The following is a 240,130-nucleotide window of genomic DNA, read 5'->3' on the forward strand; positions in this document are numbered from 1 at the left end:
GCTGACAACATTTTTCGTGATGCCAGTGGAGAGCTATTAGAGCACACCGCACAGGGAACCTGAGGCTGCCCCTGGATCCCTGCAAGTGTTCCAGGCCAGGCTGGATGGGACTTGCAGCATCCAACCAGGGATGAGAGTGGAAGGTGCCCCTGCCTATGGAAGACAGGGTGCCCTTTAAAGGTCCCCTTCAAACCAAATCGCTCTCTCATTGCCCTCCGAAAGAACTCCCAAAGAGACACAGCAACCAAAGCAGAGGGACTGCACTCCCAGCTTTTCTGACCTGCAGGCACACAGCACGTTGGACATAAAAGCCACAGGGTTAGTCCTGCCAGAGGCGTCCGGCACAGTGTCCACGGTGACCGAAGGAAAAGAGGGAGCCTGGGAACACGGAGTAAAAGACACCTTAATGAGGACTACACTGAGCACTAGCCAGGTCATTCCCACAGACAGCTTCACCGTCCAGTCACACAAAAAGCACTGACCTACCGGGGCCTCAGTTAGGATGGCTCCTGACGCTGACACCTCCGTTTGCCCCGGGGGGTCAAGAAGAACATCCCTGGGAAGAAGTCACCCCCAACAGCAAAAAGGGAAAATTAGTGAAGCACGGAGTCCTCTTCTGACTAGACTGCCACCAGCATTCCATAGCAAATGCCATGACTATTCTGTTACAGACGAGAAAACCCTGTTCTCCCAAACAAGCAGCGAGGAGATTTATGGGCACGCCTGAAAATTTCCTGTGAGGAACTTTTTGTAACTAAGGAGCAGGTGCTATCTTGAGTTGAAGGCATCCATTTGACAGACACTTAGTACAGCAAACTCTTCAGCAGAGCAATTAATTGCTGCCTATTTGAACAGCAGGGGAGAGAAAATGACAGTCGAAGGGAAGACAAGAAAAGCAGAACTGCAATCAGCAGACTTTTCTTCCATCTCTCCCGAGAAAGTCTAGTTTGTCTGTTCTAATAATTCTATGCCCTTTTCTACAGGAAACTTAGACCAAGGCTGAAAAAACAACTAGAAAACACGGAGAGAAGCTTTTTAGAATTCCACGTGATTTTCCCAAACCGATCCCAGAAAAGCAGAACTCGGTAGAATGTACTCACCTCGAGGCCTTTGGTCTTTTTTTCCATAAGCTTCGTCACCTGATTGAAAAAGCAGAGCAGACTCGGTATTTAGGCTCACACCAGGAAAACTTCCCCTTCGTTTCCTAAAAGAAACTACATTAATTTGCACAGCTGCAGGCGCGTCTCCAGCTGTTAAAGCCTTTCAGCTTTTCAAAGGGTGAGAATGCCCTGCGAAGGAAGGCTGAAAAATGCTCGGAGCCTGCCCAGGTCAAAGAGCCCCTCGATTTTGTCTGTGTTCCAGTCCCCGGCTAAAGAAAGGGCAGAAGAAGCGCAGCTGTTGCTTGCCTTTTCCCTCAGAGGTTTTGCCAGGCGCCGGGCCAGCCCGGGCGCTCCGGGGGAAGGCCGGCAGCGCCCAAAGCCCGCCGCTTTCCCGGGGGCGTCGCTTGCGAGAGCGCCCCCGAGCGCCGGGCCCTGCCTCACAGTCGCCGCCTGGCGGACACGGCCGGGAGCGGCACTGCAGCCGCGCGCGGCACTGCAGCCGCCCCCCCCCCCCCTCCCCACCTTGGCGAGACCCGCGGCGCCTTTCGCGCGTACGGGCCTTTGTTCCCTAAAACCTGCCCTTGCCTAGGAAAAGCTGAGCAGTTCACAGAGTTGCTGTTTCCCGCCCAGCTTCCCAAAGGATTTCTCTCTCCCGGCAGCACAGACAGGGGCCCCGAGGCAGCGCACACCCTCCCCGCGGGGGGGTGTGGTGCGTGTGCAATGCCAGGGCACATCCGAACCCGGCCCTGCGGCGGCACGCAGGTGCAAGTTTCTCCGCAGAGGCGAGAAACTTGCCTGTCGCTTCCCCTGCCTGCAGTCGCCGATGGCCGCGGGGGAGGCAGAAGAGCGGCCGCGCCGAACCGCCGCGCCCAGCTTACCCCGGGGACGATCTCCGTTGGATCTGGCGCCGTGGGTCGCTTCCTGGGGGGGGGGGGGAAGGCGGCGGCGCAGCTCCGACAGCATCTCCAGGGCACGGCGGGAGCGGGAGCGGAGGGGAGCGGGGGGGGGGAGCGGGGGCGGGAGGGGAGCGGAGCGGAACGAGGCGGGAGGGCGGAGCGCCGCGCCGCCATCTTTAGTGTGGTCGTTCCGGTCCTGGCGGCGCCATCTTTACTGTGGGCTTGGCGGACTTCCGGGACGGGGCCTTGGAGGACTTTCGGTCGCTCTCTACTTCCGGTGACCGAGTTTACCCAAATTAGCGTCCCTCCTGGCTAATTTCTGCGCCTTCACCCCAAAAAATCTTCATGTTATTCCCCCCACACACACCCCGGGAGAGACGGGAGACCGCCAGTCCCGCCCTGCCGCCGGAACCGGCCCTTAACTCGAGCAGGGAGCGCTGCACCGGCACGAGAGCCACTGCGCATGCGCCGCCGGTCCCGCTCCTGCCTGCCCTTACTTACCACGTGATCGCCGGCGTCTTGCCAACGACTGCGCACGCGCCGGCGTCGCCACCTCGGCTCCCCCCCCCACCCCGCCGCCCGGCTTCGCTTTCTTACTGCGGCTCCCCCTCCACTTTTTCGGCTCCCTGGGGTTCCCTCACCCACATTTTCGGGTCCCCTTCTCACTATTTAGGGGTGATGACCCCGCAATTTACGGTTCGGGGGGGGGGAGGAGAGGAAACGGGGTGCCCAAGAAGGGGTTTCTTTTTTTTTTTTTTTTTTTTTCTCTTTTATTTCATTTTCATTTTATTTCCTTTTTAGGTTTTTTGCCCCTTTTTTTTTTTAATTTTCTTTTCTATTTTATATTTCCTTTTTTATTTCGGTTTTTTTTTATTCCCTTTATTTTTCATTTGCTCTCCCAGTGCTCCCCAGTAACACCCAGTGCTCCCCAACAACCCTCAGTAACACCCAGTGCTCCCCAGTGCACCCCAGTAACACCCAGTGCTCCTCAACAACCCCCAGTAACACCCAGTGCTCCCAAAAAATTGACCCCAAACCGACCCAAATCACCCCAAAAGCTGACCCAAAACTGACCCCAAAACCTGACCCAAATCATCCCAAAAGCTAACCCAAAACTGACCCCAATCACCCCAAAAGCTGACCCAAAACTGACCCAAATCACCCCGAACAATGACCCCAAACTGACCCCAAAAACTGACTCAAATCATCCCAAAAACTGACCCAAACCTCTGCATTTATTTGGCATCATTTCCTCTCAAAAACAACATCTCCAATTTAGTTGATTGCTAAAGCCATCATTTTAAAATCATCTCAGGAATCAAAAGGGACCGGAAAACACACACAAATCCTTCCTGCACCCACCAAATCATTAGGAATTGGAACCCAATTCCCTCATCTCTCTCCTTGTTCTTCTTGGCTGGAAAACCTGATGATCCCCACTGGCTATTTTTAGGCTGCTTTTCTTCCACAGCTCCTTTCCTCCCGGCTGAAACCTCCTGGCACATTCAGGGCTTATCTGGAGGGAAGCCCCTCTGAAGTATTTCCTCTCGTGGCAATTCTGTGGGATGAAGAAGCAAAAAAAGCACATCAAGAGCTCCTTCTCCCCCCTTCCTTCGCAAACACCCTCCCAGTTTGTCCTTGGCAGCTCCATCCCCCCGGCACCCGCACCCGACGCTTCGGCTCCGCTGGGAAAGGCAAGTGCAGAAGCAAGTTCAGTGCTGGGCAGGGGCTCCCTGGGGAACGGCACTTCAGTGCTTTAGTCCGTGGCCTTTCCTGCTGCCCTCCCTCCTGGAGGCAGAGGATCACCCGGCCCTTGTTTCTCCCACGCTCGCAGACCCAGGTCCTGCTCCTTTGGCCCCACTTTTCTTAGCAGACCCGGCCTCATTTTCCAGGGTCCCCAGGAAACTTCTGCACTTGACCCATTGCTAAGTGCAGAGCACAGGGCAAGGGAAGGACAAATTTCTTGGCACCCACCCCCTGGAATTTTCCTTCTCCGCAGCACGCTCCCGTTCCCGCTGTCTCTGGAGGTGCCCGCACGAGTCCTCCTTCTCCCAGCACCTCACAGAATGTCCTTTTCACCCGGGTCCTGCTTACCGTCGGCCAACAAAACACGCTGACAACATTTTTCAGGATGCCAGTGGAGAGATATTAGAGCACACTGCACAGGGAAGCTGAGCCTGCCCCATCCCTGGAAGTGTTCCAGGCCAGGCTGGACGGGACTCGGAGCAACCGGGGACAGTGGAAGGTGTCCCTGCCCACGGAAGACAGGCTGGCCTTTGAAGGTCCCCTTCAAACCAAATCGCTCTGGGATTCCCCTCCAAAAGCACTACCAAAGGGACACAGCAATCAAAGCAGAGGGACTGCACTCCCAGCTTTTCTTACCTGCAGGCACACACAGCACAGCAGCTTGCTAAAGGTAAGGTTTCTATCTGCACAGAAACCCAGCAATGAACACCTGCTCTAAGGGGACAGAAAGCTGCTTGTGGATCCCAGACACAGGACAGACTCCATCAGCACCTACTCGCCTCATCTAAGGAACAGTGCAGCCAACAGCAGAGCTTTCTCATATTCTGATCTGACTGTTTCGCCTTTTCTAAAGTATTTCATTATTTCTAGTAGGTCCACTGCTTTAGCTACACAGCGGGGTTTCTTCCAAACCTGTGACTGACACAGGAAGAGCTAAGTGTGACCAATCCCACAGGAACTAAAGCCCTGCTCCTCTAACATGGAGCTGCTTTCACATTTCTGCTGTGAGGACAAAGAAGCACTGTACTACTTCACAAGGCAAACTCTTCAGAAAACTTGTGCAGTAAACTTTATCTTCCTGGGGAGGTACCTGCCAGTGTGCTGCCCTGCACACACACGCTGCCCATGTCCTTCCACAAGTGTTCCAGCTGCTCTCTCTTTTGTTTATTTTGAGCTTTCTCCCGTAGACAAAGATTTACATGTGGATTCTGAGAACATTTAAAACATCAGGAGAAGAGAAACCTCACCCAAACCCAGCAGCCTGTCCCCCAGTCAGAGAGCAGAAGTCACTACGCAGGTCTTACATTTCAACTCAGGTTACACAGAACTTCTGACTAAGCGTGGAAAGCAACCTCCAGTCAGGTGGGATTCTAGGACGTTTTCAGCAGCGCCGGGAAGCCAAACTCTGTGTAGCTGTGCCTGCAGAGAACTGTCCTTTGGACAGCCAGAACTCAAGGTGAGCAGAGCTACTGATTTTGGCACTGCGATTCAGTCTTTCTTACTAAGTCAAACTAGTACTCTTCACTGGTGCAGGAAGATACAGGGATAGTCTCAACAAATCCCTTTGGAAATTTATTTTTAAGAACTCTCTGTCCATCTGAATGGAAGACACAATCTTATTTCCCAATCATTTTCACACAATTAGCTCAAGTATTAGCACTAAACCAGTGAGCAACATCTGTTTTACAAAATCTTTAGTTTTGTAAAGATATGCTCCACCACATCTAGGAAAAAAAAGGCAAATGGTGGACTCCCTCAGGACAGGAGTTTTCCCACAGTGAGTACGACTAGTAAATGAAATGTTAGACCCTCTCAACATAAAGGCAATTGTGTGCCTAAAAGCGACCCAAGATACACTGTTCAGGTGTAAAACAGCTAAAAACACTTACCAGTGTTTTTCTCAGGCGCTCGTATTCTGGCCGATACTCTCTGAAAAGGTGAATAAAGGGAGTGCATTCAGTCTGAAAAACACATGATTTGTATTGCATAAGGATCATCCTGGAGGCTTCTTTTTACTCACAAAAAAAAGTTTTCTCTAGGCTTTCATGTTTGAGAGACATTTCAGAAAGACAGTACTTTTTTCCCCCGATTTGGATTCTGAAACCAATGGATGCAAAATCAATGAACATACTTCATTAAAACAGCAACAATTCAAAACTTGGTATGGAACTACAAGAAAAAAATTACTTCACAGACTTGCTGGCACAGATAGCTTTTACTTTTTCACGGAACAGCACAAAAAATCATCCCTGAATAGTTCCTTTTTACTGCTGCTTTTTATGCTGATACTGGACACCCTAAGCTACCTTGGCTATGGCAACTGTACACTCCTTCAAATCAAAGGAGCAGACTCATGAATCAGGACCTTCAGGAAGTGGTCACTGGGTTGCGGACCAGAAGTTATCCCCTTACCTCTCCTATTCATCTACAGCTTTAGAAAGCTGGGTAAAAATCTCCCCCAGTCCTGTGCCAAACACTGCAGAAACACCAACCACCTGGAAAAGAGAACACACCAGAACTAGAGAGTAACTGAGCCAGATTTTTAATACAGAAAAAAAACCAAAATAAAAACAAACAAACAAACAATCCCCCACAACGACAACAAAAAAAATCAACACCACCGAAAAACCCAACAACGACGAACTACTAATCTAAACCTAACAACACCCATTTAATCAGCACAGTGGCCTAAGAGTGGGCAGTAACACTTCTGCTTCTGTCCAGCCCGCTTTCAAACTCTTCCTCCACTTGCTGTTCATGTTTGTTACTTCTGCTTTTTGGCTGTCGGTGATTTTGTGTTTGGTGAGTTGTTGGGGTATTTTGGGGGGTGTTTCTTTGGGGAAGGAGGTTTGTTTGGTACTTTGTAACACTGTAGGGCAATTCAAAAGAAAGGTCAAGTCTTTCTGCTGTTTACTTCTTTACTGTTAATAACCCGAGTTCTCATTCTGCATCTAGGGTTATAAGTGGTTAGCAAGTATCAGTGTACTAGAATTAAAGTGCAAAAGAGACAACAAGAACTGACCTTTTGGCTCTGAAATAGTCTAATACTTTTTATTTAGCCAAAGCACATTTAAAAGGTCCCCAGAACAGCAAGAGAGGGAGAATTTAATCAGTTGCTATGACAATACATTCAAAATGCACATCTACTTTCTAATTTCAACTTGTCTCTCATTACACTTCTGGCCATTTGTTCTGCTCGTATTAAATCAATTCTCTAAAAATACCTTGAATTAAGACTATTACCAGCCAGAATCCTACATCCTCTAACGAAAATTCTCCCTCTTTTTCATAGGCAAGACAGTCTCAACTACTGACTTCCAAATGGAAGACCTTTCCCAACACAGCCTTGCATTTGATCATTAATACAGTAAATATGCAGACAGCTCTCCAAAGGATTTTAAGCATTAAGGCCAGGCGCTGTGCCAATATATATCAATATTTATACTTTCCCTGCACTTCAGTACAAGCTGCCTTTTACTCCGTAATCCTCTTCATATGACCTGCTCTCCATCCAGTGCTCCAACAGTCCTGACAGGCAGATAAACATGACCTGATCAGCAAATAAGGAACAGGAAGTATGTTAGTTCTGTATATGGGACCACTACAATCCCTTTTGAAATTCTGTATATTGTTCCACATAGGACACTTACAATAGTTTTGGTTTGGCTCTGTTATCATTATCTACATGAATGGAATCATTTCGTTCCTGTAATATCCACACAGCCGAGAAGGCTTGCTTTTTCTTTAGTAAAAGCTGATGACAAACACAATCAGCTAAAACCTTTAGCACAGACTATGGGATCATTAACAGCCTCCAGTGTATACTGTTGTCAGAGAAACAATTAATTTGTCCTCTCAAAACCTGGCTGAGTGGAATAACAATCTTCTTCTTGCACAAGCAAATCTAAAGGGGTTTTTTGTTCATTTATTTGCTTTGGAGATTCTTTCCCTTCTTCCTATGTAGTACATTGCCCAACTGTACTTGACACTTTCAGAACAAGGAAAATTACCTCAGGTGGGAAATGCTGCAGCAAAGAACACTGCCTCTTACCAGCCTATCTGAGCTTTCATCTTGTGATTAATCACAGTTCAATATTAAATTATTCAGGCTGCCATTCAGTGTGACAAGCTGCAGTGTAACAAGCTGCAGTGTGACCTCAACACAGGTCATCAACAGATTACAGTTCAAAAGGGCAGTGCCAAGCCCCTTTAGAGAAGGACAGAATGGTGGGGGTTGGACAATACCTCTGGAGATCATCTAGTCCAGTCTCTCCTGCTCAAAAAGCGGGATTAGGCAGAAGAGGTTGCTCACAACTTTGCCTGAGCAAAAGTGTTTTAAGCATCTCCAGGGATGGAGACTCCACAATTTCTCTGGACCAGTCCAGAGGAGAACTTCTTAAGTTATTGTTTTCAGTGGGAAGGTAGGGACAGAAACAAGCGATCCCAAAACTTCAAACCCATCCCCACAGCGGTCCAGAGCAGCTTGAGCCCAGGCTCCTGCCTTCCCAGGGCCAGGCTCTTCTCTCTGCGAGGCACCCACCAGCCGGGCACTGCCCTGCCCGGCGGCCCCGAGCGCCTCAGGCGCCGGCCCGGCCAACGCCTCGCCCTGCGCGGGCGCCGCTTCCAAAATCACTACCCAAGAGACACAGCAATCAAAGCAGAGGGACTGCACTCCCAGCTTTTCTGACCTGCAGGCACACGCAGCACAGCACGTTGGACATAAAAGCCACAGGGTTAGTCCTGCCAGAGGCGTCCGGCACACCCACGGCGACCGAAGGGAAACAGGGAGCCTGGGAACACGGAGTAAAAGACACCTTAATTAGGACTACACTGAGCACTAGCCAGGTCATTCCCACAGACAGCTTCACCGTCCAGTCACACAAAAAGCACTGACCTACCGGGGCCTCAGTTAGGATGGCTCCTGACGCCGACACCTCCGTTTGCCCCGGGGGATCAAGAAGAACATCCCTGGGAAGAAGTCACCCCCAACAACAAAAAGGCAAAATTAGTGAAGCACGGGGTCCTCTTCTGATTAGATTGCCACCAGCATTCCATAGCAAATGCCACGACTATTCTGTGACAGACGAGAAAACCCTGTTCTCCCAAACAAACAGCGAGGAGATTTATGGGCACGCCTGGAAATTTCCTGTGAGGAACTTTTTGTAACTAAGGAGCAGGTGCTATCTTGAGTTGAAGGCATCCATTTGACAGACACTTAGTACAGCAAACTCTTCAGCAGAGCAATTAATTGCTGCCTATTTGAACAGCAGGGGAGAGAAAATGACAGTCGAAGGGAAGACAAGAAAAGCAGAACTGCAATCAGCAGACTTTTCTTCCATCTCTCCCGAGAAAGTCTAGTTTGTCTGTTCTAATAATTCTATGCCCTTTTCTACAGGAAACTTAGACCAAGGCTGAAAAAACAACTAGAAAACACGGAGAGAAGCTTTTTAGAATTTCACGTGATTTTCCCAAACCGATCCCAGAAAAGCAGAACTCGGTAGAATGTACTCACCTCGAGGCCTTTGGTCTTTTTTTCCATAAGCTTCGTCACCTGATTGAAAAAGCAGAGTAGACTCGGTATTTAGACTCACACCAGGAACACTTCCCCTTCGTTTCCTAAAAGAAACTACATTAATCTGCACAGCTGCAGGCGCGTCTCCAGCTGTTAAAGCCTTTCAGCTTTTCAAAGGGTGAGAATGCCCTGCGAAGGAAGGCTGAAAAATGCTCGGAGCCTGCCCAGGTCAAAGAGCCCCTCGATTTTGTCTGTGTTCCAGTCCCTGGCTAAAGAAAGGGCAGAAGAAGCGCAGCTGTTGCTTGCCTTTTCCCTCAGAGGTTTTGCCAGGCGCCGGGCCAGCCCGGGCACTGCGGGGGAAGGCCGGCAGCGCCCAAAGCCCGCCGCTTTCCCGGGGGCGTCGCTTGCGAGAGCGCCCCCGAGCGCCGGGCCGGGCCTCACAGTCGCCGCCTGGCGGACACGGCCGGGAGCGGCACTGCAGCCGCGCGCGGCACTGCAGCCGCCCCCCCCCCCCCCCCCCCCCCCCACCTTGGCGAGACCCGCGGCGCCTTTCGCGCGTACGGGCCTTTGTTCCCTAAAACCTGCCCTTGCCTAGGAAAAGCTGAGCAGTTCACAGAGTTGCTGTTTCCCGCCCAGCTTCCCAAAGGATTTCTCTCTCCCGGCAGCACAGACAGGGGCCCCGAGGCAGCGCACACCCTCCCCGCGGGGGGGTGTGGTGCGTGTGCAATGCCAGGGCACATCCGAACCCGGCCCTGCGGCGGCACGCAGGTGCAAGTTTCTCCGCAGAGGCGAGAAACTTGCGGGAGCGGAGGGGAGCGGGGGGGGGGAGCGGGGGCGGGAGGGGAGCGGAGCGGAACGAGGCGGGAGGGCGGAGCGCCGCGCCGCCATCTTTAGTGTGGTCGTTCCGGTCCTGGCGGCGCCATCTTTACTGTGGGCTTGGCGAACTTCCGGGCAGGGGCGCCATCTTTAGTGTGGTCGTTCCGGTCCTGGCGGCGCCATCTTTACTGTGGGCTTGGCGGACTTCCGGGACGGGGCCTTGGAGGACTTCCGGTCGCTCTCTACTTCCGGTGACCGAGTTTACCCAAATTAGCGTCCCTCCTGGCTAATTTCTGCGCTTTCACCCCCAAAAAAATCTTCATGTTATTCCCCCCACACACACCCCGGGAGAGACGGGAGACCGCCAGTCCCGCCCTGCCGCCGGAACCGGCCCTTAACTCGAGCAGGGAGAGCTGCACCGGCACGAGAGCCACTGCGCATGCGCCGCCGGTCCCGCTCCTGCCTGCCCTTACTTACCACGTGATCGCCGGCGTCTTGCCAACGACTGCGCACGCGCCGGCGTCGCCACCTCGGCTCCCCCCCCCAGCCCGCCGCCCGACCGCCCGGCTTCGCTTTCTTACTGCGGCTCCCCCTCCACTTTTTCGGCTCCCTGGGGTTCCCTCACCCACATTTTCGGGTCCCATTCTCACTATTTAGGGGTGATGACCCCGCAATTTACGGTTCGGGGGGGGGGAGGAGAGGAAACGGGGTGCCCAAGAAGGGGTTTCTTTTTTTTTTTTTTTTTTTTTTCTCTTTTATTTCATTTTCATTTTATTTCCTTTTTAGGTTTTTTGCCCCCTTTTTTTTTTTTTTAATTTTCTTTTCTATTTTATATTTCCTTTTTTATTTCAGTTATTTTTTATTCCCTTTATTTTTCATTTGCTCTCCCAGTGCTCCCCAGGAAACACCCAGTGCTCCCCAACAACCCTCAGTAACACCCAGTGCTCCCCAGTGCACCCCAGTAACACCCAGTGCTCCCCAACAACCCCCAGTAACACCCAGTGCTCCCCAGGAAACACCCAGTGCTCCCCAACAACCCCCAGTAACACCCAGTGCTCCCCAAAAATTGACCCAAAACCGACCCCAATCACCCCAAAAGCTGACCCAAAACTGACCCCAAAACCCCACCCCAATCATCCCAAAAGCTGACCCAAAACTGACCCCAATCACCCCAAAAGCTGACCCAAAACTGACCCAAATCACCCCGAACAATGACCCCAAACTGACCCCAAAAACTGACCCAAATCATCCCAAAAACTGACCCAAAACTCTGCATTTATTTGGCATCATTTCCTCTCAAAAACAACATCTCCAATTTAGTTGATTGCTAAAGCCATCATTTTAAAATCATCTCAGGAATCAAAAGGGACCGGAAAACACACACAAATCATTCCTGCACCCACCAAATCATTAGGAATTGGAACCCAATTCCCTCATCTCTCTCCTTGTTCTTCTTGGCTGGAAAACCTGATGATCCCCACTGGCTATTTTTAGGCTGCTTTTCTTCCACAGCTCCTTTCCTCCCGGCTGAAACCTCCTGGCACATTCAGGGCTTATCTGGAGGGAAGCCCCTCTGAAGTATTTCCTCTCGTGGCAATTCTGTGGGATGAAGAAGCAAAAAAAGCACATCAAGAGCTCCTTCTCCCCCCTTCCTTCGCAAACACCCTCCCAGTTTGTCCTTGGCAGCTCCATCCCCCCGGCACCCGCACCCGACGCTTCGGCTCCGCTGGGAAGGGCAAGTGCAGAAGCAAGTTCAGTGCTGGGCAGGGGCTCCCTGGGGAACGGCACTTCAGTGCTTTAGTCCGTGGCCTTTCCTGCTGCCCTCCCTCCTGGAGGCAGAGGATCACCCGGCCCTTGTTTCTCCCACGCTCGCAGACCCAGGTCCTGCTCCTTTGGCCCCACTTTTCTTAGCAGACCCGGCCTCATTTTCCAGGGTCCCCAGGAAACTTCTGCACTTGACCCATTGCTAAGTGCAGAGCACAGGGCAAGGGAAGGACAAATTTCTTGGCACCCACCCCCTGGAATTTTCCTTCTCCGCAGCACGCTCCCGTTCCCGCTGTCTCTGGAGGTGCCCGCACGAGTCCTCCTTCTCCCAGCACCTCAGAGAATGTCCTTTTCACCCGGGTCCTGCTTACCGTCGGCCAACAAAACACGGTGACAACATTTTTCAGGATGCCAGTGGAGAGATATTAGAGCACACTGCACAGGGAAGCTGAGCCTGCCCCATCCCTGGAAGTGTTCCAGGCCAGGCTGGACGGGACTCGGAGCAACCGGGGACAGTGGAAGGTGTCCCTGCCCACGGAAGACAGGCTGGCCTTTGAAGGTCCCCTTCAAACCAAATCGCTCTGGGATTCCCCTCCAAAAGCACTACCAAAGGGACACAGCAATCAAAGCAGAGGGACTGCACTCCCAGCTTTTCTTACCTGCAGGCACACACAGCACAGCAGCTTGCTAAAGGTAAGGTTTCTATCTGCACAGAAACCCAGCAATGAACACCTGCTCTAAGGGGACAGAAAGCTGCTTGTGGATCCCAGACACAGGACAGACTCCATCAGCACCTACTCGCCTCATCTAAGGAACAGTGCAGCCAACAGCAGAGCTTTCTCATATTCTGATCTGACTGTTTCGCCTTTTCTAAAGTATTTCATTATTTCTAGTAGGTCCACTGCTTTAGCTACACAGCGGGGTTTCTTCCAAACCTGTGACTGACACAGGAAGAGCTAAGTGTGACCAATCCCACAGGAACTAAAGCCCTGCTCCTCTAACATGGAGCTGCTTTCACATTTCTGCTGTGAGGACAAAGAAGCACTGTACTACTTCACAAGGCAAACTCTTCAGAAAACTTGTGCAGTAAACTTTATCTTCCTGGGGAGGTACCTGCCAGTGTGCTGCCCTGCACACACACGCTGCCCATGTCCTTCCACAAGTGTTCCAGCTGCTCTCTCTTTTGTTTATTTTGAGCTTTCTCCCGTAGACAAAGATTTACATGTGGATTCTGAGAACATTTAAAACATCAGGAGAAGAGAAACCTCACCCAAACCCAGCAGCCTGTCCCCCAGTCAGAGAGCAGAAGTCACTACGCAGGTCTTACATTTCAACTCAGGTTACACAGAACTTCTGACTAAGCGTGGAAAGCAACCTCCAGTCAGGTGGGATTCTAGGACGTTTTCAGCAGCGCCGGGAAGCCAAACTCTGTGTAGCTGTGCCTGCAGAGAACTGTCCTTTGGACAGCCAGAACTCAAGGTGAGCAGAGCTACTGATTTTGGCACTGCGATTCAGTCTTTCTTACTAAGTCAAACTAGTACTCTTCACTGGTGCAGGAAGATACAGGGATAGTCTCAACAAATCCCTTTGGAAATTTATTTTTAAGAACTCTCTGTCCATCTGAATGGAAGACACAATCTTATTTCCCAATCATTTTCACACAATTAGCTCAAGTATTAGCACTAAACCAGTGAGCAACATCTGTTTTACAAAATCTTTAGTTTTGTAAAGATATGCTCCACCACATCTAGGAAAAAAAAGGCAAATGGTGGACTCCCTCAGGACAGGAGTTTTCCCACAGTGAGTACGACTAGTAAATGAAATGTTAGACCCTCTCAACATAAAGGCAATTGTGTGCCTAAAAGCGACCCAAGATACACTGTTCAGGTGTAAAACAGCTAAAAACACTTACCAGTGTTTTTCTCAGGCGCTCGTATTCTGGCCGATACTCTCTGAAAAGGTGAATAAAGGGAGTGCATTCAGTCTGAAAAACACATGATTTGGATTGCATAAGGATCATCCTGGAGGCTTCTTTTTACTCACAAAAAAAAGTTTTCTCTAGGCTTTCATGTTTGAGAGACATTTCAGAAAGACAGTACTTTTTTCCCCCGATTTGGATTCTGAAACCAATGGATGCAAAATCAATGAACATACTTCATTAAAACAGCAACAATTCAAAACTTGGTATGGAACTACAAGAAAAAAATTACTTCACAGACTTGCTGGCACAGATAGCTTTTACTTTTTCACGGAACAGCACAAAAAATCATCCCTGAATAGTTCCTTTTTACTGCTGCTTTTTATGCTGATACTGGACACCCTAAGCTACCTTGGCTATGGCAACTGTACACTCCTTCAAATCAAAGGAGCAGACTCATGAATCAGGACCTTCAGGAAGTGGTCACTGGGTTGCGGACCAGAAGTTATCCCCTTACCTCTCCTATTCATCTACAGCTTTAGAAAGCTGGGTAAAAATCTCCCCCAGTCCTGTGCCAAACACTGCAGAAACACCAACCACCTGGAAAAGAGAACACACCAGAACTAGAGAGTAACTGAGCCAGATTTTTAATACAGAAAAAAAACCAAAATAAAAACAAACAAACAAACAATCCCCCACAACGACAACAAAAAAAATCAACACCACCGAAAAACCCAACAACGACGAACTACTAATCTAAACCTAACAACACCCATTTAATCAGCACAGTGGCCTAAGAGTGGGCAGTAACACTTCTGCTTCTGTCCAGCCCGCTTTCAAACTCTTCCTCCACTTGCTGTTCATGTTTGTTACTTCTGCTTTTTGGCTGTCGGTGATTTTGTGTTTGGTGAGTTGTTGGGGTATTTTGGGGGGTGTTTCTTTGGGGAAGGAGGTTTGTTTGGTACTTTGTAACACTGTAGGGCAATTCAAAAGAAAGGTCAAGTCTTTCTGCTGTTTACTTCTTTACTGTTAATAACCCGAGTTCTCATTCTGCATCTAGGGTTATAAGTGGTTAGCAAGTATCAGTGTACTAGAATTAAAGTGCAAAAGAGACAACAAGAACTGACCTTTTGGCTCTGAAATAGTCTAATACTTTTTATTTAGCCAAAGCACATTTAAAAGGTCCCCAGAACAGCAAGAGAGGGAGAATTTAATCAGTTGCTATGACAATACATTCAAAATGCACATCTACTTTCTAATTTCAACTTGTCTCTCATTACACTTCTGGCCATTTGTTCTGCTCGTATTAAATCAATTCTCTAAAAATACCTTGAATTAAGACTATTACCAGCCAGAATCCTACACCCTCTAACGAAAATTCTCCCTCTTTTTCATAGGCAAGACAGTCTCAACTACTGACTTCCAAATGGAAGACCTTTCCCAACACAGCCTTGCATTTGATCATTAATACAGTAAATATGCAGACAGCTCTCCAAAGGATTTTAAGCATTAAGGCCAGGCGCTGTGCCAATATATATCAATATTTATACTTTCCCTGCACTTCAGTACAAGCTGCCTTTTACTCCGTAATCCTCTTCATATGACCTGCTCTCCATCCAGTGCTCCAACAGTCCTGACAGGCAGATAAACATGACCTGATCAGCAAATAAGGAACAGGAAGTATGTTAGTTCTGTATATGGGACCACTACAATCCCTTTTGAAATTCTGTATATTGTTCCACATAGGACACTTACAATAGTTCTGGTTTGGCTCTGTTATCATTATCTACATGAATGGAATCATTTCGTTCCTGTAATATCCACACAGCCGAGAAGGCTTGCTTTTTCTTTAGTAAAAGCTGATGACAAACACAATCAGCTAAAACCTTTAGCACAGACTATGGGATCATTAACAGCCTCCAGTGTATACTGTTGTCAGAGAAACAATTAATTTGTCCTCTCAAAACCTGGCTGAGTGGAATAACAATCTTCTTCTTGCACAAGCAAATCTAAAGGGGTTTTTTGTTCATTTATTTGCTTTGGAGATTCTTTCCCTTCTTCCTATGTAGTACATTGCCCAACTGTACTTGACACTTTCAGAACAAGGAAAATTACCTCAGGTGGGAAATGCTGCAGCAAAGAACACTGCCTCTTACCAGCCTATCTGAGCTTTCATCTTGTGATTAATCACAGTTCAATATTAAATTATTCAGGCTGCCATTCAGTGTGACAAGCTGCAGTGTAACAAGCTGCAGTGTGACCTCAACACAGGTCATCAACAGATTACAGTTCAAAAGGGCAGTGCCAAGCCCCTTTAGAGAAGGACAGAATGGTGGGGGTTGGACAATACCTCTGGAGATCATCTAGTCCAGTCTCTCCTGCTCAAAAAGCGGGATTAGGCAGAAGAGGTTGCTCACAACTTTGCCTGAGCAAAAGTGTTTTAAGCATCTCCAGGGATGGAGACTCCACAATTTCTCTGGACCAGTCCAGAGGAGAACTTCTTAAGTTACTGTTTTCAGTGGGAAGGTAGGGACAGAAACAAGCGATCCCAAAACTTCAAACCCATCCCCACAGCGGTCCAGAGCAGCTTGAGCCCAGGCTCCTGCCTTCCCAGGGCCAGGCTCTTCTCTCTGCGAGGCACCCACCAGCCGGGCACTGCCCTGCCCGGCGGCCCCGAGCGCCTCAGGCGCCGGCCCGGCCAACGCCTCGCCCTGCGCGGGCGCCGCTTCCAAAATCACTACCCAAGAGACACAGCAATCAAAGCAGAGGGACTGCACTCCCAGCTTTTCTTACCTGCAGGCACACACAGCACAGCACGTTGGACATAAAAGCCACAGGGTTAGTCCTGCCAGAGGCGTCCGGCACATCCACGGCGACCGAAGGGAAACAGGGAGCCTGGGAACACGGAGTAAAAGACACCTTAATTAGGACTACACTGAGCACTAGCCAGGTCATTCCCACAGACAGCTTCACCGTCCAGTCACACAAAAAGCACTGACCTACCGGGGCCTCAGTTAGGATGGCTCCTGACGCTGACACCTCCCTTTGCCCCGGGGGATCAAGAAGAACATCCCTGGGAAGAAGTCACCCCCAACAACAAAAAGGCAAAATTAGTGAAGCACGGGGTCCTCTTCTGACTAGATTGCCACCAGCATTCCATAGCAAATGCCACGACTATTCTGTGACAGACGAGAAAACCCCGTTCTCCCAAACAAGCAGCGAGGAGATTTATGGGCACGCCTGGAAATTTCCTGTGAGGAACTTTTTGTAACTAAGGAGCAGGTGCTATCTTGAGTTGAAGGCATCCATTTGACAGACACTTAGTACAGCAAACTCTTCAGCAGAGCAATTAATTGCTGCCTATTTGAACAGCAGGGGAGAGAAAATGACATTCGAAGGGAAGACAAGAAAAGCAGAACTGCAATCAGCTGACTTTTCTTCCATCTCTCCCGAGAAAGCCTAGTTTGTCTGTTCTAATAATTCTATGCCCTTTTCTACAGGAAACTTAGACCAAGGCTGAAAAAACAACTAGAAAACACGGAGAGAAGCTTTTTAGAATTCCACGTGATTTTCCCAAACCGATCCCAGAAAAGCAGAACTCGGTAGAATGTACTCACCTCGAGGCCTTTGGTCTTTTTTTCCATAAGCTTCGTCACCTGATTGAAAAAGCAGAGTAGACTCGGTATTTAGGCTCACACCAGGAAAACTTCCCCTTCGTTTCCTAAAAGAAACTACATTAATTTGCACAGCTGCAGGCGCGTCTCCAGCTGTTAAAGCCTTTCAGCTTTTCAAAGGGTGAGAATGCCCTGCGAAGGAAGGCTGAAAAATGCTCGGAGCCTGCCCAGGTCAAAGAGCCCCTCGATTTTGTCTGTGTTCCAGTCCCTGGCTAAAGAAAGGGCAGAAGAAGCGCAGCTGTTGCTTGCCTTTTCCCTCAGAGGTTTTGCCAGGCGCCGGGCCAGCCCGGGCACTGCGGGGGAAGGCCGGCAGCGCCCAAAGCCCGCCGCTTTCCCGGGGGCGTCGCTTGCGAGAGCGCCCCCGAGCGCCGGGCCCTGCCTCACAGTCGCCGCCTGGCGGACACGGCCGGGAGCGGCACTGCAGCCGCGCGCGGCACTGCAGCCGCCCCTCCCCCCTCCCCCCTCCCCACCTTGGCGAGACCCGCGGCGCCTTTCGCGCGTACGGGCCTTTGTTCCCTAAAACCTGCCCTTGCCTAGGAAAAGCTGAGCAGTTCACAGAGTTGCTGTTTCCCGCCCAGCTTCCCAAAGGATTTCTCTCTCCCGGCAGCACAGACAGGGGCCCCGAGGCAGCGCACACCCTCCCCGCGGGGGGGTGTGGTGCGTGTGCAATGCCAGGGCACATCCGAACCCGGCCCTGCGGCGGCACGCAGGTGCAAGTTTCTCCGCAGAGGCGAGAAACTTGCGGGAGCGGAGGGGAGCGGGGGGGGGGGAGCGGGGGCGGGAGGGGAGCGGAGCGGAACGAGGCGGGAGGGCGGAGCGCCGCGCCGCCATCTTTAGTGTGGTCGTTCCGGTCCTGGCGGCGCCATCTTTACTGTGGGCTTGGCGAACTTCCGGGCAGGGGCGCCATCTTTAGTGTGGTCGTTCCGGTCCTGGCGGCGCCATCTTTACTGTGGGCTTGGCGGACTTCCGGGACGGGGCCTTGGAGGACTTCCGGTCGCTCTCTACTTCCGGTGACCGAGTTTACCCAAATTAGCGTCCCTCCTGGCTAATTTCTGCGCTTTCACCCCCAAAAAAATCTTCATGTTATTCCCCCCACACACACCCCGGGAGAGACGGGAGACCGCCAGTCCCGCCCTGCCGCCGGAACCGGCCCTTAACTCGAGCAGGGAGAGCTGCACCGGCACGAGAGCCACTGCGCATGCGCCGCCGGTCCCGCTCCTGCCTGCCCTTACTTACCACGTGATCGCCGGCGTCTTGCCAACGACTGCGCACGCGCCGGCGTCGCCACCTCGGCTCCCCCCCCCAGCCCGCCGCCCGACCGCCCGGCTTCGCTTTCTTACTGCGGCTCCCCCTCCACTTTTTCGGCTCCCTGGGGTTCCCTCACCCACATTTTCGGGTCCCATTCTCACTATTTAGGGGTGATGACCCCGCAATTTACGGTTCGGGGGGGGGGAGGAGAGGAAACGGGGTGCCCAAGAAGGGGTTTCTTTTTTTTTTTTTTTTTTTTTTCTCTTTTATTTCATTTTCATTTTATTTCCTTTTTAGGTTTTTTGCCCCCTTTTTTTTTTTTTTAATTTTCTTTTCTATTTTATATTTCCTTTTTTATTTCAGTTATTTTTTATTCCCTTTATTTTTCATTTGCTCTCCCAGTGCTCCCCAGGAAACACCCAGTGCTCCCCAACAACCCTCAGTAACACCCAGTGCTCCCCAGTGCACCCCAGTAACACCCAGTGCTCCCCAACAACCCCCAGTAACACCCAGTGCTCCCCAGGAAACACCCAGTGCTCCCCAACAACCCCCAGTAACACCCAGTGCTCCCCAAAAATTGACCCAAAACCGACCCCAATCACCCCAAAAGCTGACCCAAAACTGACCCCAAAACCCCACCCCAATCATCCCAAAAGCTGACCCAAAACTGACCCCAATCATCCCAAAAGCTGACCCAAAACTGACCCAAATCACCCCAAACTGACCCCAAAAACTGACCCAAATCATCCCCAAAACTGACCCAAAACTCTGCATTTATTTGGCATCATTTCCTCTCAAAAACAACATCTTCAATTTAGTTGATTGCTAAAGCCATCATTTTAAAATCATCTCAGGAATCAAAAGGGACTGGAAAACACACACAAATCATTCCTGCACCCACCAAATCATTAGGAATTGGAACCCGATTCCCTCATCTCTCTCCTTGTTCTTCTTGGCTGGAAAACCTGATGATCCCTGCTGGCTATTTTTAGGCTGCTTTTCTTCCACAGCTCCTTTCCTCCCGGCTGAAACCTCCTGGCATATTCGGGGCTTATCAGGATATATTTGCTGCTTTCTGAACAGAAGCACACAAAACGCATTGAAGCCAAAGAAAATGACAAACCAGAAAAAAAAAAAGAGCCAAAAGAAATGCTCTGCCTGCCTTGGTACGCTCTCTGCTTGATCATTCCAAAGGAGATTCTCCACGGATCAGAAGCAATTACCAATCATTTTTCCTCTGTAACAGTTAATGAAGGACTTGGGTTTCTGTTGAGGGGCTGGACATGTCCAGTGAGGGTTCAGGGTCTGGTGGGTTGTTTATGGTGGATCCTGACCGGCCCAGGCCAAACCCAACCACCCCCATCGCTGCTCCATCCCACATGGAGAATATTGATACTGTCTAGAAATACTCCCCTTCCCTGCTACTCCATCCTTCTTTACACATCCGTGGAGCAGGTTTTCTCCACCCTTTGTTCCCAGCAACAGCTCTGCAGCCCAAATCCCAGCTCCCACAGACACAAACTAAACACACCTAAGGCGATGGTTCCATCAGCACCTGGAATTCCAAGCTCCCCGTTCCCTGGAATGCTCATCCCAACACTCACAGCAATCTCACCTCAGCCCACAGGCTCTCTGTCCTCAGAGGCAAACACAGCCTGCTCTGGCACTGCGTTTCCTCTCATTCCTGGTCTCCTGCAAACCCCCAGGGAAATCCAATCCCTCAGACCCTGCACCCCTGGACACGAGGGGAACTAGAGTTTGACCCGGATCCCAGCGCTCTGGACAAGTGTGTTCCCAGGAGCACAGGCCTGTGGCTCCATCCAGCCCATCCATCCCTCCTTTCCCTCCAGGGAGTCCCAAACCCTCCCCCAGCTCCACAGCATCTGTCCCCCGGCCCAGCCCAGCTCCAGGCTCTCCCCCAGCGCTGTGTCAGCTCCAGCCCTGGCAGAGCTGCAAACACCCCCCAGCTTGGCCCCCCGGGCTCCTGAACCCCCAAGCCAAGGCTCAGGCTCACCAACAGGGACCAACCTGGCCCACTCAGCACAGCCCAACCCCACAGCTCAGGGATCCCACGCTCACCTGGCCCTTTGCCCCTTCCTCTCCACCCTTCCCAGCACGGCAAGGACCAGCCTGCAGTGGAAACAGAGCCAGTGCCCAGGGAGCAAATGCCAACAGCCAGGAGGAGAGAAACGTGTCCCTCTGACTTACCCCACCCCACGGGCAGCACCAGGAGCCCCCAGCGCCGGTCGGTGGGGCTGGAGCCTGTTGCTTTGGCTGCTCACACCCCAACACATTTGGCATTGCTGGACCCAAGTCAATGATTTTCCCTGTCCTGAAAGAGAGAAGAACAAGAAAATTAAGTGCACTGGGGAAGTCAAAGGCTCTTGGCTTTCACCCTTCTCTTCTGATTACTCGCTACAGGCGTTTCTTCCCTAAAACTTGCTCTTACCCCCGCCCCGGCCGGTCCCCGCCCCTGCCCTGCCCGGCGGCCCCGAGCGCTCCAGGCCCGGCCCGGCCAACGCCTCGCTCTGCGCAGGCGCCGCTTCCCAGCCCGCCCCGACCGCCGGGCGCCGCCTCGCAGTCGCCGCCTGGCGGACACGGCCGGGAACGGCACTGCAGCCGCGCCCCCCCCTTGCGAGGCCCGCGGCGCCTTTCGCGAGTACGGGCCTTTCTTCCCTAAAACCTGCCCTTCCCTAGGAAAAGCCGGGCAATTCACAGAGTTGCTGTTTTTATCCCGGCTTCCCAAAGGACTTCTCTCTCCCGGCGGCAGCAGCAGCAGCAACGCTCCCCGGGAAGCCCCGACCGAGGTTGGGAATTGACACACAACAAGCCAAGAGCATTAACTCGGCCCCAAAACACTCCCCAACAGACCAATTTACAGTCCCCTTTGCCTCCTCCCCCCCGCGCAGGCCCAGGCTTTGGGATTCCAAGGCAAAGCCCGAGAGGCCCAGAGAGCAGCAGCCCCTCAGCCCCAGCACGGCCTCCCCCGGGCTCCCCCGGCCGGGAACCGGCCCAGCCAGCCCCTGCTGTGCAGCACAGCAGGCGGGGGGATGACTTTTGGGACCCCTCCCTGGCCGCTGCAGAGCAATGCAGGCATCGGGGCCAAGTCCTGCCCGGCCCCCGGGCACTGCAGACAGTTCAGCCCCAGCAGCAGCAGCAGCAGCAGCAGCAGCAGCAGCTGTTCTGCCTCTTGCTCCTCTCTCATTGGGAACCGAATGGTGAGGAACAAGCCCCGAGCACAATCAGCACCGAGCAGCAAGGCCTGGGCTTGCCAGAGGCTTGGGCCTTCCTAGTCCTGGCTCTGGGCTTCCTTTGCTTTCTTCTGCTGCAATTCTCCTGCCCCAGGAAGTGTTAAAAGACAGACTGCTCGGTGAGCCATGCCCTGAAACAGCAATAAGTTCCAAGGCCAGAAAATCTCAGGGTCACACTTAGAAACCCTGCCGCGAGGCCCCCGGAGAAGCCAAGGGGAGCTGGGATTCCCTGCAGTCCCAGGGAACCGAGGGGAAGGTGGGAAAGGGGCAGAGAGCAAACCCCCCCAGCTGCTTCTCCCTGCAGCCCCCAGTGCAGGTGCAGCGAACACACGCCGTGTAGAGTTTTTAGGAGAGCTTTAAAATAAACTAAAAAACAATCAGTTCACCGAAAAATGCTTCTGCAGTCTGCGCTGTCTAACAACTCAAATTGCTCACCAAGAAAATTACCTAATTTAGAACAACTGAATTGTAGAACCTCAAAGCAGCTGAGGGATTTCATGCCCCCCGTGCCTCTTGCATCATGGAAAAGGACTGGGATGCACTGGGAAAGACTGGGGGCAATGGGGAGGGATGGGACTGGGGACGGGACTGGGGACACTGGAGAGGGACTGGGGGATTTGGGCTGGGAGTGGGGACACTGGGGTGGGACTGAGATTTTCGGGGGGGGGGACTGGGAGCAGTGGGATGGGACTGGGGGTCATTGGGGAGGGACTGGGGACCATGGGACTGGGGGCACTGGGATAGGAGTGAGATGCACTGGGGAGGGACTGGGCTGGGACTGAGGGCACTGGAGAGGCCCTGGGGGCACTTGGGGGAACTGGGCTGGGACTGGGATTCTCTGGGGAGGGACTGAAGGCCCTGGGATAGGACTGAGAGGCACTGGGGAGTCACTAGGACACACTGGGGCACTACTGGGATGGGACTGAGGTCAGTGGGGAGGGAACTGGGATAGGACTGAGCCAGTAGGGAAGGACAGGGGTGCACTGTGGAGAGACTGTAATACAGCAGGGAAGCACTGGGATAGACTGGGATCACTGGGGAGGGAATTGGGATGGGACTGGGGGCAGTGGGAAAGGACTGGAATGGGACTGGGCAAACTGGGGAAGGACTGAGTTGCACTGCAGGAAGATACTTGGGAAGGAATGGGTGCACTGGCTTGCACTGAGAGAAGTGGGAAGGGACTGGGATGAGAGTGGGGGCACTGGGGTGAGACTGGGAGCACTGGTGGCACTGGGCTAGGACTGGGGGAACTGGGGAGGGAGCAGGGAGGGACTGCAAAGTGACTGGGATGGGAATGGGATGCACAGGGAAAAGGAGCACAACGCACTGGTGTAGCAGTACGTTTGGATACATGTCCGGAATAAAGACAAGTGCCAAAAAATACTCAAGCACATAAAATATCTTTTATTACAGTGAGAATAATAATAATAGTAATAAACTTAGCAAGAGGAATTAAAAACTAAAAAGGATACAAACTAACTACCTTATCGGGTGGCATTAAGACAAATACTACGAACAGCATTTAATACAGTATTAACTAGTGAAAAGGGATACCAAAAAAGGATCTTAACACAATATTATGGATAACACGATATTGGTTAGTCAAAGGGGAAACTAAAGGAAAAATACTATAAACATAAAAGGGGAATTAAAGGAACACTAAAAGGATAGTAAAAAGTTTGTTCTCTCAGTTGCTTCCTATCAAAAACTGTGCTTACCCACACAGACAGGCCAGGGCTGTCAGGATCTGCAGCAGCTGGTCGGTACTAGGGATGGACTGGGATGGGACTGGGGTGCAGTGGGAACAATTGGGAAGGAGTGGAGGCACTGGGGAAGGAACAGGGAGGGGACTGGCTGCACTGGAATGGGGTTTGGGGCACTTGGGAGAAACTGGGAGGGACTCAGGAGGGACTGGGGACAGTGGGGAGGGACTGGGGACAGTAGGAAGGGACTGAAAAGGTGAAATTGAAACAGACTCACCTGAGTCATGCTCTAAGAAGTCCTGCTACAGCTCCTGAGTCCGAACAACAGCCAAGGGGCCTCAGCCCAAGCCCTGGCCCCTCCTCCCCCTCATTGTTCACACCTGAGCCTTCCCCATAGAACAGCTGACTCTACCCAGTACTCCCAGTTCCCTCCAATGGCTTTCAATAGAATTACTAGACTTCCCAGAGTGCACAAAAATACAATCCCAATCCCACAGTAATTTCTACTCAAAACCAACAGTCCCTGACCAAAGTATCCAGTCCATATTCTAGCCCCCAGCTCTATCCCAGCCCCTCAGTGATTTTAGCTTGAGACCCACAAGCTTTATTGCACTGCCAGCTCTGCTCTCTCAGCAGTAGCTCTGCATCTTGCCAGCGCCGCCACGGGAAGCTGCTCCAGGTTCTCGCTGCAGGATCTTCAGCTTGGCTCCAGCTCTGCCACTTTCCAGCTCCACCCTCCCACTCCCAGTCCCAGTCCCCCAGGTGCTCCTCCAGCCCCACAAACCCGATCCCAATTCCAAAATCACAAGTCCACCCCTATACTTATTTAAATGCTACCCACCCAATCCACGTTCCCGCCCATTAATCCCTATTCCACAGCCACTCAGGGATTTCAGCAACGCTGCCACAGGCCCTATCTGAGCTCCAGACACCCTCCCAGCTCCACAGATGCAATCCTACCACTATGCTGATTTCAGCCCCAGCCTCTCAGTCCACATTCCCAATTATAATCCCAATTCCACAGACACACAGCCATTGCAGCGACGGTGCCACAGGCCCTATCTCCACCCCACACTGATTCCTGACCCAAGTGTTACTGTCCCAAGCCCAAACCCTGTCCCTACCCCAGTCCCTCAGTGATTTCAGCTCGAGACCCACAAGCTTTATTGCACTGCCAGCTCTGCTCTCTCAGCAGTAGCTCTGCATCTTGCCAGCGCCGCCACGGGAAGCTGCTCCAGGTTCTCGCTGCAGGATCTTCAGCTTGGCTCCAGCTCTGCCACTTTCCAGCTCCACCCTCCCACTCCCAGTCCCAGTCCCCCAGGTGCTCCTCCAGCCCCAAAATTCCTATGACAATTCCAAAGACACAAGCCCAGCCCTAGACTGATTTCACCTCTATCCGCCCAGTCCACATTCCCAATTTACAATCCCCTTTCCAGCTGCATAGACATTTCAGCAACGGTGCCACAGGCCCTATCTCCACCCCACACTGATTCCTGACCCAAGTGGTACTGTCCCAAGCCCAAACCCTGTCCCTACCCCAGTCCCTCACTGATTTCAGCTCGAGACCCACAAGCTTTATTGCACTGCCAGCTCTGCTCTCTCAGCAGTAGCTCTGCATCTTGCCAGCGCCGCCACGGGAAGCTGCTCCAGGTTCTCGCTGCAGGATCTTCAGCTTGGCTCCAGCTCTGCCACTTTCCAGCTCCACCCTCCCACTCCCAGTCCCAGTCCCCCAGGTGCTCCTCCAGCCCCACAAACCCGATCCCAATTCCAAAATCACAAGTCCACCCCTATACTTATTTAAACGCTACCCACCCAATCCACGTTCCCGCCCATTAATCCCTATTCCACAGCCACTCAGGGATTTCAGCAACGCTGCCACAGGCCCTATCTGAGCTCCAGACACCCTCCCAGCTCCACAGATGCAATCCTACCACTATCTGATTTCAGCCCCAGCCTCTCAGTCCACATTCCCAATTATAATCCCAATTCCACAGACACACAGCCATTGCAGCGACGGTGCCACAGGCCCTATCTCCACCCCACACTGATTCCTGCCCAAGTGTTACTGTCCCAAGCCCAAACCCTGTCCCTACCCCAGTCCCTCAGTGATTTCAGCTCGAGACCCACAAGCTTTATTGCACTGCCAGCTCTGCTCTCTCAGCAGTAGCTCTGCATCTTGCCAGCGCCGCCACGGGAAGCTGCTCCAGGTTCTCGCTGCAGGATCTTCAGCTTGGCTCCAGCTCTGCCACTTTCCAGCTCCACCCTCACACTCCCAGTCCCAGTCCCCCAGGTGCTCCTCCAGCCCCAAAATTCCTATGACAATTCCAAAGACACAAGCCCAGCCCTAGACTGATTTCACCTCTATCCGCCCAGTCCACCTTCCCAATTTACAATCCCATTTCCAGCTGCATAGACATTTCAGCAACGGTGCCACAGGCCCTATCTCCACCCCACACTGATTCCTGCCCCAAGTGGTACTGTCCCAAGCCCAAACCCTGTCCCTACCCCAGTCCCTCAGTGATTTCAGCTCGAGACCCACAAGCTTTATTGCACTGCCAGCTCTGCTCTCTCAGCAGTAGCTCTGCATCTTGCCAGCGCCGCCACGGGAAGCTGCTCCAGGTTCTCGCTGCAGGATCTTCAGCTTGGCTCCAGCTCTGCCACTTTCCAGCTCCACCCTCCCACTCCCAGTCCCAGTCCCCCAGGTGCTCCTCCAGCCCCACAAACCCGATCCCAATTCCAAAATCACAAGTCCACCCCTATACTTATTTAAATGCTACCCACCCAATCCACGTTCCCGCCCATTAATCCCTATTCCACAGCCACTCAGGGATTTCAGCAACGCTGCCACAGGCCCTATCTGAGCTCCAGACACCCTCCCAGCTCCACAGATGCAATCCTACCACTATGCTGATTTCAGCCCCAGCCTCTCAGTCCACATTCCCAATTATAATCCCAATTCCACAGACACACAGCCATTGCAGCGACGGTGCCACAGGCCCTATCTCCACCCCACACTGATTCCTGACCCAAGTGTTACTGTCCCAAGCCCAAACCCTGTCCCTACCCCAGCCCCTCAGTGATTTCAGCTCGAGACCCACAAGCTTTATTGCACTGCCAGCTCTGCTCTCTCAGCAGTAGCTCTGCATCTTGCCAGCGCCGCCACGGGAAGCTGCTCCAGGTTCTCGCTGCAGGATCTTCAGCTTGGCTCCAGCTCTGCCACTTTCCAGCTCCACCCTCCCACTCCCAGTCCCAGTCCCCCAGGTGCTCCTCCAGCCCCACAAACCCGATCCCAATTCCAAAATCACAAGTCCACCCCTATACTTATTTAAACGCTACCCACCCAATCCACGTTCCCGCCCATTAATCCCTATTCCACAGCCACTCAGGGATTTCAGCAACGCTGCCACAGGCCCTATCTGAGCTCCAGACACCCTCCCAGCTCCACAGATGCAATCCTACCACTATGCTGATTTCAGCCCCAGCCTCTCAGTCCACATTCCCAATTATAATCCCAATTCCACAGACACACAGCCATTGCAGCGACGGTGCCACAGGCCCTATCTCCACCCCACACTGATTCCTGACCCAAGTGGTACTGTCCCAAGCCCAAACCCTGTCCCTACCCCAGTCCCTCACTGATTTCAGCTCGAGACCCACAAGCTTTATTGCACTGCCAGCTCTGCTCTCTCAGCAGTAGCTCTGCATCTTGCCAGCGCCGCCACGGGAAGCTGCTCCAGGTTCTCGCTGCAGGATCTTCAGCTTGGCTCCAGCTCTGCCACTTTCCAGCTCCACCCTCACACTCCCAGTCCCCCAGGTGCTCCTCCAGCCCCAAAATTCCTATGACAATTCCAAAGACACAAGCCCAGCCCTAGACTGATTTCACCTCTATCCGCCCAGTCCACATTCCCAATTTACAATCCCCTTTCCAGCTGCATAGACATTTCAGCAACGGTGCCACAGGCCCTATCTCCACCCCACACTGATTCCTGACCCAAGTGGTACTGTCCCAAGCCCAAACCCTGTCCCTACCCCAGCCCCTCAGTGATTTCAGCTCGAGACCCACAAGCTTTATTGCACTGCCAGCTCTGCTCTCTCAGCAGTAGCTCTGCATCTTGCCAGCGCCGCCACGGGAAGCTGCTCCAGGTTCTCGCTGCAGGATCTTCAGCTTGGCTCCAGCTCTGCCACTTTCCAGCTCCACCCTCCCACTCCCAGTCCCAGTCCCCCAGGTGCTCCTCCAGCCCCACAAACCCGATCCCAATTCCAAAATCACAAGTCCACCCCTATACTTATTTAAACGCTACCCACCCAATCCACGTTCCCGCCCATTAATCCCTATTCCACAGCCACTCAGGGATTTCAGCAACGCTGCCACAGGCCCTATCTGAGCTCCAGACACCCTCCCAGCTCCACAGATGCAATCCTACCACTATCTGATTTCAGCCCCAGCCTCTCAGTCCACATTCCCAATTATAATCCCAATTCCACAGACACACAGCCATTGCAGCGACGGTGCCACAGGCCCTATCTCCACCCCACACTGATTCCTGCCCAAGTGTTACTGTCCCAAGCCCAAACCCTGTCCCTACCCCAGTCCCTCAGTGATTTCAGCTCGAGACCCACAAGCTTTATTGCACTGCCAGCTCTGCTCTCTCAGCAGTAGCTCTGCATCTTGCCAGCGCCGCCACGGGAAGCTGCTCCAGGTTCTCGCTGCAGGATCTTCAGCTTGGCTCCAGCTCTGCCACTTTCCAGCTCCACCCTCACACTCCCAGTCCCCCAGGTGCTCCTCCAGCCCCAAAATTCCTATGACAATTCCAAAGACACAAGCCCAGCCCTAGACTGATTTCACCTCTATCCGCCCAGTCCACATTCCCAATTTACAATCCCCTTTCCAGCTGCATAGACATTTCAGCAACGGTGCCACAGGCCCTATCTCCACCCCACACTGATTCCTGACCCAAGTGGTACTGTCCCAAGCCCAAACCCTGTCCCTACCCCAGCCCCTCAGTGATTTCAGCTCGAGACCCACAAGCTTTATTGCACTGCCAGCTCTGCTCTCTCAGCAGTAGCTCTGCATCTTGCCAGCGCCGCCACGGGAAGCTGCTCCAGGTTCTCGCTGCAGGATCTTCAGCTTGGCTCCAGCTCTGCCACTTTCCAGCTCCACCCTCCCACTCCCAGTCCCAGTCCCCCAGGTGCTCCTCCAGCCCCACAAACCCGATCCCAATTCCAAAATCACAAGTCCACCCCTATACTTATTTAAACGCTACCCACCCAATCCACGTTCCCGCCCATTAATCCCTATTCCACAGCCACTCAGGGATTTCAGCAACGCTGCCACAGGCCCTATCTGAGCTCCAGACACCCTCCCAGCTCCACAGATGCAATCCTACCACTATCTGATTTCAGCCCCAGCCTCTCAGTCCACATTCCCAATTATAATCCCAATTCCACAGACACACAGCCATTGCAGCGACGGTGCCACAGGCCCTATCTCCACCCCACACTGATTCCTGCCCAAGTGTTACTGTCCCAAGCCCAAACCCTGTCCCTACCCCAGTCCCTCAGTGATTTCAGCTCGAGACCCACAAGCTTTATTGCACTGCCAGCTCTGCTCTCTCAGCAGTAGCTCTGCATCTTGCCAGCGCCGCCACGGGAAGCTGCTCCAGGTTCTCGCTGCAGGATCTTCAGCTTGGCTCCAGCTCTGCCACTTTCCAGCTCCACCCTCACACTCCCAGTCCCAGTCCCCCAGGTGCTCCTCCAGCCCCAAAATTCCTATGACAATTCCAAAGACACAAGCCCAGCCCTAGACTGATTTCACCTCTATCCGCCCAGTCCACCTTCCCAATTTACAATCCCATTTCCAGCTGCATAGACATTTCAGCAACGGTGCCACAGGCCCTATCTCCACCCCACACTGATTCCTGCCCCAAGTGGTACTGTCCCAAGCCCAAACCCTGTCCCTACCCCAGTCCCTCAGTGATTTCAGCTCGAGACCCACAAGCTTTATTGCACTGCCAGCTCTGCTCTCTCAGCAGTAGCTCTGCATCTTGCCAGCGCCGCCACGGGAAGCTGCTCCAGGTTCTCGCTGCAGGATCTTCAGCTTGGCTCCAGCTCTGCCACTTTCCAGCTCCACCCTCCCACTCCCAGTCCCAGTCCCCCAGGTGCTCCTCCAGCCCCACAAACCCGATCCCAATTCCAAAATCACAAGTCCACCCCTATACTTATTTAAATGCTACCCACCCAATCCACGTTCCCGCCCATTAATCCCTATTCCACAGCCACTCAGGGATTTCAGCAACGCTGCCACAGGCCCTATCTGAGCTCCAGACACCCTCCCAGCTCCACAGATGCAATCCTACCACTATGCTGATTTCAGCCCCAGCCTCTCAGTCCACATTCCCAATTATAATCCCAATTCCACAGACACACAGCCATTGCAGCGACGGTGCCACAGGCCCTATCTCCACCCCACACTGATTCCTGACCCAAGTGTTACTGTCCCAAGCCCAAACCCTGTCCCTACCCCAGCCCCTCAGTGATTTCAGCTCGAGACCCACAAGCTTTATTGCACTGCCAGCTCTGCTCTCTCAGCAGTAGCTCTGCATCTTGCCAGCGCCGCCACGGGAAGCTGCTCCAGGTTCTCGCTGCAGGATCTTCAGCTTGGCTCCAGCTCTGCCACTTTCCAGCTCCACCCTCCCACTCCCAGTCCCAGTCCCCCAGGTGCTCCTCCAGCCCCACAAACCCGATCCCAATTCCAAAATCACAAGTCCACCCCTATACTTATTTAAACGCTACCCACCCAATCCACGTTCCCGCCCATTAATCCCTATTCCACAGCCACTCAGGGATTTCAGCAACGCTGCCACAGGCCCTATCTGAGCTCCAGACACCCTCCCAGCTCCACAGATGCAATCCTACCACTATGCTGATTTCAGCCCCAGCCTCTCAGTCCACATTCCCAATTATAATCCCAATTCCACAGACACACAGCCATTGCAGCGACGGTGCCACAGGCCCTATCTCCACCCCACACTGATTCCTGACCCAAGTGGTACTGTCCCAAGCCCAAACCCTGTCCCTACCCCAGTCCCTCAGTGATTTCAGCTCGAGACCCACAAGCTTTATTGCACTGCCAGCTCTGCTCTCTCAGCAGTAGCTCTGCATCTTGCCAGCGCCGCCACGGGAAGCTGCTCCAGGTTCTCGCTGCAGGATCTTCAGCTTGGCTCCAGCTCTGCCACTTTCCAGCTCCACCCTCACACTCCCAGTCCCCCAGGTGCTCCTCCAGCCCCAAAATTCCTATGACAATTCCAAAGACACAAGCCCAGCCCTAGACTGATTTCACCTCTATCCGCCCAGTCCACATTCCCAATTTACAATCCCCTTTCCAGCTGCATAGACATTTCAGCAACGGTGCCACAGGCCCTATCTCCACCCCACACTGATTCCTGCCCCAAGTGGTACTGTCCCAAGCCCAAACCCTGTCCCTACCCCAGCCCCTCAGTGATTTCAGCTCGAGACCCACAAGCTTTATTGCACTGCCAGCTCTGCTCTCTCAGCAGTAGCTCTGCATCTTGCCAGCGCCGCCACGGGAAGCTGCTCCAGGTTCTCGCTGCAGGATCTTCAGCTTGGCTCCAGCTCTGCCACTTTCCAGCTCCACCCTCCCACTCCCAGTCCCAGTCCCCCAGGTGCTCCTCCAGCCCCACAAACCCGATCCCAATTCCAAAATCACAAGTCCACCCCTATACTTATTTAAACGCTACCCACCCAATCCACGTTCCCGCCCATTAATCCCTATTCCACAGCCACTCAGGGATTTCAGCAACGCTGCCACAGGCCCTATCTGAGCTCCAGACACCCTCCCAGCTCCACAGATGCAATCCTACCACTATCTGATTTCAGCCCCAGCCTCTCAGTCCACATTCCCAATTATAATCCCAATTCCACAGACACACAGCCATTGCAGCGACGGTGCCACAGGCCCTATCTCCACCCCACACTGATTCCTGCCCAAGTGTTACTGTCCCAAGCCCAAACCCTGTCCCTACCCCAGTCCCTCAGTGATTTCAGCTCGAGACCCACAAGCTTTATTGCACTGCCAGCTCTGCTCTCTCAGCAGTAGCTCTGCATCTTGCCAGCGCCGCCACGGGAAGCTGCTCCAGGTTCTCGCTGCAGGATCTTCAGCTTGGCTCCAGCTCTGCCACTTTCCAGCTCCACCCTCACACTCCCAGTCCCAGTCCCCCAGGTGCTCCTCCAGCCCCAAAATTCCTATGACAATTCCAAAGACACAAGCCCAGCCCTAGACTGATTTCACCTCTATCCGCCCAGTCCACCTTCCCAATTTACAATCCCATTTCCAGCTGCATAGACATTTCAGCAACGGTGCCACAGGCCCTATCTCCACCCCACACTGATTCCTGCCCCAAGTGGTACTGTCCCAAGCCCAAACCCTGTCCCTACCCCAGTCCCTCAGTGATTTCAGCTCGAGACCCACAAGCTTTATTGCACTGCCAGCTCTGCTCTCTCAGCAGTAGCTCTGCATCTTGCCAGCGCCGCCACGGGAAGCTGCTCCAGGTTCTCGCTGCAGGATCTTCAGCTTGGCTCCAGCTCTGCCACTTTCCAGCTCCACCCTCCCACTCCCAGTCCCAGTCCCCCAGGTGCTCCTCCAGCCCCACAAACCCGATCCCAATTCCAAAATCACAAGTCCACCCCTATACTTATTTAAACTCTACCCACCCAATCCACGTTCCCGCCCATTAATCCCTATTCCACAGCCACTCAGGGATTTCAGCAACGCTGCCACAGGCCCTATCTGAGCTCCAGACACCCTCCCAGCTCCACAGATGCAATCCTACCACTATGCTGATTTCAGCCCCAGCCTCTCAGTCCACATTCCCAATTATAATCCCAATTCCACAGACACACAGCCATTGCAGCGACGGTGCCACAGGCCCTATCTCCACCCCACACTGATTCCTGCCCCAAGTGTTACAGTCCCAAGCCCAAACCCTGTCCCTACCCCAGTCCCTCAGTGATTTCAGCTCGAGACCCACAAGCTTTATTGCACTGCCAGCTCTGCTCTCTCAGCAGTAGCTCTGCATCTTGCCAGCGCCGCCTCGGGAAGCTGCTCCAGGTTCTCGCTGCAGGATCTTCAGCTTGGCTCCAGCTCTGCCACTTTCCAGCTCCACCCTCCCACTCCCAGTCCCAGTCCCCCAGGTGCTCCTCCAGCCCCAAAATTCCTATGACAATTCCAAAGACACAAGCCCAGCCCTAGACTGATTTCACCTCTATCCGCCCAGTCCACATTCCCAATTTACAATCCCCTTTCCAGCTGCATAGACATTTCAGCAACGGTGCCACAGGCCCTATCTCCACCCCACACTGATTCCTGACCCAAGTGGTACTGTCCCAAGCCCAAACCCTGTCCCTACCCCAGTCCCTCAGTGATTTCAGCTCGAGACCCACAAGCTTTATTGCACTGCCAGCTCTGCTCTCTCAGCAGTAGCTCTGCATCTTGCCAGCGCCGCCTCGGGAAGCTGCTCCAGGTTCTCGCTGCAGGATCTTCAGCTTGGCTCCAGCTCTGCCACTTTCCAGCTCCACCCTCCCACTCCCAGTCCCAGTCCCCCAGGTGCTCCTCCAGCCCCACAAACCCGATCCCAATTCCAAAATCACAAGTCCACCCCTATACTTATTTAAACGCTACCCACCCAATCCACGTTCCCGCCCATTAATCCCTATTCCACAGCCACTCAGGGATTTCAGCAACGCTGCCACAGGCCCTATCTGAGCTCCAGACACCCTCCCAGCTCCACAGATGCAATCCTACCACTATGCTGATTTCAGCCCCAGCCTCTCAGTCCACATTCCCAATTATAATCCCAATTCCACAGACACACAGCCATTGCAGCGACGGTGCCACAGGCCCTATCTCCACCCCACACTGATTCCTGCCCAAGTGTTACTGTCCCAAGCCCAAACCCTGTCCCTACCCCAGTCCCTCAGTGATTTCAGCTCGAGACCCACAAGCTTTATTGCACTGCCAGCTCTGCTCTCTCAGCAGTAGCTCTGCATCTTGCCAGCGCCGCCACGGGAAGCTGCTCCAGGTTCTCGCTGCAGGATCTTCAGCTTGGCTCCAGCTCTGCCACTTTCCAGCTCCACCCTCACACTCCCAGTCCCCCAGGTGCTCCTCCAGCCCCAAAATTCCTATGACAATTCCAAAGACACAAGCCCAGCCCTAGACTGATTTCACCTCTATCCGCCCAGTCCACATTCCCAATTTACAATCCCCTTTCCAGCTGCATAGACATTTCAGCAACGGTGCCACAGGCCCTATCTCCACCCCACACTGATTCCTGCCCCAAGTGGTACTGTCCCAAGCCCAAACCCTGTCCCTACCCCAGTCCCTCAGTGATTTCAGCTCGAGACCCACAAGCTTTATTGCACTGCCAGCTCTGCTCTCTCAGCAGTAGCTCTGCATCTTGCCAGCGCCGCCACGGGAAGCTGCTCCAGGTTCTCGCTGCAGGATCTTCAGCTTGGCTCCAGCTCTGCCACTTTCCAGCTCCACCCTCCCACTCCCAGTCCCAGTCCCCCAGGTGCTCCTCCAGCCCCACAAACCCGATCCCAATTCCAAAATCACAAGTCCACCCCTATACTTATTTAAACGCTACCCACCCAATCCACGTTCCCGCCCATTAATCCCTATTCCACAGCCACTCAGGGATTTCAGCAACGCTGCCACAGGCCCTATCTGAGCTCCAGACACCCTCCCAGCTCCACAGATGCAATCCTACCACTATGCTGATTTCAGCCCCAGCCTCTCAGTCCACATTCCCAATTATAATCCCAATTCCACAGACACACAGCCATTGCAGCAACGGTGCCACAGGCCCTATCTCCACCCCACACTGATTCCTGACCCAAGTGGTACTGTCCCAAGCCCAAACCCTGTCCCTACCCCAGTCCCTCAGTGATTTCAGCTCGAGACCCACAAGCTTTATTGCACTGCCAGCTCTGCTCTCTCAGCAGTAGCTCTGCATCTTGCCAGCGCCGCCACGGGAAGCTGCTCCAGGTTCTCGCTGCAGGATCTTCAGCTTGGCTCCAGCTCTGCCACTTTCCAGCTCCACCCTCACACTCCCAGTCCCCCAGGTGCTCCTCCAGCCCCAAAATTCCTATGACAATTCCAAAGACACAAGCCCAGCCCTAGACTGATTTCACCTCTATCCGCCCAGTCCACATTCCCACCCATCAATCCCTATATCAGACCCACAGCCATTTCAGCGACGGTGCCACAGGCCCTATCTCCACCCCACACTGATTCCTGCCCAAGTGTTACAGTCCCAAGCCCAAACCCTGTCCCTACCCCTGTCCCTCAGTGATTTCAGCTCGAGACCCACAAGCTTTATTGCACTGCCAGCTCTGCTCTCTCAGCAGTAGCTCTGCATCTTGCCAGTGCCGCCACGGGAAGCTGCTCCAGGTTCTCGCTGCAGGATCTTCAGCTTGGCTCCAGCTCTGCCACACTCCAGCTCCAACTTCACATTCCCAATCCCAGTCCCTCAGGTGCTCCTCCAGCCCCACAAACCTGGTCCCAACTCCCAAGTCCATATCCCTGCCCTAGGCTGATTTGGTCCCAACTCCCAAGTCCATATCCCTGCCCTAGGCTGATTTCAGCTCTTTCCCCCCGTCCACGTTCCCGCCCATCAATCCTATTTCACAGACACACAGATGTTTGAGCGACGGTGCCAGTCCCTGTCTCAATCCTATAGTGATTTCTGCTGCAGTGCCACAGTCCCTATCCCTGCTCCACAGTCCCTTTCCGAGCACCAATCTCCCTATCCCATACCCAGACCCACAACCTTTATTTCTCTGCCAGCTCTGCTGTCAGCTCCCGGTAAAGCTGCTGCACGTTCCAATCCTAGCATCTTTCTTTTGTTTAAGGTCTGAGTTTTCCACCCCAGCTCTCAAGCCCACATTCCAGGCCAGGCCTGACTATTTTTATCCCAGCTCCATCCCTGCAGTACTTATGCCAGGTCCATGCTCCCTAATCCAGCCCCACTCTTGTTCTGCCCACAGTCCTACCGTCTTTATGTCTCCACCAGCTCTGCTGCCTGAGCTCCAGGTTCTCCGCTTTCTGCTGCCTCTGCCTCAGCTTTCTGCTGCCTCTGCCTCAGCTTTCTGCTGCCTCTGCCTAAATCTGCTCCTGGGTATCTCTGCAGTCCCGGGCTGTTGACAAGGTCACAAATCAGTCTTTGTCGTTCACTTAAATATCTCTAGGAGCTGTCCCACCCATCCCAACGGGAACAGCAACAAAACAATAGAATAAACAATCAAGTAGTCAAAGATGAAAATAAAAGTAAAATAAAATTATAATAGAATGAAACATCTTTTATTACTTTTCTTTGTAACAATACTTTCAGTACCAGCCCCACTGAGAGGCTGCATCCTAGTCCTTCTGGTTCGGGGGAGCACCCCTGAGCATGGGCTGCTCCCCCACTGAGCACTGACCAAAGCTGGCCGGCACAGCTGGCCGGGACACCGCCTGCCCACCGCCCTGCCTCGGCAGCTGTGGGGGACCGACCCCGGCTCCCCCTGGATCGGCAGCCGAGGGGGTGCTGCCCCATGACTCCCCACCGCTCCCTGGAGCGGCAGCCGCGAGGGTCCCACCCTGGCTCACCGCCGCTCCTCGGCCCAGCGGCCGCGCCAATCCCGGGCCGGCTCCCGCCGCTCCAGCGCCGCCCCCAGCCCCGCCGCCGAACTGCCCCCAGCGCCCCCCGCCCGCGCCGTTTATAGCCCGCGGCCCGCACAGCCCCGCCCCCCTCGTGCCAGCCCAGCCAATCCCAGCGTCCGGCAGCGTCCGCCAATCCCCGCCTGCCCGTCCCCAAGAACCCCGCTGTCCCCTCAGGACCCGCTCCCAGGGGCTGCTCCGCTCCCGCCCGCTCCCCGCCTCCCTCCCCTTCTCCCGGGAGAACTCCGGGACGGGACGGGACCGCGGACCTCCCACCCGCCCTCCCAACAGCGCCTGCGGGAACCGCGGCAGCGCAGGCGCGGCTCCGCCGGATCCCGGAGCAAAGGCGCCGAGACCGGCGCCTGAGGGGAACGCGGGGGACGAGGTGGAGAGGGGGGCGGCTCCGCGCCGCGGCTGAGCGGGCAGAGCTTGCTCGACCGCGGCCCCGTTGAAAGGGCCGCCGCCGCTCCCGCCCCCTCCCCGCCTCCCGGAAGAACTCCCAGACGGGACGTGAGCGCGGAGCTGTGCCACCCGCCCTCCCTGGTCCCAGCAGGGCCTGTGGGGGCTGCGGCAGCGCAGACGCGGCTCCGAAAGCAAAGGCGCCGGCACCTACAGCGCCTGAGGGGAACGTGGGGAAGGGGGGCGGCGCCGCGCCGCGGCTGAGCGGGCAGAGCTTACGGGACCGCGGCCCCATTGAAAGGGCGGGCTACGATTGGACGGAGCGGAGAAAAGCGGGCTGGGAGTGGCGGGCCGGGATCGAACCTGCACGTCGGGAGCCAGAACCTCCCGGAGAGAGCGGCCCCTGAGCCCAAGACAGGCCACGTGCCTGGACCGGCAGCCGCGGGAGTCCCGCCCCAGCTCACCGCCGATCTCGCCCCGGCTCCCGCCGCTCCAGCGCCGCTTCCACCTCCGCCGCCGAACTGCCCTCCCCCGCTCCCCCCGCCCGCTATTTATAGCCCGCGGCCCGCACGGCCCCGCCCCCCCGTGCCAGCCCAGCCAATCCCCGCCCGCCCGTTCCCGAGAACCCCGCTGGTCCCGCAGGCCCCGCTCCCGGAGCCCCTCCCGCCCGCTCCCCGCCTCCCTCTCCTTCTCCTGGGAGAGCTCCCGGAGGGGACGTGACCGCGGAGCTCCCACCGCCCTTCCGTGGTCCCAGCAGTGCCTGAGGGGAACGGGGGGACGGTGCCGCGCGGAGGGGCCGCGCCGCAGCTGCTTGCAGAGCTTGCGGGACCGCGGCCGGATTAAAAGGGCGGGCTGTGATTGGACGGCGCCGAGAAAGGCGGGCCGGGATTGGCGGGGGCTTCACCGAGGGCCGTCCCAGGTCTGCTCTGTCTGGAGCCCTCCAAGTCCTCAGGGCCTGCCTGAGGAACCTCAGCACAACTCACCTGCTTACACAGCAACTTGGTGCTGCTTGGCTGCTGCCTCACTTCCCTTCTTCCTTCTTTCTTCACCTCCCTTGCTTGGTCCCTTTCAATCCCTGGGCTCAGCTCTGTGCAGTTTCCAGGCTCCATCCCACTGCAAAAAGGATTAGCCCTTGTTACATCTCAACACTCAGATATCATTCCCCCTTTTGCCTTGACACTGGGCCATCAGGCCAGTGTCTCCTTATTTAAAGCATAGTTTGACTCCTCAGTAACAACAACTGACAGCCCTGAATCAACCCAAAAAATGATGCAAAAAAATGACACAAATCACCCCAAAAAATTACCCAGAACTCACCCAAATCTCCCCAAAAAATGACCCTGAACTCACCCAAATCTCCCCAAAAAAATGACCCAAAATTGACCCAAATCACCCCAAAAAATGACCAGAAACTCACACAAATCACCCCAAAAAATGACCAGAAACTGACAAAAATAACCCCCCAAAATGACCAGAAAATCACACAAATCACCCCAAAAAATGACCCAAAACTGACGTAAATCTCCCCAAAAAATGACCAAAACTCACCCAAATCTCCCAAAAAATTACCCAAAAATGACACAAATCTCCCTAAAAAAGGACCCAAAACTGACCCAAATCATCCCATAAAATGAGCCAAAACTGACCCCTTGTTACAGATTTGAATATTCCCTTGAGCAAAATTAAAACTCATACAAGTTATCTGTTGATACCAAAACTCTATTAATTGCTAAGAGATGCAAGGAGGAAAAAATCAGAAAAGGTTGGGAAATGCTGAGATTCCTTTTAGAAGCAGAGAAAAGATCCCACCAAAGCTCCCTTTGCGTCGAGCTGCTCTGTGGGCTGGGGGGACAGAGAGGGCAGCAGTTTGGGGCCTTGTTTGTCTCTGCCGCTCCCAGCCCAGCCCCAGCTCTCGGCCCTCACAAATGTGGTCAGGGTGGGGAACTCCCGCGGGTGGCACAGGGGGTCTCAGTCCAGTTCAGGACGGCAGAGGTCTGGTCTCTGGTGAGGGGCGGGCAGCTCACGGTGGCAGAAGAAAAGGTGAGGGCGACGTGGGGGAGAGACTCTCAGCTGCTATAGCCAGCTCTCTCTCCCACTCCTCTTTCCCTGCTTTTCCCAAATTTCTCCTCGACTTTTATAGTGTTCAAAGGAGGTTGTGTGTGGTTTCTTGACACGTAGCCCTATCCAGATGTTCGCAGAGATATGATAACCATGAACAATAACGGGATCCTTTGGCAGGAAAACTCCAGTGGGAAAATTCTAGTGAGGACTTCTGTTGGAAAACTGACACAGAATTTTTGGTAGGGAGTTTTCTGACAGGCAGAAACAATGGTGAAACATAATTTCTGGCATTTGTATGTTATCTGTCTGTTACACTCCCAGCAGCCCCAAACCCTCCCCCAGCTCCCCTGCATCTGTCCCACAGGCCAGCCCAGCTCCAGGCTCTCCCCCAGCGCTGTGTCAGCTCCAGCCCTGGCAGAGCTGCAAACAGCCCCCAGCTCGGCCTCCCGGGTTCCTGAACCCCCAAACCAATGCTCAGGCTCACAAGCAGCGACTGACCTGGAACACAGAAAGGTTTCAAGGCACTCCAGAACTCAGAAACGTGTTCATGCCTTGCCAGGCCACCCCAGTTCTGTCCCATCCAACTGAGTTGGGCAGGTGAGGCCAAGGCTCCCCTTCCTCCTGGAGAATCACTCTCCGAGCACCTGGAAAAAACCTGGTGTGATAAACTGAGAAAATGATTTGGGCTAATAAGAGAAAACAGTGTAAGGTCAATATGACCTGGAGAGAGAAAAGAAAAACAAATCGTAAAACTTAATTGGGCCCCTATAAAGAGATAAAACAAGTTACCTCCCTCTTACCTTGTGTAGGATTTATAGTGAGAGAATTTTGTTTAGTTAGCTAGATAATAGCACCTTTCTTAAAATTTATAACTTTGTATAGATAACAAGCAAACATCTGCTGAATGTCTGATTTGACAATATATTATGGATGCTTATAGATAACATTCTTGTTAAGAAAAACATCTGTTGAATGTCTGACTTAACAATGTGTAATGTTTATGCTTATGTATAATGAATATTCATGAAGTAGCTGGAAACACCACCTCTCTCCCCTCTACATCACCTCCCACCTTCCTACAGAAAACAGTGGTTGTGTCCCCTCTAAATTACCCCAAGTTTTCAGCTAAAGGGGTCACCTCTGTCCCTGCTAAGTAACCTCAGGTTTTCTGTCCAAAATGCTGCCTCGGTCTGGTCTGAATTCCCAGCCTTTCTCTCACAAAGGCTCCCTTTTCCTCTCTAAGGTACCCCTGGATTCACCCCACAAAAACGGTGATTTTATTTCATCCAAATTACCTCAGCATTTTCAGGTGGAAAATGTCTCCTCTGCTCCCCCTCCCAGTTTGCCTCTGCTTTTCCCTCAGAAACGTTCCTTCCGATCCCTGCACAGGGACTCGGGTTGGACCCCTAAACCTTCCGCGACTAGCTCAGGTTTTACCCCAGAATTGTCCCTTCCTGTCCCGCTCAAGGAACCTCGATTTTCCCCCCTGAATGTCCCTCACTAATTTCCTCGGGTTTACCTCAAAATGTTCATTTTACCCCTCCGTGAGAGGCGGGTGCCCCGGGAACCGGCGCGGCCGCTCCTTCCCCGCTCGGTGCCGCCGGCCCGGCCCGGCCCATCCCCTGCGGGGCTCCCCCGGGCCGGCCCGTTCCCCGCTCCCCATTTCCCGCTAATTGTTCCCCGTTAATTGTTCCCCGCTCCCCGGGCACGGCGCATGCGCAGGCCCCGTCGCTGCAGCCTCGCCCTTTGACCAGCAGGCGGCACCGCAGTCATTGAAGTCATTGCGCATGCGCTGCCCTTGGCCCGGGCCGGCCTCACCTACCACGTGACTGGGGCCGTGTGCTGGCTCACTGCGCATGCGCCCCAGCCCGGCACACTTCCGGTGCCCCGTTGTTGTTTGGTTTATACCTACGCAAGTCATATTTTCACTTTCGAGGCCTACAGATCCATATTTGGAATTTCTTAGACCCTAGAATCCTGTATATAAATATAACAGGTTTGAGGTTTTGGTTTTAAAATTAATTTTTACATAAATTATTTGTTTATATATATATATAAATGAGAAACTGTTTACACACACACGCACACTCTCCCTATGAATTTCCAGGCATTTTTGGACCATAACCTCCCCTTTTTAGGGGATCACATCTAACCCCCTTGATTTCCCCACTCTTCTTTGGGGTGTGAGAGGAAATTCTGAGGCAAAAAAAAAAATAATCAGCTTTTGGGGTGAAAAGGGCATATTTTGGGCTGTGGGAGGAAATCTTGAGGTAAAAGGGGCAGATGTTGAGGTAAAAATGCAGGCTTGGGGATGAAAATGAAAATTTGGGAGGATGGGAAAACATTTCTAAGGTAAAAAAATCAGATTTTGGGGGTCTGGGGGCACATTTTTAGGTAAAAAAAAGCAGATTTGGGGGACGGGAAAGAAATTCTGAAGTAAAAAAATGCAGGTTTTGATGTCTGGAGGCAGATTTGGGGGTAAAATGGCAGAATTGGGGTGAAAGGAGCAGACTGGGGAGTCTGGAGGGATATTTTGAGCTGGAAAAGGCAGATTTGGGGTGAAAATAGCAGATTTTGGGTCAAAGGGGGCAGCTATCGAGGTTGAAAGGGCAGATTTTGATGCCTGGAGGGAGATTTTGGGACTGAAATTGGCATATTTGATGCAAAACGGGTCAGATATTGAGGTCAAAAAGGCAAAGCTGTGGTGAAAAGTAGATTTGGGATTAAAAGGGGCTGATTTGGTGTAAAAATGGCAGATTTGGGGTGAAAAGGGCAGATTTTTGCATCTAGATTCAGACTGGGGATTTAAAAGGCTAATGTTGACATCTGGAGGGAGACGCTGTGGTGAAAATTGCAGGTTTTGGGGTGAAAGAGGCCAATTTGGAGGTGAAGGCTGCAGTTTTGGGGTGAAAAGTGCTGCATTTGAGGGCTCATCACCCCTGGGCGGGGAGGGAGGAGCCCCGTCCCTGCCAGTGGCTCAGCTGGTGAGAGCCTGGTGCTGGTAACGCCGAGGCTGTGCCTTCCATCCCCCAAGGGCCACGGGCCTCGTAGGTGCCTTCCACCCCACCAGCACTCTCCCAGTGACATCAGGGTGTCCCAAATCCATCAGCACCCCCCGGGCTCCAGCCTCCCCCCACACCTTTTTGCTCTCCCGAGAGAAGGCACAGAACGAGCCACACTGCCCTGGACAGCAGCACATTGCTTTAATAATGCTCTTGGCATATATATATATATGTATCTATCATCCCCCCAAAAAGGGAGCTCTGCTGGAAAAATCAAACCCCGCAAGGGTTGAAGTCCCCCCAGCTCCTGCCCCGTGGCACAGGGGCCACATGTCCCAGGCCGATGCCTCACCTCCCTCACCTCCCACACTCTGCTCCGTGTCCCAGGATGGTGCCTCACCTCCCGCTCCGCTCCCTTCCTGCGCTCCAGCAGTGCCAGGAGATGTCTCCTCCCTTCCCCGGGGCGCTGCTGCAGGGACATTACCCCATGGGGCTGCAGGACAGGCTGCACCAGGACGGCAGTCTGGGCTCCCAGACCCACCCAACAGCTCCGGCCCTTGTGCCACTGCTGCTCCTCCCACTCGGCCAGTGTGGCTGATAGTCAAGAGTGAAAATTTGAAGATTAACATGAAAAACAATCCTACGGTTCTCCTGCCGCCTCCCACTGCTGTGGCCACAGGCAGAGCAGCTCCAACACATACAAACACACATTGCACACCAACAAACAAGGACCAAAACTCCCCAAGAACCACGAGCACAGGACCAGAGACACCAGCAGGCCCCACAGCTGGGGCCCAGCAGGAACAGAGGGCCATCACCTCCTGCCCTGGGCACCCTCACAGCCCCTCGCCCCTGCAAAGGGAGGCAAAGGCAACAGGGAGTGTTTGTCCAGTCTCTGCAGCAAGTCTGCTCCATCCCTTGGGGCCCCGACCTGCCCTGCCCCGGGACACCTCGGCAGTCACTCCTGGAGTCCAGCAGGGAACTGCTGGTCGGTCAGCCCCTGGGGCCACAGGCTGCTGGGCAGAGTTGGAGCCCGCCAAAAATGCAGAGCGGGGCACAGGATGAGAGAAGTGAAAAGTGAGGGCCAGCTGGACCATGAGAAAACACAAGGCAGCAGATGGGACAGCAAGAGAAGATGAGAGAAGACAGGGACAAGAGAAAGGACAGAGGAACAAGAGGGGAGAAAAAAAGGGGGCAGGACAGAGATAAAGCACCAGAGAATCATTTACATTGCACGAGAACTTTGAGGTCATCAAAGTCCAACCATTAACCCAGCACTGCCAAGTCCACCACTAAACCATGGCACTTGAAGGCAGCACCACCTGCCTTTTGGGGGATCAAACCCCATGACAGGCAGGGATACCCATCACCAGGAATGGGGTGGGAGCACAGGGAGACAGGAGGAGAGGCAGAAAGAGGGAGTGGGAGGACAGAGAAAGAAAAAGGACAGGGTGCAGGATGGAGATGAAGAACAAAACTGGGATGGGCAGCACAACAGAAAGGGATTAAAAAAGAAAAGGGGCAGGGAACAGGACAGAAGGACAGCAGTGAGATACAATGAGGACAGAGTAACAGAGTGAAAAAGAAAGAGGGAACATGAGAGAGGCATGGAGAAGGACAGATAAAAAGACAGCAACAGGGAAAGAGGATCAGGGAGCAGGACACTGGGTCAGAATAAGAAAAAGAGGGGCAGGACAGACATAGGAAAAGGAGAAGAAGAAGGAAGGAAAGATAAAGATGCAGACAGGCAGTGACATATGGAGAGTAAAAGTAGGACAGGGAACAGGGAAAGGGATTGAGCAATATTTATTAAATTAATATTGAATATTTATTTATTAAAAGAGAAAAACAAAAACAAACTAGAGCAAAGTAGTGACAGGGAATGGGATGGGGAGCAGACAGGACAAGAAAATGACACAAAAGACACACAGAGAGAAAAAAAGGGACGGAAAGTTGGATATAAGGATGAAAGAAAAACAGGAACAAAATGCAGTATTTATTACAGAGTGTGGCTGATGAACATGTAAATGACCCACCAGCTCAGACACAACCACGGCCTGGCACTCCTTAATTCAGCATCTGTTTCTTGGCAGGGCCATAAACCCCCTGACAAAGCTAAATGGGCTGTGTGCACAGGGTGTGGTGCTGCTCAGCCCTGATCCCAGCCTGTGCTCTCAGTTAATGCTCTGATCTCAAACTTTTCTCAGGGAAATTTCACTTTTGTCCATGCTCTTCCCCCTGCCCCCTCAGTGTGCTCTGAATGAACGTGATGAGAGACAAACTCAACTATAACCTTTTCCTTGCTTTTCAGTCATTCCTAACATCAAACACCTCACACTGGAGAAGACTGAATAGCTTATTTTTACCAGTCCAAATTTCTGCAGGTTTTTGTATCATCTGTTTCCTGGTGTTATGAGAAGTGTTTTTGGAAACCACAATGAATAAAATGTTCTAATTTTCAGAAGACAGAACTGCACGAGAACGGACAGCAAAATTGTCTCGAGGCAGTTTAGGCACACATTTCCCTTTTTGCACTCTGAGCTTTCTTTTGCTTCATGCCTGAAATTCTGAGTTTCTTAATACTCTGCCCCAGTCCTTCCCTCTCCTCAGTGTCAGAGTCTTATGAAAATAGTGGAACTTTCTTGAGCACTGAACATCAGCCTTCACTGTCACAAAAAGTGGTTCAGCAGCCAAGCCTGCCTGTTGCTTCCACTGACTGTTCAGGCCAAGCAAGGTCCTTCCTCTGCAAAGAGTTTACACTGGGTCAAGCAGCACAAAAAGCAGCAGCATCAGAGTCACTTATACACAAAACTTTACAGCATGAACCATTTAAAAAAAAAAAAAGCTCCCCCCAAAAACCACAGCACACAACATCCCAAATTATAGTTCAGCATTGCAATGTATTATTATGTGCAACACTCAACATGTACAAAATGAAATACAGACACGTGCCAGGGGTCTCAGATACAAGGCAAACGGACCAATCCTACAGATCTCTGTATGTACAACACCCGTGCTGCCCGTGGCACCTGGGTGGTCTCTGCCTGATGTTCCACCGCTACAGCAGATTTGGGGAGCACCCCGTGTCCCCCTAAGACAGCAGCCCTGACTGACTTAGGGGGGTGCAGAGCATCACCCATGACGTGGGCTGTCTGGGACAAACCCACAGGAACACGTGCTCGAAACACCAACCTGCTGCCTACACATGCAGGACTGACCCTCGGGCCTCGCTCACCGCGTGACGCAGTGTCAGGAACGCTGACACGTGTTCTCCAGGTGACAGGAACGCTGACACGTGTTCTCCAGGTGACAGGAACGCTGACACGTGTTCTCCAGGTGACAGGAACGCTGACACGTGTTCTCCAGGCCAACATACGCTTGGATGCTGGCAACCAACTGTACAAAATAGTGTTCTCCTTCACACTGCTGACATATTTAATGCTCTGCTAACACAAATAGTACCTGGGAGAGGTGCTGTCACATCCCTCTGCAGACCTACACTGCTGCTTCCGTTGAAGTTCCCAACCAACCTCCTTCACCGTTTTCTGCAAGGAGCCTGAACCAGCAGACTAACGGATTTTAATGCTAAATTAGGTTCTCTACATTCTTTCTCTTCCCCTCCTCTACAACGTTTTCTTTCAATTTTCTCTTCCAGCCCCCTAGTTCTGTCTAAAACGATGCATATAAACAATAATACAGATACCAATACATCAAGTTCAGGTAAAGGCACTGGAATCGGCAGTGCCGGTGTTACAATCTTCTTACACATAACACAAGTTACATAAGAGCTCTCCTGGAACAGGGAAAGAAGAGAGAACACATATACTTTTAATGCAATACTCTAAAACCAGCAAGAGATTTATTCTTGTATATTAAATGTTAAAATCACATGCATAATTATAGAATACTTTATAGTTAAAAAAATATTTAAAAAACCAACCCTGACAGTTTACCTGCAACTGCTATAAAATTTCTATGATATATATATATGTATAATATATATATATATATAAAAACATGATGATTTTCTGTAATCAAAAAAATTAGAAAAGGATGCAATCATCCAGGTAATTATGAGTTAACTGATGCCCTGCATCGGACAGTCTTGTCAAACTCCTGCTGGCAAAACTGAGCTCATACCAGCCAGTTTACTGAAATACTTGTCTAGCATACAGATTTAAATCGAAATGACATTTGGCTAAACAATGAGTGTAAGAAAATAGATTTTTGCACACTACAGCAAAGATCTGTGAAGGGCCACAGTGTCATATGCTGCAAAAGAGCCTGTGGTACAAGAAATGTAGCCTCATGGGCTATTCCCTCAAACATGCTGGTGGAATATTCTGCATAACTGGCCGTGTGCATGGTGTTGAGAACATGGGTTTTATAAGCAATGCCAGAAATGCCAGCATGTGTTTTACTAGGCTTTATGGTTTAAGACACGTTTTAGCTCCTAAGGAAGGCAGCGACAAAGATGTTTGTAACAGTTACCAAGAAACAGAAATTCAAATGATGAGTGGCTGGTTTTAAGAAGGTGAGTCATTGCTGTTTTGAAAAATGGCCCCATATGGGTCACTGTTGATGCGCCTGTAGACAAAGTGAAAGACCTGGGGTTGTGGACGGCTGTGCAACTCCGCCTTAATTTTCTGAGGGTAGGTATCCTCTGTCAGTTGTTGCCAGGTGTCATCAACAAAAAGAAACAGGCTATATTCTTCTGGATTGTCCACTTTAAACTTTTCAGCACAAAGCTGACACACATCTTCGGTGGTGATATATGGTCTTACTAGTAAGGTCTTTCCCGTACACCCACTGGTCACTTCCTGGAAGGCAACACGAAGGTAGTTCTGCAGGACAAGAAAACAGGCATCAGAAACTCAAAAAACCCTCATCCTTAACCGGTGCTGGGCTGCAGTCTAAGCCTGACATAACCAAGCTTCACGTGACAGCATCTGCTTCTTTTAAACAGGGCTCAGATGGATGCAGAAAGAAAATCTACTCTGCAACATTCCAGGCAATCCATATGATCTTGAGGCAAAAGCTGGACCTTTGTTCTCTGTAAAAACTGACACGTGCCCACAACTCTGATAAAATGGATACATTATAAATATTCCCTGCCAGGAAATGCAGTTTTACCCTTCAAAAAGCATTCAAAAAGTAAAATAAAGAGCAAGAAATGGGAGGGTGGGAGCCCCCAAAAGTTTTTGGACACATGAACACGGTGTCCAGCTGCCACATGTAACACTTTCCTGTTTGCTTGTTTGAAAAGGAAAATTATCTGCAAGTAAAGACTAAAAGGCAGCAAAATTAAAGGAGGCAGAAAAAATTACAGTGAGAAAGAGCTGTTTATTGACTGAGCTGGTACCTATAGTTTGTATGCTGAATAAATTAAGCATGCTAAATCACAGTGGTAAAAATTTACATTTCACAGAAAAAAGCTAGGACTGACAAGAACGTTCATATGATTTAAATTCCAAAGAGCACTCTTGTCTTAATAAAGACAGCATGCAGACTGAAACACTGAAGCTCTGCAACAGATTTTAAACAACTGGGACTGAATCTGACTGAATAGAACTAATCCATTTTTGTTACCTGGCGTGAAGAAATTATAGAAAAAAATCAGCCCTAGATGAGGCAAAACACACTACACTTTTAATTTCTAATGTAGCTACCACAGAGAAGACCTGTTTTTAAATACATGTGCCTTTAGATGGACAGGATTGCTTGAAGGAGAGGCTGAAGTTTGTAAAAATGCCTGTAATTCATATGCATTAAAATTATTCATGCAGTATCAGAAAGCTGTATTTAATCATCATCAAAAAACATGACTTCTCCTTTTCCATCCTGTTGGGGAAGGAGGAAAGGCAGCCCTTCCAGGGCCCAAAATCTGATAAGGCTGTGAGACTACATCACAGAAATGTCATGATCACAGCCCGGTTCGATGTGGGAAAGATGAGCTGTGCTCCATTTCAGGACTGCAGGACTCAGAGGAGGAGAGAGAAAACTGGCATTCTGAGCAGACAGAAAAACGCCTGAATTTGTGCCAAGCATAGCCTGGAAGTACAGTGATCTACTGATTGGAGGCTCTTTTAAAGAGACAACAGACTGAGAGGCACTGGATGCACTCAGTGAGAGCTCCTCCCCTGCCCCTTCCTGCATCCAGCTGTGCACTGAGCTTGGATGAAGTTCCTTTGCAGAGAAAGAGAAGCTGAAACTGCACACAAGATGCTGCTGAAAGAATGTTCCGTAATTTTGTCATCCAGCAGAAATACAGGGTGTTGGATTTTCCCATGGGAAGTGCAGTGTTTTGCCAGAAAGAACAAGGACTCAAGCTGCTTGAATCTGACACCTAAGGACAGGTAAGTAGAACACAAGATGCATCCATCCCAGTAAGAGGGACTAGCTTTGTGCACTGGCCGTGGGTTGGACTTTCTGTTAGTCTGTTCTCCTCTTCCTAACTGTAAACAACTGAACACAAAAGAGTAAAGAAATCCTTTCTTCTCGATTCCAACATCCTCCTTGCTTCAGTCCACAAACTGCTGCATCTGAACAGCCAGTCAGCAGCACATGAAAGATGCAGCCTGGTTTTAAAAGATGAAGCAACCCCGACTGTTTTGTTACTCTTCAGTTGAAGGTACTGCCCTACTCTGAAAGAGCAGTACAAGATGCAGGGGAGGGGAAAAAGAAAACAAACAAACATAACGACATCAATATTACAGAACTCTACTGCTTGCTTAAACTTTAAAACTGTAGGCAAACTTTTCTCCCACCTGTCCTCTCTATTACCTGCTGTATGCCAGCACTGGCTACTGGGGAGCTGTGCTGATTTACACCACTGGACATCTGCATTGGATCTTTTTATCAGTAAAGCATACAAAGAAGCTGAATCTAAGATACAATTTGGTTTGTCCTTGCTCTGCATGACTTAGAAGGGAGAGTGAGAAAGCTCCATTATTTAGTGATTTCTTTACACCATCATAACCAAACTCTTTGATAAAGTGCAAAGACTTCAAAACTGAGGCAGATTTGCCAGACATAATCTCAGCACTGCTTCACTCCACTTGGGGCCCTGAGCAAATTGCTATGAATCATATCTCTCAAATGGGAGTTTCCAACAAAACAATCATCCCAGTTTTTATTTCAGCCCTGAGTTCTACCTGGAAATCATCAACTGAAGGCACTGTCCTGTTAGTTGTCCTCCTCTTGTGCCATTGCCGCAGAGTGTCTCTGGCTTCTGAACTGAGGAGTTGGGCAGCTTGTTCCTCCTGGAAGTTCTTGATCAGTGAAAGTGCTCCATAGGCACTGGTCAAGTAATAGCCTCCTGTGAAGGACAGCAGGGGAAGAACTTCTCAGAGTGGTCACAGTCACAAGTACAGGCACTTTCTTTAGTATACATAAATATACATACAGAGACACACACATATATATAGTCCTTGTACTCTGCTGCCAAAATATTGATACATAAAGGAAAACAGCTCACTGGGCTGCAAAGCACTGGCTGGTGTGTTCTCAGCTGCTAAGGGATGTGCAGGGGTTGCACATGCTCCATATTATCAACTAGTGCCTCCCTCTGTGCCCACTACTGCTCAGGACAGCTGGTTACTTAAATAACTCCTGTTACTCCTGAGTGTAAGTTGGAACTTACACTCAGAGTTCCAACTCTACTGAGTTGGAATGCCAGTTTTCTTCTTAACAATTTTCAAACAGTGATTTGTTTTCTTACCAAGCTTCAGATGTGGATGAAATAAACATAGCTGTTTAAACAAAGTGAAAGACAATCTACCACTGTTCAGCATCTTAAAAGCAACCCCCCTTAATGGCAATAAAGAAACAACCGAGTGTGACATTTGTACTCTGGAATCACCCCAAAGAGTTGCCTTTGTTTTTAAAAGGAAGAGTGATCTGTCACCCTCTTAGAGTTCCTCATAATGTCCAACTGGTTCAGGAGATGACATGTACAGTGCTCCATGCACCTTTATTACATTAGTGGAGAACAAATTAAAGCCACAACAGAGCTGTCAATGTACAAAAGAAGCTGCAGGTCACAAAGGAAAAGGAGTCTCAACAGGAGGTAACAGTTCTCAGTAACCAGGAGAGACAAAAGACATGCTGTCTTTCTTTTTTCGCAAGTAAACTATTTGAGTGGGAGTGTCCAACTAAGAGGCAGCACAGTCTATTCACAGAGGCATTCAAAGCTGCATTCTATGCCCACAGTAGTATTTTCTATATATTTGACAGAATCCACTCTTAGCCTTTAGCTTTGCAGCAAGATTAATACATAAAGCACATGCAAGACCAGTGAGACAAGTTGGACAATATGTTACAGTTGAAATGCACAACCCCAAAGCACTAAACAGTTTTTACTGCACAGTATAACTCAGCTGGTGCCTAGGACAGGAGCAGCCAATGGAGAAGCTTCTTTTGCTGCAACGTGACTTCACAGTCCAGTAAATGTTTCTGCCTTTGAAGCAGGTTAATGATTCCCAGCTTCGCATTTCAAATATTTTCCATGCTAAGATTCCTGAACAATGCACTCGAGGATGCTCTGTACACAAAGCAAGGAACAGACTAGTGCCAAGCTGGAGGAATCGTGGCAGGAATTCCCTCAGCCATCCCGGCATGGAAGAGGATACAGCAATTTCAGCAAGCCAAGAGACAGCAGGAATAGGAAACGTGCACACAGACCTAAACACACAGCTGAGCTTCGTCACGAGAACCTTGAAAATTCCTCATAAACCTGGGGGTTCTGGGGCCTACTGGGGCCTTGCAGAAGGTGTTAAAAACATCAGCATGAAAACAGCAAGGAGGGAGATTTCCTTGCCTCTAGCAGACTTTAGCCATCATTCAACACTGCCTTGGAGAACGTGTTCCTGGGGCTCATAAAAATACTTTATGAGAATCAAATATTGGGAAGAAGCAAAGATCATTAAAGAGGGGCAGTATTCTCAGAAGCACTTCCCCCAGAGGAGCAAGGAAGGCCCCCAGTTTCTACAAAGCACCTAACCCAAGTCCCACCATGTGCCTCACAGTTTAAGGGAACGCTGCTGCCCTACGAATACCCTCAGGAAGTTTTCAGGCACAGAAGGATAACAACATTCAGCACCTGCCCAGTGCATGTTTTTGGTTGCTAAGTCACAATGGGTCGGCCACAATGGATGTGCTCCCACAGCAGGGGCCAGCAGCAGATTGCCAGCTCACTGGGCCTGTGCTCTGCAGGCTGCCCAGATTTGCTCCTGTGACAGGGCCAGCAGCAGATTCCCAGCTCATGGGGCCTGTGCTCTGACAGCTGCCTCTTCCCTGCCGCTGGAAATGGTGCCCAGACTGTCATCACACTCCTGACATGGCCCGTGTTAGGGCTCCCTTTAAAAGGGTTTCCACTCAGACAAGGTTAACTGCAACTGCACTATGAGGAAGAATCCCCCTTCACTAGTCCTTCGCTCAGTTCTCATAAAAATAAATAAATAGATTACCTTCTCCATGCAGCAGAGATGGATCCAGCAACTCCATCATGTATTCGATCTCAGTGTCCAGCTCCAGCATATCACACTGGGCTAGCACATATGTCAGCACGGGCAAGAAGTCGTCAGCTCCATACAGCCTCCCTGGGTTGAAGGGAACACAGACAGTGAGAGATGAACCACACCCTTTTACCAATTTCTGTGTTTGAAAGCAAAGCATTATTTTGTGCCTCTCTGACCAGTCTATCTGGATTGCTCCTGAGCCTCCTGTCACCAGTGTGCAGCAAGGAGAACGTGATCTGACATTCCATGGACAGGAACCAACACCAGCTTCACCCTGTGCTTCTAACAAGCACAAATCTGATGATGCACACCTTGAGGCACGAAAGGGAAATTCAGAGACTGGGCTCACCTTGGCACCAGCTCAGCTGGTGAACTCACAAAGGCTGCCATGCCAGTCTGGCCTGACCTCCACCTGCACTTCTATCACTGCCTAAGAGATGAGGAACAGGCATTTTCTTTATACATCCAGGGATTACATCTACTTTCTGGAAGGATCCAGACACAAATACCAGTTTCTGAGTCTGAATCCCACAGCAGAGAAGCCTGAATATAAAAGTGTATTAAATTTGACATGGAAACTCAACTCATTTTCTTGACAAGAGAATAGTTAAAAACATCAATGAGCAAGGCCTCCTGTACCTGAAGGGAGCCTGCAAGAGATATGGAGAGAGACTATTTATAAGGGCCTGGAGGGACAGGACAAGGGGGAATGGCTTCAAACTGAAAGAGAGTAGGTTTAGATTAGATATTAGGAAGAAATTCTAATTTCTTCTGTGCTCTGGCACAGGTTGCCCAGATAACACAGCATGGAGAAGGGATTTTACAGAACTTCAGGCCTACACTCCTATATCCATTTTTAAAATGCAGTATTTTGCACAGAAATAATAAGCTGGGCAGGAGCTCAGTCCTAAATCTTGCAGAAGTACCTGGGGGGCTTTAACAGCCATGAGCTTTCACCATCAAATCACAAAAGAAAGTGGGTGTCTTGATAAGCACCAAAACCAGCTGCACATGCGATGCTCCCTTAGGAAGAAAACTGCCAGCCACCTGCAGCAGCTCATACTCAGGGCAAAAACTCTCCCACTGCCACAGCGTTGCTTCAGCTGAGCTCAGGACCCACCACAGCAGTGTATGAGACGATGTCAGAGTCGCTCCTATAAATTCAGACTACTCAGCACAGCATTTTAATTGTGCCACTGACTGCTCAGCAGGTCTTAACTTGTTTGTGGTCTCATTTCTGTACTTAGGTTTCAAAGGCGTTTTTGGATTCTTGCTACAGTACAGAAATAGACGCTTTCTTTTCCAAAAGCATGACAGAAAGTGTCCAAATGAGAACACTCAAAGGCACAGCAAGCCAAAAATACTGGGTTAGAGCCTGCTTTTCTCCACCCATTAACACAGAACCCTGTAGTTGTCATGCTGCATACACGCTATTGAATTACTATAGCTAAATATAGGGTGTTACCTCTATTATTAATGTGCAGAAAAATACTAATTTAGAATGAGTGTCAAATTCCAGGCTCACAAGACAGCCTTTCTGACAGCCAACTTCAAAGCCTACAGTCAAGCAAAGCTGCTCTTTTTCAGCTGCCTCTCACACTGAGTTTGTAAGATGTGCTACCAGATGCACCAGAGATAGCAGGGATGAGGCAGAGAGGAAGAACCCCTCTCAAAAGGACAAGGAGATGCTACAAGAGCTCCAGGAGGAGACCTATCTGCACAATCAGGTGGCCTGATTCCCCTAAAAGACAACGCCAGGAACGGAGTATCTGAACCTGAACTGTAAGAAGCACCATACCTGAGTTATTCTCCATAACAGTGTAAATCAATTTGCAAACTCTCAGCAGCAGCATGACTTTCTTTTCAGGGGAATACATCTTCTGCATAGTCATGAACTTGACTTTAATCTTTTCAACGTCCACGAAGTCTGGGGTGGGAACAAACACGCCCAGTTCCTGAGGGTTCCTCTGCCGCACCAGCTGCAGGTTTTCCTTGAGTTGTTTCCAGGAACCGTCCGTGGTATGAAACTCTTTCAACATTGCTTCAATGTGACCCTTCAACGGCTTCAGAATGCACTTATGCATGGCCTTCTCCAGGACAACATCTGCAACGGGAAAACACGAGTCCAGCTGACTTCCTCCTCTAAAGCAGAGCCAGTATTAATACAACCATTCCCTAAAGAGAGACTGCAGAGCAAAACCTACTGGCTGAGGCCTATTTATTACACAAGCTGAGTTTCCAGATGTTTGTTAACAAGAAAACAAGAGGCAGAGCAGAATCTGTGTTCCATTGTCATTTATGGCAGTTGGTAAATACAGAAAAAACACCCACAAAGATGAACTACAGACAGTGAAAAAAAAGCAAGCTGTGGTTCTACTTAAGTTTTTCTTTTGTTGGTCAGAAGTCTACATGTTTTATTTTACTTCCATCTTAGCCTTCAACTCCCAAATTTAAACTAAAACACAGCCAACATCATAAAATCATAATTTTTGTCTGCTTTGGCATTAAAGCCCATCCTTTTTGCATAGTTTCCATTGGAAATTATAACTCAACCAAGGTTCCCTAAAACTTGGCTAAACTTGTCAAGATCTTTACGAAGCTGGACAGATTATGGGCTTTAAACCATAAATGAAAACCAAGCTGTGTTTGTCCAGCTTCAGATTTCATCACACAAGCTCACATCCAGCTTTGTCATCAAGTTGAAGTTCTTTGTTTGGCAGTAGCGTGCACATGGCACTGTAACCACAAACTTACAGGCTTCTTTTAATTTTTGTTCTACTCAAGTGTTTCTTTAACCCTCGTTCTCCATTTTCAAAGTACAGACTACACCAACAGAGAAAGCTCTTTACTTAACATTTTCTCTGCAAACCTTTACTTCATAAGGGAATTTCTTTTCCCAGCATCCTGACAGCAGCAGCATCGGCGCCCTTACGGCAGCATAGCTTACACTGGTTATCAGATTCCAGCAGTTATTTGGACCAGAGTGCAGAACATTCAGCTCTCAGGACCAGAGCCTGGAGCAGGCAGGGGAGCACCAGCACTGAGAGCAGAAAGGGCAGAGACTGTGTCACTGCCAGATCACACGGTTTTACAACCCAGCAGTGGACATTCCTGCTAGTAATGGTGACCCAGGAAAGTTTCATTAAACCTCGTGCCCTTCCCAGGTTCTTTGTCTGTACTTCTGTCTTTTTCTTAGACTACAGCCTCTTTCTTTTCTCTCTGCCCCTCCCTTTATTTAAAATCACATACTCTTTCTAAGGCTTGGGATTTACACATACCCATGCCCTTCAGACAAGCATTACCTACTTTTGTTTTCTTGCTTTTGTTTATGATTTTATTTATCTTATCCTTGTGTCCAGCCCTTTTTTTCTTTTGGGTCTTCTCTTTCCCACACAAACACACTCTGCAAACACTCCTCCTCTTATGGTGCCTTGGCTTCATATGCAGCGTTTATTCTGTGTTTGTCTGCTATGCAATTCCCAAACTTGCAACTCTGCTGGGAGCTCCCCTCTCCCCTACCCCAATTCTGCTGGGGCTTCTGTAGCTTGTCTTGCTGCCTTCTGCTTTAGAGACCCTAATGGAGGGGCAAAGCTGTGTCTGCTTCATTCCAGGACATTATAAACACACCTGGGCTCTCCTTCACAACAGAGACTGTCAAACTGCTGGAGGTGAGAAAGAGTGGACGTGAAGAGCAGCATTTGCTGATTTTCTAGGTTTCCCTACAGCCACCTGTAAAGGGATTATCAGTCTGACACATGTTCTTGGTGGCCTGTCACACAGCCTGAAGGGTGGATCCAGCTTCCCCCCAGACCAGAGTCACCAATTATACATTAGCAAGTGGCAACACTTCAAATGACTGATCCTTATCTACTGTACTTGGGAGAGCCCCACAATCACCCCGACAGAACACAGCCAGGGAAGCTTCACCCTTGCACACAGGGACAGAAACTGCCTCTCCCTGCCATCCCAGCAATCCTCAGGGCTCATGAGGCAGAAACAATTTTCCACCAAGAAAAACACACAAGCCCCACCCACGGGTGTGCTGGCCAGCTAAAGTTCTAGGGTGGACACACAGTTCCTTGCCAGCTTCACTGATCATTTGACAATTCAGCTTGCTTTATTTCTATTGCCTGAGTTCTTAAATAGGAAAGACACCACCTGCTTTGCCTGTAAGAGGAACACCTCTGCAGTTTGCATTCCAACCACCCGGTCTTGTTTATTAAAGCAGTTGGTGCTCCTAAGCATCATGCAAAGTGAGAGAACTCTATCCCTGAGGAATGGGAACTCCCACAGGTTTCCACTGAAGTTCTACACATGAATAGTGAGCATCAGCCATCCTCCAGCTCAGTAAGGTGGGGTTATCACCACATCTGGTCGCAGGAGGCTCAGTACATTCTAACGAGTTCAGCATGGCTCCTCAGAGCCCACAGTCTGATCCCGAGGGAGCACCTCGCCTGGAAAACTCCCTTTGTTTGGTGCCTGATCCTCTCTGGGGGCCAGCCTGCAGCTGGTTTGGCTGCTGCCTGCAGGGACAGTGGGGAGGGAGCTGCAGCAGCAGTGCCTGCCCAGAGGCTACAGAACTGCATTCTGCTGGGAGACAAAATTCCTGCCCAGAGCCCCGGCCCCTGGCTGGGACCAGGCTTCTTATTTGCAGGTGAGAAGGGGGAGGCTCAGGTCTCCTGCCCTCAACCCTGGCAAAGGTTGTGCCACTCCAACAGATGAACCATACAGATTTTTACAGCTCGGCAAGGTAGGAGGAGATGTTCTTTCATATGCACAATTTGTCACAGGCTCCAAAAGCAGCGCCTGGTTTGGCTTTGAAATGTACTCAATCACATTACGCAATGTCTCTGGAACCTTCAATCGATTCGAAGCAGCACAGAGGAAGGGAGCACATAAGCACAAAGCTCCACATAACAAAACAAAGGACAAACCACAACAAAGAAGAATCTACCAAACCAAACACAAAAAAAAACCCAAAACAACACACAAAGTTTTCTTCTCCCTTACGAATTCTTAGCGCAGACATAAGTATCACTGAGTTCTGGCCTCAAATGGAAAACTGGCAAAATCTAGCAAGCAGCAGGATTGGTAAGGACTGGATGGGTTTTTTAATGGTCAACAATAATACCCATACGTCTCCTAATTCATACAAAAGCTGTAAAAAATGTTATGTTATTATTAAAGCCTGGAAGGACAGCATTTCTTGTGATCTGGGTCTTAGAACAACGTTCAGTGTCACAGGCACCTATAAGCATGTTTGGGGTCAAATCATCCAACTATCTACCCTTTCTTCTGAGCTGCTGTTTCTGGCCCCTTTCAGAGAAAGGTGTTTCTGGTTATGACCCCACAAACCAATTCCCAGCCAGCAGCAGTTTTCACTGTGTAACTTCTAATGGCCACAGAGAAGTATATGAGGGTCTGTCTCCCAGCAAATTAGCATCTAAGTTGTGAATTAAGGACTGATTCTTTACCTTAGCATCTTTGTATATTTCTCAAATCCAAACTGGCAACAAAAATTCCTGTTCACTTCAGCTATATGTTTTCAAATTTCCTGCCAGGATGCTTAACACTCCAAAACCAAAACAGGCACTCTTCAGATTTATTTTTTTTTTACCGAATATAATTTGAGCTGAACACTGTGTATTGTTCCTGAAGTGATACTTATAATTAGCCTCTACCCTCAAAATGGGAACTGGAAGTGCTTTGATAAATGAATTGTAAAGGCCAGCCAGCTAGTTTCGTTGTGACTTGTGGAAACACATCTGTATCCTGTGCTGACACGCTATTTTTGTTTTGCTGCAAACCACACAAGTCTGCATCTAGACAGGACAACATGTTAGTCATCGCCAGTGTCCTTACACAGCCTCTTTACAACCCTCACTTCCTCAAACTGCCTTAAAGGCACTCTCACCTTTTCCAGGCCCCCAGTTTACCTGTTTCTAGCACTGAGATCACCTGTCAGATTCCAGTCTCTGTTTCACACACAGGCCCGTTTATCACCCTTGATGGCCAAACCAGTCCTCAGGAGAAGCAGGGGTCAGTAAGAGACTGAGCAAGCCTGAGGAGCACCATGGAAAGGTCCAGTCCTGCACAGTAACACTGTCTGGGAGCTGAAAGCAGGAGGTTGCTTTGGAAAACCACGCCATGTACGTGCAAGACACCCCACTACAGTGCATTTGCTTTGTTCTGGATTTTCCTGACACCTTTTAAGTTCATAGCCTGGCACGATTGACACAGATCTATTTTAGGATAGCTCGTGTCAGGATGGCCAAGTATCCATTTCTTGGTGGTGCCTGCAGTGTCACATGCCTAGTCCATGGTGCAGATAAGGGCATCTCCTTTGAAGGAGCAAGACTTGAAAGTAAGACCTCACACAACCCACATTCCTTTATCATCTGCACAACTCTGGAAAGAGGTAGGACTGAGGTGGGTGATGTATAGGCAGCGGTGGCAGAAACTGAGCAATTAGGCACAAAAGGTAAGCCTGCCCTCGTTTTACCTACCTAAAGCACACCAAACAATCACACAGCTATCTGTGCTAGGTTTGTTTTGCTTTAAACAGCTGTGGGTTAACTAAAAATCATGCTATAGCTGTGTGGTAAATACTCCTATGAAAGTAGTAGTAAAAAAAAGGAGCAAGGAATAAGTCACAAAGCAAATCAAAGGGATGGTTGGAAAAGGGAGAACCTAGTCCTCTGTCTCTGCTCAGTGCCTTTAGCACTGTTTCTTACTTTCCCAATCCTGCCACTCCTGTGGTGACAGGAGGAGCACTGAGGGACACGCTGCTCAACCTCACCTCAAGATGAAAAGATGCCAGGATGAATGACAGGATAGGGGGATGGGACACCAAAACAAGTATACAAGCACCTCAAAAGTAAGGCAGTGCTAAAAATCAGCCAACGCGAGTTTTTCAAGGAGAAATAGTGACCTACCATTCTAACTCCTTTAAGAGGATAGTTGGATTAGTGAAGAAGAGGGGAGCTGGGGGTGGGCTACAGCTTAGCCTTTTTAAGACCCATAGCCCTATTCCATGCACCTTCCAAATAAACAAACAAGGGAAATGTTGTCCTGCTGTAACAGCCGTAAGGTGGGTGCATGAACAGGTGCATAAAACAGTGCACTGAGAACTCCATTATCAATGGCTGATTGTCAAATGACAGATATTTGAAAAGAGGTACCCTGGGGGTCAGTCCTCAGCTTTAGTGTGCTTAGTACTTCCAGCTCTGTCTGCCTGTGACTCCTCCACACAGACCCAAGCCCCTGTGACACAGCATGGCCTGCCAGTAAGGGGCCAACACCTTCTCTCCAACCTTCTCTGAACATTCAGCATTTAAGTATCTGGTACGTATTAGAAATACCATAACAAGCAACAGACTGTATTGTTTAGGCACATTTCCACACAATCAGTTAATACCTTATTGCCAAATGATTTAAACCAGTCATTTCTTAGGCCAGGCCCACATTCAGGCATTGAGACTGAAGCTGTTCAGATGTTAGATCCCACCTGGCAAAGTGACAACAGTCAACTTGACTCCTTTCTGCTCAAAGCCAGGAAAAGAGGAAAGACAAACAAAAACTCCCAAACATATGCTGATGAAGCAGCTGTGGACTATCAGGGCCTCCTCTGACCACTCCAGGTCTTTATTCTGCGGATACAACTCGAGGTGTGGATGTCTTTTAAAAAAACACAAATTGCATTCATCTTTAAACAATAAAGAGCCATGTGCCCCACTCTTGATTCTGTTCCAGCACTGGGAATCCCATTGCTTCAGGAAGGGTTAACAGCCTACAGTGCTAAGATTAGGAGGCATCTGTCAGGACTCATTAGAAACCCTGATGCATATTCTCCCAGTGATTTTGCAGCAGTTTAACAATGTGATGTGACCCCTGTCTGGGAAACTTCAAAGATTTCCCACAGAAGTCTTTCACTTGCAAGAGTCCGAGATGCCATTCTACAAGGAAAGCTACACCATCACAAAGACCACTACAGAGATATGGGAGGAAGTCCCAAATACCAAGGGCTTCACTAAACCTACTGGAATTCAGGAGACAAGAGGGGGTTAAGGTAAAGCCTGGCTGACTTAGAAAGGAGGAGTATTATCCCAGGAGCACACATCCAGCGCTGGGCTGACACACAGAGGAAAAACCTGCACCACCAAAGTGTGGGCTGACAGGAGAGGATAAACGACAACTCAGTTAAAATTTGGGCTGCAATTCCATACTGAAATACTCAAGCAAAGCTGTGGACAACAGGCAGGGCTACTTCATAAAAAGCTCTCTGCAGGGATGACTAAATTTTGCTGTCACATAGTTATCTGCTTACATCAGCAACATCTGATGCTCCTGATCCACTGCAGTTGTTTGCAGGCTTGAACCATGGGCAGCGGATGATTCAAAGGCAAGTTCTTCCTTTGTTTCAACTATCCCACTTTATAAATTAATTGTGTTTAATCATGTGATCAAAGCCAGACTTTCTGTCGCTGAAGAAAACCAGTGTAGTTCAGTTACTATATTTCACAGCTTATGCTATTCCAAAGTACTGAAACATTTAAAAGCAGATAACATGTTTCCAGTCTTGGGAGACCCACAGTCTGATTAAACCACACCCTTGAAATTAAAAGTACACAACAAACTAAACTTTTGCAGAATTACACACAAACTGGATCTGTATTACTTTGTCAAATATCCAGTGCTCTACAGAAACGCAGGTGAAAATGTGCCTGCACCCCCTGCTCAACTCGGTGCTTTTTCTTCATGTGACACCCAGGTAACAGCCTTTGTTATTAGAGTGAGAACATGACATGTCTCTGAGTCTCCATTTCAAGGACATTCTTCACGTTTTTGTACTTGCTTTAGCAGTCCTTGTGACTTCTGCTTGACTTTGTGTAAATGAAGTTGAGGTTACACGAGAATACTTCCTCTTGGTCAAGGACAGACAGAATGTCAACATAAAATTACCCTCTAGTCCCAGAGAAAAAAGCATCTGCCAATTTTGCACTGGGCCAACTGTTGGGACACTGGGGTATGGAGAAAAACAAGCAAATCAGGACTGAAGTGAGCTCACAAGGAAAGTATTCTGCCCTGAGGGATGTTTACCTCCTAAATGTGGCTTACAGGCTCTTTTACAAACACTGCTCAGACTCTGCAAGAGAGAGGCAGTGAGATTTTATGCAACAACAATTTCACTTTTGTGGATACACGAGTCCCTCTGTGTTGTTAAAACATATATTCAAGCATACAGTTCATCTGCAAGCATTTACAAACATGTACATAGAACAGAAAAGTTAGAGATTAGCAGCTCCTTTTCTGTCTTGCACACATTTGTTTGCTTTTTAAAACTCTTATATATCTTTTTATCTAGTTTCAAGTGTAGGGACAGTGCAGCTTTGCCAGGAGTGATTAGGAATGTTTCAAAGAATGAGATTTATTTAAAAAGTAAGTTGTCATGAAAGTCTCTCTGCTCTTAGATGTCACTGGTTTTGAGTAAATTCTAGTTCTACAGCTAAAATCTACATGGTTAAAATCAGGAGTTTTGGACCAAGCACTGAGAACTATTTTAGCCCAGTTTAGGGAAAAATACATGTGTGCCAGCAAATAAAGGATTCTGTGTTGTTAACAGTATAGCAGCTAAAGCAGTAACAATCACAGGTAAAAAGTCCAGGCTGCACCTATTTTATGGAAAAGTTTTTATGAACAACTTGGTAGCATAGTTATTCCAAGCCGACAGGGTGGTTTGGGGTTTTAAGACCCAAATACTCAGTGGCTCAGACTCTACTGGCAAAGTCAGCCACACTTTTCTGAACTGGACAAAGACTAGCACTGTAAACACAGATTACACATTTTCACCTTCCCACAAAACACAGGACAGTGTTTCTTACCTATTTGGTCCTCGGGAATCAGTGATTCGATTGGGGGATCGAGTTCGGAGCTTTGGGACAGGTAGTTCTTGACTTGGGTCATGAACTGACGAATTGTTTGCAGCATATCAGTGCTGGAAACATGGCACTCCTTGTTTTCTTGGAGAAAGCTGACATAGTCCTGTACTAAGCATCCAAAATAAGTGCGTTTGTCCCGGGACATCTCTGCAATTTTCTTAATCATCCTCTTTTCGGGGGTCATGAAGGAACTGAAAACTCCACTGACTTTCCGCAGCTGAGATTTCACAATCTTGGGGAGAACAAAGGAACTGCTTCTTTTCTTCTTGGGCTTCAAAGGGGGTGCCATGCTCTCCTGGTCACTCTCCCCCTCGAAATCCTCCAGGCTGCTGTTGGTGTCCCCCTCGTAGCCGAAGAGCGGCATGCTCCGATCGAAGTCCAGCGAGTCGGACGAGGAGGTGGAAATGCTCATGTCGCTCAGTCTCTGCCTGCCTCCATTCCACGGGATGTGTGACTCAGAGGTGGGAGCCGCCGTCTTTTTGGGAGCTGCCGGAGCGGGCTCGGGCGGGGTCTCACCTGGAAGCCCGGCTGCTGCTCCGGGCCCACGCGCCGAGCCGGGCTGAGCGGCCGCCGCCTTCGGGCCCCCTTCTGCCTCGGAGCAAACCGCCTGCTTCTTCAGCCGAGGAGGCGGAATCGGGGCTGGCTTGCTCTGCAGCGAATCCGAGCCTCTCTCTTTCTTATGGTTCGCTGTTTCTGGCATGCTCGCCTGCTTTATAGTCCTGGAGAGCTGCGGGCTCCTGAGGGTGCTATTAATAGCAGGAGGTGGCGGCCGGGGCGGGGGGGAGCGAGGCCTCGCCGTGCCATTCACGTCTGGAGTTCTCGGGCTCTGCCTTTTCAGACTTCCACTGACATCCTGGCTGTGCACTTTTAAGAAGAGGGGATTAATGAAGCACAGCGCTCCGTTGGTCTGGCTGCACTCCAGCTCCGAGGGCGTTCTGGTTCGTATAGAATGCACTCCATTTATAAGGCAGAGCTGCCGCGAGTCTTTACGAGCACTGTCCAAAGGCACAGGCCTACAGGGAGGTGAAGGATCCAGGGGGTTGCTGTTAGCCAGGGAGCTCCAAAAGTCTGAAAATCATCATTGCATTAACGTAAGAACGCAAACCAGCATGCAGATGCTCTGAGAACATTCAGCTCAACAATACCAGTTTAAAGTATTAAGAAATTTAGGCGAGCTTTTATTAATTCAAGGGGGGGGGGAAATTCCAAGTGAGCCTCTTAAAGCACCACCAGACACAACTGCATGCTACACTCCTGAGACTGCTCTTACTCTTTTATAAATACCATGACCAATGCATAGCTTCCACTGAACTAAGCTTAAAATTAAACTGAGAATCAAAGACAGGAATGGAGACTGTAAAAGAGTACTTCTTACCAGCTTGAGACCAAAATGAACATAAACTACTTACTAGCAGCTCACCCAGGAGAAATAAGGCAAGATTCTCAGCTGGTACTAATAAGCTCACTTCATTAAAGACAACAGTTTAACTGATTTACACCAGCTGAAGGCCACATATGGCAACTCAACAAAAATCTTGGCTGGTTTCTCTTCATAGTGAACCAATGAAACCAGACATGAGAAGCCAGCTCACGTTTTGCTGTGGTGGATGCACACATCCCCTTTAGCTGTGCACACCAAGTGCTCACGTGTCTAAGAGCACTGGCCTGCAGCCCTGCCTTTGCCATGGGGACAGTTTCCTCAAGGTTATAGACACTCAACAGCCCAAAAATAGACCTGAGGTGCAGTCCCACACCAGCAGCATGGAAAACCTATTCTAAACCAGCAAGTTTCAGCTGCAGCCTCCGCACTTGTCCCAGCAAAGCATCTACACGTTTGTGCAACCGAGCCAGTGGCAAAGAGCATCAGCTCCTGAAGGTCTGAAGATGGAAATCAGATGTGCCCTTGAGGACAGCAGTCATGCTGAAATAAGGGAGGAACACCAGAGGAGGGAGATTTTGCTGAAATCTGCCAATCTTGGCATGGTCCCTTTCCCCTGTAGTGTCAAGATGCCTCATTTGGGGCCAGTGAGCAATGGCACCTGTGCCCAAGTTCACGAGTGCCAAGCATCCACAACAGGTCCATGTCTTGCCTCCAGGGCAGAAGACAGGAAATGGCCCATGGTGACAGGCCACTGCCAGAGAGGTACAGAGGCACAGGCATGTTTCTCTACACAGTCATGCAGTGTTGCTGGTTTTCCCAGCTTCATGACTTCACATCCTGCCTGCAGATCTCTCAGCAGACCGGCCAGCGTGCCTGGCACGTGGGCTGCTGCAAACACACGTGGTGTAAGCACTGCTGCAGGTGAAACACAGGAGAGGCCCAGAGAGCAATCTTATGTTCAGCACATGAAATCTTACAGGTTGGTAACAGCTTTGAAATCTTTACCAGCTGATGTGGTTTGCTGGGCTACATGCTGTTGACCTGTCTTATGCAGCTCTCCTCTGAGCCGACTGCATGACAGAGCTCTGACAGCAGACACAACCCTCTGTGTTCACAGCACAGCGTCTTGTGCCTACGTGTTGCTTAAGGAAAACTCACATTTAACAGGAAGGGCTGCTGAGAGTCCACAGCACTGAAGGGCTGACTTCCTGGTGTGCTCTTTCACACATGGACACCTAAAACTCCATCAAAATCTCAACTTTGTTGCCTGGTTTTTGCTCATAGAAAGTGTGGCCTTAATCTGGTGTATATTAGGTAATTGATCCCAAACACAGCAACCACACAAACATTGATCCATCCATCTCCTCCTCAGCTTTCAAATGTATTAGGCTAAAGAAAAAACACACACAGTGCAGAAACTGTTCAAGAGCAAGACTAATTCTGCAGCAAGTAGGCCACAGTGGTCTGGAGTACCGAGGACAAAGGCAGCGGGTTAGTCTGGAGAACTTGATCAACACCACCATTATTATCCCCTCTGGAAAAACTCACCTAATGTTACCTTAAGGCTTCCTATGTGTCACTGGGAGACTGTATCATTACACTGTATCCCAGTCAGACCATTTATTTTCTTTTTGTCATCTAAACAGTGACCTCAACAGTACCATATTTGCCTCTACTCCCATGATAACCCATATTTTCATCTAATTACCTAAACTTGCAGATAAGCAGTGCAGAAGTAATTTATCTCCTCTCTAAAACAAATCCCTTAATTGGATTGCTACTGCAGTAAATCCAAATGCAAAGCAGTGCAATACATCCTGCTGTGTATGTCTTTGCTGTGAAGTCCCACCAAACAGTCCCAGAGATCCTCACACTAACATTGATTTAGAGAGGATCCATTTCAAAATCCATGATGATTAAAAAAATCTACTGGGACAAAGACTGCTGACAGTCAACCTTCCCTTCCTGAAGAAGGAAATGAGGCTATTCAGCACTTTGCAGGAGTTGCTCAATGATTCATCTGGGTGGTGCCCAAGTTTCAAATCCCGCCGGGCTCCGCATCTCCTGCGAGCTCCAGGAATGCTTCCCAGTGAGCCTGTACTTGGCTGCAGCAGTCAGGCCATGCAAGGGCATGTCCTTGCACTGTCTTCTATTATTTCAAACATTTGCTGTCATGCACATGGAGACATTCTGCAGGTGTGCACTCCTTTTCTTAATCTGCCATTTCAACGAGCCACTGACCTCCAAAGTCCCCATTCTAAGTTTGCAAGTCAACCTGAACAGGAGTTTTACTGATGGGGCCCTTGGTTCCTGCACTGTCCTCGCAGCTGCAGTACATCACCAAGCCAGTGAGCCCACAGCCAACAGCAGGGTTTTGAGCAGAAGCTACATCAAACCTCTGCCTGGGGATTGCAAGATTTGCTTTGCCCAAGGGCTGCCCAGAGAGGGGAGAGAAGAAGGAAGAAGGAAACAGCACTAACAAAAATACCACAGAAGGCACAGAAGGAAGAAGGAGCACCACTATTTGGCCAGAACAAGGTTTGGTCTTCCCAAATAAGAGAAGGTTCTTTTCTACATGAAATCTGTAACATTGCTAACCAATGGGAACTACTTACTGACACAGATTATTTCTTCAAGCTCACGGGAGTGCTACAGGGAAGGACATCTCTGTAAAGAACTACTTACTCAGTCCAAGCTGAGCAATGTCTTCAAGTTCAGCTTCTGTCTTTGCTGCAGCAATTGCATGAGGCAACTTCAGTGTGAATGGAAGGACATCCCTGTTGGTCAAAGAGAAAAACAATTATGGTTTTCACAAAAAAGTCCACAGTTATAAGAGCATTTGTTTTCAGCAGTGGCAGGGGATAATCTCTGATTATTTTCTTCTTGAGCTGTGGCAGGTAGCAAGAGCCTTAAACCCGCAGCACAGTTAAAACATTACCAACACCCTGGAGAGTGTTGTGAAGTGCAAATGACAGTCAAGTACCCAGGACTCTTGCCAGTATTCTCTGCCCTTAACACTTCAACAAAGCTTATTTTCTGAATATGCTGTTGACTGCTCTCCAAGTTGAATTCCAGTTTTCAGAATAAAATTTAAATAAGTAGTTGTGCAACTACTCTAAAAATTTCTAAGCTAGGATGCTTTGGTGCTACTCTGTTCTAGGCTGAAAACACACTTCATTTAAGGAAGTTTTTGTAATTTATTCTCATGTGTGGTTTCACTTCACTGCATACTAGATGTTCAGTGGATGTTGTCAAAGGGAGATCCATGAGGAACAACAGAAGCCAAAACCAGTGTAAAAGGCTTTTAGACAGAGATTTTAAGGGACAAAACCACTTAAGCATATGTACATTGTACAATCACTACCATCAAACAATACTACACCTCTTGCCTACCCAGCTGGTACCAATACACCCTCGAGCAGTGCAGGCTAAACTGCAAAACCTCTACTAGAAGTACCTACAGAATGAAGACAAAATGAGAATGAATGGAGCACAGAAATCCTACATACAACTAGTGTCAGCATGAATTTTGGTTTTAAGGCTGTGAACAAGCCAACCATCTGCTGTAGCACAGACAGACACCGAGTCTTTATCACATAAATATTCTCTGTGCTGTACATTAACTTGGTGGAAAAACAGGATCTCAGAACACCACTCAAACTCAAATCAAGCATATTTGAACACACACTCAACACTGCACCACAGAAAATCTAGAGTCTAGATCATCATCATGGTCTCAATTCAAAGATAGGTAAATCCTGACTCCTCATAAAAACTGGCCATTTTTTCTCTTCATACTACCTGGAAAACAAGTTTAGCAATCACAAACTGGAAAGCTGATGAGGCCATTTTGGTTGTTCCCAATTCAAATTCACATCTCAGTGTGATCTGGCATTTTTCCATTATGCTCCAAAAATTCTTTTAACTAGCAATTCCAAGAAAATGCCATTGCAAGCTAGTTTATAGTTGCTATTAAATGAGTTACAGAGCACTTAAGAAAGTATTACAAGGTATCAGATAGAGTTCAACGTGGCACCACCTCACAGCTGGGTGGGTGACACCACAGCAGCCTCCCAGTAATCAGTACCAGGTAAGACAGAGACACTTCCTTCCAAGTCTCACCTCTTATTTCTTCCATTACCTTCTAAGACTACCCAGGGATATCTGTAACTGGCAACATAAATATCAAGCTGAACCAAGTCCTTGAGACTCTCTTCTTCAAGAAAGTCCAGCAGACATAACTGAGAACATAACACCACCTTACCTGCTAATACAGTAGAAAGCAATAAGTCTGAATAAATCAGCAAAACTTATTCCAGACCCCTCCAAGGAAAATGCTGCAAAGAAAGTTACAAGAGAGGAAGAATCACACATTAATCCACTGTTCCTTAGAAAAGTTAAATTAAACACATTTCATATTTTTGCACAAAGTTAATAAGTTTTCCCCATTAAACTAGCTAAGTTTTCTTTGGCTAAGAAAAAACAACTCTGTGGAGGAGCACATGTCTCTGCTGAAGGCATTTTTAAGGACATACTGATAATCTTTGTGGACAGTTTGCTTTTGTATTCCAAGCATGAGATCTAATTCCTGTGAAACAGATGAAGTGTGACTCCCAGGCTCGGTGGGGAAAGCCAAAAGCCAGGCAGCAGCTTTGGATACCTCAGCAAGACCTCTCAGTGAGCAGCAAACGCAGAATTTGGTCAGTACTCCCTGCTGTAAAGCCAGCTCCTCCACACCAAGGTTCTAGTGCTACTGACTAGAAAGTCTCCTCAGGAACCAGAGGAAAATTTAAGCCAGGTACCAACCTTTTCTCCAACTTTTACACCAAAATACAGGTCAACCTGGTCATTTATGTGTCCAGAAAAATGGATTTCTTTAAGAGAGACACTAACAATGCAGACAGTAAGCACACAGGGGAGCTGGGAGTGGGATCAGAGAAGGAAGGTGTTCAGATCCCCAACTACAGTTAAAACCTCAGCTGAGATGGGTGAGTAAAACTTTCAGTAGATACTTCCCCCTTGTGGAAAAATTTTATTCATAAATGACAACATATTATTATTTCATTTTCTAGATGGGAGAGAGGGAATTCATTAGTATAACAAGCCTACAAACACAGCCTCAGATCACACTTAGATCAACTCTTATTGATAACTTTCTCTTCTCTTTGCTTGCCTTGCTTCTGGAACCAAAACCAGACACGCAGAACTGACTTTTTGTTGCTGGGAGCAAGGAAGGAAGAGATGAAAAAGGAAAAACTCAACTCAAATTCTGTCAGTTTACTAAGAGAAATAGAACTACAGACCCCCTGTTTCAGGGAAGTTTAACTGAAATTGTTGCCAATTTTCTCCAGTTTTCACTTTCTTGTTAAAATGAAACACTTGTTCCACTTGCAGTTTCTGCACCACATATGCTCACCAGCTGCAGCTTCCTTTTTTCATTCCTAAATCTCAAACGTATTTTTCACACCCTCCCTCTAAAGATATGAGGGTATTATTGATTCAAAACCATTTGGAGTGCTAACATTTACTCATTTCCACTAAAAAAGACATATATAGATGGAATCAAAAAAGAGAAACATTGATCTTGCAACAGAAACAGCTAGATGGATTTTAACCCTTTGAAAACACTACATTAAAAACAAAGCAAGCAAACAACAAAACACAAACAAAAAAGACCACCCCACACCCAAATTTGTAGATACAGAGAGCTCGTGACAAAGTTGCATCCAAGAACAGTCCCCTGAGTACAAGGAAACACAAGCACATTTCAGTGACAGCAGACAGGATTAGAGACTGTGTTCCTACAGAAGGTATGTAAGTCTCTACAGAGGAGAACTACCCATAAAAACGAATGACTCCTGGATTCAGCAAGGTATACAATGGAAACATTCCAGTGCCAGCACAGACTGAAGTGTTTCTATGTCTCTCTCCTCGTCCAGGGCATACCCCAGCCACTCCCAGAGCCGCCTCAGACAGCACTGTGTGCAGCCCACGACATTATCTGCATGACTCTGGGTGTCTTCTGCCGTGTGTTCCACCAGTGCAAGTGCTCCTGCATCACACAGGGAAAGCAATGGAACAAACAGCTGAAGAGTGTGGAACTCACAACTTACTGTATGTACTTTCTTTGATGGCAAACTCTCTCAGGCAGGACCCGCAGTCGCTGGGCAGACGCAGAGAGATGACTTTCTTCTGCAGTCTCGCAGATTTCCTGACCAGAAATATCTGTTGTGCAGAAGGCAAAAGGACATGGTTTCAGCCTCATCACAGATGCTGTTATAGAGACAGGTTATAGACAAAAGGAACCAGAACAACCTCCTGATGTCTGATCTCCGTAAAACATAACGGAGTTTCACTGGGGCGTTGCTGTCCCAGGTCCAACACCTGAGTGCAACAGGGCAGAGAACACTCAGAGAAACCAGCTCCTCCTTGTACATCAGGGGCACCACACCCAGTCCACTGTGCTCTTCTCTGAGCTCTCCAGCTGGACACACAACAAATGCCAAGGCTTGTTTTTTAGAGTTTTGTTTAGGGTTTGGATTGATCTTTTTTTTTATTCCACACTCAAAGAAATGGAAGTGTAACCTCTTACCCCAGGAGGCTGGGCCTGAAGAATTTCCATGGCTTCAGCATCATTCAGACCCAGCTGCAGCCACACAGGGTGAGTGTGGAGGAGCTTGTCCAAGATGCTCAGCTTGTTGGATAGGCTGTCATATCCAGAGTCCCGGGGACAGCTTTTTACATCATTTTTCTCAGGAGAGACATTATCCATGTCCTTTATTAGACTGTGGAAAATTTAAAGAAAAATTAATTAGATATGCTAACCTCCTATGAACAATCATTCAGTTCAGCAAACTGAATTATTGCAGATCTAATGGCACTGCTGGCACTCTAGACTGGTATTTCTCCTACTCAGAGTTCTTATATTTAGATACACAAAAATTCTCTTTATAGGTTATCAATTCAAAGCCAACTTTAAGATAAGCCTTAGCATTCTCCCATGAGGTTTCAGAAATTCAGCAATCACTTCAGACACAGTTGTATGTGCATATGTGACTGAACATTGCACTCACCTTCTTTGCTATGCTAACAGTCGGGAAAACTTCTCTTCAAGGGCATTCATGTGAGTCAGATACTTTTATTCCCACATGGATTGCAAATGCTGCAACCTACAGAAATCTTCCTCTCTCCTGCCTGCCAGAAAAATCTGTTCAATCCTCTGACAGTGGAGGAACCCACTACCTGTTGGTCACTGCACCAGACACAAGCACGTAGGCCATTTGTTTGGAGGGATTATTTTCCCAACACAAGCCCACAAACCAGCAGCACTTCATCTTATCCCCAGCCCACTGCCTCTGCTCCAGCAGCTCTGTTGCCTCCACAGCTGCATATCCATCTTGCTCCCCTCTGCTAAAGAGTGGTCAGAGACCACAGTCAGAAGAAAAGAGAGAGAGGGGGAGGAAGCAAGAAAGAGATGAGCAAGACAAGGAGACAAGAAAACTGTTAAATCCCGCCAATAACCCTCCCTAAGGCACAGCTTCATTAAGAAATCATTGTAAGTGGCAGTTACTTTTTATGGTCTTTGTGCTAAAACTTGTAAATATTTACATTTTGCCATGAAAGGTCCTTACCTCACATTTTAGAAATACACTTCCCAGGACCAGAAACAAGTAAGGAAATTTATTTATGCTTCTAATTCCTTTGGCTCCAGATTGACCCCATAAGAAATAAAGGCTAAGCTAAGTGTGAATGTGGCAAAGTAACCTAAGGTTAAAATTTATTTGCAGCAGGGCATCTAAAGTTACTGCTACATTCAGTAATGAAGTACATTTCTTCAAGGCTACATATACTTGTTATTAAAAATCCAGATTAACAGAATACTTTGAGAACTCCTTTCATCGTGCAAAGCTTCATCATCATTCATGTAGCACAGAAATGTAGTACATTCATGTACACCCAATAAAACTGCATAGGTGTTGCTGGTTCAAATTCCTCATTTCTGAGCTGGAAGTACATCCTGTGATTCTCCCAGTGCTGGAAATCACCCCAGCACAGTTACTCAGTAACACCTTCCTGACGACAATATTTAGGAATGGCCCAAAACCAGCCTGCAAGCCCGAAGGTGACTCCCTGAGATGTCAGGCAGAGGGGCTGCGTGGTCCCTACAGACCTTTCCTGACAGCAGGAGAGGCCCTGCACAGCAGAGGGCAATGCAGCTCCATTTCCCCACTGCAGACTGCTTGCAACTCTTCTGAACCTCGTGCTTTGGACAGGCCCTAAGCACCGCTGGCAGCATTTACCAGCTGCACTATGCCAGCTGCTGCACCCAGCTAAAGTGGGTACAGAGTTCACAAGCACAGGAACACTGAATACTTAAAAAGGAACAAACAAAAAGCCCACTCAGCCCCCCAAAAAACCATAGCAAAGAAACCAAACCAAATTAAACCCTACGAGCTAAACAAGAAAAAACCCCAAACCACCAAACTGCTTCCTTCTAGCTTTGGTCAGCAACTTGCAGCATCTCTGGATAGGGCTAGAAAGGAAAGCAAATGGGGTAGAGAACTTTCACTGTATTATCAGAGGAGAACGGGCACAATCATTTGACTTTTCATTACCTGGATCAATTACCACCACCAGCCTCTGCCTCCCTTTCTTTTGTCCTCTTTCTGTTTACTTATTTATGGTGTGATGCTGTCCAGATCTGCAAGGCATCTAAAATGCAATGATCTTCCCCAGCCCACAAGAGTCAGAAGCTTTTAGTAACTGCCAGTACGCCTTCAAGGGGCACAAAACACACAGAAACACCCCGTGTGCAGAGGGGAAGTGCTGCTTACATCAGTCATGACAGGGCTCTGAAACCTTCCCAGCAGGAATCCTGGGCTGCCCTTTCAACAAGAACCTGGTGTGGTAATGTGTGAATCTCCACAGAAGTCAGACCATGAACCACAAAAGTGTTTTCACGAGCTGTATCTCCAGTAAATATTGCTCAGACACTTTCCACTCACCCTCAGTGCCAGTTAGCTGCTTCACAAACTGAAGGGAGCTGTGGTAAAGTGCAAGCTATGCACCAACACTGGCTGCAAGCTTAACTGGATAGAAATGATTTCCATCCCTTGGTCAGGAGGTGAAAGCTAAACATGCTGCAGAGGGAATATGTCCAAGAGGGAAAAGATTTTGCCTGCTGAAGAAAGCTACAGCACACACAAAAGAAGATGCCAACTGGTATAACCCAGAATGCCTGGCATTGCTTGCTACCACAAAACCACCTAAAGCTGGCTAGAGTTTTCACAGATATGTAGGGCCACAATGTTCCCCTTTGGTATGACTGGCTCAGTGTTCTCACACCCCCCCTAAACCATTATAAATCAGAAGATTTATCTGAATAGGGAGCTGTCAGGTTTTTGGAACCCCCAGGTACTTACATGCACAATCCCTTCCACATGCCGAGAGCCAAGGAGGAAACTCTCTGACCTAGATACAGGCACCTCCTTGTTGCAGCTGCTTCTGCCCCCTCAAGAAATAAGCCAAAGATTACGGGTATCTGATCATGAGAAGAATTTCTGCCACTCCTAAACGGTGATGGTTCAAACAACCCTAATGCAACCCAGCTAGATCAGCACTAGTATGTTACTGCAATCTGCAGGGTGGTAAACAGGAACAAGCAACACTTAAAAAAATTATTTCCTATTCCCAAATAAAAAAGAAGGAGGCAGAGAGAAAGATCAGACCTGGTGAACTCTGGAAAGAGCACAGCTTAGAAAAACCACATGTGACAAACCACATACAACCTCCAAGCAGCTGCTTCCCCAGGTCCAGGAGCAAGGGCAGTCAAAAGCCCACTGGTGTGTTTTGACAGCCTATTACAGCAGTCTGGCACTCCTGAGCATCATGTTCCCGTTTGGTTTTTATTCTTAACTTCTTTTTAATTAATGATCTGGGCATTAGACATACAGTCAAACCCTGACACATGGCAGTTCCTGAAATCTGTCTTGTCTTAGACTTAGACTGTAAAATTATTTGAGACTGGGATGTGTGTGTAACTACTTTGGAAACAACTGCATGGAAAGAACAACCATTTGAATTCCTCATGAGCCACTGATTAAATCAAGTGTACAGAATAAGGAGTTGCTGTAACCTAAATGCTAGCAAAACACGCTGTATATTAGGCAACAACTAAATTCCTCTCCTGCTTTATTTTTGGGTTGGGGGAAGGTTGGTTGGTTGGTTTGTGTCATTTGTTTGGGGTTTTTTTTACAGAGACTCCTGGTAAAAGACAATCTGACTAGGTCCCACTAAACTCAAAATCGAAACACAAATCACGGATGGTCTGCTTTGATGCAGGGGTGCTACACTGGTTCCTCTTCAGTGGGAAAGCAGTTTCAACACAACTCACAATGAACTGAAGAAAACACATGATTCACGCAAGTTTCCTTAGACTTGAGAAAACCCACAAGCATGTGGGAAGTAAACAGAGGTAACTGCCAAGATAAACAGTGCTGTGCTGCATCCTGATTAGACTGAGCTCACAGTGAAAAAGACAAGGAACAGGTTGAAGCCTGTAACCAGGATGATCCTTGCTCCAGTCCCACCAAAGTTAACCACCCCAGAGTCAACCCAGTTTGACTCCCCACTGCTAAAGTGCCTGTATTTGTGTAAATTCAGCAGTCTAACAGGTCTTAATCCCACCAGTCTGGCCTACACAGTCATTCCGAGCATCGACTGGGGGGGGGGCCTTAAGCCTCTGCTGAACATTCCCTGCCCTGCTCAGCAGCCAGCCTGTCCTTTCCTCCTGCACCCCATCACAGCTGAAAGCTGAGGGAAGAAAGGCTGTTGGATACTTGCCTATCTGTCTACAGTAACAGAAGCAACTCACTGTGCAGGACACAGGAGCTGACTGCAGTGCAGTAACTGCTGTGGGAAGGACGCAGGCGTGAGGGCCAGATGGGAGAGGGAGCAAAGCTCTGCCCTTCTTCTGTCCCGGTAACAGAGCAGGAAGGGAACAAGCTGCTGCAGCTGCCACACCACCAAGCATCCCTGTACCCCTGCACAGGCACCAAATGCCCTGGGGAGCCTGGAGCTTCCCAGCCTTCCCTCCAGAGGGACAGCACTCGCTGCAGTCCCTCTCCCGGACATCCATGAGAACAGACACGCAGGGGTCCCGTGGGCCCGGCCCTCGAGGGAGACCCAGCGCCTCCCAAAACATCATCCAGGTGCCACCTGTCACCACACGTGCTCCCGGGCTGCCACTGCACGCAGAAGCTCTCCTGTTACTCTTTGAAAGGTCACCAGCACAGCTGGACAGAGACCAGCCCCATCAGTGCCCTTCTCTGACAACTCCACTCATGTGCATTACCGAGACAAATGTCTGTGCTGGGAGAAGGTCCTGGCATCCAACACGGTGGAATACTGAAACACAGCGTGAGCATCCCCCTTAAAACACAGTTTGGCAAGTCTTTGTTGTTGTCTGGCTTTTACATGCTTACAAGCCAAAGTTGTGGAGCCTCGAATCATTCTCATTATTACTTGGGCCATATATGCTAAAAGGGGAAATAAGCCCAAAACAGAACTGTGAGGAGGAGTATAAATCTGAAAGTTGCCACATAACCACAAAAAACCCCACACCACAACACTGAAGTTGCAGGCACACCATTTCATGCAGTTATTTTTTTGAACCCAGTCGAGAGCTCTCGCAACCGCTGCCTTTCTAAAACTGCCCTGTGTGTCTGTGGATCCTGGTAAGGTGAAAAAACGAGTTGGAAAAGATTTAGCTCGCATTTCTCTAGATGCAAATCCGAAGGTCATATCAAGAGACCAGCTTCTGAACAGCAGAACACACAATAATGAGAGCAAACTACATTAATTACCAAGTTTTAAAGTAACTACAAAGAAATAAAATTATGACTAAACACAGACTTGCAAAGTGTCTAGTTTAAACAAGAGCTCTGGAAAACCTTGGTTGAAATTACTGTAACCTTGCTCTGTAGCTCTATATAAACACAAGTGAACTATAAAACTTTGATACAGGTTCTTCCTTACATAGAAGCAAACAGTGCAGAATTACATAGTCATAGAAAATTTGGCATTAGCTCACTTATTCAGATTTCATATTTTCCATTTATCATCTCAAAGTGACAGAAAAGAATGAATTTTTTTTTTGGTGGCTATTATTTCAGTATGAAATTGACTTCAGTTACACAGTCCTGGGAATTGCATGATTCACTTTTTATGTTAGCTTTACTTACATATTTTTATCATTTTGCACTCAAGATTAACAAATTCAGCTTAAGAACCCATTTAAAAAAATCAGTAAAAAAGTTGACTGTTTCCAGTGAAGTGCTTCCACCAAGATTTTACCAGGAGATCTTAGCCTTTCATGCATATGGGTGTTCTCAAAGCCTTTTCTTAAATGAAAATTAGCTGATGATTGCTGAAATTAATTAGCTGAGCCCACCAAAATGAAGAAAGTATCCTTTCTGCCACTGTAAGAGAACTGTACTCTCAAAAGCTTTAAAACTTGAATAATGTGCAACCAGGGCCATAGCCAAGGACTTTAATTAGGTCACCTGTTCTTTACCACTTGGGCAACAGTGTTTTATGTCAATAATTTCCATATACTTTGCAGTAAGTTCTAGCAGATTTCAACAGAATTCATAGAAAGAAAAAAAAGCTAAAAAACTTGGATGGAATTCCAAATTACAAACAATTACCCACTTCATTACTCACTGCTGGAAGAACAAAGCCCACCAGCTCCAGAGCTGGCTCAGAGCATGCAGTCAGATAAAACACAACACCTACACTGGTTGCTTTCCTCTTGCAAGAAATATTCCAGACAAGGATACATTTTTGTACTTTCGTTAAAACAATTATTAAAATATTGATTATCCTCCAGATGCCAATCCAACAGATGTTACCAGTCAAGCACATCAGCCACAGCAAATCCAAGATGCTGAGGCCCCACTCTGCCCACTTCAAGGTACGAGTGTACCATGACAAATTTTCACAGTCCACATCTACATGGTATGATCAGTTTGAAAAAGCCAGAAATGTTATCTGCACTGTAATATGTATCTCAAATCATCTTAAGGAAATGCCCCACCTATTTTATTTTTTTTCATGTGCAAGTTACTCATACATTAATTAAACACATATCCCACATATGTATTAGGTCATAACAGTCAATATTTTACTTTCTAACCCAGGAACATAAATAAATCCTATATTACAGTGTGTTGAATCTTCACAGAGCCACTTGAAGCCATGCACATTTTGTCTTTACAGTGTGAAAGCAAAGCTCTGCCACAGACAATGGGAATGATGTTAGAAGTTTCCTGCTTCAGACATTCACCCCTATCCAAGGTTTAACAAGGAAGTAGAAGTGAAGCTCAGTTGCTATTAGAAGATATTAAGGCAAATACACAGAAAACTGAATCTCTGGGCACTCCTGCACAAAGGCAAATTCCCTGGATCAAGAGCAAGATTACCCACCCCCCCTGTGCTGCTAGGAAGAACAGTGGAAGGACATAAGCCACCCAAGAAGACAGTGCAATGAAAACATTCTTGTCACAGTAGAGCTCCAGGAACCATGAAAATAAACATTTTAATCACCTTCGCAAATCAGCAGATTCATCTTCCAGTGTGGGATCTGTCTGTACCATCTCCTGTTTCAGTTCTCCGATTTCTGAGGCAATTGTGTCAATGAGCTAGAAAGGGACAAAAATAGGATGACATCAAGTGAGTGGAAGAGGCGTGGAAAAGAAGCCCGGGCAAGTTTAGTCACCAGAGATTACAAACTGTTGGGTTTTTTTTTTTTTCAAAATCGCATCCTATTTGGACTTCCCCTTGCAAAGGAAAAAGTAAGGGTTGGGGCCACTTATAATGGTTCTCAGAGGAAGAATAATTCCTGTTCTGTGCCAGTACAACACCTTCCAGGTTGGCTAGCCTTTTTATTTAAATGTATTCAATTTGCAGCCTCTACATATTATACAACAGCTTACAAGAACTGAATTATTCAACTATTTGTAGCATTTACTTTCTCAAATAAAAAGGAAAAATATATTTAGAACAGTTCCACCTGCAAGAGTTCGACTGCAGAAGGGGCACTGAGCCAGCATGATGATACCGTGGAGGACGAAAAGCAACGAAGCAAGAAAGGAATGAGGAGCTGCTTTTCATGTTAGGTTCTGGATTCCACTTGAACAGAACAATTCAGTTAAAAGGGACTGCCTCGTAACACTTCAGCTCAGGTGGAACACCATCCTAACTCTGGGTATGAGGGCAAAAACTCATTTCAATGTGGGCAAGGTTAGCACGAGGGCTGTGTCCCGAGAAATGAAGAATTTGCTAGCCAGAGTTCTGGGGAACATTTTGCTGAGCAGAAACCAACAATGAAGTTTGCAAGCCATGCTGTCTTGAACACTCTGTGCAGCCAGTGCATCAAGTTTGCTTGTCACGCTGCACCACGGCAGTACACAAACCCTGGCAGTGTCCCCTCCCTCCTGCCTGGACAGAGGCTGATGAGAAGGTTTGCAGCGATGCAGTGATCTCTGCCACCATCCCTGAACCACAGAGCAAACACAAACACCGGCACTGAGGCAAAACCAGCTTCCCAGTCCAAGTCAGAACAGTCTTCCCAGTCACTCACTAGACACGACCCCGAGCCCCGCTCAGGGCAGGCAGCTCAGCACAGCAGCGTTTTCAAAGCATTGTGGACATCATTTCCCTGTACTGTTCTGCTGGAAGGAATTCACTCTCTCCTTTGCTGTGCAGCATTATTCCAATCAATTTAAAAGAAGTTTTAGTCTCTGCTTACAGCTGGCCAACCTTAAGTGAGAGTGCATTACCATTATCCACACCGTTTCTGTCACAGCTCCCAGATGTTCTGTACCACTGGCATTGCAAAGACCTTCCCCCTGCTGACTCTTAAACAGCCCTGGGTCACTGCAGCCAGACGTGAGCAAAGCCTTCCTGAGCATGGCAAAGGGAAGAACCCACACCATCCTGCCGAGCCAGCACACCCCCAGGAACCTATTGGGCCTAAATCTCTGATGAGCAATCCATTACAGCCTCTAGATACAACAATCACTCAAACTATTTCAGTAGCTGTACCTTCTGAATGTACTTTCTTAGAGCTAGTTTTAAATAACTAATGGCATTCTAAAATACTGACACAACGGATTTCTTGTTATTTGTATGAAAACATACAAAATGCGAGTCAAGAAATGCTAATAAATACACATTCAGAAAGAAATATACGATTTGTCACTTTTAAATAAAGAATGTGACAAGTATTTGGAAAAAATAAGAGTACACCTTTGTGAAAAAAATCCATTCCAGGTTTAATTACAGCCTATCAGTTATTTATATTAGGATTTCCTATCCCTGGATTAAAATCACATTTCATAACTGATGGCAGAACACAAAGGAAAAGGGCTTTATTAATTAAAAAGAAGTTGTTCCAATGTCAAAACACAAGCAATAACTATTCAGTCTCAGGTGCCTGCTAAATTTCCCCAGTGTTCATTCCTTATGAGGTTTGCTAAGTGCAGTGAGGTAGTGAGACAACCATACCAGTTGTTACTGCTAAATAAGACACTGCTGATGCAATCCTCACTCTGTCTCTACAGCTTTTGGAGCCTTCTTCCCTTTCTGGTTCTGCTGAAGCTTTTCATTTCAGAGCTTTAAAATACCTGGTGACTGCTCGAACCACTGAAAGGGATGACTTGCTCTGTCACCATCTGGCTGTTAACTCACTGAACTGAATTAATGGGCTTTGATGAGAGCTGCAAAAAACCCCAAACCCTCCCAAAAACACCAACCAACCAAAATAAAAAGAAAACCTCCCTCCCAGAAAACAGAATCTCTGGGCACTACAGCAAAGATCTCAAATCCAAACTGTACTAAGGGCAAAGTAATCTGAACACTTTTTAATTTGTATGCCTGCCTTGAAGAGAAATTATCATTCCTGAGGGGAATTTTTCCATGTTCAGCAATTTCACTTTATCTAAAGAGAACACAAACAAAATGGCACATTTCAAGGAGTCTTATGCTCACATTCTATTCCCCAGGGCAGATTTCTGGGGTGTACTACATATCCTCCAGGACAAGGCAGTCTTTCCTCAGTCTCTGAGAGGTCAGTACATCCTGGACAAGGAAACCAGGTAAAGTGTGGCATCAAACCAAACAGAACACACTCTGCAACCCAACAGTGACTTATCACCTACCACCCTGTACCTCACCTCAAATAAAACATTTATCCTTAGGGTTAAATAACCCCTGTTTTTTTCTAAAATAAACCACCAATATTTTCTGCAAATTGCAACTGATTTTCCTTAAATTTTCTTCATGGTAAAAAACGTTACTCTCAATTTAAAAAAAAAAAGAAAAAAGGTCTTATGGAGTTGAATCATCTGGGTATCCTTGCAGTTAACTGACACATACTGTCACCACAGCACCTGACAGACCATTTTCTATCAAATAACACAGGGTGCACTCATGATTTTCTGACATCACCTCCCAAGTATTCAGGACCAATGAAAGGTCTGGTGATTATGCAGCACCTGTGATGGACACATGATGAGCATCAGACAAGATGAGCTGTTAATAACAGGTTTCTGCAAAATGCAGGAAGAATCCTGGCTGTGGACTATTATTAGCTTCGCCCCTGAGAAAACAAGCAGCAGCAAAGGGCTCTGCCTTTTTAAGTGCAACTGGAATTCCTCAAACAGATTTCTCTATTTGCAAAGAGTGTGACACCTATTTGGCTGGAAATAATTGGAAAACTCACCCATTTGTGAGTGGAAATCAAGATGGTAAGAGGCAGTTTCCAAAGGCAAATACAACTGAAGTGGACGGATGCATTGGCCAGGGGCCACTGTTAATGTAAAATAGCATACATGAACCCAAAGACTTAAAAAGTAATCAGGAGAAATCTGCTGCAGCCTATTTAGGACCATGAAATAGATACTACCCTGCTATACTACAGAAAGAGGAGGTTTACTTGAAAAGAAATGCATTTGGAAGTATGACATCTTCTCAGGTGGTTAAAAAAAACCCCAAAACTAAACTGACACCTTACATAATATGATAAAATAGCCATTTTTTAGTCTAACGATTTTCATTTGGAATTTATTTCTGATAAAGCACTGTTCTGTAGGTTAAAAAGAAACTACAATGTAACCACTGTAAACCCAAAGACATAATTAGACTCAGACAGCATGAACTGGCACAGCAGCCCAGCACAGTATTCCCTAAGCAAACTATCCTAAACATTACATTGCCAAACACCACGGACTTGTTTACATGCCTGATACCCATGAAAGAAATAATGAAATGCAAACATCTTACACCACAACATTTCCTTTCATAACGTGCCACACTCTGCATATTGTCAATTGATTCTTGGCTCAGCGAGACTGAGCTCAGCTTTTGGAAGCTGGGGGGGTAACACTCCTACACCCAGCCCACAAGCATGGCACTCCAGCAGCCCAGGGCTCTGCCACCACAACCCACAGGCCAGTTTTGGTTGGCATCTTTCAGGACGTCATATAAGCAGCAAAAGCAAGAGCAGGTGTGTTCACCAGAAGCAACACACTGCCCAGGGGCCACAGTCACCTTTGGGAAGCTGCTCTGCCGACACACACACCCAGACACAGCCAGTGCCTCTCCCAGAAGCACAGCCTAACTAGAGGTCTTCTTACTCACTCAACTGATGAAGAGCTTCCTGTTCCCAAGAGGAGGACAGGTGGCTTTGATTTGATGTCTGTCTCAGGACATTTTTAGAAAAAAACTGCACGACAACTGAATTCCTGTTTTTTGTGTCGAAATGCCAAATAAGCCCGTACAGGGAACTAACAAAACTGCCAGCTCTGGCAGCCAAGGAGGAGCCAGCCCAACAGACCACTGCAGAATGTTTCCAAGCCCTGAGATTTACAACAGCAGCAGAGGAAAAGGTAAGGTCGGTGCTTCCAATCTGGCAAGGCACCCCAGGCTGAAATAGCAAGATCAGACCGGACAAATGAGCCTCGCCGCTCACCACCCCCCCTTCCTGCCAGCAGCTCATTCTTCATTCTTTCTGTAGACCTGCATCCTCTTTGGCACCACATCTTTTCCTTCCTGTTTTGATAAGCAGAACGTAGCAACCCTGACAGAGCACCCTGTGTGACGAGGTGGCCAAGTGCCAGAGATGAGCCCGGCTGGGAACGCTGCTCCCGGACTCCTGCAAACAGCTCAGTACAATCGAGTATTTTGATACACGGCTGCAAATTCTGCTTGTTTTGCACAGTGAGCTGGGAATTCTAAGGGCCATTGACACAGTTCACTGTCTTATTCATCAGTAAGCAACAAAGTTTTACGCTATGCTTGGTTTTGGAACAGAAAAGCTTTATTAGTGTAAAACCTCTGAAGCCAGTTCAGTAAAGACTGGAACATCTTCACGAGGAGGATGTTTCAGTAAAGAGGGCATTTCTCAGAGACATATACATTCAGTTCCTTGCTCTACTGCACACTCCCTCTGTAACCACTGGCAGGCTATGCAGTCCCAGAATTACCCAAGACTAACTCCATCCTGGCTTCATTTTTACTACTTGCTGGCTCTAAGCTTCATCAACTGCGAGGCACAAAGAGTCCACAGAATTTAGCCTGCAACACTACAGACCTCTGCTCTGTGTAAAATGGGGACAATACTGTGTCCCAGAGTAAAATGGGGACAATACTGTTTTCCTTGTGTACCAACAGTCAAAGGAATGTCCGTGAAAAAACTAAAAGATGGCAAGAAGCTACAGCAATGAGAACTACTTAAGAACCAGAAAAAACCCATAATGTTGGAATTTCCCACTGGTATTTGTCAGTGGTTTTTCTGGGAGATGTTGCTGAGAATGGTAAGACACTTTTTTATGGGGATTTAAGTGCCCTGAGAATCTGCATGCCAGCATGGTAAAGGTTTCTTAGGCAACTGCAAAGCAAAAGCACAGCAGGAGAGCCACGTGCAGAAGTACAGTACACAGTCTGTGCATGTGAGGAGAGCATTCCAAACTACACATCAGCAGGGGTAAAATCCCACAGCGGAATCACTAGTTCTCCTAAACACACAGACAAGGCAAATTAAAATAATGCAAACTGGAAAAAATCTGATGTGCCAAGTATTTTGTTTGCTCACCCTTTCAGCTGTAGCAAATACAACAATTGTCACAATTTGATTACGTGGGGGAGGTAATTTCACTGCAGGCACACCAAGGCCCGGGTGCACTGCACACAGGCTGGGTACACTCACTGCCTGCAGTTTCTAATTTGACACTGTGGGTTTGGAACCACGGCCCAATTACAACTTCCCAGGGATGGGGAGAGCTCTGAAAAAGCAGCTTTGAGGCATCTTTTCCCCAGCCAGCCTGTCCTCAGGAAAATTTAGGGCAACCTTAGTTTCTTAACTGACAATGTTTCTTATAGCCTTAAGAGTGCCATGTCTAGAAATTGCTCAGGCAGACTGCATTCCTAATCATCCTGAGTAACTACAACCACATCAGCATGAACAAAACAGCTGTTCCAGCATCTATTCTGCACACGAGAATTACACAAGGAGATAGCAAAGGACTGCAGAACATGGACACTTGCTTACAGTCCCATCTGACATGAGGATTCCTTCAGCACACACATAAGTGACCACCTAGAAATATTCCTCAGAAATAAGACAGTTTCTTGCTCTGATTCGAAAAATACAGCTTTTCTCCCTAAATGGCTGTGGACTGCCATTAACAAGGTTGATGTTTGTCATCCTGAGATAGGAGATGTAGCTGGAGTGTGTTGTAAAACTTGAGAAGTGGTTCCTGTCCCTGGAATACCCTGTTAATAGCTGACCACACAAGCCCTGGGCAAGCCAAAGAGGGAAACACTGTGTCACTGCAGTGCTGGTTGTTCACTCCCTAAAGACTGGCTTAAGCTACAGACAGCATGTAGCACCTGAAACAAACCCTTCAACAGCGCCTGTGTGCCACTGCCACAGTCCTGGTGTGAAGCTGCTGACACCACAGCTGGTCCTGGCACACTCATTACAGCTCTCCATGGGCTAAAGGCACCAGCCACCACTTGCTTGGCTCCCCTTTGCCTGTAGCCTGTTGTGAGCGTATTTATCACCTACTGGAACACCCATCCCCCAAGCATTAGGGCCAGATTCAGGCAGCAAAAGAAGGGTATTTCTGTCCCACAGGAAGAGAAGGAATGGAAACAGTGCCATGCAGAGATGGCAGCAAGTGTTGCACTTTCCCTGGCAGAAGCTGCAGCAAGCAGTGAATATTCCAAGGGATGTGATCACGGTAAGTTAATTCAGGGCTCAGAAACACCCACAAAGTTTGATGCTCCTTCAAGCAAAGCCTTGCCCAGCAAGACAGTCACTGTGACTCTGGCACTTGCCAGAAAGATACACACTTCTCCTGGTCAGTGGCAGGACACCACAGTTTGACAGGTCAGTATCCTTTCCAGACAGAGGCACTGCCTGGACACCCTTTTCCTGTCCTGCTGGTGTTCACAGCTGTACTCACACCATGCACATGAAGGCTCTGACAACTGTACTTCAGATCAATTAATCCCTTTTCACTGAAAGAAAATCTTCCTTGCAGTGTTCTCTACAATTAAACTCAGCATTGCCTCCAGACCTCCTCCACTACACATAAATACAACAGTTAATGGGATTCAGTTGTGCTTTGAAAACTGCACTGGTAACTCCCACTGCACCTCAGCTTTTTGGGATGCCAAGTTTTCCCAAAATAGGCAAGGAAATGAAACCAACTTTCAATCCAATAATGGAAATCATAAACCTGTACCACAACTTTAAATGACACAAATCCACCTTATGAAAGCTCTTAACAATTTTATTCCTGTGCATAATAAAGCTTATGTTCTCAGCATTAGTGGCAAAGAAAGCCACAAGCTATTTTACACCAAATATTCTGTTCAGTGTACAGGAAAACAATATACACATGAAATAACTGGGGGGTCAGGCAGCCACAAACACCACCCATGAAAAAAGAGATGCTCAAGAAGCACTCCCCATTTTACAGAAAAGGCTTGCTACATATCACAGAGAGCACTGAACATTCTGCAGCACTCATTTCACACTAACCCATAGACTTTAAATTCTGTATAAATATCCCATTTACCTTAAAGAAACTTCCTCTCTTGTCCAGACCACAGGTTTTCATTGTCAAAGACGACATCTTCCCTGAGAAGACTCCACTGTATGCTTTGAACTCCTAAAAGCAGAGACATTTTTTAATGGTTAGTCCAGCCTGTAGGAAATTCCTCTGCACTTCTAAGCCACAGAAACAGTCACAACAAGCCCTCTGCCAAATCCCTTTCCGTCAACAACACTGTGCCATTTATTTCCTACCAGAGTCCTTACGTATCCCTTCAGTCTATTATTTTTCCATAAATTGCTTCAAAAAACCAGTGCTACTCAGAGTTCAATGTTTCTCCCTTCTCTTCTCAGCTGATCCTGTAGCTGTGAGCAGATTTTTATGTGCTCATTAAAAAAGAATGCTAAAACATAATGATTGCTTTCTTTGTTTGCTTGACCTCAGCCTGCAGTACAAACAGAACAAAATGTTAGATGTCACTACAAGCTGCTCTCAAATATTACAGTATTAATGGGATTTATCGGGGGGGGAACAATTTAAAATCACCCACAAGGGAGAAAACACAGTAGCATTAAAGTAAAAACTGATGAAGAAAAAAAAAAGCCCAAGCACCCCCAGAAATGCTGCTTCAAGTTCCTAAAATGCCACTGAGTCACATCCAAGTGAGGAGATGAAGATGCAGTTAGGAAGAAGCTGCATTTTCCACTCTCAGGTAAACTTAATGAATGGTTTAACACCCAGGAGAATAAACTAATGCCTCACTAGAACATACCCACAGAAGGAGGAATATCAGCAGGGTGATCTCCAGCTGCAAGTAGAGCAGGACAGTTCCTCTTAAGTCACAACCAGTTTACACCAGTAATTTGTGAACAAACTTCTGAACTAAACAGGAATCAGTTCCTTGGCTAAAAAGTCCTTCTAGGATTTTTAAAGGTGAGTTTATAATCGTATGTAAACAGCCTAGCTCTCCTCCTTGCCCACACATTTACCAACCACACAGCAGGCAGTCGTGCTGGAAGGTTCGGTCACCTAAATGTTGAATAATGCAAGCACAAAACACTGCAGAAAGAACTGACACGGCTCAGCAAGACCAAGGTGGAAGGAGGAGCTCAAATAAAAAAAGGGTTAAAGGAAAAACCCTGGCAAGCAAAAGCCCTGGAAAGGGCTGACAGCTAGAAGCAGGAGAAAAGAAACATTTTCTTTTGGTTTTAACATGTAGCAGGAAGCCTTAAATAGTTCGCCCTGTTTCCAGAGGCCATACCATGAGAGCACTAGAAAAGGTTACATTTTTCCACTCAGATTCTGGTCAAAAAGCAGCCGTACTGGGAAGCTCAGAATCCTGCCTGTTTTCCAGGCAGAGTTTGCAGACATTTAGGGCTGAAAGAAAAATCTTGAATTCTGCATTGTTGTGAAAGCCAAACCAGGAAAGGACAAAAAACAGTGCAGGGAAAAAAACCAAAATGTAAAAAATCCAACTTTCTTTGTAAATCAGTGTATTTAAAGGATCCACTCCTGGTACTGTTATCTGTGTTTCTTTACCTAGAAGTGCACCTAAATAACCTGACTGCACCAATCCCATAAGAGATTGATGTTCAGTGAAGGGGGGAGTCTGCAGTTGCTATTAAATCACTTCACCTGTGCCCTCATTTGCCACATGCACAGGGGGACAGAACAGTTGCTCCACTCTGGGGACATCAAACATTTTAAAGACTTTTGGTATTTGATACTGGCTGTTCTAAACAATCTCAAGGTTGCCATATAACAAGTTTTTTTAAATTAAAAAAAAAAAAATTGATTTCTGTCAATGAATTCTGGAAAGGGAAATTTGCACCTGAGAGACTAGAGTTGGAGGGAGACTCGAGAAACCCAAAAAGGAATTAGAATAAAACCTCAATTTTCCAAGTTGATCCTAATCCCAAAACAACAACATCAAATTAAATGCCATAGGAAAAACCCCTAGAGACTTCAAAGGAGTTCCATTAGAGGGTTATAAGCAAGATCATGCAGTTGTAAGTGCAGTTGTTATTCACTCCATTTGCAAACAACAACCCCTTCACAGGAAATCTAATGCTTTTCATTTCTTTTTTCAATTTAACCACAAGCCACAAGGATGTCTGCACACAATCCTATTACCAAAATAAGATTTTTACATTCCCCACTCAAACATAGACAAATCCAAACACACAGTTTGCCCTTCAAGGAGTGGTATGACTCCAGTCAGAAGAAAGCCTCAAACGTGACCACTTCTTGTTTCACTTGTAAGAGGTTCTGGAGCTCTAAACTGGTTCATAACTGCTATTATTGTTACTATTTATGCAACAGTACTGTGATCTGTAGGACCAGAACTCCGAGCTCGAGCCCTCGCTCTTCTCAGCCCCACACAGGCAGTGAATCCACCCCCACTGCCCTTGGTGGTTACAGTGTAATTTCAAACTGATTTAGGGGAACCTAAATCATCTCTCGAGTTTGAGGGGGTTTTAGTGTTTCTGACTAAAATTAGTGCAGTGGGAAATACTGCTGGGTTTTTTTGTATTTGCTGGGAGGGCTTTTTTTTTGTGCAGCTACTTCTTTTAGGCCACCCAATACACAAAGAGACATTAAGGTTCACTGGTAAAAGGGATGGCTGGAGTGCAGCACTCAAAAAGTGGGTGAGGGCTCCTACCTCAGGGCTCACAAGTACCTCCACGTGGTGCCAGAACAACTGCAGAAAAACAAACCTACTGGCAGGAGGTTTCATCTCTCTACACAGCTGTCCACATCTGACGCTTATTCAGATCCAAAACAGGCTGGAAAACCACTGCTCTGGAGTTGTCGTTGTGGAGTTTGGACACTTTGAGGCTCTCCTGCACCCAATGCCGGGCTCTCCTGCACCCAGTGCCGGGCTCTCCTGCACCCAATGCCAGGCTCTCCTGCACCCAGTGCCGGGCTCTCCTGCACCCAATGCCAGGCTCTCCTGCACCCAGTGCCAGGCTCTCCTGCACCCAATGCCAGGCTCTCCTGCACCCAATGCCGGGCTCTCCTGCACCCAATGCCAGGCTCTCCTGCACCCAATGCCAGGCTCTCCTGCACCCAATGCCAGGCTCTCCTGCACCCAATGCCAGGCTCTCCTGCACCCAATGCCAGGCTCTCCTGCACCCAATGCCAGGCTCTCCTGCACCCAATGCCAGGCTCTCCTGCACCCAATGCCAGGCTCTCCTGCACACAGTGCCAGGCTCTCCTGCTCTCCTGCACACAGCACCAGGCTCTCCTGCACACAGTGCTGTCTTCCTGCAGCTCTTCACACCCAGGACAAAGCTCGTGTGTGGGAAGGACAAGACAGAGCAGGGAAAAGGAATGCTCTGCCTGCCTGGCAGATTTCCCTGAAATCCAGCGCTCCTGCCTGGATGCTGATGCCCACACAAGCTGTGTGCTTCACAAATGGGTGCTTTTCAGCTGCTTTCTCCCACTCCCTTCTCCTGGTTGTCATTGACACAGGAATGCCAGAGTGCATCCACACGCCTGGATGTAACTGAGACTTCTGACTTCTTTACTCCCCCTCCAGCAATTTTATTTGGCATTTTGTATGTTCCTTATACTTAACTGTAGTAGGGCCAGTGACCATCTTACTGGACTATTCAGGTTCCTTTCCTTTAATCCTCCCATTCCAATCTTGCTCTTATTCAGCCAAATATCCCCTTTTCTTTAGCCAAAAGTCCTGGCAGAGATGAAACAGTCTGTATGCCTCCCCTGAGCAAAGGCCACAGCTACCTGGGGAACTTAACAAGTCCCTGCCCACAGTCCTCCTTCCCCCCTTCTGCTCCGTTTCCTAAGGGTTCAGGGCTATCCAACTGCACTGCCTTTCTGGGCCTTAGTTCCCAACTATGATTTTTAATCTTTTGGCCAACCTAACGAGATCTGACTGAGGAAGAGAGTCTAACACTAAGGACAGAGGGAAGAGACTACACATGTGCCATCACTGAAGGAAGAGACCTGCAACCTTCCTTTTGCTGGCTGACCCACAGAATTAGCAGAACCCACTTTTTTCCTCTATTTTAAGTGTAAGCTATCCCACTGAAGAAACCCTATTTCATTCTCAGCCTGCAAAGGCCATGCAACCACTGAGCACAGACTATCACAGAAAACACTTCAGGCAAACTAAGAAATGGTTTTACTGTTCTGCAGCCAAGGAAGAACAGGAGAAAATATCCATCCAGACCTTACATCTAAACTGGCAAAGGTCAGCTGATGTCAGCAGACTAATGCTGATTGCTACCTGTCAGGGTAGTCCTTTGGCCATCCCCTTGGCCAGTAGTGGGGTACAGCTGGAAAACAATCCCTTCTGGCCCTCAACAGAAGAGCATGGAAGCCCAGTAGAACCTCCTACAGATGTACTTGTAAAACCTATGGTGAATTAGCATCACATTGCAATCCAATTATTATAGCAATTTATAAATATATAGTGTTAAAACAACTAAAATTAATTCAGTGAACCCATTTTCTGTTGGATTAAAGTGCAAACCAAGAACAGGAAGAATAAATACATTTTACTTATTTTAAAAATGTAATAAAACCCCCACTCTTCTAAAATGCAATTCTACACTTGACAATATGCCAAGAGACATACACAGAACTTCAGATTTTCAGCAAATGTAAGCATCCTCCTGCATTTCATTTTCGTGTTCTCCCAGCACATTTGCACAATCCCAGGGAGCAGGCTGTGTTCATCTCCAACCTACAAAGCTCTGGTTTGTCCAATCACTCTGACCTTATCTGAATCTTGGCAAAATTCAACTTTTCCTTTTGAAAGTATTTCCTCTGAGAAGTTGACTGCAAGCCTCCTTCCAGGGACACAGATACAACTGAGCACAGTATCACTTTGAAAAATCTATCAAATGAGACCTTCAGTCTGCAAACTATCCCTGGTGCCAGGATTTGGCAGACCTCTCAACTCAAATGTTGCATTGTGTTAACACAGCTGTATCCACAAGCAGAAGGCGAGGAGATTATGCAAAAAGAGGTTCTAACTTCCATCATTCTTCTGGCTGCAGAAAGGGTTTACAATCCTTTTTTATTATTATTCAAACAGTGTAAGGGCTCGTTACTTTTAGAAAAGAAATAATGCACACAGCAAAAATGTCAAGTCACTCTTTACACAGCAGTGCATTTCTGTATTTTGTCGTTTTAATTAAAGAGTTTAAAAAAGCTCGGAAATAACAAAAATTCCCTAACCTCCTTTTCCCTCAAATGTTCATTATACTTTAGCTCTGCTACCTGAACAGGTGTGAGCTGCTCCCCTGAGGAAAGCCACCAACGTGATGTCAGTGACTGACAGTATTTCTGTCCCTGAGGTTAAAAAAAAAAATCTGACAAAGACAGACACTCTACACGTGTAGGCAGAAGGGCCACGAACAACTCTTTGCAATCCTCTTCAGGAAGAAATACCCTCCTGAAAAACTACAGAGGAAGCACAAATATGCAACAGCCAGGAGAGCTTTTCAAAAGCAGGGAGGAGGTGACAGGTGAACCGTACTCACTGCTCCCCCAGCGTGCCCCTCAGTGCATTCTGCAAAACCTGAAATGCAGCAGCACCGCCTTCACCCCCAGGCACACACCTCCCAGGAAATCAGTGCTCCTCCCACAAAGAAAAGCAAGATGCAAGGCACTAAAAGGCAATCAGCAGAATCAAATGATGAGCAAATATTGTGACCAGGGAAATAAGGTTGGGGTAAGTCCCAGCTGCCCACACACCCATTTATGTTCCCAAGGTTTCTCAGTTGCTGCATTTCTCCAATCAGGCACCGTCACTCTTAAGCCCCGTTTCTTGGTCTGGGTAGAACAAGAGCAGATCTGTGCCAGAGTGGGCAGTGTGACCCCAAAGCCTGCAGAAGTCCCTTGATCTCCTGGCTCACGGACTGATTTCTGAGTGTCTGGGGCTCCTGGCACTGGTGCTCACCTCCCTGGGACAGGCAGAACTGAGCCAGGGCCCAACCCAGCCTTGGCTTGGGCGAGCACTGGGAATCCAGAGGCAGAAGTGATGCCTTAAAACCAAGCAAATGAGTTTGAGGAGCAAGACGTGCCACCTGGAGGTGCAGTGAAGAGTTTGCAGGGTTGTAACCCCATATCCTCCTCATAACCAGAGGATAATGGGCCAGGCTGCAGTATGGCTGCTCTTCTAGCAGTCCTCCTTCCTAAAACATCAAACCCTGCCCATTCATGTTCTCCTGGCTATCAAACTGGTTACTTTTCAGCTCCCAACACTGACAATTTGCTTATTTACTACAGGTCACAGCTGCTTTCAGTTTCCTTGGCTGCTGGTTTCTGACACTGCTATTTGCATCCTGAAGTATCAATGCTGCTCATCCTGGTTAACATAACAATGCTGTTAAAATCACAGCCAGCTTTCCAAGGACTCCTTCACTTCATTATTTATTAAGCCACAAAGTATCAGCCACTGCTTAAGAAACTATCACCTGAACAGACTCCACCTTCAGGGGCTCTGACCCAGTCATGGTATTATTATCTGACTCATGATATTATTATCTGACTCAATCTAAAGTAGGAACAACACTGCCGAACTTATCCACAGATCTTTCTACAACTGGTTTCAGCCAGTCATCACTCCTGCCTCAACCAACCTTTTGCCTGCAGGCTTATTTTTCCCCCTTGATTCCAGATCCTACTCACTGGCAGCCTTTTAAGAGACCAAAGGATAAAGAGAAGTTATTACTTTGAACTTGTTTCAGCACAGCACTCTCAGGAGAGGTTTTAAGTCCCATTAGATCTTGGACAGATCCTCTGTCTCACTCACAGCTGTCCACCCACTTCTTATATCTCTGCTGAAGTCACACATTCAGAAATGAAAGCATCTGAAAATGCCATCTGAAAAGGGCACAGGAGCTGGGCTGACTCTGCTCCCACGACACAGACATGGCACCACTCTTTCCAACAGGAGCATATATAGTTGGGCAAACACTGAACACCTCAGAGAACCCAATCCTGAGCTTTGCTGAACACAGCCACTACCCAGAGAACTGTTTGCTGCTAGTGCTGCCTCTCTGTGCCCCTGCCCAAGTTTCTTCTTCCTTTCTTCCACTAAACAACCCCTTCCTGCTTGCTCTCATGGCATACTTTCCACATTACTGCAAAGGAATAAAACCCCAAGTCATTTCCTCTGGCACAGCATTTAGTCATGGAGGATACTACCACACCACTTACAAGAGAATGATTGTTTGTTGATACATTCGTGTCTTGTTTTGCTTCTGGACATGTCAGAGAAATACATTTATAAGATTGGTTTTGGTTTGGATAACCTTTCAGAAGGTTCCTATTCTTCCCAAATTCCCTGGCTTGGATATCTCACAAAAGCTAGCATTTCTTGCAGTATTTCTGTAATTTCCATTTACTATTCCTGCCAAAGCCAGTAAATAATAAAAACAAAAACATTCAGAAGTATGTTTAGAAACCTCCTAAAAATGTTTAACATTGAGCTGCAGTCCCCGGGGGAGAAGCAAGAAAAAGTAATTGCCTGAATTACAATATAACTTGAAGGTCTGGAGAAACTTCAAAAGCTTCAAGTCAACTGTGGGGGAGATGGGATTCAGCACCCACGTCTAGATGGAGATGCACAAGACAACCCCCTGCTGGGGTTGATCTTAAAAGTAAAAGTTGATCTTAAAAGTAAAAATGAGCCACGGATTGCAAGATAGAAAAGTGATCTTAAGAGAGCTGCAAAAGCTTTGTATTTTTTGCAATCAATAGGTAACCTCAAATACCTTTTAGGTTCTTCACTATTAAAAAAAAATTAATAAAATCAAATGTTAAATAGTTTGTACACCACTGGGCAATGAAAAAAACATAGCTTCTTTCAACTACAATGCAATAGCACTTTCTAGTTGTGTTGGCTGCATCACCACTCCGCTTAACAGATATTTCCCTGTCCAAAAATAAGTCCTTTACCATAGCAAGCAATGGTTTCATTATTCCCTATGATATGTTTTGCAAAGATTATTCTTGGTTCAACTCTGTAGCTAAAAGAAGTGAACTGCTGCTCAGGAAGCAGCCAATGCCTAAGAAACTACATCCTGCATTTCATAAAACCAACAGAGAGGTTTCCATCAATGTCCACAACTCCTGGAGTTCAGCCCAGGGCACTAAATGGCAGGCAAGAACCTGGAAGGGCAGAAGCCAGGGAGTGTGTTATCCCAAGCTGTTTGAAGGCTTGACCTGCTCACCCTGGGAGTGCTGAGTACACAGGCTGGAAGGGCCGTGTGCTGGGCACCTTCAGCACAGGATGAGGCTCTGGGGCAATGATTAACCAGGGAACAAACACCCTCTGCTTATTCTGCTGTTGGCCTTATGCTCATCTTCCACGTGACACACTCGAAAGAAAAGAAAGTACGTCAATTGTGCCACTGATGTGGTGGTTTATCTATTAACTAGGGAACTGGGTCATCAGAAACGTGCTACACCTGGCACCTTGTTCTTTGGATAGCTCCCAGTGACAGCAGCTGCTCACTTCCAGTGCCCAGGCTGCTCTTCCTCCAAGAGGAGTAAGGTAAGATAGTTAAATATACAGTACTTCATCTCAGCTGAGTCCATGGTAAAGGGCTAATAATTGAACTCCTTATGTTAAGATATGTAACCACCTGGGACACTTCCCCATTTAGCCCTTAGTATTAGTTAGGAACCATTTCACCCTTTTTTCTTTCTTCACACTTCTAGCACATTACACAAAATAGTGCTTCTGTGGACCCCAGATACTCAGGCTTGTACCAACAGTTCTGTTCACAGTGCCCAGGAGCTGCAAAACAACACAGCCCAAGACACACGAGCCAGAGGGCACCAGGGCTGTGCAAGCCTGTAGTCAGCAGCAGTGTCCTCAGCACCCCAGGCTGCCCTGTGTGCCAACCCTGCCCACGCCTCATCCCCCAGACCAGCTGAAAGAATCGGTCCCACAGCGGGGGGAGCATTTGAATCACTTTTCCCATTACGTGTGAATCTAAAATAAGACAAATATAAACAGCGTGGCATCATCTTTAAAAGGGCAGTCTTGGGATTTCAGGAAGCATGTGTGCCCTCCCTGGCCCACGCTCAGTCCCATCAAGACAAACAGCACCAGTAGGTAACGCACTCTCATGATTTAGGAAATCGGTCTCAGATTTGGGGAGAACTCTGATGTAAAATTAGTGCAGAAAGCTCTAAACTTTGAGCAAACAATATAATGTACTATTGGAGCTACATGTCAGCAGGAGTAAGAAAAGTTCAGATGTGCAGTTTTTTACTGGGAAAACCTACTAAACAAACCACGACTATTATTGATCTACCACTGGAAAACGTGTCACACAAAGGTGTCCCATGTAAATACACCAGACAACAAAACACTTGGGCCTGTACTGGAGAGTTTTCCTTGACCAACCCAGCTCGCATTCAGAAGCAATGAACAGAAAAGCTGCTCAATGTAGAAAGCCTGGATCACTGTTTGTCTTGGCTGCAGGGACAGGCTTGTGACCTGGGTTAGCCCCACTGGAGACTTCCCACCTCCTCTGTCTGAAAGGATTTTGAGGATTTAAACATTCCTCCTGATTCCTCAAAATCATTTCAGACACCTCTACATTTCTCATAATGATCAGGTCTATAAAGAGTTATAAAGGGTGATTGTTTTATAAAATCCACCCACAACTTTTACCAACTATGCTCTGAAATATTACTTATCTTTTTTTTCAAACAACTAAACTACTGCTGATTTGGGGGACTGGGGTGGGGGGCATTATTCATCTTGGAGATGCTTTCTTTTTGAGGGGCAAGGGAGCTCCAAATATTCAAATATTTAGAATCTACAATTTAGTTTCTAAATATATGTTCACCAAACAAAAGAGAAAAGCCCATCATGACATACCATTCTGATAAAGTGTTTATTGTTTCTTCTCCCACCCTATTTCTTTATGGGAAAAAAAAAGTATTAAATGGTGAAAACAAGAAGGTTATGACACACACCAATGAAACCCAGGAAATTCAAAGCTGAAGGCTGTTGAAATATCGGTCTCAAGTTAATTCCACTGCTCTTCCTGTTTTTTATCCATTGCCATGGGACTGGCAATGTCAGCCTCAACCAAGCTTCCTGGTTTGGGTCTCAATCTGGGTAACTTCAAAGTCACGTAAACACAGGTCACCCTTCCTGTCCTCATGGTGCTCTTCTTGATCCTCCTCCAGAGGACAATTGTTCCCTCTGACCTCTCCCAGAAACTCTTCCCTCTGATAACCCCATCATCTTCTGTCACTGCTGATTGCAAATTCATCAACAATGAAAAGGTTACTGCTGCTTTCCCAGCCCTCTTCCCTTTTCCCATCAGACTGTCCATCACTAGCTCTCTCCTCTTACTCTGCTTATCCTGACCAGCCTCAGACTCTCCTACCCCAGCCCACCTTTAATCTTGCAGTGAGCCCCTGGGGATGAAACCTCATGACTTTGCCAGCTTTCTTGCCTGTACCTGTAAGATTTCCATCCACCAACCCAATCCTTCTGATGTTTTTTGGTTTTCACTATTTTCTACCTCCTACTGAAGCTCTTCTCCTTTTCTACTCCTTTCTCCCTAGCCATCTGCATAATGATCCTGGACAGACAGAAGTATTTTATATTCACAGAATGGTTTAGGTTGGAAGGGGCCTTAAAGAACATCCCATTCCAACCCTCCTGTCCTGGGCAGGAACACCTTCTACTATAAGGTGGACACCATGACTTTCCACACCACCTTCAAGATCTGACATTTTACACAGCTTTGAGCAGCCCTCTCATCCCTCCCCCTTCTTCCATCTTAAACACATTTGTATTTAAGAAGGTGGACCAAGATCATCACCCCAAAAACTCCCCTATCAGCTTCTTTCCTCGAGTCCCTCAAGAGACCAGGACACATCAGCCCAAAGATGAAGAGGGAGGTATTGATGCCACAGCCATGGACTGGCTCTTACAGCAAGGACAAAGGTTTAAAGCCTCTCCCAGGCTAGGGAGAAAGAAGGTCCTCCTTTAGCACTTCTCCTTCTCTAACTTACTTTTGATCCCCCAGTTGAACAGAGGATAACATCATCACAGCCAAACTTTGCTTCCTCAGCGGTCCCATCAAGACCCACCTGATCACAACTGAAAAGTCTCTCCTTGCTCGCTGGATTAATGAGCTCACAGGGACTCCTAGCAGGGAACTCCTGAAGAAGGAAGCGTGGGCGTTTAGTTCTCCACTGTTAGTGTGCTTGTGTAAACAGTTTGTTTTCTCTCTCCTGGGGCAGTGTGTTTTGAAATAAGAGTTTTAGAAGACAGTAAGCCTCATTTGCTGCAACGGTGAAACCGGGTCCAAGTCCTGCCAACAGCAGACCATTCCAAACACACTGGTGGCTCCACAGATTTACTGGATTGGCCACCATATGAACAAAGGGCAGACAAAGGGTCTGGTGGTGTCACTTTTTTCCTTCTGATCTGAATCAAACGTGATCAAACCCAGAAAGTAAGGCAGCAGTCAGATGACAGGATATTTTCTAGGTTTAATTCTGGCTGACACACTGGTACCAAGAGATTGCCATGCCTGCCAGCAACAAACATTAGCAACCACTGTGTACAGGGAGCTCACACTAAGCACACTGGGATACATGTTTACAAATGAAAAATGAATTGGTTAACAGCAAATAAATTCCATCAGTCTCGTTCTGCAGATAATAAAGAGAAAGCTGCCAATAGGCGGGAATATTTCTTGGGGTTATATTCCACAGTTTCGAGACTTAACATGGCATTGTTTTATTGCTTCTGCATCTGGTGCCAGTTATTTTTATACAGCTTCTTTGTATAAACTCAACAACAACATGGAAAAAAAACCCTTCCAAGTCTATCAGCCACTCCTAAAATAAACACCAACGAGTTCATTACTGTCTTCTGTACCTCAGCTATGATGTATTCCCTGCACAAACACAAACCCATGTCTCTGGAGAGTCACAAATCTCTCGAGTAACTTGACCTCCTCTGACTGAGCTGGGGGAACTCAATTCAGCCCTAAAATTCATTTTTTAAGTCCCAGTCTGCCTTTGTTCTAAAACCATAGCACCAGAAGGCAAATGAAGGAGAAAACAAACACCTTTCACAGTTTGTGGACCATAACTTCCCGTGGACAGGAATGCTGCCCTGTGCCTCCTCCAACCTGCCAAGCCCTGTCCCAGCCCCTGCTGGAGAAGGCAAGCACAAACAGTGCCCCCTGAAGTGATTGCCAACATAATGCCCAGTCACTCCAGAAATACCACGGGATGAAATCACATTTTTCATGTAGACACCAAAAAATGAGCCTGTGCTATAACAAACCAAATATTTACCTTGACAGGTCGTATCTTTTAGGAAAATATTTGTGATAAAGTGAAACGTTCGAGGGGACACTGCAAAACAGATGCTAAGGATATCTTTGCAGGGAATTCCTGCCAAAAGGGAGGAGTTGTGCATCTATCAGTGCAACAAATGTTAATCAAGGATTTTTATGGAACCACTAAATAGAAAATCTGAACTAGCCAAAGGAAAACTAGTTGCTCGTTTGATGGTGAATCTTCATTTTTTCCTCCGGTCAAATAAGCCAAAAATTCCAAGCGATGCAGTTTGCAAATAAATATATATTACATAAATAAAGACCACCAACACAAGTTGGAACTGAGCCTTTCTATCTAACTCTTCAAAGATAATTTTCTAAAATTCCGATTATTTCCAATTATTGAAAAGCAGTTTACAAAGCAGCAATTCCCAAGTCTAACACATGTTCAGAGGAACACTTTGTGATACGAGTTTTACTGCAACCACTATTTAAGTCAATCAAGTTCAAGCCACAGCAGTAAAATCTTCAGATTTTTCACTCACACCTCCCAAAACCGAATTCTTGTCCACCTCCAGAACAACCATCATTTTCACAGCTGTCCCTAGACAAATGCTAGTAAAAGCTAAGCACAAAGCTGTGGCCCAGGTGCAGACACAAGTTAAATCACCCAGAGCATCCTGAAGGTTCCCAGACATGCAAACCAGACAGTTATGGCCCTTAGTAAACACACCACGAGAACCCCGGATTCCTTCTCCCGAGCTGCTCAGGGTGTCCAAAGTAGGATTTTCCATCTTGCATTAACTACCAAGGACACCGTGAGTAAATTAGTCTTTTTTAAACCCCTGGCTGTAGTTAAAATAGCTTATTACAACATTTACTGAGGGCTGACATTTCATAGTTGCCAACATCTAACTGCTTTCCTGAGAAATTACAGTTTCAGCAAATTATGCAGCACAAAGTATGCCAAGGCCCCAGCTGGCACAAGGATGCATGTTTATTTTTGTGATGGTTATGGTTTTGGTTTGTTGTTGCATTAAAAAAGAAAAGAAAATGAAAAGAGATAAATACAGTTTAAAAACTTAGCTTCTTTGCAAAAAGTGGTGACCAGTTTCCCACAGGAGCAGATCCAAAACTGGCAGCACAATCACCCCCAAATGCATTTAAATACCTTTCGGCATATGCTCAAAAATCTTCACCCAATTAAGAGAAAATATTAACCAAAGGATTTAGAGGAAGACAAGGCCACAGATGCACAGGTAAGTTAAGGAAGGCAATGTCAGCCAATGCAATGCACATCACGTGTGAAAGCACAACCAGTAAGGCTTTGGGTTATTTCCATGTTGGAACCACGTTTCAACCAAGTCAGCATCGAGAAGCCCTGGAGTTAATTCCTGGAAAGCATAGATTTGTGTTCAGCAAATATCAAGTAGAAGCCAAAGACATTATTTTGGATTAAAAAAAAAGTAAAAAAAAAAAATAGTAAGAGAACCATTTAGAAGCCCAAAAAGTCGCTGGTTGTTGTGGGGCTTTTTCTTTTCCCTTACAAGCCACTTGTGAGACCTCGTTCAGAGCACTGTGTTTAGTCCTGGGCATGTGGCCAGATGACATTCACATTCTGGAGCTGGTGGAATGAGGAGGAAGAATAGTTTTAGGCTTTTTTATTTTGTGGATTTTTTTTTCTTTTTTTGCAAAAAGCCCCTCAGAATAGAGTTATTTCTGCCTCTAAGATGTACACATGAGATTGGGAGAGATGCTGAACATCTCTCACCAGAGTCAATTTTCAGTGCTCTGCTGGTTGTAATGGAGCAACAGCAATCTGCAGCTAAAGATCTGTCTCTTAGTTTTTCAATACCACACAAAATGATCCAGTGCTTTCAGACTTTTCAGAAGTCAGGAAGACAACACCTATTTCTATGCAAAGCAGGACTTCTCTTCAGAGACAAGTCATGGATAAGACATCTTCCAAGAACGCTCATTTACAAGGCTCTCCTGGAAACCCTGTTCCACGACTGGGAGGAGAAAAGCACTTCCCTCGCCTCATCCAACTCTCTTTTATACACAATCTTCACAGAGCAGCATCCTCTGTGGCACAGCATCATCACTTCTCTTCTCACACAACACCCAACACAAATGGGCTCATTAATTCCAAATAACATGACAATTACACACCACAAAATACTTATTCTTGCCACAGGACTGGTGGGACTCCAATAACTTCCTTTTTCTACTTTCACTCTACCGTGGTGAGATCTTCATATTTCTCTCCCATACTCGTGCTGATGGTAAAATCCCCACCAGCTCCAAAGGGAACAGTACAGCATTAATGCTCAGTAATTTTCACCTGAACTAATTGTTTAGATCAATATTTCCTAAAAACTAGAATGAACCTACTGACATAACGTGACTGCAGCTCCACAATGTCTTTTTCTTCACGTGTAGTTTCTCTCTGCTGATCTCAAGGCAGAAATATGGCTTTAGCCATCTCGTAGAATTTTCAGTTTTATTTTAAAGAGTTGACTGTGGGCTCTACATACACAGACTCGTAAAAACTACAAAGGCAACCAAAAGTTACAAGGATAAAACCAAGCTCTTGGGCCTGACTCAGCATTCAAAAGACATACCTCTGCCAGGTAAGTGTCACACGGGGCCCACACCAAAAGCAGGATCAGAGTCCTTACACACTTCAGACCCTACAGCCAGGAATGTGAAGCAGCAGCAGCCGCCCTTCCACAAACAAACCCTGTCATGGCTCACAGCAGCTGACACAAAGAAAATTCCATGCCCCTGCCAGCTCTTTCTCTTTGTCCTGCTCCAGCTGCAAGTGTTCAAGACTCCTAAACAAGCATGGTAAGTTGAACCGGTGCCCCTCAGCACTGGGTAACCGCAGGTGGTGGAATATCGGGTACCAGTAATTCCTACTCTCGATCACAAGCACCACAAATGCCAAGAAGTGGATGTGATATCCTTTCTAGTTGCCAGTAACGTGCCCTGTAAGAACACATGGGATAACTGTATTGCATTAAGTGTGAGGAATAATCTACTTTCGGTGTTCTGAACTAAGACACACATTGGAAATTAGAGCCTCGTATCCATCTGACTCATACTACATCACCTCTGTGCTTTGTTACACAATGACTCAATTTAACACGGGGTTCCAAATATTTAGTTACACTTCCATCCCCTCTTGTGATAGGCACTACTAACTGGATGATAAATGACCCAAATAAAACAAATAGCAACTGGCAACTCTTGGCTCTACTTAGCATTCTCCCCACACAACTCTTTAGTAAGGAATTTTAGAGGGTTTTTTTGAGACACATCTTGATAAATCTCCAGTTGCAGATTACAGGTACATTAACCTCTTATTCTCGAGCTCTGTGTGGTATGCCAAGCATTTATCAGAGCCACAGGCAAGTCCTGCACAACCACAGAGCCCGCAATACATTTAACCAGAGAACCAGTTTTCCTTATGTTGCTCCACTCAGTGTTTGAAGTCACTGTATCTGGAAGGTAAGACCAGGATTTTGCTGCTGAGCCCCCTTCTCCTCCTCATACAGAGCCCCTTAGTAATTGTACAGGGCTAATAAGCCCTGTAAGGGTTGGCTAAGGTGTTAAGAACAGAACTGAGACCATATCTCCTGCATGCAGTACTGCAGCAACCCCCTCCTGCTGACGGGAGATGAATTACCTCGCTCAGCCCCACGATGTGACAGCCACATCAGCACAGAACAGCAGTGCTTTAACTGCTACGGTAACGACACTGTTCTGTCCTTTTCCTATTGTTTGTTTGAAAGCAGCAAGACCCTTCTGAAAAATTCGGTCACTCTACTGCTCACTCAGTGTCTCAGGAACCACGGCTTGGACTAGTTTTACAAACAACTCAAAAATGCCCCGAGACTTTCGTAAAAGAGCCAGTGGGGCCTCAGAGGTGGAGCGAGGGACATCGAGCTGGCTGGGAGCACAATAGGGTGACAGAGGGATCCACCAGTCACCCACAAGAGCCCCCCAACACACCTTATCCAGCTGTGCCAGCAGATCCCTGGCCAGTGTGGCCTCATCCCACTTCTTCCTGCTCATCTCATTAAATATTCAGATCCCCAGTAAGCAATTAATATTTTTAAAGCTAAAACTAATGAAACTTAACATAGATCTGGCCCGAGGAAAGGCAAGAGCTCAGTTCCATGGCTATACTAGCATACTTTTATCACAGCAGAATACAGAATTACTCACAGAGTCGGTGCAGACACAGCTGAATTGAAGACAGAGCTGTTGTGGAGTGGTAGAGTCATGGCTTGAGTCCTTGCCAGTCCCAGCACTGCCCCATCAGCCTTACAGCCCACACACACCTCTGCAGGTACCATTAACTCCAGTCGCCAGACAAGCACCTCAGCGCTTACCCAGTCTATCCCCTGATGGAGAACGGGCTCCGGCAAGCACAGTCCTGTTCGCCCCCGGGGCTTTTGCCCTTGCAAAAATACCTGCTGGAAATCACGTTTTGCTCACTCCTCATCAACACAGCTGTGCTGGCGAAGGCACAGAAGATGTTCCTTACTTAAAAGGGCTTAAGAGCTACACTTCAGGAAAGAAGCAAATAAAACAAATCGGAGGTGGGTAGCCTGGAAGGACGAGAAGACGAATCAAAGCTAACAAAGTACACCTTTCTGCTCTCCTACACCTACCAAAGCACATTCGCGTGACCCAAAAGAAAACTTTTACCACGACACTTACAAGGAAATATTTCAGAAGACACAACAAGATACACGCTGCATCCCCCTCTTCCGGGCCCCGGGAGCCCCTGTTCCAGCCAGCAAAGGGAGCGGGGGCTCGGACCGAGGGCTCCTCGTGGAGCCGGGCCGGGCTCCTGCCCGCGGCAGTGCCCGGGGCCACGACACCGGAGGGGACAGGGAGGTGGCGGGACGCACACGAGCAGGGGCCCGCGGGGACCGGGGAAGGGGCCGGGAGCAGCGGCTGCGGCCGGGGCGGAGGGCGACGCTGCCCCGCGGGCTCGTCTGGGCCCGGCCCGGCCGCTCCCGCGGCGCTTTCGGCCCCCACGGCCCCCGGCCAGCCGCGACCCCCGCGCCTCACCCCCGCCCAGCCCAGCCCGGCTCACCTCCCGCCCGGCGGCGGCAGCGCTGTCCGGAGCCGGCCCGGCCGCCCGGGGAAGCGCCGCCGCTCCGCTCCCCGCTCCGCTCCCCGACCGGCTGCCCCGGGCCGGGCCTGCGCCTGCGCCGCGCCCGCACCGCCCTCCGACACACGGGGCGGGACCGCGGCCGCGACCGCACGGGCCGGGAGCGGGGCAGTGACCCGCACGGGCCGGGACAGGGCTGGGAACGGGACAGTGACCCACACGGGCCGGGAGCGGGGCAGTGACCCACACGGGCCGGGACAGGGCTGGGAACGGGACAGTGACCCACACGGGCCGGGAGCGGGGCAGTGACCCGCACGGGCCGGGACAGGGCTGGGAACGGGGCAGTGACCCGCACGGGCCGGGACAGTGACCCACACGGGCCGGGACAGGGCCGGGAGCGGGACAGTGACCCACACGGGCCGGGACAGGGCCGGGAGCGGGGCAGTGACCCACACGGGCCGGGACAGTGACCCACACGGGCCGGGGCAGGGCTGGGAACGGGACAGTGACCCACACGGGCCGGGGCAGGGCCGGGAGCGGGGCAGTGACCCACACGGGCCGGGGCAGGAGAGGGCCAGGGCCGGGCAGGGCCAAAGCCGGGGCAGAGCCAGGGCACCCCGCGCTGGGAGCAGGCCCAGCTCCCGGCCGGCAGGACGGCACCGGGGCGGCTCCGCCACCGCGGGCCCCGTCCCAGCGCGGTTACCTGCTCGGGGGCCGGGTCTCCTTCCCACAGACCGCTCCCCGTCACCAGGATCCGTCCCACGGGCTCGGGTCACCGACTTGGGCCAAGGAGCTGGATAAGATAAATCACAGCATCGATGCCCTTATAAAATGTGCATTTTCCACAGCTCGTTCCAGGATCCCTGCACTTCAGTGTTTCACAAGTTGATTAGAATTATTTCAGTGCAAGTTATTTAAGTAACAAAACAATGAGAACAAACATTTCCCTTCCATTCTGGCAGCTGCCTCCTCTGTAAACAGAGTGCCCATTAAAAATGCCAGTGACCACAGCGAGGAGGCAGGTGCTGTGCCAAGCCTGATTAGGAACACATTCAAAGACACGCAGCAGTAGAAAAACCTGCTTAAAGGGGGTATAAGCAATTCCAAAATCCAGACCATTAAAATGAAAGTGGATACCTACCTAGGGTTGAGGAAGCAGGATGAAGGAATGCTGTCTTTTTTCCAAGAGGGTGATACTTATATTAATCCACAGCCTCCATAAAAGTTGCCATTAATCTTGAGCAGCTGAGCAGCTTCTGTTGCTGCAGCTTTCGTGCAACCTATAGCTGCCTTTTGACACAAAGGTGGGAAACTTTCCTGGCATGAGCTGGAGGCAGCCAAAGCAATCCTGCTTGCCAGTTGTGACAGCAGCGGTGAGTTCTGCAAGCTGTCTCCAGGGTCTCTGAAACTTGCTCCACCTGCATAAATACCACACAGAACTGTGACATTACAGTGCATTTATCACAAGCTGTATCATGACTGACTTTTCAGTCCTCTGGAAGCTGCTGGTTTTTATTCAGGCAGCCTAGAAGATGGTACTGAAGTCCAGCTTTGCGGTGCCTGGCTTGGCAGAGCTATCAGAGCTCTTGGCCACCCTTACAGAGAGGAGGGGAGCCACTGCTGCCCCCCAAAAGCATTGAAGAGCAGTTGACTGAGGTGCCTGCCAGCCATAGAGCAAAACAAGAGCAAACAAGGCAGTAAACAAGAGGCAGGTTAGGATATAGGCAGCCCTGCCAAACTGGAGCAGAACTGACCTCTAAGGACTGGAGGAAATTCACTGGGAAAGCCTTTGCCACATACAGCCTTTGAAGAACCCAAAGTCTGGGGTCAAGTTTCATGGCTTGTGTTTCTCATTTATCCCTGACTGACACCCCTCCCCTCAATCCAGCTGCGAGTTGGAGCTGGGCTTGGCATGGTTTTCTATACATACAGTAAGCCTGAAGAACAGCAGTTTTTCCCAAGCCCTGAACGGCTGGGCTGTATTTCCCATCATGTGGGTGTGGGGCAGAGACCAACGTGTAGGCAGAAGGCTTTAAGCACTGGTGGGATGCCCCAGAGCACTTGTCTAGTCTGGACAAGGCTGGCACATAGCTATGCCCAAGCTGCTACTTTGCTGTATTATATACCCTGGAGAGATGAGGGAAGCTTTCTCATGGAATTGGGTTTGGACTGGGCCTGGGCAGTATGTACTTTAGCTATAAAAATCACATCATGAGTACAAAGGAGAACAGTGTTACTGGGATGGATCTTCAGCCTCCTGAGTGTATTGAGGGGATAGAAAACAGATGTGTTTATCTGTTGTCACACTGGCAACAGCAGCAAGGAGCAGCAACTATTAATTCCTTCAGCTAGCTTCTCTCATGGGAGCCAAGATTCCTACATCCTACATCAAGAGACTTTCCTCTTGCACTGGCTCCTGTCTTAGATGCCTGTCACACTGCTGTGAGCTCTGTGGGAGTGAGAAGAGAAACTACAGCACCTTTTTAGAGGAAAGACAGATGAGTTGCGGGGCTCTCTCTCCTGCAAGCTGAACACACTGCTGCTGCACTACAGGGACACCTGTGCCACCTCCCAGCCATGGAGGTGCATCCACCCCCAGCCTCTGGTGGTTTCAGAGTGATCTTTTCTCACCTGAAAACATGATGTGTGTTTCAGCTTATAGCATGTGACAGCAATTACTTCAGTACATTCAAATTCTTACCCTTGGCAGTATTATGCACATTACACTTCGGCCGTCAGGCTGCATTTCTTGTTCTGATTTGCACTCAGCTGTGTTTTATAGCAAGGGAGGAGAGAGATGGGAATCAAACTGCATGAAAGAAGGCACAACAAAAACTGCTTAGGAGCAGAACAGATTAAGATATTTAGGTTAGTTTTCCTAATTACCTTTTCATACAGTGAGCAGAGGAGACATAATTACACACATGGAAAGAAAAAAACCACTAAACCAACCCACTAACTAGCAAGTGAACAAAACCCCACAGAGCTGAACCAACTAGTTTTTCTGCAAGACTAGTTTTTGGTAGCAAGGCTGGTATTGGGATCCTGAGTTGTTCTGTGCTCTGGCATGACCTGCCATGGACAGTGAGGCAGAATCCTGCCTTGTTCCACCTCTTCCCTTTCCCTCAGCTTTGGCCCATGAAAGTAGATCTGGCCAGCAGCTTTTCAACACTCCCTCACACCAGTACTCTGTGGTGGGGCTCTGATGAGAGATCTGACAGCACCTAGTCCTCCTGACAGCCAGGAAATGACTAAGTGGAAATGCTGCATTTCCAGCTCAGCAGCGCTTACTTTTTACCTTCCCTTTCTTTAATTTTCAAGTATCTTTTTGAAAGCAATTACTAAATAAAATATGTCTCCATACAGGGATGTGTGAGCACTTTGACATCTCAGCTCCCAGAGAGTGTGTGGACCAGAACCCCAAGTTTCTCAGAAAGCCCTTGCAGAGTGCAGGCCAAGTAATGCAAAGACACCATACACGTCCTGCCCTCTCTGAGCACTGTGTAAGATGTGAGGGCCACGGCATCTGATCCACCTCCTCACCAGCAGCCTCAGTAGATCTGGGAGCAAGAAGGGGAGGCGTAAGAACAAGCCTCCAGCTGCCAATGAGAGCTCATTCCAGCTCTGTATCTGCCAAAAGCTATTCCATTCTCTACAGCCTGAGCCAAAGTAACATGAGAGTAGTGATGAGACCTCGGACCAGGGAGACAATGACTGCCAGACACTAGCTGTGAGTAATCCTCAGGAACTTGGGAAGGATCAGAGCCATGTTCTGATCCCAAAACTGAACCCATATCTTTTTTTACGTGACACTCTGTGGGTAGGAGAGAATGGGGGTAGGGCCTGTGTTTGGGTAACTGCTTCCTGAGCCCACCTGCATTCAGCATCACTGATGCCATCTCAGACCCAGCACTGAAGCACAGCAACTTGAGTTGCTCCAAGTCCGGACATCAGTTTTAAAGCACTTGGAAGTATCAGGTACCCAATAAACCAGCCCCTGCCTTCACTGTGGTGGATGGGGTCCTGGCACATGAGAGCATGCTCCCATCACCTTCCAAAAAACACAGGCTGGCATTCCCAGTCCTTCTTGCACAACTGTCTTAACTTGCAGGAAAGTGATGATTGTGAGTCCTCCTTTCATCTTTACGCTATCAAAGAAATAAAAAGACAGTGTTAGTAGCGTGGCTGTAAAACTGTTTGCTAAATAAAGTAATCTGTGCTTCAAATCTCCAGTTACAATGAAAAGTGACATATACCATACCAATTTATGGGACAACAGATCACCAGGGAGAACTCTGATGAACCAATTATTTGTCACCTCAGCATTGTGTTTAAACAGTGCACTGTTTAAGCAGACACTGTAAAAATTTAGTTACCAATGTACTAATTAACACTGTTAACATCTAACTCTTGCTTCCCCAGACTTGCAGTGCCTCACTATGCAGGAGTGTACGTGCATTTTTATGCCCATAAGCACTACTGTTCTAACCTCTTGGCAGCCACACCAGACTATGAACCTGGAGGAGAACCAGGCCCCCTCTTTGCTCAGATAGCAACAACAATGCCATTAGTCAAGGGGAGGGGAAAGAATGCTTGTAGCTTTGTTAAAAGCTCTTGTCTTTATTAGTGAAGGTATTAGCATCTCCCCGTGTGTTTTCAAGTTATAGTCAAGTATTTTTTGCCTTCAGTTTGAAGCTGGTTGTAAAAACAACAAACTCACACAAGGCCAGTAACTTGAGGATCACCAGCTCCAAGTGTAACTCTCACAGAAGAGGGCAGAAGCTGGCTGGTCCAGAAGCTGGTGCAGCCTTGGGAGTTTAAAGAATGTCCTGAGACTGATTCGAGAGTTAAAGCACTTGCTGTTCTCCGGGGGGGGCAGAGTCTAAAGTGCCACTAAATATTGCTGCCATTCCTTAGAAAGGCCAAGCATGATGAGGTCAAACGGTATGAAGGAGGAGGACAAGACAGTGGGTAAAATGTATCACGTGTGAGCCCGGGTTCGTTACTGCCACAGGCGCCCACCAAAGCCAGCAGGTTCTTACCTTGGATTTGGCACCTCACCTTCAGCCTGGAGAGAGCTGTGTCAGCCAGGAGCGAGGACAGAGCTGCAGCTGGGCCAGGCTCTTGAGATGTTTTCAGTTAATGCAGACCAGTGTTCTACAGGCAGCTTGGTTTCAACAGGAGAACCTCAGTAACACACTAAGTAGATTTTGAATAAGGATGACGGGATCTGGCCTGTTAGGTTTAGTATTTTAATCTACTGCCTAAATGTATCGTGGCTCTAATCACAGCCAGGGTGGATTCTTTGAGTAGCTGAAGATTAGAGAGGCCGTTGATAATGCCTGCTGTGCTGCACAGATGAAAGCTAACAGGAGGATTGCAGGAGGAACTAAGGTACGTACAGAAATTCACTATGTTCCAGTTGAGACAAAACTATCCATTAAAAACTGACAAGAGCATAGTTCAGAAAACTGGAAGCAGATATGGAAAATGAGCATGTCCCAACAGGCCTAATGCAGAGGTGATGAACCAGTTATTAATATTCAGCCCAGGAAGCTCTGTCACTAAGGATGGATAGCACTCCTGTTGGTAACTGTAAAGCTCTATGCCCTAGATGGCATTGCTCTGCAACATTAGAAAATACACTTCTATCCAAGCCCTCCCTGCAGTCAGCACAGAAGAATTTTAGGCAGGACAAGTGTTGATTTAAGTTCACATACAAAGCAGAGCTCTCTTTTTAAAATACTAATTGTTTTAAGACATTTCCACTGCAGTTGATATATTAATTATGCTACTTATTTTTTCCCCATTATTCTTTAAAGGCTTACTTGTAAAATCTTCTTGTGTGAGCAGTTTGAAGTGGTTTCACTGCACCTGCTATCTCCAGGCTGTGGCATTCAATTGTTTTTGTTCATTCTGTGCTACTCTTCTCCAGTGATTTGGTTGGCACTGCAAAGCCTCACGCCAGGCACAGAGCACCGCTTGTTCCCGACACTCGGGGGCTAAGGATCAGCCTCCTCCTCCCTGAATGCTCAGCCTGCTCAAAGCCGCCAGACAGGAAGCGGGAGGACACTCAACTGTGCCAAGAGGGCCGATCCCACTGCAGCAGGGAGGAAAAATGCACAGAATCCACGTACCTGCAGTTCCTGCCCCTGGGTCTCCGTTCTGCCCTTCCAAGGCACAGCCCCAGGCTGCCTCTGCTTCAGCTTTTGGGAAAGCACCACGTGCTGGGAGTACCCATGTGCATCCACCTCCCAGTGCCAAGGACTGGGAGCAACAGCCTCAGGAGCTGTGCAGCCCAGAAGCAACTTGAAGGCTGCCCCATTTTAGGCAGCCAAATAATTTTGTTTTGGCACTAACAGCTCTAACCATTCATCAGCTGTTTTCCAGGGAGCAGCTGACATGTCCGGGATTCCACATCCTAACATGTTCATGCAAGGATGGGAGAAACCTCAGGTGGGAAGTCTCACCTGGAGCTGGGAGATGCCTGCAGCCAAACCCTGAGGGCTGTGACAGAGCTGGATAGAAATGCCTCAGCCTTCCTGAGATGCACAACCCCACTGCTTCAGGACACCAGGCAGCCCCTCGTCCTGCCCTGCAATCACACACTCCTTCTGTTGGAATAAACAGGTCCAAGTCAATTGGGCAGAGCCAGGAGAGAGATTATTATCTACAACTTACAGAAAACAGGTCTCTTATTTCAAAGCAAATAGCTTTTGGGGTAGCAAAGACACAAGTCTGGCCTCTGTAAAGCAAGCCAGAAGTGATCCCCAAAGGAAATATGAATAGGATTTGTGCTCTAGTTTTGTATCTTTATGATGGATAAAGATGGCCAGGTGGGAGAGAACAGTTAGTTTTCTTTTCACCACTTTGTACTTGTGCTTCATTTTTTTTTTTTGTTCTGCACTAAGAATCCACATCTTTGCTTAGGCAGGGTTTGTCATGGCTGAAGAGTAACTGCAAAGACAACATAGCAAAAGTGAATACATGAAGATGAATATGTACTCATCCAACCTCCACCAGTGAAAGCAATGATGGCTTGCCTTCACACTCAGATTTCCCTAAGTTTAATGAAAGTGGTCAGAAATTCAATTACTCCCTGATCTCTGAAAACCAATCTCTAACTTTCCAAGCTGCAAGTTACACCAAATTTTTCTAATGTGAAGTAATCACAAGGCAGACTCAAAAAGGATGCACATTTGGCATATCACCGTGGCAGGGGGTAAGGAGTGAGAGTATCTTCAGATTCCAACAACCAACTGGAACTGCTCCAAATTGTGACAAGAAGCAAGATTATCTTTGAACCAGAAAACGAGTCATGGGGAATTATCTACAGAGACACAGCATCTGTATGGATTCCAACATATGTTTTGGGTTGCCAGCACGCAGAGTTGGAAAGCAAACAATCACACCAATGGAAAATATTTTCAAGACAACTGCTGGGCTTGCACTGATGAAAGACATTTTCTGCATTAACATCAAAGGCTGCACCTCATCTCTGCCCTCCTGGACAGAGGTGCAAGATCAGCATGTGTGCTTTTTCTGCACTGCAGGACTCCTCTGCACCTGGAAATAGCTATGCATGTGTAAGTAAACACCCTGCCTAAGATACACCACTGCTTCTCGTGGACGTGGTGGGCACTTCAGAAGAAACAGACCATTTTGTCAGCAGCTGTTACAAAGACATAAGCAAAAGTGGTTTAGGTGAGGTAGCCAGACCCAATTACATGCCTTTTCATTCAAGGATCTCAGAATCTTCTGTCAGGGAAAGTATAATGGGAAGGGGGGGTCAGCTGAAGTGTCCCAACCGTCTCATGGGATGAGGTAGAAGGAAGTCACCAAGAGAGGCTGAGTTAGGGGGGAATTTGCAGCTTCTTCTCAGCTGGTGCAGAGTAGAAAAGCAGCACAAGTATTTCCCTCTCTCAAAGCATGGGCTTCTAACCATCCCTGTCCACAAGTGCTCTGCAGCACCTATTGGAAACTGGCCACATCAGAACTGTTATAATAGCACCTCTCCCTCTTTGTTATTCCAAGCATTACTCAAAATATTACTCCAGGAACAGCTTCAGAGGGAGGACTGGCTCTCACCACCGTGGCTCTCTATGGCTGAGCGGTGGCAGGCACAGAATCCGCCAGCTGGGAGAGTGACAATCAACTCCCACTTCCCTATGCTGGAAGACAGTAACATCAGTGCAGTAATTGCAGATTTGTATCGTTGTAACAGAGCAGAATTTGACTCCTACAACAGCAATTAAATTCCCACAGTGATTGTTTCTGCACGGCCTCCAACACGAACACGTCCCACGAGCCGGCCAACTCCTTGGGGAACTGCTGTGCTGCACACACCTCACAGCACACACCCCCAGGGGCACAGGAAATACAAAGCATAAAAACTCGCTTTTCTTCTTCCTTCACTGCCTAATCCAAAGATGAGATCAAATAAGGGGCACAGAGTATTCTCACAATTATGCAAAAAATGAATAAATCATTGGGACTGAGACCCATGGGGTGCTCTACTCCTATGTCCAAGCACACCCTGAAGTGTCAAGTTAGTACAAAGAGAGGATATTTTTATTGATAAACATTATATTGTCTTAGTGTAGATGTCTGACACATTATTAAATCAATTGACAAAACATTTAAAGTAATTCATTCTAATAAAACTTTTTGATATTCCATAGACAATAGTGCTGTGAATTTTCTTTATAGTATAACACATTAAAAACACAGAAATACAAGTTTCTAATTTCATAGGTTACCAGCAAACAGAGAAAAATGCATGCTTTCATTTCTGTTAGATTTGTAACTTACACAGGCAAGTGGAACAGCTATGCATAGAAGACTATTCTACAATAAGTTATAAAACATACAGAAAGACTGACCTTATAATACCTGTACAAGTATGACAAAACCATTGTAACTCATTTCAAAAGGTAACAAATATTTTGTCTATGGCTCCACCGTTTTAACACTTTCAAGCTGACTTAATAAAAAGCTATTTTGAGTAGAACCATATTACTAGAAACCACTGCTTATTTTGTTTTCTGGCTGGCTGTAAATGAACACACATTATATGTGCATTTGCACTCAGTTCCACCTACGTTTTCTTCCTTGTGGTTAGAAGCATCACGGAATTTCCCCCAGAGAAGGAACCCAGACAGCGTCATTTGATCCCCAGTCAAACAAAAGGTGCTCCTCTCACTCACTTTTATTGCTGTGCTTCCTGCAGCTCGGATGCCAGACAGCACCACAAAGCAGAGAACTCATCCTGCCCACGATTCAGAGACTGGCATGGTCTCAGCAGTCTGCTTCAGAACCAGCCACAGCAGCTATTGCATTCAACGGCCTAAGACTCCAGTAACAATGTCAAACCAACTTTTCCATTACAGCTCCATCAAATTATCAGATCCTGAACAGCTGACTGCTGGGCCATGGGGTGACTGAACCCCCAGACACACAGAGCTGGCACTGGGCTCTCCCCATGTGCCTCAGTGATGCCAGGCTGACCACAGAGCTGGGCTGGCTCTGACTGGGCTCAGCAGCACAGAGACAGCCCCACCTACACACAGCAGCTGGGGCTTGGCTCTGGAAAAGGCTCAAGTGCCTGGAAGTGGCCCCTCTGTGCAAAGAACCCACCTGTCCCCACAGCAGCCGACTCACTCCTGCAGGGACAAACCTGCAAAGCCACCCCAGCACAGGGGCACCACAGGCCAAACCCTCCCAACAAACAAGAACCAAGAGAAGCTTCTCTGGAGAGCCTGCACCCAACAGCACCCTCTGCCCTCTGCAGTGAGCAGCGGCCTAACAGCTCTGGGAACACAGACACACCTTGCAGTGCACAATGGGAGCTATGGGGAGCGCTGCCCTAAGGAAAGCCTGGCCCAAAAAGCTGCTGGATGAGCCAGGGAGGAGGGTGGGGGACCACGCAACTTGTGCAACATCCTTGAGGACTAACGGCTCTGCCTGCTCACCTTTTTGTTCTAGTGGGATCCTGATTTACCTGTGCCTCAATTCCCATCACCAGGCTTGTGCTGGGGTCCTCAGCAGAAGTGACCTTTCCTCTGCAGGGTTTGCTTGACACGCACCTGTGTCTGGGGCCAGGGGAACCATGGACCTGTCCTCCTGCATGTCCCACTGGCTGAAGCTCTGATGGATGCACCAGTAAGAGGAACACCCAAACCACCCCCAGACCTTGTCCAGAGATTTCAGATTGCCCAGCAAAAAAAAAATCAAACAAAACCCAAATCCCCCAAAACATACAAACATCTCCCTAGTTTGTTTTCAGTTTTGAAAACAAACAATTGATGTGAGGATGAAGGTAACCTACCCTTCCTTTAGTCATCTCTCACACATACTGCTGCATTAAGGACCTAGTGAGGATTCTCAGCTCTACAAGGGCAGACAGTGAAGTCAATCACACTGTTCCTCAAGGGGACACAAAGTAAAATTTGTCCCTAAATCTTCAATGCACTGCAAAGTTCACTGCACACCAGCTCACCTCAGACACAAGACTGCTCTACTGTACTGTTTGCAGCTCCCATAGGAGTTGAAAACATTGGTTTGACATCTCTCTTTCTCTCTCCCTAACAAAGGGACAAAGTACTTTCCTGATGAAAGACCTAGAGCTGTAAGGATCAAGTACTATCCAAGCAAATCTCCATGTAAATGCAACCCCTGCAAAACTTGCCAGTATCCTAATTACACAACAGCCAGCTTTTTGTGATGCCATACCACTCTCATTTGCACTTGCTCTCCGTGGGTGCTCAATAATTACAGAATCATACTTTGTGTCCTTTGCTTCTGGCACCCATTTAAACAAAAAAAAAAAATCCTTCAGAACAAAGTTATTCCACAAACATCTTGCTTTGGCTTCTTTGTTGTGGTTCTAGCTCTGTGCTTGCTCACCTCACCTAAGCAATCTCACCAGACAATCCTGTGACACAGAAATGGATGTTCTGCTCAGCAGTGAGAATTGCTGAGAAAAAGAGGCTGTTCCTGAGCACCAGGGAGGAACACCTTAGCTGAGCTCTGTGCCTGACAGAACATGGGAGCCTGCTTTATGCAAAGTTTGAACATTACACAAACCTTCAGGAAAGACTGAGGCTGAACTGTTTGCAATCAGCCTTTATCTTCCTTTTATTTTCCTTCCTAATCTGACAATTCTCTAAGTCTTTAGAAGCTGGCAAAACACAGGCTTCCAGTCCCTTCTGATACATTTCAAAAGCCCTCCATCGTTGCTGTTGTATTTCCCACGAACAGGCCCTGCTGTAACCCACACTGACAGCAATGATGTGATTGTTGTTCTGCACTGGAGACCTCCTGACCCAAACCAAGGCAGTGCAAAAGGGGAAGTGTGTTTGCAAGTGCTGGGACTGTTTCACCTGCAGGATCTGGAGGCAGAAGGTCCTTGCCTGCTGTAAATGGTAACAACCTTGTCAAAAAGCTGGGACAACAGAGCTTCACCCAAGCATTTGCTGGCATCTGTTTTAGGGAGATCTTCACATTTAACCAGAGCCAATCACGTGCTGTTAAAAAGAGCCGTGGAAAACCAGGCAAAGGAAAATCACTTGCTTACTGAAAGCAGATAACCAAGAAAATAAAAAAAATCCTGAAAAATAAAAGTATAAAAATCTACTTGTGGGTATCACATGAAATGCGAATTTTGATTACTGCAAATGGTACCTCGTGGCAGTGATATTACAAACACTGAGAGTGCAAGGAGTATTTGTTATTTATGTATTTCTACTCTCAGAGATCAAGAGGTGAGCACTGCAGAAGCATCTTTGGGTCTCTCGGGATTCCTCAGCTTGTCTACTAATATAAGTTATAAGAAGCATTTGAGAAGGTCTTACCACTTTTTGTGGACACTCAAAAGGATGGAATGATGCTTTTAATGGCTTAGTCTGCTTGGTCCCTGATCCAGGGAAATCTGGCTTTAGCTTTAGGAAGGGCCTGAAATTAGGTTCCTAAATCTTCTGCCAGCATGAAGAAATGTTTTCCTGAACCAGGGGCTCAGCTCTTTGTGTATGATAAATAAATAAATAAAACTCATAAATACTTCAGAATAGAATTTCCTGACCTCCCCAGTGTCTCACACGTGGTCTTTTTGCTTTTTCAAAGCTGTCTTTATGTTCAGCAAATGGAACCTCAAATGAATAACAGTAATTACAACTAGAAATATTACTGAATGGACACAGATTAGCTGTTTAAGCTTTTGACCTGCTATATTAGAGATATGCAACTGGCATGTGCCACTCACAATATTTGGCTAATACAATGTGGAAACAAACAAAAGCCTGCAACCATCTCTTGAGTTTATGAATAGGTATGTGTAAGTCTATCTTAAATACTCAGACACTTACAGCATCCTAGCAGTTGCCATGATAAGACTTTATTCCTATGCAGAGACAGCTGGTTACCACAGGGCTTCAATTTAACAACACTGGACACATATACTTACTAAGTATATATATATGTGTGTGTATGTATGTTGCTTGAATATAAATCTGTTCGTACATTTTAAAAAAATAACGCTAAAAATCTGCCAGTGAATTACAGGGACTTATGACTGAAACCCTCAGTAAAACTCCTGTAGCACAGTCTGGCTTCACCAAGTGTAAAAGGCTCAGGTCAGACGTAGAACCCCTTCATTAGATCAGTTCTGTTTCTGGTATAATGCGTGACCCGGGGGTCGGAGATCCGTGTGCCAAGCAAAGATCTCCTCACGTTTGCTCCCAGCAGCTGACTGATCCAAACCTCCCCACTGCTCCTGCCAGCCCAGCACATTCACTCGGTGCTAAGCAGCACCTGGGTCAGCCTTCAAAGCCAGAGGGATTCAGGTTATGAGAAAGTGGAAGCAAAATTCTGAATCCTTGCAACACGAGGAGCAAGACAAAATCTTGAGGGAGCAAGCAGGCTGGGCGTAAAGGGATGTCTGCTCTTGGAAAAGGTGTCATGGCACACCCCAACATTTACACAGATCTGTAACCAACTGCAACAATCCCCACAGGTTCGGGATACAACATTCCCTCAACTGCCAATGAAAATGTTACGTTGAATTGCTGCTGTAAAATTATCATGTTGACTTTTAGCACCATTCAAATCCTACCTGGCAGACAAAGATTAGATTGACAGGATTTCTGTCAGGTTTTTTCGGTGTGGAAGGTTTAAAATTTGTTCTGCAAGGCTATTACAAAAAGTAAAACAAAAACCTACCTAAAATATACCACAATAAAGTCATTTTAGCTATATAAATACATTTAAAAATCTGTTGTTTTAAACAAACTGTGCTTTTTTAGAAGCTTTCCTGAAATTAGATGCTTCTGCCCAAACTTGGGTAACTTGGCCTAGATCTCAGGCTGCTTCAGGCCAGCAAATAATCGATTTCACAGCCAGTTTATATTCCCAGTGCACAATAGAACACACTGTCATTTCTTACCCCATTGCTTTCCCCGTGAATAAAGTAAACTTCTCCAAAAGGCATGGATTTGTCCACACCTGAGCTTGGTTGAGGAGATTCAGCTGAACAAGTCCAAGTAGTTTGGGTAGAAGTAGATGCATTTCAGAACTATGCTTCAGATTTGAGGCCACTAAGTGCTAACACAATATCCATGTAAAGTCCCTTAAAGGTGCTTGTAGTATTAATAGCCATTCATTTATTCAGGTAAGAAAATAAAAAAAGTTCACTCCTCTTTTAAAAAATGCAGTGTCCCCATCCTTTCCAGGACTCACTGCTGCAAACACATCACTGACCTACAACAGTCACTGGGGTTCTCCCCCTGATTTAAAAAAGGTCACATTTCACTCAAGTCCCTGAATACTGAAAACTCTCTTCCTGAAAGGAAGCCTTGCATTCTGCTTGGTGCCTCCATTCGGCACACCCAGACTCTGCAGCTCCTGAAATCTGAAATGAAGTGGCTGAAGTCTTTCAAGAATTCAAACTTCCCCCGCTTTCAGTAAAAGCTGGCTTTAAACTGATTCAGTTAAAGTTGTACCAACCTGAAAGGGACATTCTTACCTGGATTCAAGGCTATTTCAGACTAACTCGCAGTGACCGCTGAGCAGGTGAAACGCCGTGAGTGCAGGGCAGAATTAAATCCAGGTAAGCAGGGTCCACTGAGATTGATTTTTAAAGTATATATTTAAACAAGTTTAAAGCTCTGGTGGTCAAACTTTGAAATAGATAAACCTCACACTACTGCATCTCTGTGAACTTTAACTGAAAGGATTAGGGCTTCCAAAAAATCTTAATATAAGAAACATTTGTCAATCAGCAGAAACCTACGGTTTTCTAGAAGTTACTCAACAATATTCAATGTAGGTTTTACTCACATGGTTATTTGGAAAAAAACATATAAAAATTCCTGTTCTGACAGGTTGCTCCACCTACCTTGAACATTGTTTTTTCCAAAACTAGACTGCTGTTCTACCTGACTTGTTTTGTCAGGAAAAAAAGCCAGTCTCGCGTCTCGTTCTCCACAAGCACTATCATCATACATCCAAAGCTAATCAATCGATTTCAGAGACACAGCTGAAGACAGAAAGCTGAAAACTAAGCAGGCAAGTGACATCACAGCAAAACCAACAAATTATGCCAGTGAAAGTCTCCTCCTGTGCACACACTTCAGATTGGTCCTCCTACTGCAGAAACTACCAAAAATTGCAGTACACGAAAAATAAAATTAAAAAAAAAAAAAAGGCAAGTATAAAATTCACCTTTGGTAGGGACAAAAGCAGTTTTCCCAGCATGTCTTCAGACCACCTCATATCATAGCCCATCCTAGCACTGTGCCTTTGAACTGCTGTTGAAGGAAGGCCATCCATGTCAAGCAGAAGCCAGCCAAGGATCACATACTGACAGCAAGTCAAAGTCAGAGCTGCAGTGAAGCCTCTCCACTGAGGAAAAGGCTCTTTAGTCTCCCTTTGAAATACTCATTGAGAATCCAGTGAAGCCACTAGGAATGGTAACAAAAACAGCTGACTGGTGGAAAGACCAGAGCAGCCTCGGACACGAAGGTGACCCTTGCTTTCAGAAGAATAAAATTGCAAATGAATCACAATGACACTAAAACCCCCAGCCCAAACCAGCCCAGCTTCACTAGTGGTTCTCTCCAGCCCCCCAACCCTTGCCCCCCTCCCCAGCTCCTCAAACTCCCTCCTTCCCCCAGTCAGCACCCCCTGGCCACCCACGGCCCCAGTCCCCGAAGGCTCTGCCAGCCTGGCCGGTTCCCAGTGACGGCCCACGGCTCGGGCAGCAACGGGCACAGCAGGGCTTCCCACTGGGAGACTGGAGCCAGGTGCTGGATGGCCTCCAGCACAGCTGGGGACTTCCAGAGTCTAAGCTGGTGAGGGGAGAACCCCTCAGAACTCAGGCCCTGCCAGACTCAGTAAAGCTATGGATCCGCACTGCATCCGAACGGAACTGTCCGTGCCAGCCCTGGGGAGCTCAGGAAGAAGGCAAACACTGCTGGTTCTTTGCTTTGGGGACTTTCCCACAGGCTTTGGCTACGCTAACAAACGTGAGAGGGGCGGGCTCCTCCAGCAACCACAGCCAGGAGGGGCACGTTCAGTGGGTCTGTCACGCTCCAAAGCGGGCCTGCCCTCGCTGACGTGGCTGCGCGTGGCGAGCACACCTCGGGGGCGCGGGGCAGTTCATCCGTGGCACAGGTCATGGCAGCTCAAGGTCCCTTCTGCTTCTGCTGAGAACAAGCGACTCGCAGAACATTCTAGCACAACACACAGACATCAAAGCAAGGTATTCCGGGTTTCACACACAATGCAAAGCTATGATTACTACAGTATTTAATGCACAACAACAGGAAAAGTTCCTAAAAAATACTCGTGCAGTTTTTGTGCCATGGGATAGGTAACGGCTATTTCGTAGAAATAGATCCAACTGGCTCCATTGGAGCAGCAGTATAAATATTCAAAATAGAAGTAATAATAGGCCCTGATATGAAACTTCTCTCCTTTTTTTTTCCCTTCTGCTAATCTGTCCCTTCCGTCAGCAAGGACACACTCTGCTTAGGAGCAACTGCATCTCGCTACAAGAGTAGGCTGTGTTTGTGGGGTGGCTTTTAGTGACACGTGCCACATAGCTGACAACATTGTTTGATTTAAGGAAGTATTTTAGGCATTTTAGTGGTTATTATTATTATTCATCTCATTCACAACAACATCGACAACAACAAAAGAAACAAGAACCCAACAAAGGAAGGTACAGCGGGCTTCCTAACGCGAGAGGACGTCCCGTGGGCACAGGTAGGAGAAGGCTGCTCAAACAACAGCTGCAGAGCTCAACAAGTAGCAACACAACTGTTCTCCAGAACGAAAAAGGACAATGCAGGCACATCCTTGACTCTCTCTACTGCCTGTCCCTGGACCCTTCCTTCTTCTCGCCAGGGATCCACAGCACACGTCGTTCCCCGGGGCCAACGGGACAGGCTTTTCCCACAGGACTCCGCTGACAAGCACAGTGCAAGGAGCTGCCAGTGCCTCCCAATGTTCAGCATAACAAGGAAAGAACGAAAATCAGGTACCGAGCTCTATGGAAACCCAGGCTGTAAATATTTTCATTTACCACATTTTGCCAAAAGAAAACTCAAAAAGTGCAAATGAAATAAAAATTGGCTTTTTGTCTGTGAATGGAACATGACTCTCTTCTTTTTTCTTACAAGTTGGAGTTCTTTTTTTTGCTGCTATAGTTTAGGGTTTGGTGGTTTTTTGTTTGTTTGTTTGTTTTTCCCTTTCTTTCTTTTATGTAGGGTTTGTTGTACCTTTACTACTAACATTTGCCACTGTTTGTACCATAGACAAAAACATTCACCTAGCTGGTAGTCTCTTAATACATTTCATAGTAAAACATATACAAGAAAGAGGAGAAAACATACAAAAGGGATCAGAAGTGATCAGTGCTTAAAGTAAATACAAGAGTCGCAGTGGCAAGAATCCACAGTATCCATACATATCAACGAAGCTGTGAGGGCCTTTCCCAGGGGGTGGAATCTGCCTGCATATTAATACAGAATTATACAAAATCTAGCTGGGATACTGGAACAATGAATAGCTAAACTTTCACAATAACTTAAGATCTGTGAGCAAGTCTGCATTGAAGATATTCCACATTTTAAAAAGTGCCATCTCTGTCTGTGTCTTCCTCCCTCCCAAAGGAAGGGTGATGAATCCACATGATCTGTTATCAGATAAGTTCAACTGCTTAAGATGACAAATATCTGGCCAGGTCCAGTGTATTCTTCAAAGAATGGCAAATTAGGACTTCAGTAACTATGTCTGTGCAAAATATGCCTCTTTCCTCTTAAAGAAACCAGTGTCTGTAACTCATTTAGAAAAGTTTCCACACGTACTCACGTCCTTCTCAGAACGAATAAGACACGAACGATTGGATCCCCCCAAAACAAGAGATCTGATGAAGCAGAGAAAGTTCTGACCTTCCATGTCCACGTGCAGACCAGTTAAAAACCAGGGCACCTTGGCAGCCCTCCTGGGCAATCAAACTATTGCTTGGAAATGACATAAACGCCCCAGTAATAAAACTCCGACATTCATAGTAAAATGGTAGCACTGTTTACCCTTTGTATCCACATTTAGCTTGCAATCCTCATCACACTTGTACAAGATTCATTATTTAGAGTAAAAAGTCATCAGCTGTTGCCTTGACAAACTTCTTTTATCCACTTTTATGCTGAGTGTCTTGAACTGCATTTCCATTTTACATTGCCCTGTGACCTTTGGATTGTTACAGGAGACCCAGTGCTCAGAAGGAGAAGATGCAAGACAGGACGTTGATCTCTGGCAAGTAAAAAAAAGAACAACAAGAACAACCCCCCCCATCAAAACAAACAAATAAAAAACAGCAAAACCAAAACTAAAAACAAACAAACAAACAAAAGCCCACAACCAAAAAAATTCCCATGATTCTCCTCGAGAGTCAGCCCCTGCACAACGTACCCTCTTCTGCATTGTAGCAATAGTCTTAAGTCATAAATTAATTAGTCTTCCATCAAATAACTTAAAAAAAGAAGGAATTGTAGCAGACCAGTTTTGCCTGGCTTGACGCCAGTTAGCAGCCAGTTCACCGAGTCGCAGTCACACTGTTCAAAGACTGAGCTAGGAAATCACACGAATGCTGAAAGAAAACCTCTTCACATCGATGCAGGATTGTTCCAGGTCGTGGGGGCCAGGGAGAGGGCACACCTAGGTGGGGCCACGGGTCCTATGAACAGCGAGCAGGACGTGTGTCAGGACTTGGAGGTGCCCCACGCTGAGGAGTCGCCGCCGTGGCTCGTATTGCACAGGTAAGAAGGAAGCTCCTCCCGACAGCCACCCCTGCGTTAGTGATCTCTGCACATGGGCAAGTTCACGAACGTGAAAACATTGAATTCTGTCATGATGGAGAAACACAGGAAGATGCCGTAAAGGGAAAGGCACACACACCCTAGCTTCTTGTCCAGTTTCCATTTGTTCATGTGGACACCAAAAACCTACAATAAACACAGAGTAAGCCACCACAGCAGGAACATTTTGAATAAAGCAGTAAATCCCCTCTTCAACTACAGCAGCAAGAAGAGGGCTGTCCCCTGGCTGATGATGATCAGCTGGAAGCAATCACAACCCAAGTTCTGCAGCAAGTGAGCTGACCACAGCTGCAGTAAATCAGAACAGCAGTCAGGGAAACCACCCTGACTTGACATCACTTCAAGTTTCTGCAAAGGATTTCATTTCAGCAAGAACAATCCCATTTAATTCCATCAGAAACGCATTTAAAGGCCAGATTCCCTTTTCATCACTCAAAATGTTTCATGTGCTCCTCTGCATCTCAACCTGGAGTCACACACTCCAAGACTGTGCTTGACTTTGCACAGTTTGCTCTGGCTGAAGATAAAAGTCTTGTGTATGTGGGAATTGTTCTGGTATGTAACACACAGGACTCCCCTCTATAGCACCTGGTCTCAAGATTTGGAAGATGTCACATCATTCCTCTTCTCTCTGTCATTTCTGGGAAAGGTCAGGGAATATGAAGCACTGATTTCAACAGAAACATTGCCACGTCCAGGCACTATTTTTCCTGGACTGCAGTATATTTCAGAAGGATCCTACAGAGGACCAAGCACCCTGTACAGCATTTTGTCTGTCTGTCCCACAGGAGAATGGGCCTCATCATGCATCAAGGGATCTGCTTCAGCTCTAGCATAAGAATAACTAACAATTACTAATGGCTCTCCCAGGCTCCTCCCATGCCAAGCACACAAACAGGAGTGTCACCCTGTGACTGCTGCAGTGCCACATCGAGCTCTCAGGAGGTTTACAGCAGCAGTGACTGCTCCTATCCCTTAACCACAGACTTTGCAAACACCACTTCAGCTGGAGGTGAGGAAGGAACAGGTGAAGAAAACGTCTATAAAAAACTCTCTTTTGGAGAAGAAGAACAAAAGACTATATACATACTGTGACAAAAACAGATGCCAGCAGGAGACCAACAGAATAGATAAGTCCTCTGCTGTTTAACCGAATCTGTAAAAAAAGGAAGTTTATAAAACCATCTCACAGTTTCAAGTAACAATATTTCCCTCTGCTGATACTTCCATAATCCTAAACTGCTGACTTATTAAACACTCACTTGCAAGTTGTAAATGCCAAGGCAAGTCATTACATCACAGATTACTTTGCTTACTCCCTGTTTTGCAAAAGAAGAAGGAGCATTATTAGAGGAGCATCCTTAAGATCTGACAACATTTGAAGGTTTTTTACTCCCACATGGGCTTTGCCATCACTTGCACTCACAAACATCCCCCCCATCTGCAGAGCTCTGCTGCTGCCTTCAGAGATTTGCTGTTCCCTTCACATGTGTTAAAATACTGGCTTACACCAATGGCACGTTTTCCTTCTTTACGGATTTTTGACATAATAAAAAAGGCTACAGCCATGACGATCATTTGTTCATAGAGGTATTCCAGGATTTCTTTAGGATATGCTGTAAGGGTATGGATGTACAGCAGGACCATTCTATTCCTATGACCATTACATGTAAAATACAACATTAGCACTAGACTGACTGTCCAGAGAAATGAAGGATTTGGATTGCTTCAGGGCGTGAAGGTCAATTTTGGGACTGTCTGCATTAACTGAAGGTGAAAAATGTCATGATCCTATAGCCATTGAAAACTCCAGAGACAGACTGGTCAAAAAAAACCTAAACTAACTCTGTGTAACTAAAACACAAATTAAAGCCACCTTCCCTGCTACCCTAAATGAACAGCAGCTGGCTAGGAAAGACAGATACTATTTTGCAATAAATTCCTGTCTGGATTTTGGTCAGGAATTTTGTTTGACCAGTGCCAGTATCTGTAAAAACTCAACAGTATAAAACGTATCAATTGCAAAAGGATCTACAGGAAAAGGAATCAAATGAAGAGGATGGAATTATTTTAGCATGGAAAATGTCTGAATTCAACCTGAAGTGCAGACACTGCTTCTCTGTTACATCTTCAGCCTCCATAAAACCAGCAGACCATTCCAAAGGCCTCTGTGTCTGATTTGCTGCGGACAGTGCTTCCAAAGAGAAATGTTTGGGGCTGCTTTCTTTGGACTACCTGCAGGGCTCTTCCTTGCAGGTCATCCAGGGGAATAAAAGTTGCTATTAAAGATTATTCAAAAGTTCAAAGTGTATGCTAATTATTTATGGCAGCTTTACAAATGTAACAGCAACACAACTTATGCTGTTCCTATGCAGGCAAAGCAAACACCAACGTGAGCACCAACTTCCCCCTGCAGGGCCACTGCTTCAAAAAACTGGAGTTTCACTCCAGCCTAACAGTTCCCAACCTGGGCCAAACAAGCAACATTCCTGGCCTGGGATCTAGCCCAGCTCCCACTGCTGGGCAAAGCAAAGAGCTGTTAATTAACCTAAATAGCAAGCACTTTCCTGGCAGCCTTTCCACATTTGCAAACCTAACAGGCATCTGTCTGCTCCAGAAAGTGATCCTACAGAACCACGAGTTGTTTTTGTACAGTACTGAGGAGTGGTTTTGAAAGAGCTAAATCCAAGCTAGGCTGAATCCCCAGTGTTCACATATGCCTTTTTTCTCTCATTTTACTTCTCCATTTGCCTAAAGGATCCCTCCATTCTCCACAAAGTCTACTGAGCTCAGACTGACTGCATGTGCCAGAGGAGAGATGCTGGAGCAGCTCTGCACCAGCACCTTCATTGCTGTGTGCCAGTTAAATCCACTTGTGTGCACAGGGTAACTCCACAGCACGTATACTGTAAAGCCAGTGCCTCTGGAATTATGGAATTACACCCAGCACCCACCTATGGAATCCACCTCCCAGCCATCCCAGGGCTTTGGGAACAGTCTTACATCAAACATCAATGTCTAGTTGTTCCAACTGTCTTTCTGGGGTTTTTTATTCACTTCTCATTGTTTTATAGCCCTTCTCACATGTTGTCTTTGTCCTCTTCTGTCCCTTTTCTGCTTGTTCTGTGGCATGACAGGGAGATGCCATCACCTCCTGAAACATCTGTGGAATTCTTCACAGCTTTTCAAGTACTTTGAGCTCACCAGCAAGGGTTTTTTACCCAAACAGTTGCACTTTTTCATCCAGAAATTCCAGCTGTGATATGCATCCAGTTCAGCCAAATGAGCTTCCTGACAAACCCCTTCTTTTCCTGCCTTTCACTTTGGACTACACGCTGCTGTTTCACAAATGTCCCATCAGACTACAGCTCTGAAAACACACACTTAGCTGATGAACTACTCCACTTTCTGTGATGATCACTGTACCCTACTCCATTTCATGACAGACTTCTAACTGTGAGCACAGAAGCTCGGGGGATTCTGAAATCTGGAACAAAAGCTTAAGAAAAATGTGTCCTTGATCTGTCAAGTCAGAGCAGAAATCAGTCAAGCAGCCCTCTCATGAGAAGAGTGGCATTTCCTCCAAGAGGCACTGGAATACCTTTTCTCAGAATATGTGACAACGTGGAAGTTTAGGGAAAACAAGGCCAGTAAAACATTCAAAACTCACAGTAAGAAAGGAGATAATTTCAGGCTTTGGCAAAGGCCAGAAAAAGAGCCTCAGCTGGAGTCTTCTTCATTACAGAAGGAAAAGCCCAGTTCTCTGTTCATTTAAGAACAGGAAATGCCTCTCCCCCAGGACAAAACTGTCTGCAGACAAAGCACTCCCTCATATACAGCAAGGAGGAAAAATCAACATTCCCAAACTCTCCTCTGAGGTCTGGCTTGTATCTAGGGGCTAAAGCAAGCCAGAAGAATGCTGTTCTGACTGATCACACACGGAAAGTTTGTGCATTCCCAGTCTCCTCTGCCAGACTGACCTCCCTGCCCAAGCTGCTGCAGCAGGAAATAGGTAACCAAGGTTGAGGCTAAACAGCAGAGGAAAAACAATGGAAATAAAAGTGATTCTATTCTTCAGTTCTTTTCTGGCAGTTGCTGAAGGGAAAACAAGGAGTTATTGCCAGAACCCAGACTTGTTTTGCTTCAGGGTCCAAATATGACAGAAATCACCCCAGTAAGGAATTTTAGAAGGACTCTGCTACCTTTCCAGTCCCTCAGCTGAAAAAGCTGCAGGTCCTCTGTATGTCTGGGGATCCTTTTCCTGCAGTGTCTCTGTCTGGCAGTGGAAATTCAGTCTAAATCCATCATTCCCCAGGTCCTGCCATGACACAGCGGTCTCAACAAACTGGAACTTCAAACATGTGCTGCATTCCTGCATGTCTAAATGGAATTTCCTTCTTAAACCTCTTTTAAGACTCCTCAGAGAGCGGCATCCTGGGTTTGTTCTGTATCACGAAATTCATTTTGCAGAGGGTACCCACCTGGAATGCTGCACATGGACAATCAAGGTATCACACAGGAGATGCAGGGGCTACAGCTGGAGAGAATCCCTGTACTGCCTGGAGATTTGGCAAGGACACCTTTGTTCTACACTACAGCACAATCATCCTGACCTCCCTGTCATGGAACCAGGGAGCAAATACACTCACTACATGCAAACTACTCCAGGAGGCTGGAGGGACTAGACAGTGGCTTCAGCATGCACCTGCTATGTCCATCCACAGGTTTCTGGGAATCTGACAATAAGTGAATCCATTAACACCTGCCAAGTTGCATACTGCTGCTGCAGTGATGCCAGCACGTCACGCTGCAGGTGCTACTGTGGCAGATGGAAAGAGCCTGGCAGCTCAAAGCAGGAGGAGCAGTAACAGCTCCAGAAGAGAAGAGGGATGCAGTGGGAAGCAGGGACCCCCACAGACACTCAGAGTCACCACCTGGTTGCTATTCTGGACCCTAATGTTTGCCCCATGACTGACACATCCGTGGATCCTATTCCCTCTCTTCCCTCAGATTTCAGGTGGACTGTATGCAGGTACCTGGGCCAGAGTGGGGCAGGGAACAGATACACAGATGTTGGCTGTGAGGAGATTAAGGCCAGCTTTGTCCTAAAGTACCATTCACCCTAGTGCCTTGGAATTAAAGCAGTGAAAAGCAACTGGTCAGCGAGGAGCAAAGCAATGATGCTTCCCATCTCCATGTGTTTTTCAAGTATTTGCTTCCCTCTGGATGCTTGGATGCCTAATAAGGCTTGGGATTATTCCTGCTCTTTCTAGCTGCCTGTTTGCATGGAAGGAATGTCACGTCTCTAAGACTTCTAATCTGCTGTCAAATTTTGCTGAAACTGGCTGAATTATCAGGCAGAGGAGCGATGGACTGACATGATCATACTCCCAAATGCTGATGTGAACAAATGAACCTGGCTCTTTATCCTTAGGCTAAAATTCCTGTTCTCTAAAATACTCCTGGCTGATGTCTGGTTTATATGCAAAAAAATATTCCAGAGGGAAGCAATTGGATGCAAACATCCTTGCACTCTGCATATGCCAGGTCCACTAGGGAGGGATGCTTACTGGGTTACAGAGTCAGCAACGTGTCCAGGATTCAATGCTGGAAGAGAGGAGAAAGTGAGCTCTGTCAAAGGACTCTCTAGGGCCAGAGGGATGCTGCTTTTCCTCCCAAAGCCCTGCTGGAATGCCAGATTAGCTGTGTTGATAACAGAAGGCCAGAGCATCTGCAGGAGGGTGGCCAAGTGACCCCTAAGCAGTGGACATGGAAGCTCCAGTGGGAAGCACAGAGGAAGGCAGAGTTAGTACCTGGACATTAATGGGTGTTCAGAAACAGCAAGGACTCTTAAAATAGTAACCATATAGTTGAGTTAGAGACTAGATATTGTAGAAAGAGAAGGGATCTGATGTGGAAAGTTTGATGTTGGCTAGATCTGCCTTTCAATGGGAAAAGTGTTGGTGGCCTGGTCCAAGCCAAGAACTGTGGAACTGACAACTGAGCTGAAGGCAAAGGGTGAGGGCAAAGCAGGACCTTTTCTTCTTGCCACCGACACTTTTTCTTGGAGAAGCATGAGATGGAGCATTCTCTGGCTTGGGTTTGGACTGGCTCCAGCCAGCACTGGAAGGAAGAGAACAAAAATCCAGTGCTGCCCAGTGATGATCACACTGAGACAGGCCTGGCTGGTGTAACAGACACACGCAGGCGAGGCACAGTGAGTGGTACCAGAGATCAGTGCCCTGGCTCTGCACAGCTCTGCCCGCTGTGCCAGCTGCCTACAGCACAGCATGGGGGTGCAACTCCCTGGGCAGGCTGTCTCTGACTGCAGGGCACCGACATCCTACAGGGAAATGTTTCCTTTTAAGCAGAAAAACAGAAGAAGGAAAACCTCCTTCTCTAAACCAAGTGACAGATGCTTCCAAGATGCAGCCTGAGAAGCAAAAGATGGTTTTCCATTCCTTTCTTGTAACAAGGAAGGAAGAATAAAATAAATATTGAGCTGAAACATCTGCTGACAACGGGCTGGGGAAGGGGCTGTCAGAAGAGAGGCACTTAATCACAATGAGATTTAGCAATTCAGCACCAGGACACCTCTCTCCAGAGATTCACAGTTTACTTCCAGTTCTGCCATTCACCTACTGTGTGACTCCAGCAAGCCCATTAGTCTCCCTGACAGCTTCCCTCTTGCTCTTTTCTGGACTCATCTATTAGATCACAAGATCTTTCCCCCTCAGACACTATTCCATAGAGTGAGCTTGTTTAAACAACAAGGCCTGATTCCACCTGAGGCCACTTCCCAGGATAGCTGAGAACGGTCGGAAAGCACCTAATGGCAGTCCCCAAGCTGCTCCACCCAGGTGCAGCACGACCACGGGAACAAAGAGCACACCCTCCTCTCCATTTCTGCATGGGAACCTGCATGGGAACCTCCTTACACCAGCATTAACAGGGAGCAACACTGTCCACAGGGGATCCGGAGTCAGGCAGCCTGGAACATGATATATATGTACGGATTTTACATATACCACACTCTGGAAAAAGCCATGAGCGTGCAGAATCCCAGAAAAACAAGGCTGGAGGGGGCTTCTAGAAGGTTCTTCTGCTTTGAAGTTTAACTTCCAAATCACACAGTCTCCTGATTTTGGCTTCCACAAAAGTTATTACAGCTTGTTTACTAAAATGTGTTTACTTTCAGCAGAAGCTTAACTTTGCCACAGTCCACTTACATTAAACATTCTAGGGAGGCAACCATGGTTTTGGATCACTACACAAAAGTAATTATAGTCAAGGAAGCCCTTTTGGTCTTCTACAACTCTCTCCTCCCCTCTGTTTGCAAGTCAGGGGCATCACCACTGCTTTGAGGAGTTCCTCTTTTGGAGGAGACACCACAAAGACACATTTGGGTCCTGCCAAATACCAAAGGAGCAGCACTAAATCCTGACTATTAGCTCAGAAACTACCTAGTGCTTCTGACTCAGTGACATTTAGTGGACAACCAGGCTGGCCTCAGCTCATGAACCCCACCCCAGTCAGCAGGCCCTGCTCACACCAGCAGTCCAAGGCTTGGCACGAGGGACCTCAGGGACCTGGAGCTCCGTGTCTGATGCCCCTGCTGACCTGGGTGCCAGGCACTTGGGAACGTTCCCAAATAACAACCAGCATCTTGGAGCTCTTAACACTGACCCAGCTAACGCCAGCCTTTCTTGGCAACTTAGTAATACTTCAATAACTAATTACCAATAACAAGAGGGTGAAAGAGGGGGCTTGTTTTGTTTTGAAGTCCAGTTACCCGAGGATTTGGAGAGAAATCCAGGACCTGCAAGGGAAAACTGAGGAAACTCTCTTTGCTAATTGTGGGGCTGTTTCCAAGACTGCCTTTTCCAACCACGTGATCACACTGTACAATGGACATTTTGGGTGTGCAACACAGTAGTGATATTGTTATGCCTCCATGAAAGCTGCCTGCATCTGTCCAGCCACTCGTTTTCATCCTTTTCTGCAAAAATACAGATGAGCTGCGGATAAAGATAGGGATTTTATTCCTAAAGATTGCTTCATTTTGGCACTCCTATACTCAAGAAGAGGGAAGATCTGAGGAGCTAAAGGCTGGTCAGCCTGACCTTGAGCTCTGGGAAGACGATGGAGCACATAATCCTGGGAACCACTTCTAAATATATGAAGGACAAGAAGGTGATTGTGAGCAGACAAACTGATGGAGGGGAAATCCTGTTTGCCCAGCCTGATACCTCCTGTGACGAGGGGGACTTGCTGGGTGAGGGGAGAGCAACAAACATTGTTTATGTTGGCTTTGGAAGGCTTTTGACACTGTCTCTCAAACAACCTCAGAGGCAAACAAAGGAAGAACAGCCCAGAACAGCAGACAGTGGAGCAGACCGACAACCAGTCGAACCACTGTGCTCCAAGCCCAGCTGGAGGTCAGTCACTAGGGCCTTACCCCGGGGGTCAATCCTGCTTACTGTCCTTATTTAATGAGCTGGATGACGGGGCAGAGAGCTGGCACTGTTCATCCAGAAGAGAAGACTCAGGGGGACCTTACTGATGTGTATTAATACCTAATGGGAGAGGACAGAGGAGGTGCAGCCAGACTCTTCTGAGTGATATCCACTGAAAGGACAAGAGGCAACACACACAATTTGAAACACAGAAATTCCATTTAAATATAGCAATACTTTTTCACTGTGAGACTGGTCAAACAACAGAGCAGGCTGCTGAGAGAGGCTGTGGCTGTGCACACTCCATCCTTGGAGGTAACTCAGGAGCCAACTGGACATGGTCCTAAGCATTCTGCTCTAGCTGACCTGGCCTTGAGCAGAGGGTTGGGGACCAGACCATCTCCAGAGGTACCTGCCAACCTCAGCAAGTCCAGGATTCTCCTGTCTTTTAACTTTGCACTCACTCAGTGACTAATCTTTCCTCTGTCCCACACTGCTGTCTGAGTGGTGTTCAGCTACCAACAACAGCCACAGCAACCTCCATCTAGAACTTTGTAACATCTCCTCCTCTTCCTTCTCAGGAGGAACCTTGTAACAACGCTGGGGCCAGGGGGTGGCTCTTTTATCATTTGGGAAGTGAAGGGTGAGTTCATTAGTGTTGGGTAGTTTTTTGCTTAAACAGGAAAGCTCTGCAGAGTTTTCTGCTGATGGTCATGCTCTGAAACATCCAATTATTTAAGTTTCCTTCACTTTCCAGTATGTTAACATAACACCAGAGAGCCTTACAGCTCTCATCTATCCTTTACATTTCACCTGTGTGTTTATTCCCTTTGGCTTATTAAAAACAGGGCCATTCTTCTTACATGGAAAATATTCAAGAGTGTGAAAATCATCCAGTGTGCTCTAGTGAGCTTGCTTATTTCAGCACAGACTTCTGTCTTTAAGGAGGAAATGGAAGTACTTGTCCTCCAAAGGATGGAGATTGCTCAGTCACAATTAATTGCTGCTTCTCCCAAATCGTAACAGACCAAAACTATTTGTTTTTTCAAATCCAATCCACAGAATTTTGGACCTTAATTTTCTTTTTCCTAAATAGACACGGTTTACTGAAAATAAAGAAAGTGAGAACAAGGTGAACAAATGTAGGACTTACGTATGATCCATAATTCACTGCCAGGGTCTGCAAAGCCCATGGAAGGCCCAGGCCAATTAAAATATCGAAAACGTTGCTTCCGATGGAGTTGGACACAGCCATATCCCCCATTCCTGCAGGAGTGGAAACCAGGTACAGTCAGACATGTCTCAGAACAGTCTTGCAACTTTTAACCTTTTAAACTTGTTCCACACTGCCATTAAGAACCTGCTAGCTGCTTTAAAACAGCAACACAATTTATATCCTTCTTTGTTCCTGTTTTAAACTTCAGGCTCAGGAAAAGGGCTCTGTATGTTTTCACATGCAGGAGCCACCCGTGCTACCCAAAGAGAAAGAGAACACAAGGAAACACTTCCCCAGCACTATGACATCCCTGTGCTGAACCTACCTTGCCTTGCTACAATAAGGCTTGCCATGCAGTCTGGCACACTGGTTCCAGCTGCCAAGAACGTAATGCCCATGATCACATCTGGAATTCCCAGGGTGTACCCAATGATTGTCACCTAAGGAGAGGAAATAAACTGTCAAGCTGTTTACAAGAACTGACATCCAAGACCAGCTTGGCCCAAATCTGCAATATGCTGTGAGACAAGAGTGTATCTCTCAGTACAAACTCACAGTTCCTTTAAAGAGAAGCAGTGACAGGGTTTTTTGGTATAGTCATCAACTGGCAGAGGATAGCACTCACCTGCTAGGTACCCTCTTTGGTTAGTTGCTTCATATATTTCACCCACAATTTTCACCCACAATTTTCCTGAAACTAACCTGGAAAAGAGACTACATGGTGGCCCACTACCCTGTGTAACCATCTGCTGATCTTGGATGAAGTTTGCAGACATTATTATTTACAAACACTACCTAAGTGGACACTGAAACTGCCCTGTGGTTCATTCTACTATGAAAATGCTATATGCAGTGACTGCAAACAAACCCTGTTAGCAGAGAGAAGATACCTTTAATTTCCTCTTCCCTCTGCTATGCAGTCTATGTTAAATTAGCATTCTTCAAATTGATTAATATTTTTAAATTTTGGGTGCCTTTGTCTAATGACACCCATTTCCTAATTTCCAGGTTTAATCACTCTTTTCAGCTCCCTACACCAGACTCCAAGCAATGTGAACCATGTGTCAGAAGCTGCACAGTGACTCTGTTTTCTTCTCTGAGTGGGGACAGGTCCAGCAGAAATGGAAGCAGACATAAGGTTTCTCATCTGAAAACTGAGGTGTGTAGAACTTCTTGTACACTCCTCTAGGCTGACAAAACCCATTACTGTTTCTTCTCCCAGACAGTGGTTCCTGGTGTAGTTGGTACATACCATCCACACCATCATGTAAGAAAAAGCTGCAATCCAGAGGGTAGAAGAAGCAAAGGTAACCATGAACCATTTTTCCAAGTGGGGTTTGTTACAGTTGGGCACTGTGAAGTACAGGACAAAACTCAAAGGCCATGTGAAGACCCACTTCAATATTTCTATCTTTCCACCTGTAAAACAACAATAAAGGGAAACAATCACAATTCTAATCTGCTGTATTCCCAGATGTTATTATTTTGCTAATATGTCCAAGGAAGATGGCAGGGACCTCTCAGCCTAGCTGCTAACCAAACAGACAATGACAAGCCATCTCTCGTTCAGAGGACCACGGTGTGATGGCAGATGGAGACGCACAGGAGTGTGAAGGGACTGCCTGAGAGTTTAAGCAGTGGGTCAGAGCACACGTGCTCCCTCCCTGGGAGGAAGCAAAGGGGCTGGCACTGCACTGTCCCACCGAGGGAAGAGCCCACCTCCCTTCCCAGCAAAGGTAGGCCCTAGCCACAGACACATCTGACCTGCACTCAGGCACCTCGACAGCGGCCCCACCATCCTTAGCTTCCTCCACAGTCAGCAGAGATCCACTGCTCCAGAGGGTGAGTCATGTTTTGGGGACAGGAACCACCCTGTGGAGACTGCTCTGTCTCCTCTCTGACTGCAACAGCAGCACAGGGCCAACACAGGAGCTGCAGCAGAGGTGTGCCCAGCCCCAGGAGCCTGCACCCTGAGAGGTTCCTGCTGCTTCCCAGTTCCTCTTCTCTGTTACCTGTGACCAGGACCCTCCCTGCCAAGTGCAGGCTGATGGGAACTCCCAGAGACACGCGTCCCTCCACCTCTGCAATGCTTTCTGGCAGTACCCAAACAAACACCACACAAACCCAGCAGCTTCTTACTGGGGAGGTCAAAAGGTGTGTACGGCCCTTCGTGGTCATCGTCGTCATCGTCCTCTTCCTCCTCCTCGTCGTTCTCGTTGTTCTCGTTGTCCTCGTTCTCGGTCTCGTTCCCGGCCTCGGCCACGTCCTCGTCCCGCCGGCCGCCGTTCACGCCCCGCTCCGCCGAGTTCCCGGGGCCTGTCCCGTTCTCCACCACGTGCTTCACGGGGATTTTGATTGCCACTTCCGACTCACCGTTGGTGTAAGTCCTGCTGTTGATCAGCCTCTGCCTCTGTAAACACAGGTACAAAGTCTTGCTGAAAGATAGATTTTTTTAAATTTGATTTTTTCAAGAGAAAGGGAGGAACAGAGAAAGAGAGACGTGTACAATTCTTTAAAAATTTGGCTTTAAAAGCAAAAGGGATGAATTTCAATCAGGTAAAACACGATGCTTGCCTGCAGACCACTAGATAAATCTCACATATGCAACTTTTACAAGAGAAGAACCAGTGGCTGTGGAATTGACTCCAGGAGCACTCCAAGACTAGGGACAGACTAAGTGCAGACTCAGGGGAGCGCCATATCATTAAACAAGTGCAAGTGATTTTATCAGATCAATGCAGGGGGCACTCCCTGTGAGCAACACTACAGGTAACATAACCTTGTAACAATCTGAAACTTGCTCTGCTAAAATCTCCAGGTGGACAGAACAGCAAGGGATGATTTACTAAAGTCAATGTCAGAAGGATAAAATATGGGAGAGGGCTATCAGGGATCCCAAAGAAACACAAGAGTTCCATTTCAACCCAAACACTGCTAACAGGAAAAGGCAAAATGAGAAGGAGAAGGGCTGGTGAGGGAGACAGAAGACACACCTCATTGATTAACATGCGGCTGGCCATGGAGAGCCGTGTTTTGGGAGGGAAATGGCTGGTTATCATGATCCGGAGCCCAGCCTCGGAAAAGGAAAGCTGGTGTGGGTAGGCAGAGAGCAGCTCATCAACCATGATCACCGAGGCTTTACGGTGGAAATTTCCTGCAGCCAGGGAACAAAAAGAAATTGAGGTCTTCTTCCAGCAGTCTCTCTCTCTGGCCTATATGGCTCTCAGAACGATAAACCCACGGGTTCCAGAAGTTCTTTGTAAGAACCATTCCTTCAGCTACCACCACTCAAAATATGCCACCTCTGTCCTTGATGCCTGCCTTTTACACATCCTACATTTCTGTCTTTAAATAAACTGCCAGTATGGTGTTGCCACTCGTGCTCCTTACAGAGAACTCCATCTGCTCTGCACAGGTCATCACAGGCCTGGGTTAGGCAGCCCACTGCTTCCACAGCAGCTGTCCCACCAAGGCAGAAACTCAGGAAAGCTGCACTAATTCCAGTTATCCTGCACTTCCGTGGGGATATTGTCCTCAGCCACCATTAATTAACTGTACACAGCAGCAAAGAAATCATCCCTGTGTTCCTGCGAGGTACCAGTGCAAACAAAAAGCAGGTTTCTGCATCCTGGCCTTGCAGCTCATGGCTGGGAAGTGCCACCAAACCCAGCAGCAAGAGCATGTGCCAGGGTGGCCCATGGTATGGGAGCAAAGGGACAAGGGGGCAGGTACCTTAACTGTGCTCCACCTGGGGCGTGGTGCTCGTGCCTATTGCCTCTGGGGTTCATCCCTCCTGTGCCTGGAGCCACCTCAGGCTGTGAATTCTGTGCCAGGACTGGAACTTGGTAGCAGGGAAACCTGAGGCCTTACCTGACATATTTCTGCTCTGGTTTACTAAAATCAGTGCTGAACACTGGCAAATGTTTCATGGCATTACTGGTTTTTACCATCACTGTTAGTCTTACAGAACAGTATCTCTCTGGCCTTTGTGTCACTTTTTTTTCTGACTGTTGGATGAATCCAAAATAGTCAAGTCAACTTCTCAGCTCCTCCATATCAAAAAAAAAAAGGAAAAAATAATCAAAATAGCCAGACAGCTTTTCTTTGTGAGTTTTTCCACACTGGCATTTGTTGAATGGCACCTGGGGGAACTGCCCCAAACACAGAAATCCTTCTGTTTCAGTATTTTTCTCTTTGTTCAGAAAAGGCCTCAGAAAACAAACAGTGTCTGAAACCCTCAGGGCACTCTGTTGGGCAGGTGCTGTTTGTGACCCTGTGCCCCTGGCTGGGACAGACAGCAGCACCACTCATCTGTCCAGGCCTCCAGGGGCCCTCTGCCAAGGAAATACAGGAACAATCCTCGAGGAGATGAAGTAATGCTTTCCTCTTCCTTCCTCAGCCAGTTTGAGTAACCACAAGTGTCCAAACCAAAAAGTTACCAGCAGCTGAGCAGCTGTCATTGTAGGGACATTTAAACCAAATCCCACTATCAGAGCTAACCCTGAGGGCACTGAGTAAAGCTGGATGGGCAAAGCCTGAGTTTACAGTCACTGAGTTTTCCCAGTCCAGCTTTCCTGGTACAGAGTATCTTGCCAGCACAGACTGCTGTGACAGAGAACAAAAGCAGGTTCCCCAAATCAGAGTGCACAGCACTTCTAGCAGCCTTCCCTCTGCAACAGGCCTCTGCCAGATCAAAGGGTTTGATTTCATGTTTGTTGCCTACTGCATATAGACTGTGCCTCTCAATCACCAATTGCAGGAAAAGACCTGTTTTTTTTAAATTTACCTTTTTGTAGACTAGCAAAACGAAAGGGGCAGCCCATCTGTAGGCAGAGACCAAGACTGATTTCAACATGACAGAGCTGCTTCTTAGGCTAAATCCATGTCTCAGGGCAAGGGGAGGTGTTATTCCTGAGGACAGGTGCACATAAATCCCAAGCAGTCACTGCACATGCTTGTTGAATGTTTCAAAGACAAAAAAAACCCACTTCAAATACAGTTTAGCATATGCTTGCAAATGCAGACATTGAACTGCTGCTGCTGAGCTATGGGGTGGGGAATTTTTTTTTAAGCTGAAGAAACACCATTATTTTTATATGTGATCATACTGAAGTTAAACAGGAGCAGATCTCAGCCAAAGTGAAATACTCTTAAAGATCACTCACATGGCAAAGCTGTGCACATTCAAGACAGTACATGCAGTAAGAGCACACCACTCAGACCCACACGGAGCCCTCACTGGGAGAAAAGCGTGCACTGGTCTAAGCAGGGCCTCCTTCTCTGCTCAGCTGATGCCCCTTTGGAATGGAGTTAAATTTAACTGGAGATGATGTGAATGGGCAATGTCAGCGCAGAGTAACAGCACCTGCAGGAGGACTCTCAGTGGCTATAATGGGCTCAATAATCAGGCCCTGTGCTTGAAGGAGTCCTTACAGCCAAGCACTCGTCCAGCAGCAAGAATTACCTGGAAGAGGCCGGAGCTGCCTCCACTGGCACAGGCTGTGATGGCTGGGCTCACCACACTGTGCCCCCACCCCACCTGCCCACCACCATTTCATGGCTCACAAGACAGCAGCAGTTCACACCCTGAGAGCAGGGACAGGCTTGTAAACACTCAGAATGATGCAAGTGAGAGTGACTTACGGGAACAGTTACCTTTCTTTAGTAACACCACGGTGGCGTCGCAGTTGCTGTTGTCATCCATGTCCGCGTTGCTGGCTAAGCCGTTCACCATGTTCGCAGAGTTTTTGGTCTTCCTCTCAAAGCAGTGATGTATGGTTGAGTTGTACCTGCACAAAAGAAACAAACTCAGGATGGACTTTTACTTTGTGAGTTTTCCTTTCCTAGACTCGTATTCTGTGCAATCCAACTAAGGGAGGGAAGAAAACTCCCCTGGTTTTAGGGGGTGTGCCAGAGCACAGCAAATTGTACACCATGCAATCTCTCTGTACCCAGAAGGCTATGAAAGACAGAAGCCATGAATCTTGAATGACACGTATGCTTATGTATTAGGTGTGATTAATATTCTGTATCACGAGTTACCATTGCTTGTCATCATCCAAGCTTATTTTTTATCACATAATCACACCTGAGTATGTGTTGTTTTACCTGGGATGACCCCCCACAGAAACACAAGGCCATATGCTCAGTTCATCTCTACTGTGGCAGGGAGGGGAATAATCCTTGTTTCTTAGAGTACCCAGGAGCTGACACAAACACGAGCCAAGGGTCTCACCATGGTGCTCAAAGGCAAGGGTAGACCCCTGTAAACACCTGGCCGAGGTATCTAACCAGGGCAGCAACCTTTCCAGCTAGATCCAAACAGGTCTGAAACATCTGTTCACACCACAGCATTGCTTTCAGGGGAAAAAACAATATTCAGACAGTACAACTGTCTTGCTGGTCAATTAATTGTTGCAAGGGTGAAGCTACCCACCATGTGAAAGTTTCTAATTATTAGAAGTGAGATGAATTCTGACTCATGTTCCCATCAGCCCAGTCTCAGTGTTTCACTGTTCTGAGAATTCTTCTCACAATATTTACTCTACTCATAATTTCAAAACAAATCTCTACTCTTACTTACTGAGACAAGACCACTGGTGTGCTTGGCAGCTGGTAGGTTTTGTTCAATGTTCCAGTTTAAATCTGGGTTTCCTTTCCACTGGCTTTTGAAAACAAGACAGGAGGAGGGGAACCAAACAGCAGAACAGACTGGTTTTACTAGCAGGAACTTGTGTGAGAGAAGTCACACAGGTCACATGCTCAGAAAATCACTGCTGACTGTGCTGCAGTTTTATCATGGGTCTCCAGGCAAGCAGGAACTACAGCAGAGCTTCACACCCACAAAAGGCAGACTGCAATCTCACACCTGTTTATTTCCAAGTAGAGATGCTAAAGTGAAGTCAGAAGAGGCCTGCTTTGGTGGGACTTGAAGATGGATCCAGGTCTCTGCTCTGCCACAGACTTGGGTGTTAGCTGGTCTGTTCACACAGGGCAAGATCCATAAAGCACAGATTCATAGGACAGTTTTAGTTGAAAAAGACCTCCAAGATCATCAAGTCCCATGTTAATCCAGCACTGCCAAGCCCACCACTAAGCCATGTCCCTTAGTACCACATCTGCATGTCTTTTAAACTCCTTCAGGGATGGTGATTCCATACTAGCGTGGGCAGCCTGTTCCTGGATAAACCTTTTTGTGGAAAAATTTTCCCTAACAGCCAATGTCTGGCAGAACTGGAGGCTGTTTCCTCTTTTCTCTGTCGTGAGGGCTGGGTGATGCAAAGGGAGCAGGGAGCCTTAGAGTTTAAAAAAGCCGAGGGCACGTTTGACTTACTTCATTATAATGATGTAGATGACATACATCAGCACTAAGACTAAGGACTCCCACCTAAAAACAAGAGCAACACAAACACATCAGAGCAGGGCACGGCAGTCAGCTGCCCGAGTTCAGCCACTCCCCCACTGGCACACTACACGCCTGCAGAAAGGCCTGACCCTCCTGGGCCGTCTTAACACTCCTCTGTAAAAAAGGGATGCACAAAGAAATGGCTCACACATCCATGCATGGTGCCTCCCTTGTTTTGTTGACTTCTGCTCTGGTTTTACTTGGCCAAATCGGCCTGTCAGCTAAGAACAAGTGACAAAACTCAGGAGCTCAGTGAACAGATCGCACACCCAAGGACCACTGAGACTCCCTAAGGACAGTAACCATGGGGGCTGTGGCTGAGGCAGGGGAGCAGCCCTGCTCTGCCTGCATGGCTAAGGCAGGCTGTGGGGCTCTGTGCATGCTAAAGCACACTGAGCACACAGACACAGCCTCAACAAGGGGCAGCTGCTCCTTCACCCCTGCTGCTGCTGCACGAGCACTGAGAATGCAGCAGGCACCACTTTAAACTGCTGACTGGGTACCGACAGGTTTATTCCTCTGCTGTGTCTGGGTCAAACTAATGAAACAATGACATTTGCGTGAAAACAAAATATGACTTTCAGAGCTTGTTTCTAGGTAATCTTCTTCATTGGCCAAAACTCTCTATTCTGCATAGTTCCCCATGGCAAACTGCTAGTCCTTCTGGAAATCACCCCTTATTAGACTCTGTATACTAAAACTCACGGACCACTTGCTCCTTAAGGATTTTGAGACACTGCACAACCATATCAATATCTCATGCTCTGCTTCCCCATTGATGTGTTTTTGTTGAAGAGCACAGTTAAGCACAACTGGGCCTCGAGTCAATTTTAGTAAAAAAACCCAAACAAACAAGCCACAAGAAACAAAACCAACCAAACAAACAAAGAAAACCAAGCCATTGCGAGAGCCGGTGCTTGAAACCCGGCTCTGAAATGCAACACAAACCCCCGCCGAGAGCGAGTGAGGGAAAACAGGGAGCCAAGCGGCCTGACGCTCCCTAGTGCTTGTAATCCAAATTACAGCGGCTGGGAGCGACACCAAAGCCACCTGCACTGCCACCTCCAGCCAGAGAGGGACTGGAAACATCATCTCGAGACCAAAGCAACTGGCAGCACACTTCTAAAAGTGCCTGAAGCCCTCCTAGCCTACCGTACCTACTGCACCACACTAACGCACGTTGATGGGGATATTAATTTTCTAATTTTTTTTTAACCAGTCATTCACTCTTTAATATCGCCTTAGGAACTTTCAGTTTTTTAAATTTTTAAAAATCCAAATAATGGAATACAATTATTTAGGACTGCTTGGGTGGCCCCTTCTGGCACACCCACACCTTTACTGAGCACACTGCCATCCCTGGGCAGCTGCAGGGTAAGCAGAGGGCACTGACTGCTGCTGCTGTACCAGGAACAGCCTGAACAACACTCTCCTGGCCTTTCTAGTGCAAAAAAATTAGTTTTCTAGCCCAGCTTGTGCTGATGTTTCTCACACAGCAGGAAACTGCTGCCCTGCAGAACTTTCTAGCTTCCCCCTCCTCCCCTGAGGAACCCTAATTGTGGCAGCTTTTGTGTATAATCAGAAAAAATGAAAAGGGATTCACTTACCAGGAAACTCTTTCGTCATAAATAAACTGTGGAGAAAAGGTTTAAAAATAGCATGTTATACACAAAGCCATAGCTGAAAACAGCTCATCACGTGAGGCAGGAGGCAGAGTAGAGCAATCCAGGGCTTGAGGCAATGGCATTAAGCTGAGGTGTAGTTTGGCACTGCCCTTCTACCCAGCATTTGAACTTCTCAACCCTCAGTTTCTCTCACCTAGTCAAGGCAGGCAGGTACTCAGAATTCTGGTGTTAACCAGGGCTATTGCAGCAGTTACAGGGAAAACAGCTGGGAGCCAAGAAGGGGCTGCACACCTCTGACCCACTTGGCTGGTATCACCGGGACACGGCCTCCTCCTGGGCCTGGGGAGGGCTGAGGGAAGGACGAGCTCTACGGTGAGGGCTGAGGGAAGGACGAGCTCTACGGTGAGGGCTGAGGGAAGGACGAGCTCTACGGTGAGGGCTGAGGGAAGGACCAGCTCTGCGATGAGGGCTGAGGGAAGGACCAGCTCTGCGGTGAGGGCTGAGGGAAGGACCAGCTCCATGGTGAGGGCTGAGGGAAGGACCAGCTCTGCGGTGAGGGCTGAGGGAAGGACCAGCTCCTTGGTGAGGGCTGAGGGAAGGACCAGCTCCTTGGTGAGGGAAGGACCAGCTCTGCGGTGAGGGCTGAGGGAAGGACCAGCTCCATGGTGAGGGCTGAGGGAAGGACCAGCTCCGTGCTGAGGGAAGGACCAGCTCTGCGGTGAGGGCTGAGGGAAGGACCAGCTCTGCGGTGAGGGCTGAGGGAAGGACCAGCTCCATGGTGAGGGCTGAGGGAAGGACCAGCTCCATGGTGAGGGCTGAGGGAAGGACGAGCTCCATGGTGAGGGCTGAGGGAAGGACCAGCTCCATGGTGAGGGCTGAGGGAAGGACGAGCTCCATGGTGAGGGCTGAGGGAAGGACCAGCTCCGTGCTGAGGGCTGAGGGAAGGACCAGCTCCATGGTGAGGGCTGAGGGAAGGACCAGCTCTACGGTGAGGGCTGAGGGAAGGACCAGCTCTGCGGTGAGGGCTGAGGGAAGGACCAGCTCCTTGGTGAGGGCTGAGGGAAGGACCAGCTCCTTGGTGAGGGCTGAGGGAAGGACCAGCTCTGCGGTGAGGGCTGAGGGAAGGACCAGCTCTGCGGTGAGGGCTGAGGGAAGGACCAGCTCCTTGGTGAGGGTTGAGGGAAGGACCAGCTCCTTGGTGAGGGCTGAGGGAAGGACCAGCTCCTTGGTGAGGGCTGAGGGAAGGACCAGCTCCGTGCTGAGGGAAGGACCAGCTCTGCGGTGAGGGCTGAGGGAAGGACCAGCTCTGCGGTGAGGGCTGCCAGGGCAGGCGCAGGGCTGTGGTGCAAGGCACACCCCGGCACCGGCAGGGTGAGCCCTGTCAGGGTGAGCCCTCAGGGTGAGCGCCGCAGCCCACACCGGCAGGGTGAGCCCTCAGGGTGAGCCCTCAGGGTGAGCCCTGTCAGGGTGAGCCCTGTCAGGGTGAGCCCTGTCAGGGTGAGCCCTGTCAGGGTGAGCCCTCAGGGTGAGTGCCGCAGCCCGCACCGGCAGGGTGAGTCCTGTCAGGGTGAGCCCTGTCAGGGTGAGCCCTCAGGGTGAGCCCTCAGGGTGAGCCCTGTCAGGGTGAGTGCCGCAGCCCGCACCGGCAGGGTGAGCCCTGTCAGGGTGAGCCCTCAGGGTGAGTGCCGCAGCCCGCACCGGCAGGTGGCTGTCGCGGCCCGCCAGCCCCGCGCTCCCCGTTCTCGCCGGGCACGGCTGACGAGGGACCCGCCGTGTGCCGGGACCCCCCCGCCACAGCCCCCGCCACAGCCCCTCCAAAGCGCCCACAGGGAAGTGCCACATCCGCACCAGGGACGCACATCCACGGCAGCGCCCCAGGGAAGCGGCAGGGAAAGGGAATAAGCCCCTGAGAGCGGAGCGAACGCTCCCCCTCGGCCATACGGCCACGAACAGTAACTCCTGTGCGACAGCGGAGTTACACCGGCAGTTACAGGAAGAAAACACGATCACAAAACGCTGTAAATTACAGCTCTCAGTCACCGTGATCTAATCTGACAAGGCCTGTTTTAGGTTACAATGTGTTGGTGTGATGGGACATAAGCAAGTGCATTGACCTTTGGGACTAAAAACAGCGCCCATCCCGCTTTTGCCACTAATGACTCTGACTGTGTCCCTTCAAGTTAAGATACACAGGCATCTTTTTCCGTTCAAGGGAAATAAAGAGTAAGTTTTGCCAAGCTCTACAAGAAGACAAGGTAACGTTGTAATACTATTATAAGGTTAAAAAAACCCAGGGCTGAATCAAGGTGAAATAAGCACAGTGAGTGTGGTTTATCCACTTCTAACCTCTGTGGTTTAGAGTTCACTCACTCTTACCAAATGGCCTGGAGCAGCAAACATAGGTGAGTCTATACTGCTCTGCTATTTCTTAAAACAGCATTGCACTTCCTTTCTTAGTGCAAATGGAAGGAGACAAAGTTACATGGATTTAACCAGCACAGCATCAAGCTTTTTAAAGCTGCTGTATCTCAGCATTGGCAAGAATATATTTATTACCCCTCAGGTGTATTTAGGATTAGTAAAGACACCAGTGGAGTGCAACTTGTAACACAGCACCACGAGCTGCTGTTCAAAACACCACAAGAGCAACCTTTGAAAAGCAATATCATTCTTCAAGATTGATGATTCTATTCCAGCTGCAGAGAAGTCCCAATGCCCTGATACGGCAAATTATCCCTGCATACAAGGCTCTGAAGTGTTTTTTAAAAGGAGCACACAAACCTCAGGAAGAGGGAACCACAGGCAGGTTATGGAGCCTGTGGCTCATCTCCCAGCTGAGCCATGGGGGACTGAAGATTCAGAATTTGAGAAAAAATGTCCTGCCACCTCAATCTGATTCCGCCTTAAAAGGACAGGAAAGATTAGAGCCACTGTGAAGCCAGGAGTTCCCTGGCGAGCAAAGGGGAGGAGAAACTTCTTAAACTGAAGCAGTGTTTGACTCTGAAAGGAGAAATCCTCATGTACCATCTACTGGGGAGCAATATTGCATAAAAAAGGCTTGGTAAATCAGCTGGAGAGAAGTTTAACCACTTAAAATGTTTTCCCTTCCTCTCATCTTCCTCTGTTTTTCCCTAACAGGTGTTGAAGTCATTTGCAATGATTGCTACGGAGTAACACAAAAATACACGGGATGTGCTCCACACCTCCCAGGCCAAATCAGCCATGTAGTGCTGTAACATGGGAATATGAGTTCTGGCAATGCCTTCAAGCCTCCACTAATGCCTGCAGTTGCACAGTCCTGCTCCCCTGGCTATGTGAAGTGCCTTGAACTTCACCACTGATAAGATGAGAAGAGGGTGCATACACCTGGAGAGAAGCTAACTCAAGGCTTAGGGAAAAAATAACCCTATCCTGATACTATGGGGTACATCCCAAAAGAAAATGACTCCTATAGTTCTGTAAGTATGAATAATAGCTTATGCAGCAATAAAGTATCAGAGAAAAGTCTTATTCCTTATAAGGATAACAGAGATGTCTGTTCCATGAGCCATATAAACTTTCCCATGGCACAGAATATGTAACTAGGAATTTAAAGAGTCACTGGATGGACACAATACAATAGAGAATGGTTCTCCACATCTTGAAGTAGCTGACAACCATGGGGGTGAACCAGCCACAAAGAAAAACCTGCCTTGCTTAAAGAATTTAAAATTGATGACAGAGTCAACAGATTTTCAACTTGTTTGCTACCATGCAATAAATGAAATGCCCAGTCCAAGCACCAGGAGGCTAAATGCCAGGCAGCTGCCCACATCTGTGCTTCCTGTGGAGTAAACTGAGACATGCAAGACCCCCTTCAGACTCCAAAGTCCCCCTCTTGCTCACATATGGAAGTTAACCTCACAAAATCACTCATTTTTTTTTTTTTCCTTTCTTAGGGAATCTTAGGGCACTAGAATAGGCTGGGGGGGGAAAGGAAAAGCAACTGTTACTGGGAAACTAAATTTTTACATTTCCTCACATTGTTTGGTATTGGTTGCAAAGATATTGCTAAACTGACAGCAGTGTCCTTATCTAAAATTTGTGCTAACACTTTTTCACTGTGTAGCCCAATTCTGAGGCATTTGGAGCATTTACTGAGCCTGATGAACACTGGAATATGCACAGCACTGAAAATTGCTGAAACTGTGGCCTTTGTTGGAGGACTTGCTGCCAGCATGCACTGAACAGACCTGCCCCAGTTATGTGTGGAAAAACTAACGTTTTGTATTTGTTCAGGATCTCTTTCCCCTGGGCACAAATGCTGCCTCCTTACAGGTTAGTACACATTTTTTAGGAAACCACAGAGGTTGTTGCTGGAGATCACTGAAGCATCCCCTGCAAGGGGGCTCAGCACAGGGTTTTAGCTCTGCAGCCTGTGTCTGCACTGGGCTGATGCAGCCCACACCAGCTATGGCTCTGGACACTCCATGCCCTACCCTTGGGCCAAGCTTTCCTGCAGAACCACGGACACTACAAACAGTTTTCCACAAGCACAAATCCACGGGACTGCTGGAGCCAGGATTTTAGCTACGAGCCTGTGATTCCATAGCAGGTTCCCTTTACAGGTGGCAGTAGACACGGGCTCCCACAGAAGAACAACCTTCAAAAACTTACCACAATGAGTGCAACGACAGACAGGGTGTAGTAGATTGAATCTCTCAGGAGACTCCACGACGACAGCGCAACAACCTGGGGAAAGAGGCAAAGAGAGGATGTCAGCCAGGCTCTCACCAGCACCACTGCCACAACAGCAGCATGTGCCACAGCCCAGCCTGACCCTCGGGGTGAGCTGGACTCCAGGAGGAGACCCAGGACAGGCAGCACCTTCTGGGGCTCCTGAAACAGCTGAGGGACACGGGCACTGCCAACTCTGAAGCTCCTGCAGACTCAGCTGTCCCCAGGTCAGGCTGTGTGTTCCCAGGGCAGCCTGTCTCCAAGGAGTCTGCCAGGGCAGCAGGAAGGGGCTCAGCTTTACCAGCACAAACACACGGATCGGTATCACTACAGCTCTGGGTGCATCTCCACAGGTTTGGGGACAAACACTCACGTTAACACTCCAGCAAAGTGACACAAACAAAACCGAGCAATTTATATGCAGTGGAGAATAAAATGGCATTGCTATGCAGTTCATGTCACTTGACACCTCCCAAAGCCACAGAAATGAGGAGGAATTGTCACTGCAGGCTGAACGAGCTCGCAATTCAGAACTCAGAAGAAAAAATACCAGCAAGTAAATTAGTCTTTAACTTCATAAATAGTATTCAAAAGGACAGATTAAAGCAGTTATGTGGTGGTAACATCTTCAGTATGAGTCTATCTCTTGAATCTAGGAAGTCCCCTCATGTAGAAGCTTCTCCTCAAATCTGTATTTCCCATTTCTGGAGTGCATTTCAAACGCTGGGGGTCACATCCTTCACAGGTGTAAAGCTGATGGAGGCAGATGGGAGATGCTTCATTTACACTGACTCGGACCTGAACATATAAATGAATTTTCTGACCGTATCCTCCACTCATGCTTATGCACGAATTCAGTCAAATGAACAGTAGCTTTATTTTCTTTTCTATGGTAGCTGAAGAAAGGTTCTATTTCAGAGTGTTAGCAAAACCAGTTCCCACATTTCTCTTCATATTAACTCTTACAATATTGGAATTTTCCAGAACTGCTAGCAAAACAAATGCTGTAAAAAGATACTGACCATTATACTTCAAAAATCTCTGCAGCCTCTTAATACTATGGCTTTTTTATGTGGATGTAATTTATGGCCAGTGTAAAGTCTCTTTATGCAACCACTGCCATGTTAGAAACTCCAATCTGAAATAAAAAAGCAGGCCTTTAAAGCCCTTGAGTCAGATGAGATTTATACCAGCTGACAATACATTTCAAGGCACACAGAGAGAGATGAACGGACAACGCCTTCTGATGAAAATTTCCAAATGCAGAAACATAGAGATGGGGTCATAATTCTATTCAGAGATTCTTAATTAAATCTCACATTTATAGGCCGTGTGCCCCTTCATCCTGACTGAGCACTTTTTGTGTGAGCATTTATAAAATACTTTGACATTATTCCACTCTGTTTTCAGGATGCTGCTTAAGGTCCTCTGCACTTTGCTCAGCATGGATGCTGAAATTCAAACCCCAGACAAGTGCCCATCAGCTGTCTCTTGACCACTCGGTGGGGACTGAACCCAGCAGCCCTGAGCTGAAAAGAACAGCTCTGAAGTCCAGGCTTAAATGAGAGCATCCCCCCAACAAGTCCCTGAGACTGACAGTGCCTGCTCCCCTGCACACCATCACCTGTGGGGTTAAGATGACCCATGTCAGGTACCAGGGTTCTGCTTGGGAAACTTTCACCCTGCAACCTCTTACATGCAACGTTTACTACTCAGAATGCTTATTTCCCTTTTTAAATGGCTGGAGAGCAGAAAAATCAAGATTTTATCAGTTCTAGCTTGATTTCTGTCATTTGTAACTCCTGAAGCTGTGACCCCACCCAGCACACACGATCTCCTCCACCTAGCACACACACGTTCAGCCACCAGAGAGAAAATCCCAAAAATCAGGCACCTGCTGCCCTTAGCACTGAAGTGCAAAACAATCAGTAGCAACATACACCATGCCCCATCCTATACTCCTGGCCCACCCTAGGGCTTCACCATTTATCCTCTGTAACACTGACCCTTTCTCTCTTCTGCTCTTTCACATTATTTCTCTCACCTTAGCAGCGTGGCAGCTCTACTCCCATGCAGGAGATGCTCCTCCCCGAGGCCATCCAGCTGGCTGTTGTCCAGCCTGCTCCGCCCCCAGACAAAGCCATGTCACAGAACAGGGCTGCTGCTCCCCGGGCCAGGATGTTTGTGCTCCCGCTGCAGAGCCCAGAGGGGGATGCACTCCTGGGTATTCCCTCTGCTCAACTTCGAGGGCAAGTATGTTCAACATCACCTAATCACCTCCATGTTCTTCAGGGATCTTTTTCACTCTGAATTGTTTTAGGGTTTTCCTCATCTCATGGCCCATTCTTTGCTTGACATTCTCAGGCTCTGATCAGCTGCAAACACTGCTGGGAAATGCTAGGCTTTGGAAGCAGTCTCCCTAATCTTGTTTCTCTGTTACCCTCTGGCACAGAAGGTCTAGATTTTTAGGTATTAAGAGCTAATAACTTAATTGGTTAATGTGGAGAGGCAGGAATGCTTGGACGAGGGTGTCAAAAGATTAAAGGCAATCCCTGCAGCGATTAGCCTGAAGAGTCTATGGAGGTCAGCAGAGATGTGCCAGCAGTGAATCCACCACTGGCCAAAGGCATCCAGAAGCAGAGAATCTGGGTCAGACTTCATGCTCCTCTTTGACATGGACTGCACAGAAGCAATTCAGGAAGCTCTTCCCCAACCTAGCAGAGACTTTTGAATGCTTGTCTGTGCTGACTGACAAAACTCCTGCTCACTGAGACCCCTTGCAAGCCCCTGAGCCACAACCACCAGCTGTGAGGGGCTGTGTCAGCCCCTTCCATCAGCCGCAGTGAGACGCAGCGGGAACCTCCTCGCACGCTGCTCCTGGTTTGCAGGGCTACCCTTGAGCTGAGGGGGAGCTCTTGCAGCCTGCTGGGGTCCCCTCCAGGAGGGGCTGTGCTCCTGACACTACTGTTCAGCAAATCCTTGACACAACTTCAAATCAACCCCATGGTAACACAACAGGATCTCCTGGCAAAGCAAGACAGATGACTAACTGCTGGCCACTGCTGCAGGAAGCAGTGAACTCGGGTGGAGGTCAGGGACAGATTTTCAGGGAAGCAGACTGGCCATAGTTTGGAGTTAATACATGTCTTATGCCTTTGGAATTATAGAAAAATAAAATGGGTTCTACCTCAGGTACCAGCTCTCATCTCTGATGAGGACAGGAAGACAAAACCCAGCAGCACTCTACTTCCTCGTGGTTTGCAGAATTCAGTCCCCAGCAAAGCCCTGGTTTTACCTCACAGCAACCAAACCCAAGCACTTCTGCAATCCACTGAAGAATCACAGAATTGTTTAGGCAGCAAAAGCCCTCTGAGATCATCGAGTCCAACCATCCCCCCAGCACTGCCAAGGTCACCACCAACCCATGTCCCCAAGTGCCACATCTACAGAGAGACAGGTCACAGCAGAGCCCATCAGCTGAAGCACCTGAGCCACAGCTGAAGAGAACCAGGACAGGAGAAGCTTCAGGACACACACACACCTTGTGCTGCTCTCCCAGCCAGATGCAACACGTGCACAGCTCCCGGATGCCGCAGTGGTATCGCTCAGCACTGTGTGCATCTTGCTCCCTCTTCTGCCCAAACACAGCCCCAGGAACAACCCAACCAGGATTTGCTCAAAGAGAGCCTGCTGGGCTCACACTGCCTACCATCTCTCCAGAGGGTCCAGAGTTTCAAGACATTCTTACCTACAGACCACTGTGAAATCTTCACCTATTGACAGCATTTATTGTTGGCATTAACTGCGTTGGTAATAACAGTGACGTTAGTCGAGGTTTAATTTTACTTGCTCTGCATGAATGTAAGTGGCAGATGTCTTAGCAATAAACATCATTATTGGATCTTAATGACCTTATGCAAATCCAACCAATCATCCTGAAATCACAGCTGCTCAACCAAGCCAAGCAGAAAATTAAAATATCCTCCATGAGACGACCAAGACACTTTCTCCACCAGCTATCTGAGAGAGAGGGAAATTACTTGAGTGGACAGAGCAAAACCTGCCTACAAGGATGGACCCTAGTATGACAGACATTGCTGTTAAAGACAGATCTGTACTTTACTTGCAAACTTGCAGTTACAAGCACTTTGTCATCTGTGTCAGTGCTAGAAAGAAATATGAAGAAAATCTACTTCACTATGCTCAGGTAAAATTTAATAGGTTCCCTTGTCTTTTACTCAGTTAAATCCAGCCTAAGGTTCATTCAAATCTGAAGTCACAGCAATTCAGGAGATACATATGTGAACGAGACAGGAAAAAAGGGATTCTTGCAATTCCTACAAACGGTGGCACTTAAAAATCACAGAGCTTTTTTTTTTGGAACACAAACCTCTGGGGCAGTTCCTTGAAGCCCTTCCACTGTCCCAAAGACTGACAGCAGCCAGCCAGGCTGCTGGTCACCCAGGGATGGTGTCCTTCAGACAGACAGAGCTCTGGCACCTCCCTGGGCATGCACATCTCACAAGGTGAACGCCGACGGTGCCCAACCTCTCCCACCTGATGAGCCGCCGAGCTTCCTCGGGTGGAAGCACAGGACCACAGTACGCCCTGGCTCTCACCTTGCCCCACTCCTCAGGCCCCCTGTGTGTCTGTGTGCCCGTGTGTGTGCAGCTGCCGAGCTGCTCCCCCACGCCAGGCCATGGCAGCCCAGTCTCTGTGCCTCTGGACACTGGTCCAGGCCCACAGTCAGTGCTGAGGCCGCGCTCAGCTCACGCGCCCGGGGACAGCTCGAGAGGGGGCTCAGGGCCAGCTGGAGCGCTGGGCTGGTGGCCACAGCAGGCTGCTCGGACAGCCCACACCTCAAGGGACCTGCTCCTGTCCATGGCCAGTGCACCGAGCTGGAACACCCCACATAAAACAGGGTCAAACCAGAGAGGTTAACGAGACCCCCTCGGATTTTGTGATGCTCTTGTCATTCTGTATGGAAAAGCAAGAAAGGCCAAATTCTTTCTGTCTGTCTTGACAGCAGCCTGGGAAATCCTGATTCCTGAGAAGCCAAATATCCCTGGCTGCCTTTGGAGAACCTGTCAAGGGCCTCACACTCCAGGACAGCCCTGACAGAGACTGATCTCTCAGAGCTTTTCTGTTTCCCTTGGCAGGGGCACAGGCTCTGCTTCTAAAATTTGCCATTGATTATTTTAAGAATTCCTTGCTTGGCTCAGGTAACTCTAAGGATCCTACCACCTGCATGCTCATTCTCACTAGTCATAGTATCAATGAAGCATCACATATTAACGTGAGAATGTGACAGTGCCCTACTTGTATCCATGTCTATATTACATTAGGCTGTAGATCCATCTGTGATTGTCAGTGAGAAGCCACTGCAGAGCCTCTGCACCTTTCCTGGGAGACATATCCACATCTATTACACTAAGGAACAGAGGCAGCCTGGAAGGTGAGGTGTTCACTTGGGACTGCAGCAGTGCAGCTCTTGTCCTTCCCCTGGTCCTATGGCCCAAGTTCAGGAGAGTTGATTAAGCATTCTCCCTTCCTCAGACAGGAGATAAGATTTTTCTTTTTTTTTCCAGCAGCAGTACTGGATAATAAATGCATGTGGGACTGCAAGGGGCTTAAATCCTTTGGAAAGGGGGACTCACAGACATGCAGTGACCGAGATGCACTGCGTTCATTTCTCACTCATAGCCACTTTGTTCACAGGCAACTCCATTCTGACAGCTTTTCTCTCTGTTTAGCCTTTTTTGCCCTCATGTTAATCGACTACCAGCACCCACTTGATTTGTTTGCCACTGAAAACCTCTCCTTAGCCTGCCCAACAGCACCTGAAGGCCTCATTTCACCAAGCACTATTCCCACAGCACCACACGGGGTTGTGCCTGAGCCAAGAGCCACGGGCTAGAAATCCCACGTACAGGACGTGGCACGGCTCGGAGGGTGGCACTTTGACATCTCTAATTCAGACACAGAATCTGCCAAGCAGGTCCAGCACGATCTCAGAGGCTGCCCATGAGTCCCCAAACACTGGAGCTCCCAGCCCTCACCAGTGGGACGTCCTTCCTGGTGTCTCAATCACACATTCCTGGCTGCAGCCTCCACCTCTGGCTCAAGTCTGCCACAAGACTTCTGGCCACATCCTTCTGCACTGTCAGCCTTTTGAGGATACTGTTCCAATGCCTCTCACATCTTCTCTGAGGTCACTTCACCTCAGCCAAATCTCCCTCTCTTGCTTTGTGAGAGTCCCCCGTGTGGGGGTCACAGTCCCTGTCACCCTGCCAGGAGGGATGGCAATGTCCCTGCCCACTCCAGAGGGAGCACTCCCCATCCCAGGCATCTGCAGCACCCGGCAGGGCTCAGCACCAGGGAAAACAGTGGAGGGCGGGGGGCAGGGGATGGATACCCGTGATCCAGAGGCTGCAGGCTTCGTGCTGTTGGAAAGGGCATGACCAAACAGAAGGTGGGAAACAGCAACTGCATGTTTAATATTCAGCACACACTTTCTCTCTCTCGCTCGCTCTTAAGTGCATCAGTCCTGTAGCATTTGTAATGAAGATAAGGCAGGAAGGAATTACTTAAGATAATTACTGCCATCTTCTAGCAGTGTGTAGGAAGAGAGGAACGGCCTGGCCATCAAGACCTGCACAGTAATTTTCACAAAACCTGCCTTGTTTTAGGCACTTTTACATCCTTCCTGCAATGAGCCAATCAGTCCCTCACCAGCTAATAATCATTAGCTGCAAATCCAACACAGCAGAGACCACAGGGTACACCTTCCCCCCCTTACTCCTCCTCCACTGATCACCCCCTAGACTTCAACATGAACTTCTGAGTCAGTCACACTTTCCCACTTTACAGTCCCTGGAGGGAACAGAAGTATTGTTGACAGCAAGGTCTAAACACCTCTGGATGCCTGAGGAGCTGGGGTCAGAGAGCTGCAGAGGCCCAGAAACTGCAGCAATGGGAGAGCTCTTCATGCCAGAGGAGCAGCCTCCTGCTCCCCCTGGGACAGTCCCGTGGTGCAGGGGAAGGGCCAGCCAGGCTGGCTGCCCCTCTGCCAGGAGAACACATGAGGGGCCATCCCACAGCACAGCAGGAATCCCAATCCCACATCCCCTCCTGGCACACTGAACCACTGCCACAGCAGACAGTTTAGACAGATTCCTGCATGGAAAGCGCTCCAGGAAAGCCGGTAGGCAGCTGGAGGTCCCTGTGCTGGGCTGACAGCACAGCAGGATGTCCTGGACCAAGGCTAGGGAGCACCCAGAAACACTCCCTCTATATCCCAATATCCCAGGACACTAGGAGTATCCAGCTTAGTCCCCTGACCATAATCCTGGGCAAAGACCCCAGTGTCCCGGGATGCAGCATTCGGGCTTGCTCGGGGCTCTGACCAATACCCCACCACTCCCAGCCTCAGCAAAACACCAAATGAACTCAGGTCAGACCAAAGGAAAAGCCAGGCCTTAAAACACACATCTCTGTCAGGCAGTTAAAGCAGCAGTGATCTAAGGGACTCACTGTGAGGAAAGCTTCCTTCCCATCACCAGCCCCCTGATTTTACCTCGGGTCCCCCGTTCTCTGCAGAGCTCAGCTGCCACTCCGGCTCTCAGTTCGTACACTGCGCACCAGCTCAATTTATTCTCATTATTTCTCCCAGAATATTTGCTTTTTTAAGCAGCTCTAGATATTTTCATCGCTGCGGCAGCGATCTGTCTCTGTGACACTCTCAGAATGGAAACAGTGGACACCCTCCAAACCTCAGGACAAAGCCAAAAATATTTCCCTACTCAACTGGTACTCGTAACCACCCATGAGCTACTGGGACCAGCGTGTCTCCTTAGCTCAGACTCCCAGAGAGCCGAGGCAGCAGGACCCTGAGACCTGCATTTGCAGATACCTGCTGGACTGCAGGATCTGCAGCAGAATTCAGGGATAGCTGTACACAGGCCAGTGTGCACAGGTTAAATATGTCCCAGTCTTTTCAGACTGGGCAGTCCTTGCCAGAAACAAACCCCAGATTTTGTGATTTCCCTTGCTTTCGCGCTACAAATGACTGAAGAAAAAATCCTACCAATGGTACATCCACAGTATTGATCTGTGTGTGAATTCTGAGAGAGAAAACTCGATCTCAAATGGTGACAGTGTTTCATGGCAGTTAGGAACTAGACTGTTTTGATGCTGATATGAATCCATTTTCAACTCTTCTGATTGTCTTCCCTATTTGTATCTCACTATTGAATGCAACTCTGCGAACAGGGTGTTGAAATGCTAATATAAAAAAATCACAGCAGCTTCTGTGATGGCCAGACCAGTCCTGGACCTTCATGTTATGCATTCATCAGCCACTGGCACTGAACTGGCACCACTTTCATGCATGCTGTTAGTCCATTTCTGGGAAAGAAAGTTGCTTCAGGAATGACAAAATGCTTGCCAAGCTCATCAGAGCTCTCCCAAAGGAGACCCAAAGGGTTACAGTTTAACAGGTACCTCTGACAGAGCTTATTCACCACACACAAGTCGATGCTATGGATCAGCTGCAGCATGGAGACAAGGCATGACACGGACAGAGAAGAGGATGGACACCTTTCCTGTCACCAAGCACACTGCCTGGTGAATGCAAACCACGTTGGCTCACACAGCGGCCACAAATTTGCTGTAAATCCAGAAACCCCTCATTCCCGAGATAACACACTTCTGTTAGAGGGAGCCAGAAAGGATCTAATTTGCATTATCACTCAGAGTCGCTCTCTTGTCTGTCTGCGCCAAACATCCCAGCAGGAAAACCCCAGGGAAAGGGAGCATTCCACTGCCTACAGCAGATACGGCTCTGACAGCACACCAAGGGTGGCCCGAGGAGCCCACCCACCTGCCCAGGCAGCAGCAGGGGAGGAGCCGAGGCAGCAGGTAACTCCTGCTGCCGGCCTGCTAACTCCTGCTGCCGGCCTGCTAACTCCTGCTGCCGGCCTGCTAACTCCTGCTGCCGGCCTGCTAACTCCTGCTGCCGGCCTGCTAACTCCTGCTGCCGGCCTGCTAACTCCTGCTGCCGGCCTGGGGGCTGGGAGGCCCCTGTGTGTTCTGACCAGGACCTACAGAAAGGCTGCAGCCTCTCAGCATTGAGGACCCTTGGGCAGCACCTCTGAATTAATGGTGCCTCTCTGTCCTGAAACTCCACTGACACCTTTCTGCCCTGGCTGCACCTTTTCCCGACACCTGGCATTCCACAGGACACTGCCAGCATCCTCCCTCTGCTGTTCCCATACCTGGGCTTTCCACATCACAGCCATACCAGCAGCTCTACATTCCCAAGGACCACTGCCTTGGCTTCTGGGACTAGTTCTGTGTTATTAGTCTGTCCCTTGCCTGCAACACACCCATGAGTGAAAGAGCAGGCCCACAGTCACTATGAAATGCTGCCAGCCCCAAAACCCACTGTGCCTCGGCCTACGAGAGCAGCGCGCAGTCCCAACAGCTGGCATTAAGCCCTCCTGAACTACTTCTCCAGAGTTTTACGTGTTTTCCACTGATAGCCACAGATCAATGAAGAAACAGCAACAGCAACTTGACTCTCCCCTCCTGAAACTCCCCCACAGGCCAGGAGAAGAAAATAAAAAAGCGCCTGGATGCACTCACTGAGGCAAAGGTCAGTAACGACTGCCGTCTGAGCTGGGAGCGAAATCAAAGCTTAAAAGATTAAGATGCATGCGAGCTGGCTGTATGGCACAAGTGGGGTAAAAGAGATGACAGAAGTCCCAGGCTCTTCATTAAACAGTGTCCTACCAGGCTATTGAACTGTTTAGTTTCCCTGTCACTGTGTAACACCAATTTCTCAGACGTGTTTTCCCACTGACATAACCCAGAGCGCAGGGCAGCAGGTGATTCCAGAGGCGCCTCAGCTGGCACAAGGGTTCCCTGACCTGGACAGAGGAGAACCTTCTGAATTTAGTTTATTTCCTCAGGTAAAAGAATCCCACTGAAGCAGAAGGAGGCAGATCAGACAGTCTGGATAGTCCTTTTTCACTCAGTATACTGAGGAATGATGCCTCGCCACCTACTAGACCCCCTGACAGAACAAATAACTGGAAGAACATCTGTAGCACAACCCAGCATTCTTGGTCCTCTGCTCCACCCAAGAGCAGCCTGTTTTTTTCTGTGAAAAGGTAAAATAGAGAAAGTTGAACTCAACTGAAAAACGCAGCAGTTAAACACTAATTAACAGATCAAGCCATGCAGATTCAAAATTACAGTTTAAGGCTGGACTTGCACAACTTGCAACCCATGGTTATATTGCTCTCCTTTAAGCACCCTCCATCCTCCTCTGCAAGACTGCAAAAGGCAGTGGGTCAATGCTGGGTGAGGACAGAGGAAGACAGGACAGCGTGCAGGGCAGAGCAGCAGAGCTGCAAAACTGAGACAAATCTGGATGGGGAATATCCAAAACCAAACAAGCTCTGCTTGTGCTGGCTTGAATGAGAGCCAAATTAAGCAAGGACTGTTTCTGAGAATCCCGTGTCCTTGCCACCAAGGATGGTGAGAGGGCAGTGGAAAGAGGGGAGAATTTGGGAAGCACAAACGTGAGTGTGTGAGAAGACAGGACAGAGCGACTGAGGCTCTGCAAGCACAGAGAAAGCCTGACACAATCCATGCCTACACAGACAGCAGCATCCATGCCAGCATCTCCCCTGCTGTCCCACATGTGTCCCCCACAACGCTGCTGAACTCGTGCCTGAAGCACCTGCTGCCATTTCATCTCAGCATTCTCTGACTTCCTCGTTCCCCTGAGCCAGAAGGAAGCACAGCAGACACAGCAGCTAAAGAAACAACATTTGGGTTGTGTGACTCAGCAGCAGAAAGGAGCCAGGCTGGTGTCCCAGGTGTTCAGACAAGGGAGGAAACAGCCACAGACACATCCAACCTGCACTGCAGCAGCAGGTGTGCCAGGATAACGTCAGCCAGGAGAAGTCAGGGCAAGGAGACACAGAGCAGAGGTGTGGGGAGAGGAGAAGGGATCGAGACCACTGTGGGAAAGCTGAATGCTCAAGAGACAGCCGAGGTGGATCCGTGATCCCAGAGAAGAATCTGGCTGGTGCTTTTTTCCTCTCAAGCCTCCAGAAAAGGAGAGCTGGGCTGTGTAGACACTGACACGGCCACTCAAACCAAGGCCAGCCCAGCAAGAAAATCCCTGTTCAGCGTGGAGCAGCAGGAGCAGCACCTGAAGGCAGGACCAAAGAGTGTGCCACAGGATGCTGTGCAACAGGGAAAGAACAGGCCTGTGCCAGCTCTAATTGGCCCATAAAATGACAAGTTACTCTTTTCTATTTAATCTCTCTGTGCTTTGTTTTCCCATCTTTAAAACATCCCTTCATCTCACAGAGGTTTGGGGAAAATTAATTAATTGCTCATCAACTGCTCAGATACAATAGTGATGAGATCAGCAGACGTTCAAGAGGAAATTAATAATTCTGCCTCTGGAACAGGGCTTGAATAGAGCCTGGTAAATAAGGCAGAAGGGCACAGAGTGAACAATAAAGAGAAAACAAAATCCTGAATAGCTGCTCATTAAGTGAGCAAAGTCCATTCTGTGCCTGAGGGAGGCAGGGACCCCACGGAGAACCCGGCAGGGGACCCTGTAATTAAAGGCTGGATAATAATGAACACACACCGGGGGGGCAAATTACGGGTGCACAGGGAACCCCAACGCTGCTATTTTCTAACTTTTCCGTGTTTGACTTTCAACCCTAACAATGCTCTTTTAATGCCTTTTTTAGGTGTGCAGTGTCCTACAGAGGTGTGGGCATCGTACTTCCCTTCTCCTGTTCCAGCAGTGGGATGCCTATTCTGATTTATTCTGAAAAGTGTGCACTTACAGCCATTAAAGGCTTAGAAGAACAAACAATTTGAGTTGGTGCTCAAGCAAATGCACACCAGCTTTTTGGGGCCGTGGGCTTGTTTCTTTTTCTAAGCAAGGTAACCAACCCAGTATTTTCTTAAGCCAAAGAATAACACATCCAAACACAGCACGCACAAACTACAACCTAATTCAAAAATAAAACATAGCCCAGAGAGAGTTGGTCAGTATTTTACAATTCAACCATTTACCAGTCAAAACCCATAAAAACCAAACCAAAAGGCTTTCTGAAAGAGTGCTGATGGAAATGCTGCAGAGAGCCCCTGCAGGTCTGAGCTCTGGCATTCCCAGCCCATGGACAATACATCTGAAAACCTGAGGGCTCCAGCTGCTGAGCCTACAGGTCTGAGCCCAGAGAAAAAGCCCTGGAGCACAGCAGCAGCTTTGACCAATGACCAGACCCCAGGCTCACCTGGCAACTCAACACTGAGATCCAGGCCCCCAGCTGAACAGAAGTCCAACCACCAAACAAATTCAGCACCTATGTTAGTGCCTCTGTAGTGACACTGTTGATAATAAAACCAAATTCCTGTCAACACTAACACAAAACAAAAAGATGAATCACTACGATAAAAGGGAATGACTTTTTGGTGAAAGACTGGGAGTGAGAAAAAATAAAAATAATAAACCAAACCAGAGTTTATCCAGAACATTGTAATTATTGACACTGAGGTTTCTTATTTGCTCATTAAAATCACAATTCCAAATCCATCATTCCAGTGCTCAGCCACCCTCTGAGGGTTAAACTGCAGCAAACAAGTGTTAAGTGACTTGACTAAACCATACACACATCACCCCTAGAGTCAAGGAAAACAAAGCTGGGACAAATCAGGCAAAATCTCAGTTCTTGGCTTGAAAGAGACGTGCAGACCCCACTTAGGATGACTCTCAGCAGCCAGTCCCCAGCTCGGACTCCTGAACGCTCCCCCTCCTGGAAGGTGAAGGCATTTCTGAGAGCTGTGTCACATCCTTCAGAACCATCTCCCACCTGCAAACAGGCTCTCGAGAAGACTGACATCCTCTGCCAACCCCCAAACTCCAGCAAGCCTTTTCCACCGAAAGCTGTGATTTGGAGCCAGTATTTTTAACAGGTTTGAAGCGTGCAGTCTTCACTGTGGAGAGTAAAAATCAGAAGAACTGGCTCCTCTGCCACTGTGCTAAACAGTTAATCACCTTCATTGGCTTGAAAAAAGCAGCCTAAGCAAGAAGTCCTACTGATTACAGGAGAACACCCCTGGGGAACACAGCTTCATGCCCCGGGAAGGCTTTGGTCACTAAAAACTGACCTCGATCAGCTGGGCTTTCATGGAGTTACAGCAGAGCCACTGACACATCGAGCATCTGCAGCTTCCAGCTGCATGTTCCCATGCAAATAAGGACACTTAGGCAGTTAAAAGGTATTATTGTGGCCTTATCCCGAAGCCTCCTCACAGTGAAAATCTTCACCTTCATCCTGTAAAAGGTCACAGCTACTGAAAGTAAAATTGGATCACAAGTTTTCCCAGGAAAGCCCAATCTCTCTGCATGCTTTCTCGTACTGACCAAGTTATTCAGGTCTCAGGTCTTCTCCTAGAGCCAATTATCCCATTGCCCTGCGTTGGGAACCTCACCCTGCTTCTCCTCTTTACAAGTGAGTCTGCACAATAACACGTCAAAGGACATTTATGAGGTTGTAAAATACCGGGCAAGTTGGCAAGTGCGAAGGTGAATGCAGATTCAGATATTTAATTATACAGTCAATCATGTCTGCAGTTCAGACAGCAGCTCAGATCTCAAAACTTAATTACTTTAATTTCAGATTAATAGCTTGTGTTGTCATAAGGAGTTTGACACGCTGAAAAACAGTCAGAAATGACACTGGGAATTGATCCTGACTGCTAAGGAGGAAAAACATTGGAGCATTCCGTGGAAGTGTTCAAAACTGACTGGGCCGGGCTCGGAGCAACCTGACCCAGCTTTGAAATCAGCCCTGCTTAGAACTGGGGGAGTCAGGGTGTGAGGGCTTTGGATCAGACCCCCAGAGGTCCGTTCCCACATACCCCATTCTGTGCCTATGGACACAAAGGACGAGACAAACCACAAGCAAAACTGTATCTCAATCACACAACTTCCCAAGCCCTGCCAGTCACCCACAAGCACCCATCTTGCACAAAGGCAGCTGCCCTGGAGCTGCTCCAGGAGCACCATCTCTCCCTGGAGGTGCTTTGCAAGGCTTCCCACCCTGATTTACCCGCCAGAGGCACCGACACCTCCTGGCTCCTCCAGCCTGAAAGGGCCCAGTACAGCCATCACTATGTGGCTTTCAACAGCTACCAGGAGGAGGTGTTGAATAGCCAACTTTTATTCCTTTGACCACCCACATCTTGGGCAGCCTAAAACACCAGAGCTGACGTTTGCTGTTCTGCTTTTCCTTTCGAAAACGCGAGAGGAACAGCACAGGGCCCTGTTAAAAAGAACAAAGCCAGAGGAATTTGTGGCAAGGTTGTGAACCTGGCATCTGATTTCACAGCACAGGGTGCAGCAGGAACCGTTAGGAATCATTAAATGCTCTTACCTGTCCTGCAAAAAGCCCACACACGCCAATAATACAGAGAATGTTAAATACAGCTGAGCCTACAATGGTTCCAACGCCCACGTCTCCTTTTGTGATAAAAACACCTGAAAAACAAGTTCAAGGGAAGCTGTGTAAATTGGAAAGAGCAGAATTTTTTCCACAAAAAAATTGCAGACCTCACAACCCCAGTAATGAATCTAAAGGCAGGCACTGGTTCTGCCACCTTTTCTTATATTTAATAGGGCAACCTGCAGAGACTTGCTTTCTGAGGGGACCTGGACAGATTGTCTGATGGAAACCAGGTACCTCAGTCATGTCTAAGTTACCAGCCTCCTGGTCTGGTGATCCACCATTATGGAAATACTCATCACAAAACACTGTAAGCTCTGTGGGAGCAGCTGGTTGGACACAAATTTGCAGGAAACTGTCTCCCGTAAAACATTCCTTCCCCAGTACTCCCCATATCCCCATCCCAACAGGCTTCAGCAGGGATGAAGCTTCAGTAGAAGCTGGAGCTGATTCAGAGTCGTCTGGCCATTAGCTACTTCCAAGCTGAATGATGCCTCTCAGGATGAGTTATGGGGCTCTTTTCAGAGCTCTTCTGTCACACTTGGTTAAAATTGGCCAATGAGGCTAAAGGTGAGGGAGATGAACTGACAGACACATGCATCATGGTGCTGCACAAAATCCTTTCCTTAGGAAGCCAGCCTAAATATAACACTCCATCTCCTGCTAGCTGTCAGTCTGTTTAAATTCATCACTTGCTTTTAAGGTTCCAGCAGTATTTATCTGGCCAGTGCAGTTTAGGTATGTTTTCCAACTTCATCCTTTTCTCAGAAACACAGAAGCACTCACCTGTCAAGTGACATGCATCTGGATTACACCACGGCAGGATAATGATCTGACTATTAGGGTTTTTCTAAGTTGCCTGAAGGAATCTGGTTTTATTTTCACCCTGCTACTGCAGTCCCCTTAACTGAAATACAGCCCCAACTTTGTCCAATTTAAGTTCCCAAATGTTACAGCTTTGCTCGTGTAAGGAGATCTCTCTGCAGAGCACACAGCTTTGTGTGAATTAACTCGTGCTCTGCATCTGACAGCTGTGACTCAAACAGGAGTGTCTCCTGGAGAAAGTATCTAAACTGAAAGCTAATTCTCCTTGGTGATGGAGAGCTCTCCATACCCTCCCAGTCACTGCCCCGATGATCCCCTGCCAGCAGAGATGTGGATGAGTAAAAACTGCACAGCACAGCACCTTTGTACAACCCTGACTGCAGTCCCTGCTCAGCTTACGGCTCTGGAAGGACTTCAGCTAGTGAGGACTCCCCACGGTCAGTCCCAGGTGTGCCCACGAGGGAAGGGCCTGGGGCTGTAACAAACGTTACAGGCACACAGCAATCCCATTTCAAGTCTGGAAAGCAGCCAGGGCACCGCCAAGGCTGGGGAAGCAGCAGGTTACAGTTACCTATGACAGACGTAAAGAGCTCGGGAGCGGAGCTTCCCGCTGCCATGAACGTCGCCCCAGCCACGTCCTCGCTGAGGTGCAAGCGCTGCAGAGAAACAGAGGCACTGGTTACAACACCCAGCAGCTGAAGGAACCCCACTGCAAACGTCAAACTGTCTGCCCAGAGCAGAAACTTGGGTAAAGTTTTATGGTAACAAAGGTTAAGTACAGGGGAAAAGTCATCACGGGCATTGGCTACCTAAGTCAACATCTCCTGGCAGAGAGGGCAGGTTGTGCCTGTGCCAACCTTTACACTCTAGACAGTGGGGCATCTGCACCACTCATGGCTCTGTCTGCCCCACGATCCCAGCAATACACATCTGATCCACTTTGGCCCATAAAGGGCCAGCTCAGCCTTGGTTCACCCCCAGCCACCTTCCCTGGCATCACTTAAGCCTTGGACATTTACCCTCACCTCACCCTCTTTCTCTTGGATCACCATCACTTACCTCCTACACCTGTCCCTCAGCAGTACCCAGGGACTGCCTAAAACAGAGACTTCTGGAAGGGAAAGGACCCACTGTTCTATGAAAACTTCATCAGCACATGCTGCTTCCAAAGATTCACTTGGCTAATCACGCTCTTAGTGTTGTCTGCATTCCCACTGCTCCATCTGCACCAGGGGCTGCTCAGCAGATGCCACAAGGCTGCTGAGGACCACGTGCCTCACTGGCACCTTCTCCTGTTCAACGTGGAGGTAAAACCAGCCCCCCAGACAGCCACCAGCTCTGAGCTGTGACTGCACCAGACCCCCAAACAACCACCAGCTCTGAGCTGTGACTGCACCAGCCCCCCAGACAGCCACCAGCTCTGAGCTGTGACTGCACCAGCCCCCCAGACAGCCACCAGCTCTGAGCTGTGACTGCACCAGACCCCCAGACAGCCACCAGCTCTGAGCTGTGACTGCACCAAGCTGGGTGTGAGGCAGCAGCTGCCCTGGGAGCGCAGGGCAGATCCACAGCCAGCGCAGGAGGATGAGCTGAGGGTGCTGGAAGGTGTCCCTGGAAGAGCTGGCTCCTGGAGGCAGAGCCCCCAGCCTGGTAGCAGAGAGGAAACCTCCCTGTCCCCTTGTCCCTCCGCAGCACTGCAGGGCTTCTCTGCAACTTCATCATTGCCTCTGCACAGAGACAAGACTGCAGAAATCCTCCCACCAGCCTCATCTGGATTGAAGGTCCCACAGCGGCAATCCTAGCCCCTAAGGGAAGGGAACCCTATCCACTCACCACACACAGGTAACACTTGGATGTAGGTTATGGGGACAAGGTGAAAGGACAGGATGTGCCCTCACCAGCAATGCTTTTTAAGCACAAACCACAGCATCGCTGCAGTGCTGTAAAAGCTTGTGGAACCGGATTAAACACAGCTTTATGGAAAATTATTTCAAACAGGATCAAACCTACTGTGGAAGAGTTCATGAGACCAGAAGTAGATTGCCCAAAGGGCAAGTTCTTCTGCAGGCTGCTCTATGGAACTATGGAGACAGCCACCCTACAAGAGCTGCTGCAACACACGGTGTCTTTTGAAAGCAAAGACATTCAGCCTTTGCAACGTGACCCGTGCCTTTTCCTGTGCTTTCTTGAGTGCTCACATCAAGGACAAACCATGGAAAGCTGGATGTTTTGAAGACAAGCCATTCTGGACTAATGAAATCAAAAGTAGTTGGACCAGGAAACAGGACTGCACATTTCTTTTGCTATCATCTAATTACAGAAGGGTTTAATTATGCATAATCTACATAAAAGGGCTTGAATGCCCCCAAAGGTCACCTATGGAGAGAGAATCAAATAGGAGTAATAGGAACAGTAAAAGTCTGATCCATTTATATGACCCATTTTGATAATTTCTAGTGACACAGCACCTCTCACCTGGGCAGTCTGATGTTCAATTGCAAAGCCTTCTCTTGCACACACAATTAAATAGAACTTGTTATTATCATCTTACTGGTGGTGCTGGGCAACAGAATGGTTTGGAACCACTAAAGCACACGAGGAATTGTTACGTACCATTGAGAAGATAACAAATAACCAAAAAGCAAAGATCTGGGCAAATGAAAACTGCCTGCTAGGGCCCAGGTGCAAAAAAGGCTCGCACAGCAGGGTGCTGAACCACAAATATCAGGTTAGTTTAGAGATGACTTCCATCAGAGCTGTCAGCACAAATGACTTCTCCTGCCATCTCTGACACCTCTCCCAGGGCTAGGCACAGCCCATGCCCTGATGAGTGGCACTCACTGCCAGGAACACGGGTAGGCTCTCCTCCAGATGACACAGACATCTCACTGCCAAGACCAAACAGTATTTCTACATGCAAAGATTCCATTGCCTGGAACTGACACAGAGAGGGCTTGCAGTCGCTGTGGGCACACGGTCTGTGTTCTCTCTGCAGTGTCTGACCTGATTTAGGCTGAAATGGACTCCTTGTCTTCTAAAATTTCAGCATGCCAACCTTAGCAAAAGAGGGAGAGAGTCCTCTCTGAGAGAGGAGCACTGCAGGACAGTGAATACACCACCATCACACCCTGATATTCAGGACAGTGAATACACCATCACACCCTGAGGCCCTCCAGAGCTGCTGCAGGAGCAGCACGCGAGCCGAAGGAACATCTTCCCGTACTTACCTCACAGATCTTCTCCAGCGAGGGGACAAAGAAATCATCGCAGACGATCGCCAGCGCGTAGAACATGTACACGGCCTGCAGGAGAGGAGAGCAGAGGCTCAGGCTGGACACTGCCAGGCAGGGCTGAACAGCAGCATCCCAGGTTTGGTTTGGCACATTTTCAAAAAAATGAAATGCTCTTGCGAGAACTTATGGAGCTGTCCGGGGTTTAACTGAAAGACCCTATTTATCCAAAAGTTCTTACAAGCTATCAAAAGCTGCCAACATTTTATCATCCCTGTAAAGACTGCTTTTTTTAAAATTTTCTGGACACTGCTAAGCCACACTGAAATAGTTTTGCCTTCCTTTTTTCCCCCATTGCACAGTGCAAGGCTTTTTTTATCACTGTGGTCTGTGAAAATCCGAACCTTGGAGGAGTAATTTTTGAAATCTGGTGTTCTGAAAAAGGGGAAAGGAGCTTGTTTTCTGTAATTGTAGTGTTCTGCCATGTCACCTGGGTCCCAGTGGTAAATCTTGCTAAACTTCATACAGGAACAAACAAAACCCAAGGGAGAACACAAGACTCAAAAGGACCTCGAGCCAATCAGCTCTTCAGTTTCATGCCAGAAGCATTTAATCCATGTTTCTGTACTGTGAACAGAACGTGCTGGGGCCTGAGCTCTGCCCCGAGAGGCAGATGGCACAGTGTGGCTCCCATCCATGCAGCAAAGTCCTGTCCTCCCCATGGGGGTAACCTGGTCCATACTGCCCAGATCCTCCAGCTCTGCTTGTTGTTGAAGTCCTGCAGAAGCTCAGATGATGGGAGGAGACCAGAGTACTTTTTTCTAGAGGGAAAGCAGCAATAAAAATGCCCACCATGTTTTTTTCTTGTTTTAGCTTTCAAGGAACAGGTGTAAATCTCCCAACCCACCACACACCCAGATTCTAACTTGCCAGAATTGCAATTTGGCTGCAAACAGCCAGTAATTACTGTAAATCTCAGCCATGAAAACTTTTCAAGCTCGAAAATAATTCAAGTGTATTTTTTTCAGGATTAGAGATGGGAATTTCATCAGAACAAATTATTTTGACACCATCTGGAAGAACGGGCACTAGACTGTCACTTAGGACAGTTTCTGTGCTTCTCTGTCACTCCTCATAAACGTGAATAAATGTAACTTGGCCTTTTTGAAACTCTTGCGCTGCAAAACGCTCCCGAGGACTACGAACGTAAGCAAAACTCCAGGTCTCCAACTCTGCTGGATGCAGCAAAGATCCTGATCTTGCAGAGGGAGCACCAGCTGCTGACACGATGCCAGCTGTAAGAACAGAGACAGAGGAAGCAGATGGCTCGCAGGCATTGTGCATCGTAGGAAGAAGGATCAGAAACGGCCCCAGAGAGTTGTGTGGCCAATTCCCATTGAAATCTGGTGGAGAGTGGGCGCCTGGATTTTGATCTGCTAAACCTATTAATTTGTGGTGGGTCATGCCAGTGTTTTCCTTCCCCAATACACAGTAATGCCTTTCAAGAACACTCATCTGTCACAAAAATGGCATCTCATGGCATTCTGCTTATTAGAGGGCACAACCATAACCCTAAAGGGTGACAAGGGAATTCTTCCCCACCCATGCTTTCACATTTGTAGGATCAGGTACAAGGGAAAAGGCAAAAAGGAGAGTGAAATGAGTAAGGAACAGAAAAACAAATGTGAAGAAACTGCCCCTCTGCTCTTGGTGATCCCCCTGGAGGAGCAGGGAATGGCAGCTGCTCCAGTGGTTGGGAGCATGGAACCAAACCCACTGCCCTCCTCTAGAGCATCCTGGGCGACTTCAGCAAACGTCAGCCCTGGGCTCAGAGCACCGACCAGGCCGAGCCCAACCAGGCCGAGCCCAACCAGGCCGAGCCCACGCTGACTTGGACGTTGGAGCATTTACTGCAATGACCTCACTGCTGCCACACACCTGGGTTTGGCTGTGAGGCCTCCCTAATCTTACTGAAGTGGCTTGAGTGCAATTCAGTGTAAAGTGGCAGAGTATCTGGCTAAAACCCAGTCTTGTCCACAGACTAAACCACTGGCAGCTACCCCCCATCAGTGAACACAAGGATAGTAACTGTTACTTCCTTGGAAGTTCTTTGGGGTTTTTTGGTGGGGCTTTTCTTGTTTGTTTGCCTTTAAAACAAACAAAACAAAGCAACGCTTAGAGTTTGGGCCAGCAGGAACAACACAACCAAAACATTTAATTTCATGTCAAGTCAGGCTCCCAGTGAGGGAGCCCAGAGACCAATGCAGGCTATTTCATGTGAAAAGGAGGAAGGCAGCCAGCACCAGGGACAGGCAGCGGGACAGGCACCGGGACGTCACCGCCCGAACGAGACAGCTCTGGCTGTCCAAGGGAGATGGGGCCGGGCTGTGGCTCGCTGCAGAGATAGATAAAGACAGGATGCAGCCAGGGCGACCTACATTTCCCAGCGCCGGGCGAGGAGGGAGGCAGGTGCCTGCTGGAGCCCCCGTTCCCATGGCTACACGGAGCCACGGCACACCAGGAGCAGCCACTGCTCCTCCACCCCCTCAGCGTGGAGGGCACAGCTCTGCCCAGGGCCAGGCTCGGCCCCGACCACGCACAGGCCCTCTCACACTGGCAACACAACATTCCCCGGCACCACATTCCAGATCTGCCAGAGAAAGCTGGGAAAAGGAGGAGCAACACCGTACTGTCAAAAAGACCAGGATAACACACAGACCAAACCCTCCATTCTTGGCTGTCAGCAAAAACCTTGGGAATTCCTCAGCAAAGCCATTTCCCCTCCCCATCTTGAGGAGGTAACGGGGGCCATGAGCACGGCAGGGCTGAAGGTCCACACGGGCACCAGTGCACACAGCTGGAACTAACTGAAAACCAGGAAAATGCTAGGAGAACAACTAGACAGCCTTCCAGAACCTAAAGGGGCTGCAAGAGAGCCTGAGAGGGACTTTGACAAGGGCCTGGAATTACAGGACGAGGGGGAATGGCTTCCCACTGACAGAGAGCAGGGTTAGATTGGGTATTAGAAAGAAATCCTTCCCTGTGAGGTGGGGGGGCCCTGGCACAGGTTGCCCAGAGAAGCTGTGGCTGCCCCATCCCTGGAAGTGTCCCAGGCCAGGTTGGATGGGACTTGGAGCAACCTGTGACAGTGGAAGATGTCCCTGCCCATGGCAGGGGAGCTGGAACTGCATAACATGTGAGGTTCTACATGTTGATCCTACAAACTACAATGTTAAGCCCTCAGGTGCTGGGGAGCTCTCAGGTTGCAGACTGTATGTTTGGTCCTTTAGCAGGGAACAGCACCAGACTCTCAAAATCCAGATCCTGGCCCCTCCAAACTGAACAACCCAAAGCAGTGACTTAGCAGGGAGTTACTGCCCGTGGCAGCATGCCCTCTTCTCAGAGGGGACATGGAAATAATGAATAGCAGTGAAGCAATCAGTTAACGAGCTCTGAAGAAGTATCCAGGAGAAATTAAACACCATGGCTCCAAACCTGTAATATGGCCTCGCTGGCCCACTTTTTCTTTAAACCAAAGTATTTTCAGCTCGGCCCTAAAACTATTGCTGAACTGCCTAGGTTCTCCTAGATTTTTCCAAGTATTTAGGGCTTTACTTTCATCTTTGTGAAGGCTAGATCATGTTTAGTAATTCACACAGCCCCACCCTGAGATCTGCTGGGTCTTTGTGTTTTCACTTTATTAAACAGCAGAGACCCAAGGCCCCAGTGATAGCTTTTGTCCCGTTTCTCTGGCTGCCGTTAAACAGCTTTGCCTTGATGTCTTTCAGAAAGAAACATTAAAGTATGGGCAAAGGGGCAGAGAAGAAAGGACAAGTTTTTACTGAAATGAATAGAAACTGTTTAAGGGGAGGTCAATAAACATGAGAAGCATGATGATGACCTCTAATCATCACTGCATTGTTCTCCCTACCACTACAGAGCCCCTTTTACAGGCTGATTTCCTCAAATCCACTGAGAAACCTCAATGGAGACAATGAAACTCTGTGTCTGTATCCTTTTTTTCCTCCAAAAAGGGCATTTCTGCACATGCTCTGATTTCATCACATGTTTGGTAACTGTACTGCTGGGAGGTAAAAAACAGATTTAGAGGTTCATCACCCCAGTACAGAGACAGCCCCTTTCAACACAGACTAGAGGCAGGTTGCTAAATGCTGACAGTTGTCTATTTTCTACGGGTATCATTTTTTTTCTTTGACAAGAGGTTGTCCCCAACTGCTACAGTGCTACAGGCTGGATCCAGCTGGGTCCTGCACCTCAGGGACACATAAGACAGAGTATGGTCAAGAAATGTTCTTAAGTCAACCAAACTGGTGTGGAGAATGATGGCACTGTGGAGCGAGGCAGCTGCCCTGCTGCCTGCCAGAGGGGGAGAACCCGAGTGGGCACTTCTGAGGGGACAGCAGATGCTTACTTCTACTTCTCATTAAGAACAGATTTTTCTTTTTATTCTGAAGTCGATGGTTCATCAAAAATCTCAGTCCTCCAGACTCCATTTTGATACATGTTAAAGGCATGTTCAGCTTATCCAGAACGGAACTCCTATATGAATTTTTGGGAGTATTCTTTTGGGTGCTAGAAAATCCAGCTCAGGTCCAGTGCTCACTTTCCAAAACATCTCAAAGCTCAGTGTTCCCATGGAAACTTGGGATCCTTGAGCTTGCCAGGGACAGTCAATAGCAACGTTATTCAAGAAATTTTTGCAGCCATTTAGCCAAAATAAAATCCTAACACAGTGGGCTCACATTACAACATACAAAACAATCTAATTCATACTTTAAAAGAAATCATGAATCACTGCACACAGCTAATGGTGACTGCTCATTTCAGCTAAGAATTATTAAAAGCTTTTAAACATTCACTAGAAGTGGGTATTTACTCGGCTGCTTAAGAATGCCTCTAACCCCCGAGATGTACCGACTTGGCAGTTCCTCCTGAACACAAACAACATGAAAAAAAGAAAAGAATTGTCTTCAACTACCTAAGAGTCAAGGAAGGGACCTGGAGGGACAGTGCTCCCCTCTGTCAGAGCACTGCAGCTGCTGACCACAAGTCCTCCAACACCTGCTGAGTGTCCAATGCACTGACAGACCGGGGTTATTTAAATAACTTTATCCTGAATATCCTTCACTTTGGCCTTAGCCATGCACACCAATTACACTGACTTCTCTGGGGCAGAGATCACAAAACTGCAAGCCCAAAATCGCACAGATTTATGGTATTAGTAAGGTCTTTAAAACAGCAAGTATTCAAGTCTTCTTGGCCCATTTCTGAACTTTAAAGCAAACCCCTTGCCCACCCAATGTCCTCCAGAATTCCCACCCTACACAGCTGATAAATGAGGAGCTGCAATACTTTCTTTAACAAATTCAGGAAGAAAAGCTCACTTTGGAAACTTGTGTACTGGGGGAATTCCAGAGAAACAAACTTTTTTGTTTCTATTTTGGATACATTAATGTAGTTGATCATTATCTCTTAAACAGAAAGCTGTCTCTAATGTCTTTCTCCTCCAGCTGTCATAAGGGATGCCACGAGGCTTTCTGGGGGTAAGTCTTGGCTTATTTTTGAAGGCAATGCCACAAGTGTCTCCCCTGGACTGGCCAAGCCCCCAGTGTCCTCCTGCTCAGGGCAGAGGGCAGGGGCCACAGCTGCCCCTGGCCCCAGCAAAGCTGGCCTGGCTGGAGGAACACGACAGGTAGAGCTGACAAAGAAAGCTTTCCAATCCACGTAATCCCATGGATAGTTCTGTGCCAACATCACTATCTCATATATTACAGTGTTCCAGAGTTGCTCCTTGCAGAAATCTTGTATCTTTTAGCTCCCTGACATTTGGTTTTCATCTTATGGATACCAAACTCTGCCATTTTCAGAGACAACTTTCTCTTTCCTATGGACTGACAGTGTCTACAGAAGAAATGAAAGCAGGAAACAAATTCAAACTATTCTTCCATTATTAAGAGAACTCCTTTTTACCAGAAGATCCCAAGAGCACAAACTATCACATCCCTGACTGCATAGTCCACACAGGAGAGCAAAATGCACCAAAGAGAAAATAACTTCAGTCAAAACACTGGAGCACACTGAGCCCTGTCCACAGCAACAGGAGAAGAAAGGCAAAGTCACAACACTTACACAAAGGACGTGCAGGACCACAGCTCCATGTCTCCTGTCCTCGTTCGTGAAGATGTCATTGGGGAATTCATGGAGAGCTGCAAAAAGCGGGGTGGGGGGAAAGAAAGCTCAGATGTTTAATCAGCTACTCAAAGCACCGCACGGCTGTGAAGTGACGCAGCGAGAAGTCGCCCGACCAAGCGCTGCAGTTACCGCGCCAGAGGCTCTGTTTCACCTCCCTGTAGCTCAGCTTAGCCTGTCCTCGGACAACTGCCTTTCCCCAGAGGTTTCCTGGGCAATTTGCTTCTGTGGCCACCACCCAGAGAGGCCTGGAGGGGGGACAGACACACCCCGAGAGCCCAGCGCAGTCCATGGCCTGGGCTGCAAACACGGTGTCACAGGTAATTCAAAGACAAACTCCCTCCATTTGCTCCAGTGCTTTATTACTGCTCTGGACATTACCTGGACTATGAAGTGCTTAAGGACAGCCTGCCAATTAGGCTGCAGGAATGGCTGTTGGTTAAAAACTGAGGAGCCAGTGTGAAGACGATGCTCTGGCACCCGAGTGCTCCCCAGAAATTCCAGATTTGAATTACCCAACAACAACTGAAACAATGGCTCTCTGCTAATGGTCAGTTCTGCACATTTGGCCTTCAGTTGGAAAAAATCAAACTGTGTTTTTCCTGGCTTTCACATCGTTAATAAAGCTCCAGCAATTGGAATTTAATTAGCAATGCCACAGATGATTAAATGGAAAAACAACCCAGCTCTCTCTCCCAGTTTTGCTGCCTCTGAAGCAATAACTGAGCAGAAAGGAGCTACATCTTAATTTTGTTACTCATGCAAGCAACAGCTCTACCCAGGCAATGTACCTGAGGAGGAAAACACTCTTTTTTACACACAGTAATTTCCCCAAAGGCTTAGGTTAATACTGTTAACTGTATTCCTATGGATTGGTAAATGTTATAATGAGTCCTAACAAACTAGCAGCAGCTACTGGACCAGGACAGCTGGCACTTTTAAAATATATATAATGAATGAACATCAGCAACAACTTTCTCTTTTATGAGACCTTTGACATTTTATCACCAGTCAGGATTCACCTGCCAGGAGCTGGAACTTCTTCCTTCTGAGGCAGAACTAGCACTGCCAGGCTGCCTCCACCCTCCCACCCAGCACGTGTGCTGTGCCAGGGCTGCCAAAACCTCCCTAGGTGTGCAGCCTGAGGAACCAGTGAGGCAGGTACCAGCACAAGGACAGGTGTTAGAAAAACCCCAGCAAGCAACACAAAACGCTACGGAAGCTGGAAGACAATGAGGTTAAATCAGGTGGAAAGGATTCATCTCTCCTCAGCAAAACTTCCTTGTGTGAAAACCAAGTGCTGACATCACAGCTTTAAGGAACACTCCAGGCCACAAGCAAGGCAAACGGAGGTCTGCCTGCAGCAACACTCAAAATGGTTTGCTAACACACACACACACTCTCATGTGTGTGCTTCCCCCTCCCTCCTGCAGCTGCCTCTGAGATCTTACATTCAATACAGACGGATGATAAAAATCCAATCCCTTTATCAAGAGTCTCGAGGAGGTTCAAGGAGCCCGAAGTGCACCCAAGGTAAAGGCACGCAGGGGAAAAACAGGACAAAAATAGCACAAGCTGCCGCGAGTGGCAGCGACTGGGAATCCTGGCCCTCCTTTGTGTGCACAGCGGAAGTGACTGGTCCTCCCCCAGGTTCAGGTTCCCACCTCCCACTGTGGGGAAATGCACCTCTTTATGGGAGAAAATCCCAGCGTCCATCACCACGTTCCCTGTGACACAAACACTTCTAGTGGGTTACACATGAAAGCATGCAATTATAAACTAATATATGCAAATCTGAAATCTGCTGCATTTTTATTAGCTGCATCAGGTGCAGATGAGTACAGATAAGAGGAGAGCTTTGCAAAACACAGGAGCTCCTTTCTAAGAAGAAATAAAGGGTGTTGCTGGAACACCACTCCAACAACAGCTGCCCTATTTAGCCGGTCATAAAAGCTCAGACAGTTTGTTATTTTGCTCTTAAAAGAGTCCTCAGCCTTTGTACAGAAAATAGAGGCAGAGTTTGCCAAGCTTATTTTGATTGCACAGAAAAAAACCCAACCACGCTGCCAACGAACCTAAACTGAAAGAATTAAAGATTTCTGGCCAACAGTCTGCTCTGGTCCACGCAGGTATCAGCCTGAAAGCAGCAGAAGGGATCTTCAGACAGCTCAGCCCCTCCACACACACCTGCTGTGCAGGCATTAGGCACGATCCCGACATTCCCACCACAGGCCAGGCGTTCCAGCCCTCAGCACACATGACTCGGGTTCAGTTTTCACTCAGCGAGGGGCACGTTCCCAGAAACCCGAGCACAGGAGTCTGCAGCTCAACACAACACCCTTCCCAGGGGGCAGTCCCACCTTGTGCTGGCAACTCGTAGAACTATGAATAAGTATTAGGATTATTAGTATTTGCAAGTAATTGGGACTAGATGACTATTGGGAAGGTGTGGATTAGCTTTGGAAAGGAGGCCAAATAATACAGGGGCAGGTGAGCATTAGGAGTGAGAAGCTGACACAGGACTTGAGGTGTTCAGACAGGCAGCAGCTGCTGTGCAGGACAGAGAGCCCACAGCTCCCAGAGCAGGGCACAGGCACCCACCACAGCCACAGCACAGCTCCGGGCATGACAAAGCAGTGGGGGGCTGCTGCTCCCTCCCAGGGCAGCCATCACGGGCTATCGCCAGATCCAGAGGAAAAGTTTGTATCCACACTCACCGAGGAGAAGTTATTTTAGTCACAACACAATGAGCTGGAATGAATTGTTGTCCTTTCATTCTCAATCAGCGTGTGATTCACTCAGACTGGAGCCCTGTTCAGCACTGGCTTCAGCTGACTTACAGAACGACCCTCGTTACCACTGCACTGCGAGGATTGGCTGGCACAACACGGATCTGCCTCTGTCCTGCACAGCCCAGCTCCCCAGCCCAGCTCCCCTGCCCCGGCCAGGTGAGCAGGGAGGGTGCTGTGCAGGGAGGGTGCTGCTGCACCACCCCTCAGGGAGAGCCACCTCTCACAACCCTTCTCCCTGCTACTCCTTTCTCTCTCCTATTTAAAGTTTCCACCTCTGTGAAAGGATTCTTTATTAAAAAACCCAACACTGTACTGGATCAATGGTTCTCAAAGCTGCAACATCTACTTATTTTTAAAGAACTCTTTATACTGCTAGCCAGTCTACCTACTCTGGGGACATGAAAACCCTTGGGAAATTGCCACTGCTTTCACAGATGAAGGATGTTCAGCCTGGGCAATGAATTACCAGCAAAGAAAACTCATAAATTTACAACCTTGGTTCATTTTCTCATGCTGTCCCCATAATTCTTTCATGGCAGAGGTAAGTCACATCAGTCCTCTATCCCAGGGCATCCAAACACCCAGTCGGTGCCAGGTTCTGCAATCCCAAGGCATCCAACTACCCAGTGGGGAGAGGCCCAGCCTGTGCCTGTCCACAGCTTTGTGGGGTAAGTGGTCTGCCCAGTGGCCCCTGTTTGCCTGCTGCTTCCCAAAGAGCTCTCCCAAGGCGGGCTGCACTTCCCAGCACTGGGCAGCAGGTACGGCCACAGAAAGCTGTGACCTGAAAAGCTGACAAGAGCAGGCTGGATTAGAAACCAGGATTCAGATACACAACTCCACCACGCAGGGACCACTGGCATTCACAGCACCAGCACTACTGCAACTGCCATGCAAAGTCCCAGGGCCAAGCACTGTTGTGCAGCTGCAGAGACACCCAGACAGGAGGCTGTGCCAGGTGGCTGGGGGTGAGCTCTCAGGGGAGCCCAGCTGACAGAGCATGTGCTCCTGTGCCCAGCCCCGGGTGCTCCGAGTGTGCCAGCAAATCATCACTGGCAGCAACCACAGCAGGAACAGAGAACCAAGGGGAACATCATTATGGCTTCACACTGGCAGAGGGAGGGCTTAGATGGGGTACTGGGAAGAAATTCTTCCCTGTGAGGGTGGGGAAGCCCTGGCACAGGTTGCCCAGAGAAGCTGTGGCTGCCCCATCCCTGGAAGTGTCCAAGGCCAGGTTGGACTGGACAGCCAAAGGAAGGGCATCAAGGAACGTCCCCACTTTTGTTCAGTGGGTCTTTGTGATTTCTATTGTCACCTATGAGGGACAGATGTTAGTGGAGCAGACCTTGTCATGTGAACTGAGACAACATTTTTTGCATCCAGCTTTTTTACACGGGGAAATAAAAAACTTTAAAACAATTAGTTACCTTCTCCCCTCAAGCTCAGGATTATTGCCTGGTTCAGGATAAGCAACAATATCACATTCAGCACCTTCCTGCACAGTGTCTCACCCAATTCCCTGAGCTCCAGCAGCATCCCTGCACAGTACCAGCTCTGACAGCCCCAGCTATACAGGTGAGCAGCCCCTGCATGCCCAAGGTCTGTCCCTGACAGGGAGCAGGGACCTGGAGGACCTGTGGGCGCAGGGAGGTGAGGGGGCTCAGGAACTGCTGCATCTGCTCAGCCTCACGGCCACCACTGCCTGGAGAGCAGCTGGGGCAGCCCCACACTGCACAGCACACAGCCCCTGTTCCCATGGGGAACACCCTGAAATCACGTGGCACCAGAGAGGCAGGGGACCGTGAACATCTTTAGCTATTTTTAAGACCAATAAGATCAGTCAAATTCTCTCTGAGGGGAGGGCGAGTACCTTTTATATATACATAAATGTTTCACTGCCTGCCAAGTGAAAACGGTGTTTGCATTGCAGTGGCATGATCTAAAATGCAAAGAGTGCCAAAGTGTGCTGATACATCAATAATAAAACATTTTGCTAATGTTTTGCTCATGTCTCCACTTAACTGCTGCAAACAAGTGGCTGAAGCAGCACAGGGGTGCAGCACCCCGCTGTAAATCCTGCAGCACCCCCAGGGGCCCCGTCCCACCCCTCAGGGTGGTAGTGCCAGGCTCTGTCTGTGCCCCCCGTGAGCAGACCCTCTGTGGGCCAGGGGAAGCAGCCACACAGACACGCCCGTGGGCTTGGCAGCTCTGGGTGGCAGCCTGGCAAGTTAAATCAATTTGCAGTTGTCATCTCACACCACACCAGGTGGGGTTTTCCCCCCTCACTGACCTTTAGCTTTCCTCACCAATGGGACAGCCCAGTCCAAGGCACAGTTCCATGACAGGCAGCAGTTATCCCACAGCTCCTCTGCCAAGAGCATCCCTGCTGAAGCTACTGAGCCTTGTACCTGTTCACAGGTGCCTCTTGGTGGGATGAGCCAGACAGAGCAGACACGGTGTGAATAAAAAGGGAGAGGTCTGCATTTCTATTGGGTAAGTTATGCACGGGCTGGGGGAAAGAAAGGAGGGAGAAGATGGAAGAATGGGAATACGAGACGTGCCACGGGGAATTCAGAACTGGCAGCTCATTTGCATGGGAAGTGAGAACAAACATCACTCCTTCCTACTCTGGAGGAAGCACTCAAGAGAAATCACTGCCTGGAAACGCTGAAGAGAAGCTGCCCCCTCCACCCACCCACGGAACAGCCGGCACTGCAGCTCCAGGGAAGCCCCATTTCTGCCTCGCAGCACCAGCTCTAGGAAGGGAAGCTCTGGCCAGGCTTGTGGGTTTAGACTGGAGGGGTGTTTTTCCTGGGTGTAAACATGCCCATGTACACAGCACGCGGGGCTCTGTGAGCGTCCCCAGCAGCTGAGCTGTTTGCCATTCCATGCACATCTGTCACGTCTTTAGCATTTCAGATGCCCAGAGTTGTACAGAAATTGAAAAGTGCATTTCTTTCCAAACGAGGCACATGAAGTGCCCAACCCTGCACTCCCTGTGCCATTGTCCCTCCTTTCTCCAGACTCTCCTGGCTGTGTGTTGTGTGGCACCACGCTCCCAGGCTCCACTCCTGCTCCACCACGGGGCTGTCCTGCTGTGCCAAGAGCACACACACCAGATGAGGTTTCCCTGAAACCAGTGCTCTCCTCAGCTGCAGGAAGTGAAGCCTCAAAGGAACAAACCCACACACGTAAGCAGAGCCCCTGTGAAGTCAAAAAGCTCCTGCCTTGGCTTCAGTGCAAAGAATCACTTGCAAGGTCAGAGGTGCATCGAGATCCTAGGACAGCAAGTAACTATATCTCAACACAAATGGGGAAGGAATCAGAAATAATAAACAACATGCAACAGCATATAGTTCAGGGAGAGTTTAAGTCAAATAACAGCAGCAAGTGACCTTGAAAGAGAAGGTTATACTTTCCTTTGTTCAGCACAAGACTAATTTCTGTTACAGCGAGAATCTGGCAACTGTTTCCCAGGACCTCTGAGCTTTTATATTCCTGTGCTTCCCTTGACCACGCTATAGTTAAATTTCTTAAATATATATATGCATGCTTAAACTGACAGGGTTAGATGGGATATTGGGGAGGAATCCTTCCCTGTGAGGGTGGGGAGGCCCTGGCACAGGTTGCCCAGGGAAGCTGTGGCTGCCCCTGGATCCCTGGAAGTGTCCAAGGCCAGGCTGGACGAGGCTTGGAGCAACCTGGGCTGGTGGAAGGTGTCCCTGCCCGTGGCAGGGGGTCGGAATGAGGTGGTCTGTGAGGTCTCTTCTAACCCAAAGCTTTCTGGGATTCTGCAGTAGTTTTTGTTCTGCTTTGTGCCCCCAGGTTCCCCCATCAGAAGCAGCAATTCCTGCCTGCAGAAGGAAAGGCATGGAGGTATTAACAGAACTGCCAGTGTTATAACTTTTACAGACCCAAGGACCGTTGGTGTTGGATCAAGATATTTCCCCTGACAAATGCAATACTTCTGCAAAGTGATCCATTATCAGCCACACACCGTGGTCAGAAATAGCTGGCACAAGGAAGGTTCTTAGCAAAACCACAGCAAGAAAAGAACAAATCCACTGCTGGCTCCTGTCCTCACATGAACTGCCAGAAATTCCTAATAACTTACTGGCTTAATTCTGCTATTCTGAAGTTCCCCAGACTTCTTTTGATTTGGAACTGAATCCAATCCCCCTTTCGTTAGCTTTATTTTGGGGAACAGATATTTAAATGGTGTTCATATCCATGGGCAGGCTAACCAAAAAAGGCAATTTGTTACAAGAAGCACTTTTATAAAGCCACCTGATAAGGAAGAGATGCTGCTATCACCTCTCTTCTTCTCCTGGGGAGAAAAGGGAGGGATGACTTAATCTCTCAGCGTCCCAAGTACTGGATGCAGGGATGTCATCAGTTTAAAGAAGGGGAGCAAATTCCCCTTGTATGCTTCAGCCTTAGCCCCATTATAGGGGTGGCTGGGAACCTGGATCACAGGAAAACAAACAAACAAAAAACCTTCAAAGAATCGAACTTGTGGACTTTGCCCAAAACACATCAAAGCTGTGGCTTAAACATGTGGCCCAGGCACAGAGGCAGGTTCAACACAGGGCAGCCAAAGCCAGCCCTGCCCGGGGAGCAGCACAGCGATGCCACCGCGAGCACGAGGGTGGGGAGTGCCCACACCTGAGCATGGCACAGGGACAGCGAGTCCTGCAGCCACAGAACCATTTGGAAAAGACCTCAAAGGTCATCGAGTCCAGCCCTGCCCTCCTGCCAGGGCAGCATGCCCAGCGAAGCCCGGCCCAGGCGAGCCCCGCTCTGGGCTGCCCCAGCCCTGCAGCCTCTGAGAGCAGAGTGGGCCTGGAGGCTGCCATGGGCTCTGCCTCTCACATGCTCTCGGGGCAGGGATTTACTGCCTGCAAATGAATTTCAACATTTAAACTGTCCAGGCTCATCTGCGGAGCAACTCTAATACGCTTTAAGCTCCCTCGGATGTCTAAATGCTTAAAGCTATTACAATGTCTTTGTTATTTTACATTAGGCATCCCATTAACTATTTTCTTACTTTGATGTAATCAGTGTTTACCGTTATTTGGGGATTAATTCTGGATAATGAGGCCACGTGGCCTGTCTCTTCTACAGTGAAGAGTTGGTTGGCAAGGCAGGGCAGCCCCCCCGTGACAGAGCCCCCATCCCGTCCCCCTGGGGAGCACCCTGAGCACAGGGCAGGACCCCAAAGCCTGTTAGCATTTTCCATTTAAGCTTACACTCCCGACACACAGAGGATCCGGTCCCTTCCCCTCTCAGAAGCAAACAGAAGCAAAGCTATCCTTTCCCATTTCCATTCCAACACTGTCAGCCACAAGGTGCTTAAAGTGCTCAGGTGCTTATATCTTATGTAAATATATTTAGCAAATCAGAGAGAGCTCCACACTTCAGATATCCACCATTTTGCTCTTTGCACATAAAACTAGCAGGCAAAAATTTCCATTCCAAGATTGCAAGGTTAAAATGCTATACCTAAGTAATGTATCTATAAGAGGGAAATCAGAGCAATCCTTTACTTTGATGGATCAATGAAGGTACATCGAAAGGGAATTCCTGGGGATGTAAATAGTACAATTCCCTCAAATGCAAAGGATGATTGCTGCAATAAGTCTTGTAACCCATGCCTGGTACGGCAACTCTGCTGATATAAACCACTGCTGAAATTAGCCAACAAAAACCTGCCTAAAGAAGACCAGACTCCCACAGAGATTCACCACCACACGAACGAGTGCTCTCGTCATCCAGTCATCCATGTCATGGCTCACCCCAGAGAGAACCCTCATTTACACAGCACGTGTGAAAGTGTATTAACTTTGCCTGCAGTGAAAAGCACACTGGGAAGGATTTTCAGGGGACAAAGCAGCACAGCTCTCAGGATGATTGCTAGCCTTTCCCAAGGCATCCCAATGTTGCTTTGAGCTCAGCTTGAGATCAGCCCCAAGCCCAGCTCCTCTGGGAGACAGCTGCAGTCAGCTGCACCACAGGCACTTATTTGTGCCCTTCAAACATATTCACATCTCCTCAAGCCCCTTTTTCAGTTTATCAGGAATTCTGAATGCCTGTCTGCTCCTCCAGGTGTATCCAGGACCCTCAGTGCTTCACATCACCTGCACACCTGACACATCCCCACTGTCACCTGCTCACAGACTGGGTATTATTTAATCCAATTCTTCAGCTATCACACTGCAAACTTCATCATGGCCAGGCTCAACTGGGAGGCTTCTGAGCCTAAGAATTACCCTGCCACGAGCAATTCCCTTAATCCAGACTGAGATTTCACCATTTTTCTCAGTGTTACGTGCATTAATCACGCGCTTGCCAACAACCATCTTGGAGAATACTGATACATGTGCTGTCCCAAGACGCTTGATAAACCACTTTCTTGCCATCAGGGTCCAAATCCTTGGAAAGCCCGTGCACAAGCTTTGCTCTGAGCTCCCAGGAGCCCAGGCAGGACAGACAGCCAAGGCCTGTCCTCCAGCACATGGCAGAGCTGGGTCCTGCCCTTTCTTCTGGGGTTCCACTGACGGATTTCACTTTTGCTTTTCTGTTTTCCTCCTAGCTGGTTTCTACACAAAACAGAAGATACTTAAGAGATTTCTGTGGTTTTACCTCTGGCTAACTGTATTCATTCCCTGATCAACTATATATACCAAGCTGGAGCAGCACCACAGCCCCTGGGACACCGAGTGCTGGCAGGAGAGGGGACAGTGCCGTGCTGGGGCAGGTGCCCTGCTCACAGTGCTCACTCTGTGTGTGCACAGCACTCCCCATCCAGCACCAAAACACACTTACCACGTGAGCTTCACACGTGTGCCTCTGAGGGGGCCTTAGAGGCCACACACACACATATGGACAGACATGTACTCACCTCTGTACACACATGTACATACACTTACATACACAGTGCTGCACACATTTATCTGTCTGAAACAGGAGAGCCTTGTGACAACAGGGAGTCAGGTTTATCCTCTGACTGTGGGGAAAAGTGAACACACACCACGTGCAGATGAAGCACAGTACATGGCAGGTCCCTCTGCAGTTACACATTTTGCTCTGTGGTGACAGGCAGGCCTAGAGCCCAATTTCCAGCATAAAAATCATATCAGTCAATGTCAACACACTGTTCATACATCAGAAAGACAACACTGGCTTTAAATAGGTACCAGCGGCTGCAGAAGACAAGGCGCTTCCAGAACTCCATCTCCGAAGAGCCTTTTATCTCTCTCAGAAACTGAAAGCCCCTAAATATAGGACTACTGTTAAAAATTCATGAGCTTCAGCAGCTATTTATCAAAGTCATGGAAATAGGATATTTCCATGATGGTGAATGGCTTGACATTCATTACTAATAAGCAAATGTGCCCTTTATTACCATTTTAGAAGAGAACATCGCTGCCGATACCCAAGGAACACTGCATTAGCACCAGGCTACAGCATTAGCTTTGCTACAATACACACATCATTTCTGCCATCTGGATGCCTCACGCTTATTAGCTCCCAAACGAGGAGGCTGATGCCAGCTCTGTGGAGCCTGACGGCACGAGGCTGCCGGGAAGGTGGGGTGGGGCCGTGGTGCTCCTCTCCACAGACCGTGCCCCAGACCACACTTACACTGACCCCTTCCTCCAGTTCACTGGGTGCTCTTGCCAGAGCAAAGCCACGTGGCAGAGGGGCAGAGCCCACTGCAGCCAGGCAGCACTTCAGCAGGCAGGTGACAACGCTGACTGGGACACTGCCTTCATCAGTGGCAGCTCCTGTCACCCCCCACTCACAGCCTCCCACCACAACCACTAGACCTCGGAGGTTCAATCAGAATACAGCCTTACTTCCACGTAGAAGAGGCGACAGAACTGTTCCTCTCTGTGATGATGTAAGTTTTTTATCTCTTTTATATATGCAAACTTTTGTGCACGTTCTGTGCTGACACAGGAAAAGCACGCACTGCTGTCTGCTGGGATGGCAGAAAGGAGAAGCAGAGAGGAAGGAGGAACCCTTTCACCTCCCTTACACAACATGAGAAAGCTGGACACGAAAAGGGTTTGATTTCAGTGGATCCCTGAGAATTTGTTCTTCCCAAAAGGGTTCTTGATGTAACTTGACCAACAGCCATCATCCTGCAAGCGTAAGGGGGCCTTTCTCTTGCCCTTCCTTCACAGAGAACACACGATGGCAGCTAAACCTTTTATATAGGGAGGCTTTTCCTGTGGTCACCACCCACATGCCCCTTGTTCTCCTCCATTCTTTGTCCCTTTCTTTTTCCAGCCTGAACAAACCCACACCACAAGGTTTTTATGTGGTTTCCTGACTTTCACCTCATTCTAGGGGTGCACTGGGGGCTGCCCCCAGTCTGCCTGTCCCCCTGAGCCAGGGGATGCTCAGACTGCCCAACACATCCCAGCCATCCACACTGCCCCCACTGCTGTGCCTCCCACCAGGAGCACCCATCCCCTGGCTGCCCTGGTCAGACCCAACCCATGGATCTCACTCTGCCCTTTGACCAGGCACCATCCCTTTGGTTTCCCACCCTGCAGCTGTGCCTGGGATGCTGCAGTTCACTCCAAACACAGGTCATTTAGCGAGGTGGCGAGTCACCAAACGTGGGGCCTTTCAAGAGGGTGGGGGTTTCCTTCCTCAGTGCCTTTTCCTGGCTGAACATTAGTTGGAGCACCAGAAATCCCAGGACATAGATGGGTGCAGTCTCCACAATATGAGCCCTCCAAGGCCTTTAGGAGAGGGACAACAGCAGGCACACAATTCGCTTCCTCCTTCCTTAGAGAACATCAGAGGAAGCTACAAGGGCAGCTGTAATTACATGTAAATCCCCACACAGGCAGAACTCTATTTTACATGTGGCTGGAGAATGGACCATCTGTTTTATGAAAGTACTACTAGGCTCTTTTTTCATTTTCTCTTTTATCCCAATTATATTCTTTTCCTCCCCCTCCTCCCTAAGTGGAAGCATTGCTGCAGTACTATCAAGAGTCTTAAAATAAGATTATCTTTTTAAATGAGAGAGTCTTTAAAGTGGGATTATACCTTACAACAGCGAACTAGTCTTTCAATCAATTCCAGAGGATATGCTACGACTTCATTACTCTGGAAGAGGCTACATTTGTGGGGCAGCAAATGAGAAGCATTTACATGATGGCACACAAGTTCAGAAAAAGTGCCTCCCCTGGCCTGTTCTTCCCTGAGCATGCCAGAACAGTGCTCTGGTGCCCCTCCAGAGCTTTTGTCCACCACCAGTTTCCGTGACACTAAGTGATACTGGCCCATCAACAACTATCCCCAGCATTTTCCCAAAAGAGAGGCAGAAGTTGTATGGAAAAACAAGAAAGCAGCATTCCTGTCCACAAGAAAAGTCCTTTTGTGTGAAGGACTGATCCCTGAAGAAACAAGACATGATACACACATTTTGTACAGCCCCTGCCTGCTCTTGGCAGGGCTGGAGCTGGGGAGGGGACACATTCAACAAGAATCTCCCATGGCACAATGCTTCCCACTGAGCAAATTCCAGGGACTCCGGAAGAAGTGCACGTGCAGAGCAGGGCCACGAGCTCACATCCTTCACTGGCAGCTGCGGATGCTCTCCTGGGATGAAGGACCCACCTGCAACCCCACTGGGTTCAGAACAGGCTCCCACACAGGGGCATCAACCACCTTCAGCCACTGCTCCCAAATATTTGCTATGCACAAACTGAAAATTCCATGGCCACTGCCTGTGCCCTGACTTACATGAAATCCACCCATCCCACCTTGACACACAATTAGGAGGGCAATTCCCATTAAAACCAGGGCAGTACCTTGTTGCCTGCTGCACAGGCACCCGTGAAGGACAGTGCTGATTCCCCTGATCTGCTCTGCAAACCCGCAGCACTGCTCTTCCTCAGCTGGGACTGGGAGAAGTGCAGGCGCTTAAAATTCAGGCATTTCGTAGTGTAAATCCACTGGATCCCACCAGTCCAACCCCACTTCCTTACAGCCCATACACACCCTGCAATAAGAAGTGACCCAGAGCACCCGAAAGCATTAATATAGGGAAGATCCACTCGCATAGCACAGGGCTTTTGGTTTTAATGGTTGTAGGGAGACAAAACTTGTTTAAAGCAAAGCCAAGGAGGCTGCTGGGCATCTCCCTGCACTTCACCAGGCTAGAGACAAAGCACTGCACCCTGAGGATGCCGAGCCAGAGGCCTGGCACACTGCTCACACACTGTGAGCAGCTGGGTGAGCAGGCCAGGCTGGGAGCTGCTCCTGGGGACTCATTGGGTCAGGGGGAGGCTCGCCTCAGCCCCACAGTGAGAAAGGCCAATTTGCTCTGCTGACCTATTGGCTGCTGTGTCACGCTCAGGGAACACATGCCAGGCACTTCCAGAGAGCTTTGGGGAGGTTTAGCCAGAAGGGCAATGGATTTCAGTGGCTATCACACAGCTAAATACCACGTACCCCTCAGCGGCATAACCTTTGCATAACTGTTACACTTCCCTGCAGTGAATAATCTGCAAACAGCCTTAAAAAGGCCTCTTGCCCTCTCCTGCACGAACACTCCCATTTCAGGGGTGCACCTGCTGAGAAATTCTGTGCACCCCAACACAGTCTCTGAGGGCATGTTTCCAGGTGTCATTCCAGCCACGCAGAAGCCCAAGCACAGCACCTCTTTCTGCTGGGTTACTGCTCAGAGCCAGGGCAGGGACCCAGAGGGGATGCAGAGAGGTGTGTGCACAAGCAACTGGAAGTCCTGCTGGAGCAGAAACTCTGGGTGTTGGTGAAAGACCAAGGGCACGACACTGCACACTGCTGAGCTTTGGGGCACAGGGCTGAGGCACTTGGGGCCACTGGGATCTCTGGGAAACGGGCACGAAAGAGTGGAACTGTGTGGCTGCAGCGGGCTGGGAGAAGGGGATTGCTGAGAGCCAGCAAGGCACGCCCGTGCATGCTAACAACCCGCCGGACCCTCCGGAGCGCCCGCCCCGTGTCCAAGGAGAAGCATTACTGAAAGGCAAGAGGGTTTCTCGGGAGCTTGGAGCAGATTCATCCCAGGGAACTGCAGGTGGCTGAATGCCAGCCTCTGCCATCAGCCAGGCCAGCCCAGAGCAATACCTGCAGAGCAGCCAGCAAGGCTGCTTCGGGCACGGCTGGCACCACAGGGCTGCCCACAGGAAGGTGAGATGCTCAGCTCCTGGGCCAGCTCTGTTCCCACTGGAGTGACTGGGGAAACTGGAATCAACTTCAGCAGCACGCTTCTGAATGCCTCCAGCATGGACAGCCAGCACCCTGGCTGGCAGCTCTGCCAGGCCCTTCCCAGTCACCCATGGCTCAGGGGACTCTCCAGAGCAGCTCCTTTATAATCACAGATTCAGATCCAAGGTTCTTCCTTGGACCTTACACCCCTCTAGCCCCTGCCAAGGGAAGTGGAGGACAAATCACAGCAAGCACAGCTGCGACATCCGAGACAAGAACAACGCAGTAACCAAACAGGTCCCAGCTCAGACAGGTTTTGTGGTGAAGGAAGGGAAAGATGATCTACAATGTTTTATCTACAACACTGGTATTGCCATCTCTGGGGCTATCCCAGATTTCCTACAGCACAGGGGACAGCAACAGTTCACTGTTGCACAGGTACGATGCAGGGACGCTTCAGAGGAACCAAGATGACACCATAGTGCTTGGCAGTCCCCTGCTCTGTCTCCAAAACACAGCCTGAATTTTCAGAGGCTTAAAAAGCCAGCGAGCTACGACCACTCTGTGCCCAATCCATTCGGCTTGCCAGGAAGCAGAGTGGATGCAGGCGGAAGGCAGAGGCAAGGAATCATGATCACCGAGGCAGTTTTCCCCCTCTGCAGGCAGAATGAGGTGCCAGTGCACAAATCAGGCCTACAGAAACCAGACCATGCACTTGCATCTTCCAGTGCTGCCTCCTGCCAGCTCTGAGCCACTGCTAATTCCATCAGATCCCTCCTGGGTCAACAGGCATCCCTTTCCCTGACAGCTGAAGACACAAAACCTGGACACATGAGACATTCCAAATGCAGCCAGTTTCCTTGCCCTGGTTATCATTCCACATCAGTCAGACAGAAAAAGTTATTACAGGGTAATAGGGTTGAAAACAGTGGCCGAGAAGGGGTTTGTCAAACTAATCCCGTCACTCTGCAGGAAGAGGCAGCACAGTTTGCTGCTGTGCCCACAGGGAGCTCGCTGGATCTGTGTGCTGGTTAAACCACAGCGGTCTGGGAGCAGGCTCTGCTCGAGTCCAGGCAGCCTGTGCAACCTCTGTGCAGAGCCATAACCCTGCTGCCCTCTGCACAGCCCAGGCCCTGCCCCTCCTGCAACCCAGGCAGCAAATAAAAACAATAATTCTGCTTTTCCTTTCTGCCTCCTGACACCTTCTCTCCTCTCTCTCACAGCTCCAGGACACCTACTCCTCCACCGAGGTGCCTCTGCTGATAGCCTGGGGAAGGTGAGCATCCCCTCTGCCTCCCTCCTGCCCAGTGGCTGCACAGCTGCCCACAGTCTGGCAGGCTGAGAAAGGAAAAAGCCCCAAATAACAGGGGGTGATGGCCACGAGCCTCGACCCCTTCCCCCTTTGCTCAGGGCTGCCTTCACAAAGTTCACGTGCTCAGGATCTCATCATCCCAAATACACGAGAAGTTGGGTTTGCAATGAAAGGCTTTGATTAAAACTGGCACCTCCGAGCCTCCCGCTGCCAGCAGCCACAGCACTGAAGGAGACATGCTCTGGGGCAAACACAGCATGGAAACCTCCACGAGGAGACCGAGAATGGGATCCATGCTGCTGCAACGGCACGAGTGCAGAACCACTTACAGAGAGCACTGGGAAAGAAATAATTACTAACATTAACTGGGGACACGATCTGCAGGAGAGCGTTTCTCTGGTGATGCAAGGCTACATTTTTCAACGCACATGGAAGCTCTCGCACCTTCTCTCTGGATTCCTTAAGTATCTGCTTTTGGAGAAAATCACAAACACCTCCAAACCAGGAATACCAGGAGCAGCCTCACGCTCAGCAGAGTGCAAACATCAACACCGACAAACTGTAAGGAGGCTGTTGAAAAAAACACAGCCCTAAGGACAGCAAAACCCCAGTGGCCCTTGAAACAGCCCCAGCACCATCACTGGCCATCCCTGGGCTCTGCCAGCTGAAACCACAGTGCTCTTGAACAGGAGAGTCGTTAGAGGCACAATCCCTGTCCTTCAGGATGACACAGCCCTAAATCTGGCACGTGCCCGCCCGACCAGTGCCTAATAACCAGCCACAGTGAAAGTGCTTCTTATGGCCTGGCTGAAAAGTAAAATATTGCACAGACACTGTCACTCATCTAACACTAGAGATTTACAGTACCTCTGCTGTGGGCCCTCATAAAACAACCAGCAATATTTCTAAGGCAGGTCTCGGAGAAGCAAAATATCACCAAAGAGCAGCTGAATAATAATGAGACCAGAAGCCACAGCTCCTCACCCAGGAAAATCCTCCCGGCTATTTTGTGGAACAAGATAAACATGGCCAGATATAGTATCTGCTTTATTTCTCTGCACTGTTAGTTTCCAGCAGCAAACAGGAGAGGAAAGCAGTCCTGGGCAGAGGAGCCTGCCAGCTCTGATCCTCCAGTCCTTTCCTGAAGGAGGCACAGCAGCTCCTGAGCTGGAAAACAGGAGCATCCCTGGGTCACAGACCCAAACACCCTTTCTCACAGACAGCTGGAGGGAGCTGCATCTCCCTGCCCTGCACTGGGTAACTTGTCCCCATTCTTCTCAGCCCTGGGCACCCTCCAAGTCCCATCATGCAAGTCCCATTTGAACCAGGGATGATCCAGGTCCTGCTACTGGGGCAGGGATGATACAGGACAACACCCTACTGCATCTGCAGAAAGGTCCATGAGTGGGCAGTGCCCAAGGTGGGCCATTAACAGCACCCAGAAGGACAATGTGTGCTGCTACTCAAAGCAAAGAAGAAGGAAGTTCAGAAACACATCAGCAGCACAAATGCTGCCTCCTTGAAAAGCTCCAGTAACTCCATCCTCAGTGTGGGAAACTGAACTGGGCCAAAGGAGCAAGACTGGAGCTCTTGCCTTCATTCCCAGCTTTCAACATGTTAAATATGACCCTCAGCAATGCTGCTGCCCCACTGTGACAGCAGGACAAGTGGACAGGAAGAGGACAGAAGGACCACTGCACTGATGGTCTGGGTAAGGATCAACTGCTGTACATGGGACTCAGCTCCCACCACAGAGCTGGAGGAAGAATGTAAGCGTGGGAAGAAACACCACATACTTGGAGTTGGACTAGGTGACCTTTAAAGGTGCCCTCCAGCCCAAGCAATTTTACGATTCCACGACAATGAACACAACAAAACACGTAATGGCAGCAACAGGAGTGACCAGCACATCTGTGCTGACATCTGACACAGAGCCAAGCAAGGAGACCGGGCTCACAGGACAAGGAGGCAGCAGCCCCTGCAGCTGTGGCACTGGCCAGGACTAGTACAGCTCCACAGTCCCTCACAAAAGCACTTACAAAACGATGGGTGGTCATGCTGTGCACCAGGACACACAGCAGCTACTGGCAGGATGTGAACTCGGAATTGGGCAAGAAGGGACAAACTATTTGGATCACAAATACTAATTTGTTCCACTTCTAGGACTCCTTTCCGTGAGATTTCCCAAAACTACTGCAAAGAACTGACTAATCCCCCAGCACCCTCACAGCACAGACCTTATCACTGTCACTGCACTGAGCAGCACAGCGAGGTGCAGGGAGGGAAGTGCCTTGCCAGATACCAAGGCAGCAGGGAACTGAGGGACTGCCTTTCAGACTCACAGGCCAAAATATCTTCTCACGTTTCCACCAGGCTCAGCATCAGACCAGAAACCACCCTACCCTTTCCAGACCCCCAGAAATACCTCAAAGCCTGATTTTATGGGACTCAAACCACACTGCTTTTATGGAAAAGTAAATGATTTTGTTAAATGCCTCCCTCCCACCTCCAAAAGCCCTGATTTTATTCAGCTCTCTGCCTCTGAATTTCCCACTCAACTTGGCTCAGCCAGAGCGAACCAAAACCAGGGACAGCTTTTCTGCTGGCTGCCTCCAATATGCCTGAAGCCCTGAATATACCCCTTGCTGCAGCTCATGGCCAGGTCACCATTCCCAGGTACTCACTGCCCAGCAGAGGTGACCACCAGTGGACTGACATCAGAGCACATCTCTTTACCAGATGAGCTGGTTTGAAAAAAAATTCCAGCAAAGAAGTCCCTTATGGCAGACAGCTGCCTGCTGGAGGGCCCAAACAGGGCAAGGAGTGGCTGGGAATGGTGTTCCCTCTGTTTGGAGCAGCTGCAGCCACAGCAGCACAGATGCTGTCAGGCACAAGAACAGGGCTGGTCTCTACCAGAGACCTTGCAGGCTGGGCATATCACAGCTTCAGAGCTCCAGACCCCCTGCAGGGGACCTGGGGCAAGGAATAAGGCTACACATTAAAGGATGAAGGATACACCCCATCCCAGTGCTTGGTTACTTTGTGAAACCTGGGACCAACACTTGGGCTCGCTGTCGATGCCATGATTTAGTGTCAGGCCTGAGAGCAGGACCTGGCCCCTCTAACTACTCAAAGTCATCTCGATTCGTATGCAGTGACTGGGTGGAAGAAAGTTCCCTGCCCCACTCCTAACCAAACCAGATCAAGAACATTCTGCTGCAAGGAGTTATCCCTGCATGTGCCAGAGGGAAGGGGAGCTGCAGCACAGGTGCCAAACAGAAGGTACAGACCCAGAGCCCAGCCTGGCTTCCAGATCAAGGACACACACGTTTCCAAATGTTACTGGCTCCACAGAATGTCTTTAGCTCCAGCCTCCTCCCAGGCTTTTCAGAGGAAGTTCTCCCCCTCTGAGAGCACTCAACAGTTACACAAAGAGCTGTCAATGCTTGTCTGACGGGATGGCCACGGCTGCTTTCACCACAACTCAACCCCACTGCTTTTTCAGAGAGAAACCCCAGCACTGTCAAGCTCGCCACAAAGCACAAGCCCTGCCTTCAAAACCTCCACCCTGCACTTTCCACCTCAGCTGTCCCCATGCCATCCCCCCGCCCGTGCAAGGCAGCAGTAGCAGTTTTCCCTCTGCCCTCACCCTGCCTGGCTTTTCCCCCTGCCCACTGTGCAGGTGGCTGCAGGTGGCTGCAGCAGAGCCATGTCCCCCTGCACCAGCAGGGATCACACCCAGCAAACGCTCCTCCCAGAGCACGTGCTGGCACTGCCACAGACTTAAAAAGGCCCTTTTCCCCCAGCAAGGCTGGATCACTCAGGGAAGCAGAACGTTTTCACCACAACCATGGGGAAAGAATTCCTCTGCGAAGCAGAACACCCTTGGATGATGCACGGGGAAAGCATAACCACCCCCACCTAGTGCATTTTCCTATTAGCTTCCTGAAAGGCTTCCCGACTCATGACAGGTCAGCCCCACACAGGGGGGGCTTTTCCTGCACTGGATGAGACTCTCTGGCACTCCATCACCACTTTCTCTCCATCGGGAGCTGCACAGGCCAAGTTTTCCTTTCTGAACTGTTTGATACAAGCAGCTGGAGCTCTAATATGTGGAGAGGATCCCCAGGGAGGGTTTGTGGCTGTTTGGGAACATTTCCTAAGGTGTTTTTGAAATCTCTTTTAACTCTGAGATTTTTCCCTCTTCCCCATTGTTCCTCTTATTGCTGCCAAGCTGAAACATAATGTGCTCATTTAAACTGGGACTGGACACACTTGCAAGGGATCTGCGAAGTTTCAGGTGTTCCCATGTTGGGGATGTCAGGGAGCAGATCTGGCTGAAACATCTCTAACAGCAGGTGCATTTCAAACAGAAGAAAGAACCAACCACATTCCCTAACACTGGAATTTGCATTTAAGCAGTACTGCAGTGCTTGTCCAGCTCTCTAATGAGGCATTACCCAAGCTGACCTACAATGAGCACCAGGCTGTGGAGGGAATCCTCAGACTCTCTGCTAGGGTCCTGTCACTGACAACAAAAAATGAATAGATCATAAACCCCAGAAAAACACCAAGAACACAAAACCACTCACGAATCACACCTCTGTCTGGTGCTTTCCTGCCTATTGTGCAATTTACAGTTTAACACCATGCCCACCCTCACCTGCCCCAGGAGCACACAGTCAGTGACACCAATGTGCCCTTTTCTGTCACCTTGCAGTCCCCCCAGTGACTGCTGATGCCCTCAGAGCGAGCCACACCTGCTCGCTGCATTGTAAAGGTCAGACCTTCCTGCACCCGGGACAGGCCTGATGCTCCACGAGGACAGAAAACACACAGTTAACAATCTTACTGCTCAGGAAAGGGTCAAGGGGCTTCACCCAAGACCTGGATCGTGCTGCCTGGCCCACTGCAGAAACTCCCTGTACCTCCTAAATACACTAAAGACACTCACCCACAGCACTTGCTCTGTGGGGCAAGATCCAAAAATAGCCAGATTCCACATACAACACCTTTTGAGCTGGCACCAAGAGATGGCAAAGGTCAGGTCACTCTGTTTTGGCACTGCTCAAACATGCCTGCCCCTTTCCAGAGAGGGCAGCCAGACCAAAGATCCTATTTCCAACACCAGCCACAAAGTCTATGTTTCACCTCCATCCTTGGCGTCTGTTCTCAGTTTTTATTGTTTACCCTCATATTTATTCCAAAAACAATACAACGTGCTCAACAGAGATATGTCAGGAGAACGCAGCGCACACAATAATATCAGCAGGCAGGTCACTGGAAGTTTAGTGGCTGGATGCCAATCAGATAATGATTTGCAAGCTGTTTCTCAACACGTGGGTGAGCACATGGGACCCTGGACTGCAAGCAGAAGGAATGTTTTCTCTTGGAGATGGAGCACACGCAGCACACAAAGCGCCCAGCCTGGAGTGATGGGGCTCCTTGGAGCTGTGCTCATCTCTGTTGTCTCACGGCAGTTCAGCAAACAGGAGAAACACATTCCCACCCAAACACCGGGATCCCAGTGCTCTCTCTCCTGCTGCCCCAGGGATGAAACATGGCAGAGCATCCATATGGTCCCTGAGAACCCTCAGCTTTTGAGGCAGGGACTCCTCCAACCATGTGTCCCAGCAGGCTGCTCCACGCTGGCACTCTGCTCTCCTGGCACCTACACAAACATCACCCGTAGCACGGTGTGAGCTAGCCCTCCAGAGCCCTCCTGCATGACACTGGATTGGAGCAGGGACCTCACTGCTCCTGGTTTGGGGCTGGTCTGGTTTTCCCTTGGAAGCTATTCCAGACTGCCCATCTCATGGCAAGAAGTTTCTGGTTTCCAGCCTGTATTTATTCGTTGCCAATTTCTATGCCCTGGTTCTCGTGCCAGCCCTGTCCACCAGCTTAGTGCTTAGCCCTGTGTATGTTCAAACACCACTTACTTTACCAAGGTGTTGGTTTCTTATTTTGAGCCTTCACAGTCTCTTGATGATCCCAGTATTTTCCATTTACCTGCCCCAGCCTGGATTACTTTGTCAGTGTGCTCACACTGCTGCAGTGACCAGTCTTAACAAGCTCTCAGTAGAGCTGTGTGTTGGAGCACGAACATTTTCTGATCTCTGCTGGAAACCCTTCACGTGCCAGAGCTCAGGACCTGGCTTCCCTCCGTGCAGAAGCTGTGCTGTGAACCTCATCTCAGAGCTATGGCTGTTGTGCTCCCCCCTAAGACAGCCTGGTCCTCCTCTGAGCCCAACTCCCAGCCACGTGCCTTCTGACTTCTGTACACGAGCCACTAACAAATGCACGAGAAAAGGCCAATCCCGAGACCCAAATCTTGATGAACTCCTCTAGTAAATGGTTTCCAGGCTGCCTGCTTCTGCAGGAGCATAACATTTTAGGGCCACACAGTTGGGCAGTGCAGACCCTACCTGGGGGATTCATTTACTCCCTTTCTGCTTTACCACAGAGCTTACAAGTGGCACAAACTCCAACAAGTTTCACTTCACAGCGGCACTGCCCAGTGACCCTGATCCCTGTGCTGCAGAGAGAGACCAGGGGAGTGAGATCACCCTCCAGAGCCACCCAAGCTTGGTGACACTGGCACTGGCACAAGAGCCCACACTGTAGAGCGGGCATTGTTTCCTTCTGGCCATCCCCCATGTCCAGCTGACACGTAAAACCATGACTGATGCCTGCCTGCCACAACAACTAGCTCAGGCCATGGCTCAAAATCAAACTGTCTTCTCTCTAATCTATTACCAACAAAATGGTGAGGGCTGGGAAATCAGCAGAGACCAGGCAATATTATTGAGGATGTCCAGGCTGCAATAAAATCCACCTGGCTCTTTCCCAAGTTACTCCTTCTTATGTTCCTGTCAGGAGTGAAGAACTGCTTCTGATGTCAGCAAAGGCAAGTGGACAGACCACACAAACACAAGAGGAGAGCAGACAAGAGCTGTAAGTGACCCACACCGAAGCACAGGTTTCTGGCATCACCCACCTGCTGAAGCTTGGGGATTTTGAGAGAGAAGGACCACACAACCTCTCAGGATCAGCCCACCCATCCCAGCAGGATGACCAAGGACTTGCCCCGAGTCACTTGCAGAGGATGGAGAGGTCCCTTGCTCCAGGCTTAGCAGGAACAGTTGGACAGGATGAAAGTGGGCTGACACTGTGGTTCTGAGGTTTCCTATCTAGCAAAACAAAATTTTGTATGTGGACTCTAATGATATTAGCTAAGTAAAAATGGGGGGTTTAATCATTTTTTCCTTAAAATAACAGTTGTCTTTCATACATAATTACAGGTAAAAGACAAACAGATCAGGAGATTAACTCTCCATAGGCAGTAAAATGCCATCTGGTTTATGAATCATTCTAGGTATGACACTCTTCTTGCAGATGATATGACATACACAAAAGTGTTTTGATAAAATAAACAAACAAAATATAAATAACGCTTAAAAGCTGTCTTCCTGCAGGTAACACTCCATAAAGCTACAAGGCTTGCAATGCAACCCTTCATTCCTTTAGCAGGGCTAAGGGGTGATGGTTTTAAGCTGAAGGAGGGTCAGCTGAGGTCAGATATGAGGAAGAAGTTTTTTTACAGTGAGGGTGGGGAGGCCCTGGCACAGGTTACCCAGAGGAGCTGTGGCTGCCCCATCCCTGGAAGTGTTCAAAGCCAGGTTGGATGGGGCTTGGAGCAAACCAGTCTGGGATTCTAAGCCCTGCCAGGCACTGGCTGGTGTGGCTCAGACGCAGAGCCGGCCCTGAGAGCCCTGAAGGCAGAAGAGCTGATGGACCCCGATGGAAGAACGACACCAGGAGGGGTCTTTATAGTGTCCTGCTCCCTCCAGCCAAGTGAGCAGTTCCTCACGGTCTCAGTGTTGCACACTGGCACCAAGGGATTGTCACAGAGCTGCTGGAGGTGCTGACACAGCCAGCCCTGACCCCCTCAGCACAGAGATCACCACACTGCTCCTCCGTGGCTGTGGCAGGATCTGTGCTGTTCCCCACAGGAACACTGAACTGTGCCAGCTGAGTATTACTGCCCCACACAACCTTCCAGCCACTGCTAACAATCTGACATACTGGTTTACACTGGATTTCAGTTTTTCCACTCATTTTCATGCTGGACCTCCCCTCAGTCAGACTGCAAGATAAGTCACTCCTCTCAGAGCCAGGCAATCTTTTGTTCCAGAGAATCCTAGAACTAACCTGCCTTTCACTGCTGTAAATCATTACAATCAGGAATGCCAAATCAGGAACCCCAAGTCTGGAGCAGTTGTTCTGTGGTTAAAAACAAATCCAGCATCTTTCAAGACTTTCTCTGCATTACCTACAGGGTTTATTGCCCCACTGTTACATTATTTCCAAATCTCCTGCAAGGAGTTTCAGTCTTGAATGTCTCAGAAAAACACTAAGTTGCATTTAACAGAAAACCACAGAGTATTTTCCTTAAGTTCACATATATGAAAAATTACTGGGCAGAATGGTGAATGCAAACAACTACTAGGAAATTAATACAGAAAGCCAGGAACAAGATGAAGATTCTTCTTTTGCTCCAAGCAAAAAAAAAAAAAAAAAAACCTTGGCTCAGCAGCCAGCTGTCATCCAATTCAGAAATTACAGAACAAGATGAACCAAGTCCTTCATTAGCACTCTTAGGGCTCTCCCAGCCACCATCAGGACAGAGGGAATCTCACGGAGGGACAAGCAGACAGGAAAGCCTCGTGAAAGAAGGGCCGTGGAAAGGACAAACCCCCATATTCTGAAAGAGGTGAGGACCCCTCCAGCCAGACCCCCCCAGCCACAGGTGAAAACCACTGCCCTGCCTTTGCCTGGTACACTCCCAGGTGTGGATCCATTCCTCTGCACAATCAGGAACAGAAATATCCTTTCACTTGTGGTGCTGACCATCTTCAGAGCAAGTTTGGGCTGCCCACAGCTGAGCACCAACAGGGAAAGAACATCAGGCTTCTAAATCCCCAACCTGGGCACTGCAGCCCCTTGCTTCTGAGCATCCAGGTGCCCAGTGCCCAGCATGCCTGTTTATTTTTCATGCCTATCTGGCATTTTAGATGCTGAAGTTTAAGGCCTTGCTATCACAAATATGTGTCACTGCTGAGAAGACCCTGAGATGACACCAACTGTGGAAGTGCTCATGCACAAACTGGGTGACAAAGTAAACATGAAGAACGTGCTCATCCTTCCTCTTTTGCCCACACCACTGCAGATTCCAGCCATGCCAACACTCCCAGGACAGTCTCTGGCAGTTGGATCCATACATGAGCTACACAATCATTTACAAAGGTGGGTGTTTGCTGCAGACTCATCACTTCGATCAGAACCACAAATCAGGTAAGGATAACTTCTCAAGAAGGGGAAAAACACTAATATCATTGCTAATACCTTATTAGCTCATGTATTTCACTTTACTGAGTCCCAGAACAGATTTCCAAGTGAACTGGCAGCTGGGAGACGCTGAATGCTGCTGCCTTCCCTGCACGGAACTGCCCAGCAGGATAAACGTAAAAATTAAGAGTCAATCACACAGGACACTCTGTCACCATAATCATTAGGAGCCCCAGCTGGGTACCTATTTCAGGGATGCTGGCCACCAGAGGGAAAAGGGACTGCACAAAACTTCTTGCTTTTTCTTCTTATTGAAACATTTCCCTCTGCCAGAAGGCTTAAATCAAAAGCTGTGCACAAAACTGTGCAGAGCACCTACAGGCAGCAGGATGAACCCATGGAATTGTTTTCCAGGGAGCTATTTCCGTGCTGCTGTTACTGCCACAAGTGAGGGGCTGAGGCAGCTGCCCAAGCCCAGCTGGGCCAGCGGTTCCTGCTGCCCCCAGCCCAGAGTGGCTCCAGGGCCTGCAGAGCCTGTCCAAGCTGACCAGAAAGCCCTGAAGCTTGCACTTCAAGCACATGGGACCCGACTGGGTTCACTGCACATCCACAGCACGGTCAGAGCAGTGCCCAGCCCCAAAGGGATGTTTGGGTTTGTGGCTGCAGCGAGAGCACGGACGCTGCCGAACACGTCACTCTGGGGCAGGGGAGGCAGCGATGCCCACGGACACCCTTACACGTAAAGCCACCTTTGTGTGAATTCTAAACGAGGGCCCACCTGGTCTCTTGACCCCAAAAGGATCTCCACAGAAAATCTTCAGCACCTTTGGGACAGCACAAAGCTTGTCCAACCCCTAAATGAACACGCTCCCTTGCCTCGACTCCCATGGGTAACCTGTGCTCCCTTCTTCCATCCCTTAGGACTCAGGAGCAGCAAAGCTGTGCCCAGCTCTGGGAGGGTCACAACAGGGCAGGTATGAGCTGTCAGGGAGAGGAGAGGAGCAAAGCCTCCACTACCAGCATCCCCATGCAGCAACTGCTGCTGCAACCACCATTGCCAGTGCAGCCAGGCACTTTTGGATTGGGGTGTTTGGCTTTTTTAGAAGTGTAATTCAACTAAGACCCTAAATACTGATTAGATCCAAGCCCCAGCCTAACCCCTCCAAAGTTATGTAATTCCTGAAATCCAAAAAGCCTTGAAAAGCTTAAATGTGACAGTGCTGGTGATGTCATGCTGCTGAAAGGTTTCCATGGTAACCACTCCTACCAGTGCCATATGCCTGTGGCTCTCAGCACCAGAGAGCAGCATCCCCTGCACATTGCCCCCAACACCAACATTTGGGAGAACTTGGAGAAAACTGTGAAGGACTCCTGGGTGCCACTCGGCTCCCTGTGCCCCTCATCCTGCCAGAGAGGTGACATGGTGGAGCCATGGATGTGGCTCCTTCCCCCCTGCAGAGTCAAAGCCACCAGCAGCCGAGAGACCTGCCCCCCAACAGAACCCCTAAGAGGTGGCCCCAAGGACAGGCAGGAGCGAACCCCCAGCAGCTCCTGCCCAGCTGGGCACGGCTCTCCAGGGACACACACTCCTGGCTCCCCTCAGCCCCAGCTCCCGCCCCACGTGCCAGCTGCCCCCCAGGAGAGCCCAGCAGCCTTCAGCCGTGCCACCTCACAGAACTGGAGGGTTGGACCCACTTTCATCACGAGGAAGTTAAAAAGCAAAACCAGAAAAGCAATTGAACAAAGAAAAAACATCCTTGAGTCCTCAAGGTTGCAGAAAAGCGCTTCAAAAGGTTTCCCAAACCTGAAAGTAAATAAAAAGAACCAGTCTACTGGCTTTAAAAAGTGCCTTCCCCCCCCCTTCTCCAACCTTGTAATTCCTGCACAACGGCAGCTGAAAGCCTTTGTGGTTTTTTCTAAGGGGTAAAGCTTAATTTTCTGACATATCTCCACCCGAGTTCACCCTCGCCCAGCTGATGAACTAAAACAAGTGCAACAAATTAAACTTTGTGTTAATTTCGGATCCAAGAAAAGGGCTTTATTTCCCTCAAAGAAATTGAGTAACTCCCCCTATCAAAGGGTTCTGCATTTTTAATCATCCTCTCCTGCCAGGGCACTTCTGACACGCCCTTACGTCAGGGCTATAAACCGATTTCGTGTGCTCAGAGATGTGCAGTGGCTTTGTCTGGGTTTGGGGCCCACGTGTAAAAGTAAGAAAGCCCTGGGAGTGTTTGCTCAGCCCCAACCTCGAACACCAGCCCAGCTAATTATGACTTTACTGCAGATCGCACAAATTATGTCCCCTGGAGCCCAAACAGTCAGAACTTCCCTTTCCTCCTGGAATGCAAGGTCCAGCTGAGCAGAGGGGCCAAATCCTTCCGTGCTGGGTTTAACTGCAGCCCCTCACCCTGGTTTTCAGAGGCAAACCCCCAGCCCCAGGGAGAACTCCCTGGTGCACAGTCAGGGAGCAGGGGCCTCCAAGATCTGCTTTGTCCCACATTCACCCTCCAGAGCAGTTTCCAGCGGGAGGCTGAGGAACCCAAGACGGATTTTTGAAGAATGTATCACATACACTTTGGCAAAACTAAGAGAATAGTCTCAAAAAGGCTTGAGGGAAGCATCAGGCTGCTGTTTCCTCATCTCCCACGAAATCCCTGCCAAAAAGCCTATAGCACAATGCAACAAAACCAAATTACAATGGTAACATTTATCCGAATTAAATGATGAGTCCATATTTTTGAGCTTAGCATGGATTTCCTTTTTTGGCATTCACGATTTTAACAGTTATACACATGTTCCAGCTTAGTTACCCCCAAAACATTATCCAAACATTACTATTTCAGGGCATGCTGTGGGGCAAGTAATGCTTTCTGGAGGCACAATCACAAACCCTTCTGGATTGGGGGCTGGCTGCTTTGGGCCGTGTGCTTCCTGCCAACCAGACACAGTTCACTTGAGTCTTCCTCAAAGAACTGAGCAACGCTCTCTATTTTCCACTGAGACACAAAGCCCAAGGGGGTTTTGCTTTGCTTTCTCCCCCATGTTCTCTGCCAGACCAAGTGCAGCTCTGCAGGTATTTTTACCATTATTCAGTGGGAGAAGAGGACAAGTGAAGCCAGTCAGACACAGAATGGCCACCAGCAGCCACCTCCCACAGCCTGCCTCGAAAAGTAAGGAAATGGCCAAGCAGGACCAAGCCCACCAGGGACATCCTTGGCAGCTCCCACGTGTGCCAGGCAGCCCACAGGACCTGTCCTGTGCGACCACTCTGCCAAGGGGCACACACAGATCCTCTGCTTCCCACCCCTGCCCTCCCTGGAGACACCAACCAACTGCCCAGAGAGCTGCAAAGCCCCGACAAGTCCCCGTCTCCGTGCTCCTTTATTTGGGGCTGTTCCCTGTGCATTCCTGCGGCAGGGAACGGGACACGGTGTTACTGCACCACTGCTAAAGGTCAGCCCTCATTGCCACTGCAGTGCTGGCCAGGAAGGTTTGCAGCTTCCCTGTTTAATACCACCGAGCTGAAACACTGCTCCCAGGTCTCAGCTTGGTTTGCTTGCTGGTAGTTGCATTTCATTCAAATTCATGTTACAATTTCCAGCCAAGTCCCGAGGTTCTGGTTTTGTTTGTTTTCTGGACAGCAGCGGAGAAACATCCTTGTTGTTTTCAAACAATGAAACTTTGTAACCTTTAGTCTGTGATGAAAACACACAGCCTTTGGAGCACAAGGTACCCGGGGTCTCTCGAGTTACCCTGGTGCCTGCCATTGCAAGCGACCCTGGATTTACTGAGCTCCATTTTTACAGCAGGAAGTGTCCTGGGGTATTCTCCCACATCTTTCGGGTCAGCTCCAGCTCAAGAAGGCACACCACCTCCTCCCAGTCCCAGGGAAGTCACTTCCCAATGAAGTGACTTGTTTTGAAGCTGATGGTCTGAACCGTAAGGACGTGTTTTCCCCCACACTGTTTATTTTCTGCAAAGCTCCAACCCACTTACACCATTTGTTCCTAAGATAGCCCAGCTCTCATAAACTGTCATTTGGTGCAATTTTTTGCAATCAACAAGCAATATAATTAACATCTAGTCCGGGGCCTCCTTCTATAGCAGTATTATTCCTATGGCATGCCTCATCCCAAACAATGACATGCTGCTTACCCAGAGCTCTAATCAACATTCTTTCATCACAAGCAGAAAGGAAAGGGAACAGCACAAAGAACCGTGTACTTCTCAGAACGGTGCTGTGTAAGAGAAGCCTCTCCCAAGTATCAGTCAGCAAACTTGAGCAAGGAAAGCCCACTCCGCTCCTCAGTTTTCCCAAACGCTGCCAACCCAGTTAGGAACCATCCCACACGTCCCTTCTTCCCTTGGGCTCCACGAAACCAGCATCTCCAGCAACAGAGACGTTACCAACTCCCGTTACTCCTGATGGTCCAGCAGGGAGAGGGGGTTTGATGTCTTTGTGCACTGGCACAGGAGGACGAGGTCGTGCAGGCAGAGGGGTGACCCAGACACAGGCAAGGGAAGGTCAATTTATTGTCTTGCTGTTCCCTTACAATCTAATTGTGCCACTTCTAACACTGGTAACATCCTCCTGGATCTCAGGCTAAGCTATCGATACGCACGGATTCCCACTTATTCTTCCTCTAAATATTCATGCTGGTAAATAAATATTTTGCCTTCCCACGCTAATGCATAATGTATAAATCAGCCCCAAATACAAAGAAACCTAAAAACAGTTCTCATAAAAAAGATTTAGATTTTTTTTCCATAAACAACAGCTGGCGAAGTATCTCACAAAAGGAAAAAAAAAAATCCCACTTTGCTGATACATTTAATTGCTTCAGGATTTAATGCTTCTCCAGTGTTGTTCACTGCTGCCCATGTTAGAGGGGAAAGTATTCCTGTCCAAAAGCTGTGATGGATCTATCCCATAGCTGGGACAGCCCAGCTTCCTCCTCGGCCATCCAGCTGCTGCAGGACCTGGAGCTGGGGCACTGCTCCAACAGCCTGGGGCTCACCCCGAGCCTCCTGAGCAAACACTCTGCCCTCCAGGCTGGGAAGAGGGTGCATCATACCCAGCACAAACACACCTGCACACAGACACCCTCACACTGAAACGTGCCAGTCAAGCAGGTGAAACTATTCTGTTCAAAATTCAAGTGAATTTGATAACAAAACAGTGTAACACAGAAGAGCAATTAAATGTTTAAAAAAAAAAAAAAAAAAAAAAGGAAAAAGGTAAAGGCAACAGAGGAAACTATTTATTTTGCCTTTCCCGTAACTGTTTTTGCCCCTACAGAAACAGTGTGCAGCCATTTACGTGCCATCCCAGAGCGTGTTCGCCTGTGTCCTCACTCTGAGGGCTGTCCCAGTGTGCCTGCTGATAAGCACATCAGGAAATGAGGATGGATTTGTCCTGACAGCCACACCTGAGGTTCCGTACAGAACCTCCCAGGTAGTTTCTGTTTACCCTGGATCTCAGCCAACCTCATTCTTACAGACCTGAGCACTCAGCCCTTGCTGCTGTGTGGTGCAGCTTGTCAGACAGGCAACACAACTCTGAACCATTCCTGAGCCTCCCACAGCCTGTCCTGCCCACAAGGGGAACCTACACCACCGGACTGCACACCACAGAGCCTCCCTCCTCTGCCATTTACAGCACCCACACAGCCATTGACACAGAGCAGACCCCTGCCAAGGCACACAGCCTGCCACCTTCCCAGCACCACGCACAAACCCCCCCTTCCCTTCAGTTCTCCATACACTAACTGCTCACAGCAACATCCTTTTAACAGTTCACTTAGGTTTTAAAGTTTTACAGATAAACTACAAAGGACACGTTTCTTCCACTAGTCTTGTGGCAGCAGGAAAATAAGACAGTAAGTTAAGTCTGGTCTGCTTGCAAACCTCCCTCTGAAATCGGGCGACAGGCTCTGCTTTAAGCCCACCAGCCCTCTGCTCTCCCTAGCTCCAGTGGGATTGGCAGCACCCCGCTACAGGAGGGGGGGACAGTGCCAGCAGTGACACCCCAGCAGTGTCACCTGGAGAGGCTCTGTGGGAACACACCAGCACCCCGGGGCCGGGACAAGGAGCGAAAGCAAGCGCACCTTCTCCTAGTCCAGCTGGCTGCAGGCACGTCTGCACCTCCCTGGGAACATGTCAAGCATCTGCAAAATCATAACAGGATGGGAAACACTGACTGACAGCACACTCCCTTAAAAGGCCATCGGATCCTGATTTACAGGCTTGAAGCAGCAGGGAACTTCCTAGATGGAAAAATTTGCCATGGAAACGTCAATCACATCCCCTGTCACTCGGTGGGCACGGCAGTTCCACGTGCTCTGCAGAGGAAACAGGACTTCCACAGCCACACATGTGCCTGTGCACCAAGGTCTGTCTCCTCCAGCAGTGCCCGAGCGCTACCAAAGGCTCCAAGGAAACCTGGCCAAGCAGATTATGGATAACTACACACTGCATGGCTCAGCTGCAGACCACTGGGTCCTCTCACCTTCCCACGTGCTCACCTGCTTATTAATTCTGTACTGAAGGCAAGTTAAATGTCCCTGCAAGTCTTTCCCAGGAGACAGCGATTCAATCCAAACCATTCAGCACAGATGCAGTGGAGGCAGGGCAGGAGACACGCTGGCTTTCAAGTTTCACTTGGAAATGTTTTTAAGGAAAAGGGAGTGTGGAAGGACATGTCCCAAGGAGGAATCGAAGTGCAAGCAGAACATAAAATTAATTCAAACATGGAGGCTCCATGAACAGGCTCAGTGGAACTTTCCATCACCCAGTCCAAGTATTTGTCTGCTCCTGCATCCTGATTAAATCTGTAATCCTGATTACCAGGGATGGGGGAGAAGGGGAGGTCCAGCATTACCCACAGGAGCCTCAGGCTCAGTAGGTGTTTGACAATCTCACTTCAAGACATGGTTTATGTGATGGAATTTATCTGCACTCCTCTGTCCACTGCTCTCCAACCTGTCCTTACCAATCCTTTGCCCACTCCTCAGCTTTGGGGGGGCTGCCAGAGCCTCTGCAGACCCCAGCACTGCTGTGGCAGTCTCCAGACCTGGCTGCAGTGTGCTGCCTCCCAGAGAGGAGCACAGCAAACCCAGCAGCTGTCAGCCCACCTGGACTGTGCCTGCACCACAGGGGTTTCCTGCCTGCACACGGGCAGCTCCAAGGAGCAGCTCAATACACCGGGGAAAAAAGTAACAAGAGAGGACACGTCCCAGTCAGGGGAGTCTGGTGCTGGGCCTCCATCCATCTGGGCTGGGGCCATGTCTGCCCCATCCACCTGAATGACGGGGGGTAGTTCACTGCCTGGCCTTGAAGCCACACCCATTCCTACCTCTCTTCCAGGCCCATTGGTCCAGGGAGGATGCCAGCAGTTACCACCACATCCCCAGCGGTTGCTATGGCTACAGGAAAGCTGCTGCATCCCTGCACACAGCATCCTGCCTCACCCAAGGTCCTCAAAGCAACCAACTGCCCTGGGGACATCCTCAAGAGTCCTGCTCGCTTGGAGAGAGGCTCTCAAGTTCCCTCACAGCAAATGTGTTCCCTCCTTCCCTCTTCCCCAGCAGAGAGGCAGAGCTCAGCAGCTCCTGCTGCAGAGCACAAAGGCTCACACAGGGCACAGAGTACACTCAAATTCCCAGGGAAAACGAAGCACGAGGAGCTATTTCATACAGAGAAACCAGTTACTGACTTGTTACTGGGAGATGTGAGAGTACACCAGGGAAGCATCACTCAGTCCACTGGCCCAAATCCCAACCGTAACCACATCCCACACTTTGCATGCACCTTTCCCTGTGAACATGGCACTGGATGCAGATGGAGCCAGAAGGCAGTGCCAGATGAAGCTTCAGCCTGAGCAGTACCCTCTTCCTCCTCCAGGGCCCTGCTTCAGACATGCTGACCTGACCATGGAACATGGATAAGGCCACATCTACCACGAACACAGGCAGGGATCCCATCAGGCACACAGCTTGCAGCCAGGTTTTAGGGAGCAACAGGTTTAGCTTCTGCGGGCAGCTGCCCCCAGAGACCCCAAAGCAGCATCCCCCCAAGGAAGCCCTCCATCCGTGCAGGGGGGCAAGGCACAGGGCCCCCCCCGCCCAGGGACAGGGCAGGTTCGCTCCTCCTCCACAGCAACACTGTCCACAAGATGCATGAACCCCAACTGTGCCGAGCCACGATGGAGTCTGGACTGTGAACTGTTGCTTTGTTTTCTAGCAAAATTCTGTAGCAGTAATTATCCCTGTTTTAACACAAAATAGTCATCACCTCCTCCTTTCCTCCTCTTCTCCCATCAATTAAGAGATGGTAAGACAGCACCTCTGGCTCATGACTCATCACAGCCCTTCAGGGCTGGAGCTGGTGCGGTGGGTGATCACCTGGATGCTTCCAAAGGCAGCGTCCCTGGGACAGGCATGGACAGCTTGCCAGGCTGCAGGACAGGGTGCCACAGTGCTCAGGTCACTGGCAAGTCACACTCATCAGGGCAGAAGCTCACTCTGAGACTATTAATGAGCTCTAACTAGAGCAGCCATTCAGCCTGTCAGCACCTGCCCATCCATCACCAGACGCCCGGGCTGACACTGCTGCAGCCTCGGGACTGCCTGTGCTTACAGATACACTGGGCAGGGCTGCTCCTTTCTTTTTATCCCACCTCTCTTTTCTCTGTGCACGTGCATATATACATAAAATCCAGAAAAGGGTTCATTCCAAAGTACTTCCCCCTCTCCAGCAGAGATGCACCACCACGACTGCACAAACAACCTGGAGAGCTCACAGCAGATCCTCGCCCAGCCTCGTGCCAAGGTGTGGGGGACACTGGTAGGGACAGAAAGCTGTGGCACTGCCTGGCTGCCACCTTTGGCCACCAGCACAGGTACAACCTCAGCAGGAGGACATGCATGGGGCAGAAACTGCCCCTGAGAGAGAAGCTGCCAGACAGCTCACAAAGTGCTCAGGCAATGGCTGCCCCACAGCCAGTAATTTTTCTGCCAAAGCACCAGCCTTTTAAAGGGTATTTGACACTATCCTGAAATTGTAGGATATCTGACAATATCCTAAAACCCTGAAATTTGGGATGGAAATAAAAACAAATCTGAAAACCTCCCAGTAACTTTGGATGAGCGCAAGTGCAGGCTGAGCAGCATTCCATGCTGGCGTCCATGGGGCATCTGCCTGGCTTCAGCATTCCCAGCAGCTGGCACCCTGTTTCATTATCTTGCCCAGAGCACACCCTGTTTTTACAGACAGTTCTGTGTGGTGATGTAGCTCATCACACATCCCAAGGTGCTGGGCTGCCCAAGCTCCAGCGCTCGGCACACGTCATTCCAGTGTGGAGCAGGCAGGCTTGGCACACATCATCCCAGTGTGGAGCAGGCAGGCTTGGCACACGTCATTCCAGTGTGGAGCAGGCAGGCTTGGCACACATCATCCCAGTGTGGAGCAGGCAGGCTTGGCACACATCATTCCACCAGTGGAGCAGGCAGGCTTGGCACACATCATCCCAGTGTGGAGCAGGCAGGCTTGGCACACATCATTCCAGTGTGGAGCAGGCAGGCTTGGCACACATCATTCCACCAGTGGAGCAGGCAGGCAGGCTTGGCACACATCATTCCAGTGTGGAGCAGGCAGGCTTGGCACACATCATCCCAGTGTGGAGCAGGCAGGCTTGGCACACATCATTCCACCAGTGGAGCAGGCAGGCTTGGCACACATCATTCCAGTGTGGAGCAGGCTGGCTTGGCACACGTCATTCCAGTGGTGGAGCATCAGCTGCCTGCCCTCTGTTACCCCCTCCCTCCCACCTCACCTACTCCAGCTGCAGGGTACAGAGCATCTCCCTTCCTGTGTGGTTTTGTCACACCCAGCACAGAAGACTTTGATCCCTGCAGGAGTGCCCCTGGAGAGTGGGGGGAGCTCCCAAAGCAGGAGCTCTCCTCCTCACCACCAGCACCAGGCATCACAGGATCTTGGGGAAAGAAAATCCACTCATCTCTCTGTTTCAGGAACGGGAACAGCAAGGAAGTAACAAAGGACTTGCACATATGGGTAACCAGTATCTAATCTAGAAATTTTTTATGCAGTCCATGAAAAAAAAGTCCATTTTAATTAAATACTTTTATTTTACCCACTGCTGTGCACTAAATTAAACTGCTTCAGCATTAATATATAAAACCATTACTCTGTGCATGCATAAGTGAGTTTATGCACGTGTCTGTATATAAAAACTATACAACTGAGCACTGCTTAAAATGCAAATAACAGATGATAAAGCCTCCCTCCTGACTGTATTAAATCCTGACTTGGGATGTTGTATTTGATTCTTGGTCGCTTAAAACTAGTATAAACGCGATGAAGTCAATGGAGCTAGCAATAATTTACATCCGTGGAAAATCTGGACCTTTGATTTTTAAATACTAACTACTGGCAAGAACTGAAAAACAAGCAACAAAAAGCCAGTCTGCAACATGGGGCCAGATGTTATTTTTCTTCTTTTGCAGTAATAGCTCAAAAATACCAAATTTAAAACAGAACTCTAAGAAAGGCTTGTCCTGGGACAGATCTTGGAGTTACATCAGCTTTCAGCCCTGAAACTTAAGGCTTGAGGCCACTGTTTACACATTCATGTTCAACCTGTGAAATACTACAGATGCACCACAATTTAAAGCATGTGCTGATAACCATTTGCCCCAATCTCCTCCATCATCAAGCTTACTCCCTCTGCCCTTCTGGCATCCCAGAGAGGCTTGAAAACGGGAGAATGACCCGTCCCTGGAAGAGTTCAAGGTCAGGTTGGACGGGGGCTTGGAGCAAGATGGTGTAGTGGAAGCTGGCCCTGCCCGTGGCAGGGGGGCAGCTCTGAGGTCTGTTCTGCCCTGAGACACCTCCCCTTGGCCATGAAAGCCCTGCTGGTGCCAGACAGGGGTTCTGGTCCCACAGAGCACACACCCTGTCCTGCAGAGCCGCGATCCCGCGGCACAGCCGGAAGCAGCGAGGGCAGTCCGTGCTCTCCCTCACCACCCTCACACCTCCTGCCACGCTCAGAATTCCAGCCTGATGTCATAGGGCACCCAGATTTTCTAATCCTGATTTTAGAATGCAAATAAAAGGCAATGCCTCCCACCCCCAGCACGCTTCCCAAACCCAAAGGAGTAACTCCCTGAGCTGTGCAGAACCTCACAGAACCCCAGAATCCTTCAAAGTACTTTATATTTCCACACACCCCCCTGAAGTTGCCCTTTGAAGTAGCACAAAAAACCACATGAGCTAGAGAACCTGTGACAGCTAGGACTGAATTTCTGTTTCCATCCCAGGCCACCCTTCTCAGTGCCTTACAACGATCACTCTCCTCCAGAACTGACATTTCCCACAGCCCCACTGCACTGCCCCCTCCATTTCCTTCCTCCTCTGGAGTCAGAGCAGAACACCTCTATCCATCATTTAGGTTGGGAAAGATGCTGTCCTTCAGGTGCTCTGAGCAGAAACCTCGCACTCTGTCCCAGCAAAACCAAGTCACATATTTTACAAGGCCCAGGATCAACAGGCACCAAGACAAATGACTTCATTCCCAAAATTCTTGGTACTGAAAGTCTAAAATTCTTAACAACCAAAAAATTACAGTAGCATAGATTTTCCTGAGAATTATGACATTTTACAAAAATGCAGCAATATATTTTTAAATGTTAAGTGGACAACTTGCATTTACCACGAGAGAAGAATAATTCAGGTGTGTAAAAAACTAAACTATTCTGGTATCTGGCCAATCTGGAACATCTGCATCTGGTAGACACTCCCTGTTACCACAGCTGTGAGCTGCCATCTGTAGCTCAGTCATGTCCCAAGGCAGGCAATGTCACCAAACAAGAGGACCACACTGGCTCTCCCCAGCTGCCAGCCCAAAACCCTACAGTGGAGCTGCTTTCCAGGCTCAGCATGTGAAAATCCAAGCACATTTTCTTCCAAGAGAAAGGAACAAGTCTGACCTGACAATTTTTTCACCTCCTCCTTAGAAATTCAGGTCTCAGGTTTCATGGAAGACTTCTCAGATCACCAGAGCGATGCACAGCAGCAACCTGGCATCCTCAGGTGTCAGAGAAGTAAAACCCAGTTCAGAAAGGTACAGCGTGATATTTATTCATATCTGAAGTCATGCTTTGCTTCTTAACACCTTTTAAATGCAAGAGCATTTCAATATTTGAAAGCAATTGTTCCTTTTCAGTATTTTAAACCTCTCTGTGGCCTTTTCCACAACACACAATACCAAAGGAGTAAACCAAACTCACTAAAGGGTCAAGGAAGCAAGTAGCATTCCCCTAGATACAAAGAACAAAAAAAAAAACACAACCAAAGAAAAAAGCCAAAATAAATCCCCACACTCAGAAAAATTCCAGTAATTTTAAAGTTACTTCAGAGGGGGAAAAAATAATCATAAAAAAGGACACAGGGTTCCTCCACTCCACTATTGTTATCCTAAATGTGGGTTCTTACTACATAACTGTAGTAACTGGTTGGTGAAGTACTTGGGAAAACATTTTCCCCCTCTTTGTGCTGAAGAATGCTGACATTTGCTACCTGCATTTTTTTCCAGAGATAAAGTAGGCAGATCCTTTAGAGGTGATGTAATTAAGAGGTGACTAATTGGCTGCAGGTAGGTCATTTCATTACAGTCCAAATGAGGACTACAAAGAGAGCAGAAGCACTCCTGAGCACACCTCACACATCCACAGCTCGTAGAGAGCATCTCCCTCCCACTCCTCTGCACAGCACTTCAAAAACTAAATAACTGAGCAGCCCATCACGAGCAGAACACTGTGAAACACAAGAGGTTAAGGTTTGGTTGTTAGCAAATCTGCTTGGCTGTGAGGCTTCTATGCAGGCAGAGGGACAGGGATGAAAAGGGGAACGGGGGTGAAGCACTACAGAGTGACCTGCACCAAAGGTCCTCCCCAAGGTACCCGATGTGGATCTTGTGGGGGTACTGCAGCTGTGTGCTCCCTACCACTGCTACTGCTAAATTCCCCCAGCCAGCCAGCCCATGGCCAGCACTCCCTGTTCAGGTTTGGCCAGGAAAGCTCACTGGCAGCCTAAAGCAAAGCACTGACTTGCTAAGTGGGACACCAAGGGAGAGCTCCCATGCAAATGGGGCCGCACTTCTGACTGGCTCTCAAACAACGTCCTCCTGTGCCTCTGACAGCAGAAGGTGTACAGGTTAAGATCTGTTCCTTGTTCCCTACAGGATTATCCCTTTTTTCCTCTCCCATTTTCATAATTTCTCAAGATATTAACATGATTCCTGGGTAGCAACAGTCAATTATCCCTTGGTGTTCTTCACTCGACAGCCGGCACAACACACGAATCTTCCCTGAATGCTCTGTGAGCCCTCACTGCACAGCCAGCCTGTGACAACACAGCAACCCCCAAACAACAGCTACAGCGGGAACAGGCTAATCACAGTATCACCAATTAAGCAAATGAGTCCCAGCAGTCCCACCGGTGCACATCTCGGCCATGTTGTGGCACGGAGGGCTGAGGGCAGGCTGCTCACGAGCCGGGAGCCAAGGGGTCTAATGAGGTTCTTTTCTCTCAGAATAAGCAGTGATTTAATTACAACTGCTTGATACACGTGCAGTGATGTATTCTGCAAAAACAGGCAGCAGCTTTCCAAGGAGGGCACTCTGAGCAGGAGCTCACCACCTCTCCCCTGCCAGCAGATTGTAGGGTCAACACTTGTCTTTGACTCTGGGGTTTATTTGTTGTTTTGCCACTTCGCTCCCCTTCCTTTTCTAATTATTTTGTTTCATCGATGCAAGAGAACACACCAAGTATGAACTGGGAAATAGCACTGCCACCTCTTGATTTTAATCACACGAGCTTGTATTATTTTTCTCCCTAAAGCTCCGGCTCCTGGAGTTGCACACATAATCACATGGGAATGCTGGCAAAATTTCAGCAAAAAGAACACAACTGGCCTCCTGTGTGTGCCCAGGGGGCCCTATTTTGCAGGGAACTGCATGGTTTTGGTGAGCAGTTCAGAGTTTTTAAGTACCCAGCCAAAAGCAGTTGTTCTGAGCTCCCCCTTTGGCACATTGTCCAGGTAAAGCCCTGCTGTCAGAACACAGCAGGTTCTGCCTCACAGGGAGGTGCTCAGGTACCTGCTCACCTGTACTGCAACACAACTAGCCATACGTGGGTCGTTGCCCCCTTAGATGGCTGAAAAGTCCTAAAGAAAGTACTTGGGACCACCTCTTATTGCCAAGAGATCCTGCAATGCAACAGTCCCAAAGATCCTGCAAAACCCAGCCCAGAAAGCAAATCCCAAGCCCTGAGCGAATCCAGAACGCAGCACAGAAAAGGAAAATCATCTGCAGCATTTCCAAGGAACGAAGCCAGCAGGCTCTGCAAGAGGAACCCCAAACCCAAGGGCTGCCTTTCCCAGTCCCCTGACCAGAGATGCAGCTGTCGGGGCAGCCAGCCCAGCCAAACCCACTGGCTGGTGCCACATGCCACCAAACCCCAGCACCTGCTCCCATCCAGAGAACACCCCTCCTTCCGGGCTGCAGGAAGAGACAACCCAGCCCCGTGCCAGCACACCAACCCAGACGAAATAAGCATGTTTTTATTTCTGAGGTTCTAACCCCAACATCACAGTTTGCTGACACTTTAGGTCTGGAGTTGACAAACAAACAGAAGCAGAGCGTGGGAGCAGAAGTTCAAACCAATTTCTGTCAAATTCACCCAACTTATGGTTCAGGGAGAGAACAACATCTTTTTTTTCTATTCCTTGAGGACATTTTGTATCTAAACTAACAACAATTTATTTTTCTAACATTCCCATGAGTGAAAGCAAGGTTTGGCAACTTGCGAGGCAGAAACTAATTTTTGCTTTTCATTTTGCTAGGATAAAATTAATTTTGCTTGAGGGAAGGTGACTTTTTTTAATTGGATTTAGGTTCAGAGAAGGAAAAAAAAAAAGAAACAAAAATCACTCTTCACACAGCATACTATATATGCTTCTGAAGAAGGCCTTCTCAAACTCCACAGTGGTGAGCAAGAGAAATCTCACTCACTCTGCCCACTGCTACTTCCAGCACCTTTTCACACGAACTACAGATGAATTTTGTTTTCTATGTCTTCCCATTTCCCATCCAGAAGCCCATCCTGCTAAAGCAAACCCCAGGCTTGTGACGATACGGCTCCTTGCATCCTACAGAGGCAAAAAGCAGAAGGATGCTCAGACAGGAAAGCCTGGCACTGCACCTCCAGGTACAAAGGCTGAGAAGTCTGCAGTGATGGAGTAGTCACCATTACCCTCCACACCCAGATATCAAGGCTCCACTAAAATCACGAGCACATCTCATCCACGTTTCATTTCCGTGTCTTCCACGCTCGAGTTCTCCACTTAACACACCCTGTTTCTGGCTCACAAGCCCACCTCAGACTGTGCTACAACTCTGGGACCTGCTAGACCCTCCTGCCACTGCCACAACCTCCTGAGCAGCTTTATCTGACAGTCCACCAAGAGACCACACACAACCCACAGAAACATCAGGAGCTCTCTGGACATGGTTCTGGGCAGGACAGCCCAGGAGAACTCAGACCACCTAAAGCTGAGCACGTGCAGAAGTCACTGTGCAAAGAGAGGAGTGAATGTGTAAGAGGAAAGAGATGAGAAAGCACAGCTTCACCCGAGGGGGTTTGGGTTTGTGGTTCAGCACCAAAGAAAGGGCCACAAGCACCAGCGAGCAGCCTGGAAGGGTTACCTGCTCCACAGCCAAGCACCACAAATTACATTATCATAAGCTATGAGTCACTGGAGAAATATTGATAAAAGAGAAAGCTGCTTTTGAAATCAGATGAGGAAACGTAAAAAATAATTGCATAAAAACTTCTTTGGCTGTTTAATTTAAACACTTTTGTGCCTGGGGCTCTAAATGAATATACCGAGATCTTTTCGTTCCTGCAGCAATCACGTATTTCCTGCTATTACTGATAATGACTTTAAAACAGCACACTTAAGCAGGGCTGCTGCTTTATTTTGAGCCTTTCCGAGGTGGGAGTGGAAGTGATAACACCGGGGGAGGATGGTGCTGACAGCTCGTCAGGGGAAGCATATGCCAGTCTAGAGAGGAGCTAATGAGGGCTGGCACCGGGACCTCCCACGGGAATTTCTAGACACATCATGTCCCATCCTGACAGAGCCCAGGAGCTTGTCACCTTCCTGACAGCAAATAAACCGAGTCTGAATGAACAGCAACCTTCAGAGTTTCTCCAGGGCAATCTTGAATTTGAATATGGTAGCACGGGGACCTGACCCAAAGCTCAATCCTTTTTGTTGGCTTCCAGCAGGTGAGTCACATTTCTGAACAGGACCAGGTGGGTAAATGATACTTTGCCTGAAACAACACGAGTAATTCTCCCTTTTTCCTCATAATCTTTTGCATGAGCTAAAACCTAGCCCAAAAATCACGAGCGTTTAACAATATCGCTGCTTCTGTAAATAAACTCTGTCCAACATTTTGTCCATCTCTAGTTCCACACACCTCCACGTGGATACCATGAGGACAAGGGGACAGTAGGGAGGCCAGAAGAGCATCTGCTGCGTGACAGCACTGTCAGACACTGCCATGAGGAGCCACCAGGATCCAAGAGGGAGAGGACAAGCAGGTATGACGGCAGGACTGGGCAATCAGGGATCCAGAGACAAGAGACCAGAGGCTCTTCAGAAAAGAAAGCAGGCTGCTCTGTTGTTCTGCTTCCACAGGCACTCAACACAACCAAAGCCAGCCACAGGCCCAGGCCAGAGCCCACAAAGAGCATTCATTTCTCAGCAAAAGGACTAAATAAAATAAAAATACAAAAAAAAGGGCTTCAGGCTGGATTCGGTCCATCCATTTCACCCCCTTAATATTTCTACCATTTTTGTTTCGAATGAAAAATGAGCAAAACCCTCACTATCTGGGCAGTTCTGATGATAAAATGCTACTAGATAGGCCCCAGGATAAACCATTAGAAAATAAAAATAGCAGTTGGCAAATGTCCTGGCAGGCACTCAAATGAGCCTGCAAACACCCGTGCAGCTAAAGAACAGACATCTTCCCTTCAGCACCTAAAGGTGTGTTTACTGCCAACAGCCAAGCACTGCAAAAAAACCACAAAACATTTCAACATGAGGCATTTGATTTCCCTCCCCCAGCAAATGAGGTGAAACTGCTTTTTTAAAAGCACCCCCTTTTGCCCAGCTGTAGGTGTTTACACGGGGTCATTTGGGAAGAGAGCAGGAAAAAAACCCAAGTCTTTCCAGGCAGCGTTTCCCTCCCGACACCTGCTGAAGGGAAGGAGGGGCACCTGAGTGCCAGCACACATCAGCCTGGTCCTGCAGGGGTGCTGAGGGGGTTTAAGCTCTGCTGATTCCCCAGTCCCACGAGCTCTGAGGGCCTGGTTACACCACTCGTGCGTTATGCTCCACAACAGCACAATTGGAGCCAAACCGCCCCGTCTCCTCCAGCAGCACTGCACAGGCAAGCACTTAGAGAAGGTAAAGGCAGACATGCCTGGTGAAACCCCCTGCTTCCTGACTGCTGGGACACTATCTGGGGTCCCATCCAGCACCAGCACAGCTGGGGGAAGGACTGTGCTGCCCTGGGGGCTGTGGGATCAAGCCTTCAATCAGCTTTGCCTGACAACAACAGTTACTGGTGTCAGGGCTGCACAAGGATTTGAATCACCCTACTGTCCACACCTTTAAACATGAAAGCTGCTGTTGGGAACTGTGCTGAACTCTTCATCCTCACCTGCTGGGATGATGGGCAAGCTTGCCTTAGACTGGACTGAGCTCAGCAGCTCCAGTGTCAGGTGCCCTGTCATCTCCACGGCTGTTTCACTGACTGTTAGGAGGGAGCAGAGGGATGACTTGTATGGGCTCATGACTGGTGGCCCATTTTGTGCTGGAAACCTGCCATCACTCCGAGTTGCAGGGAAAACGGAAAATTCCGAAATTCTTCCCAAAGCACAACCAACACCCCTTTGCTCTCACTTTGGTCTCTACATGACCACAGACAGCACAAACAACATTCAGAACAAGCTGCCCTATGGATGCTCTTTACAGAACCCCCTCTTACCAGCTCTGTTGCTCACTTCAGTTTGCTGAGCAGCACAGCTGATGCATTCTGCAGGTGGCCCACAGCCCACTGGGCACAACAGGTAACCTCCACAGACACTGCAGGAGTGCCCCACTCCCACCCAAGCCAGCTCAAACACCTCTGACTGCCCTCCAGCCCAACATTAACTATTTACATTGACACTGTAGTAATGGCCTAAACAAAAGCCACAAAGCAACACACAGGACCTAAACTCTGGTACTTTCACTTCCTTTTCCACAGCACTGGAATCAGTTTCTGTTACAGAATCGTATTCTGTTGTCATGCCATGACAATCCAGAGAAGAAACAGTAATTTTGCCTCAGTATTTCTGCTTTCTCTCTCCCGAGAAAACACGATGTACTCGGTAATTATTGTTGTACCTTCTGGAGAAGGCAGGGAAAAAACCCCACACCACAAATAAAATCCTACAGGCTTCCTACAGACCTGTGTTTGGTGAAGGCAGGCACTGAGGTACCGAGCACAGCAGGGGAAAGATCACTGCAGATGCTGATGTGAGGCTCTAAGCCTGGATCTGCACCACACTGGAGTTATGCAAACAAGCAAAAAATTGAGTAAGAAGAATTTTTGTACCAGTTTTTGCTGTTTAAAAAAGACTATAATCATCCATCTGTCCAGAAACGTTATTAAGGATTACAGCAGAGGAAAAACTATAGCAGAGAAGTGCAGCCAGAACTGTGTTAGAATTTCTCTTGGGGCACATAACCTACATAAGTCCCAAAGAACAGAGACAAACCCCTCCCTCCTCTCCCCAAAACTCGAAGATATGCAAGCTCTGCTGTGAAAAGCAGAGTTTATGGACTTGAAAAATCAGTAAACGTGGCTGTACAGGTGCTACAAATAGAGCTGCCTGGAGGTGAGGGAGCCAAGTGCAGGACGGAGGGGCTGGAGGCACCTTCCATTCCTACCTGGCTCGGTGCAGTTCCTGACGTAGGGCTGTCCCCCGCCCCCAGGGATGGCAGTCGTGTTCTGCTCTCGGGCTTGCAGCAGCTGTCTCCCACTCCACTTGTCACTGCCCTCCACAGAATAGCCCAGGGCATCATAACCTAGAGGAAAAGAGCAGTAGATACATGAGGAAAGGCAACTCCTGACTCTGTTCCTGAACACCTGAGGCAGCCACAACATTTGCATTTCAAAAAACCCAGGATCCCTCAGTTTTGAAAGAGTGGAGTTTCCAACCCTACTGGAAAGGGACACTGCCATCAGCTCCCCATCCCATGGGAGCCAGATGCATTCCTCCACAACTTCAACGCTTCATACCAGAAGAGCATCTGTGGTTTCACAAGAGCTGTAAGCATCAATCAGTTTAAAACTGGAGTACTAGCCACTGTTTTGGTTAAAAAGCAAACCAAAATAAGATGACAACAAAAAAAAACCTCACAAAACACCACACACAACACCTCAACTTACTCCTTGTGCACACATTCCACTGCTGTTAGGGACCAGCAAACTGAATCAGGGACCAGCTGAATTTTGCACGTGCTTCCACAACACTGAAGCCATTTCTGCTCAGGATTACAGCCAATTTGGTGCTGCAGGAGGCCCCAGCAACACCATGGTTGACACACAGCTAGGCAGGCTCCTCGGTGAATGTCCACACCAGCACAGCCTCCCTGCCTCCCATCACCAGAAACATCCACAAACACCAGGGGCATTGCTTTGTCTCACTTCTCCTGACTCTCCCCTTGCTCTGCTCAGCTTTGCCCCGGTGCTGCTGAGTGAAGCTCTATTTTAGCAATGTCAACAAAACCAGCTGGCTGATTTCCACAATACTCTTGGCACGAAGCTGGTCAGCCTTGGACACACACGCTCATGTGTCAGTTCCATGCATCCTATGCCAGTTCAGATTCAAGGCAGGAAGAAAAAAACTTTTTTTTTTTTTTCTTTTTAATCCAGGAGGCATCCACTTTGAGCAGGCACAGGCACCAAATCAGCAACAGAGACCTTGAGCCCCTCTAATAACAAACAGCATTTGAGTGGGATTTCCACCCACCCACCCATCTCCTTCCCACCAAGCAGAACATGGACTTTCTCACAAGGACTTCTGAACTACTCCTGGTTTTGTCCAGCACTTTGCAGACAGACTGAAAGCAAAACCTGAGATTCGAATCTTGGGACAATGTCTCAGAGGGTGATTAAGGACAAAGGAAAAGGTTCTCTGCGGGTCCCAACCCTTTTGTTCGGTTTCCTGGCACATCCCGAGGAGAGAGGTGGCCAACCTGAGACTTGTCTCTCCTGCCCAGATCACGGTCTGCTCAGGCAGCTCCATGTCACACTACCAGTGAGGAGGCAACACTTGGGAAGGGGCTACCTGGAAATACACATCCCAGGCCAGCAGCAGTGCCTGGGACCATCATTCCCACAACACAGAGGAGTCATCTGGGTGCACGTTTGGTGGAAGAGCCACAGCTGCACAGACAGCCTGAAGCACCCCTGTTTTCTAAGCAAAAAAACCACTTAACTTGGTCAACTACATGTCACAATTTGAAGCTCCAAGCACTTTGTCCTTACTATGCTCTACTAATGTCAGAGAATGGAGTTTGCTGCCAGTTTAGTCTGTAAGCACCAGTAAGATCAAGCTGATGGAAGTGGACTGCGTTTCCCAGAAGGAGCACAAGCCACAGAGCAGCACCAGGCACCTCCCATAACAACAAACACTCTGGTCATCTCAGCAAAGCAGTTTCAGTTCCACATCCAAGCTGCTTTCAAAGCAGGGGAACTCTTCTCCAAGCAGCTGATGCTTCACGGAGTGTCACTGCACAGAGAAATGGCACAAGGGAGAACACGAGGACTGCGACGGCCCCGGGGCTCTGGCAGAACCTCTCCTGCTCCCTCCATTTTGTCTCGGATGGCAAACTCTTCTGAGCAAGGAGTAAAGAAGAAGAAAGTCACTTAAGGTGACTTTGGAAGGGGAAAAGCTTAATTTGGCAATAGAAGTGTTTATAAAGGCTACATCCAGCATCGACAAAAATCAGCATAAAGAGCAGCGGAACTGGTGCACAGCCGAGCTCGATGGGACAGCTCTGACCTACACCAGCAAAAGCTCTCCTCTGGTACCTCCAGGTTTGAGCAGAGCCAGCTGTCCCTCGGCAGGACGTGCAGCTCACTGCCCCCAAAATCCTGCCTAAGGTATCTCCACTCTAAAACACATTTTGCTCAACAGAGCAGTAGAAAATAGAAGTTAGAGATGAAAGGAGATGCTTTTTCAAAGGTTTGGCCTTCCAAGGATTTCCCTGTGAAGACAGGGACGCATCAAGATTTTAACCTTGCTAACAAGGACACTTCATGACACATAACAAGAGTCCCTGTGGTGTAGTGGAGGCAGCTCGAGGGCTGCCCTGTGGCACCAGCTGTGCTCTCACCCACCCGTCCAAAAAACAACTCAGAAAGCTGGACTGGTGTGGAATTTGGCAGATGCAGTCAAGGAGGAGCTGACTCTCTGCAGTTTAACCCCTCACATGTGGCTGCCTATACAGCAGGGACCTCACCTGTCCCACTGGACATGAGGCACCATGGATTTGGCCTGGCAGCATCTCTCCCTGCTTCAGGTGCTGGCACAAGGCACGAGTACCAGGGACATCACCTTGGCCGTAGCATCCCACAGCAGGGCTGTCAGGAACCCAGGCCACCACCACAACCACGGCCAAACTCTTCTTCCCAAGGAAAAGTTATAAAAAGAAAGCAAACAGTTCTCTTTCTCAAGTGCAGTTATTCAGGATTGGATGACTTTTAACGGGAAACACAACAAAGACTTTTTCATTTCCTCAGCAGAGGTAAAGACTGCTAAACACCCCGCATTAGCTACTCTGCCATTTTGGGCAGGCCAGATTGAACACTTCTCCTACTTAATGTTCTAGCTGCTGGCTTTGCACTGAAATACTGTGACAGCCTCTAAAACTTTGCTACAATAAAGAATTTTTCCGAAGTGCTGCACCATAGCCTATTTCAAAGTGAATGAATTATTTTTTTTAAGCACTGAACGTTGCCACAAGGTATTTTCCACAACTCCAATTACCCAGCACCAGTTTTACATTACACACTCGGAACCCGGGTTCTGGAGAGCTTCACTCGCGCTTCCTCACAGAGATGTTCCCATGGACAAGCAGAACATGAGTCACTTTTCCCTGTATTTGTGCCTGCTCTGCATTTCGTAACAGCACTAAGACAATGCGGACGGTGCGTTTCCAGGGGCCGCATCTCTCGACATGAGACGGGGAGCACACGAGCCTGTGTCTGCTGGGAACTCCTGTCCCTGCCAAGCTGGGGTGGCAGTCTGGTGAGAACAGCCTCTCCAGCAACATTGCTGATCTGTTCCACTTACCATCAAGAAAATGAAATAGAGTGGAAAGAAGAACTGATCGGATTGCTCAGAACTCCTGAAAACGCTCTGTGTGTGACCCAGATCTCCATGTGGGAACTCAGGAGCTCCTTACGCTACTCCAGATGGCTCTAGCTGGAGTTCACAACTTTCAGCACTGCAGAAACACAGCCAAACACATCCCGGGTGTGCTTCCCAGCACGAAGAACACTACAGAGCTATACTACATCCCCACGTGCCCCAACTGCACTCCGATCTCACAAGCGCGTTTATTGTCAGCATCAAGGCACGGGAACCCCGCAAGCCAGAAGAGCATCAGGACCTTGGAGCAGACATCAGGTTTGTCCCCAGGGGGACACACTGGGGACAAAGCAGACATCAGGTTTGTCCCCAGGGGGACATACTGGGGACAAAGCAGGCTGGTGTGGAGCTGGGGGTGCCCCTGCCCTCCCACAGGACAGACAGACAGCACAGGAGGCCTTGGCACAGCTGGGCAGCACACCCGAGCCAGCCAAGGGAGACCAGAGCACCCAAACCCACTGCTGGGAGAGGCACAGAGACTCACTGACCACAGGGCAGGGCTCGGCCTGACAATGCTGAGGGGCAGCAAGGCAGCCAAGAGGGAAGGTGCTCATGGAGCAGCAAAAGCAACAGGCTGGGGGCTGGCCCAGTCAAGGGGACAGCTCTGTCCCCACTGCCTTTCCCTGGCATACTGCACTGCTGCACAGGGCTCCACAGAGCTGGCAGGTATCCTCAGCTCTCACTCACAATAAACTACTTTCTATGCAAACTGCTGGCTAGAGCCAAAAACAGCACAGCTCTTCCGAAATATGCTTGCCCTTCCTCCTCTCTCGTCTGTCCCTTTTATCTATTGTTTTCATGGTGGCAGCTTTGGATTTTGGAGGGCTGGTTTCACAACCAGCTGAATTATCTCCCTCTCCCTGAAATTTTCTACAGTTAAAACAACAGGGAGGTATTTCAGAGAAAGAAAAAAGCTGGAACAAGCAAGCACAAGCTTCCACGTTAGGCTACCGCAGAGGGGGGGAGCAGTGGTGTGGTGGCCTTAAGACAGACAGGTGAATCCTCTTAGAAGAGCAAGACTCAGCTAAATTAACGCAGCATCTCCCCACAGCTGCGCTCCCACATCTCTGTCCCTTTGGCCACTGGCCCCAGACCAGCCAGCCCCTGCACACAGGTGTTTCTCCTACCACCATCAGACCTGCTGCAGACCATCACCACACCATCTGAGCTCGGGACTGCACAGGCATTAAGCAACAGCCATAGATAGATTATCTTTCTTCATAGACTGATTTGGGAGATGCTTTCATTTCAAAAGCAGCAGCAGCAGCAAACACCACAAATAGAGTATCCTCAGGGGGAAAAACAACAACAACAACAACCACCCAGAAATCCTACACCTGGCTTTGACAAGCAGCCTGCTCCTTCCATCTGATTTCAAAGCTGTATTTCCACACGTGCCAACCCAAAGGGAAAGGTGCAGAAGGGCAGGGAAGGCACACTGCCCATGTTAATATCTGCCAATGCCTGTACAACACGAGTGGGGCACAGAGGCCAAGCTGAGGCACTCACCAAACAGGGCAGGGTCCCTGCACCAAAGACCCCTCACCACATACCCTCCCAGGTATTTACTAAGTGACCACTAGCAGAAAAAAAAAAAACACCTGCAGCCCCCACCAAACCCCAGGCACAGTTACATCCCAAACACTTCTCAGTGTCACAGAAGTAACTGTAGCCTCTCTTAGAGATCCAGCCTGGTCCTAGAGGAGGATAACAGACCTGAAGGAGTGAACCACAAGTCCTCCTGTTGCCCTACCAGTGAGCACACAGTCAGTCTCTGTCCAAACCAACTCTCTTCTCTGCCAGTTTGAAGACCCCTTCAGAGGCATCAGAGCGCCTGACTGCCTGAGCCCAGAGCCCTGTCCCAGCCTCAAACACACCACACATATCACAAATGCTGCCTCTGTAGCCCCCGTCCCTCATGGACACCCTCAGAGGAGGCAGAAGGCAGATACCCACTCAAGAACAACACAACCTCCACACTCCTGGGCACTTACCGCCTCGGCAGCAGGTCCTCCTCACAGAGCCTCACGTGGCTCCCACACACCTCCAGAGAGGGGCTCACCAGCTCCCTCCTAAAGCACACTGAGCCCACCAAGGGCCCCAGGAAGTCTTTGCCCCTCCCAGCCTAACAAGCCCCAGCTGAGTGCTGCTCACAGCCCAGCTGCAGCCAGGAGGGCAGGGCACGCTCCCAAGGTCCAACAGCTCTCACAGCAACAGCTAAAATGTGACTTTGGGCTTATTTTAACTCTGAAAAGCTACCTACCATCTGAAAGTGAAGTTGCCACATGCATTCTGCTGGGGTCTGCCTCTGCTCCCACCCTGCAGGCAAAGAAAACTCCAAGGTCAGGCAGTGCCTGGTAGAAATGCACTCACGGCTCATCAAGCTCCAGGTGAAGCCCATAAAGCACTTGATTGTTCATTACCAGTTTGTGCAGAAACTTATGTTTTCTTTATTATTCATATCAGGTTGTCCATTTAATTGACCATTCCCTTCTACTTGATTTACACTTAAATGCAAAAGGAACAGTACAGCACCTTGTAAAAAAACCACCACTTTTTACATCTCCCTAACATGCCCCCTGTGACTCGGCCCCGCTCTAAACTAAACAGGGTTTTTCTCATGATAATCTTTTCATTTCTTTAATAACTTCCCTAGTTTTTCTGTGGATGTACCTCTGTGACTCTGCTCAAACCACAGGTGATTCTCAAGGTGACAGTTTCCCACTGATCTGTACAACAGCACTGAGTATTTTTAGCCTGATTCTCTGCTCTTGTTTCTCAGGGGTATCTCACTCTCCGCTGGCACTCCCAACTCATAAACATTTCACCTGGCACAAGTGGAAGGTCTGGACGCTGCTGATATGATCTCTGCTGCTTGGCAGCCAGGACTGCCCGGCGTGATTTCCACGGCGCCCTGGCACAGCACACCTTCCCTGAGAGATGCTGCCCGTTCCTTCTGCCCCGTGACATTCCAAACATGAAGTGGTTTCCTAATCTCAGCCAGCAAACTCTGCTTTTGTCTTCTCCTGCTTCTGTGGCTGTCACAGAGGAGAATTGCAGGGGTAGCTAGAGCAGCATCCTTCACATCACTCCGCTCTAGATGCCAGCACTTCCCCCTCCCACCACCCCTGCCTAATAAATAGAAAAGACATTTTCAGAGGCAGAAAAGGAAGATGGGCAGCAAATCCCCCTCCCCAACATGTCTTCGGGGCAGCTCCTCTCCCTGACCAACCTCCTTCCCAAGCACCTCTCTCTGCTCCCTGTGAGGGATGCCAGCAATCCCCAAGCACATCCAGACTCCCTGCTCCTTCCTTTCCCTGCACTTCCCCAGAGCCTCCCTTCCCGGAGAAGGCCAGGTTCACAGCAGGAACAGTGTGCCACAGGTGGCTGTGCCACAAGTCACCCGGCTCATCTCAGCCTGCCCGAGCAAACTCAAGCATCACAATTTTCCTTCTTCATGGTAGACAGCAAAGAAAACAATTAGCAGCAATGAATTAAAAATAACCTAAAACTGATTTTCCATCAGTAACAGTGCTACTTTTTATACAGTTCCAAGATCCTGTGGCTGCTCAAACCTGGAAATCATGACCCTACAAGGCTGAAAAAGCAGTACTTGAGAGCCTCACTGTTACCAGACAGACCCTTGTTTCTTGGAGGGCTTGGGTAGCATGTTACAGAAAGAGTGTAATTCTCTGGAGAAGACATTTACCTTTTAAAAAGCAGTGAAAAACAAGTTCTATTCCAAACCCACGTGACAAGGGCAAATACCTGGGGTTTGACTGAGGGGGTTTGTGCTCAGGAGCTGAACAGTCACTGGTCCTTCCCCCACATTTATATATTTCTCTCCTAATTTTGGGCTGACAGAGTAGGAGAAAAGACAGTTTTGGGTCAGATGAAATGTTTTAATCAACCTGGAATAAAGTCTTTTATTTTGGTTTGGTTTGTCCTCTTTTACACTTTCAGCTAAATATAATTCTGCAGAATTAAATTTAGTCCGAGAGTATCATAAAGGCGTGCTGGGAAAAGAAACATAGCAGTTCTTCCCCCTTCCCCCCCCCAAAAAAAAAAAGAGAAACCATGAGTTTTTCCCAGTTAAATTCTAAAACGTATGAAATGTGACACCCTCGTGCACAGCAAACCCAGAGCTCCCAGGGACTGCAGCTGGAACAGGCCTGCTGGGTGCTCTGAGCACTGAAAATAAGCCACCCCTTCCAGGAAAGAAAGAAAGAAAAGGAAAAAAGACTGTCATAAGCCCTGGCTCCCAGTCTGGTATCTCTGATTATAGGGAAGCTGTCACAAAAGAGAGGGTTTTTCATGCTTTTCTCCACAAAAGATAAAGAAAAAAATGGAACTTGCAAAAAAATAAACAAGCACGAGGGAAAAAGGAGCTTTTGTGTCCAATTTCAGTACAAACATGTTTTTCAAGTTAAAAAGACTATTTCTCCTCTCTCTTTGCCTTACAACTCTTTTCCCCTTGTGTTTCCCTGCAACAACAGTACATAAATCTGTAACTGGTATTTGTTTAATCGTTGTTATTTACTGCTTCCACGGCGCTGCAAACGCGCGCTCTGAGCACGGAGACGAGGTCTCGGCCCCAGACGAGACACCAGCTCTGATGTTTAACCCCACTGTTCAGTACCAAGCCTGGATCTGCTCCCTGGGAGCAGCCCCAACGTGATGTGACATTCGGGGAAGGCCACTGATAGCCAGGCAGGGATGAAGGAAGCAGGGAAAGCCCACCGAGGCTCGGGAGGGCCTGCGGGAGGGCCCGCCAGGCCTGGCAGCCCTCACAGGCTGAGGCGTCTCCTCTGCCCACCTGGCGTGGCAGAACTGCAGTACCAGAACAGGGATTAAAGCACGATGAAATGGGAGTGTGCAGGAGCTGGGCACCGTGAACGAGCAGTGAGGGTTAAAGGTGGGAGTCCAGGCCCTTCGGAGTGGGGGCCATTCCCCTTTTCCTGTACCTGTCGGGAGAACACCCTCGGAACTGATGCTGTGCCCTCCTCCCCAGGAAACTGAATTCCCGGCACTAATGCAGCTCTTTTGTTCCCAGTGCCCGGCACTAATGCAGCTCTTTTGATCCCAGTGCCTGGGGCTGACATTAACACCGGAGAGCAAGAGCCCCAGCAAGATGCTTCAGATGTTCCATGGTGCTTGTGGTCCTTCACCCAACCCTGCTCCCTACCACTGGCCTGCAAATGGATCTGCTCTGGAGCGGCCATAAGTCAGCCACAGGCAAAAGGGCTCCCAAGAGGAGAAAGCATCCATCAGGTGTCCTTGTGGAAAGCCTGCTTCTACACAGCCAACAGAAGCACGAGGCTTCCTGTGCTCCTAGATCAGCAAACGAGCAAAGCAGAAGTACCAAGAAATCTTTCAGGTGCTATCTGCATCTCCTATCAACCCCCAACACTAACCCTTCCCACCAGCTCTCCAGGCACCAAACCTGTCCTTGGGTGACCATGAACGGTGCCTACCGAGGGTCCCCACACTGCACCCAGGTCTCTGCCCTCGCTCAGACTGATCTGTGTTGCTAAGCCAGGTTGAAAATTACCTTAGTCACAGAGAGTGTTTTCCCTATGGTACCCACTTAATTAAATATTGAAAGAGCTATTACCTTTCAGGGATGCCTGTGCACAGGCTGTGTCCATTATTTATAACATAATGTATTCATTATGCATTTTATCTCATGCTCCTATCTGCTGATCTCAGAACAGGCCCTTAAACACAATTTTAAGCAATTAATCCTACCTTAATTACAGACAAATATATATAGAAGCCTCAGGACATCTCTGCCTTATATTTATTAGAAGTAAGTAAACATATCTAGAAATAAATCTGGTACTCAGGAAAGAGAAGGATAAAGCCCAGCAGCCACGGGAATCACAAACCGGAGCCAGGCACGTTTCAATCAGCCAGGGTGACAGTTCCAGCTTCAGCTACCTGGAAAAAGTCAGTCATGTCCTGCTGCAGGTTCCCTCCCACAAGAGGATCTGCTAACAAACCGCACCACCTCCGCTCCTCCCTTACACACTGATGGCCCAAACCAAGGCTTAACACACCAAAACAGCCGGGCTTCTCCTGCCTCCCGTGGGCCTCCCGACCTCAGCCACCGGCACAGCCATTCTCCCAGTCAACAGGTGTCACTACTGAGCTGTCCCAGGTTGACCCTGGTCCTTCCCTCCAGCTGAGAGCTCGTCCCTCATCTCTGCAGATGGATCTGGCTGTGGAGCTCAAGCTCACCTGAGCACATGGGTGCCAGCCCCAGCTCCCCTGGGCAGGATGCACGTGGGGACAGAGGGATGTCACAGGACAGGGAGTGCACAGCCACTGTCCTGCTCCTTCCACTCGGCTTTGTACCCTCTGGGTCCCTTTTCCCAGTCCCACATGAGGAAATCAGCCGTGGGACTCCCTCCAGCAAGAACCAACTGCTCAGCCTTGCATCTCTCTGCTGCAGACCCTGAATTTTAATTTAACTCCCATTCTCTCTCCCATACCCAAACCATCATGATGGCAACTGAAAAAGCTTTTCAAGGGCTTGGGGAAAAAAGAAGAAAAGGGGAAAAAAAAAAAAGCAAAGCATCTCTACACACATGGAGGAAGTACTTCATAAATGACCACAGATGAATAGAGAAAACTATCAAAACCAATTCTTGGCTTCAGCAGCTTTTAGATTGGCCCTTACCAGGGGGACACCAGCACATGAGCCTGCTGAAGGTTTTCAAGGGCTTCTGTACTAAAGCTTGACTGAACCTTGTAGAGACTCCTTTGCAGACCCCTAAAAAGGCAATCTGTCCCTACAAGTAGATGACTTGGATGCAATTTGTGTCCAAACTGCTAACTACACTCTTACTTTTTCCACCTGGGGAATGTTCCCTACCTGCTGGAAAAGACAGTCACAAAAGCGACCTGAGCACAAACAGGTACCAGTCCCGAGTAGCACAGCAGCACTTCTGCCCCTCTCCTCTGAGAAATGAGCCTGGCCTGGAACGCCATAAAGTGTATAAAGGAAATAAATAATGCTATAGAGGGGAAAAAACTTTCTATTTTTAACCAGAGATCCTGGCACAAAAGGATAGTGCTCTACATCATACCAGAATCAAGAGTTTGATGCTGTCTTTTCTTTATAAGGCTTTAAGACAGGCAGACCCCCCAAGAAGTGGTAAGCAATTCTTTATTTACCCTGTAGTGAGACTCTGAAGACCCGGGTTTAATTCACTGCTCTGCTATTAGCCCGTGAGGTGACCTTGGACAAGTTGTTCTGTCCAGATTCTCAGCTGGTGTCAGCTGGCACTGTGCCACCACAGTCAATTTAAACAATTTGAGACGCCAGCCCCAGCGTCCTCGGGTGCTCAGCCTCCCTCTCCCAAACAGCCCTGCCACCCGCACACGGCCCCACGCCTCGGGTGCTGCGGAGCCACGCACCCGAGGGACACACGGCGGGGTCAGGAGAACTCGTGCTTCCCCTGGAAAAATACATGGCTTTCACTAAAATGAAACAAAAAGCCTTGGCTTTTTTTTTTTTTTTTTAATAGCCTTATGGTCAGGGCTTTAAAAATACTGCTGTGCTCTGGTGAGACCCCACCTGGAGTACTGCATCCAGCTCTGGGGCTACCAACATCAGAAGGACGTGGACCTCTTGGAGCGAGTCCAGAGGAGGCAACAAAGATGCTCAGAGGCCTGGAGCACCTCTGCTATGGAGACAGGCACTCCTGCAACCTCCCTTTGGATCATTTCTTAACTCAAGAGGCTTTTACATTACTCAGTTACTTTCTCGGAAAACTCATCCACTTCTGAACGAGCTTGATTTGCTGCCTCCTCCAATTCAGTGCAAGAATAAATCCAAAGAACACGAAACTCAATTTATTTTACTTTGTCAGCAGTCAGCAGCAAAATTAACTTGAGGGGGTTTTTAAGCACTGCCTCTTCTCCCCCTCCCTCCCCTCTAATGCCTCTGCTTCCTGAGAAGCCCACAGCCAGCAGCACTGTGCTGGGAGCACCACCCATGGAACCTGCTGAACGAGCGCGCTGTGAACAAGCAAGCTGTATCTGACAGGTCACTGCGTTGGAAAGGAGCCCTTTGGGACAAGGATTCGTCCCAGCTTGGTTTTCACAAGGCCTGTGAGGACCCTGGCACCAGCCAGTGCACTCAGTACTGCAGCAGGATGGTCCCTGCCCACAGAGACCCAGGATGTGAAACCTGTGCCCCGTCAAAAGATGTGACCCACGGTGCCCTACGCTGGTTCCACCCAGGGGCTGGTCCACCCAGCTGTCCAGCAGCCTACATCCAGAAAGGGCTTCATTCCACCCCGTCAGTGAGACCTCTCCTGGCTGTGCAGTTCAGCAGGGCTGTTGTCCTCCACAGGGCTCTACAGCATCCTCTGCCCCAGCCCCACCACAGCACCGGGCACCCTCCTGCAGGGAAGAGAGTGGAACCCACGTGTCAAGTAGGATCACAGCCAGAATCCCCACCAGCCCCCAAACTGCATGGCACTCACTGACCACAAAAGCAGGGCATTTAACAGCTCTTTTCTGCTTGCCACCACCCTGGGAGTCGCACATCACGTGTACCTACTCTTTTTTAACAACAGAACTCCATTGCAATGGGCCTTTTTGTACACGTCATGGTGCATAACCTCAAATGGCACAGCTTATGCTCTGCTTTCCCTAAAATGAACTGCTGCACTGTGTCAGTGTATGCAACATTCATTTACAAGAGTTTCTTTCTGTCCCATTCTCTCAACAAAATACAAATCAACTATTACGTAGAGGTGCACTGAGAACTGCAGGGTAGGTCTTCTCAGAGGAGAAAGCAATGTCCATGTAAGGCTCGTTTCTCCTCCTGCTTTATGTTACAGGATGTTCTGGCCATCTTAGGGAAAAAAAACCAGTTGAGTCTATCTCTGAATGAGGATTACTTTAACAGCAGACCCTTCAGTTGTTTGTAGCTCAGTTAGCACATTTTTGGCTTGCATATCAAAAAGATTCTTTTCCTGGACTTTAGCAGGCTCTTTCCCAGTGGAGCTATCAAAACCTGCTTGCAGTTCTGGTTGGATAGGTGATGCCTGCTGCTGGAGCAAATGCTGAGGATGAGCCTTGGCATACCAACGTTCCCCTTAGAGGAGCTCACTCAGCAATATCAAAACACGTCTTTCTCCTCTTCCAGCACTGCAACAGACGAGATACACTGTGCTGAGGGCAGCAGGACACCCTGGCTATGCACTTCAACCCCTCAGCCACCATGGGGCCACAGGAGCTTCCCGGGGCTGATCCATAAGGACACGTCAGAACACTCTGGACAGTGCAAAACCCCATCTGCAGACCTGAGCTCCATGTGAGTCTGACACTCCTGTGCCAGGAGAATCCCAGGCACTTCTCTCGTGCCTCAGTTTCCCTGTAGGCTCAGCCCTTATAGTTCGAGGACATGCTTACTTGCCTCATTTCCTCTGACAAGACCACAGGCTGAAGAGTGGCTTGAGTGACGAAGGACCTGGTTAACCTCGTACACACACGAGCCCACGTGAACTCAGGCCCAGCCCTTCCCATGCCGCAGGTCCCTGGCCTAACTGCCTGTGGGCACACAGACACGGCTCTGAGCCAAAGCCCCGCACACACCACTGCAGGTACAGCGAGGTCAGGCCAGGCCGAGCACCTCAGCCACCTCACACAGCTGTGGGCTCACAGCTCTGCAGAGGATGGCTCCAAACCCACCAAATCCATGCCTCCAGACCCCTTCTCACACCCCTTTGAGCGCAAGAGTGGGTTTTCTCTATGAAAGGTATGGCCCCTTCTCAACACACGCTCACATCCACCAGCACATCGCCCGTGCCCCGGCCTGCCACGGGCAGCCTGCAGAGCTGAGCGAGAGGGCAGCGCAGGGCAGGAGCTACAGCTGGAGACACACTCCCACTCCCCTCTCCCCTGGGCCTCTGGGACATTTCTAGGTCCCCATCAGGACCTGGAGACCATCTGCTTCCCACAGGCATGGCTTATAGGCAGATGACATTCCATGTTTGCCAAAAGAGTCCATAAAAGGCAAATAAAGTCCCAGCGAGTACTGTCCCACACGGCTCTCTCCCTGGACACCACATCTGGACTCCTCTTCAATGCTTCCCTTTTTCCAGAAGAACAAGACTCAGGACTTCTCCCTGGAGCCCTTGGTACAGTGCTCCTAGTCTCAGGGATACCTCAAAAAAAAAATATCAGCTTAAACATCTCCAGTCAACATCAAGCTCCTGATTTTAATCCAGCCTGGAGTCATCTGCAGATACTGTGGGCTCCTATTCATCAGCCCTTGTTGCTGGATAACATCCCATCCTGCTCCCTTTCCTTCTTTAGAAATATCATCACTTCCAGAGTCTTCTCAGCCCGCTCCTAAAGAAAAGCCCAGCATCTAGAGATTTTTAAAACTGAGCATTTTGCTGAGATCCAGCCACACTACAGTACAAACACACTGACTTGCACCTCTTTCCTGTCTTGCAGATGTGCAGATGCTCCTTCGAGGTACCTGGCTCTGCTGCCGAAGCGATGGAGGCCTCACCACCCTGGCAAATCCCCAGGTACAGCGGGCTCATCCCAAGGCCACCTCCCTAACAAGGCAGCTCCACCACTATCATTTCCAAGCTGACAAAATCAGGTCTCCTTCTCGCTGACTGCTGTGGAGACCTGACCTTCTGTGGAAGATGATGCAAGAAAAGACAGCGCCAGGAGATGGAACTGCCCCCAAGGGGTTTCTAACTGCAAACACCCCGTCAGGATGCCCTTGGCAGTAAATAACACAAGGACAGGCTGCTCAGGGCTGGAGGAGTCCAGCAGTCCAGCAAGGATCCCACAGGGAGGAGAGGTAGAACACCTGCATCCCTTCAGGCTCAGCCAAGAACCCACTCATGAGCTGCAAATTACACACATTTACCACTTGGTTTTCAAAGGATTTCCCTTTGATGCTGTGAGTAATGCAAACCAGCCACGAAGATTTACTCACCCTGTGACCCTTTTCTCCTGAGAGCATGTCTACGGGACACGATGATTACAGTGGCAGGGCTACAGACACCTGGGCATGCCCAACTGCTTCTTCCCATAAAGCCACAGCAGTGGAAAAAAATTAGGATGAGGATACCAATGGCTCTTGGCATCAGTCTGACTTGACTCGTGGTAATAGCCAAGGTAAAACCCGGAGCAGAACAAAGCCTCCAAACACCTCCAGTGCTTTCTAAAATCCCAAGCCTAAAGTCTGCTCTAGAGAAGGGCAAGGAAGACAAGGCTGGAAAAGGGTAAAACCCCCTTTTATTAAAAAAAAAAAAATGCACTGCTGCAGCTCAACTTCCTGGCTGTGGGCTGTGACAAGCAGGGGGAGAGCACGGCCATGCCAGCACCGAGCAGCTCCGCCACTGTGCCCGCCCGCAGGGGCTGCCATGAGCTGCTGCACTGGCTTCCAAGCAAGGGTGTAACAAGGTGCATCCCTCAGGCTCTGCACTCAAGGAACCCCACGTGGATTTCATTCCAAAACACAGAACTCCAAGGTTTCCGGGGACAGGTTTCATGAAACCCAGCTCTTTCCTTCAAGTTTTATCTTAGGGAAGGCTCTATGAAAACTAAATTTTTTATACTTCCTTGTGGACAAGAGAGCTAGAAAGGGTAACTTAAATTACTCCAAAGGAACGAAAACCATAAAAAAACCCCACATTTATTTTTCTAGCCACCATAAAGTTGCCATCAATTTAAAGAAGAACAGAGACAAAATAGAGAAGAGTGCCCTGGGACAGGCTAATACCTATAAGCAGGTCAGCTCCAGGGGTGAGAGGAGTTTTCCAAACTGCAGGGCTGACTGCTGAGCTCCTAAATGACCCTCTCCCACCCCAGGACAGTTTGTTTTCCACAGTCTCCCTCCCAGGAGCCTACAGACACAAGTACCCGCCACATGAATATATGAGAGGTCCAGCCAAGCCTTTTGAGGATCTCTGACCAAAAATGGGCCGAATGATCAGCCTGCCTCCTCTAAGTACGGACCATTTAAGACTAACAGCACGAGGGAACCACTGAAAAAGGGTGGGACAGAACCAACAAACCATGCCCACCTCACCACGAGCTCTGCTGTTCTGATCACAGCCACCACCCAAGGGCTCTCTGGCTTGTTAATGCCCTTCACCGACTCATTTTAGAGTGCTAATTTGGCAGAAAACCCCCTGTATTTATCCTGGGCTAGCTTCCTGCTGGGTTAGCTTGCTGAGAAGGCTCAGCTAAGGGCCACTGCCACGCCAGAGCACGAGCCACGGACAGGGCAGGACTGAACCCGGACAGCTCAATCAGCCCAGGCAGGTGTGGAGCGCAAACCTACATGGAATAACAGCTGTTGGGGCTTTCTGCTCCTCACCCTCTCACAGCCTTGTGTTCACTGTGTTTGTGAGCAGCTGGGGTGGCCAGCATCCCTCTGCTCCCATGTCCTGCTGGAGCCAGAGCTCCCTGAGCATCCTGCATCCACATCCCAAGCACCAGGCTCCTGTGGTTCCAGGTGGTATGCCAGAGTCTACCCCAGGCACCCAACTTTGGGAAATCAGCCAGCCCGGCACTGCCCTAACGTTTTAACCCAGTGGACTCCAAACAGGAGCGGAGACCTGGACGTTTCTAAGGCAGTTCTTCAGGAGACCCTGCAGCTGGCCCAGACCCACGGCCAGTTGTACAAGCCCTGCTCTGGGGGTGCCCGAAGCAGATGCTGACAGCCAAGCACAGCTTTAAGCAGGTTCCCCCACGTCCCCCCAGGCACTGCCATGTGCCCCATCCCTGCCACCCCCCGAGCTGCTCGGCTCAAGAGCTCAGTCCCAGTCGGCTGTTGGTGCAGGACCTTGAACAAGTACTAAATAAATGAACAAGTCATTTCCTGCAAGGCCAAACAAGTTCCCTGCCAAAGAGGTCACATACCACACTCTGGCCTGATGCCTCTCCCGAGTTTATGAGGGTAAATTCCCACATCCAGGGGTCCAACGATTACAGCATTACATCTGGGCTAGGATTACTCGCACTGGAGCTTGGATTACGCTCTGCTGGAGAGGTGAGGAAAACAACTGCTTTTGTGCTTTCATTGCATGACCTCTAAAGTTCGGTTTGGGTTTCTTGGTTTGCACAAACTAAAACATTCAAATGAAATCAGGGAGTTTTCACTTAACTCCCAGCCAGAGGACCAGGATCTGTCACACCAAGGTTCTTCAACGTTATTTTGGCAGTAAGGAGATCTGTAAGGAAAAGCCCTCTGAGGCAGGGCCCGTGACAAAGCGGTCAGGAGGAAACAGCCTACGTGGCTCATTCCAGTCCTGTGAGCTCCTCCAGCCACACAGGGGTGCAAGGCAGACATGCCAGGATCTTTGCTCCCATCTCCCACCACACCATCCAGGATCGCTCAGAGGCTTTCTGTGAATGTGTTCTCATGACACAGATGCTCTCAACCCTCCACAGGCCACAAGGACCAGGCAATAATCAGTCCTGTGAAAACAGCCTGAGCTTTGGATTTGGGGTAATTCTCAGAGCCAGTCAAAATGCAGGCCTTGCTCCACCCCTCTAAATACTTCACTCCCAATCAAGTTAAAACAAGACTTATAAGCAACCCAAATCTTCCATGCTTGAATCACACAGGCAACTCCATGTGCTTGGATGTGCCCATCCCCATGAGTAAGGCCTGCAGAATCGGACCCAGCTTTCCCTTACCCTCCTGCCAAAAACACAGGAACACAGAAAGAAGAAAAGAAAAACCCACTGACTGATGCCCCTGCTATTTTTGCTGTCTGACAGCAAACTGGTAAAAGGCCTGACTCAGAAGCCTCTCTTGAAAAACCTGAATCATTACTATTTGAGAGATGGTCTCATGTAATGAAGTCTCCACTCCTCCCTCTCTTTAGAAGAGAGAATTTGAGTCAGACTGATGGGGGGGGACAAAGAAGGAAAAAAAAAAAAGAACTTCATGCTTCCTTTGGCTCTTTCTGCAAGGATGGCAGGGTCACTCAGTCCAGCAGTTGGCAGCTGGACTTGGGGTCTGTAGGGCCGTGTTTGATCTCAGTTACACCTCTCAGTTACCAGTGTGACTCCCTTAACGTGAGAGCATAACCACAGAGTTACACTGCCTGAAGAGAGAAAGAGGCATCCCAGCTGTATGTTCACTGCCCGGATAAACTATGGGAACTTGGATTTCTTCTTAATATGCACTGTATCTATTTCTGAAAACCTGAGCCCTGTGGAACATAGAGATCATTGGAATGAGCCTCATATAAACATTATAATGTTTTAACACTTTGCTATTACGCATCATTTAGCATCAGGAGATCTCAAAGCCACTTAGACAAAGAGCCTCCTTTTCGAGATCCAGCCAAACGAGACACGGAGAGATTAAGTCCCTCAGAAAAGCAGTGGGAGGCACCACAACAGAAACCCAGAGCTTGTGCCCTGTCCCCGAGAGTTGCTCACTCCAGATGGTTCATCAATTAAAACACTGTGGTTACCTGCCTCTTCAGAAGGGCTCTAGCCTGTGTCCTGCAGGGACATGCAGTACACACACTTCACAAAGGAGGCTCTGGCACCTCACACCCCTCTGCACACACAGGTCACCACTGACCCGAAAAGCCATGCTCCTCCAGATCCAGGCCACGGCCAGCCAGTGCCTGAGGGGAGGGGGACTGACTAAGAAAACCAGCAGCATTAAAAACGACAATGTATCATCCTAAAAGGTGATTCAAGCCCGGGGTTACCGAGCTGGATCACACCTCCACGCGAAGGCTCTCCAGGAGCAGCAGCCACTCCAGCACCTCCACTGCAGCCCAGCAAAGCCCACACCCGGCCTGACACCGTGGGTCCCTCTGGCAGCAGGGGCACGAGGGAGCCGTGCCAGCCCCACACACCACGAGTGCCCCAAACGGCCCAGCGAACACGCCCCGGAGCGCAGGGACGGAGAGGCCGCTCCACACCACAGCGCTGCAGTCCAGTCAAAAGTTCGTGCTGGATCTCAAACCCCCCATTTTTATGTGGGAAAAATACTGAACTCGATAAACAGAAGCACACCTTTGCACCTCCCGCCCACAAATGCCAGAGAGCATCAGGCTGTAGGCGAGGCTCCCCAGAGAGCCCCATCACTTTGGGCCAGTGGATGCAGTGGGCACTGTGGAAAATTTCCACCTGTAAAACGATTCTTCTCCTTGTCACTGCCAGCTCTGCATGGCTGCAGGCACACAGGGCGCCGGGTCTATTGTGCCATTTCTCACCTCTCAGACTAATTTTAAGCAAACTGATCACAACGTGAGCTGGGCTCCCAAACTGAAGCAAAACAGCGAGAGCTCTGACACAAGTTTGCAGCACCAGCTGGGAAACGTTTGGGCAGCTCAAGCAGAGCACAGACACATGCACCTGTGGCACTGCCATTTACAGCCAACAGAGCTCCCTTTGCATCAGCAGGGACCCTAAAACACGGGAGGGGAATCCACACTGCCCTTCAGGGAGAGGAGTGCACTCTGCCCCTTCTAAAACAGGCCTCAAATTTACCATGTCATCTACAGTTTTTCACGTGGCAAAGGCGAGCAGCATGCAGCCAGTCTGCTCTGCTGGAGATGGATCACGACAGAAAGGGGGAAGAGAGCACAGGTCTGGTGCACACCTCCGAACCAGCAGCCTTGATGTTTAGGTAAAGGAAGGATGGACACTGGTGTCACACATCCACGTCTGCCGTACAGGTAGACCTAAACATAATTCAGTACATGCACACGCTCCTGTTTACTTACAACGATGCTCATGTCTTTCCTGGCCTTACTCCTCGGAAGGAATCACCACGTTTGAGAGAAAAAGCTTAAGTTTTAGAAGACACGTACAAAAAAAAAAAGACAATTAGATTAATTTGAGGGCATTCAAGTCCTGAGCCTTAAAAAACCATCTGAACATCGTTACACTCCACCAGAAACACTGCGCTCAAGCCTTAGCTGGTGTTTGTGCTCTTCCCTAAACATCAGAGCATTCCTCACACCATGCTGGACACCGTGAAACCCTTTAGACACGTCTGTTTATTTAAAAAGCAAATTCGAGTCACGGAGGGGTACGCTCTCCTTCGCTAAAAGGAAAATAAGCCGTGGCTAAATTCTGCTTACACTCAAAGAGCTGCGAAGCGAAACGCGGAGCGGTCCCGATCGCCCCGCGCGCGGCCGGTGCCCGGCGGGCAGGGGACACCCGGACCGAGGGCAGGGGACACCCGGACCGAGGGCAGGGGACACCCGGACCGAGGGCACGGTCCCGCCGCCTCGGCCTCGTCCCCGGGACCCCGCTCCGACCGCCCCGAGCCCTCCGCGCCCCCGAGCCCGCGGCCGCCGGGCGGGCCCCGCTCCGCCCCGCCGAGCTCCGACCTCCGGCAACTTGCGCTCCCCTCCGCCCGCGGAGCCGCCGCGCCCCCGGCGCACAACGCCCCGGCCCGGCCGGGCCCCGGCGCGGACCCCGGCGAGGGGAGCCCCGGCTGCCCCGGCCCCCGCTGCCTCCCTCCGCAGCCCGGCTCCCCCGGCCCCGGCGGCCCGGCCGCGCTGCCGCCCCCCGGCGCGGCCCCGCTCTCCCGGCCCCGCTCTCCCGGCCCCGCTCTCCCGGCCCCGCTCTCCCGGCCCCGCACCGCCGGCCCCGCTCTCCCGGCCCCGCTCTCCCGGCCCCGCTCTCCCGGCCCCGCTCTCCCGGCCCCGCACCGCCGGCCCCGCACTCACCGCCGCGCGCGGCCGCGCCGCCGGCCAGCAGCAGGGCCAGGGCGGCCAGCACGCCCAGCTGCCCCCGCAGCAGCTCCCCTCGCCCTCGCCGCCGCCGCAGCCGCCGCCGCTCCACCGCCGGGGCGCCCATCGCGGCCGCTCCGCTGCGCTCCGACCGCTCCCCGCGCCGCGCCGAGCCCCGCCGGGCTCCGCAGCACCGCCCCCGACCGCCCCGCACCGACCGCCCCTGCACGGGCGGGACGGGGCGGGGACGGCCGGGCTGGGGGCACTGCCGTCAGCCCACTGCCCACTGCTCCCAACCCACTGCCCACTGCCCTCAGCCCACTGCCCACTGCTCCCAACCCACTACCCTCAGCCCACTGCCCACTGTCCTCAGCCCACTGCCCATTGCTCCCAACCCACTGCCCACTGCCCACTGCCCTCAGCCCACTGCCCGCTGCTCCCAACCCACTGCCTACTGCCCACTGCCCCCAGCCCACTGCCCGCTGCTCCCAACCCACTGCCTACTGCCCACTGCCCCCAGCCCACTGCCCGCTGCTCCCAACCCGCTGCCCCCAGCCCACAGCCCAGGGCTCGCACCACCCGCAGGGGTCCAGCTGCGGGCACAACCCAGCCTGGCCTCAGGTTCGCTGGGCATCGTTCCCTCGCTCCCACCACAGCTCCCAACCCCGCTGGGGCGCTGGGGCACGGGACAGCCCAGGCACAGCCGCTCCATCCCTCTGCTGCTGGGGCTCCCAGGCTGGAGGAGCTGGGCTGGCTGGAACCTTTCCTCTGTCCTTCCATGTAAAGTCATGATTAGTATTGCAACAGTAATGCAGGTATCTGTGGGCTCTGCTGAGCCAGGGGTGTTGTGCACACACAAGGGAACAGCTGCCTCTGCAGCGTCCACAGTGGTGCAGGCACACCATTATCCAGGAAGGGCACTGGAATTATATGATGGATCTACCTTTTTTGTTTGGAGAGCCACCTTCAGCTGAGATGAACAGCACAGTAGATGGAATATCTCTGTTCCTATAGTCTGTTTCCCAAGAGCTGCCATGGCTCATGACACAGACAGAAACGAAAGTAAACATCGCTGTAAATGTTTTTGATTAGTTACTAAGCACTCTTGTTAGAGAGGGTCTCCTTCCTGAGTAGCACCATCAGTTTCTTGTGATTCTGAAGCTGGCCAGCGGGGCAGTTTCCAGCTCTGCTCTCGAGCATTTACCGGCTGTGCTCCTCCACACAACTTCAGCAACACTGCTGTCCCTGTTGGTCCTGGGTAGGCAGAGCCAGCTCCCATCCAGACAGTAAATGGAGTTAACAACTGGCCTAGGATGTAACTATGGAAGAGGTGTTTTGTTTTGGTTTATGTTTTTTTCCGGATAGGATACACTCCCTTCCCTCTGGCAGGGCAGGTTTTATCCCATGGTAAACAACTGTGAAACCTGTAGCACTGTGAAACACTTCAGCAAGTCACCCCAACTTACAAAAGAGCTCCTGGCTGTCCCACTGCTGGCTCCAACCGATGCCATGGGAAAGCAATCAACCCACTGTGAGGTGAGAGGAGTTTGGGGGTGAACACCCCCATTGCCGACACCACAGAGCACTGTGGCAGTGCTCCCAAAATACTCCCTTTAAATCTAAATGTCTATTTGAAGTCTGTAACTTCTCGAAAATGTGAGCCTGAGAGTCACTGCAAAATCATTACTCTCTCCTCCATCACAGGCCTCCTCTCGTCCCGTTACAGGGCTGCTCATAAATACCAGGCATGAGCTCGCTCCCTGGAGAATTGAGACTGGGAATATCTGGGAAGCTTAGGAACAAATTTCCCATTCAGAATTATGAAGTAATTTAACAAATTCCTTACTAGCATAGTGAGTACTAGCTCCTGAAACATCTCCATTTCTGGGGAGCAATAAGACAGGAGAATTCCCTCTTCTCTCCCACTAATAAACTGGTGTGTGGGTGGAACAGGCTTTGAACTGCTCCGTCTGCAGGAGGAGACAGAAGGAAGGGAATTGCCATAGATGTTACTCTTACGAAAGAAAAGCTTTATATTTATCTTCTACAGGAGTCTTCTACAAGAAAAAACAACTGCTAGAGAAAGAACAGATGTAACTAAGATGCTGCTGAACATTATAGAGTTTGCTTTAAATCATCTCTGCCACTTTCATCTTTTCACTCTTGCTTCCCTTCTGACCATTTCAGTACTCTTCAGGGATCATCTCTCGACCACCTAATGCATGAGCAGTGCAGGAACTTAATAACCTGTCACCTTTAGGCCATCAGATCACACCTACATGCCACCTGACTCCTCCTGCTTTCAAAAAAGAAAAGGTATCTGATGACCTCAGCACTCTTTGGGTGCCGATCAGCAAAGGTGCAGATCAGAGGTGCTGTGGCTGTTGGAGCTGGTTGCAGGTAGCAGAGCTTCCATGTGTTCTTTGGAGTTTCTTCTGCAATCCAAGAGAGGAAATCCTATTTAGCTGGCTCAGCACCAGCTGGGCTGAGGGTGGGAGACAGATGCACGAACATCTCCTCTTACACTATCACAGTCTCTGTAGGGCAGGAGCTGCTGCTGCTGCTTTCAGCAACTGCTCACAGGTTCCAGCCAATGTCTGGGCACCTGTGTGTGGTGGGATCCTACCCAAAATAACAGCAGAAGGACTGTCAGGCTGATACTCTTGTTGGACCCATCAAGCCAGGAGCCAGTCTTAATGCCAAACTGAACAGGACTGACTTGTAAGTCTGAATCAGTGTAATGGTGTTCAAGTGTGGATGAAACCTCACCTTGGGGCTGAAAAAGAGCAGAGGTGCTAAGGAAAGTCTTCCTTTCCCAGCCACATCCTGCAAGGCTTTACTGATGCACGTACATTCTGCACAGGTCACTGCTGGCATCTCTGCTTGCTGCCAGGTGGACCATTCTCCAAGGAGGGCCGTGGGCACTCCAGAGGAGGTTCCCTTAGCTCTGCAAGGGCCCTAGGAAGGTTCCCACAGAGCTGGCTCTCAGAGGGGCAGGAAGAGGTGCTCCTTTTTCTTTCCAGAGCCTCATCACAGTATAAAGCCACATAAAGCATTAGGAGAAAACCGTGTAAATCACAGGATACAGATGTGCAGAGATGACAGCCAGATGTGCCTTAGTGGAGCTAAGGAGCAGTCATGACTGTTGCAAGGAGAGCAAACAGCCTCGCGTACTTGGCGTTTTCCCCTGCAAGCCATGCCAAGTTCTGCTCTTCAGACCAAATAGAGATTTTCTTCTGTTTGGACTGGCAGATTATGCTCACAAAGAGCTTTCAACTCTGGAGAAAAATATTTGGGATTCATGCAGAGCAGAATGTTTCGGTGTACACTGGCCAGTCAGAACCCAGCTGCCAGGGATGGTGATCCCCAACTGGCGGGCAGCACCCCGGGTCCGCTCGGAGGGCTGATGAGGGATGGACACCAGCACGTGAGAGTGGTCCTGGAGCTTTGGCCAAACACGGACAGGGGCACCATCAGGCTGGGGTTGGGCAGTGCTTCCCAGCAGAGACCACCCTGAGGCACCTGCGTGGCACAATCACCAAGTCTTGCTGCTGTTGCTCACACAGAACCGCTGTGGAGACCCACCTGAGCAGTGCGGGTGGCCCAGAAAGGACAGTGGGGGGTTCTTTGCACTTTCAGTCCAGGGCCCTGCTTTTCCAGCACAGCTCCCAAGCCCTTGCTCCCACTCTCTGCCTACACAGAAAGCCTCACCCTTCTCCTGAGGCGTCACCTGGCGCACACACACGTTAGCTGGTTGTACATCCACTCTGAGCTTCGCTGTCAGGGCTGCGGTGCCTGAGCACAGCTGCAGTTCAAGGTTCAAAGCAACAGCCTCTCAGCAGGACAGGGGTAGCTCAGTGTGGTTGCTCGTCTCCTGTGAAGTAAGACAGGCTGGCTTACACCAGCTGTTTAATCTGCAAGCCTTAGGCACACACACATCCTCTGCAAGCCACAGAGAGGATGCAATTAAGCACCCTGCTGATTACCGCTGGTGGCAGCTCCCTCCTTCCTGCCTGGGATCCCTCGGTGAGCAGAAAGCCTGTGTGGGTGATCCTCCCCTGCTCCCACGTGGAGTTCCGTGTCTGAATGAGCCAGTTCCAGTAAATCCGACCGGCCTTGCCCTGAGAGAGGTCAGGGGGTGGGTGTACACAGGATGTCACTGCGAGCTAGTGGGCAGCAGCTGAAGGCAGGATGCCTTTCCTCAGCTCCTGGCAGTGCCACGTGCAGTGATGACAAACCACCTCTTTTCAGTCACCACCTCTTTTCAGTCACCACTCATACTCTGGGTTCAGAGTGGTTCAAAAGGTTGCCCAGCTGAGGCAATTTCCATGTAAAAACAGTTTACAGTAGTTTAGGCTATGCCTGTCCCCATTTGATTTAAGAGCATTTAAATAAGTTTGCATATGCTTAGATAAAACAGCTTAAGGTCACAGCCTTGGATAAAGCTGAGTGTCCTCTTCCTGAAGGCTGGCAACTCTCCTCACTGAAAAGCTTGACCAAAAGTGTTTGCAGTTACAGCCTTTGGGTGAATTTGAGGTTTCAGGGAATCATTGGTATGACCCCAAATCTTCCTGCAGCCTGAGGGAGGCCCATCTCCATCACAGAGCCAACAAACCCACCCTCCTGTGCTCCCCAGGTGATCCCTGAGGCAGGCCCACCAGAAGGACTTGCAGGGTGGGAACACCTGCTGTGCCCAGGCAGCTCACCATGGGCTCCACGGCAGCTGACAGCCCCTGTGCCCTGCCAGAGCAAGAGAGGAGGGCTGGCAGCAGGGCAGCACACAGCCACAGACAAGGACATTTGTCTGCTCTGGGTTTGGGGCCGTGGAACAGAGGAAGTGACCACGGGAAGAGTGAAGAGAACAACACTGAGGCAGCAGGTCCATTCTCAGGACGTGCCCACAGCACCCGTGCTGTTTGTCTGTCCCGGCAGGCAGCAGAGGGAATGCACTCTCCCTCTTTTAGCTCTCTAGGAAAACCAACAAGGCTGCTACAGAGCTGAATTCTGGCTTGCCTTCTGCCAGAGGGTTCTGGTGGCTAAAGGAGGGCAGCAGCATCTGGCTCCCACACTCCTGTACTGCACTCTATCTCAGACATATTTTCTAAAGCTTTCCATGTCTTCCCTCCTTGACTCAGATTCATGATTAAATACACACATGAACAAGCAAACTAAAGAAATAATATACACTGTATTTGTATGTGTATATAATATTAGTCCCTTTTTGAGGCTTGGAGATATTTTCTTCTCCAGCCCCCTTTTTAGGTGCTATTTTCCCTTACTGAGGCCAGCAGGATGGCAGCCAGAGAGGCAGGACAGAGCAGGACAGCCCTTCCCTGTCAGAGCCCCCAAGAACTTTTGGACAGACACTGTGCTCCCTTCCCAGGGCTGTTTGTCCAGTAGTCAAGTCTCTGCTATCAGCATGTCTTTGGGAATATCTTGTGGCAAGGAGAAGCAATTACCAAATTGAGTGTGCGGAGCATAAAAGCCAACTAGGGTTCTTTCTGGATGAAAGAGGCAATAAAAATGCTGGTATTAATAGAAAAATATTTGTTACTTCATGGGATATCAGGGCTTCCTGTGGTTTGAGGCTGTGTCTTGCATAGCTCGTTGCTGAACGCCTCAGGATGACTCTTCCCTTTTTCTCTTTCAGCAGCAGCCTGTTGGCTCTCCAGCCAGTGATGTGGTTCACAAACAGAGTGGTTCTGTGCCTCCTTATCAGCCGTGCTCGTGCTCCTCTCCCCTCCCGCAGCCCGCGCCGGCGCACAGGGCCGTGCTGTGTCCCTGCACCCTGCCTGCAGAGACTGCACAGGGACAGCTGGGCTGCAGGAAAGCTGCTGCTCTACCTGCCTGATAGCACTGGAAAACCAGCAGCGTTTAACAAAATTAAAGGACAGAAAATTCAAAACAAATGCAAATTAAAATCCTGCTACGTGCACTGGAATTGCCCCGGAGGGCCCTCTGCCACAGTGAGCTATTTCTGAGGCCAAAAAAATTACTGAAAAGCAGAAGAAGGATGGGTAACTGGGTAAATATTGAGAATAGCAGTGTCAGAATGAATCCTAACATTTGTATATCCAAAGTTCACAGTTTACAGCTTGTAGAAGTCTAAGAAAACAAAAAGGATCGTGAAATCTAATATAAATCTCAGATCACCACCAACCCACCTGCTCCTTTACTGCTGAACCCCTCCTTGGTGACCTGCCATCCTCCAAAAAGCATCACAGGTTGGCAACACTGGTGGGATGCCAGTCTCTGCCCCCATGTTCCTCATGTATCCCTGTCCCCCAGTGCCCACCCTTGCAGACAACAACTCACAGAGACTGCTCACACAATTTTTTCCCCTCAGGCTGTATGAAAGCACCTTCTCTTTTCTGCCTTTCTTGGACTCTCCTGTGACTTGCTTAGAATCATTTAAGCTGAAAAATATCTCTAAGACTGTCGAGTCCAACTGTTATCCCAGCACTGCCGATTCCTTGTTGAACACAAGCACTTGATAAGCCCTCTAGGACAGAAACTCTTCTCTGCCTCAAGCTGCTAATGCAGCGCTTTCCACCATCACAGGCAGAGCCACAGCGAGTCACCAGCATCCCAGCAGCCAGGATGTGAGTTATGAGTGAGGCACACCTGGGTCCTGCTGATGCATCACAGCTCGTGGCATGGGGATGGGTCAGGAGGCAGGTGGAGACCTGCTGTGGGGACCGTGACCACGCACTGCTCAGCAGCAGCACAGCCCAGCAGGCTCGGCCCTCCTGGGGAGCTGTGTGTGCCCAGGAGAGCCAGAGAGCTCAGAGCTGCTCCCCAAGATGCCATGGCAAGGTCCTGGGAGAGGCTGTGCCCACCCACACAGAGGATCCCATCCTGCACAGCTGCTGCCCTCCCCCTCTTTGTCCCTGCCAGTCCACTGCTTCTCCTCATCCCTGCATGGCAGCACTGCCACCTTCCTGCACTTCAGTCTGTCCCCCAGCTTGGCAATGTCCTCGAGTTACCAAGGGCATGTTCTGGCCACCCCACAGGCCTCTCATAAGGACCGAACAGCACCAGCCTGCAAGGAGCACTTCCTTCCACAGCCCAGCTTGGATCTGTCTCTGGCAGATCCTGGCCGTGGGCCCCTCCAGGGTCCCCATCACCTCAGCAGAGGTGGCTGCCCTTGGGTGACCTCAGTGGTCTCTCTCAGGTCCCTCTGTGTGACTTTCCTTCAGAGAGCAGATGAATCTTCCTCTCCTCCACCCTCTCAGCAGCGTGCCTGGTGTTAGTGAAGGCTGGAAAGGGTGACTGCCAGCAGGAGAGGAACACACGGTCTGCAGCAGAGGAGCAAGAGCTTTCAGCCCCAGGGGCTGTTTGTTCCCTTCCCACTGGAAGGACCTGTACGTGGCAGAGATCCCCGGGATGATCTATGGGTTGGTATCCGAAACTGGCTCATCAGCACTTCACACAGGAGCTGATGCAATCGGATCCCAGCGCTGCAGCCTCATCAGATAATCCACAGTTACGAGAAGCAATGTCGCTGCTTGGCTGAACGAGCTGAACCTACTGGCCCAGCTGAAGTAGCTTAATTAAAGTCACTGGAAGGAAGCTGTGATCATCCTTCCTGTGAGTAGAGATACCCACAGGTTTATTGCTCACCATTTTTTCTCCCAATTCCAGATGTAAAAGATGGAGAAGTAGTTTATGTAGGAAGCTTCACTGGCATCCTGAACTGTGAATGAAACATGCCTGGGTTGACAGAAAAAAACCAAGAGAGAGTTCACTGGGCTGTTACCCCCTGCCCAGCAGTGGCCCTCACTTACCTACCTATAAATGTGTTGACAAAATTCTTCACCAGTTCTAAGCAACAGAGCACAAATATGTTAGAAGACCCCTCCTGTTGTGGAGATTAACTCTCACTTGCAGAAGAGGTGGTGATAGCGTGCAAACAGATCAACTCCTGCTCAGACTGAGTTCCAGCCACATTCCAGTCTCAGATTTATCAAGGGATGCATCTTGGAGCACACAGGTTGCTCCTGGAGACATCTAGTGAGGCAGCAGCGTAATGCAAACCAGCACAGGCACCCAAAAACATTCCTGTGGAGAACTGTGACCCCGTGCCCACTGAGAGCTGTGAGTCCTGTGCAATGTATGAAACAGGGTGTCAAATTTCTGGTCTCTAAGACGCACCTCTCCAGCTCTGTTAACAAAATCTTTCATTCTCTGGTATCAGATTTATTTATCTTATGCTGAACACAACAGGCTTAAACACACGTCTGTGCACACACACTTGAACTGCTCCACTGCTTAACAGGCACTTCTACATGTTAATTACACCAAAGTTAAATATGTACAAGACTTAAAAGAAATAGTTTAAAACTACCCTAAAGGTATACAAAGCAGCAGGGAGTTCACC

At 49.1% G+C, this 240,130-nt stretch overlaps 2 protein-coding genes and 1 long non-coding RNA gene across 10 annotated transcripts; all 3 read right to left on the reverse strand.

Annotated features, from left to right (window-relative positions):
- Positions 1–19,487: 19,487 nt before the first annotated feature.
- Positions 19,488–21,117, reverse strand: LOC135410713 (uncharacterized). 2 transcript variants are annotated; one of them, XR_010428834.1, is made up of 4 exons: positions 20,883–21,117; positions 20,290–20,409; positions 19,837–19,911; positions 19,488–19,749 (listed from the first exon to the last, which is right to left on the reverse strand). It is a non-coding gene; the product is annotated as an uncharacterized LOC135410713 (long non-coding RNA). The 2 variants fall into 2 exon arrangements; XR_010428835.1 differs by lacking the exon at positions 20,290–20,409.
- A 23,568-nt stretch (positions 21,118–44,685) lies between these two features.
- Positions 44,686–107,243, reverse strand: RIN2 (Ras and Rab interactor 2). 5 transcript variants are annotated; one of them, XM_064650907.1, is made up of 14 exons: positions 103,683–107,243; positions 102,345–102,621; positions 101,907–101,996; positions 83,789–83,881; positions 76,248–76,342; positions 69,235–69,427; positions 68,756–68,867; positions 66,907–66,979; positions 65,328–65,419; positions 61,205–62,329; positions 53,122–53,427; positions 51,273–51,404; positions 48,960–49,123; positions 44,686–46,649 (listed from the first exon to the last, which is right to left on the reverse strand). In XM_064650907.1, exons 4-14 carry the CDS (start codon positions 83,843–83,845, stop codon positions 46,332–46,334), a joined length of 2,667 nt encoding a protein of 888 aa, XP_064506977.1. In that variant the 5' UTR covers positions 83,846–83,881; positions 101,907–101,996; positions 102,345–102,621; positions 103,683–107,243; the 3' UTR covers positions 44,686–46,331. The 5 variants fall into 5 exon arrangements, with proteins under 5 accessions (XP_064506977.1, XP_064506975.1, XP_064506978.1 ...); XM_064650905.1 differs by having other exon boundaries at positions 102,345–107,243; XM_064650908.1 differs by lacking the exons at positions 101,907–101,996; positions 102,345–102,621; positions 103,683–107,243 and adding an exon at positions 101,186–101,281.
- Positions 107,244–109,752: 2,509 nt separating this feature from the next.
- On the reverse strand, positions 109,753–231,909 carry SLC24A3 (solute carrier family 24 member 3). Of its 3 annotated transcripts, none has more exons than XM_064650913.1 (17): positions 231,748–231,909; positions 211,554–211,691; positions 167,744–167,820; positions 161,591–161,665; positions 158,935–159,019; positions 157,470–157,573; positions 142,936–143,010; positions 138,262–138,287; positions 136,583–136,636; positions 134,905–135,038; positions 132,243–132,403; positions 131,389–131,659; positions 130,502–130,668; positions 129,575–129,689; positions 129,187–129,299; positions 120,668–120,733; positions 109,753–119,703 (listed from the first exon to the last, which is right to left on the reverse strand). In XM_064650913.1, the coding sequence occupies exons 1-17, from the start codon at positions 231,875–231,877 to the stop codon at positions 119,554–119,556; spliced, it is 1,941 nt and encodes a 646-aa protein (XP_064506983.1). In that variant the 5' UTR covers positions 231,878–231,909; the 3' UTR covers positions 109,753–119,553. The 3 variants fall into 3 exon arrangements, with proteins under 3 accessions (XP_064506983.1, XP_064506982.1, XP_064506984.1); XM_064650912.1 differs by having other exon boundaries at positions 134,893–135,038; positions 231,748–231,908; XM_064650914.1 differs by lacking the exon at positions 231,748–231,909 and adding an exon at positions 217,308–217,350 and having other exon boundaries at positions 134,893–135,038.
- Positions 231,910–240,130: the final 8,221 nt, after the last annotated feature.

Source organism: Pseudopipra pipra, chromosome 3 (assembly GCF_036250125.1).
Source record: "Pseudopipra pipra isolate bDixPip1 chromosome 3, bDixPip1.hap1, whole genome shotgun sequence".
NCBI lineage: Eukaryota > Metazoa > Chordata > Aves > Passeriformes > Pipridae > Pseudopipra > Pseudopipra pipra.

Excerpts from the sequence above, each read along its gene's own strand:
- RIN2 (XM_064650907.1), bottom strand. The coding sequence starts at position 83,845 with ATGTCGTCTTTGACAATGAAAACCTGTGGTCTGGACAAGAGAGGAAGT. Across the intron at positions 69,428-76,247 it reads GAATCTGCTGATTTGCGAAG|TCTAATAAAGGACATGGATA; the intron begins GTGATTAAAATG and ends AATTTTCCACAG. Across the intron at positions 66,980-68,755 it reads CATCAAAGAAAGTACATACA|CATTTTCCTTGGAGGGGTCT; the intron begins GTAAGTTGTGAG and ends CTTTCTTTGCAG.
- SLC24A3 (XM_064650912.1), bottom strand. The coding sequence starts at position 231,877 with ATGGGCGCCCCGGCGGTGGAGCGGCGGCGGCTGCGGCGGCGGCGAGGG. Across the intron at positions 161,666-167,743 it reads TGGTCCTGCACGTCCTTTGT|GCCGTGTACATGTTCTACGC; the intron begins GTAAGTGTTGTG and ends CCTCTCCTGCAG. Across the intron at positions 143,011-157,469 it reads GTGGGCTTTTTGCAGGACAG|GTTGTTGCGCTGTCGTCGTG; the intron begins GTAAGAGCATTT and ends CTCTTTCCCCAG.